This window comes from Heloderma suspectum, chromosome 3 (genome assembly GCF_057233095.1).
Source record: "Heloderma suspectum isolate Gila_16-S chromosome 3, 16-S_ref, whole genome shotgun sequence".
Lineage (NCBI taxonomy): Eukaryota > Metazoa > Chordata > Lepidosauria > Squamata > Helodermatidae > Heloderma > Heloderma suspectum.
This window is the reverse complement of record NC_139460.1, coordinates 322,044,677-322,333,034: the sequence shown is the minus strand read 5'-3', so window position 1 is coordinate 322,333,034 and position 288,358 is coordinate 322,044,677. Positions and strand designations below refer to the sequence as shown.

Below are 288,358 nucleotides of genomic sequence, written 5' to 3'. Positions count from 1 at the left end.
TATACCACCACAGTTGCGATACAGAAGCTGTGGCAGATGTGGTTAGCGGTTGGGCAACTGGTTCCCATAACCTCTTTTATCCCTTTACACAAATGCCACCATTTCCACTTTGAAGCTGCCAGCGGGGGTTTGGTGGCTATGTGGGCCCACAGCAACACTTGAGCTCCTGTCCCTAAGTGCTCCATGGGAAGGTGCCCCAGGGCTTGTTGTGCCAGGTATGCGAATTGCCACAGACCTGCCCCAGGGCCGTCAACGCAATAAGCACAGTTGGGCTGGGTTCAGTCGTGTCCTCATACCCACGTATGGAGTTGCACGAAATTATGCTGACACCTGTGCTCTATCTGCATCCCTCACTCAGTGTATTCATGAAAGTGTAGCAATTACCAAATCCCTCTCCAGTGAACTAGCTGAGGTACGTCTGGTAGCCTTGCAAAACAGGCTAGCTCTACACTGCCTCTGAGCCTCGCAAGGAGGTGTGCATGCTTTAACTAGGAATGAGTGTTGCACTCGAGTAACAGATAACCAGCCTGACACCCTGCATCACCGAAATAATACAAACAAGGTCTCTAAAGATATTTCACACATAGGTAAAGATACCTTTGGAGATTGACTGAGTTCTTGGCTTCCCTATACTACTTGGGTAAGAAAACGAGCTATGGCAATTGTTATTATCCTTGTGTTAGCAATTGCCATTCCATGCTTTGTGCAATGTTGTGTAAACCTTACTTCTCCGTTATATAAATGCTGTAAACTTCCTACAGGCCAGTATGCAGCTATGCCTGTAAATGAGCCACCCTCTATTGAAATGTTCAGCTCTCCAGTCCATTGCCTTAAGCTTAAAGAATTCTATTCATGATCCAAGATTGCACTGAGAGTACTATTTGGATGAAACGGAGGATTGTGGAAAGAATCCTTTAGCTCACCCCTTATGTGTTATGTGTACCCCCCAGCCCCGAATGGCAACTCAGTTATAAGAGTGCCATTGGGATATGCTGAAAGGTGTCCAACAGATGTTTTCCTAAACATCCAGCTCCTCTCCAGATAACAGGGGTGTGTGTGCCTTCATGTAATGTGTCTGATAGAGCATGGCTAGAGTTCTTCCCTATATGTGACGTATTTTGCTGTATAAAAGCCCGACCCACTGAACAGTTGGGGCTCTCTGCCCCTTTGCTGACAGAGCGCCTTGCTGGCCATGCAATAAGGCACTTTCAGATCCAGAGTCTTACCCGTGTCTAGTGCGATCCATTGTCCAGCTAGACAACACACATGTGAGCGGCACGTTCCGCTCCTACAACGGACAGGTTACGCAACTGGACCCCACAAACTGAGTGAACTTCGCACATTGTGATGGGGGCAAAGGGGAAGGGAAGGACCGTTGCAGCATAATGTGGGAAGACAGGGAAGAATCACCCAATTGCCCGGGCAATGTGGGGGACACGCAGGGGCAGGGGACTAGCTGCCAGCAAGTGGTGCCCTAGGCAAACCATGCAATTGGCACCTCCACCCCCAAACCCCAAGGACAGATCTAGGCTGAGGTTTTTGGTAAATAGAGAAGCAATTTGGCCTGAGCTGTTAACCCTTCCCGCTCTCCTTTGGCAGGATGGAGGCTGAGAGGAAACTGCCTGCTTCCTTCTTGGCTTCGAAAGGACTGTGGGAAGGGTTAATCTCCTTCCTGCTGTCCTTAGGTAGGATGGCAGTTGAGAGGAAAGCACACGCTTTCATCTTGCGCTTTCTTCTCGCGCCTTGCCTTGGCTTCAGCCTGCCAAAGGGGAGCGGAAACGGTTAACCTCCTCCTTGGCTGTTACACCTTCCCGCTCTCCTTTGGCAGGATGGAAGCTGACAGGAAAGTGCCCACTTCCTTTTCAGCTTCATTCTGTGAAAGGAGAGCAGGAAGGGCTAATCTCCTTCCTGCTTTTCTTCAGCAGGAAGGCACCATGGCCCCAAGCAGTTGCTCTCAATAGGTCAGGAGCCAAGAGCTTCCGCTCGGCTCCCATCCCATCCTGCTGCCGCAGCTGCGGCCACCCACCTCATAGGAGCAGCAGAAGGCTGCTCAATGATCAGTCAGCTTGCGCACCCCGGTGGATCGTATCGCACACCCCCTGTGGTGTGCGCACCCCACTTTGGAGTCCACTGGCCTAGGCAATTAGGTGATTCTCCTTCTCTTCTAGAGCTCTGCTTCAACTCACTCCTTCTGTCATTGTGATGTTGGTCACGGAAGAAGCAAGGTAAAATCACATTGTGGGTTTCAGTGGGGAGGTCCCTCATACAGTACACACACACACCATTTCACTCTGAAGTATAATGATGGTGATACTTTGGCTCAGCACTAGCCTTTGGGATGTCAAAGTTTTCCTAAGATATGCTAGGTAAGTGTACTTTTTATATGACCAAAGTTGATAGCCAAGATGGAACAGTCACTCAGCAGAGCTTTTTTGGGTGGTCAGAGGCCTGTTTAGGGTTGATGCAGGCACCCAATTTTGTCCGGGAATCCAACAGAACCCCTCCTGCCTGCACCCCTGAGCCCAGCTTGCCGAGCCCCTGCCCCTGCTTGGCAAGTGGCCCGCACTCACCCTGGCGGCCTTGTTGGGCTCCGCAGTTGCATTTTTTGAAAAACAAAATGTTGATCGCAAAATGTGCATATTTGCGTATGCGCAAAAATTCACGTTTTTGTAAATGCGCATATTTGCACATGTGAGAATGCACATTTTGCAAATGCGCATATTTGCATGTGCACAAAAATGCATATTTTGTGAAAATGTACATTTTTGCACATACGCAAATATGCACATTTTTGCGATCGCCATTGTATTCTTCCAAAAATGGTGATCGCAGAGCTTGACAAGGCTGCCGGGGTGAGTGTGGGCTGCTTGCCAAGTGTGGAAGGGGCTCGTGCGTGGTCTGGGGAATGGCAAGCGGGTGCCTGGAGAACCCGGACGGCGGTGGGTTCGCACATCCCTAGGCCTTTTACACTCTGCCCTGCAAGAAGAAGAGGAGGACCACTTGATAGCCTGCTGTGACCAATTTGCACAACACTGCAGATTGTATCCATTCTGACTTGGATGCCATAGTTGATACAGGCCTGGCTCCTGCCTGTCCAGTACAATGGATTTTTTTCCATTTGTAAAGCCCAAGGATGTAGACAGAATCCCTGGAGAGGTGAGGCCAACCATGTGTGCTGGACCCTTGTCCTTCCTGGCTTATAAAAGCAGCCAGGGGCAGGGGGATGGGTTGAGTGGGTAAGGACAGTGGTGATCACCTCTTTATGGCAAGGCATGAATCTCTCTTACCGAAAAGAGGTGGTGGTAAGACCTTTGTTTAAAAAAGAAAATGAAAAAGAACCCCACTGTGTTGGATAATTCCCAGCTGGACTCCAATATTCCATTCTTGGGCAAGGTGCTGGAGTGTATGCTGGCTTCTCAGGTCCAGGAACTGACCTGAGATCAGTTCTCAGGTCAGTTTATCTAGATTATCTAATGGATTATCTAGATCCATTTCATTCTGTCTTCAAGTCTGGTTATGGGACAGAGACTGCTTTGGTCACCTTGCTGGCCAATCTATACCAAGAACTGGACCAAGAACCAGAGTGTGTTTCTGTTTGTTCTGCTGGACCTTTTGGTGGCTTTCAATACCATTGGCCATGGTATCCTTCTGAGGTGTCTGTATGAGGTAGAACTGGGAGGCACTGTTATACAGTAGCTCAGGTACTTCTTGGATGGGAGATTTCAGAAGGTGCTGTTGGGAGATTCCTGTATGACACTGCAGCCGTTGGCCTGTGGTGTCCCTCAGGGTTCCATCTTATCCTCCATGCTACTTAACATATATATGAAACTCCTAGGACAAATGGTCTAAAGTTTGGGGTTTCTATGCCACCAGTATGCTGTGGAAGCTTAATCCAGACAAGGCAGAAGTGCATTTGGTCACTCAAAAGGCAGATGAGGGAACAGGGATTCAATCTGTGCTGGATGGGGTTACACCCCTCACCCTGAAGTCTCTAGCTAATAGTTTGGATGTACTCTTACACTCGGCCCTGAACTTGGATGCCCAGGTCTCGATGGCGGCCAGGAGTACATTTGCACACCTAAGGCTAGTGAGCTAACTGTGCCCATTCCTAGAGACATCTGATCTGCCCATGGTCAGACATGCCTTCATTACACTGTTTGGACTACTGTAAAGCTCTCTATGTGGTGCTGCCTTCAAAAATTGTTCAGAAACTTCTGCTGGTCCAGAATGCTGCAGCCTGGCTCTTGCCTGGGGCTGGTTACAGGGAGCGCGCAACTCCATTATTACAGGCTTTACTGGTTACTGGTCTATTTCCAGGCAGAATTCGAAGTGCTGGTTATGACCTTTAAAGCCCTATATGGCTTGGGACAAGGCTACCTGAAAGACTGCCTTCTCCAGTATGAGCCTGCATGGCTCTCAAGAGCCTCTGGAGAGGCCTTTCTTTTGAGGCTACCACCTTCAGAGGCACATTTGGTGGTGACCTGAGAGAGGGCCTTTTCAGTGGTCGATCCCAGGCTGTTGAACTCCCTCCCAAGAAAGATTAGAATTGCTTATCCTGGAATCAGGAAATGTTACAAATTATTGAGATGTATGGACTCTCTTTGGTTATCTTGAGCTCTTTAAACTTTGAAATAACATCATGTTATCTGAAAACGTACTGTATATGTTTTTGTTGTTCAGTCGTTCAGTCATGTCCGACTCTTCGTGACCCCATGGACCATAGCACGCCAGGCCTTCCTGTCCTGCGCTCTCCCCCGGAGCGTGCTCAAGTCCATATTCATTGCATCAGTTATGCTATCCAGCTATCTCATCCTCTGCCGTCCCCTTCTCCTTTTGCCTTCAGTCTTTCCCAGCATCAGGGTCTTTTCCAGGGAGTTTTCTCTTCACATTAGGTGGCCAAAATATTTGAGCTTCAGCTTCAGTATCTGTCCTTCCAAGGAGCAGTCAGGGTTGATTTCCTTTAGGATGGACTGATTTGACCTTCTTGCAGTCCAGGGGACTCGTAAGAGTCTTCTCCAGCACCACAGTTCGAAAGCATCAATTCTTCGGCGCTCAGCCTTCCTTATAGTCTGTTTCCCGCCTCCCAGACTTCCTTGAGTTTGTTTCCCGCCTCCCAGCTGAGCAGAGGAGGGCAGAGCAGAGCAGAGCAAGCTGCTCCAGCTGGTCCAGGGACTACAGAAGCAGGCAAGCTCCCAGAGAGTGCGCGAACAGAGCGAGCGAACAGGGGGAGCAAACAGGAGTTGGCCAGGGAAGGTCAAGGGGGAGGTCAAGGGGGAGGCCCCTAACATTTTTTTTATTATTTTCTTAACTAACTTTTTTCCATTGATTTGTCTTGTAACACACACTTTCACACCAGTGGGACTCTGCTTTTAACCTCTACTGAGTAGAGGAGCAGGCACAGGCTAGTCTAGAACAATCACAAAGCTAGACACAAAAAGGGAAAAGAGGCTATGGAAGGACAAGACTCTCCAGTGGTGGTGACCTGCAAGGTGTGTGCAATGTTTGTTTTCTTGCCTGAGAACAACATGGCCTACACCTGCAACAAGTGCAAGTTGATCACGCTGCTGGAAGAAAAGGTAAGTGGACTGGAGCGGCGACTGTCGACCCTCCGGGGAATAAGAGAACACGAAGAGTTCTTGGACAGAATGGGGGAACTACAGCAGCAAAGGGAAGACCAGAAGCTTGAAGAGCAACAGCAAGATGAGGCAGTGGGAAATGCTGAGGTGAAGAAAAATGGAATAGAGGATACTCCTTGGAAAAGGATGACAGTTAGGAGAAGAAGAACTAGACGCCAATCTGCACCAGTGGAAGCAGTGGAGCTGTGGAACCGATTCCAGGTACTTGCGGATGAGACCGGAGGACAGCCTGCAGAGGAAGAATCACAGGGGAACCTGCATGAGAGTGAGCAAGGGGCTGAAGGTCAGTCAAACAGAGGCGATGAAACCCAGGCCTACAAGAAGAAGAAGAGAAGAGTGGTAGTAGTGGGAGACTCCTTGCTGCGTGGGATCGAGACCCAAGTATGTCGCAAAGACCCGTGGACTCGCCAGGTATGTTGTCTCCCAGGAGGACAGATTAGAGACGTGACTGAAAGGTTGTCTGCACTTATAAAGCCCACTGACAGGTATCCCTTTCTTCTCATTCATGTGGGAACAAATGATAGCGCCAAGCGGAGCTACGAAGAGATCACGTCAGACTTTGAAGCTTTGGGAAGGAAACTTAAGAACTTTGGGGCCCAGATAGTTTTCTCATCCATCCTTCCAGTAGTTAGAAGAGGGATAGAAAGGGAACGAAAAATACTCCGGGTGAATGACTGGCTACGAAGGTGGTGCCGACGAGAGAGATTTGGATTCTGGGACCACGCGCTATACCTCCTGGAAGATGGGCTGTTGGCTAGGGATGGGTCGCACCTCACAAAGGATGGGAAGAATGTGTTTGGCCACAGCATGAAGAACTTCATCAGGAGGGCTTTAAACTGAATCCTACAGGGAAGGGAGATGTAATGTTGGGGGTAACAATGGACATAGGCGCGTGCACTGCAATGGAGAGAACAGTTCTGATAGCGACCAATAATAGTCTTCAGACACATGTAGGAAGAAAGCCAGACTATGAAGCACATGGTCTTCGATGTCTATATACTAATGCCCAGAGTATGGGAAACAAACAGAACGAACTTGAACTCTTAATACAAGAGGGAAATTATGACCTGATAGGTATAACTGAGACTTGGTGGGATGACTCTCATGACTGGAATACAGCAATTGAAGGATATAATTTGTTCAAAAAGAACAGGAGGAACAGAAAGGGAGGTGGGGTTGCACTGTATGTGAAAAAGACATATCTCTGCACAGAAATACAGGAGGAGGAGCTTGGTAGCCCCATCGAGAGCATCTGGGTTGAAATAAATGGAGCAAAGAATAAAAGGAACCTGGTGGTCGGAGTCTACTACCGGCCACCCAATCGAGGAGAAGACGAGGATGAAACTTTTGAAAAGCAAATAGCCAATGTTTTAAGGAAGCATGATGTAGTAGTAATGGGGGACTTCAATTTCCCCGATATTTGTTGGGAGACAAATTCTGCAAAACATGGCTCCTCCAGGAAATTCCTGACTTGTGTGGCGGATAACTTCCTCCTACAGAAAGTAGAGGAAGGAACTAGAAGATCGGCTATCCTTGACTTGATCCTAACCAACAGAGATGACTTAGTGGATAAAGTAGCAGTTACAGGAACTCTGGGGGAAAGCAACCATGTTGTACTTGAGTTCTTGGTTCTAAGGGAAGCAAAAGCCGAGTGTAGTCAAACGCGTACCCTGGATTTTAGGAAAGCTGATTTTCATAAACTCAGAACAATGATCAGTAAGGTCCCATGGCAAGCGATGCTAGCACGAAAAGGAGTCCAAGATGGGTGGGAGCTTTTAAAAAAGGAAATTCTCAAGGCACAATCACAAGCAATTCCAACAAGAAGAAAAGGTGGAAGACAACAGAAGAAGCCAATGTGGCTTCACAAAAAGCTTAGGGATGACCTGAAAACAAAAAAGGACACATATAGGAAGTGGAAAGAAGGCCAAGTAACAAAGGAAGAGTACAGGCAGATAGCACAGAATTGCAGGGATGGTGTCAGGAAGGCTAAAGCTGAGAATGAGCTGAGGTTAGCGAGGGATGCTAAAAACAACAAAAAGGCTTTCTTCAGCTATGTGCATAGTAAAAGACAGTGGAAAGAAATGGTTGTTCAGCTATTAAATAAGGAGGGCAAAACGATAACAGATGACAAAGAAAAGGCAGAGGTGCTCAATTCCTACTTTGGCTCAGTCTTCTCCCAAAAGAGGGTCTATGACCCCCCTGGCAAAGGCGAAGTACAGGCTGAAGGGGCAGGATTGCAGCTTGAGATCGACAGGCATATGGTCAAGGAACACCTCATTACTTTGAATGAGTTCAAGTCTCCAGGGCCAGATGAACTGCATCCTAGAGTCATAAAGGAACTGGCAGAAGAACTCTCAGAACCGCTGTCTATTCTCTTTGAGAAATCATGGGGGACGGGGGAAGTGCCAGATGACTGGAGGAGGGCTAACGTTGTCCCGATCTTCAAAAAGGGTAAAAAGGAGGAACCTGGGAACTACAGAACAGTCAGTCTGACATCAATCCTTGGGAAAATTCTGGAGCAGATGATAAAGGAATCCATCTGGAAGCACCTTGACAACAATGCCGTGATTACTCGAAGCCAACATGGATTTATCAAAAACAAGTCCTGCCAGACAAATCTGGTCTCATTTTTTGATCAAGCAACCTCCCTTGTAGACCGTGGGAATGCTGTAGACATCATATACCTCGACTTCAGCAAAACTTTCGACAAAGTGCCCCATGATATCCTGATGAGCAAACTAGCTCAAAGTGGGCCAGATGAAACAACGATCTGGTGGATCCACAGTTGGCTACAGAATCGGACTCAAAGAGTGCTTATCAATGGGACCTTCTCAAGCTGGGGAGAGGTAACGAGTGGGGTACCGCAGGGCTCAGTCCTGGGCCCAGTGCTCTTCAACATTTTTATGAATAACTTGGAGGAGGAGGTGCAGGGAATGCTGATCAAATTTGCAGATGACACAAAATTGGGCAGGATAGCTAATACTTTGGAAGACAGAAAGAAAATCCAAAGTGATCTGGATAGACTGGAGCGCTGGGCAGAAAACAACAGAATGACATTTAATAGGGATAAATGCCAAGTTCTGCACCTAGGAAAAAGAAACCAAATGCACAGTTACAAGATGGGGGATACGTGGCTCAACCACACTACAAGCGAGAAGGATCTTGGAATTGTTGTTGATCACAAGCTGAATATGAGCCAACAATGTGATGTGGCTGCAAAAAAGGCAAATGCTCTTTTGGGCTGCATTCATAGAAACATGGCTTCCAAATCCGGGGAAGTACTAGTTCCCCTCTACTCAGCACTGGTTAGGCCTCATCTGGAGTACTGTGTCTAGTTCTGGGCACTACACTTTCAGAAGGATGCAGACAAACTGGAGAGGGTTCAGAGGAGGGCAACAAAGATGATCAGGGGACTGGAAACAAAGCCCTATGAAGAGAGACTGAAAGAACTGGGCATGTTTAGCCTTGAGAAGAGAAGATTGAGGGGAGATATGATAGCACTCTTCAAGTATTTGAAAGGTTGTCACAGAGAAGAAGGCCAGGATCTCTTCTTGATCATCCCAGAGTGCAGGACACAGAATCATGGGCTCAAGTTACAGGAAGCCAGATTCTGGCTGAACATCAGGAAAAACGTCCTGACTGTAAGAGCAATACGAGAATGGAACCAATTCCCTAGGGAGGTGGTGGGCTCTCCCACACTGGAGGCCTTCAAGACGAGGTTGGACAGCCATTTGTCAGGGATGCTCTGACTTGGATTCCTGCATTGAGCAGGGGGTTGGACTCGATGGCCTTGTAGGCCCCTTCCAACCCTACTATTCTATGATTCTATGATAGTCCAGCTCTCACAGCCATACATTACTACTGGGAAAACCAAAGCTTTGATTATACGGACCTTAGTCAGCAAGGTGATGTCACTGCTTCTTACTATGCTGTCTAGGTTTGCCATAGCTTTCCTCCCAAGGAGCAAGCGTCTTTTAATTTCATGGCTACAGTATATGTTAGAACAGGCTTTTTGAGCTGATCATGTCTCAGCCTGTCTGTCAAAATGTGCTCCTCGGTATGCCAAATAAATAACCCATTCAAACTCCTTACCCACACTACATAACCAAGATTACAAATTCCAAATGGAGAAAAGCCTTTACAGCCTTATAATTTCAGTCTATGAACTCTGCTATAATTGCAAGCCATTATCATCAGGTTCCTTACAAACAAAGAGTCTGTCCTTGTGGGGCCAACATGCCTGAAGACCTCTCTCATTATCTACTTGTTTGCCCAATTTATGAGGATTTAAGAACAGCCTTGTTTAGAGATTTAGACCAGCCATCAGGCAGCTCTGTTGGGTATTTGATGATGATTTTATTGGGGTTTGGAGTTTGAATTTTTTTTGGGGGTTGACTTTTAAAAGTGGACCATTCACGTTTCTGAAAAGGTGGCCTTTTAGAGCAGCAATTTTAAGGGGAAAAGTTTGTGATAAGTTGAATTGTCTTGATGACCAATCTTTTCTTTCTTAGAATGGTAGGTTTTATTATTTTAACTCACCAATGTATTTTACTCTATTGTTTGTCTTTGATGCGTTCTGTCTTTGTAATGGATTCTGCTACACAAAATAAACTATATTCGATTTGACTGTGGAATTTGCTACCACAATACATAGTGATGGCCACCAATTTGGATGACTTTAAAAGGAGTCAGACAAATTCCTGGAGGAGAAGGCTGAGTTAAAATAAAAAATTTTACAAGATGCAAAGGAAAGAGGTGGCTTGGGATTGTTGTTGTTGTTGTTGTTCAGTCGTTCAGTCGTGTCCGACTCTTTGTGACCCCATGGACCATAGCACGCCAGGCCTTCCTGTCCTCCGCTCTCTCCCGGAGTGTGCTCAAGTTCATATTCTTTGCATCGGTGACCTATTTTTCTGTCTGCTGCTTGATGTGGATGAAGGAATGGGTGACGCTGAAAAATAGAAGACTTTTAGAACTAGAAGGACGTGAATTGAGATACAGATGGCATGGTTATTTGTGGTAGGATAAAACAAAAGTGAATGTAGATTTTAATCATCACTATATTAGAAGGGCTGCATTAAGAATTTGGAACAAATATAAATTAAGGTTCTGTCAAAAAATACCACGTTGAATATCTTCACAAGAAGCAATGCATAGAAGAGAATTTGATAGTACGCATAGATGGATAAGATATAATGATTTACTGGAACTGTCACAAGGGGAATATAAGTTAAAATCAAGGGAAACCAATTGTGAGCGAGTGGATCATGAAAATGATGGAGCTGGCAGAGATGGCAAAACTTACTATTATAATTAAAGAAGGCTCAACAACTAAATTTATGTTACACTGGAAACCTTTTATAGAATTTGTACAAGAAATAGAGAAAAATGATATCTATGTATGTGGATTTTGAACTTTGAGATGGTTCTCTTGTTGTTGTTGTTGTTGTTAAAATTAGGAGAGAAAGGAGATAATGTCTGTGAACTCAATGTATGATATACAACTAAGATAAGAACTAGAGAATAATAATAATAAGCATTTGTTGTGTAAGGGGAGCCAAAGGTTCCCTTACAATTGTAAGAGATATTTTAGCGTATGTGTATTGTGTGTTTATGTTGTTGTTGTGTTGTGTTTTTCTTTTTTAAAAAATAAAAAAATATTAAAAAAGGAAAAGGGGGGGGGGAACAGCTATCAGTCCTGATGGCTATGTGCTACCCCCAGTATCAGAGGCAGTCTGTCTATGTACACTAGTTGCTGGGGAAGATGGGCTGGAGGGTGCTGTTGCACTCATGTCCTGCTTGTGGGTTTCCCATGGGCAGCTGGTTGGCCACTGTGTGAACGGAATCCTAGACTAGATGAACACTTGGGCCCAGACTACATGCATAATTTAGTTCAGAGCGACAGCACGTCAGAGTAATTCATGAGAGATGATGCTATCGCTAATTCGTGGCAACTCCACAGCTTCCTCTGGAAAAGACACATTTGGGGGAAGTCCTTTTAGTGGGCATTTTTTCCTTAAACCCAGCTCCTGCATGGTTCCGCTGCAGTGAGCCCCATCTCCCTGCATTAAATTCTGGGTGTGCCTATTTCTGTGACCTGGCTGTGACCTGGCCAAGGGGTAGGGCCACCCACTTCCCCACTTCTCTCTTTCCCCCCATTTGCAGTGGGGCTGCTTTCCTATTCCTAATATCTAGCCCCCTTTTCCCAATCATAGTATCGAAGCATTGAAAAAGTAAGCATTCACAATAGCGCAGCAGCTGTTTTCCCAATTCACAGTATGTAGCCTGTTTTTCCCATTCATAAGAGTGCAGTAGCACTGTTTCAGGCATTCACAATAGCACAGCAGCTGCTTTACCCATTCAGCGTATGTAGCGTGTTTTCCTGTTTAGTCTTTAGAATAGCGCAGTAGCATTGTTTCAAGCATTCAAAATATCCCAAAGGTGGATGAGAGCGGAGAGGTGTGGGATAAACACTTCCATTAAACTTCCCTGAGCATGGAACTGTGGACAGGGGCAGAGAACAACCAAGCCTCTCTCATTCTCTGAGCAGCTCATACATAGTTGATAATCTTCAGTTCTACTCCCTGGACTCAGCCCACCCAACCCCCGAAGTTTCAAGTGCTGTGTGACCCAGGAAAGCTGGTTTTTAGGTAGCGTATACTCTGCTTTTCTTGCTTTGTGTGCCGCTGATGGACCAAAATGATTTCACGAGAATCCGGATATAACCAGAAAGCACTCCTCATTCTGTTACCATGTAGACTGGGCCTTGGTCTGATCCAGATGGCTCTTCTTAGGTTCTTACATGTGTTTCTTTCATCTCTGCTTATGGCTGGCAGAAATGCAGTGGATCCTACTTGCACTAATGCCAGAAAATGGAACCTGCCAGTTTTTCACCTGCTATGTAATTTATTTATTTATTAACCATTTTGGTGAGGAGCACTCGGACACAGCAGTGGGGAACCTATAGACCACCAGATATTGGACTACAACTTTGAACATTGCTGACCTTTTACACTGCTGGTTGGGGTTTATTGGAACTGGAGTCAAGCAACATCTGGAGGGCCACAGGTTCCCGTGTTGTTATTCAGTCGTTGTGTCTGACTCTTCGTGACCATAGCACGCCAGGCCTTCCTGTCCTCCACTCTCTCCTGGAGCATGCTCAAGTTCATATTCATTGCATCGGTAATGCTATCTAGCCATCTCATCCTCTGCCGTCCCCTTCTCCTTTTGCCTTCAGTCTTTCCCAGCATCAGGGTCTTTCCAGTGAGTTTTCTCTTTGCATTAGGTGGCCAAAATATTTGAGCTTCAGTTTCAGTATCTGTCCTTCCAATGAGCATTCAGGGTTGATTTCCTTTAGGATTGACTGATTGGACCTCCTTGCAGTCCAGGGGACTCGTAAGAGTCTTCTCCAGCACCACAGTTCGAAAGCATCAATTCTTCGGCGCTCAGCCTTCTTTATAGTCCAGCTCTCACAGCCATACATTACTGCTGGGAAAACCATAGCTTTGATTAGATGGACCTTTGTCAGCAAGGTGATGTCTCTCCTTCTCACTATGCTGTCTAGGTTTGCCATAACTTTCCTCCCAAGGAGCAAGCATCTTTGAATTTCATGGCTACAGTCACCGTCTGCGGTGATCTTGGAGCCCAAGAAAATGAAATCTGTCACTGCTTCCATTTCTTCCCCTTCTATATGCCAGGAAGTGATGGGGCCGGATGCCATGATCTTAGTTTTTTTTAATGTCGAGTTTCAAGCTAGCTTTTACACCCTCCATATATGAAATGCAGGCATTAGTGCTGACTGTACTTCTGGCTTATATCACATGGCCACCTCACTTGAGAACTAGTTTTTCATAGCTTTGAAATAAACTGAAATTGAGAAACTCTGATAACATTAATCTTTTGAGATGAGGTGTTGTGTAATGGTATGGAACTGAGAGACAAGCAGGAGCCGAAGATTATTGGAAGCATTTTTGTCATAAAGGAAGCAAAGGAGTTGGTACATTAAAATATGCTGCACCAGGATTCATAATGGAAGTCGAATAGCTGTATAAATCCCCTTCATGGATCACTGCCTTGTTGTGGCGAAGGGGCTTGCGTAACTCAGTGAAGCCATAAGCTATGCCGTGCAGGGCCACCCAAGACGGACAGGTCATGGCAGAGAGTTCTGACAAAATGTGGTCCACCGGAGAAGGAAACGGCAACCCACTCCAGTATTCCTGCCAAGAAAACCCCATGGAACGTATCACAAGGCTAAAAGAGATGACGCCCAAAGATGAGTCCCTCAGGTCGGAAGGTGTCCAGTATACTACTGGGGAAGAGCAGAGGGAATTTCCAAGTAGCGCCAGAAAGAGTGAAGCGGCTGGGCCAAAGCTGAAAGGACACTCAGCTATGGATGTGTCTGGTGGTGAAAAGAAAGTCCGATGCTGTAAAGAACAATATTGTTTAGGAACCTGGAATGTCAGATCAATGAATTAAGGTAAGCTGGATGTGGTCAAACATGAGATGGCAAGATTGAACATCGACATCTTGGGAATCAGCGAACTAAAATGGACAGGCATGGGTGAATTTAATTCAGGTGACCATCGTATCTACTACTCTGGGCAAGAATCCCTTAGAAGAAATGGAGTAGCACTCATAGTCAACAAAAGGGTGGGAAAAGCAGTACTGGGGTACAATCTCAAAAAAGATAGAATGATCTCAGTACGAATCCAAGGCAAACCATTCAACATCACAGTAATTCAAGTCTATGCCCCAACCACTGAGGCCGAAGAAGCTGAGGTTGATCGGTTCTATGAAGACCTCCAACACCTTCTAGAACTAACACCAAAAAAAGATGTCCTCTTCATCATAGGGGATTGGAATGCTAAAGTCGGAAGTCAAGAAATCACCGGGATAACAGGCAGGCATGGCCTTGGTGTACAAAATGAAGCAGGACAAAGGCTAATTGAGTTTTGCCAAGAGAACACGCTGATCATAGCAAACGCTCTTTTCCAACAGCACAAGAGGCGACTCTACACATGGACATCACCAGATGGTCAATATCGAAATCAGATTGATTATGTCCTTTGCAGCCAAAGATGGAGAAGCTCCATACAGTCAGTAAAAACAAGACCTGGAGCTGACTATGGCTCAGATCATAAGCTTCTTGTTGCAAAATTTCGGCTTAAATTGAAGAACGTAGGGAAAACCACTAAACCATTCAGATATGACCTAAATCATATCCCTTATGAATATACAGTGGAGGTGAGGAATCGATTTCAGGGATTAGACCTGATAGACAGAGTGCCTGAGGAACTATGGACGGAGGTCCATAACATTGTTCAGGAGGCAGCAACTTAATCCATCCCAAAGAAAAAGAAATACATGAAAGCAAAGTGGCTGTCTGATGTGATGAGGCTTTCCAAGTACCTGAGGAAAGAAGGGAAGCAAAAAGCAAGGGAGAAAGGGGACGATATATCCAACTGAATGCAGAGTTCCAGAGAATAGCAAGGAGAGACAAGAAGGCCTTCTTAAATGAACAATGCAAAGAAATCGAGGAAAACAACAGAATGGGAAAGACTAGAGATCTCTTCAAGAAAATCAGAGATATCAAGGGAACGTTCTGTGCAAAGACGAGCATGATAAAGGACAAAAAAGGCAGGGACCTAACAGAAGCAGATGAGATTAAGAAGAGGTGGCAAGAATACACAGAAGAACTATACAGGAAAGATCTGAATGTCCCTGATAGCCAGGAGAGTGCGGTCACTGAACTTGAGCTGGACATCCTCGAGAGTGAAGTCAAGTGGGCCTTAGGAAGCATGACTAACCACAAAGCTAGCGGAGATGACAGTATTCCAGCTAAGCTATTTAAAATCCTAAAAGATGATGCTGTTAAAAGTGCTGCACTCAATATGCCAACAAATTTGGAACACTCAACAGTGGCCACAAGACTGGAAAAGGTCAGTTTACATTCCAATTCCAAAGAAGGGCAACGCCAAAGAGTGTTCAAACTACCGCACAATTGCGCTCATTTCACATGCCAGCAAGGTGATGCTCAAAATCCTACAAGCTAGGCTTCAGCAGTATGTGAACCGAGAACTACTGGAAGTACAAGCTGGGTTTCGAAGAGGCAGAGGAACTAGAGATCAAATCGCCAACATTCGCTGCATCATGGAGAAAGCAAGAGAATTCCAGAAAAACGTCTATTTCTGCTTCATTGACTACGCTAAAGCCTTTGATTGTGTGGATCACAACAAACTGTGGCAAATTCTGAAAGTGATGGGGGTACCAGACCACCTTACGTGTCTCCTGAGAAACCTGTACGAGGGACAAGAAGCAACAGTAAGAACCAGACATGGAACAACCGATTGGTTCAAAATTGGGAAAGGAGTACGACAGGGCTGCATATTGTCGCTCTGCTTATTTAACTTATATGCAGAGTAAATCATGAGAAATGCCAGGTTGGATGAATCACAGGTCGGAATTAAGATTGCCAGGAGAACTATCAACAACCTCCGATATGCAGACAATACCACCCTAATGGCAGAAAGTGAAGAAGATCTAAAGAGCCTCTTGTTGAGGGTGAAAGTGGAGAGTGCAAAAGCTGGTTTGAAACTCAACATTAAAAAACACTTCATGGCATCTGGCCCCATCACTTCCTGGCATATAGAAGGGGAAGAAATGGAAGCAGTGATAGATTTTATTTTCTTGGGCTCCAAGATCACCGCAGACGGTGACTGTAGCCATGAAACAACAACAACAAGCTGTATAAATAATCGTGCTGGGTTCATATTCAATTTCCTAAAGCTTTTTACAGTAGGGGTTTGACTTTTAAAAGTGGTATCTTCAAAAATTATATTAAAGGGCAAATTTCTTCATGCGGAGTGGTGGCAAGAAACGTGCCATTATTTTCTCAGTTTGGGAGAAAGAGGTTGTGGGAGGCTTTCATGCTGTCCTAATCAAAATATAATCAGTTGCTCGAGGTGGTTCCCAGAATTCACACAGCACAAAGAAAAATAAATTCATGGAGTACACAATCATGATACTTAAAAAATACTTTTCAGCTGAGACAGTAATTAAGCACAATCATGATTCCAAGCTCTTGTCAGACTGGTTTCCACAAACAAATCAGGGGGAGTGTGAAATAATTAGAACTTGAAGCACTGAGATAGAGTCATTGCCCAAACTTCAGCCTGAGGGGAGCTAAGAACATTATGTCCTTACAGTAACACAAACCAATTGTCCATTTAGCCTAGCACTATTTTGCCCCCTAGGTGGGATCATGGCTTCCTTCTAGATTAGATAACATCACTCCCTCTAATAGTGAACTCAGGTGGTGAGTGCCAACAGGATCAGAGGCAGAACAGAGCCGCTAAGAAACAAGAGGTATCAGCATGCTCAGGAGAAGTCCAAGGTTTTCAGAAGTACAAAAACTTTTCAAAATAACCTAAGGCAGGGGCAGGCAACATGCAGCCTGTAGGCTGTGTGCAGCCCACCCTGGCCTCTAGCATGGTCTATGCCACCCCCACCACCAAAATTTGGCAATGGCAAAAATAATCAGTGGTTTGCCAAAACATTTCAGCAGCAAAGCTTCCTTTGAGTTACATTTGTTCTGTTTAAGCCTCCATTGCAGTTTGCCACTGAAATTCAACAGCAAACCATGGATTTTTATGCCACAGTGACCCAGCAGTGGTTAGGAATACTGCGACCTCATCTGCAAGTTACAGAAATGGGACAGTGTTGCAGTTAGTTAATGCACAGGCATAGCTAGCCTTAGGATCTCTATAGCCTACATTGTTCCCCCTTCCTCCCCCTGCCACCCTCTCTCTGCCTTCTCCACTGCTGGGAGCGTATGGCTTGCTCGCTCTCTCCTGCCTGTGTAAAGGAACAGAAAATGGACTGAACAAACTCCCTTTGAAACCTTACTTTACCTGCATCTTATGTGTAAGAATACTTGTAACACTGTTTTTCTTTCTTCTGTAAAGAAAGGTGTGGTCTCCTTTTTTTTTAGCTTTTTGTGTGCATGTGGGTCTTGTAAGTGTTCATTCTGTTCTGCCTTTTGTTTTTCTCTGCTAACTGCCTTTTTAATAGGGCTGTGCGCAGCTTTGGAGCCAAATCCAAATCCTGAAGCAAATCAGGGTGCTTCAGGGGGTGCTTCGCTGAGCTCCGAAGCAGGACAGAATAGCCCCGAGGTGGTCCAAAGTGACGCGGGTTGCCCCCAGCACACCTTGGAGATTTGGAGCTGTTCTGAAGCCATTCTGAAGCCCAGACAGCCTGTCTCTAAAACGTATCAACTTGAGAAAGATCAGGGAGTGGGTGAGGAGGAGGAGGAAAGGGGGGAACGGTGAGCCTTGGCAAATGGCAACTCTAGTTGCCAGATTAGGGCTGAATTTAACCCAGCAGAGTCTCCAGTCAGTGACACGGGGGGCGGGGGGTACTGTATATAACAGGAGATCTGTCTGCTTTTGTTTCTCTGTGAGAGAGAGAGTTGGCTAGCTAGATATATGTGTGTGGGGGGGGGGTTCTACTGCAGCTTCACTTGTCTTTCTTCTTCCTTCCCACCCAATTCTTCTCAATTCAGCTATTCCTATTAGTCTTCCTTTTCTAGATTTTTTTTTAAACCAAACCCCCATAAAAAGTACTTTCCTTGCCTTGTTCTTTGGCTCCCCCCTTCTCAATTCCCATTTCAACTCTTATCTTTCTAAAAACATATATACAAAACACACACACAAGCATCTGTGAGGCTTTATAGTGTACTCCCCCACCCCAGTTTGTAGGTAGTTTTTCTTTCTGTATCTCCTTTTCTTTTGTGTGTGTGTGTGTGTGTGTGCGCGCATGCAAAGCACTACACATGAGTTCATACAGTATAGTGGGCAAAGCACTACACAATGTGTTTGCATACTGTGGTGCAAAGCAAACCCAATATGAGGCATCTAAAGGGGCAGAGCTGGGTGAGGTGCTGGTGAGACCAGCAGCCAGGCTGGCTTGCCCCCAGTCTGGATAGTGTGTCCTGGTCTAGGGCAGCCCTGTCTTTCCAGGTCATGTGTATTCCATTCAGCCAAAGAGAGCCTGAGGTCATCCAGTGTGAAGCTGAATAGGAAAATACTAGGAGAGAGGGGTCATTTTGTACTTCAAAAAAACCCTACACTAGAGATTAGGGATAGCGTCCTGCTCCTAATCACTTCTTAAACACCTAACTTCTCCGATTACCCCGTCATTACCTTTGGTCTGAATTTCTGAGAACACCACCTTTTACCTGTGCCTAGCACAAAAATTACTGGGCCAAACTGAAGGCTCCTTTGCAACCCCTACCTATAATAGGACAAGCCTTTTATAGAGTGGCTATGGACATAGTAGGCCCCTTCACTCAACCTATCAGAAAGCACAAGATATTTATTTTGACTGTGGTTGATTTTACCACACAATACCCTGATACAGAGGCTTTAAGTTCAGTAAATGCTCCAGCTGTGGCAAAAGTCCTATTAAAGATATTTATGAGGCTGTTGTTGTTGTTGTTGTTCAGTCGTTCAGTCGTGTCCGACTCTTCGTGACCCCATGGACCATAGCACGCCAGGCCTTCCTGTCCTGCGCTCTCTCCCGGAGCGTGCTCAAGTTCATATTCATTGCATCCGTGATGCCATCTAGCCATCTCATCCTCTGCCGTCCCCTTCTCCTTTTGCCTTCAGTCTTTCCCAGCATCAGGGTCTTTTCCAGAGAGTTTTCTCTTCGCATTAGGTGGCCAAAATATTTCAGCTTCAGCTTCAGTATCTGTCCTTTAGGGGTGGACGAAAGTCCCTTACCTATCGTCGAAGGACGTTCGCGGTGGGGGGGAGGCGCTTCGCTGCTCCCCCCGCGAAGTTCAGGCCGGGGGGGGGAGGCTTCCCGCCTCGCCCCGGCCGAAATTCAGGCCGGGGGAGGGAGGCTTCCCGCCTCGCCCCGGCCGAAATTCAGGCCGGGGAGGAGGCTTCCCGCCTCGCCCGGCCGCGAACGCGAAAGTTAAAAACAAAAACAAAAACGCCCCCTGATAGGCTACGTGACGATTCACATAGCCTATCACGGCTAGATCTGCAAAGTCAGCCGTGATAGGCTATGTCAATCGTCACGTAGCCTATCACGGGTGACTTTAAAAAAAAATTTAAAAAGCGCGTACGCTAATGGCGGCCCCCATAGGGAGCCGCCATTCGCGTTCCTTATTTAGTCGCTGTAGTCTACATAAATGTTTACGTAGACTACGGCGAAAATAAGGGCAACGCAAATAGCGTTGCCCTTATTTTCGCCGTAGTCTACGTAAACATTTACGTAGACTACAGCGACCAAATAAGGAACGGGAATGGCGGCTCCCTATGGGGGCCGCCATTATCCGTACGTGCTTTTTTTTTTTTTAAAGTCACCCGTGATAGGCTACGTGACGATTGATGTAGCCTATCACGGCTGACTTTGCAAATCTAGCCGTGATAGGCTACGTGAATCGTCACGTAGCCTATCAGGGGACGTTTTTTTTTTTCTTTGATTGCAATGGCAGCGGCGGCAGCCAGTCGAAAGACCGGCTGCCGCTCCCGCCCCGCTCGAACACCCGCCGAACCGCTGGCCGGACCCGCCACCGGGAGGGACATTCGGTGAAGGTAAGTCCCGTCCCGGGGGGGTGCGGGGGGGGGGTTCGGAGGATTTCTCCCCGAAACTTGTTCGGGGGGCCGAACACGTTGGCGCTCGGCCCCCTGAAGTTTTGGGGAGAAATTCTCCACCATCCCTACTGTCCTTCCAATGAGCACTCAGGGTTGATTTCCTTTAGGATTGACTGATTTGACCTCCCTGCAGTCCAGGAGACGACGCCTTTATGAGGCTAGGTTTTCCTAATGAATTACTTTCAGATTGTGGAACTGTGTTCCTGTCTGAGGTTGTGCAAAGTTTGTGGAAGTGTTGTGGAATCAGACATTTGAAATCTACTGCCTATTGCCCACAAACTAATGGCCTTGTAGAATGATTTAACGAGACTCTGCTCAACACAAACAAAAAGTATGGTATGACAGACATGAGAGAATATAGACAATATTCATATAGAGAATATGAAATGGGGGACAACGTATGGTCTTTCTCCCAAGACAATCCAACAAACTGCATGCTAGTTGGGAAGGTTCATAAATTATAAGAGACAAGATTGATCAGATTACCTATGCAGTAACAAGTGACAAGGGATCTAAGAATAAGGTGGTGCATGTGACCATGTTAAAATGATACCACACCAGAGAAGTTCAAACCCTGTACCTCACACCTTGTCATCATCTGAAGAAGGTAATACTGAATTATTGGGCCTGGTCCAAGAGAGAGAGCAGGAGTGCAGTTCACAGAAGTTAAAATGGACAGAATAGACCACAGATAATGTAAAGGCAGAGATCACCAAAGTTCTGCAGGAATTCCAGGCTGTGCTTAATGGAAAATCAGGGAGGACCCGTCTGACAAGCAATAAGATAGATAAGGCAGATCCAGCCCCAGTGATATCTCTTCCCTATAGAATAAAGGGCAAAATCCTGACAGACATTTGAAACAAGATTAAGGATATGCTGAATCTGAGAGTGATCCAAGAGTCTGTAAGCCCATGGTCTTCACCTATTGTGTTAGTTTCTAAAAAAGACAGGAATATTAGATTGTGTGTGGACTTTAGGAAAATTAACTAGATCACTGTCCAAGATGCTTATCCTATGCCCCGGGTGGTCAATATACTAGCTCTGTTAGGGTCAGCAGACATTATCTCCACCATAAATTTATGCAAGGGGTTCTGACAGATGAACCCCGTGGAGAAGTCCAGAAGAAAGTCTGCTTTATTACTCCTGATCAACTTTATGAGTTCACTGTTTTGCCATTGGGGTTAAGGAATTCTCTAGCATCCTTCCAAAGGCTTATGAACCAAGTCTTTAAAAAGATGGGAGAGTATGCAGACAGATCATCATGCATTGACCTGGCTTCAATCCATGCAGAACGCCAACACCATGCTGCAGAGATGGTCCTGGAGACTGCAGGAGTCCAGATGGACATTGTATTCATCCCCTGAAAAGACAATTTGGTGGCGGACACTTTGTCTCGGTGTGGCTCATTGGAGGTTCCTGTGACCTAAGTCGAAGCAAGGACTGTGTTTTCCCCATGGACGCTGCAACCTGAACCTACAATTCAGGTTTCCACTTTATGAAGTGGGGGGAGAACTGTGATGTCACATGTATATATGTTATGAATCTGTGTATATATATGCATTAATGTTATGACTCTGTATTTTTCTGGTAAGTAGATCTAGAGAGTGAGTGGTATGTATGACAGGAGTTACGTCCTATTTGGATTGGCTGAGTGTGGGACGGGGGGTGACATGGTGTGTGATATATAAACAGGGAGCAGTCTCTGTGGAGTTTTAACTAGGGAAGAGATAGATAGGTTTATAGGATTGAGTGAGTGTGAGACATAGGATATATAGAAGGTTTTAAAGAGACATTACTGTAATTTATCTGCAGGAAGGGAGTAAAGTGGTTATTTACTGTTTAACACCTTAATTCTGTAAATAATAAATATTTCTCTGCTTTTCAAAATCCCATGCCTATGGCTTGTGGCTATCAAAGGGTAAAAGTGATAAAGTGCATAATATACATCAGAATAAAAAGCCAGTGTGTCCTCACATCTCAAGAAGTAACAGTGTTAGACCTGAGGTAAAGGTCCTGGTGGCAGCATTACAGTGTGTGTGGTGGAAGGTGTTGCCTGCTTTGGAAAGGCCTTATAGAAATGGTATTCACACTGGTAAATAGGCAGGAATGCCACACTGACATGCTTCAGTTCTCTTGCTCAGCGCCGTTGAGTTGTCTGGGTAACCCGATGCTGTAATGCTCCCATGATGCTGGTCTGTGGGGTGGGCTGCCAGTTCCCCTGCTCCTCACAGCTGCTCTGTCCCCCTCAGCTCAGGCTGCACTACTCATTCTCTGGGCCAAACTCTGCTGCCAGCCCCAACTTCAAGGCACAGCACAGATTCAATAACTCCACTCTAGAGTAGGAATGTATGAGAATTTCATTTCAGTTCTCAAATCACTAAAAATGCCCAGTTCACAATCCTGAAGGTGAACAGGAGCACGTGTTCTTCGAAAATGTTCACAAATTCAAGCTCGCAAATGTGCACTTTGAAAAATGTACAACTTATGAAAAATGCACAGATTTAAAAATGAACAACTTTTGAAAAATGTGCACTTTTCCTGTTCAAATGCACAGAAAATCAGGTTGCAAATGGGAACCGGAATGATCAGAACCGAGCTTTGAAGTAAAGTTTGGAGAATTTCAATGAGCTCAAGCATCTCTGGTTCTACTTCTGCCATCCCTGCTCAAGCAGGTCCCAGAGCACTTGCTTTTCCCTTTCCCAGCTTTGCACCTCTCTCCTCCTTCCCCACAGTTTAACTCCCCTTCTTCACAGTTTAATTGCCATGCTCCTTAGTGTGTCAGCCACCTGTATGGACTGCATCATCTGTCTTAACTTCTTTATGTGTGTTACTGTGCAGTTTTGGATGCTCTTAACACATTTTCTGAAATGCGCCTTTTCCTGTTAATCCTCCAATATTAAAGGAGAGACAATACATCACAAACAGCCCCTTACACTGAGCTCTTCTCTTCTCATGTCATAAATCCCCAGAGACTGTATACCAGGGTCAAGAATGAGGATTTGAATTAAAGCATTAAAGTGTAATGTGTTTTTAGGGTTACACATATATATCTAAAAGCATATTAAGATTAGTGCTGGGACAGCGAAGGTCAAAACTGAAGTGTGCTAGTCCAGCTGCATTCTCAGTCAACTGTTCCTTCCTTTCAGGGGACCTTTGTTATTGGACATATGCTCTCTGTTCTCCTTGATCCCAAGCAATGGGAGAGACCAAAAGAGTTCAAAACACACCATTTCTTGAACAGGATGGAAGTTTTATGGCTAGAGAAGAATTTCTTTGTTGACAAGATCTCCGGAGTATATCCCATTTCATTACTTCATCAAAACCAACTTAAAGCCAAAAATACCTCAGTTAACCAATATTTCTTACTTATGGCGGGCAGGTGAATTCTTTCTAAATGTGGAAGAAATTTATAGTCATATTTACTGCCTTGATTCAAAGAGACTGAAGGTCAATTTTTATTTATTTCATTATTTTTTACTTTTATATCCCACCTTTTTTCCTCCTTAAGGAACCCAAGGCGGCGTACATAGTCCTACTCCTCCATTTTATCCTCACAACAACAACCCTGTGAGGTGGGCTGGGCTGAGAGTCTGTGACTGGCCCAAAGTCACCCAGTGAGCTTCCATGGCCGAGTGGGGACTAGAACCCGGATCTCCCGGCTCCCAGTCCAACACTCTTGCCACTACACCACACTGGCTCTCATTTCTAATCTATATTGCTCATTAGCCAAAGGTGCCAGGCAAGCCTCTCTAGTCAGGGCATTCTGCAACTGAGGTGCCACCACTAAAAAGGCCCTCTCTTTGGTAGCCATCCACCTCACCCCATTTGGTAGGGGGACCTGGAGAAGGGCCTCTGAGGATGATCTTAGGGTCCAGATATGGAAATGGAAGGAGACAATCCTTCAGGTAATGTGGCCCTAAGCTATATAGGGCTTTGTAGGTTAATACCAGCACTTTAAATTGGATTTAGAAACAGACTGGAAGGCAGTGCGGATCACAAAACACTGGCATAATGTGATCACATCACTGAAATCAGCCCATCCCTGTTGACATTCTTGCTGCCTATTTTGGACAAGTTGAAGTTTCCAGACGATTTTCAAAGGCAGCCCCACATATAACATATCACAGTAAGTTTACAAGAGCATGGATAATTGTAGCTAGGCTCTCTCTGTCCAGGTAGGGCCATAGTCAGTGTATCAGCCTATGATGAAAAGTGCTCCATGCAACTGAGACCACCCACGCCTCCAGTGACAATGCTGGATCAAAGAGCATCCCCAAACCACGAACCTGATCCTTTAGGGAGAGGGCAACCCTCTTCAGAACAGGATGATGAAACATAGATGAAATGGCAGGATGTCTGTGACTGGATGTCCTGTGTTTTTAAAGAGTTAAATATGATTATTGGCCCTGTGGTGCTGAGGGAGTGGGGTTTAGAATCGTAGAATAGTAGGGTTGGAAGGGGCCTACAAGGCCTTCGAGTCCAACCTCCTGCTCAATGCAGGAATCCAAGTCAGAGCATCCCTGACAGATGGCTGTCCAGCCTCATCTTGAAGGCCTCCAGTGTGGGAGAGCCCACCACCTCCCTAGGTAATTGGTTCCATTGTCGTATTGCTCTAACAGTCAGGACGTTTTTCCTGATGTTCAGCCGGAATCTGGCTTCCTGTAACTCGAGCCCATTATTCCATGTCCTGCACTCTGGGATGATCGAGAAGACATCCTGGCCTTCCTCTCTGTGACAGCCTTTCAAGTACTTGAAGAGCGCTATCATATCTCTCCCCTCAGTCTTCTCTTCTCAAGGCTAAACATGCCCAGTTCTTTCAGTCTCTCATCATAGGGCTTTGTTTCCAGTCCCCTGATCATCTTTGTTGCCCTCCTCTGAATCATCTCCAGCTTGTAGTTCCCAGGTTCCTCCTTTTTGAAGATAGGGACAACATTAGCCCTCCTCCAGTCATCTGGCACTTCCCCTGTCCTCCATGGTTTCTCAAAGATAATAGACAGATAGAGCCCTTGAAAGTGCATCCATCCACAGTGAACAAAAGTTTGCCTGGTGTGTAGGTCACAGTAAGAACCAGACATGGGACAACAGATTGGTTCAAAATTGGGAAAGGAGTACGACAAGGCTGTATATTGTCGCCCTGCTTATTTAACTTATATGCAGAGTACATCTTGAGAAACGCCGGGTTGGATGAATCACAGGTTGGAATTAAGATTGCCGGGAGAATTATCAGCAACCTCAGATATGCAGATGATACCACCCTAATGGCAGAAAGCGAAGAGGATCTAAAGAGCCTCTTGTTGAGGGTGAAAGAAGAGAGTGCAAAAGCTGCTTTGAAACTCAACATTAAAAAAACTAAAATCATGGCATCTAGCCCCATCACTTCCTGGCATATGGAAGGGGAAGAAATGGAAGCAGTGACACTGTGACAGATTTTATTTTCTTGGGCTCCAAGATCACCGCAGACGGTGACTGTAGCCATGAAATTAAAAGACGCTCCTTAGGAGGAAAGCTATAGCAAACCTAGACAGCATAGAAAGAAGCAGAGACATCACCTTGCTGACAAAGGTCTGTGTAATCAAAGCTGTGGTTTTCCCAGTAGTAACGTATGGCTGTGAGAGCTGGACTATAAGGAAGGCTGAGCGCCGAAGAATTGATGCTTTTGAACTGTGGTGCTGGAGAAGACTCTAACGAGTCCCCTGGACTGCAAGGAGGTCAAATCAGTCCATCCTAAAGGAAATCAACCCTGAGTGCTCATTGGAAGGACAGATACTGAAGCTGAAGCTCAAATATTTTGGCCACCTAATGTGAAGAGAAAACTCTCTGGAAAAGACCCTGATGCTGGGAAAGACTGAAGGCAAAAGGAGAAGGGGACAGCAGAGGATGAGTTGGCTAGATAGCATCACTGATGCAATGAATATGGACTTGAGCACGCTCCGGGAGAGAGCACCGGACAGGAAGGCCTGGCGTGCTATGGTCCATGGGGTCACGAAGAGTCGGACACGACTGAACGACTGAACAACAACAAATCCCCTCTATTGATAGGTAGGCAATTGCCATGAAAACAGCAGAATGGCCCCCTGAACTGAACTGAACTGAACGACTGAACAACAACAACAAGGAACAGAAGCTGGTATGTGGTATTTTGTACCTGACACTAGTATTACATCTCTCCAATATAGGGATATTTGTTCCGTAATAACCAGTAACTTTGATATTTGCTAGTCCTAGTTTTGGCCTTATTAGCAGACTTTTATAATCCTTTTCAGATAAAATGGATTCACACTCTATATATGCCCATTTCACTTCATTTCATTTCATGCACCCACACTTTTCCTTGGTTAGCAAAGATGCCCCATGTTTTCCTGGTGCTATATTGCCTTATGAAGTATCTACCCTTATTGATGAAAGAGGTCTCCCCTCACTGTTTAACCCTTTCGGCCAGATACCGATATAACTAACAAACAGGCCTGGCTCAGCAAACAGCGGGATTCCTCTAGCAATAGAGCAAGGCTCAGATGCTTCATAAGGCAATACAGGACCAGATGCTTCGTAAGGCAATACAGGACCAGGATCCATTCTACACAACCGATTTAATGCGAAGGGGGCACACATCAGGGTCATTAGCGACAGATGATGCTGTCGCCAATCTACAGCCCCCCAAAGCTTCCCTCTGGAAAAGGCACATTTTTGGAAAGTTGTTTTAGTGCCTTAAATGTGGTTCTGGAGCAATTCCACTGCAGTGTGCCTGGTCCCCCTGCATTAAATCCTGGGTGTAGTTAGGGATGTATGAAAGTCACTTACCTTTTCGCGGATGTGATTCGTGGGGGGGGGAGGCGCTCCGTCCCTCCCCCCGGAATCCTCGACGGGGGGGGAGGCGATCTGGTCCTCCCCCCTGGAATCCTGCCTGGCTGGCTCCACTCCGCGGCGGCGCCGTGGAGCAGCCAGCCAGGGCCGTCCGCAGACGGAGTTCTGGCCGTGGACGGGCTGCTGTGGATGCAAATGGCGGCCACCATAGTGGCCACCATTTGCATCCAGCCAGGCTGCTGTGATAGGCTACATAAGTATTTACATAGCCTATCACGGCAAGCAAAAAAAAAAAAACAGCGTGCGCAAATGGTGGCGGCTACGGTGGCCACCATTTGCGTTCCCTATTTTTCACCGTTTTATCCTATGTAAATATTTACGTAGGCTATTACAGCAGGGGCGAAAGGGAACACAAATAGTGTAGTGGGAGCCATTTGCGTTCCTTTTTTCCCTGCCATTTTAGCCTACGTAAATATTTACGTAAGCTATTACAGCGAAAAAAAGGAATGCATATAGCGCCCACTACACTATTTGCATTCCCCTGTTTTTTTCGCCGTAATAGCTTACGTAAATATTTACGTAGGCTAAAACAGCGAAGAAAAGGGAACACAAATAGCGGCCGCCATAGCCACTGCCATTTGCATACGCTGTTTTGTTTTTTGTGTTGTTGTTTTTTTGCTTGCCATGATAGGCTACGTAAATACTTACGTAGCCTATCACCGCAAACAGCAGATGCAAATGGTGGCCGCGGCAGCCAGTCGAAAGACCAGCCGCCGCCGCTGGAGCCGCCGCCGGAACATCCGCCCCAGGTAAGCTTCGTCCCGGGGAGGAATCCTTGGGGGGGCGGGGGGTAGGAGGCCTTTCCGCCACGGGTTTCGGGGGGCCGAATGCCAGTGCATTCGGCCTCAGTGAAATCCGTGGCGGAATTCTCCACCATCTCTAGGCGTAGTGTTTCTGTGATCTGGCAGTGGCCTGGTCAAGGGGTGGGACCGCCCAGGTCATTTTTGTACACAGGCTTCCTTTCCCCCTTAGCAGTACTGTCTCATTCCTTCAAAATAGTGGAGTAGCTTGCTTTCCCCATTAACAGTAGTAGCTTGCCAGTCATAAGAACACAGTCACGCTGTTTCGTTCATTCAGAATAGCGGAGTAGCTTGCTTTCCTACAATAGTAGCCTGTTTCCCCTGTGTGTGTGATTTTCCTGGGTGGGGAGGGGAAGAGGAGGCAGCTTTCCTGCTGAGTTTGGGACCGAAGTGGCGCCCTCTCTGAAGGTACCCCTTAATCTCTCCAAAAGGAAGTTGGCGCAGTGGCGGCAGCTGTCTGCCTGTACATATTTCTAACAAAGCAAGGAGGCTTGGATGGCTGCCAAGCAGTGAACATGGAGAAGGGCGGGGAAGAAGCCTCTCTCATTCACTGAGCAGCATCTTGGCAGTTGATGACATTCACTCCTACTAGCAGGACTCTGGCCAAACCCAAGGTAAGGCGGTTTGAAGTGCTCTTCTGTGACATGTGAAAGCGGAGGATACACTGTCTAAAAAGATAAAAAGATAGTGTATCCTCCGCTTTTCTTGCTTTGTGTGACACTGAAGGACCAAAGCCAGTTTCATGAAAATCCAGGATAAAACCAGAAACATTTGTGAACATGTTTCCATGTAGACTGGGCCCAGGACAACATGGGGCATCTTTGCTGGTCCCAGACACTCCATCCTCCTCATGTCGATTTGGGCCTGAAAGACCTAGGAGAAATGTGGATGCATGGATGCGTAAGAAAGCAGAATTCATGACATTGCACAACATCATCACTGATCACGGTCACGTCAGTTAAGGCACGAGCCTTAGCTTCCGATTTCTAGGATTGTGGAACTCGAGCCAACATGAGATAGCCTTAACTCTGGTCTTAAATCAGCAGGGTTTAAAACAATTATTTAATATAAATTATGCTGGTCTAACAATAGACTAATTTTATGATGTCAAATATTACTCCGTAGGGCTAAAAGTTAAAGGCACATGTCAGTAATTTTTGAGGCTGTTTTGATTCTGTTATGTTATTGTAATATACATTAAAATGGCTTTTAATTCTAATATTGAGTGGTGGTGTTTGTTTATGGCTTATTGTTTTATGGCTCATTGCATCCCTCCCATAAGGCCATGTATGACCGGTGAATATGGTTGATTTGGCTCACTTGGAAGTTGCTGTTCCATTGCCATTTCTCCAGAATATGGAGTATTGCCTGGAACATGGCTTTTGTGGACATTTTGTAGTTTACTGCATCCTTCCCATCCAGTTATGTCTACCAGGTGCATTTGGTTGATTTGGCTACTTGGAAGTTGCTGTTCCAGGCCATTATTATTATTATTATTATTATTATTATTATTATTAAATTTATTAATCGCCCATCTGGCTGGTCACCCAGCCACTCTGGGCGATGTACAACATACAATAAAACAGTTTAAAACAATAAAATTCTACAATAAAAACATTTTCAAAAATACCCTAACCCACCCCAAATGCCTGCCTGAACAACCACGTTTTTAATGCATGATGGAAGCTCATTAAAGAGGGGGCATGATGGAGTTCCCTAGGGAGGGAGTTCCACAGAGTGGGGGCCACCACAGAAAAGGCCCTCTCCCTCATCCCCACCAGTCTAGCTGTCTTGGCTGATGGGACAGAGAGAAGGCCATCCGAGGCTGATCTTGTTAAGCGGCCTGTCTGGTGCTGCTGGAGGCGCTCCTTAAGATAGGCTGGGCCGGAACCATATAGGGTTTTAAAGGTCAAAACCAACACCTTGAATTTGGCCCGGAAAACAACTGGTAACCAGTGCAACTCCTTCAGCACTGGAGTGATGTGATCTCGCCGGCAGCTGCCTTTAATCAGGTGAGCCGCCACGTTCTGTACCAGCTGCAGTTTCTGAACCGTCTTCAAGGGTAACCCCATGTAGAGCACCTTGTTGTTCAGTCGTTCAGTCGTGTCCGACTCTTCGTGACCCCATGGACCATAGCACGCCAGGCCTTCCTGTCCTGTGCTCTCTCCCGGAGCGTGCTCAAGTTCATATTCATTGCATCCGTGATGCTATCTAGCCATCTCATCCTCTGCCGTCCCCTTCTCCTTTTGCCTTCAGTCTTTCCCAGCATCAGGGTCTTTTCCAGGGAGTTTTCTCTTCGCATTAGGTGGCCAAAATATTGGAGCTTCAGCTTCAGTATCTGTCCTTCCAATGAGCACTCAGGGTTGATTTCCTTTAGGATGGACTGATTTGACCTCCTTGCAGTCCAGGGCACTTGTAAGAGTCTTCTCCAGCACCACAGTTCGAAAGCATCAATTCTTCGGCGCTCAGCCTTCCTTATAGTCCAGCTCTCACAGCCATACATTAGAGCACATTACAGTAGTCTAAATGAGAGGAGACCAGGGCATGTACTACCGATGGGAGCAGATGGTCAGGAAGGAAGGGGCACAGCCGCCGTATCAGATGGAGTTGATACAGCGCTGTCCGGATCACAGCTGACACCTGAGCCTCCATGGACAGCTGGGAGTCCAAAATGACCCCCAGGCTGCGGACCTGGTCCTTCAAGGGTTGCCGTACCCCATTCAACACCAGGTCAGCATCCCCCAACCTCCTCTTGTCTCCCACCAAAAGTACCTCGATCTTGTCAGGGTTCAGCTTCAGCTTATTTTTCTAGTATATAGACTATTGCCTGGAATGGGTATCAGAACGTAGTTGTTGCAGTAGTTCTGTCACTCAATCCCTCTCATAAAGTCATGCATGACTGGTGAATTTGGTTGATTTGGCTCACTTGAAAGTGGCTGTTCCAGGCTGTTTTTCAAGAATGTGGGTTATTGCCCAGAATGGGTATCTGAACATAGTTTCTCTGGAAGTTTCATGGCTTACAGCATCCCTCCCAAGTAGTTATGTGTGAATGGTGAATTTGCTTGATTTGGCTCACTTGGAAATTGCCGTTCCGGGCAATTTTTTGAGAATGTGGACCAGGGGTGTAGCTGGCATTTTCCCCCTAAATAAGGGCATTGCCCCCCCCCAATGATAATCCCTACCCCCCATGAAATTTTCCTTCAGTCCCCAAATTTCTAGCATTGCGGTAATTTAACACTTCAGTTGAGCTTTTACAGTTTAGGCATCCAAAGAGAGGTGGCAAGGCAAAGTCACCAAGGGAATGGAAACACAGCAAATATTTGATGTCTGTGTCAGTATATGTGGTGTGGGAGGAAAATTCTGAGAGTGCCTTGGAGTGCAAGAAGATCAAACCAATCCATACTCCAGGAAATAAAGCCAGACTGCTCACTTGAGGGAAGGATATTAAAGGCAAAACTGAAGTACTTTGGCCACATCATGAGAAGACAGGACACCCTGGAGAAGATGCTGATGCTAGGGAAAGTGGAAGGCAAAAGGAAGAGGGGCCGACCAAGGGCAAGATGGATGGATGATATTCTGGAGGTGACGGACTCGACCTTGGGGGAGCTGGGGGTGGTGACGGCCGACAGGAAGCTCTGGCGTGGGCTGGTCCATGAAGTCATGAAGAGTCGGAAGCGACTGAACGAATAAACAACAACAATCAGTATTAGATGTCCTTTAGTTACAAGACAGTACAATGCAAATTACATGTAAAAAAGGTAAAAAAGGTAAAGGTGTCCCCAACCAGTCGTGTCCGACTCTAGGGTGCGGTGCTCATCCCCGTTTCTAAGCCGAAGAGCCAGTGCTGTCCGAAGACGCTTCCGTGATCATGTGGCCAGCATGACTAAACACCGAGGTACACGGAACGCTGTTACCTTTCCCGCCGAGGCGGTACCTATTTATCTACTTGCAATTTCTTGCTTTTGAACTGCTAGGTTGGCAGGAGCTGGGACTGAAGACGGGAGCTCACTCCGTCACGCGGCACTCGGGTCTCGAACTGCTGTCCCTGCTGCAGTTCTGCAGTTCAGCATCTTAACCACTAAGCCACCGTGGCCCCAAAAATTACATGTAGGTAACTGTAAAATGAAGGAGGAATATGTACGTTCAGAGAAATCACGGCACAGTGGATTTTATTAACAGTTCAGATCATTATAGTAGGATGACTTGCACAATATGCATTTATTTCCTAGTCACTGTTATTTAATTTACACAACTATTTTGCATGTGGAAAATATTGTATTTTAAATCATCTGCTTTTTTGTAAACTTCACAAGTCATAGTTCCTAATTAAAATGCATAAAATTGGCATTTATTTTTGTCATTGCCTATGAAAACTTTTTCTCCAGAAACCTGTTTTATAGTGACCACTGCTGCAACCCTTTTGCCCCCCCCCTTTTTGTCTCTCCCCACCCAATGAAAATTGTCTTGCTACACCACTGATGTGGACTATTGCCTGGAACGGGTATTCGAACGTGGTTTCTTCAGATGTTTTATGGCTTGTTGATGGTCAGTTTGGTTGATTTTGCTCACTTGGAAGTGGCTGTTCTGGGCCATTTTTCAAGAATATGGGCCATTGCCCAGAATGGGTACCTGAACGTGGTTTCTGTAGACATTTTGTGGCTTATTGCATCAGCCTTGTGTACTTATATGTGACTGGTGAATTTGGCTGATTTTGCTCACTTTCAGGTGGCCCTTCTGGGCAATTCCATTCTGTTCTGGATGTGTTCTGGGCATTAAGGGGTTTGATATAATATTGCAAGGGTTTCAGTCCTAAAATATTGATCTCAAGTGTCTCTAACATATGCCATAGTGTTTGGCTTTTCTTTTTTAATAAAGTGGCCATTCCAGTCTGTTCTATTCTGTTCTGGCTTTCACACCGTCCCGTTCTGAGGCCCTGTGAATCTGAAGAGTTTTTTTTTCCAGGGGCAAATTTCCCTTATGTAACAGCCACTCTCTAAGGACATACCTCTGATACCGCAGATAATTTTGTCCCACAGAGATTCTTTCAAGTCACCAAAACCACAATTCTTAGCCTTATGAATTCTGCTGCATTTTGGCCCAGTGTTTGATCTGCGTTTTGCATGCATGTAACAAAACTTACTTCTTTCAAAAGTTTCATTTTTTTTAGGCATGCATTATTTTTCAAACTTATCAAGTATTCCTTCCAGTTTCATATTTTCTCCTTCAGCAAGCCCAAAGCTATTATAATGTCCAGAGCCCCCTCTCCCACCACATGAAGAAAAACAGAGGCTTTGATCTTATCAGTTTTCTGTTCTGCTCCTACTGCTGCGAGGTAGAGTTCAATATCCTCTGATAACTGCAGGCTTGATGGAGGCTGTAACACCTCCATATTTGCAGAGATCCCTCTTTAAAAATCACTTGCACAGAGGCATTATTTCATTCTCTGGGCGTGGCTCCCAACACTGCTTCTCTTCTCTTTGTAGCAGTACAGCCAGCAACCTGCTGCCAGCTAATTCCGTGTACTTCTCATTCTCCACCTCTGACACCGTGTAATGTTTCTGGGTCCAAAACAGGCTATAACTTAAAATACAACCTTATTTTATGGAGCATCTAAGAATCTCCCTATAGGCCTTGAACCACCCAAGCCATGTGATTTTAGGGCAAGTCCTCAAATTTTTGTTGTTGTTGTTGTTCAGTCGTTCAGTCATGTCCGACTCTTCGTGACCCCATGGACCATAGCACGCCAGGCCTTCCTGTCCTGCGCTCTCTCCCGGAGCATGCTCAAGTTCATATTCATTGCATCGGTGATGCTATCCAGCCATCTCATCCTCTGCCGTCCCCTTCTCCTTTGGCCTTCAGTCTTTCCCAGCATCAGGCGACTCGTTAATTCTAAGGGAGTCTCAATAAAGTATCAGTTCTATCATTACAGCTGTGGCCTCTCTGGGACAAAAAGTGTTATCAATGCTCTGGGAACTTCAGGTGAGACAACAGCGATGTACTTTATGCCCGCCTGCCTTTGAAAACTGGAAGCTGCAACTGGTTTGCTAACGGGGGCCAGAAGGTGGGATGATATTATGCCCGTGTTGAAACAAATTCACTGGGTCCTTGCTTGCTTCCAGGCTTGATTCGAAGCCCTACACAGCTTGCAACCCATGTATTGGATGGCCTTCTCCTGCCCAAATTTGCCTGAGCACTGACATCTTCATCGGAGGCTCCTCTCTCTTGGTGCCCCTGTCGTCAGAGCTAAGGGGCTGGTGACTGAGGAAAGAACCTTCTCCGTGGTGCTGTCCGGCCTGTTGAATGCCCTGCGCAGCCCCAGGGAGACCTGCTTTGGCACCCAGGTAATTGAGTAGCTAGTGCCTGTTATATACATTTGTATTCTCTCGGGCACTTCAAACTTTTTAAGCACTGGTTTTTTTATTATTCCATGTGGTGTTTCTGTTGTTTTTAGACTGTTACATTGGCTGTTTGTTTTTAACGGTGTTACTGTTAGATGTATTTGAGTATTTGAGCTGCCCTGGGAATGCCAACATGGTGTTGAAAATGTGATACTAGGAGTGGGGATCTCTTATTCATAGGTGGTGGACTTGCCTCACACTGAGCTTTATAGAGATTGACTTTGACCAGTGAGGGCTGGTGGCTGCAATGTAAGTGGGGTAGTGAATTCGCTCCAGGTTTCAGTCAGAACCAGTCAAAACTCTAAAGGAGCTATCCAAGATGCAAAGCCCCTCCCGCAACCCCTCCCCACAAATCCTTCACAAGGACCTTATTTCCTTGTGAACATAGGGCATAGCAAGAAACTGGATGCAAGCAGGAACTTGAGAACACGTTCATAAGAAAACAATTAACACATTTTCTCAGACTTATTAGAGGAATAGTAAAGCAGGATTTATTTTCTGTCACAAATGGTTTTCATTTCTCTCATATATTAGCAAAAGGTCCCCATTAGCTTGCTACTTATTCTTTCTTTTGGAAAAATTCCCTCATGTAATCAAAGTGGTATAAATGTTCATTTAAATTGTATAGGATAATTAATACTTTAACGGTATTATCATCCTGGAAATGAGATTAATGTATAACAGAGAATGGTCAGTGCACAATGTAAATAGCCAAGACAACCTTCTCTTGCAAGGGAGTTCTAGCAGGGTGGCCACTTGTGAATTTTCGAAATTATAATTATAATTTAAATAGAAATGCAGTACATCTCATCACAGTGTGGAAGACTGATCAGGGGACATGTGTGCCTTGGTTAATCTGCTCTCCAGATGCTGTTGATGGGCAACTTCAAGGCCCAGCTATTCCTTCTGATGGTTCTTTGTCTTTAAACCAGACTTGGACTGGACAGCGCTTCAAATAGAGGACGTCTTCAAAACAGAGGACAGATCTCTGTAAAAGAGGATACGTGGCCACCCTAAGATCCAGAGCCCCCAGATGGGACTACTGAGAAAGCCCTCTCCCTGGTCCTAACAGGAGAGATGGATGAGCTTCAGAAATGGACCGGTTCACACAGGAGAAGGCAGGCCTTTACATAATCTGATCCTAAACCATAAAGAGCCATCACCAGCACTTTAAACTGGATCCAGAAGCAAAACAGAAGCCAGGACAGCTGTTTTAACAGGGGAGTTTCATGCTCCCAACATGCAACCCCAGTTAATATAATCTAGCTGCTGCATTCTAGACCAACTGAAGCTTCTGGGCACTTTCAAAGGCAGCCCCACATAGAACACATTACAGTAATCCAAGCGTGATGTACTTAGGGAATGGATTACCATGGCCAGATCTACAGAGTCCAAGAACGGGCATCGTTGGTACACCAGTCTCAGCTGAGAAAAGCACATCTGGCTGCTCCTGTCACCTGACCATCTAGCAATAGGGCCAAGTCCAGAAGTACTCACAGATTACTAACCTGTGTTTTTCAGAGAGTGCAACCCCATCCAACACAGGTTGAATACCTATTCCTGGATCAGCATTTTGACTGACGGGGAGCACCTCTATCTTGTCAGCATTAAGTTTCAATTTGTTTGTCCATACACAGTTCATTACCTCCTCCAGGCACTGGATCAGAACCTCAACAACATCCCTGGATTATGCTGGAAAGGAGAGACAGAGTTGTGTGTCATATGCGTATTGGTGGCAATGCACTTCAGATACCCAGATGATCACTCCCAGCAGTTTCGTTAGATGTTCAAGAGTTTGCATGCCAGAACAGAACCCTGAGGGACACCATAACTCATTGGCCAAGGCAAAAAACAGGAGTCCACCGACACAAGCTTCTGGGGTCAACCATTTAAGAAGGACTGGAAAACTGTAACACCGTGCCCTTGAGGCCCATCCAAGCCAGGTGGTCCAAATGTGTTTGACACATGCTCTTTCTTTTATTTTTATTTATTTATTTATTAAATTTCTTAATCGCCCATCTGGCCGGTCACCCAGCCACTCTGGGCAATGTACAGTAGTACAAACAGTCTAAAACAGTAAAATTAAACATCAAAACATCGTATTTCTAAAAATACCCTAACCCACCCCAAATGCCTGCCTGAACAACCCAAGTTTTCAATGTTTGGCGGAAGCTCATTAAAGAGGGGGCATGGCGGAGTTCCCTAGGGAGAGAGTTCCACAGAGTGGGGGCCACCACAGAGAAGGCCCTCTCCCTCATCCTCACCAGCCTAGCTGTCCTGGCTGATGGGACAGAGAGAAGGCCATCCGAGGCTGATCTTCTTGAGCAGCCTGTCTGGTGTTGCTGGAGGCACTTCTTGAGATAGGCTGGACCGGAACCATATAGGGTTTTAAAGGTCAAAACCAACACCTTGAGTTTGGCCCAGAAAACAACTGGTTAATTAAAGCCAGCTGAAAGCAGTAATCAGTCTGACCTCAACTGTGATTATTGTTTCACTGTGGGCCGCAGCTCTTATTTCCCATTTGAAATAGGCTGTGATCATATTACATCTTACTGAAGAAGTCAATGTTACATCCATCTGACTGTGTAAAGTATAGGCCAGTGTCCAGTTTACCCTGTTTGGTCAATGCTGTGTTGGGTGCATTAGCCCAAGACGTGCACCCCTTGCTCTCAGAGAGGGGTGGGGTGGTCTGATGACACAGAGGAGAGACAAGACAGTGTAGGAACTATCCCCAGAGAACAGCCATTCTTTCTTGTTCTCAGCAGCCCCGGGGTAGTTTCATGTGAAACTTGAAACCAGCCATCACATCACGTAGTAGAACCCAATTTGAATGTCTCTGCAAATCCTCCTCCCACATTTCATCCCAAGACTCTAACCATGCAGACATCATGACTTTAACACCGTCAGCCTTCTCTCTCTCTCTCTCTCTCTTATTTCCACACACACACCTGCATTTTTTTTACATCTTGCCTGAGGAAGAGATCTGGAAATCTTGAAAGCTCGCACATTTTTGGTGGCCTTTGAGTTGGCCTAATAAAGGTCAACTAATGTGGATGTTAACAATTTTTTATACAGCCAAGATGGCTACTTCTGCTTCTTCTGGCACTTTCTTGGAGACCTCCAGGTCAGGCATCCTCAAGAGCCACAGCTGCCTCCATCTGCTCTCCCTGAAGAGGATTTGGCTCCTTTGGGGTGGGTGGATGAATTTTGAAGGATTTGGGGTAGAGTGGGTTGGGGCTTCCCTTCATTTGGATAGATCTGCCTCACATTCTGATAGAGGGGACAGGTTCCAAGACAGAGCTCATCTGAGCAAGTCTAGGCAGAACTTTGGATGAAGGGGGAAAGAATGGCGTAAAAAAGAAAAATACACCATTGTCATTATTTTCATGGTTTATAAACTCTTCCACTCCCCGGCAGTGGGGAGTGGAAGAGTTTATAAGGATGGGGATGCAATGAGAACCCTGATACAGGTTTTCCATTGAGTCATTCCACTTCTTCTGGAAGCTGAATGTCTTCAGCAGGCTTCTCAAGAAGACAAAAGCTTAGTCTTCACAAGCTGCTCCCCCAAATGTACACGATGCCCTTGGAGGGGACAAAGGAAGGGCAGCAAGTGAGTAATTGCTGATCTCACCTATTCTCCAGGGCTCTTACCCCAGTCAGCAATTAGTTTTGACTGTGAGAAAGCAATCTGGGTCCCCACCCCCACCCCCACCCCACCACAGCTCCCAAAGTGGCCCCAGAGAAACTGCTGTGAACCCTGCTTTCACCATGCCTCTCTTTTTAACACCTGGCCTGGGTTGGCACTTTCGTGGAACCGGCTTTGACCCAGGGGCCACCACTAACTGACCTTAAACGCGGCAACCAGAATGATCTTGGCTGGTTCTCTGTGGGGTTCTTCACGTACTTGCTCCAGGCAGGCTGCTTTACCCTTCCAGCTCCATGACAGACAGCTATGCAACAGGTGAAGGTCTTCCCATGACAGACACTGCTGAGGCTAAAATGAAAGCAACTTACCCAAGAACCTAAGTCCAAGGTAGAAGTGGGGTCTGAGCCCCAAATGTCAACCCACATATCACCCCACTCCCAGCACAACAGAATACCAATTTCACAAAAGGCAAACTGGTGATGTGCAGAGAAACACCCACACACACAGGCAAAACACACACCACACCAAAAAATTTAAAGATCAGCTAACACACACACCATTACCCCCACCCCCCAAACACTCCAGGCAAAATGAGAGCCAGTGCGGTGTAGTGGTTTGAGTGTTGGACTGGGAGCCGGGAGATCCGGGTTCAAGTCCCCACTCGGCCATGAAAGCTCACTGGGTGACTTTGGGCCAGTTACAGACTCTCAGCCCAACCTACCTCACAGGGTTGTTGTTGTGAGGATAAAATGGAAAGGAGGAGGATTATGTACGCCGCCTTGGGTTCCTTGGAGGAAAAAAGGAGGGATATAAATGCAATCAATCCATCAATCAATCAATCAATCATGTGGATCCACATACACAACACAGGCAGAACACACACCCCTTGCACCCCACTACCACTCTGGCCACCGAGGATGCAGTGAAATGAAGAATGGGAATGCCTCTGGGGCCTCTATGGGCAGCACACCAGCCTCCTCACTTTAAAAAGACACTCCTTTTAATTAAAAAGGATTATTTTAAAAAATCAGGCAGGGCAGGGATCCCTTTTGAGATGCGGCATCCAGAACAGAACGCAATACTCTGAATGTGCCTGCACCACAGATCATAAAGATACAGAGCGCTCTGTTAATTATCAGGTGTTAGGGACACACAGGGCTGGTTGCCTCTTGCCTGCGTGGGGGCATTGATCCAGTCGTTGCTGTATTCAGAGTGATGGACTAGATGGAACTGACTCAGCCATTTTTACCTGTTGGGCAAGGCTGGAGCTCTTTGAGGAGACTGCCCTGCTTTCATTGCTAATCAGCTTCATTCCATGCACCAGGTTGCCCAGGCAACAACTTATCAGGATCTTTATTTGGCAAAACATTCCGGGGTGAGGCAAAGTTGCTTGGCCTGAAAACCGACACGGAGCTTCTGTAAAATGCGTAATGAAGCCAAAGACCTGGCTCGCATGACACAGCAGCCCAGCAGGCATAATGTAACCACGGGGCTGCCGCACTGTGCCAGGTGCCCGCTGGCGTCCCCCTTGCTGTGGCTTGTTGCGTCATGCGAACCCAGGCGGCAGTTGCCTAACCCCCAGACAACCCCTGCTGCCTGGGTTCGCACAACCTGACAAGCCACATAAGAACATAAGAAGAGCTTCGGCTATTGGGCGGTATAGAAATGAAATAAATAAATAAATAAATAAGAGCCATGCTGGATCAGACCCAGGGTCCGCCCAGTCCAGCATTCTGTTCACACGGTGGCCAACCAGCTGCCCAAGGGAAACCCACAAGCAGGACAGGGGTGCCACAGCACCCTCCCGCCCATGTTCCCCAGCAGCTGGTGTACATAGGCATTCTGCCTCTGCTACTGGAGGTAGCATATAGCCATCAGGACTAGTAGCTATTGATAGCCTTCTCCTCAACAGCCACTGTGGGTAAATTAGCCCACGGTGGGCTGTCATGACATGCAAACAGGCTCAAACAGCGATATCTATTCCTTGTTGTCCTTCTCCCCACCCCCCATCTCCCCACTGCCCCACCTCCCATTTTTACTCAGGACACCCATCTGCAGGTGCTATCTGGGCTGAGCTGTAGGCAGCAAAGTGGAGTCAGAGCCAAAGGACAAAGCCAAGGGCCAGCACCAAAGAATACCCCCAAATAAATGACAGCCAGGAAGCCCATTTCCTCAGGGGTAGCTGGGTTTGTTGTTGTAGCCAAAACAACACAGACTGATGGCACCATAAAGACTAACACATAATGGCCTAAGCTGTCATGGACTAGAGTCCATGACAGATGTGCAAAGTGTTATCCTAAGTTGGCAGGTCTTCATATGCGTGGTCCAGAATGCTGCGGCCAGACTATTGACCAGGGACGGTGATACAGAATATACGACTCCCTTGTTACAACAGCTTCATTGGCTCCTGGCCCATTTCTGGGAACAACTCAAAGTGCTGCCTATAAAGCCCTATATGGCTTGGGACCAGGCTGTTTGAAAGACCACATTCTCCCATGTGAGCCTGCCCAGGTTTTACAATCCTGAGGAGAGACCCTTCTCTCGGTTCCACCATTATCAGAAACAATACAAACAAGGGGCTGTCTTCACAAGCGAATTAATGTGAAGTCAGAGCAGTCTGAGTTCCTTCATGACAGATTATGTTGTCACCAATCTGCTGCCAACCAGCCACTTCCCTCTTGAAAAGCCACATTTTCTGAAACTCCCTTTACTCCAACTTTTTTTACTGAAAGCAGCTCCCTGGTGATTTTTCCACAGTGTGCCATGTTCCCCCTGCCGCATTAAATCCTGGGGGTGCCTCTGTGATCTGGCAGTGACATGGTCAAGCGTGTGGGACTCCCCATTCTCTCTTGTTTCCCCAATGTAGTTTTTCCCATTGCGAAAATCCCCAGGAGCGCAGCAGCAACCCCTCACTTTACCGCAGTAGTGGGGACATTCATTCACCTTAAGTAGCCTGCTTTTAATCTTTAACGTATCCCTCCCTTCTGTCCATGTTTACTCAGAAGTAAGAAATAAATCTTTCTCCCCTGCAGTGAAAGGGTTAAATGCAAATTTTAGTAACTCGCCCTAAAGCGCTCTTTCACTTCTCCGATGCTCTCTTAAATCGCTATTGCGATGTTGTGCTTCTTTTTTGCTCTGTGGTTTCTCTGTTGTTGTGTAAAGTCCCTTCTCCATATGGCTTTATCACAGTAACTATCTTTTGGGTTTACAGTAGGGATGTACAAAACACTTACCTAGTTTTGTCCAGGGACATCCGCGGTGTGGGGGAAGTGCTCCGTCCCTCCCCCCGAAATTCTTCCCGGCCGGCTCCGCTCCGCAGCAACTCCACGGAGCCGCTGGCCGGGACCGCCCACAGCCGGACATCCGGCCGCTGGGCTGTGCAGGGACGCAAATGGCAGCCACCATAGCCACCGCCATTTGCATCCCTGTCTTTTGCCGTGATAGGCTACGTATATATTTATCACGGCAAAAAAAAAGGAACGCAAATGGCGGCAGCTACAGCAGCCACCATGTGCGTTCCTGGTTTTTTGCCGTGATAGGCTACGTAAATATTTATGTAGCCTATCACGGCCTCCGCAGGGATGCAAATGGCGTCCCTGCGTTAGGTGTGATAGGCTACGTAAGTACTTACGTAGCCTATCATGGCAATAATGAAGAAGCGAATGGTGGCCGCATATGCTCTGCCTGCTTACATCACCTACAAATGGCCCATCTTTGTCCCATTCTAGGGATGGACAAAAGTCACTTACCTGATCCCGAAGCTTGCTTCGCGGTGGGGGGGAGGCGCTCCGTCCCTCCCCCTGAAATTCTGGCCGGGGGGGAGGCGCCCCATCCTTCTGGCCACGAAACCTTGTCTCCTGCAGGGACGCAAACGGTGGCGGCCGTAGCCGCCGCCGTTTGCGTCCCTGCAGTCAGCTGTGATAGGCTACGTAAATGTTTACGTAGCCTATCATGGCTGACTTTTAAAAAAAAAAGCGCGTACGCAAATGGCGGCACCCATTGGCGCCACCATTGGCGTTCCTTATTTTAGCACGTGTAGTTTACATAAACATTTACGTAGACTACAGCGAAAATAAGGGCAACGCTATTTTCGTTGCCCTTATTTTCGCTGTAGTCTACATAAATGTTTACGTAGACTACACGTGCCAAAATAAGGAACGCAAATGGTGGCGCCAATGGGTGCCGCCATTTGCGTACGCGCTTTTTTTTTTTTTCCAAAGTCAGCCGTGATAGGCTACGTAAACATTTACGTAGCCTATCACGGTGTTTTTTTTAAAAAAACTAGCCGTGATAGGCTACGTAAATCTTTACGTAGCCTATCACGTTTGTTTGTTTGTTTGTTTGTTTGTTTTACTTGGAAATGGCGGTGGCGGCAGCCATTTGGAAGACCGGCCACCGCACCGCCGCCGCCGCACTGCCGCCGGAGCCGCCGCCGCCAGGGACATTAGAGCAAGGTAAGTCCCATCCCGGGGGGGGGCTGGGGGGCAGACCGTTTCTCCACCAATTTCAGGGGGCTGAATTCGCTGGCATTCGGCCTCCCCGAGATTCGTGGAGAAATTTTCTGACATCCCTATCCCATTCATAGTTTAATGCTATCTTTCTTTCAAAGCTGGCCCTATATCCAGTTCCCTTTTCCTGTGGAATCTCTTTTCAGCTTGTCCAGCTTAAAAAGATGGACAGCTTTTTAAATTTTTTCAACCAATTCTATCACATCAGAAATATTCATCTCAGTTTTGTCTCTCTTTGAACCTGAGCACAGGCTCCCAATATTGAACCCCCAGTCTCCCATCTGGCCATATTGTGCCAGGATTCTTGCTCCCATAACCACAGAGCCAACGGCCTAAATTCCCAGAAGTTTTCTTCTAGGTGCTGGGTACAGTGTATCCATAATTCTCTTCTAAGAGTATTAGCCCTAATCCCTTCAGTAACCATGGCTGTTTCCAGCAGCAACTTACTCCAACCTGGCTGCGCGGTGAGGTCTCTGTGTTTCCATGATGCCTTGGCCATTCAGCACCAGCCCTGCATTTTATCGCAGAAAAACCACTTCTGCTGAGACTGGTCATAGTCCAACTTTTCCTGCTTACTTTGGCCCCATTACTGACCTGTTTCCACAACCGCACTGGGTTCGGTGTCATAGTCCTGCCCATGGGGCGTGTAGCCAGGCCCTTGTGGGTCTGTCGCGCACCTACCCGTGACCTCACGGGAAGCAGCATGTGAAGGAGAGGGGGAGATGATCCTGGAGGGAGCAAGTCAGGCAGCAATGGAGAGATGCACACAGACGCAGCCCTGGCATACAAGTGCAGCGTCCGCCCACGCTGAGTATCGCTGTGAAGTTCCCAGTCAAGGTGATGGCAGGGAGATCAGGAGAGCCGCAAAGACAGCTTCACGGAGAGTCGTTAAGGCGCCAAGTCGTTAAGGCGTGTCCAGGTTTAGGGGAAGAAAGGGTTTGAAAAGGGAGGGGGATGCTGCACACCCAACTTTGCTTTTAGGCTCCTCTTCATTAAAGTGAAAGTGTGCTTTAAAACTTGCTTTAAAGTTTAAAGGAAAAAACAAAAGGGCTGGAGCAGAGGAGGAAGGCAGAGGTGAAGAGATGCACAACTAGTATATCATCCGCTGGCTCTCTTCACCATTTCCTCCAGGTGTATTTATTTCCCCTTTAGCGTTTTGTCGCTTTGTGTGGGTGTATGCTAGGGGGCGTTACTTCTGAATAAACTAGGGGTGTACAAACCCCACTCACCTTCATCCACTGGGAGGTGCATGGGGGGGGAGGCGATCCGGTCCTCCCCCAGAATCCTCCCTGGCCGGCTCCACTCCACAGCGAGTCCGCGAAGGCGCCAGTTGGGGCCGGCCACTGCCAGACTTCCGGCCGCAGCTGGTATACGGACGCAAATGGCGTCCGGCATAGCAGACACCATTTGCATGCCTCCCTTTGGCTGTGATAGGCTACATAAAGATTTACGTAGCCTATCACGGTGAAAGGGAAGGGCGCAAATGGTGTCTGCTATGCCAGGCGCCATTTTGCATCCACACAGGGGCAGCGGATGGACCCAGACCTGGCGGTGCCAGGTAGGATCCAGCTGGGTTGGACTTAGCGGAGTGGTAGGGTGGAGTGGTCCGTCCCGCCACGGACTCCAAGGGGGGGTGGATTCTAAGAATCCGGCCTCATTGGAGTCCGTGGCGGAATTCTCTGCCATCCCTAAACTCATTGGCTGTAAGGCTTCCTTTTCCTGGGAGTAAGTGCCATTGAAATCTGTGTGGCTTGCTTCTGAGTAGGTATGCATAGGAGTGCATCCCCTTCAGTGCATTTACTTGGAACCTCCCCCTCCCATTGACTTCACTGACTGCTTCTTCTCCCTTTTGCTCACCAGATTTATGGGCTTTTTTCCTCCCAGGGTGGATGGGGGAGTCTCCTTTCTCAGCCACACAGGAGAAAGGCTTGACAGTTAAGATTTCAATGGGTATTAAAAGTGCCTTCGATTGGGAAGCCAGCCAGCCGCTACTTCTTCTTCTAGCCCACCTTGCAGGGTCATTGGGAAGCCAGAATCAGCAGTGTAGTGGTGGCGGGTCGCACCAGGGCATTGCTCCAGCACTTTTTTTGAAGCCAGCCCCCAGCTGGGTTGCAGTCTGCCAGAGAAGGAGGAGAGAGCAGAGGGAGTGCGGGCAGCTGCCTCTTGGCATGGTGATGCCAAGCATGGTGGGCGGTGGGGAGCTGCCACCATTATTTACCTATGGAGCAGGGCAGGTGGCTGGTTTGTGCCAGTTTTTAGGATTTATCACACAATCCTGTGCATGTTTACTCAGAGGTTAGTCCTACTATGTTCAGTGGCCAACTGGGCTTTCTCAGTCAGGATGGAAACTGAGCCAATAGAGCCCCAGAGCAGTTCTGATTCTGAGGAGGAACAGCAATCCGTGGGAGAGGAGCTCGCTCATCTCTCACAAGCACAGCAGCTGGCTGAGATTCCTCCTGCCAGCATTCCTGGGAGAGATAGTGACCCTGGCAGCGAGAGAGCGCTGGAGGGGGGCTTGCTGGACGCTCGGCGCAGACGCAGGGAGTGATGACAGATGGAGGGCGCCAAGAGGAGGCATAGCGCTTGCTTGGTGCGCAAACAACGGTTGCGTCCTGAGGACCCAAGGGAAAGAGGGAGGATCTCTCCCTAGCCCATAAGTTCAGGGTCTTCCCGTGATTCTCCTTCAAACAGGGACCAACTGCCTTACCTGGAGCTTAGGCTACTCAGCTATGTTTCCCCAGGGCTGTTCCTTGCTTTGGCACTAGCGACTAGTATTCTGAGAGAGTCATAAAGGAATAAAGGAATAAAGTCTCGGAAAGAATTCCTTGTCATCTGTGTCCTGAGTTGGCTATTGGTGGAGACTGCAAGAGGCAGCTAGGGCGCTCCTGACATTCTCCCAGGTAAGTGTGCATAGGACTGCAGCCTTAGCTGCCTTCCCAAGATCTCTGTAAATCTAATTCCACATAAAGACCCATTGAATCGCACTGTTCATTCTTGAACATTAATTTCTACAGTAAGCGGAATTGCCAGATGCAACCTGCTCTGTCAGCTACACTTTTTGGCACAAGGTTGGCATGTATCTGGGCAAAGAAACCCTGGTGGAGGGGAGGGAAACAGGAAAAAAAACAGTTGGGTTTTTTTTTTTCCACGCTCAACAATCCCAGCTGTTGCAACCTTCCCTCATAGGGGAGATGCTCCAGCCCTTTGATCATTTCAGATCAAGGGGCTGGAGTAAGAAGGTCGGTGTGTGCGTGTGTGTGTGCACGCGCGCGCGCGGTTCAATCCAGCTGGGTGTGTGGACGTTTCTGTGGCAGAAACTCGATTAGAGCTCAGTGGAAACAGCACAGAGCCCCCGGCTACAGTGACAATAAGCCGGGGCTTTAAGCACTGTGCAACTGGAAAAGGAGCAGATGTGATTGGGTAACATCGCAACAAAGCCGCAAACAAAGCGAAGCCGATAGCATGGAAACACACCCCATGTCTTTTAGTTTCTCTTCTACATTTCCTAAATTACCAGGTTCAAAGCTTTCAATTGTTCGAGCTTGTTCTAGTTGATGAATAAAATGATGCAGGGACTCATCTGATCCCTGTTTGGAAGAGAGAGAAAACCTGCCCTTGTAAGTGATTGAGGGTCGCATGGGAGAACACGCTCTTAAAATTTTTAAAAGTTAATGCTACTGTTGCTTTCTGTTCTGGGATCCAAACTCTTGCCTCTGTCTTAGGCAGTCCCTCCAGCTGCCCCCAAACACTCTCTACTTTATGTTCTTCTGTACTTGGTAGAGGGTCAACACCCTATCCATTTTCTCCTGAAAATCTCCCGAAGTACCAGGCTCCCCTGAATAGGGTGGGAACCAAGGAGCCCCAGCATAACATGGCGGCATGGGCAGTGCCATATAATTTTGACCGTGAGGATGTTGTGCGTCCCCTCCCCCATGCTGCTGGATTCCAAATACCCTCTCTCAGATCCCGTTCGTGATGCCAACATTTGATGTGATGGTTCTTTATAGGGCAATCTGAGATAGGTATTGGACAAATTCCAACAGACACTGGTAAACGTTAGCAATAGAATACACCTACATTGTATTCCTATGGCGCCAGGTGAAGACCTTTTTATTTTCCCAGGCATTTTAGCATTTTAGCTTTCTAAACTTTTAGCTTTGTTGTTTTAAATCTGTATTTTAAACTCCTGCACTGCTGCTAGGTTTTATTGTGGCTGTACTGTTATATTGTGGTTTTAATGTTCTATATATTTTAAATTTCGAACTGTGGTGCTGGAGAAGACTCTTACGAGTCCCCTGGACTGCAAGGAGGTCCAATCAGTCCATACTAAAGGAAATCAACCCTGAGTGCTCATTGGAAGGACAGATAATGAAGCTGAAGCTCCAATATTTTGGCCACCTAATACGAAGAGAAAACTCCCTGGAAAAGACCCTGATGCTGGGAAAGACTGAAGGCAAAAGGAGAAGGGGACGGCAGAGGATGAGATGGCTAGATAGCATCACGGATGCAATGAATATGAACTTGAGCACGCTCCGGGAGAGAGCGCAGGACAGGAAGGCCTGGCGTGCTCTGGTCCATGGGGTCACGAAGAGTCGGACACGACTGAACGACTGAACAACAACAAATATTTTAAATTGTTTTATTGTGTGCTGTTTGGTTTTAATTTTTGTGAACCGCCCAGAGAGCTTCGGCTATTGGGCAGTATAGAAATGAAATACATACATACATACATACATACATACATAGTTATCAATGTTAAGAGAATTACCATTTTTATTAACATTAATCACAAAGCTAAAAATACTCCCTGGGATCTGTGGCAGAATTCTGTAACATCCCTACTTACAGAAATGGAAGCAAACAATCCATTTCCATGTGCCATAAATTACCAGTCAATTAATACATATTAATAAACATTAAAGGTTTAGCCAACAAGGAATAGTGATAATAATAATCCCATAATGGTATTAATAATACTAATACTAATAAAAAAGGGCGGGGAGAAGTTTAAGAAAAGGATAAAAACAGGAACAAATCATTTGTATATTTTAAGTAATATATCTAAAGATATATTTATATGTGTATACACACAGACACACACAAATATGCACTTTATTACAATACAACGTAAAAAAGAGGGAAAAGGAAAAAAAATGCAATCATTTATTTTGGCATACTGCCCAGAAATCTTATCAGCTAAAACCCAAACAACACTTCAAAAGAACAGTAAAAATGGCTAAGTTCCAACTCCGGAGTCTGAGAGAGGTGGTTCCCTTAATTTAGTTTTATTACCAATTAAAAATGCTTCTGCAGCATCAGGATCCAAAAATATTTTCATCTGGCCTTCAGAAAGAATGCAAAATGTAGCTGGATATTTAATATGATATTGCAGGTTAATTTGCTTTGCTAAACTTCTTGCCTTGGTAAATTGCCTTCTTCTGGCAGCAATTTCTTTAGTATAATCATGAATGAGCATAATCTTGTAATTTGCTGGTCCCCACCAGAGCTCACCTCATTCTCTTGCCAGACGCATAAGGTAATTTTTTGTGGAGACTTGTGAAAATTGAACAATAACAGTCCCAAAAATCCCTTTAATGCCACGTATTGATGTATCTTATTCTTTAAGACAGTTAATGATCTGTGTCTTTCTCTGTCTCGTTCTTTAGCTGCAGGCCTCCCAATCTACCTGCTCCTAAAGGCCATTCTGTCCCTCATCATTTTCTCCACATCCAGTTCTTTACTGTCCGCAGTCCCCTCCAAAACCAGTTCCTTCCCAGTCCTACTGGCCAACTCAGCTTCCTCCTCACCCAACCCGTCTGAACTCTCCTTTCTCCTTCTATCCGCTTCTTAACTGTCCCACCTGTCCATCATCCTCCTTCCCAACATTCCATTATTGTAGTACTTGCCACACTAGCAAAGCAGATTATTTGTCCATCTAATCCTAGGGATGTATGAAACCCACTTACCATTCTGGTCCGGGCGTCCGCAGGGTGGGGGGAGGCGATCCGTCCCTCCCCCCGGAATCCTGCCTGGCCGGCTCCGCTCCGCAGCGAGTCCACTGAGCCACCAGCCAGGCCCGTCCACAGCTGGACTTCCATATAAATATTTACGTAGCCTATCACCGAAAAGAGCAGGGATGCAAATGGCGTCCCCTACGCCAGACACCATTTGTGGCCGCAGTCCAGGGCAGCAGATGGATGGCAGCAGCGGACGGACCAGACCTGCTGGCAGCAGGTAGGGTCTGTCCGGGGAGGATTTCGGGGGGGGGAGGAGTCCGTTCCACCACGGACTCGGGGGGCCAGATTCATTGGAGTCCATGGCAGATTTCTCTGCCATCCCTATCTAATCCTGGAGCATCCTCCAGGGTCCCAGGTAGATATCTTTTACCTCACCTGCTACCTAAGATTGTTTAGTTGCAAAGGCCAAGGATTCAGCTGGGAACTTTCTGCATGCAACACATATGCTACTGGGCTCTGGTCACTCCCCAACATGTTACTCCCTGGGCAGGTTGTACCATCGGGTTCTGGTTTGGCACACTGCATGCTTCCATCTACAGAAAAAGCTATAAAATGGGTACTGCAAAGACCTTGGACTTCAGGGGACATTTTGTCACTAGGGATGTCACAAGAGCCCGGGAAGGAGGTGGAGTCTGGTGGACTCCCCCACGCTCAAGCCCCCTGGACCTGCTCACCGTGTAGCCCTGCGCCTGGCGAGCTGGTCCAGCAGCCGCCTGGTCCCTTAGCAAGCCGCCATTTTGTGTAAAATGGCGGCCACCGGAGTCCCTGTGGCCACCCTCCAAGTGCACGTTCTCCCCTCCTTACGAGGAGGGCAGAACATGCACTTGACGGGTATAATACCTGCCTGTTTTGTTACGTATGTTTTTATATTGTTAATTTTAACCCAGATAAGAATGGGGTAATAGTATGACAGCAAGTGAGCGACAGGTGGGAGGAGCCTGAGTGTGTGTGAGGATTCTGAGGTTATATAAGGACTGAACTGACAGGAGTCAGACAGGGCCTCAGGGACTGAAGAAGCAGCATCCAGGTCGTGGGGTTTGTGTGGGGGAACTTAGGAGGGTAGAGTAGGTAGGGAAGCTAGGAACAAGCACTGAGCAATAATAATAACCTATAACTTTTCATGCTTTAAATAAATCTTAATTTGTTTTCAAAAATCCAAATCCCCAGGTGTTGATTGATTTTTAAGCTACCTTTATTAAATCTGTTTCTTTGTTACTTCTCCCGTTTGTGGGTTGAGAGAACTAACTGAGCATATTGATTTTCTCTGGGGGAATCCAGAGAGAGTCAAAGGGCTGAAGCGTGTGGGTTGCACGCAGCGGGTGCACCTGTCCAAAAGTGAAAGCAGGAGTTCCTGAGGGGTCTGGTTCTCAGTTTCTGAGGAGGAGGCTGGAGAAAGGTGGAACCCAAGACAGGAACGGCTCAGCAGGCAACTCCGGCCTCTGCCACCTGTCAAGGCTTGCTGGGGAATGCTGGGAGTTGTGGGACTGTTTTCTGCCTAAGCATGCATAGCATTCTGCCTAGGGATGGCGGAGAATTTCTCCCCGAAACTTCGGGGGGCCGAGCGCCAACGTGTTCGGCCCCCCGAACAAGTTTCGGGGAGAAATCCTCCGCCCCCCCGCCCCCCGCCCCCCCGGGACGGGACTTACCTTCCCTGAATGTCCCTCCCGGCGGCGGGTCCGGCTGGCGGTTCGTCCGGTGTTCGAGCGGGGCGGGAGCGGCAGCCGGTCTTTCGACCGGCTGCCGCCCCCGCCATTGCAATGAAAGAAAAAAAAAAAAACGTCCCCTGATAGGCTACGTGACGATTCACGTAGCCTATCACGGCAAGATTTGCAAAGTCAGCCGTGATAGGCTACGTGAATCGTCACGTAGCCTATCACGGGTGACTTTAAAAAAAAAAAAGTGTGTACGGATAATGGCGGCCCCCATAGGGAGCCGTCATTCGCGTTCCTTATTTGGTCGCTGTAGTCTACGTCAATGTTTACATAGACTACGGCGAAAATAAGGGCAACGCTATTTGCGTTGCCCTTATTTTCGCCGTAGTCTACGTAAACATTGACGTAGACTATAGCAACTAAATAAGGAACGCGAATGGCGGCTCCCTATGGGGGCCGCCATTCGCGTACGCGCTTTTTTTTTTTTTTTTTAAAGTCACCCGTGATAGGCTACGTGACGATTCACGTAGCCTATCACGGCTGACTTTCCAGATCTAGCCGTGATAGGCTACATGAATCGTCACTTGGCCTATCAGGGGACTTTTTTTTTGTTTTTTTTTTACTTTTGTGTTCGCGGCCAGGCGAGGCGGGAAGCCTCCTCCCCGGCCTGAATTTCGGCCGGGCGAGGCGGGAAGCCTCCCCCCCCGGCCTGAATTTCGGCCGGGCGAGGCGGGAAGCCTCCCCCCCCGGCCTGAACTTCGCGGGGGGAGCAGCGAAGCGCTCCCCCCCACCGCGAAAAAGCTGCGAGAAAAGGTAAGTGACTTTCGTTCACCCCTAATTCTGCCTTCAGTCATCTTTTTAGCCCTATTCAAGTATTCAAAATAATATCATGTGGAGTGGGAATTATGTTAAGCATCTCTACACCAGCCTAAAATCCTGCATTTAAAAAGGGGCTGTCTGCTTCCATTTTAAATGCAGGATCACGATGGACTCGTTTCACACTCGATTCCTTCCCCCCACTCTCCCCCCTCTTTTCCCCCCTTATCCAAGTCTTCCGTATATTTCATTATTCAGCCACTAGATGTGGTCTAGTTCCTCTTATTGTGGCATTTCCCTTTTCACAGATTGAATGGGCAGGTTGCAGCCTCTGTTTCCCTGTGGGCATGCATGGTTGCCCTATGGGCAAGTGCTGTCATTTGTTTTTGTGTGTGTTTTTTGAATATATTTTTATTTATTTTATATGAATGAAATAAACAGTACCAAAACTACCAACAATCTCATCAATGCTTCAATTTCCCAGCAATACAATATTCTGATGAGGACACCACAATAACAAAGAGAGAAGAAAAAAGGAGAAAAAAATAAAGGGAAAAGGGAGGAGGAAAGGCAGTGAAGAGAAAAGAAGAAAATTCTTTCCCCCTCACTCCCCCTCCCTCTCCCTCCCCGCTAACGAATTGAATTTAAGCTCCAACACCCCCCGGTCTCCAATGTCGTTCTATTTTAAAGACTATATGTATAACCTTAACAATCTTACAATTTAGTATACAGCCTTACATTTCTATATCATATCATCAATCTTATATCAAAAAAGGAAAAAAAGAGGTCTAAAATTCATTCCCCAAAGCCTAGTATTATTAGTAATTATATATATATGTAATATTATATAACAATAAAACTTAATATAAATCTTCAACATTCAGTAATATATTTTATACTAGATATATTATCTATTTTAAAATAAAAGCCAGAAAAAACAAGAAAAAGTAAAAAATGAAAGAAAGTAAGCGAATATATATATAATCATTTATCTTCTGAGTTAGCCTGGATCAAATAGACTAAATAGAAACAATTAACAAAGCTTGTTTAAAGATTCCAATTCATGGGGTTGTAACAAAGTTCTCACGCTTTTTTACATTCAGCCAAGCCTCCGCCATTTCATGATTTTGAAACTTCTTCATCTGACCTTCAGACACCATACAGAGAGTAGCAGGATATTTTAAGTAGTATTGTAAATTCATTTGTTTTGCCAAGTTCTTTGCTTTGATAAATTGCCTTCTTTTATTCACCACCTCTTTAATGTGTTCTGGAAATAGCATAACTTTATCTTCTTTCCAGGAAAGGCTTCATGCCTTTCTAGCCAAACGCAGGATAAAATTCTTTGTGGAGACTTTTGCAAATTGAGCTATGATGATGTAATCAGTCCCTTTAGCATTTGGCACACAAAATGCCTGCTCAGTATAAATAATCAGATGGAATAGGGAGTATTTCATGCAAAAGTTTATCCACAAAAACAAGCAATTTTACATCATTAGGCAAGTTTTTAATCCCCAAAATACGTACATTGGATGTCTTCGTGAAGGCCTCCAGTTGAGAAGTTCTATCAGAGGTGTTTTTAAAATAAATTTGTGTTGTGGTTTCGTTTCCAACCACATGGTCTTCAAGCTTTTCGAATTTTCGACTCCATTTTTTGCCATGATGCATTAATCAAATCTACAGCTCCTTGCAGGGCGGTGATGGAATTTTGGATTAAATCCAACCTCTTGACTTGCTATTTGCTCTGTAAATTGCAAAGATAAGGTCTTTATCTGCATAAATAATTCACCTATATCCTCTCTTCTTGACATTTTTGACACAGAAGGTTCGGAGGGAGTAGATGCAAGCTCCCTTCTTCTCCTCGGCACAAACATGTTTCTCTCAAGCAGATCTTACAGGTCCTCAGATGTTCTCAAATATTGTTAAAATCATCCCTCAAAGGTTGTTGATATTTCTTAAAGCATATATTATATGGGACACGTTGGCCCTGTTTTCTCCTATAAAATAGGAGTCTCAGTACAGCTTTTTGTGTTGGTAAAGCTCTGGGGAGATAATCCTGGCATCCAGCCAGGATCGTGTGGGAGTTCCCTTTCTCCAAGATGTTGTCCAAAGCTTCCTTGCCTTTCCCCCCCCCTTCCATTCCAGCAGGGAGATGAAAAGGTTTTTCAACCTTTTAAAAAGCTGTTTGAGAAAGCTCCCATGGAGCCCCGTGGGAAGCTAACAGAGCGACATTGGTCCCAACCAGAAGTCGTACTGTCATTTGTTTTAGTGGGTCTGCGTGCAATGCAGGGTTTATGTTTGCAGATCGTGCCCCTGCTGCTGTTTCTTCCAGGCAGGAGTCTCAGCTGCCCCCCACCCCATGCCACACCTCTCTACTTGGCAGTCATTCCCAGTGTGTGTATGTGCCCTGCTCCCCTGGAGGAGTGGATTGTGCCCCTGCCGCTGTTTCCTCCAGACAGGAGTCTCAGCTACCCCCCCCCACACACACACACATCTCTCTACTCAGGCATAGGTCTCAGACTCCCTGTGGTCCTTACTCTCACACAGGTGTGGATCTCTGCCTTGGCACCAATCTCTACTTGACATTTGGGGCATTCCCTTCCACGCTGCTTCTTGGATTCTCTGAGGAAGATCCCATTTGTACCAAGGGTCTTCCTCCCATATAACCGTATATGGGATTTTGTCTATGTGTGGGCTGTTCATAGAATCACAGAATCATGTAGGAATGCAGGAATGCAGGAATGCAGGAATTGCTCAATGCAGGAATCCAAGTCAGAGCATCCCTGACAGATGGCTGTCCAGCCTCGTCATTCGATGTTCGCTGTCATGTGGGTGTCATACGGGTGCCACTTTCCCTCCAGCAGCTGCAGGAGTTGCTTTCTGCTTCCAGGGGTTGGGGAGGGATAGCTCCATTCTGTGCCCTAGGGAAGGGCTGCTTTGCCTTTGTTCTTACGCTGTGCTGGGCTTGATGGATTGGGGCGGCACTGCTCTGTGACTGGCTAGGCATCCGGACATGTCCAGTTGGGCCTTGGGATTGCAGCAACAGGACGAAGCGGAGCTCCTTTCTCTGTTACCTGCCTCCACTGGTTTACATAGGGTTGTGATGGGTGTGCCCTTTAGCTGACCGAGCCGTGTGGTGGGTGTGCCCTTCTGGATAGTTTGTATTGCTGGTGACGCCCCTGCCTGCCTCCTTATCAACTCCTCCGTGTTTGGAGTTTAGCCGCTGCTGCCGCTCCGCGGTCAGAGCAGCCCCGGGGCAACTGCATCTCATTTCCAAATGGGGATCGCTGTCTAGGGAGTCGGTGCTCCTTCTGTTGAGGTCGGTTACTCATTTGCATGATATCCTATTGCACCCCAGGCACCATTTCTGACCCATAGGATTGCCCCTTTAGGGTGGAACCCTAAGTAGATAGGTGGCCGCCCCAACCTTGGAGGCAACTGCCCATCCAAAGCAATGCAGGAGAGGTACGGGGGGGGGGGATCGTTCCCTCCGCCCCTCTCCTGCCTTGCTCTTTTTCGCTAGACAGCTGTTTTTGGCTGTCTAGCAGCGGGGGGTGGGGCGGCCAGGAAAGGAAGCTGCCGTACGACACATAGGATGTGTCATACATGCAGATCCACTCTCTCCGCCCTGGAACACCCCCCAGCCCCAGCCCTTTTCAGTTGCTCCACGCTCATCTTTGGAGCGCAGAGGATGGGGCTTCTCAAGGGGGGAGCTCAAGGGGGAGCTCGGATTTCTGGGAACCGACCTCAGAGTGCGGGCTCCAAGGTCGGTTCCCAGAATAGAGCATATCCTATAGCCCACTGGACAGTGTCTAGTGGCCATAGGATTGCTCCCTTATTGTGGCATCTCCTTTTTCACAGAGGGAACTCAAGCAGAACTCAAATGCTGTAATTTGATAGCTGATTATCTCTGATCTTTTAAAAAATGGAATAAAGGTCATTTACTGCAAGAGATGCCCTGGAGGTTAATGACATCATCTAAAGGACCCGCACACTGCCATGAGTAACCAATCTCAATAGGAGGATAAAAGCTCCATGTGAAGAAGTCGGTCAAGTGAGGCAGGAAGGGATAGAAGCTGCCCAGTTCTGGGTGTGTGACTGGGAGCTGGTGGTCAAAAAGGCAGGGATGGGGTGAACTGCCCAATGTTGAAGCTGCAGCCACCACACTCAGACCCTATTTGCAGAAACCACTTATGTGTTCTCAGGACTTCAGTCTACAACCATGAGGGCTAGAAACTTTGTCTTCCAATGAAAGGTTTGATTCTGAGGATTTTGAAGAAGCTACAAAATACTATGCCAAAAAAACCAAAACCAGATTCTTGGATTCTAAGTACTGTCTGTCACCTCCATGCAGCTATAATACATCCTCACACAGATACCATACACAAGATCTATCGAGGCATCGCACAGATCTCAAAGTAGTGAGGCTGCAAAGTTCCACCCCAAACAGGTTCCGTGCTTATGTCTTTGGTTCCTTCTGGTAACCAGAACGTGAAAGCCCGCAGAAGGTTGGAGAAGAAAAGGAACAACTCTGTCCTCGCCAAATGATCTCCCAAACATGTTTGATGCCCTGTAAAGAAGGAGAAGGAGAGAGATTAAGGCAGACAATAAGTCTCTATATACTCAGTAAATTTTATTGCCACTTCGGGAACTTTTGAGTTCGAAAGACATTACAAATATTTAAAAAACTTACATACATTTGTCTGGCTCTTGCACAATCTCCATTCTCATTCTAAAAAGGCCCCAGACCTCTCTGCTGATCATGATTGCCATTTATCTGGCAGCTCTAGGTAGATCCCCCTGCGTTAAGATGCATGGGTGGGCGCTACTGATATGGTGCTACATTTAAACTGGAGGGCTGCATGTCAGATAGTGAAGCGTTTCAGACTCTGTTTGGCATAAAACAGATTTTCTATCCCGAGAGGAATTCACTTTATAATACAAGCCCAGGCTTGGTTCAGATCAATCTCACTCCTGAGTCCTGAATGCCCCAAGCCCTGAAGGTAAAACAGAAAACTAAATCCTGGAAGAGAGGTCGCTAAACATTCAGTGGTTTGGCATGGCACAGACTCTAACCATGGCCCTGTTCTGCAGGTAGGCACAACGCCTTCCCTCCATTCACAAAAAAAGCTTTCCTATTGAAGTGGTTGCCCTTTCTTGGGAGGGCACACAGGGGCAGGTTAAAAGCACTGTTGTATATCCAGTGGAGGTTGGTGGCTCTGATTTCGGTGGTGCTGCAATTCCATTGTGAGTTTTAGTCAGAGTCAGCCAGAACTCTACAAGGAGCTATCCAAGGCACTAAACTCCATCCTCAAAATGTGTCCAGCACCTTGGATAGCTCCTTTAGCGTTCTGGCTGGTTCTGACTGAAACCCAGAATGGAATCACAGCCCCACTGAAATTGGACAAGCCTCCACTGCATAGATCTGCTTAAGAAAGCAAACCTATGCTCCCTGGGGTGCTTTACCAGGGGGACCATAGGACTGCTTGGAATTGGCAGCATTCCAATCTTGGAAGGGGGAGTCAGAGATCCGCCCCCCTTCCCCCACCCCCTCACAGCTGGCATGGAAAGTACTGGGCCAGCTGCCCTCCAAGGACAGAAAAGTGAACTGGGAGGAGGAAGAAAGGGGACGTTCTGGTGGGCGGGAAGGGGAGGAGACCAGAAAGGCCAGGATATAAGTTATCCTGAGCCTCTTCTAACCTCCTTCCCTCCCCCTCCAAAGCACCCTTGCTAGACAGGCTGAAAAGCCCACCTAGCGAAACTCTCCAAAGACAGAGGACAGGGAGACAAAGTTCACCTCTGCTGCTCCTCCTGCCCTGCTGGCTTCAGCCCGGCAGGGCATAGGAATCTCCAAAACCTCCACATCTCGAGGCTTCTGAGCAGCAAAGGTGCAATTGATAGGATTGTGCCCTTATCTTGTTCCCAAACTGGAGAAATCTAGTCCATCTTGCCTTTCAGCCATGAGTTAGCTGGTGGTGATGAGGGAAAATTTGCATCCTGAATAAAACATATCTAATGCCATGTACTTGTTGGGTGGCTTTACCCCTGGCACAGTCTCTTTTGGCTCTCATTTAAGCAAAACTAAAACAGCCTATTGTCTGGCTCTAGCTTCTTAAATAATGTCGGTGCAATGAGGCATAAGAGGACAAAAAGAGGTCTCATCTAATGAGGAAATCTTGCAGTAATTCAAAATCCAGCATCACAGGCTCTCTAGTTCAGAGAACGTGGTTATAGATGCAAAGGTGTGCTAGTAAAAATCTAATGTTTCTGCTTATCCCATTCTGGTCAAAACCAAATTTGGCCTCTTTTTTTGGCTACCATTGCAGTTTGCTGCTGAAAATCAGCAACGAACTGCTGATCGTTCTGCCACTCCACCAAAATTCAACAGTGGATAGGGGTGGTACAGCCCCTGGGGGAGTTTTAGAGTGTTGCAATTGCCCCCCAGGCCCCCCAAAGTTGCCCACCCCTGCTCTATAGACGGGTGTCCCCCCCAATGCAGGACAGTGGGCCAATAGGGATGTGACAGAGGGGCCTGGCCCTACTCTCCTGCTTGGCATGATTGTAATAATATGATCTGAACACTCAAATTGGGCTTCTCACCCCCACAGATCAGAATGAACGCTGGTGTTTTTTAATCATTTCTATCTGCTGGCTCATTATCCTTGTTTGGTTGTCTTCTTCATGGTTGGTTTCAGTTGTATTTTATGATGCTGATGTTAGCCTCTGTAGATTATACAAGAAAAGCTGGGATATAAATGCATTAAATTAAATGGTAATACAGGGGGAGTTGCAGGGGAAAGACAGAAGTAGGTGGTCTGATGTTTCTTACTCCTGGATGGGCAGAAATGTTAGATTTGTACTAGTACACCACTGTAGCGATAACCACGTGGTCTGAAACAGAGAACCTGGGATGCTGGATTTTGAATTACTGCAAGATTTTCTCATTAAATGAGACCTTTTCTTCATCCTGTTAAGGCTCATCATGCTGATTTCGCTTAACAAGCTAGAAACAAATGGTAGACTGGTTTTGTGCTTTGTTTTGGTTTAATGAGAAATGAAAGAGATTGTAGATAGATAAAGCCACCCAACAGGTGCATGGAGTTATGCACATCCATGCAGGGTTCCACATCACAAGTGGACCCTACATGCATAGAGCAGGTCCCCCTTCACAGATGTGTAACCCAACGTGTGGGGGGGGGGCTACAGGGGAGAGGCCAGCAAGTGCTGCCTTGCTCTCCCACTCCTTGTCATTGCAATCACATGGGCTGAATACATAAACAGGTCTATAGTGTATATTCATTTGGCATCATTCTGCTTTTGGAGGTGTCCCGGTGTCGTTAATTGTGTTGAAACAGTACACACCAGCGAGACTGGTACTTATTTTGCACTACAGTGCCTTGCATAGGTATTCCCCCCCACCCCCCACTTTGACTTTCCCTTTTGTTGTGTTACAACCTGGAATTAAAATGGATTTAATTGGCATTTTTACCATTTGATTTGCACAACATACTAATGCTTTGAAGGTGTAAAATATTTTTTTTTTTTTGTGGCACAAAAGTTAATTAAACAAAAACAAACTGGCATTTGTTGATTGAATAAGTATTCACCCCCCTGAGTCAATACTTGGTAGAAGCAACTTTGGCAGCAATTACAGCTGTGAGTCTTTGGGGGTAAATCTCCTCCAGCTTTGCGTATCTGGATCCTGCAGTTTTTGCCCATTCTTCTTGGCAAAAGTACACGAGCTCTGTCAGGTTAGATGGGGACCATTGGTGAACAGTAATGTTCAAGTCTTGCCACAGCTTCTCAGTTGGATTGAGGTCTGGGCTTTGACTGGGCCATTCTAAGACATTCAGGTTCTTGTTTTTAAACCACTCCAGTGTGGCTTTGGCTGTGTGTTTAGGGTCATTGTCCTGCTGGAGGGTGAACCTCCTCCCCAGTCCCAGGTCCCTTGCAGACTGAAACAGGTCTTCATCTAGAATTGTCCTGTATTCGGCTTCATCCATCTTGCCCTCAGTCCTGACCAGTTTCCCAGTCCCTGCTGATGAAAAGCATCCCCCACAACATGATGCTGCTGCCACCATCCCTCACTGTGGGGATGGTGTTCTCAGGGCAATGAGTACTGTTGGCTTTGAGCCACGCATCGTGTTTTGCGGTAAGGCCAAAAAGCTCAGTTTTGGTCTCATCAGACCACAGAACCTTTTCCCACATGTTTGTTGGGTCTCCCACATGCCTTTTGGCAAAATCCAAACAGGATTTGATATGGGTTTTTTTTTTTTTCCAGCAATGGCTTTCCTCTCGTCAGTCTTCCATAAAGCCCCGCTTTGTGGAGTGCCTGGGTGATAGTGGTCCCATGGACGGTTTCTCCCATCTCAGCTGTGGATCTCCGCAGCTCCTTCAGAGTTACCATTGGCTTCATCGTTGCTTCTCTGACTAATGCCCTCCTTACTCGGTCACTGAGTTTTGGTGGATGGCCTTCTTTAAGCAGAGTCGCAGTTGTGCCATATTCTTCCCGTTTTGTAATAATGGTTTTAACGGTACTCTGGGGGATATTCCTAGTTTGGGATATTTTTTTATAACCCAATCCTGATTGGCACTTCTACAGAACTTTATCCTTGACTTGCTTTGATAGCTCCTTGGTCTTCATGATGCTGTTTGTTTTCATATGCTCTCCAACAAACTCTGGGGCCTTCCAGAAACAGGTATATTTAGATCATGTGACACTTGAATTACACACAGGTGGACTCCATTCAACTAATTATGTGACTTCTCAAAGCAGTTGGTTGCACCAGAGCTTATTTAGGGGTGTCACAGCAAAGAGCGTGAATACTTATGCAATCCAGACTTCTCAGTTTTTTATTTGTAAATTATTTTGTAAAATATGTAGATTTTCCCCCCACTTTGACATTATGGACTATTCTGTGTAGATCAGTGACAAGAAATCCTAATTAAATCCATTTTAATTCCAGGTTGTAACACAACAAAATGTGGAAAAGTCAAAGGGGGGTGAATATGAAATGGCACTGTGCTTACTGTGATACCTACTTTTCCTACTAAAAAACTCTGTACAACACCAATCATGAAATAAACACCATAATATTGGGTGTGGAATGCAAGCTACTAGCAATACATCATGACAATTACCATATCCATCAGTAAGTGAATATTTAAAGTCGTACTGGATGGTCAGACAACCAGTACCAACACTTTCTGTTTTTAAATCTAGTTAAAGGAGATTTTAATAATCTGTGCAAGCACCTAAAGAAAATGGTATGAAGGCTTCCCAGCAGGTAAAATTCCCATCCTTGTCAAGAAAATGGCTTGGGTTGAAACTCAGAGGCATCTCCCATTCATTGGGGTCATACAAGGCAGAAGCCATATTTGGGAAAAGTAGAGTCTCCTGCAAAGAGAAAGCCAACAATTAAATTCTGCCTTTCAGCCTAGCTCCAGGGAAACCGCAGTGTTAGAAAGTACAGCCAGTTTTCAACTCTCATATATATCTGCTGGAAAAAGGTCCCAGGGCAAAAACTGAATCGGAAATGACAGACCGGGCAAATAAATTGATAGGAAGCTTTATGAAGACTAGGATGGTTACACAAGCCATGCTAAGAAAAAATCAGCATGGCTTCTGTGGATGGGAAAGGCTTGCCTCACTAACATTTTATCATTTGGTGGCGATTCTTTGGTGGTGGCATCAAGCATAGGCACTCCAGTAAACACTTCGTATTTGGATTTTTCCTTATCAAAAGCACCTACAGAAATTTAGCAGACATGGAGTTGTAGCTAATTAAAAATAGGATGCAGAGAGAGGAGAGACATGATAGAGGAATATAAAGTTATGCATGGTGTGGAGAAAGTGGATAGCGAGACGTTTTTCTCCCTCTCTCATAGTACTAGAACCTGGCCCCATGATGCTGAATGGTGTGATATTCAGGGCAGATAAAAGGAAGGTCTTCACACAGCATGTCGTTAAACTACAGAATTCACTACCACAAGATGTCATGATCGCCACCAATTTGGCGATAAGACAAATACATGGAGGATAAGGTTATGGCTCCTACTCCTGATGGCTGGATTCTACCTCCAGTAACAGAGGAAGTATGCCTATGTACACTAGTTGCTGGGGGACATGAGCAGGAGGGTGCTGTCCCACTTGCTTCCCACAAGCATCTGGTTGGCCACTGGGCAAACAGAATGCTGGACTAGATTGGTCTGATACAGCTTGGCTCTTCTTACGTTTTCATCCCAGGACAGGAGTAACCAGTACCACCAATGTGATTCACAGGCCCCAGAACATATGTGAGCAAATGAGTAAGGCCTCTGGTCTACAAAAATGCATAGAAGAACTGACATGAGATCCCAGGGGCAGGGGACAATGCCTAAAGGGCATTGGTCACTCATGTATAATTAATACAGATACAAATCAGGGCTCCAGAAATGTAAATAGGTTAAAATTTAGGAACAAAACAAACCAAAATAGTGAAAAGATCCAAATCAATCCTCCAATATTTCATGAGGGGGAGTTGGGTTGAGGAAGGGGGCTATGTATAAAGTACAAGAGATATGGAGCCTCTTTCCTACAAAGAAAGGTTTACAGGTTTGTATGAGTGTATGTGTGTGTGTTTACACAGGGTTGTGGAAAACAAGTAATGGGAGGCACACTAGATAGTTATAAATTATGTATGGTGTGGAGAGAGTGGCTAGATGGGTATTACTCTTTCTAAACACTGGAAGGGAAGGGACATATTGGCAAATGATTCCCAATAGGTTCAGGAAAAATGAAATGAAGTGTTTCTTCACAACATACTGGAGAATTTCAGGTGCCTCTAGACAGAGGGCTCATATCACTAGCAGTCAGAAAGCACTGTGCAGCAGTGCTTCTGTTTTCCTTAACAGATTACCTGTGGTAAGAAAAGGACAAAGGAAGTGGTGGGAAAACACAGGAGGCTTCTGACTGGAAGACGACGTGATACAAAATTCTGTGAATGAGGCCAGGTGATGGCAATGCAAAAGCCTTGTCTGGAAGTGCCCTTCGTTACTGAGTTCACACAGTGATAGGCACTAATTAGTTGGCTTGAAAACAGAATTATTGGTCTCAATGGCGATTAGTCATGACAGCTAAATATGTTTTATTTGTTTACATGCTGCCCTATAACAAAAGTTCTCTCTGCGGCTTACAACTTCAGACAATGTAATGGCCTATGTCAGGGGTGAAGAACCCCTTTCAGCCTGAGGGGTCAACTCAGTTTTGGAGAAGCTCTCAGGGGCCTCATTCCAGTGGTGGATGGGGTTGAAGGCATGGGGGGGGGGAAATATGAAGCACGCCAGCATATTGTAACTTACTGCCAATAACTAAGGCCGTGTTTCCACGACAGTGGAAGGAGAAGTGAATGGAGGAGTACTGGATCTTTGAAAAGGAATTTTAGAATGGGGAAAGAACTGTACAAAGCCAGCCAAACGACCAGTGGTTGGGAAGAAAAGGGTGGTGCCAGGGGAAGGGGAGCGGCCATCTGGCAGGGCCGGCCCAAGACACTTTGTTGCCTGAGGCGAAGGACAAGATGGCGCCTCCTCCCATTCCAGGTAGAAAAGCTGACTGAACTGGCAGATGAATCTGTCTTCAACACTAACGATGGGACAACGTTCTCTGCTGAACTTGAAGGCAGCAAGCTAATTTAGGGGGTCTGGACTGGAGTAGGCCGCAAAGCATACAATTCTCTCTTTGAACACCTTACTACGCCTCCCAGCACCTACTGCCTGAGGCCAGGAGGGCCAGATTTGGCCCCCGGGCCTGAGGTTGCCTACCCTAGCTTTTGTGATTAGCAGTCCAGTGGACACGGAAGTCTGCTTTGGCTCTTGCATGAAAATTCCTCTCTATATTAGGTTTATGGCCCCATATCCAAGTGCAGAGGAGGGATGGTGAAGCTGACATCTCTGCACCACTGTCTCAGGTGTTAGAAGGAGGGCTGGATGTGTGCAGTGGAAATCTGTTTACCTTTTCAATCGAAAACTCTTGGATTGTTGTGTCCCTCACACAGTACCTGGGCACCCCAACTGCAACAATGTTGCTGAAGCGCTGGATCTCATGCATCACAGCGTTAGTGTAGGGAAGAGTCTTGCGATCTTCATAGTATATCATTTGGCCAGGAGCCACAATGGCTTCTATCTCCTTCTGGACTTTTGCTGAGGAAAAACAAACATTATTTATACATAGAATCACACACTTTATTGTTATGTAGCCATTGGCCTTAACAAAGGGAAATGCACTGCCTTAACTCAGTTTACTTTGCTTTATTTGACATAGTGGCAGCTATCATATTCTACCCACCACCCACTTTGTGACTGCTTGGAAGCCATTTTCTGGATCCCTTATTATATAACACAAAACAATAATGACAATAATACTTACACCACAGCCAAACCTCTTTATATTAGAGAGAGCAATCCTATGGTCCCTGGGCGAACATCCCAGGTACCATAGGATGGCTCGGAAAACTCCTTCTGAGGCCAGAGACAGCATTCCAACTTTAGAAGGGGGAGTCAGAGATCCAACCTGCAGACCCCAACCCCAACCTCTTGCAGCTGGCATGGAGCGAACCATGCTGATTGCCTCTCCAAAGTCGGGAAATCAACTTCAGAAAGGGGGAAAAGGGTGCGTTCCTGTGGACCAGGAGGGGAGGAGAACAGAAAGGCCAGAATATCCATAGGATTGCACCCTGAGGTGTTAAGACCTTTAAGAGCAGCATGAGGTCCCAATTTTCAAACTAATGTAAGTAGGATCACAAGTAAACTCAGTGGATATTAGAATACAAAATGCCTTGTGGGGAAACGTAGTCGTGAGGTCCTGGAAGCCAACTTTAGGTTGTTAGGTAGGAGACTGAAATCCAGGACCACCAAGGTGGCTTTCTTGGAAATGCTACCTGTTCCAGGAGCAGGGCCAGCTAGACAGGTGAAGCTGAGGAGTCTCAATGCCTGGATGAGAGTGTGGTGCAGGGAGAAGGAGTTCAGATTTGTTAGGCACTGAGGCACATTTTGGGACAAGCCAGCCCTGTACAAGAGGGATGGGCTCCACTTGAGCCAAAATGGAACCAGACTGCTGGCACTAAACATAAAAAGGGTGGCAGAGCAGCTCTTAAACTAAACCCTGGGGAAAAGCTGACAGGAGCTGGGAAGCATCCAGTTCGGATTAAATCATCCCAACGGGATGAACATGAAAATGTTTTTGATTGCCCAAATGTGGAAAGGGAGGAAATAGTCCATGAGTATATGGTAGAACACGATAGCCAATCAAACAGGCCGAAGTGCCGCAGTAAAAGATGCACACCCCAGAGATATCTGGGGACAGACACCGTGTATAGGTGTTTCTATGCAAATTCTAGAAACCTCAGAGCCAAAATGGGAGAGTTGGGATGCTTGGTCTGAAAGGAGAACCTGGATATAGTGAGCAATACAGAAACCTGGCCAAACGGAGAGAACCGGTGGGATACGGTCATCTCTGGATACAAACTCTACAGAAAGGACAGGGAAGGGCGTACTGGGGGAGGTGATGCTCTGTACGTCAAAGAGGGCATAGTGTCGAGCAGACTAGAATACCTAAAAGGGGTAGGCTGTTCCACGGAAGTACTGTGGGTGACAATATCGGGCTCCAAAACTAATTTAGTGTTAGGAACGATCTATCGTCCCCCAGACCAGAATGCTCGGGGCAATGTTGAGATGGAAAACAAAATCAGGGAGGCCTTGAAACAAGGAAGTGTTGTTATAATGGGCAACTTCAATTACCCCCACATTGACTGGATAAATGCATGTTCCAGTCACAATGAAGAGGTTAAATTTCTTGATGCTCTAAATGACTGTGCCCTAGAACAGTTGGTCATGGAACCGACCCAAAGGGAGATGACCTTGGATGTAAGTAAGTGTGAAGTGATGCACATTGGGGCAAAAAATCCCAAATTCAAGTATAACCTGATGGGATCTGAGCTAGCGGTGACTGACCAAGAAAGAGATCTTGGGGCTGTGGTGGACAGCTCGATGAAAGTGTCAACCCAGTGTGTGGCTGCTGTAAAAAAGGCAAACTCCATGTTCGGCATAATTAGAAAAGGAAATGAGAATAAAACTGCCTTTACACAAATCTATGGTGCGACCACACTTGGAATTAGGGATGTATGAATCCCCTTAACTGGAGTCCGCGGGGGGGTCCGCAGGGGGGGAGGCGATCCGTTCCTCCCCCCGGAATCCTGGCCGGCTGGTTCCATTCTGCAAGCGATACGGCCACCATTGCCATGCCGTATCGCTGCTGAGCAGAAACAGGAAGTGATCCAAACGCAAATGGCGTCCGCTACGCGATTTGCATCCCTGTTTCTTCTCACGATAGGCTACGCGTCAGTATTTATGTAGATATTTACATAGCCTATCGTGAGGAAAAACAGGGATGCAAATGGCGTCACAGATGCCATTTGCGTTCAGATCACTTCCCAAACGGAGCCGCCAGGAGGGAGGATTCAGTCCGCGTGGGTCCGGGAGGCGGAGGTGAGTTCATCTGTTCCGCCACGGACTCCGGGGGGCCAAATTCAATGGAATTTGGCCTCATTTCAGTCCGTGGTGGATTCCGCGGACATCCCTACTTGGAATACCGTATACAGTTGTGGTCTCTGCACCTAAAAAAGGATATTCTAGAGTTGGAAAAACTGCAGAAAGGGGCAACCAAAATGCTCAGGGGGCTGGAGCATCTCCCCTATGAGGGAAGGTTACAACAGCTGGGATTGTTTAGCTTGGAATAACGGAGGGTCAGGGGAGACATGATAGAGGTCTACAAAATTATGCATGATGTGGAGATAGGGAGACATTTTTCTCCCTCTCTCAAAATACTAGAACCCTAAAGGGTCATCCTATGAAGCTGACTGGTGGGAGATTCAGGACAGATAAAAGGAAGTACTCCTTCACACAGGACATAGTTAAACTATGGAATTCGCTATCACAAGATGTTGTGATGGCCACTAACTTGGATGGCTTTCAAAGGGGGTTAAACAAATTCCTGGAGAAGGCTATCAATAGCTACTAGTCCTGATAGCCGTGTGCTACCTCCAGTATCAGAGGCAGTGTGCCTATGTACACCAGTTGCTGGGAAACATGGGGGGGGGGGTGCTGTTGCACTCATGTCTTGCTTATGGGTCTCCCATCAACAGCTGGTTCTTTTGTCTGCCAAAAATGATAGGCAGACAAAGAATCTCTCATGTTTATTCTCCTCCCCACCCCACTCTGGCTGCAGCCTTTTCCCTGTTATTCTGAAGCCCATAGTGGAGTATATATGCTCCTTAACTTGTATATATTGCATCTAGAAAAGAACAATTCGAGGATGTCCTTCAGTGTACCCTAGATGGCTTTTCATTGCAGCCATACAAAGGGTTAACGTTGCAGCCATTTGATTGTGTGGATCACAACAAACTGTGGCAAGTTCTGAAAGAGATGGGGGTACCAGACCACCTTACCTGTCTCCTGAGAAACCTGTACAAGGGTCAAGAAGCAACAGTAAGAACTGGACATGGAACAACCGATTGGTTCAAAATTGGGAAAGGAGTACGACAAGGCTGTATATTGTCGCCCTGCTTATTTAACTTATATGCAGAGTACATCATGAGAAACGCCGGGTTGGATGAATCACAGGTCGGAATTAAGATTGCTGGGAGAATTATCAACAACCTCAGATACGCAGATGATACCACCTTAATGGCAGAAAGCGAAGAGGATCTAAAGAGCCTCTTGTTGAGGGTGAAAGTGGAGAGTGCAAAAGCTGGTTTGAAACTCAACATTAAAAAAACAAAGATCATGGCATCTGGCCCCATCACTTCCTGGCATATAGAAGGGGAAGAAATGGAAGCAGTGACAGATTTTATTTTCTTGGGCTCCAAGATCACCGCAGACAGTGACTGTAGCCATGAAATTAAAAGATGCTTGCTCCTTGGGAGGAAAGCTATGGCCAACCTAGACAGCATAGTAAGAAGCAGAGACATCACCTTGCCGACAAAGGTCCGTCTAATCAAAGCTATGGTTTTCCCAGTAGTAATGTCTGGCTGTGAGAGCTGGACTATAAGGAAGGCTGAGCGCTGAAGAATTGATGCTTTTGAACTGTGGTGCTGGAGAAGACTCTTACGAGTCCCTGGACTGCAAGGAGGTCAAATCAGTCCATCCTAAAAGAAATCAACCCTGAGTGCTCATTGGAAGGACAGATACTGAAGCTGAAGCTCAAATATTTTGGCCACCTAATGCAAAGACAAAAGTCACTGGAAAAGATCCTGATGCTGGGAAAGACTGAAGGCAAAAGGAGAAGGGGACGGCAGAGGATGAGATGGCTAGATAGCATCACCGATGCGATGAATATGAACTTGAGCACACTCCAGGAGAGAGCGGAGGACAGGAAGGCCTGGCGTGCTATGGTCCATGGGGTCACGAAGAGTCGGACACGACTTAATGACTGAACAACAACAACAACAACCACCTTCAATGTACCCCCGATGGCTTTGCAAAGAGTTAACTTTGCAGCCATTATGAGGAAGCTGTGACCACACGGTAGCCACCACTAAAGAGCAGCCTGACAACCAAGTCTTGAGCATACACAAAACCCTTTAGCATACACAGAGTGACCCTATCACCTTACCAAATAAACCACCAGTTGACGTCTCTTAACTGTCACCCCTCCAGTCCTAATAATACTCAGTCAATGGTTTAAACTCTTGGAAAAGGAATACCTGTCAGGAGTTCACGAGTTATCTGTAAAAGCCTCAGTTGCCAAAAGCTACCAATATAAGGTAGAGGAATCGGTCCAGGAGGAAATCACTTTCTTCTAATTTGCAGCTTTACACATTGGACAATCAGAAAGCACAGAGCGAGCACCATTAAAACGGAACTCAGCACCAGAATTCCCATGCTGCTTCCTAGAAAGAGAACGCTCTGTGCCAAGGCGACGTGCCCTGAAGTCTCTTGATCTACTAGGTTTTTCCTGTGGGTGTTGCCCTGTTCAGAGCGCCTATATTTCCACCTGCCTGCCCTCTTTGGAATGTTCTCTCCCATACTTAACTGCTCAAGGCATTTTCTAGGTAGAAACATGTTCAGTAAACTGAATTAAGTAAATTCATAAGTGACAACGCATACCTAGTTGAATAATTCCTGGCAACACAGGCACGACTTAAGTCAAAAACCACGGCTCACACAGTCCAGTTTACTTCAAATGTTCCATGTACCTGATGTATCAAGTACAGCTGAGCCTGTGCTTTGCAAGCAGTGGGGGCTGGTGGCTCCAACGTCAGTGGGGCAGTGAATCCACTCCGGGTTTCAGTCAGAGCTGCAAAGCACCTTGGATAGCTCCTTTAGAGCTCTGACTGATACTGACTGAAACTCAAAGTGGATTCACTGCCCCACTGACATCGAAGCCACCAGCCCCCACTCCTAAGCAAGCCCTGATCTGTTTGTTTATAGACATTTTATATCCCACCTTCCCATAAATCATGTCCTCCCAGTCAGCCAACACCAATAATAAATTCAACAATCGATAAAGTAATTCATAGTTGTTTGTTCTGTTTACTGTGCTTTTAAACCACCCAATAACCAAAGTTCTCTGGGTGCTGTACAATACACTAAAAATGTACAGTACAAATATTAAAACAAAAAGATAAAATCAGCACAGAATAAAACCAAGACAAAACCAGCAGCAAAGAAAACCATTACAGCATCATAAAACCAGATTAAAACCAGCGGTGGAATAGAGTACTAAAAGCAGTTCTTAAACTGCCTGGGAGAATAAAAAGGTCTTCACCTGGCACCGAAAAGACCGTAAGGTAAGCACCAGGCAAGCCTCTCTGGGGAGATAAATGGGTTGAAACCACGGAAAAGGCCCTCTCCCTTGTAGCCGGCTCCCTTACCTCAATTGGCGGGGGCCACCTGGAGAAAGGCCTCAGATGATGAGCTTTACGTCCAGGTAGGTGAATATAAAAGATAACAGCGACAGTACCACATTCAAAAATAAAACCAATGAACAAGCAGCTTTAAAATAACAAAAGAGCAGATAAAGTATTAACATGAATAGTAGTGAGAACATAAGACAAATAGTTTTAGTGAGCAATCCTGTGGTCCCTGAGAAAGAGTCCCAGGGACCATAAAATGTTGTGCATAAATACTGCTATGACCTTGCGAGGGGAAATCCAGATTGTTCCCCACCCCCATCTCTCATTCCTCGCAGCCACCGTGGAAAGCACCACGCCGGCCTCCTCGCCTGTCAGGCCTCATGTGAGGATGCGGAAAGGGAGGGGAGGTGCTGAGGGTCAGCAGGATGCTGGACCCTCCCAGCTCCTGTCCCCACGTCCATCCCCGTGACTCCACTTGACGCACTCAAAAGCACATCTAGTGCAATACCAGCAGAAAGGAGGACGGAGAGGTGAAGATGGCCTCTGCCGCTCCTCCTGCTCTGCGGGGCGTCTGCCAGCCAAGCATAGGATTTTCAGCATGTTCTGGCATTGGAGCAGTGCCTAGACGCCCGTAGGACAGGCCAAAGGCCCATCTACGCAGCAGAGCTTTCAGACAACGGCCAACAGCCATGAACAAGGGGGTGAGATGAGCTTCTCGAGGGAGGGAATTCCATAATCTGGGGGCAGCCACAGAAAAGGCCCTCTTTCTCATTCCCACCAAATGCAATTCAGAAATTAGCAGGACACACAACGCATCCCTTATCCAATAGGTCGCTATCAAACCCTTCCTCAGACACAGCACTCCAGCCTGATTTCTAACCTACAACAGGCCTTTAGGGGAGCCTTAAAAACACAACTGGTTTTAGTGGCTCTCTCTTCAGTGGGGTTGCCAGGCTGCTGAATGGCAATGATCCTAGCTGTGGCACAGATTTAAAGTGAAATTGGATTGGAACTGCTGGTAAGGCTACTGAGAAACTGCTAACACCCTTCTCTCAAAACAATGTACGATGTTTCATTATAAAATACCAACTGATGAGCAACTGAGCACACCTAATTAATAAAACAATAGCAATGTGAAAAAGTAAATAAGTAAAATTATAAAACTGGCTACTGAGCCACAGACAAGGTTATGTTATTGTCATATAAAGCCCTGAACAACTTGGGAGCAGGATACCTAGCAGATCCCTTCTGTTATACACACCCAGGTGACCTTTAAGATCTTCAGAGGAGATCCTGCTGGTCATTCCAAAACAAACAGAATGTTCCCATGAAGAACCCCAACCACAGGCCTTCTCTGTCGTGGCACCCACCCTCTGGAAAACCCTCCTTCATGCAGTTCGGAGGCAGAAAATGTGGTATCTTTTAAACACCTCATGAAGACACACTTGTTCACCCAGGCTTTCCCTGGGCTGTAAGTAAATTAAGTACGCTGCTCCATTTACTGCTTCTTGAATTGTTTTTCCCTGTAGTTGGAAGTGCCTTTAATGCTGTGTTTTAATGTGTTTTTAATATTATATTTTAAATGTATTTTAATATTTATTGTGAACTGCTGAGGGATTTTATTATATTCAGAAGTATACAAGTGCCACAAATAAATAAATATAAAAGGGAAGACACACAAAGTCACAAGCAAGTTTGCAATGAATTCTGGGTAACTGGCATCAAAGCACAATTGGCAAGATAACCCAGATGTTATCCTGGATGATATCCAAAGAAAGGGTGTTGGATTGTGACACCCTGTCACTGGGGTCAAAAAGTTATCTGAATCATGAACAGGTGTGAGATTGTAATATTCAAAGTCAAGAGTGTAATTAAAAGTCAACTGTACTTAAAGCTTAGTAATTAATGAGCAAGACATGTTGTATAATGTATACACATCAAAAAGCTTGATATGCAGATGTCTAGAAGAATATATTTACTTAGGTTCAATTAGCAAAGGTGTATGTTGTTGTTGTTTGTATGTATGTTTTTCCCCCCTAGGGATACTTAGTAACAATGACATAGCTAAGCCTGTGAATTCTAATCTATGTGACAGAAGATAATATTAGCTGCCAGGTAATCTCCTCACAGAAACTGTATAAGTACATTATGATTTTAGAATGATGTAGCTTTTTGACATCTAGAACTTCACCAGGCCATGTACCTGTCAGCTGAACAGCCTATTCTCAGCTGAATAGGAAACCTGGTACTTACATAAAAACTCTCATTTTAGGCTGTTAGGACTGGAAATCTTTGCTAACAAGAAATATTTAGGAAATACTCTTTCCTGTTAGATGGCAATCCTATACCCACTTACATGGAGTAAGCCCCATTAAATTCAGTGGGACTTACTACTGAGTAGACATGCATAGGAAGGCCACCTATATTTTTTTCAAAAATAAACAAATTATAATTGATGTTTAATTGATTTATATGCCACTGACCATATGGAAAAATATATCTCAAATAGTATAGATATTCATTCCTTAATTCTGCAATGGAGAACACATAACTTCCTGAGCACATCAATCAACCTTCTATTCTAATATCAATAAGCCCAAATACTCCATACAATTCTAAAACTACAAAGCAGTCTTGAAAGATCTTCCTCCTCATCCTGACAGCCCTTAACTGCCTTGGGGCTTCAGTGAGGCTGAGCTAAAACGTCAGCCCCAGCTTGACAGACAGGTTGTGCAACTGGACCCCTTGAACTGAGTGAACTTTGCACATTGTGCTGGGGGCAAAGGTGAAGGGAAGGACCGTTGCAGCATAATGTGGGAAGACAGAGAAGAATCGCCCAATTGCACGGGCAATGTTGGGGACACGCAGGGGTGCCCCTAGACTAGCTGCCAGCAACTGGTGCCCTAGGCAAACCATGCAATCGGCACTCCACCCCCAAACCCCAAGGACAGATCTAGGCTGAGGTGTCTGGTAAACTGAGAAACATTTTGCCCCTATTTTCCATTTAATGTTTTTCAGTGTATTTATTTAAACAGTCAGAATTATGTGATTTTTCCATCCATCCAACTGTCCAACCAATGCCTCTGAGATCAGATAAAACAGAGAGAATACATTTTCATTTGTATTTTATTTGTGTGTTTTTCCTCAAATTGGCACCCCATTTAACTTGGCGCCCTAGGCAACCACCTAATTCACCTGTATGGATGAGCCACCCCTGGGGACACTTCGTTCTCTTCCTCTGTTCCTTCTCTGTTTGCCCACTGCAACACAGTGAAAGAAGATAGGGAACACTGCCTAGCTGCCTAGGCCAGTGGTCTCCACACCTTTTTGACTGTGCACCCCAATCAGTAAAAAAAAATTGAGCATGCCCCCACAATATATGTATATTTACTTATAAATTATATACATGTACTACTGTACTAATATTTTATGTACATTATAAAACATACACAAAATATAGAAATTTAAAAGGGTGAGAACGATGAAATAAATATCTTTAAATAAAATAAATTATTTATTGATGGTATAAAAAACCTTTTTGCTCTCACTTAAAAAATATTAATAATATTTTTAGTGAGAGCAATGTGATTGAAGATGCTTCATTATTTTTGAAAATCTTGGTTTAACACTTCGTGATACAGTGATGCAAAGGTCTGGTTCTAAGTTCACTTTATTTTGATACTTGGTTTTAATGGCTGTCATAGATGAAAAAAGACGATCACAAAGCTACATAGGTCCAAATGGAAGAAGTGCATTGTTGGCTGTGCTTCCTAAATCATGATACTCATTTTTCAGTCCCATCCATCAATGATGCAAAGGTTGTTGTTGAAATTCAGCTAGTAAACTTCCATCTTCCCTCATGTCAATCTGTTGTTCTTGCAAACTCATCGAAAGGTGTCGCATTTTTATATTTTTAACAAATGGGTTCAAAACCCACTGAAATTCTTCATTTGGAAGATTTTTAAACAACTTGGAAAATTCCATTTCAAAGTCTTTTAAGTGCGCAGATACGAGAGTTTCCAAATGTTACATCATTTACTTACATCATTTTCGGCAACCAAATCACATACTGATAGAAACATCTCCAAACATCCATTTTCAAAATGCCCTCTCCATTGCACGAGTTTCTTTTGAAAAGCAGTTACTTTCTCACTCTTTGTTAAAACATCACCTTTACCTTGAAGGGACAGATTAAGTGTGTTTATTTTTTTCAAAAATATCTGCTCGGTAGCATACTACAGACAGCCACTTCTCATTGAGAAAAGGTCGGCATATTTGGAACAAATTTGCTCTCCTTCGGCAGGATGACAGCTGCTCCGGTGCCGCGGCCGAGCAAGCCGTGCCTGGCAGAGACCGGTGCCATTGCTCTCCGTGGCTGTGGCACAGGCAGGATAGGACTGGAGCCGAGAAAGAAATGCCGTGGCGCTCCCCCCCCCGTCTCCCGTCCCATCCTGCTGCCTCGGCCGCCGCCATCAATGCACACCATGGCAGCTCGTCAGGGCAGCCGGAGGCTGCTCAAGTATCAGGTGGTGTGGGCAAAACTTACTATTATAATTAAAGAAGGCTCAACAACTAAATTTATGTTAGATTGGAAACCTTTTATAGAATTTGTACAAGAAATAGAGAAAAATGATATCTATGTATGTGGATTTTGAACTTTGAGATGGTTCTCTTTTTTGTTGTTAAAAGTAGGAGAGAAATGAAATAATGTCTGTGAACTCAATGTATAATATACAACTAAGATAAGAACTAGAGAATAATAATAAGCATTTGTTGTGTAAGGGGAGCCAAAGGTAGATATCTTACGATCTTAAGAGATATTTTAGTGTATGTGTATTGTATGTTTATGTTGTTGTTGTGTTTTGTTTTTCTTTCTTTTTTTAAATAAAAAATTATATATATAAAAAATTATCAGGCAGTGTGCACACCCCAATGGATGGTCTCACGCAACCCACTTTGGAGACCACTGGCCTAGGCAATCAGGTGATTCTCCTTCTCTTCTAGAGCTGTGCTTCAACTCACTTCTTCTGTCATTACGAAGTTGTTCATGGAAGAAGCAACTTAAAACCACTATGCGGGTGACAGCGGGGAGGTTCCTTATTCAACACACATGCACCACTTCGCTCTGAAATATGATGATGGTGATACTTTGGCTCAGCACTAACCTTTGGGATGTCAACGTTTTCCAAAGACATGCTAGGTGAGTGTACTTTTTATATGACCAAAGTTGATAGCCAAGATGGAATAGTCAGCCAGCACTCGGCCCTGAACCTGGATGCCCAGGTCTCGATGGCAGCCAGGAGTGCATTTGCACACCTGAGGCTAGGGCGCCAACTGTGCCCAGTCCTAGAGACGTCTGATCTGGCCATGGTCACGCATGCCTTACTCACACCCTGTTTGGACTACTGTAATGCTCTCTATGTGGGGCCACCTTCAAAGCTTGTTCAGAAACTTCTGCTGGGCCAGAATGCTGCAGCCAGGCTGTTGCCTGGGGCTGGTTACAGGGAGCGCGCGACTCCCTTGTTACAGCAGCTTCACTGGTTACTGGTCTATTTCCAGGCCAAATTCAAAGTGCTGGATCTGACCTCTAAACCCATGTATAGCTTGGGATGAGGCTACCTGAAAGACCGCCTTCTCCCATAGGAGCCTGCATGGCTCTCAGAAGAGGCCTTTCTTTTGAGGCTACTGCCTTCAGAGGTGCCTTTGGTGGTGACCTGAGAGAGGGCCTTTTCGGTGGCCACTCACAGGCTGTTGAACTCCCTCCCAAAGGAGGCTAAATTTTCTCCCTCTCTGCTGGTGAGCAAAGACTGCTTTATTCAGGAAGGCCCATAAGTGGGGCTGTTGGGTTGGGTGCTGTTTTTAATAATTTCCCCCCTCTAATTGTTTTTTAAAATGTATTGATGTATTGTTTTAATCAGTTTTATTTGATTCTGTAAGCTGCCTGGAGTGCTATTTTTTTGGTAGAAAGGCAAGGTACAAAAATATATACATACATACATCTGTGTGTAGAAGGCTGAAGACTGATCTCCCTAGGGGATCATTGTCTGGTGCCGTCTTATCTTGCTTCCTGGGGAGGAACCACAGCTCACTGACAAAACATGCAGTTGGCATGCCGGAGGTCCCAGGTTCAATCTCTGTTTTAAAGGAGTCTAGTAGTGTTATAGAAATTTTGGTTGTAATATGTCTGTTATCCCATAATTTTATAAGCTAGGCTATGTCTATTCTACCTTTGTGTGAAATTGTCATGCCAGACAAAGACATGGTGCCTTATCAGAGACTCCGGAACGCCAGGAATGTATTTACGTTAGAGTACAAGGCTACCTCTCTGCACATGCCTAGATATGTAAAAGGCGCTGCCTGTTTTCTGTTTCCCTCTCAGCTAGACAAAGAGATTAGTACAGCGCAAGCATAAGACAGCCTCCAAAGGTCTTGCCTATATAAACTTTTGGATCACATCACTTGATTGTGACCTTTGTTGGAGCGTTAGCCCCAAGGGTTGCCTTATTCTGCAGAATAAAATCTTGTTGGACCAGATCTCTGCCTCCTCTCATTCTTGGTAAACAAATTGGAAAGTCTACCAGGGAAAAGAACACAATTTTTGTAACAGCATGACCATTGCTTATAATGGGAAGAAAACAAGGCCAGATCTACACCTCATACCATATCGATACGATCCCTTTATGGGGACACTATATCCCTCTTGCACATTGGAAGACTCATAAAGTGGCTTCTGCAGTGGCTACAAGGGGGAGGGGGCAGGGAGCGCAGTTTCTGGGAACTGAGCTGGGAGCCAGGGCTCCAACCTCCATTCCCAGAAACCGAAAAATCCTATGGCCCTCTAGACAGTCTCTAGTGGCCATAGGATTGCTCTCTAACATAGTTAGAGTTAGGAAAGGGAGACAACAGGAAAATCAGTTAATAGAAAAATGGTGGCTGTTTATTTCCTTTTGGAATAACAAAATCCAAGATCATGTTAACCCATATGTATTGCTGGGTACAACTTAAAGTGATTTAAATATTACATTTAGAAGGTTTATATTTAATTTATTCGTATAATATTAGTATTATAGGTATATTCTCGCCGCATTTATATTTATCTACTTATAGTTTGAATGTCATGGTTTGAATGGAAATATAGAATTGTTTTTTATAGATTATTGTAATTATTTGTAATTCACTATTTAAATAAATACATAAAAATACTCTCAGCATATGCAGTTTTGCATTTTAAATTCACTTAAATCATAGCACTATCATGACTATGGGAATAAATGGAGTTTTCTTCTGCTGCCCCAATACTCTCATCACCTGCCCCTCTCTAGTGGTCATTTGGGGCCCTCGGACTTTGGCCCCAAACTCCAGTCTGAGCTGCAACGTAAGACCTAATGCCTCTTCCCCCTGCTCTGTATACTCTTAACTGATCACCAGCTGTTAACAAAGGTCACATAAGAGGCTCAAGGGCAACTTAATTTTAATATGTATAAAAAAAGCTCTAAATCATATGGGAGGTCACATAAAAAGAAGGCAACTCAAGGGAAAGTAAGGATGGCACTAGACGAATGTGCTGGACTCATAGAGAAGCAAACCCACCGAAGCACAGGGTCACATTTCAATCCATGTCTACTCTTCTGACCCATCACTAACTCCTCCTTTTCTGAATGATCTGTAACAGTCAGCTGTGCTCACCTTGGTCTCACTCGTTTAGAATGGATGAACGCATATCTGGTTGGAATAACGACATATTCCTTTGAAACTCCAACATCTGTATATTAGCATGATGCCTTTATTAGGCCAACCAAAAGATCACCAAAAACATGCAAGCTTTTGAGATCTCCACATCTCTTCATCAGTCAAGATGTTATAAAGGGCAGGGGCAATAGGGAGGGGGAAAACTCTGATTTGTTGGTGAAGACATGTTGTCTGCATGTTCGGAGTCCCAAGTTGGAAGTGGGGAGGGGGCGTTCTACAGACTTTCAAATTAGTCTGTGAAGGTTGGGAGAGGCTTCAATTTTTCTTGAGCCCGCCCCGCCCCACCCCATTGTCACAGAGCCCTTCTGTCTTCCCCTGACTAGAGCTTTTTAAAGCACTCTGTCCAGGTGATAAACAGCTGTATTTCATCTTAGAAGTCCTAAAGCCTCTTTTCAAAACAGCTGCTCACTCAGACTTGGACGCATGAATGTTGTCGCTTCTCTCCCTATGCGAATTGGAAGACTGCCAATAGGCAGACACCTCTGCAAGCCTTTTCCTTGATTTCCCAATGGGTGACGCACTCTTATAATGTCTGAAGCAGCTTTGGCTCCTTCCCATGATGGCCCAGGGCAGAGCCTTATCTTCCTGTCATCATAGGGATGATGGGCTCAACAGTTCACACCCAAGTCATCTTGTTTCCTATTCAGATTCTCTCTGTGCCCCTCACCTGCTCACCTTTGAGGAAAAATGGTATTGCTATAAACATGGGAGGACTTAACATCAAAAGTTTACAGTTTTTCCAGTAGTTGTTGTTAGACTGTTGCAGCAAAGCCAACGAAGTGGTGGTTTGTTTTGATTGTGCAAACTGGGTCAATGTATAACCAAGTCTTTGCCTCAAGCACATTTTGGCTTTATAGCACTCATAAGTAACCATTAATTCTGGACTAATTCTAATAGGAGCCAACTTAGACTGACAGGTCTTCAACAGAATACACAGATAAGGATGAGCAAGCACTCATTGTCGTAATCCCTGTGAGTGTAAGTACAGTGAGTGTAGCCGACAGTCTAATGTGGCTGTCCGCACTGAAGTCTCAACAGCTGGCAAACCAATCTCCAAACACAGAACAGCATTGGCTGCTAAACGTTTTGGTACTCCAAAGAAATTTCTCAGAAACCTATTCTCACTCCAAAACATTGTTTGCTGTTGACCCAGATTGAAATTCCAAACAATAACTGAGACACAAACTATGCTGTAAAAACTTTAATTTCTCCAACTATCAGTCTCCTCTTGTCCAGTAAGAATTGGCCACTGTGGCTCCACTATTATTTGCCTTGACTAAAACATATTTACAATGAGCCACCTCAGAGACTGTGGAGCTAACAAGTAAGTCTAAATCCTTGAAGACTTTACTTGCTGGTTCTTGTATTTATCCAAGAAACATCGATAAATCGGATTCCTTTTGGAAGAAACCATTATTTTGGTTTTATCATAGTTCACAAAAAGCCACTCACTAATGCAATAGATCAGCAAAGCTTCTCCTAGCCTTTTCAGACCTAGCCGAGTCCTTGACAGCAGGACAGTAGCCCTATGCAGGTGTCCAGTGCATCCCTGTGTGCCCAGCTCCACTTTAGATCTCTTCACGTTTAGTACAAAGGCTTGGGAGCGCTTGTACACATGTTTAGGCCAACAAAAGCTGCAGACAGTTGGCCACTGAGTCCTCTAGTATATTTCTCAAATAAGGGAGATGACAAAAAACAAACTCCCAAACAATGATGTAAGACAGATCAGCCTCATTCAAGACATAAAACATTTTCTGCTCCTATTCAGTCTCTCAGGTTATCATATAGGACAAGAGGTCCCCAACCTTTCTGGACCCGTGGGCACATTTGGGAAACTGAGAAACTACTGTGGGCACCAGCACAAAAAGTCTCCCATGAACAATGTGGCTAGTTACATAATGGCTGCTGTGGGGGCATGGCTAGTCAAAAGACAAGTAATTCACCCAAGAAACTAAGTAGAAGCAGAGGATGGGTATGAACTCCAAAGCCCATCCACATATTTGACCCCACAGAAGCACAACAAAATACTCATTTCAGATTGCAATCCTATGCATGTTTCCATGGAACTCAGTAGGCCTACATAGGATTGCTCTGCTCATCCTATCCACACACACCTTTCTCCAGTCCCAAGGAAAATGCCCCCAGCCCTAAAAGGAAAAAAGTGTTCCCTTCCTCAACCCCAGGCTCTCAACCCCTCAACCCCTTCCTCAACCCCAGCACTCCTACCTCCACCATCAGAGCCCCCGCCCAGGAAGGTGGACATGTGTATGAAGACAGAAACGGCTGGGAAGGGAAAAAGAGCAAGGCTATGGCCTGGGAAGGGGAAATAGTGAGAGGGAGAGAGCAAGGCTAGAGACTGGGGTGTGTGTGGAGAAACAGCACAGTAAAGAGGAGGAGAAACAGTGAGGCTGAGTAGAAGGGGGAAATAGCGAGGCAAATGGGTAGTGTCAGGGGTGCCTCTGAGCATAGGCAGTGGCAGAGTAGCTCAGATTCCGAAGAGGAACTGCAAAACGTGGGGGAGGAACTTTCCCAGACTCTCCCAGACAGGGAGAGACAGATTTCTCAGGTTTCAATAGTCCAGCTGGATGGAGAGGGCCTCTCTTCACACACCCCTGTGAGAAATAGCAAACAGGGAGAGGTGGGGTGTGGAGAGCCTGAATTCTTAGACGCCAGGCGCAGAGCCACGAGAGAGGTGGCGGGGGCAATCTGCCTGATTGGCCCGGCGGGGCGATCTGCTTAGAGATCAGGGGCGATCTGCTTAGATCAGGGGCGATCTGCTTAGGCGATCTGCCCGACTGGCCTGGCGGGAACAGCTACGCGTAGAGACCTCACGAGATAGAGGGAGATCCCACCCCTTAAGTTAGGATAGCCTGCCTGCCTTTTCTCAAACGGGGGGCAATTTTCAACCTTGGGGGGCAATTTTCAACCTTCGTAGCTTCTCTTTGAACTCCCTGAAGGCATTTCCTTTGTAGACTGTGAGTTACTGACAATTTGCATCTGTATGACCCATGGAAATAAAGGTTTAAACAGCCGTGGATAGAAGCCTCTTGCCTGTGTTTTTTATTTGGCTTGTGAAGTTGAGCAGGGACAAAAGGGAATCCTGACAGGTAGAGGGGAGAGAAAGAACAAGGCTAGAGAGCAGAAGAGACAAGAAACAGTGAGGTAAAGAGGTGGCAGGAAGAGAAATACCGACGCTAGATGCTGGGCGGGAGGGGGAAATAGCAAGGCATGGGGGTAGAGGGAGATAAATAGCAAAGCTAGAGGCTAGGAGAAGCAATGAGGTAAACAAGTGGGGGAAGAGAAATAGCAAGGCTAGAGTCTGGAAGTGAAACAGTGAGATGAAGAAGTGAGTGGGAGAGAAAGAGCAAGGCTAGGGGCAGGGGAGAGAAATACTGAGGAAAGGGGTTGGGGAAGAGAAATAGTGAGGGTAGAGGCTGGGGGTAGAGACAGAGAGAGCGCAAGCAAAGAGAAAAGGTCTGTTTGGGTAGAAGAAGGTTGGGTGGGGCCAGGAAGCAATTCTTTCCATCTCTTCCTGACTACCGAACAGCTGATCAGAGGCAGGTTCAGAAACAGGAAGCAGAACCTGATGCCCTAAAGTTTTTCAGGGTTTTTATTAAAAATATTTTTTTAAGAGGGTGGGGTGTGGAGAGCTTCCTGAGCACCATTGAAGGTGCTGCACTGGGGATCCCTGACTGGCTGTTTTCCTTCTGGAAAAGCATCCCAGTGTGGAACATGAAATATCCCCAGAACCTATTGATATTGCCATTGCAGCGCTGATGTCCCCAAAACCAAGCAACGGTGTAGGGGTGCAAAATGTTCCCATGGGTTTTTCCAAACCAAACTGGTCTCGGGAAGGAGGCTTACATACTCTGGGTGTCAGTAGGTTGGCACAAGCCATGGGATTTCATTGGGGAACATTTACCTTACCAGGGACAGAGTTGTTATGGGGTTAGAAAAAAACCCATGAGACCAAAATCATTAGTTCTTAGTAAGAATAAAGTTTTACCTAAGGTTTTACTTCAACAACGTAGGATACTTTTCTAAAATTTTGAGTTTAAAAGATACTTCTTCAGATACCATACACACATTTCTGGTCGTGGGGTATATTACCACTCCAGGATATATTGGAAAATGGGTTGGGGAAGTAAAATGCCCCCACAAAGACATTTGTATATACTTTTTACAGGTTTTGGATTTAACCAATTCTAACAAGAAGGAGGAGGAGGAGGGAAAAGACCACAACAACTAAATAAAAACCTTGTACTAAGAATGCAATTTAACATTTTATTTTTTTTCCCCAAAAGACATTTCAACCACCATCTCCCTTATTAAAAAAAATACAATATTTTTAAATCTTACTTAAGAAATGCTTTCCGAGGAAATCGGGAGGGGGGGGGCGATCCATTTGAACTACAATTTCCTGCACCCAGGGGAGGCAAACCCCCAAAGCAATAATTTTAAATTACAGTTCGCTCGAAATCCGTCACAAGTAATTTCCCCCCACCCCAACAGGTTCAAACCATTAACTTTTACAAGATGTTATTCTCATCCTTTCTGTCCATATTCTCCTGAAATAAGCTCCCTAAAATCTTTCCGAACAGATTAGTTCAACAATTTAAACAAGTAAAGATTCCGAAAGGCTGCGTCCCAGCCATCACAAGATCAGCCTTGACTACAGAAGCCCCCACATGGAAACCTAGGCCAGCGTATTCTAGCAGGAGGTGCTGACGTGCCTGGGGGACCTTTTGTTTAGGCCTCAGCTGAGCCTGATGGTCATGAAGCTAGCCAAGCGAAGAGAAGCACTGAAGCTGCGAGGTGGCGGTTGCCAGAAATGGACACTGTGGAGGATTAGAGCAGGAAGCTGAGAAAGTGGCAAATAAATTCAGTTTGGAAGGAGCAGAAACATGTCTGGAGCTGGATGCATCAGGGCCTGGTAAGCTAGAACTCTTCCTCCCGTATCTCTTGACTCCCAGCCTCTTGTCTCCCTTTCTCCCCCGGAGAACAGCTGGAGCATAAAACAGAGGGGAGGTTTAATATGGGATCGATATGGAAGTCTGGACCTCCGGGGCAGCTTTAGTGCATGGCTAGAGGAGGTTTGCACAACTAGCCACCCGCCACGCAGAATGCAGTCCATAAGCCATCTATGATACCCCTCCCCGCAAGCCTCAATAAATATCCTGCATTTATTGCCTGACTAGGGCTGCAAAAACAGGGTGGAGGTGGCAGGGAGGTATCCAATGCCTGGCAAGCTGCATTCAGCTTGGTGCAAGCCAGACCTTGTGTGATCTTGCATACGTGAAAAGCATACTTACGTGGATAGGATATTTGGCAGTCACATATTCCAATGCTCTTTTTAAAAAGATTTCCTTCCTGAAATGATTGTAATCCTGCCTTTCTTCTCCCAAGCCTCCTTCCCCTACCATTGCTCTCTGAAAGTTGCTTGGTAAATGTATTCTTCTCCACACCTGGTTTTCACAAGGAAAACACACACACACACACACACACACACACACGGGAAAAGTATTCACCACCACAGCATGAAAACTGATTTGAACACAGCACATGTACAACACAATGATATTTAGAGGCAGGTCAGATGGGAGGGGGGATAAAGAGAAGCACATAGAGCGAAGTCCATGAAACACTGCAAAAGATCTCGACGTAGGCTGAAGTTCATAAGAACATAAGAAGAGCCATGCTAGATCAGACCAAGGGTCCATCTAGTCCTACATTCTAAAAAAAAAAAAACAGAGGAAGGATTTGAGTTGGGATTTCAATCCGTTTGTTTTCACAGAGAGGTTGGATAAGCGGGCCGGATGCTACTGTGCTCAAGGAAGCCACTGGGCCCGACGGATGTCGGGACTGTTTCAGTTCAAACTGAAAACAGCGTTGCATTTTCTTGTGCTCTCTTCTTCTTCCCCCTGCGTTGGAACCAGTGCCAATTTCAAATTACATTTTCATCATGGTTTTAAAGGAGACCTACAGAGGGGGTAGGGGGGTGGAGTGGGGACAAAAAAACCCAACCCACATAAAGCGTTAAAGAAAAAGGCAATTTTATTATGTTAAAAAGTCTTCAGGAAGTTACAGTCAGAAGATCAAATCTACATGGTTAGGACTTCCAACACAGACTCTGCTGGCTGCCAAGCAAGCTAGAGAACTTGAACTCTCACAAATAAGCAAAGTGTCTAGTCCTTGTGTTAAAGTGTGAAGCGAACTCCCAATACATAGTTGCCAATTAGACAGAGGTCTGGATGGAGCTTTTAGGGTCAGGGTATGAAAGGGGCACCAAAGGATGATTTAGCACAAATTTTAATCCCCTCACCTTGCCCCCAGGTCCCCAAGGTCCATTCACTCTGTATTTTTCTCATCAAAGCAAACTTTCCACTGTTAGTAACGAAGGGTGCAATCCTACGGGGATAGCTGGCTGCCTTCGAACTTGGAGACTGCCAACTATCCAATGCAGTGGGGCAGAGCACGAGCGGGATCCTCTCCTCCATGCTCTGGCCACCCTGCATTTGCGGGTCGATGGCCAATTTTGGTTGTCTAGCCAGGGTGCGTCAGAGTAGGGGTGGGGGAAGGAGGCCGTACAGCGTATAAGAAGCGTCATAACGGCACTTCCAAGGTCCCCTCCCCGTCCCCAGGAATGCCCCATTTTCACCCGCTCCACACTGCTCTTATGAGCGCAGAGCCAGGGACGAACTGTGCCACCTACGGGGTGGTGGGGGAGGGAGGGAGGGAGTGGGGAGCGGAGTTTCTGGGAACCAAGCTCGGAGCTTGGTTCCCAGAAACCAAAAAATCCTATGGCCATCTAGACACTGTCTAGCAGCCGCAGGATTGCACCCTAAAACAGGCTAAATACTAAATGAAAGTACAGTAAAATGTTATTCACAAACCAAAAGCAATCCCTCAGAGTTTTTTCTATTTTTATTTGCAAATAGAACAGAAGCAAAAAAAAGAAAGGTGTGGGGGGGGAATCCTACAAAAGAGAAAAAAATATTCCTTAGCTTTATGAGAGAAGCTGTCAGGGTGGACACTGAGCCCATAGAACCTCAGAGCAGTTCTGATTCTGAGGAGGAACAGCCGTCCATGGGAGAGGAGCGCGCTCATCCCTCACAGGCCCTGCAGCTGGCAGAGATTCCTCCTGCCAGCATTCCAGACATAGATAGCGGTCCTGGGAGTGAAAGAGCGCAGGAGGAGGGCTGGCTGGATGCTCAACGCAGACGCAGAGAGCGATGAGCTATGGAGGGCGTGGAAAGGAGGCGTAGCGCCTGTTTGGCGTGCAAGCAATGGTCACGTCCAGAGGACCCAAGGGAAAAGGGGAGGGACTCTCCCTAGCCCATAAGCTCTGGGTCTGCATGTGATTCTCGTTCAAACGGGGACCAACTGTTTCCAGCCCGGGGCATAGGTTACTCTGCTGTTCATAGCTTAGTCGCTGGTGATAGAGTTATTAAGTTTTAAAAGGAATAAAGCCTTGAAAAGAATCCTTTGTCTGTGTCTGGAGTTGGCTACTGGAGTGGACTGAAAGAGGCTGGCTAAGGCCCCCTGACAGAAGCAGAATAACAGTGCAGAAGCTCCTGGATAATGGCCTAGGGAGCTCTGAGACTTTGGGAAATTGGGGTTCATCTTATCACACGTAAGAACAACAAAGCTCAAGTGAATGGTGGCACTGCCTAGATAGCTTCTCATATGCAAAGTCCCGTGACAACACTTTGGGGTCAGCATCAAAAAAAAAAAATCAAGAGCCAAGGGCCTGCCCTTGCGAATTATACCTGTGATGCGAATTACACTGGTGTACGCAAATATCCCCCTTCATGGATCACTGCCTTGTTGTGGCGAACAGGCTTGCGTAACTCAGTGAAGCCATAAGCTATGCCGTGCAGGGCCACCCAAGACGGACAGGTCATGGCAGAGAGTTCTGACAAAATGTGGTCCACTGGAGAAGGAAATGGCAACCCACTCCAGTATTCTTGCCAAGAAAACCACATGGAACGTATCACAAGGCTAAAACATATGACACCGGAAGATGAGCCCCTCAGGTCGGAAGGTGTCCAATACACTACTGGGGAAGAGCAGAGGGTATTTCCAAGTAGTGCCAGAAAGAGTGAAGCGGCTGGGCCAAAGCTGAAAGGACACTCAGCTGTGGATGTGTCTGGTGGTGAAAAGAAAATCCGATGCTGTAAAGAACAACATTGTTTAGGAACCTGGAATGTCAGATCAATGAATCAAGGTAAGCTGGAGGTGGTCAAACAGGAGATGGCAAGACTGAACATCAACATCTTGGGAATCAGCGAACTAAAATGGACAGGAATGGGCGAATTTAATTCAGGTGACCATCATATCTACTATTGTGGCCAAGAATCCCTTAGAAGAAATGGAGTAGCACTCATAGTCAACAAAAGGGTGGGAAAAGCAGTACTGGGGTACAATCTTAAAAATGATAGAATGATCTCAGTACGAATCCAAGGCAAACCATTCAACATCACAGTAATTCAAGTCTATGCCCCAACCACTGATGCCGAAGAAGCTGAGGTTGATCGGTTCTATGAAGACCTACAACACCTTCTAGAACTAACACCAAAAAAAGATGTCCTCTTCATCATAGGGGACTGGAATGCTAAATTAGGAAGTCAAGAAATCACCGGGATAACAGGCAGGCATGGCCTTGGTGTACAAAAAGAAGCAGGACAAAAGCTAATAGAGTTTTGCCAAGAGAACACGCTGATCATAGCAAACACTCTTTTCCAACAGCACAAGAGACGACTCTACACATGGACATCACCAGATGGTCAATATCGAAATCAGATTGATTATGTCCTTTGCAGCCAAAGATGGAGAAGCTCCATACAGTCAGTAAAAACAAGACCTGGAGCTGACTGTGGCTCAGATCATGAGCTGCTTCTTGCAAAATTTCGGCTGAAATTGAAGAACGTAGGGAAAACCACTAAACCATTCAGGTATGACCTAAATCATATCCCTTATGAATATACAGTGGAGGTAAGGAATAGATTTCAGGGATTAGACCTGATAGACAGAGTGCCTGAGGAACTATGGACGCAGGTCCGTAACATTGTTCAGGAGGCAGCAACTTAATCCATCCCAAAGAAAAAGAAATGCAAGAAAGCCAAGTGGCTGTCTGATGAGGCTTTACAAGTAGCTGAGGAAAGAAGGGAAGCAAAAAGCAAGGGAGAAAGGGGAAGATATATCCAACTAAATGCAGAGTTCCAGAGAATAGCAAGGAGAGACAAGAAGGCCTTCTTAAATGAACAATGCAAGGAAATCGAGGAAAACAACAGAATGGGAAAGACTAGAGATCTCTTCAAGAAAATTGGAGATCTCAAGGGAACGTTTTGTGCAAAGACGGGCATGATAAAGGACAAAGAAGGCAGGGACCTCACAGAAGCAGATGAGATTAAGAAGAGGTGGAAAGAATACACAGAAGAACTATACAGGAAAGATCTCAATGTCCTTGATAGCCATGATAGTAATGTCCTTGATAGCCATGATAGTGCGGTCACTGAACTTGAGCCAGACATCCTCGAGAGTGAAGTCAAGTGGGCCTTAGGAAGCATTAGTAACAACAAAGCTAGCGGAGATGACAGTATTCCAGCTGAGCTATTTAAAATCCTAAAAGATGATGCTGTTAAAGTGCTGCACTCAATATGCCAACAAATTTGGAACACTCAGCAATGGCCGCAAGACTGGAAAAGGTCAGTTTACATTCCAATTCCAAAGAAGGGCAACACCAAAGAGTGTTCAAACTACCGCACAATTGCGCTCATTTCACATGCCAGCAAGGTGATGCTCAAAATCCTACAAGCTAGGCTTCAGCAGTATGCGAACCGAGAACTACCGGAAGTACAAGCTGGGTTTCAAAGAGGCAGAGGAACTAGAGATCAAATCGCCAACATTCGCCGCATCATGGAGAAAGCAAGAGAATTCCAGAAAAACGTCTATTTCTGCTTCATTGACTACGCTAAAGCCTTTGATTGTGTGGATCACAACAAACTGTGGCAAATTCTGAAAGTGATGGGAGTACCAGACCACCTTACCTGTCTCCTGAGAAACCTGTACCAGGGTCAAGAAGCAACAGTAAGAACCGGAGATGGAACAACCGAGTGGTTCAAAATCGGGAAAGGAGTACGACAAGGCTGCATATTGTCACCCTGCTTATTTAACTTATATGCAGAGTACATCATGAGAAATGCCGGGTTGGATGAATCAGAGGTCGGAATTAAGATTGCTGGGAGAATTATCAACAACCTCCGATATGCAGACGATACCACCCTAATGGCAGAAAGTGAAGAAGATCTAAAGAGCCTCTTGCTGAGGGTGAAAGAGGAGAGTGCAAAAGCTGGTTTGAAACTCAACATTAAAAAAACGAAGATCATGGCATCTGGCCCTATCACTTCCTGGCATATAGAAGGGGAAGAAATGGAAGCAGTGACAGATTTTACTTTCTTGGGCTCCAAGATCACCGCAGACAGTGACTGTAGCCATGAAATTAAAAGACGCTTGCTCCTTGGGAGGAAAGCTATGGCAAACCTAGACAGCATAGTAAGAAGCAGAGACATCACCTTGCCGACAAAGGTCCGTCTAATCAAAGCTATGGTTTTCCCAGTAGTAATGTATGGCTGTGAGAGCTGGACTATAAGGAAGGCTGAGTGCCGAAGAATTGATGCTTTCGAACTGTGGTGCTGGAGAAGACTCTTACGAGTGCCCTGGACTGCAAGGAGGTCAAATCAGTCAGTCCTAAAGGAAATCAACCCTGAGTGCTCATTGGAAGGACAGATACTGAAGCTGAAGCTCAAATATTTTGGCCACCTAATGCGAAGAGAAAACTCTCTTGAAAAGCCCCTGATGCTGGGAAAGACTGAAGGCAAAAGGAGAAGGGGACGGCAGAGGATGAGATGGCTAGATAGCATCACCGATGCAATGAATATGAACCTGAGCACACTCCGGGAGAGTGCGCAGGACAGGAAGGCCTGGCGTGCTATGGTCCATGGGGTGACGAAGAGTCGGACACGACTGAACGACTGAACAACAACAACGCAAATATCATATGTGAAGGTTTAATACAGTGACCTGTTTCACATATTATGATAAGTCACTGTGGGTTAATTCACCCACAGGTCTCCAAGATACGCACCAGCCGCCATTTTGAATATGCAAGCTGCATATGTGCATTGTGAGCTATTTGAGGATTAAACACGGCTTGTTCTAGGGTTATCTCAGGGTTGTTTAACCCTCAAATAACCCACGACACACAGCTTCGCACGACACAACAAGCTGCGGTGTGCCCCTGCCGTGGCTTGCATATTCAAAATGGCAGCCAGCAAATATCTCAGGCCCCATGGATGAATAAACCCATGGTGGCTTACTGTGACGTGCAAACATCTGCCCAGCATTTATATACGTGCAATGCCATCAATGTGCATAGCACCTTACAAAGTGCCATAGGCAAAAACCAGACAGGACTCTGACCCAAGGAGCTTACAATAGGTTGTTGGAATGCTCCTGTAATGTTGTTAAATTGTAACATAGGCATTACTATTTTGAGAGCTGTTATGAGGTAACTTAGTAAGAGCACCAGCTGAGAATTCAGAAGTTCCCAGTTTACTGCAGCCATGAACTCGTTAGGTGGCATTAAACATGATGCTTTCTCTCAGCTGTAGTATAATACCAACCTACCTTACAGGGCTGTTGTACCGATTACTGAATCGCAGCTATTCATCTCTTGGTTTTCTCCCATATTACCACATCCCAAGACACCACTGGGGTAAGGTCTACATGTGCCTCCTGCTGATGTGAGCCACTGAGATCCTGGAAGTGATGATGGTCTTATGTCTGCACCAGCATGCACAGACCTCTGGCCCGTCAAGCCATGTGTTGGGGCCTGCTGGGAGCTTGGCAATTCCCGTTTTTGCCGCCCCAAGCAGGCAACAAAAGTAGGAGCCTAACTGGGACTGGGCGAGCTGCCATACATGGCTGGCGGGAATATGGTTTGAGGGTTCACAAGCCTGGACTATCTACCTTCTGCCATGCCCCTAACACAGGAGTAGACAACCTGGCGCCGTCCAGATGTGTTGGACTACAACTCCCATCAGCCCCACCAGGCATGGCCTATGTTCAGGGATGATGGGAGTTGTCGCCCAATGCATCCGGAGGGGACCAGCTTGCTTACTCCTGCTCTCATGGGACTCACAGAAACCAAATCGAGGGCAGGGCTCTGCATGGGGGAGCGTCCTCAGACGCCCATGCAGCCCAGCCAGTGCTGCTTGTGTAATTTGGGGGGCTTCACAGAAAAACCACTGGTCAGCACAACCTGGAAGAAAACGTGCAAGGCCACTAATGCTTTAAAAATGACCCTGCTCGATCCCTCCCCACCTCCTGGATCTGTTATCTGGCTGCGCTTTGCCTCGCTCAATAAACTGAATCCGGTGACCTTGTCTCACTCATAAATCACAGTTGCTGAGCAAGGCTGGGGATTGCAACGGCATGGAAGAACCAAGCCCCCCCCCCCCCCCCGGGCCGACAGGCTGGGGTTACTGGCACTGATGAAGAAATTCACTAAGCCAATATGCAGCTCTAGCCTATGCCAAAGCCTAAATAATTGTGTCGCAGCATGGACTGAACATTTGCACTCAAATAAAGACGCGACACGTCCACTGGGAGCGCCTGCTCCTTGTGGGAAGACTCGGTAGACTGATGCACTGCGTGCAGTCGGCCTAACTCCGGTTTACTCAAGAAAAAAGTCTCATCTGGTTCAATGGGATTTGCTCTGTAGTGAGTAAGTATGCTTGGGATTGCAACCACGTCCCCAAAAGCCTTATAGGCCAACTGTCTCCAAATCTTAATTTCCTTTCCCACCATTTAAGACCCCTCATGTAACCCTAGGTTTTTAGAGGGGTGGTGGTGGTGGTATTGACTACGTTCTTTGTCCTCTTGCTGTTGCAATGGAACTAAGCCCTTTCTACTGGTTTTCCTGCTGGCTTTACTGTGTATTAACATGTGACGGTTTCTTACTAGTTATTTTCAAGGTTGCGAGCCGCTTCGGTTTCTTTGGAATGATAAAACGACAAGTCGGATTGATATTCTTAAACATTAAAAATGCACTTACTTAACATCAAATTAATTAATGACACTGACCTCTTGCAACCTTTGCCCCAAGGTCTCCTTGCTCCAAATGCTTTTTCTGTGAGAAAGCAAACACAAGCCTATTATTACGGCCAAAGACGTGATTTGTGGCTTGATTTGGGGGCCCTTCTAGAGTATATCTGGGGGCTTGGGGTTTATTTCGCAACACAAAGCAGCAAGAGTTTGGGTCCGATCGTGCATCACTATTCAGCACAAGCAGTTCCTTCATCAGCATGTAGGGACTAGGCTAACCGGATGTGGCCGAACGCTGTGGAAAACTCTTCAATGATCACGCACAGGCTAGGGAGTTGAGGGTGGTCTGTTTAAGGGAGAGGGCTGTAGCTCAGTGTGATACAGCTCCTGCTTTGCATTCAGAAGGTCCTGGGTTCAATCCCCAGCCTCTCCAAGTAGGGCAGAAAAAACGTCTGCCTGAAACCCTGGGGAGCCACTGCTGCCAGTCAGTGTCAACAGTACTGGGCTAGATGGCCCAAGGATCTGACTCAGCATAAGGCAGCTTCTGATGTCCCTATGTTAGAGTGTCATTGCCCACCAAGGGGGGGGGGCACACAACACACACTCTTTTTGTCCAAGGAAACATTTGAGCCCAAACGGAGGTTTGTGAGAATCAGCTCAGACAAGGCAGGTACTCATGTCCTGCTTTTGCGGATACACTCATCTGCCTGAACGGAAACAAGCGTAGCTTTACCTGTCAATTTTGGTTGCTACGATCACCGTGAAGTTGCCTTCCGTATCAGGCAAGTACGTTGATGGAACAATGGCGTAATTTCCTGAAGACAGTCGGCACAACTGGCTTACTTCCTGGGAGTAGCAATGAGGCACACAACTAACCACCGGCTCCAAGTGCAGGAAAGAAGCTAAAGGCATTTTCACATTGTTGTTATCGCTGGGGACCTAAAAGGATTGTAGACTGATCAGAAGATTTCCCTGTGATCTTAAGATGGACATATGTCAGGCAGCTCTCCCTTCAGTCAACGGCTGGGTTCAGTCATAACACAAATCCTGAACCTGAGCCTGCCCACAAACTGTGGTTTGTTCCGTGCTGACCAATCAGGATCTGAAACCACCGTTTGAAGCTGGTTTGCAAACCTCAGTTTGTGCTAACTGTGATTTGCTGTTATGCCTGAATTCACAAGCCACTGACAAGCCACAGTTAGGACCTCTGGTCTGCCTCAAGAGGCTACTGCATCACAGAGACAGGAGTGAACTACTTATGAAGCAGAGTCCGGAGAAGATGGAAAACGGAGGCAGACAAGCAGCTGCAAACTGTGGTTGGCCTGTTGTACACCCAGAAGCTCAAACTGCGCTGTGGGGTCTTAATTATGCTTTGCACAAACCACAGCTCCGCATTAGATCTGAACAGAGCCGGAGTAAGTTCCAAATATCATTCAACGTCATGGTGCCAGTATTGCGCTCCAGTCCAGGGAGATGTGAATAAATCAAACTTTGTGATCCAGAACCACTCCAACAGTTCGACAGAGGCAGAAACAAAGTTCATCAGCCACGTCACTCCACAACCCCCACTCAACTGCCTGGGAGTCCACCTCTTCCGCTGCCCCTTTCCCAGAGTTCCACTGAGTAGTCCCTTGACTTGCCCAAGAAGGAGCCCCTCTGTCTCCAGATGTTTTGGACTTCAACTCGCAGTATTCCTGACCACTGGTCATGCTGGGAGGGGCTTCTGGGAGTGGAAGTCCAAAACTTCTGGATATCTGCCTTCTGCCCATTGCTGTTTTACAGTATCCTCCATTTACATTAGGGTACACTTTGGGGTCTCCATTGTGACCCATCCTGTAGGTCTTTGCGGGCTTCACTGTGACCCATCTTGAACCAAAGAGTAGACCTGTGTATTGCAAGGGAAGGTGGGTAGTGGCAGGAACACTGCCTTTCAGGTAAGCTTGTTCACCATTACTGATTTTTCCATTAAGAAAAATGGAGAAAGCGGCTAGAGAAGTTTTCTCCATCACTCCTGATGCAACACTGGATAGCCAGGCATTCATCCAAGGAACCTCATTAGCAGTTAGTTCTAGGGCTGGGGTCCTCAGCGTGGTGCCCGTTGGAGGACACCTTCCTTGATAGCCACCATGCTCCCTGCTTCTCTGATTTTATTTGAGATATTTTTAAAAGGTTTTAATTGGGACGGCAGCATGCTGCAAAGCAAAGGACGGCCCTCCAGCACCATCTTTATTTGGGCTCAGAAAAGTGGCTTTGTGTTTTGGAGCTCAGGCCCTACCTCTGCCTTGCGCTTAGGTCCTTCGCCAGGTTACCTTCTTTTTGGTCTCCCTAGTTAGCCTTCTCAGAAATGAGTGTTTTGTGACCAGCCAGGCCCCCCAGGGCAGCCACTGAATGGATAAGCAAGCCCCTGCTGCATGCCGGCCATTTGTGAGACTGCTCACAACACTCTCTCAATATTCCAGATGTGCCCACTGACCCAAAAATGTCTGTAATCTAGGTAGACAAGAGGAAGTACTTCACACAACCCATAATTCATGTATAGAATTCACTGCCACAATGACACGGTAACAACCGCTACCTTAGATGGATTGATTTTAATTATTTCCATCCCACCTTTCAGGATATAAATCCTAATGTAGTTTACAAGCAACACAGGTGACTTTAAAAGGGGGTGAGACAAAGTCATGGAAATCTACCAGTGCTATTGGCTCCGATTGCTAAATGGATCCTTCCAGGTTCCAAAGAGGAAGGAGAACATGGAATGCCAGATGTTGGGATCAAACCAAGAGCAAGGGCTGTTGGCTTCTTGTGGCTCTCCTTATGGGCTTCCTGGAAGCACCTGAACGGCCACTGTGGGACACAGGATGCAGAACCAGATGGACATTTGGGTTGATCCAGCAAGGCTCCTGCTTGTATTTTCACGAAAGGATCCTCAGGGCTCCCCAGGACACAGTTCGCCTGATCGCAGCGGAGTTAACAAGCCACGGTGGCTTGTTAACCCCGCTGCCTGTGCCGGCCACATTTCCCTAATTACCCTGCTGGCGCAGCTTTCTGTGTTGTCCGAACCTGAGCACCATGACCTGCTTGAGGGGGCAGCAACCCTCAAACAACCCATGGGCTGTTGCTGCTGGGTTATTTGGAGGTTGCTGCCCACCCCAAACAAGCCAGGCTGGCCAGGTTCGGAAGACATGGCAGCCGTACCAGCGAGGGCAATTCAGGAAACCCATCCGGCACGTGCGGAGGGGGAAGTAAGCCGCCACTGCTTATTTCCCTCGCTGGGATTCTGAGAACCAGCCCAGCGTGTAAACTGTTTGCCTAGCCCATCTAGAACTTCTGGGCGAGTGAGACTGCGGGTGAGGTGACGTGGTACAGCTGGGAGAGGGACCCTTGGCTGAGACCCTGGAGAGGCACCACCAGTCAGGAAGATGGTTTGACTCAGTCTAAGGCAGCTTCACTGCCCTAAATCCTACCTGGAAGATGTGAAACCCGATTGGACGGCACTTGTTGTCCGGGCAGTGCTGACGGAGGGCGACCTGGATGCTGCTCTGCCCCACGCCTGCCGGGACAGAGAGGGGGAAGCAGGGATTGGTGTGGAAGGAGGGGAAGTTCCTGCTGCCACCTGCATTCTGCCCTTTCATCCAGCACCCCTCCAGCCGGGCTGTCTCCCACTCGCCTCCTGGGAGCACTTCACGGATGGCGTGATCAGGCGGTGGCAGTTTTATCTCACTATCAGAATGAAAGGCAAGGTGAGGAAGGCATGGGGAAGACCGGGGAGGGGTGGGGGAGCAAGAGAGAGAGAGGGAGGAAGGAGAGAAAAGGACATTACACACTCTGTGGTTTCTCTGGCTGGAACATGGACTGGAAAGGCTAATGCAAGTGGTGGTTTTCCACATTCCTGGTGTGGTTCTGGGTATGCAGAAGGCATCCCTGGTAAAGGTAAGCGTCTGATTGAGAGCAGGCATGTCGTGGAGGCTAAGAGCATAAGCTGTGATGCAGGAAGCCCCCCATTCAAATTCCCCTTCACCATGAACTCACCGGGGGCAGGCTTACACCACACCGGTAAAGGCAGCAATCCTGTGCATGTTTAGACAGACAAAAGTCCTACAGCTCCCAGCATCCCCCAGCCAGCATAGCTGGCTGGGGGATGCTGGGAGCTGTAGGACTATTTCTTATGTCTGAGCATGCGTAGGATTGTACCCTAAATTGGCACCCCCCCTTTCCCAGGAAGCCCCGAGAAGGGTAGCTTTACAAGGGGAAGAGGCATCCTATTTAAACGCCAAGAGCTGTTACTGTTCTATCTCCTGGTGCACCCCCTGTTCAAAGTGGGGCAGTCCCCACACATCGCCTGTGCTGCTGCCCCCACACACAACACTAACTGGTCAGACGTCCCATAACCTGGGTTGACACACCATATCTGGACAGGTTATGCTTTTCTTAAAAATGTATTTATATGCTGCTCCCCTCCATTCCAGTCATTCAGGCCTAGTTTTGGAACAGAAATGGCCTTGGTCTCGCAGGTGGATGACCTGTGCCAGGAAGCGGACAGCGGGAGTGCAACCCTGTTGGCTCCCTTGGACCTCTAAGCAACCACTCTCTCCAGGATGGGACTTTGTGGCTCCCGCCCTCCCTGGAGAGATGGACCCGGAAGGTGGTGCTGGGGGATTTGTACCTCAGCCCCTCCTGCAGGTGTGGGACAGAGCAGCATCACGGTTGCCCTCTGCCAGCACCACTTCAGCCCTGACATCTCTCCCTTAAAGCAAAATAAAACCAGCATGCTTTGGGGCAACACGTTCTCTTCCTTCTAAGCCAGGAAGAAAGTGGCGACTTAAAAACAAAGAGGACTCTGGAAGAACTCGGCTACCAAAGTCATTCTTTTATTTTTATTTATTACATTTATGCCCCACCCTTCTTCCACTGTGGAACTCAAGGTGGCTACATGTGGTTCCCAGGGGGTACCCCCTCCAAGCACGGACCAGACCCAGACCTGCTTAGCTTCCACAAGTGGCTGTCTCAAGTGCCTTCAGACCAGGCCCTGGAAAGTCATACTTGACTGGTAATGCCATCACTTTGCGTTTGCAGCAATGGTCCCTGCCACTGTTCACATCATGGGGGGTGGGGATACCCAAATGCAGCAAAGTTACAGGCAAGCTGCCGAAGGGCTGTAGCTCAGTGGTAAAGCACCGGCTTTGCATGCAGAAGGTGCCGTGCTAAGCGCCCGGCAGCTCCAGATAGGACTGGGAAAGACCCCCTGCTTGAAACTCTGGAGAGCCATTGCTGCCAGTCACTGCAGACCACGCAGAGCGAGAAGTACCAGTGGTCTGGCTCCATATGAGGGAGCATCCTGTGCCGGCAAGGGTTAGATTTCTCCCCCCGCCCCCCTCCCACGTCCCTTCTGATGGGTGCACCTGAGGGAGATTCTTCCACTGGAGAAGACCCGAAGCAGGAAGTTCCCCTCGGCATCGTTCAGAAAGGTGCTGGGGACGACGAGGTAATACCCAGGAGAAAGGTCGCAATGCAGGTGCACCTCCCGATTGTAGGAGTGGCAAACAGTGCCCGAAACTGGGGGTGCAGAGAGGGTCTTTGGAAGGCTGAACTGTTTCTTCTCAACCTGGAGGGCGAAGAAGTCAACACAGCGCTGGGCGTCCAAATGTGGAAACCGTTGAGATTTTACAATATCAGAAAGAGGAGTCAGGTTGCCCAAGCAGACCGTGAATACAAGCATTGATACCCACCAGGCAAGGCTGCTCACACTGCTCCTGCACCTCATCCCAATGTACACCCAGAGCAGCCCCATATGCTGACCCTGGAAACCCCTGGGGGGCTCAATGTTAGTGACGCATCATATGTGGGGCTACCCTTGAAGGCGAGCCAGAACCCCCGTTCAGAACACAGCTGCAAGCTTGCTAACTGGGACCGGGCGGCATGGCCATATCAGTCCAGTGCTTTGCAAATTGCACCGGCTCCTGGTCCATTTCCAGGCCCAATTCAAAGGGCTGGTTTTAACCATTAAGACCCTTCAGTACTTGGAACCAGGATACCTGAAGAATCACTCCTCTCAATATGCACCGCCTGAAACATTAAGACCGTCTTTTGAGGTCCTTCTCCTGGCACCCCTGCCGAGTGAGATGCAGTGGGTGTTGCTGAAGAAAGGGCCTTTCCAGTAGTGGCCCCTTGGTCAAGGAACACCCTTGCCAGAGAAGCTAGGCTGGTGCCGACCTTGATGCCATTTTGACACCAGGCTAAGATATTTTTTATATATTTCTCCAAAGCCATTTAGACAGAGTCTGGGGGGCCATAGGATACCACAGATTCCTGGATCCGAGGCTGGAAATGGTGCTCCAATCATGCAGCCAGGAGTCTGAGCTCCCCGCCCCCTCACAGCTGGCACAGAGAGAACCGCCTTTGTGACCTTGGAGAGGACAGAAAGGGGGCACCCTGGTGGCAGGGAGGAGACTGGGGAAGTAGGGATACAAGCCTTCCCCAGCTTCCTTCCCTCCCCGTCCCCGACACCTCAGCTAGATGGGCAAAAAAGCCTGTCTAGCTAAAATGCAGAGTGGGGGGAGTGGAGGCGAAGATCACCTCCGCCACTGCTCCTGCTCTGCAACAGGATCCCCATCAGCCTCAGAATTTGGAGGCTGACGGGAATCCCAATCAGATTGAGCCCTTAATCTATTACTGCTTTAGATTCATTTTATCCAGCCTAAGATTTTTATGATGTTCCAGTATGTTTTATGGATTCATTGGATGTATTTTAATGCATTTGTATCTTTGTTGTGAGCCTGAGAATATGATTAGAGGGTGCCATATACATATTTGAAATAAATAACAAATAAAGCTAAATGCAAACTTGCTTCCTTCCAAATTTGCTGGGCTATCCCTGCATTGGGGGAAGAGGAAGAGGAAAGAAAGAAGGAAGGACAGCTTCTTCCTCTGTCTCTGGAAAGAAAGTACGAAGGTGAGTTCGGGCGTCCACTGACGGTGTTTCCAGAAGGACAACTCCTACTGCCATCAATCTACAGGCTTCATGTAGCATTCCTCCCTTCCCTCCTTAACATAATTTTTGTGGTAAGGAAAAACAAAAACCCAGAAGCAGCAGCAGAAGTCATGGGAGTGTCATGGAGTGGAAAACGGTATCATCTGGACCCATCACTAAACCTCCAGGAATGAGGCAGGGTGATTGTACCGTAAAAGCCTCAATTGGAAGCACCGTGAGTCACACAGTCATTTTGTCATGCAAGTCTAAAAGGTAGGTTGGGGGCAGGGGGGGGGGGAGGCATGGCTCAGCGGTAGAGCCTCTGCTCTGCATGCAAAAGGTCTCAGGTTTGATCCTCGGCAACTCCAGGAAGGGCTGGAAAAACTCCTGCCGGAACCCCAGGAGAGCTGCGGCTGCTGCCAGTCAGTGCCGGCAATACTGGGCTGGATGGACCCATGGTCTCACTCAGTATAAGGCAGCTTCCTGTGTTCCTATGAAGAGGAGGATGTCAACTGTCTATGAAGATTCAGAGGAGGATACGCTCCTCCTTCCCCAGGCAGGGAAAGCTGTACTCAGGGTTACCTAGAGCAAAGGAAGATGGTGGCACCTTGTCAACACCGAGGGGCAGCTCGGAGGTAAATGATGTGATGGAAGACTGCAGCTGATGCATGCATTGCAGGGAGCCACGGCAGTACAGTGTCCGGCACCAGGGTGTCCAGCGTGGTACCCATGGACGTCTCTTGGTGCCTGCCCGGCTCCCTGCCCCTCCCGATTTTCATTTTGTTTAAGGTTTCATAAAGAAAAAAAACTGGGAGGCTGGCATGTTGCAAAGCCAAGGGCTGCCCCCCAGCTCCATCTGTATTTGCGTTCAGAAGAGTGGGTTGTTTTTGGTTTTGGAGCGCAGACCCACCTCTGCCTTGTGCTTAGGTTCTTGGGCTGGTTGCCTTTCTTTCAGTCTCACCAGTGCGGTGTCTGGGAAATGACTGTTTTGCAACTGGCCAGGCCCACCATAGCAGCCATTCTGTGAAGGAGCCCACAACACCCTCTCAACATTCTAAATGTGCCCCCCCCAATCCAGAAAGGTTGAAGTGTGTAGGTCTTGCCCTACACAAAGAACTGGATCTGAATCCACTAAGTTCACTTGGAAACTTTGGTCCAGTCACACCTTCTCAGACTAAACTACCTCACAGGTTTGTTGAAAGAGTAAAAAAGGTTACCCTTCCCCCATGAATGCCACCCTAAGCTTCTGGGAGGAATAGCAAGATATAAATGTGAGAAAAAGAAATAAATGGCATGAAATTAACATACATCCTTTCGCTTTGAAGAAGACTGTTGACAAATGTGAAAACTACAGTTGAGGGACATTCTTCAGTGTCCTTACTCCAACATTACCACTCTCATGAAAAGACATGTGGAAAGACAACAAACCACTTGAAAAAAAACACAATATTCATGTCCATGTCACATTTTCACACATCTCTGCAATCTTGAGGGCTAGAAACTTTTTTTGTAAAATAAAATAGTCCACCACCCTTCCCTGCCCACCACCCCCAGCTAACCTTCACATTACCTTCCATATATGCAGTCCCACAGCATGGTAATTCTTCCCTCGGATGCCATCCGTCAAAGACGGATCCGATTCCACTAAGCGGGGCCAGTTCCGAATTCTGCCCGCCCAATCTGTGCTATACTTCCGGTGTTTCTGCAGGAGGGCAATGCACACCTCGCTCTGCTCACAGACCCTCAGCCAGAATTTGGGGTTCGTAGGGAAAGTGCTGTTGTTACGGCAACCGCCCGCAGACTGCCCCCTCACCCACGACCCGTAGAGTTTCTGGGTATGGCTCAGAACTCTGTCTGTCAAGAGAGATGAAAATACACACACATCACTTATTTGGATGTAGGTACAGAAGGTGTGAAATGGGCCTCTTCAAAGAACAGGTAGCTACTGGCTCTCTTCCTTGATCCATGTAATGAGTGAGTGAGTGAGTGAGTGAATGAGGGGTGGAGGAAGAATTTTGTTTGATCCACATTTTTAAGTGAACTGACCCATTTTCCACTTCCCAACTAATAAGCAGATCGGAGCACAGTCATCCTGTGGATTGCGCACTTCTGAACTTTGCTATGCAGTTCTCTGGTCAAAAACTACATACAAAAAATGAATATATTTGGGAGAGATGTGTGCAAAATGCATGTACTGGGAAAAGATCAGTAAAAAAGAAATGTGCATTTTTGTGTGTTTTTTTAAAAAAAAGCAGAATTATGGGAAGATTGTACAGAACAGACTTATGACTGAATACATGCAAAACTGACATGGCCAGGATAGAGACTGATTTGGTCACCCCTCGAGTCTATGCATGCGGTGGGCAAGCAAAAGAGACAGCAGATCTGGGCTGCTTCAGCTTTTTCCAGTTGTGTCCAGTCGCTCGTGGCGTTGGCAGCAAGCCTATCTTTTCCACGAGCGTTTCCTTCCCACTTCTGCTTTCTGCTCGGGCATCGAGGCATGTTGCTCAGAGGTGGATGCAGCCGTGCTCCCTTCCTCTTCCTTAAGAGACGTCACTGGAGTCAGTTGATGCGCTAAAATTGACCATGGGGTCTACTCGCACGAGCGGTTCAGTGTGTGAGAAGGTACTCCTAGAAGGGGCCGGCAGCTTCTCCCAAGAAAAGGGACTTCCCATTTCCATGCTGCTTACAAAAGAGGCTGCTGTGATCTTCCATGAATGCCATCTCTCATGTTAGTGATCTGGACTTATCAGCCAGCTCCAAAAACGTCAGAGGCAAGCTCTTAATTTGCGGAAGCATAGCAAAAGAATTCACAGGTTTGCCATTCCGTTATTGTCACTTTGGATCAGGCCAAAGTTTAAAATCAAATCTGTTCAAACCTCATCCAGCCGTTTCAAGTGAGAGCAGACATTCCCAAGATGCCACATTCTACACTTTAGTGGCAACCCCGAGAGATGCGTGCCCGGCCCTCTTCACTGCATGCTTTTGGGGGGGGGGGGGGGCCTCGAAAACGCTTTTGTTTCGGAGAGCATTTGTAAGATAGGGGGGCCTCTTCCAATGTGTTTTATCTGGCTAATATTCCTGATTTTCATCATTTTAAAAAATTTAAAGATAAATGTGTAAGCATTTATGACAGTCCAGTTCCAAGATTTGTTTTCAAAGAAATTATTGTTTTAGGGAGGAGGTAAAAGGTGCAAAAAAGGTAAAAGGCCTGGAAATTAGGGTAACGTGGCCAGTGAAGACAGGGGACAGGAGCTATGAAGCAGCACAGGGAATTCTTGCAACTTTTCCCACAATCTCCTCTGTGACTATTAGTGTATTTGAAAAGAAAAGCTGAAAGCTGGGAGTCTAGTCTCCAGATACTGGATTCTGAGACAATCCTTCAGCATATCCCAAAAATGCCAGGCACAGCATGACGTAGTGGAAGGGGGGGGGGGCACTAAAAAGCTACTGGCCCGATTTGCATGATCAAACAACCCAGGGTTTGTTAACTGCGGGTTGTTTGAGAGTGTGCCAGAGCAAGTGAGTTTCCACCCATTTGCCCACCTCCACTTTCAATTCACTGTGCAAACCCATGATTTGTTGTGGGGCTGGCTCTGGGTTCTTTAACCCTTAACAATGCAGAGGTTCCCAGTTTAGACATCACAAAGCAGCCCAGGAATGGATGCTGTTGACTGAAAGTGGAAGTGGTGAGCAGGTGGGAGGCAACCGTGCTTGCTTCTGTGTGCCCGCGCCAACTCGTGGGTTAAACAGCCAGGGCTTGGCTGTGGCCTGCAACGTGGGTGACTGGCGGCAGTTCAGGTGGGACCACAGCAATCTTGGGAGGAAAAACAGTAGATTCTTTCTGGCCATAGCATACCGGTGTAAAGGCTCTGAAGCTGCCCTTCTTCAGTAACTGGGTACCCCGTTATGATTTCATCAAATTCTGCGAAAAATTCCTCCTCCTCAACCCAAAATTCTCCTTCCTGTATCTGGGACAATAGTTCTGCGGCAACCACTGGATCCAGTTGGCTCCACCCTGGACCACTGCAGAACAAAGGCAATAGAAATCAAGATGGATGTGCAGGGTGCGTTATAAAGAAGAAGAGGATAGGTCCCTGCCCCAAGGGGATGGCAATCTAGAACAACGACACAAGGAAGACTTGGTGTGCACCTGTTTAGGTGGGGGGAGGGCTATTTTAAAATGAGGAAAATGGCATGGAGAGAGGGGCAACCCCCTCCTCAGGACTGCAGACCTGATTCAAATCCCCCTGTCCACACACACACACACACACACAACATCAGGCCTAGCTTCAGATGTGAGGGGGGCTGGCGGTTCCAGTCGACTTACCTGGTAGTGACAGCAGAAAGCAACAGCGCTGTGATCACTGCCGGGCAGCATGGATCTGTCATTTTAATCTCCCTCCCACAAGGCCCCCTATGTAGCATCCCTCTGGGGCACTGTGGGGAAACTGAAACGTGGGTATCATTTTAATCTCCTACAATGCTCCAGAGCACTGTTAGGTCAGGGGCATTGAGGGAGGGAAATTAAAATGGCAGCCTCAAGCTACCCATCACAGAGGGGTCGGGGTGTGTGTGTTAACACAGAGCAGGGAGGCCTGCCAGGGCACTAGGACCCAATCAGGCGTCTGAGGGTGTCGCATGCCAACATCAAGCCCGAGGGAGATCCTGTTCACAGGTCTCTCGCACCACATCTAGTCTGGTCCTACGGAAAGGGGCAACAGTTGCTGGGCTTAATGGGCGTTCGCGACAGACTTTAAGGAGTTCCCATTTGCCCTCCACAAATGGCACCTAGGGCAGCCAACCAGAAACCTTCACACATGCATGGCACATAGATATTCATCCCTAAGAAGGCGGCTACTGACAGACAAGTCACTCACCCCTCTCGCCAAGGTCCTTTCCAGCAGCGTCTTCCCCAGGGGTTGTGTATCCTCAGCAGGACAATCTCCTTCCTGGACACTTTGGAAAGATCCTGCATGTCGACCACGATGAAGGCGTGGAACTCCCCCAGTTCACTGGTACCTGGCATGCAGAAGAGGCAAGCAGAAAAGGCATGCAGAAAAGGCAAGCGCCATGGAAAAACATCCAGCACCCATTTCCACACACATTCCCACAAGGAAAGAGGAAGAACTATCGCATTTGCTCTGTGCACTGTGCACAAGAAAAAGTCGACTGCTTTCAATGAGACTTGGTGGTAACTAAGAAGAAAGGGACAAATTCCCTCAACAAGAAAATATCCATGGAGGCGTCATGGTTCCACTTATTGCTGGCACTTGGTTGCAACAGGCTTTTTTCATGAATCCCCCCTCCCCCCATCTAAGTACTTAAGAAGTAAATGATCGTACAATTGAACAGTACAAATAAAACAATCAGACATATGTGTAATAGATGAAGAAGCAACCGAATCAATTGGAAAAATTAAAAGCTGAGCGAAATTGAGCTTGACAGGTTCACTCAACTGTAAGAGAGTCATTTCTAGTAGAAACAAGTACAGAAGGACAAGAGAGAGGTTGGATAGGGAGACGCACGGCTTTATCAGTGCTGCAAGACAGTGGCAGGACCGCCCAGAGGCTCCTTGCCCGGCCGAATCCTCAGACTGAACATGCTCTGCAGAATTCTTCCTTTAACATAAGAACGTAGGAACAGCCCTGAGGCTGGGTCAGACCAAGGGCCCATCCAGCCCAGTGTTCCATTCACACCGTGGCCATCCAGCTGCCCACAAGCAGGACGTGAGTGCAACAGCACCCTCCTGCCCATGTTCCCCAGCAACTGCTGTACACAGGCAGACTGCCCATGGTTCTGGGGGGAGCGCATGGCCATCAGGACTATGTATCCCTTACCTTGCCGTGAGCTGAAGACGGAGCAGCTCATCACGCATTTCTCCTTCAGGTTCATCAGTCTCCTAAACACTGCCTTCTCCAGAACTCTGCCAGCCCTTTCCCTTTCTGTGTTTCGGCCCGGGTCTTTTAGGGCCCACCTTTCTGCTAGGCCTCCGGTCAGGTCCACAAGAGCGTCTGCAACCTGGCCTGCCCAGAGCTGCTCATAAGATCCATGCACCCTGGAAATGTATCGGGGGGGGGGGGGGAGTGTGTTCAGGATATCACAGCAGCACTTCCCCAACCTGGTGCCCTCCAGAGTGTCCAGACTCTTAACTCCCATCAGCCTCGGCCAGCACAGCCAACAGTCAGGACCACTGGGAGCTGCAGTCCAGAACGCCTGGAGGGCTCCAAGAAGGTTGGCCTAAGCAAAACACCGCAAGTGCGCTTGCAGAGCAGCTCAACACTCAAACTATGTGCCAACGTACACCCCGGCACGCAGCGCGCATGCCCCTCACGCACTTGGCGTAGGCCTTTTCCAGCAGGGGGAGCCAGAACACATCTTCCATCTGGCACTGCGAGAAGCAGAGCTTGCCCCCGAGGCAAGGCAAGCGGTCGTCTATTGTGACCTCCACCCAGTGCCCAAACTGCCAGACACGACAAGTGAAGCAGCCTCTGTATTTCTCGTCTCTCCAGCTGGCCTGACCTGGAGGTATCACCTGTGAGAACAGAAGAGCAGCAAGTCAGCACAAACAGGAGTGGTCAGATGGGGCGTACGATTTCAGGTTCCACAACTGTGGACTTGCCACTGAAGTGTGTAGCACCCCGAGACTCCTTTCCTTCCCGCCTTTTTTAAATAGAGGAACAAGGTTCAAGCCCTTATGACTGCAAATAAAAGCTTGAAAACAAAGGGCATCTGCTGAAATCTCACACTCATGCCTCTCCCCTGTTCTTCGAAACGCACCAACACCACCCCTTCCCCAGAAATGCATATCCTTCCCTCCTTCCATTGCCAAAGTGCAAACTTCTGCTTCATTTGTGTAATTTAATCTCACTGCAGAACTGGGAGTTCCCTGGCATTTGAGATCTGGGGTGCAGAGATTCAAAGGCAAGCAAAGGCCTGAATCAAACATGTAATAATACATGTAATAATAATAACAGTACAATTTAAAACAGGAAAATTATACATTAAAACATTATTTTAAAATACCCTAACCCACCCCAAATGCCTGCCTGAACAACCATGCTTTTAACGCGTGGCGGAAGCTAATTAAAGAGGGGGCATGGCGGAGTTCCCTAGGGAGGGAGTTCCACAGAGTGGGGCCACCACAGAGAAGGCCCTCTCCCTCGTCCTCACCAGCCTAGCTGTCCTGGCTGATGGGACAGAGAGAAGGCCATCCGAGGCTGATCCTGTTAAGCGGCCTGTCTGGTGTTGCTGGAGACTACCAGTTATATCTGCTAGTCTACTGAACCCTGGTGTATTTCCATTTCAACCATGAAAAGTCTTCATCAAGTACTCCTGTAGATATAATATGTTCTAATAACAGTTTTACAGTAACTGATAATGCTGAAAAATAGTTTCACTTTCCTGAGTGGATAAATTCTTTCAATGGTATGCCAGTCAGTAAAGGCAAAGACTACCAGATATAATTGATATGGTTGTTTTGAAAAATTAATTGGCATGACTGTACCATCAGGTATGATAAATTTTGAATAAAAATACTTAACTGGTCTAGTGCAGTTTTGTCAGGCCTCTTACACCTGGAGCGTTTGCTCTGAATTTGTTATTGGGAACCTTGTCTGATTTGTTTTGTAAAGCCCTGCATGAGCCACCCTCGCCAGGTTCACATGACACAATAAGCTATGGCTGAAATTCAAAGGCCTGAAATAAGCCACTGTGGGTTGCAGTGACCGTGCAAAACCAGTCAGTGAGTCTGTGCGCAGTGACATGGGGTGGAGAATAGGGATACAGGGAGAAGGAGGGGGAGGGGGAAGGGGGTGGGGGAAAAGGAAGCACATGAAAAAGGGAGTCGTTGTGATCCTGCATTTAAAACGGAAGCAGAAAGCCTCATTTTAAATGCAGGATTTTAGGATGGTGTAGAGATGCCCTTAATGTTTCCTCTCAAATATTTCAGGTGAAATACTTGTTGTGTATTGTGGGAAAAAGTAACAAAGCACTCTTAAGGTTTTGTTTTATGAAATACAAGTAAAACAAACATGTTACATTCAATCCCTCTCTAGGGAATCAGAAAATTTTCAAATGCAAATTTTTCCAATGCAAATTCGTCTAATTCACATAGGAAATTTTTCCAATTCAAAATTTTCTCGAAAACCTACATCACCATCTATATGTGGACTGAAAGGTACAAACAGGGCTGCCTGGGTCCTCCAGTATTCAGTACTTCAGCCTGCATTATACCCCCTTCCAGTCAAATGCGAGTTAAACATTATTCTTTATAAAAACCCTTTATGTTGTGCCAGGCACTATACCATCCCGGGATGGCTGCTGCCCAAACACACAACAGGGACCTGATCCTCACAAGGAGAAAGGGTTTGGCTGCGACACAGAAAACAGCGCGGTGCTTCCCTGTACCTTGGCCAACAGGTATTTACTCTTCTGCAAAGCAGCACAAGCGCACAGGAACCAGCAATCTCCCAACATCCCCTGCTTGACCTGCCACTCATATTGGTTATCTGAAAATAAACGAGGCGCAGAACAAATCTCCTGGTGGGGGAAAAAGAAAAGCAGAACTGAAAAAACGGAAACAGGGCACGTTTGCTGTAAAATGCTAAAAAAGCACGCTCGGAATCGAATGGTCAGACCCTGAAATTAATCTCTGAGTGGTTTTAGAGAACAGGTTGGTTCCGTTGCTCCTGCGAGACTACGTGACTCGTCAATTCATGCAGGCTACACGTGGCTAAACCAGCACCACGGACCTCTCTGCCCAGTTGGTACTTTCTGTTTCAACGATGTATAGAAATAATCTGGGCTGTTTTTGTGGTTAAGAAGTACTCTTGCCTCCAAATAAACATAAGGCAACTGTGTGACAAGGTGTAAGAAATTGTTCACCGTACAGGTGCCCATCGTCTCTATCAATAAACAGCTTCTGCCAGGGGCCACAACTCAACCCTCAAATGGTAAGAACATCAGAACATCAGAAGAGCCCTGCTGGATCAGAACAAAGGTCCACCTAGTCCAGCATTCTGTTCACACAGTGGCCAACCAGCTGTCGACCAGGGACCCACAAGCAGGACACAAGCACAACAGTACCATCCTGCCCATGTGCCCCAGCAACTGGTGTACATAGGCTCACTGCCTCTGGTGCAGGAGGTAACACATAGCCATCAGGACTAGTAGCCACGGATAGCCTTCTCCTCCAGGAATTTGTCTAACCCCCTTTTAAAGCCATCCAAACTGGTGGCCATCACTACATCCTGTGGTAGCAAATTCCATAGTTTAACTATGTGCTGTGTGAAGAAGCCCTTCCTTTTATCTGTCCTGAATCTCCCACCAGTCAGCTTCATAGGATGAGGCCAGGTTCTAGTATTTTGAGAGAGGGAGAAAAATGTCTCCCTCTCCACATTCTCCACACCACGCATAATTTTGTACAACTCTGTCATGTCTCCCCTTACCCCCTTTTTTCCAAGCTAAACAATCCCAGCTGTTGAAACCTTCTCTCATAGGGGAGATGCTCCAGTCCCTTGATCATTTATTTGCCCTTTTCTGCACTTTTTCCAGCTCTACAATATCCTTTTTTTAGGTGTGGTGATCAGAACTGGACACAGTATTCCAAGTATGGTCGCACCATAGATTTGTACAGGGGCGCTATGATGTTGCCAGTTTCATTCTCAGTTCCTTTCCAAATTATGCCTAACGTGGAGTTTGCCTTTTTTACAGCGGCCGCACACTGGGTTGACATCTCCGCCACAACCCCAAGATCTCTTTTCTGGTCGGTCACGGCTAGCTCAGATCCCATCAAGCTATGCTTGAAGTTGGGATTTTTTGCCCCAACGTGCATCACTTCACACTTGGTTAAATTGAACCGCATTTGCCATTTAGATGCCCCTTCTCCCAGTTTGGAGAGAACCTTTTGGAGCAATTCACAATCCCTTTTTGTTTTAACCGAAACAACTGTGTGGTAGGCACACAGAGAGAAGGCAAACGTAACATTTTGAGAATGGAGGAGCAAGCTTTGGCGGGAAAAATGCTCCTGCAAGTTTCCAGCATGCTGGCAAAGTCAGTTGTGGTGGGCAACTATTGGCTGGGATCTGTGACATCACTACCAGCTCCAGGTTTCTGCAGACCCTTGGGCAAGGCGCCCCTCTTGGGCGCCTTCTCTCAGTGAATCTGGCTTCTCACCGCCACGGTCACAAGCTCTTGCTCCCCCTCCTCTCCTCAGCGTTATCGCTTGCTTGCATGGCAGGCAGAGACCCAGGGAGCAAGGAGGCAGCGGCATCTGCTTCTGCGTCTTCTCACCACCACTGTTGCCTGGGCCAAAGCAAGAGGCAGGTGAACAAGCAGGTTGCCACGGTGAAGGGAAGGAGCAGCTCCTGGGGGCTCATTGGAGGGATGCTGCTGGGACATGGGCCCTCGGCAGGTGCCCAACCATGCCGACTCTTGACACCAGCCCTGCATGGCATTGCCAACATATCTCCTGACCCATCCACCCCCAACTGCCATTCTCCAGAGCCATTTTATTCATTCATTCATTTATTACATTTACGCCCCACCTTTCTTCCACTGTGGAACTCAAGGTGGCTACATGTGGTTCCCAGGTGGTCCCCCCTCCAAGCACGGACCAGTCCCAGACCTGCTTAGCTTTTGCAAGGGGGCTGCCTCATGTGCCTTCAGACCAGGCCCTGGGACCAGGTGTTGCGATTGTTTTTCAACTGCTCGTGAATTTTTGAGAGAGATTGGTGTGCAGGCGTGCGTGCATAAACACAAGTAGGCCACATTCAGTATAGAATGGAGAGCACAGCCCACCTGAACCACGGCAACAGGAACAAGAGTGCTCTAGCATCCCATTTGCAAGTATCAATGGTCAAGCTGAGAAGCCAGATTCACAGTGTGAAGTGAAGGACCAACAGTGATGGCTGTTAAGAAACTTCTGCTTGTCTTTATCCAGGGATTATTGTTATTTTTTACTTCAATTCATGACATATGAAAAGTGCCTTTGGCTCCCACTAATTATTGAGGTGGTAGGATTTTGCCAAAATACCACACCAGCCAAAAACGAACCTGAGGTCTCAGCCAACAAACCTCCCCTCGGAAATGAGCCAGTGGAGTAGAGTAGTTAAAAAAGAGAGAGTCGTCATTAGCTGGGAACGCGAGGTCCTTGAAAAGGTCTCCCTTGAGCTCTGACAGCGCCCTGCCTTCCAGCATCTTCTACAAAAGGGCAAGGACTTGCAGCTACTTCAGAGCCTGCTGGCCTCCGACTTAAACCTGCAAAACATGGGGGAATTAATGCGGCGGTGGGGGAAGTTAACATTGCCGGAGTTATAAGGAGACACGTGCACTGCAAGAAAAGTAGAGAGGCAACGAACAGGGCAGCAAGGAACAGAAAAGGAACTCTTAATGATACAAGAACTCTAGGTCATAAAATTGATTGGTAGGAGATATGGGTCAGACCAAAGGAGATGCTACTGTGGCATATGGCCTGGTTCAGAGGTTCTTTCAAAATATGTTACCAGTATGTAGGCAACCCTCGGCTACCTAATTAACCACAGATATTTAAATTCCTCCCAAAACCAGATACTTCACTCTAGATATAGATCATGCAGAGTTTTTATTTCCAAGAATCACTCTCTCCACCAGGATTTTTCTCTTGTTTCTTTCCTATAAAAATATCAGCATACTGAATACATGTGCAGATTCAAACACCTGATTCATTCAGCATCACCTTAAGTCAAGGCTTCCAAACAGAGCAAAAATAACATCAGTCTCAGTGATAGTTAGCATGAAGCTTAGCAGGGTCATGCTACAGACAATTAAAGATGGGGAAAGCTCTCCTTGTGAGAACACCCAATTCCATGTGTTCAGAATTTATTTGATTATATTTCTATACTGCCCAATAACCAAAGCTCTCTGGGTAGTTTATATCCCCTTTGGAGGCTATTAAACATGTTTCGATTGTTTTTACTACCTTAATTTATGTTCCATTAAACTACAGTCCTAAAGAACCATTTCTCTTTTAAACCACTTTATGTCTAGGTAACACTGTTGAATTTCAAACTTCTTATCAAGATAAATGATTGTAACAACATACATAATCCCCTGGCATGTTACAGGCACGTTTGGGGCACAAGAATTATTTCTCTGACTTCATCCAGCCCTGTGAGTATGTCTTCTCAAAACACATCTCTTATTTTTACAGTGTGGGAAACTCCCTCCTATCACCTCATCTGATGGCACACCTGGCCTTATTATCAAGCTAATGGTTTACGATTGCCCTAATTGTTTTTATGGCTCTTTTACGAACAAAATTCATGCAAGCGCTACCTTCCCCCCAGAAAGCAGCCACCACGGGGGCACATCTACATCAAATGCCTCAGCGAGGCACTGTCCACATCACAGCGCCAGTATCGAGCAGAGCTGGCAGGAAAGCACTCGCAGGGCCCTTCGACGACTGCCTGGTTACTGTTGTGGGAAAGAGGATGCTGGACTGGGGCAGACCTCTGGCCTGCTCCAGCAGGGCTCTTCTTACGTTCTTAAGGAGGAAGACAGACCAAAGACTCCAGAAAGTCACTCGAAGTTGTGAGGTCATTAGAAAGCAAAGGAAACTTTGCACTCCCTACAGCCCAGTACCTGCCTGTGCTTTCCTGCTCCTGTTTCCAAGAGTCATTACACTGCCCTCTTCCTCCCCCTGGTGTATAGGAAAGTGTCAGCTGCTTACCATGTCTGCTTGCTCTCACTCGCTCCTTCTCCTTTTGCTGCAACCTTGTTCAGACATCACAGCCCCTTCCTGGAGAACCCGCAAGCAGACTGGATGTCTAAATCAGGAAAGAGGTGCCAAGAAAAGTCAATTTGCATTGAGAAAACCAGAGGCACCCAGAAGAGTGAGGAATGGTTACGTACACTGTGGGTTTTTAAAACCAACAAAATCAAATTCTGTACTGGATAACCCACATTTCTGCCCCTTATAGAAATGAAGTGCTGTTTCTTTTATGTTATGCTAATCATAGGACCATGGCGCCATGCAAGTCACGGAAGGCTGGGCCCCAGACATCTGATTCTGCAACTTAACCTCCCCCTACCCCCTTTTGTGACTTTAATATTTTGTTGCTAATACTTACTTCAGTTGTATGTTTTTGGTTTGTTTTATTGGTTATATATGTTTCTAATTGATGTTTTAGACTGTAAATCTGACTGTAGGGGCTGTTTTGTGTTTTATTGATATGTAAGCTGTTCTAGGAGTCTTTTCAGCTGAAGAAAGGGGTAAGAATATTTTAAAAATCAAATAAATGTTTTGTGAGTTGCCTTGAGGAGGATGTTGAGGCCTAGAGTCAGGTTCTCATTTTAAAAAATTAATGGAGATATCTTTCCACCCATAAGAACTAGAAACCTGGTTTAAAAGAAATACCCCCCTCCCCCCGCCCGGAAAGCTGGGGCAAAACTAGACATTTATTTATTTATTTTATTTCTATATTGCCTTTCAGGGTTTGCAAAAAAGCAGTTTACAAAAAGTTCAGAACATAAAAACCACAGCTGAATAAAAACAGAGTGATTCCCACTAAAAATCCACTCCTGGTTACCCCAAGTTTTCTTACTTTCACAATGTAATTTAGGGCAAGCTAAGAGTCATTTTTTTGTCGCTGATAACAACTGGGAGTCCGAAATCATTGCCGACCTACTGCAAATCACCCAGAGATCTATTCAGCAGTAGATCTCATCTACTTTCTGCCCAGCCCTGGTGTAGCACGCCAGAAGGCTGCAGCGCAAGATGACTGCCAACGAACGCACAGCACATGCAGCTTTACCACTCACTTCATAAAAATATGCCTGGTGACTGGCCCCATTCACACAAGGTGCATTTGACAAAAGATGTCTGCCTCTGTAGGCCAAGACAGAGCCTGAGGCTCAGCCCCTCAGTCAGGTGACTGCCTCCCATCTCCCCTCAGTCCATCTCCCAGCCAGGGGCCACAGCCACCTTAAGTGAGCACAAGCCGAGTGTGAGGCACAGCAGCATCTCGGATTCCACAGCATGCCCATACAGTCTCTGGACAGGCAAGGAAGTATTACTTGCACAAAGGAACGGCACTCTTTACATGCTCCACAGCGCTCCGCTCTAGGCACCAGATTTTTAAAAAAGACTTTTATCAAACAAAAAGGCAGCAGCTCTTTGAGGGTGAGCTGCACAGGCCAAAACACCCTTTTGTCTGCACCTATTAAAAGCACAGAAGCCTTGTTATCTATAACACAACTCATCACCCTAATGCAGCCTTCCCCAGCCTGGAGTCCTCCAGATGTGTTAGACTACAGCTCCCAGCATGCCCCGTTGTAGTCCAACGCATGTGGAGGACTCCAGGCTGGGGAAGGCCGCCCTAACGGAGGAACGCCCCAGACTGAAGCTATTCCAAACACAAACGCCGCCAAAGCAGACCAGAGGCCTCTCCAGCCCAGTATCCTGTCTCCAGCAGCCAGCAGCAAGATCACAGAATCCTGGAATAGGAGGGTTGGAGGGGGCCCACAAGGCCATCGCGTCCAACCCCCTGCTCAGTGCAGGAATCCAAGTCAGGGCATCCCCGGCAGGTGGCTGCCCAGCCGCGTCTGGAAGGCCTCCAGCGTGCGAGAGCCCACCGCCTCCCCAGGTTGGTTCCCTTGCCGTATTGCTCTAACGGTCAGGGGGTTTCTCCGCTGTTCGGCCGGAACCTGGCTCCCTGCCACTTCAGCCCGGTGTCCCGTGTCCTGCACTCGGGGATGATCGAGAAGAGATCCCGGCCTTCCTCTCTGGGGCAGCCTCTCAAGGTGTCTTGCAGGGGCTCGCAAACAGGTAGGCAGCAGCTCTGCCCGGCTGTCTGAATCCACCATCCCCCCCGCAAAAACAATCTGGCATCCAGCAGCGCAGCGCCACGACGCACGGAGGCTTCCCGGGGCCTAGCAGCGGCGGGTCACCCGGCCCTCCCCAACCCCCGGCGCCGGACAGCGCCTCCGCCCGCCCCGCCCCGCATCTTGGCAGAGCAAGCCGCGGTCTCGGGCCGCCCCCAGCGCCACCCCGCCGCGCGCCGCCGCCGCCCCTCCCTCCGGCGACAGGGCCCCCCGCCCCGCCCCGCCCCGCCCGCCCGCAGCCGGCCCTGGCGCGTCCCTCCCTGCCCGCCCGGCCCCACCTGCCGCCAGGAGCGCGGCGCGGGTCTCCCCGCTCCGCCAGCCCCGGGGAGGTGCGCAGCACGCGGCGCGCCGCCGCCGACGGCCGCGCCTCTGCGCGCGTGCGGCTGCGCGTCCGGGCGCCCCTTCGCGGCCGCGGAAGCTCCCGCTCCCCGCGCGCCCTCGCGCCGGAACCACATGTCCCAGCGTGCCCGCCCCCCCCCCCCCGCGGCAGAATCGTCCCCGAGGGTCCACGGGCGTCGGGCGGAGCCTCCTCGGATGCGGGCCAAGGGGCTGCGGGGGCGCCAGGTCCGGGGGCCGGCCCGGGGCAAACGCCGGCCTCCCGATCCGCAGCCCGCACCCGCGGGGCTGGCGGCGCGGCCGGAGCGCTGGAGCAGCTCTCCAGGGTGCTGAGCCTGTCTGGGGCGGGGCTCGGCCCCTCGGGGGCCCCTCGCGGAAACCCGGGGCGGGTGCACCGCCCCACCAGAACTCGGAGCCACCAGCCTCCGCTGACCTAAATCTGCCGCTGTTTGGGGCTCGAACTGCCTTTAATCCAAACTTTTGGCTCCCTCTTCTGTAATACAGATTTCCTGCATTTGCCCCCATTCGTTTTCTTCCTAAGCAAAATGGGCCAGGGGTGTTTTGTGGTGTTTGTTTTTTCAAACAAAAAACTCAGGAGACTCGGCAGGTAAAACAAATAATAGGGTCGTTTCGGTGGTTCTTCTTCGCACTGGCCTCCCCGCTTGATTTCTTCCTTCAGTGTGACTAAGGGCACAATCCTCAGCGTGTTTAAACAGGAAAAAGTCCTATAACTTGGGGGGGGCGGGGTGGATTGCACCTCCCCATCCTTGTGAAGTGATGCAGGTTGGGGCAAAAAATCCTAACTATATTGTTAATATATAAATCACATATAAATCCTTGAGACACTTCTAAGCCCAGATTTGCTCCTTGATGTTGAGTGGCTGGTGCAAACAGTTACACTGGCCACTGTTATTAATAATTACGTTTATATGTCTTTCCTCCACAGAGCTCAACTCAGGACAGCATACCTCCCATTTTATCCTCACAACAATCCTCTGAGGTACATCAGCTAGAGTGATAGTAACTGGCCCAAGGCAATTCACTGAGCTTCATGGCTGAGTGGGGATTTGAACCCTGGTCTCCCCAGTTCCAGAATAAAACAATGCCACGCTGCTAGGTATGCATCCTAAAAGCACAAATGGCATTCCAGTGCCTAGATATAATTGGTGACATGGGTTAATGAATTATTGTGAAGAACCACAACACACACACTAGAAGTACTGTTTGCTCTCTTTCTTTTGCCCAGCATCGTATTTTTCTGTAGTGGCCAACCAGATCCCCATGGAAGCCCACAACCAAGACATGAGCTCAAGAACCTTCTCATACTGTTGTTTCCCAGTCACTCATATTGAGAATCGTGCCGCCTGTCTCCGATCATGGAGGTAGCAAAAAGCCATCATGAATAGCAATTGACAGCCTCATCCTTTTTGAATATGTCTAATCTGCTTTTAAAGCTGAACCAGTTGGTGGTCACTACTACCTTTGTGTAATAAATTCCGTGGTTTATGCGCTGTGTGAAGAAGTACTTCCTTTTCTCTATCCTGAATCTTCTACCACTGAGCCTCATTGGATGATCCTGGGTTCTGCTATTATGAGAGAGAGAACTTCTCCGTATCCACTTTCTTCACACTATGCATAATTTTATACACATGCCCTCCCTTATTTGCCCTTTTTTCAAAGCTAAAAAACCCCAAACATTGTAACCTTCCCTCATAGGGGATTTGCTCCAGCCCCTTGATAATTTTGGTTACCCGTTTCGGCACCTTTTCCAGTTCTACAGTATACTTTTTGAGTAGTGATCAGAACTGTACACAGTATTCCACATGTGTTTGCACAATATATTTGCATAAAGGCATATGATACCAGCAGTTTTATTTTCAGTCCCTTTCCTTATTACATTTGGCTTACCTAGTGCCAGGGTGTTTGTGTTACCAGCCACTGTGAATAACCAGTTAAATTGACTGTCACTGTTTGCATTTAATTTCCTTCTTTTACAATTCTTACTCCCCCACCCCCCTATGTACTGTATATAAACCTGAAAGTCTCAATACTCCATGCATCTGATGAAGTGGTTATAGTCCACAAAAGCTTATGCCAGAATAAATGTTAGTCATTAAGGTTTTCTGAGACTCTTGTTTTTTTTCTAAAATGTTAATGAAACATTACTTACCTTTGCAGAACCCATGTTGATTATAATAATATAGAATCTATATGCACTATAGTTTTATCTTTAATAACACTTCCCACCAATGTACCTGGAACAGACATTGAGCTAATTGGACAAAAAATCCTGGACCCACCCCCGAACAGGTTTTTAAACATGGGTGTTACATTGGCCACTTTCCAGTCCTCACATATGAGGGTCAGTCTTAGGGACATGTTATGTAGTTTTGTTAAGAGCTCCCAAGTGGATATCAGCAACTCGTTCATTTTTAAGTTGCCAGTATGTCCTAGAACGTTCCTCTCTAGTAGGTGTGACAAATTTAAGTTGCCAATGTAAAAAGGTATAATATGACCATTTATGGCAATGGTTGCTGAGTGCATGTACTGGAGGTTGGGCCCGAAGGGCAGTCTGGGGATTCTGCTCGTGTACCGTCCACCCCGCTGCACGACTGACTCCCTTGCCGAGGTGCTTGAGGTGGTCTCTGATGTGCGTGTACAGTCCCCTAACTTATTGGTGTTGGGGGATTTCAACGTACATTCGGAGGCCATCCTCACAGGAGCACCTCAGGACTTCATGGAGACCATGGCCTCCTGGGAGCTGCACCATATTCTAACTGGGCCCACCCATGTAGCCGGTCATGCACTAGACCTTGTGTTTGTTTCTGGAGAAGCGGGGAGTGATCTGGAAGTCGGGGGTATATCCACCACCCCCTTGTCATGGTCAGATCACTATCTGGTGACGTTGGACTTCTCGGTTCCACAACCCCTCCGCAGGGGTGGAGGACCCATTAAAATGGTCCGCCCCAGGCATCTTATGGATCCAAATGGATTCCTGAACACGCTTGGGGATTCTCTGGGGCACGCCAGCGGCCACTCGGTCGAGACCCTGGTGGGTGGCTGGAATGCCGCAATCACTGGGGCATTAGATCGGGTGGCTCCGAAACGCCCTCTCCCCCTGAACAGGGCTCGGACTGCACCATGGTTCAATCCGCGGTTACGAGCTCTGAAACAGGAGGTGAGACGGCTAGAGCGCTGGTGGCGGAAGTCTCGCTCCAAAGACCATCAGACACGGGCTAGAGCTGTATTTCAGCCTATCACGTGGCGGTGAAGGCAGCAAAAAAGGAATATTATGCTGCCTCCATCGCGTCTGCAGAGTGCTGTCCCAGGGGGCTGTTCCAAGTGGTCCGGAGCCTGTGGCTCCAGAACCACTGGAGCATTCTAAGGCCTCCTGTGAGGCCTTGGCAAGGCACTTTGCAGATAAAATTGATCAGATTAGGTGTGTTACTCTGCACGCTGTGGATACAGTTAGTGAGCAAGAGGCGGCCTGTGGCAAACCGGTTTTGTGGGATCGGTTCCAGCTTCTTCCTCCTGATGAAGTGGACAAGGTGCTTTCATCGGTACGGCCGACCACCTGCTTACTTGATCCTTGCCCATCTTGGCTCATTATGGGCTGCAGAGAAAGACTGGGTGAGGGGATCAGGGCGGTGGTGAACGCCTCCCTTGAGGAGGGAGTGATGCCATCAGCCCTCAAGGAGGCAGTGATAAGACCGCTCTTAAAGAAGCCCTCCTTGGATCCTCAAGTTTTGAACAACTTTCGCCCAGTCTCAAATCTGCCATTTTTGGGCAAGGTGATTGAGCGGGTGGTGGCGATGCAGTTGAAGGCACACTTGGAAGAAACTGATTATCTAGACCCATTTCAGTCGGGCTTCAGGCTTGGGCATGGGACAGAAACGGCCTTGGTCGCCTTGGTAGATGATATGAGGAGGGCTCTGGATAGGGGTGAATGCTCCTTCCTTGTTCTCAACCTCTCAGCGGCTTTTGATACCGTTGACCACGGTATCCTCCTGGACCGCCTGGAGGGGTTGGGCATTGGAGACACTGTATTGCGGTGGTTCCAGTCCTTCCTCTCCGGCAGGTACCAGAGGGTAGCACTGGGAGAGGAGGTTTCGGACCCGTGACCACTCACTTGTGGGGTGCCACAGGGTTCCATCCTCTCCCCTATGCTATTTGATATCTATGTGAAGCCGCTGGGGGCTATCATCAGGAGGTTTGGGGTGCAGTGTCATCAATATGCGGATGACACGCAGCTCTACCTCTCATTCAAATCTTCACCAAGGTTGGCCGTAGAATCCCTGTCCAAATGTCTGGAGACGGTGAGTGGCTGGAAGAATAAGCTGAAGCTGAACCCTGACAAGACCGAGGTACTTTTGGTGGGAGACAAGAGGAGGCTGGGGGATGTTGACCTGGTGTCGAATGGGGTACGGCTACCCTTGAAAGACCAGGTCCGCAGCCTGGGGGTCATTTTGGACTCCCAGCTGTCCATGGAGGCTCAGGTGTCAGCTGTGAGCTGGACAGCGCTGTATCAACTCCATCTGATACGGCGGCTGCGCCCCTTCCTTCCCAACCATCTGCTCCCATCGGTAGTACATGCCCTGGTCTCCTCTCGTTTAGACTACTGTAATGTACTCTACGTGGGGTTACCCTTGAAGACGGTTCGGAAGCTGCAGCTGGTACAGAACGCGGCGGCTCGCCTGATTAAAGGCAGACGCCAGTGAGATCACATCACTCCAGTGCTGAAGGAGTTGCACTGGTTACCAGTTGTTTTCCGGGCCAAATTCAAGGTGTTGGTTTTGACCTTTAAAACCCTATATGGTTCCGGCCCAGCCTATCTTAAGGAGCGCCTCCAGCAGCACCAGACAGGCCGCTTAACAAGATCAGCCTCGGATGGCCTTCTCTCTGTCCCATCAGCCAGGACAGCTAGACTGGTGGGGCCGAGGGAGAGGGCCTTTTCTGTGGTGGCCCCCACTCTGTGGAACTCCCTCCCTAGGGAACTCCGCCATGCCCCCTCTTTAATGAGCTTCCGTCATGCATTAAAAGCGTGGTTGTTCAGGCAGGCATTTGGGGTGGGTTAGGGTATTTTTGAAAATGTTTTTATTGTAGAATTTTATTGTTTTAAACTGTTTTATTGTATGCTGTACATCGCCCAGAGTAGCTGGGTGACCAGCCAGATGGGCGATTAATAAATTTAATAATAAATAAATAAAATAAAAGGGCAATGGTCACATTAGAGGTTTATAGTTAAAAAGCCTGCTTTCTGAACCAGGGTTTGCTCTTGGCCTATTAATGGCAGGCAGCTTGACCTGGGGAAAAGAGAGCATTGCAAGAAAAAATATTGCTCAATAAGCTTCATAAGGCCCCAGACAGGGTAAAAACACAGAGAAGAAGTTGGGAAATTGCTATAGAACTGTAGAAGTAAACAAGATGTCTGCAATATGAATAAATATGAAGGTGGGATTAAGAGTACAGTAGCCAATCGGAGTACAGTAAGCAATCACATAACTTTTCATGTTCAAGTGTAAAACTACAAAAGTAAAGAGACTGGCTGTGGTCAATCCTGGCAGGGGTAACCTCTACAGCTAGCAGGAAGCTGTATTGGTAATGTATGCAATAGGTCTTGTTTTCTTTCTGTTTCAACCTTTGTCAACAAGTACCATGGTAACATTTACTTTCTATAATTGTCTTAAATACAGTTACTTTTTGTTAATAATAATTTAAAATATAATCTATGAGCATCTTTGTATAAACTATGTTGTCTGTGTAGGACTCAGTGCTTTCTTGTGCCACAGAACAAACTGCATCTCTCTAAACCCAAGCCAGGGAGTCGGGGCCTATCGCTAGTAAGCAGGGAATCTGATTAATTAGATTTATTATCCTAAATTTTCCCCTCACACAGTGGAAACATGACCAGCTCAGACCTTAAAATCTGTTTTAAAAATAAAAATGCGAGGTGGTTTAAAAGGCCTAGGGGAATAAAAAAAAGTCTTCACCTGGCACCAAAGCCAAAAAAGAAGACATAGCACTCCAGATATTTTAACCATGATTATGAGATAGCAAGGGGGTTCAGAATTGCACCCTCCCTCTCCCTACCTTTTCCCAAGAGAATCTTTCTGCTCTCAAAGTCTTAAATAAGGTTTCCTATTACATCAGTGCTAGTCTAATGTCGACCACAATTAATGCTAATGAGGTTCCTTCTTGACTTCAAATCCCACTTTCAAAACTTGGGTAAGAAGGAACCCCTATTAAGGCTGGCAGAATAAATCTGAACCAGATGAGGAAAGATCCGTGCAATCCCATGGCTCCCAATCTTTTATTGTGTGTTCTGCTGCTTTTAAAACTGCTCTTGTTTTTTGTTAATTTTGAATCTGGAGTGACGTGGAGCAGCAATTTTGTCTTCTGCAAAGCTACAAGACTCTTGCATCCCTATTCTCCTGCCCTTATACAATCTTGGGAGCAATGGCTGGGGAAGGAGGGGAAGGTGAGAATAACACAATGTGGATGGTGCAGTGCAAAAAAAGGACAAACCATTAGGCTCAGAAAGTCACAAAGTTTAGTTTAATTCAACACTTCTCAGTGATGTTATCGTAAGGCATCAACATACGTTTAAAAGGAATTCCCATTAGGGTTACATACATTCTCTTGGAAAAATAAAAATGCAATAAAACAGAGGCCTAAGGCAGCAGGAGGGCAAGGCTAGTGGCTGCTGGTCTCTGTCAGGCTGGAACTGGTGCTGCATACCAAGAGTGGCCCATTGTTTGCAAAGTTACAAATGGGAGGGGTGTGTGTAAAAACCACTATTTTCCCTGCTAATTAAATAAAGTTAAGATGCAATCCTATGAAAGTTTAGACAGAAAAAAGACCTACAACTCCCAGCATGCCCAAGCCAACTATGCTAGCTAAGGCATGCTGGGAGTTGTAGGCCTTTTTTCTGTCTAAACATGCATAGGATTGCCCCCTGTTGTGAAGGACAGCAGAACTTGCTGAGACTGATGAAGCATCTTTCTGAGGCTCAAGTTCATTATTGCTTTATTGCTGAAGCTGGGATTGACATGGAATGAAAATAAATTTAAAGTCAGAGAAGGTGGGGAGGGGAGAGTGGAAACAAGTATGTTAACAGAGAGCACCTTCACCTGCATATAGTTGTAAATCATTTGTATATGGCCAAGTGTAGCCTAAGATTCCTCATCCCTGCCTGTCCTGGACATGATGCAGCTGCCTTCTTTCCCCGGAATGGGTAACATTAACCAATATTACTTTTGAATGCTGAGGATACAAGACTGAGCAAATCCCACAGCTGCAACTCACTGCTTTGTGCAGCAGCCGAGTAAAACATATGAGAGTCGTCTGTGTCCAAACATGCAGGGAACACAGGTCAAGGAGCCACCAATTGCAGCTCCAGGTGAAAATCTACAGCATGTTCCCAAGTGGATGGGGACAATGGGCCCCCGCTACACTTTAATGCAGTGAGTATCGGTGTATCCTGTCTATCACAAAGTGTACAGTGATAGCACATCTGTCTCTTGAAAAGGCAAACAGATTTAAACACACACATGCTCCTGCACTGCCCCCATCCCCAAAGATATGACAATTTCCAGCACTTTCCTTGCTTTTCTGGAAGCCTCTTTGTAGACCTATTTGTTCAATCATCAGCTCTCTGGATGCTGCAAACCGCCCTCAGAGAGGCATTAAGAACTCAGCCCCTCCCACAGCAGAAAAACCTGACCCTGTACCCTTCTGTCTGCCTCTGGTCATCTTCCAAAAGGTGTGCCAGTGCCTCACGTGGGGCCACCCCTCCATTCATTTGGACTGATACCAAGTAAGCTGGCTGCTCTGCATCAGAAAAGCATTGCATGGTCTCTCCCTCCCCCTCTCTCTCTGCTGAAGGGTCAGTAAGGAAAGGCTTCTGTGAGCAGCGCAGCTGGTGATCATTTGACACTGAACCGAAAGGGTGGGCTTGGAAGAAGCAGGCTTTCAAATCTAACAGCCATTTTCTCATCCAGAGAGAGACTTAAAGAATGTCCTCAGCAAGGCACAAGCCTATCTGGGCACAGAGTAGACATTTCTGAAATAAAAAGATTAGCCCTGTTGTTCATCTCGTGTTTGGGGGGCAGCACCAAGAGACCACAGAGACACAAACCACCAGGATATTCTCTTGTGCTGGCCTCTTTAAAACTGAGCAGAAATTTCACCATAGCACACATGAAAAGCTACTGGTGGATTGTGCCCATGTTCGCCAATACATGTATTAATTTGCAAGAAGAGGCAGGGACGCAAATCACCCTACCTCTTTTCAGAGCTGCATCCCAGGCACTAATGAAGGCCCCATTGCAGTTTAGCAGGATTTTGATATTGAACTTCTTGCAAAGGGGAAAGGCAAGGCAGAACTGAACTGACAGAGGAAACTGAATCCTCCCCAAGTCTCCTAACCTTTGACACCTCACCACCTTGACGAAATCCAGGCACTGCTTGAAAAAGATTCTTCATTATTCAATAATGATTCATTATCCTGAATCACACAGTAAAGAGCACAACACAGAACAGGTTCCCCCACCACTTTCTTTGTTTTGATAAAGACCATGTTCTTTGCAGAGCACTGCCTCACCTTCAAATCTCCATGATCCTGATCATCTTTTTTTTCCTTACTTCCTCGACAGCATGCAGCCAGTGGTGCCTTTGTCTTTTTCAAGGCCTGGCAGGCAAAACACCTGCCAAGTGCCTGAAACAGAACTCTTTCCATTTGCAGTGAGAGAATTCACTGCAGTTCCTGGAATTCACATTCATGATGCATCAAGTCAAAAGATCCATCCTGTAACAGTTCCTGCTTGCAGCTAGAAGGAGATACATCCCTGATATCTGGCTGTGCCAATGCAACGGGCACCTGAAGGCACATTGGGGTGTCTGTTTGGGGGGAGAAATCAAGAAATCCAGTCCCCCAGCAGTGGCAGCTGTGGCACAAAGGATAAGGCGGCAGCACTTTTTTTTACATTGCCTCTTCCTGTCTGCCCCTCCAGCTTCAAACACCCGGCATGAGCTGGTGAGCTAAGCAGACACATTTACGTCCCTGAGAGAAATGGCACCATGTGCAGCTTCGGGGGGGCTGTCCTCGAGCCCCGCGGCCGGGGCATCCGCAGCAATAGCTGTAGTATCCATGGCAAGCAACGGGTTCAAGCCCTGGGTCAAGATCTGCTGAATGGTTTTCCGCAAGTTGGGGTGCAGCTGGGTCTGGGTCTGGTAGAAAACTTCTAAGGCAAAGGACTTCAAGGTGCCAGTGCAGAGGTCCTCATACAATGGAATCGTGTACATCCGTGACATCTACAGGACAAAGAGGACAAGATGAACATCACAGGAAGATAAGTATTTTGCTCTCAAGTTTGTAAATAATAAAAGGAACAAACAAGCAAAAATAAGAGGAAGCTGATTTAGCATGGTGGCCAAGAGTCTTGAGCCACAAGTCAGGAAGTCTTAGTGTGAACCTCTCCTCTGCCTTGAACTCAGGACGTTGCCTTAGGTAAGCTGCTCTCGTTCTCAGCCTCAGCCCTGCATCTGCAAAATGGGGATCATAATACTGGCCTGCCTACCTTACATAACGTATGCGAAGCACTTTGAACACTCAAAAACGCTACATCAGTGCCAATTATCAGCATGTATATAGTGCTTCAGTGCAATTAAAGTATTTTATATATTTTATTTCAGTAATCCTTACAACAGCTCTTTATGATAAGTTGGTATTATCTATTTATTTGTGTTTTATTTTAGGGCAAGCCCTTACAAATCCTATTACAGGGACTGAGGCCTAGAGATAATAATGCCCTGGAATTTTAGGAAATAGCTAATTTTGCTTTATGGACTTGCTGGGAAGACTACTGAGAAAATGCTAACGCACCACTCTTAAAATACGATATCTTATTCTGAAATAAAAATGCCAAATGTTAATGATAAATCATTAAGAATCAGAAAATGTAAATAAGTAAAAAAAGTGGTAATTGTATTAAAGGGAAAATACACAGATAATTAATTCCCAATTCATTCTGGATACTGGCATAAAAAATTGTTGTCAAGATGACCTGGATGGTTTCCAAATGTTGAGTTAAAGCACTATCACTTGGGCCAAAGAGCTATTTGAGTAATGAACAGGTGTGAGACTGTATTATTCCAGGTAAAAAGTGTACTTAAAATTTTGCTTATCAATTAATAAGCAAAACATATTGTGTAAGGTATAGACATCAAAACGCTTGATATAGAAGTGTCTAGAAAAATATATAGACTTAGGTTTAATTGGCAAATGTTGAGTGAAGAGTTATCTTCTCAAAGGTGTAATTCAAAATTGATCTTATCTAGCCTGAAAGGTGTATGTGTAAGCATTTTTTGTATGTTCTAAGTTTTAAAGACTGATTAATAACAATGAGATAATTTAGACTGTGAGCCCTAATTTATGGGACAGTAGATAATATTAGCTATGAGGTAATTTCTACACTCCCCTTCATGGATCACTGCCTTGTTGTGGCGAAGGGGCTTGCGTAACTCAGTGAAGCCATAAGCTATGCCGTGCAGGGCCACCCAAGACGGACAGGTCATGGCAGAGAGTTCTGACAAAATGTGGTCCACTGGAGAAGGAAATGGCAACCCACTCCAGTATTCTTGCCAAGAAAACCCCATGGAACGTATCACAAGGCTAAAAGAGATGACGCCAGAAGATGAGCCCCTCAGGTCGGAAGGTGTCCAATATGCTACTGGGGAAGAGCAGAGGGTATTTCCAAGTAGCGCCAGAAAGAGTGAAGCGGCTGGGCCAAAGCTGAAAGGACACTCAGCTGTGGATTTGTCTGGTGGTGAAAAGAAAATCCGATGCTGTAAAGAACAATATTGTTTAGGAACCTGGAATGTCAGATCAATGAATCAAGGTAAGCTGCAGGTGGTCAAACAGGAGATGGCAAGATTGAACATCGACATCTTGGGAATCAGCGAACTAAAATGGACAGGCATGGGCGAATTTAATTCAGGTGACCATCATATCTACTATTGTGGCCAAGAATCCCTTAGAAGAAATGGAGTAGCACTCATAGTCAACAAAAGGGTGGGAAAAGCAGTACTGGGGTACAATCTCAAAAATGACAAAATGATCTCAGTACGAATCCAAGGCAAACCATTCAACATCACAGTAATTCAAGTCTATGCCCCAACCACTGAGGCCGAAGAAGCTGAGGTTGATCGGTTCTATGAAGACCTACAACACCTTCTAGAACTAACACCAAAAAAAGATGTCCTCTTCATCATAGGGGATTGGAATACTAAAGTAGGAAATCAAGAAATCACCGGGATAACAGGCAGGCATGGCCTTGGTGTACAAAATGAAGCAGGACAAAAGCTAATAGAGTTTTGCCAAGAGAACATGCTGATCATAGCAAACACTCTTTTCCAACAGCACAAGAGGCGACTCTACACATGGACATCACCAGATGGTCAATATCGAAATCAGATTGATTATGTCCTTTGCAGCCAAAGATGGAGAAGCTCCATACAGTCAGTAAAAACAAGACCTGGAGCTGACTGTGGCTCAGATCATGAGCTGCTTCTTGCAAAATTTCGTCTTAAATTGAAGAACGTCGGGAAAACCACTAAACCGTTCAGGTATGACCTAAATCATATCCCTGATGAATATACAGTGGAGGTGAGGAATAGATTTCAGGGATTAGACCTGATAGACAGAGTGCCTGAGGAACTATGGACAGAGGTCCGTAACATTGTTCAGGAGGCAGCAACGAAATCCATCCCAAAGAAAAAGAAATGCAAGAAAGCAAAGTGGCTGTCTGATGAGGCTTTACAAGTAGCTCACGAAAGAAGGGAAGCGAAAAGCAAGGGAGAAAGGGGAAGATATACCCAACTGAACGCAGAGTTCCAGAGAATAGCAAGGAGAGACAAAAAGGCCTTCTTAAATGAACAATGCAAAGAAATCGAGGAAAACAACAGAATGGGAAAGACTAGATATCTCTTCAAGAAAATTGGAGATCTCAAGGGAACGTTTTGTGCAAAGACGGGCATGATAAAGGACAAAGAAGGCAGGGACCTAACAGAAGCAGATGAGATTAAGAAGAGGTGGCAAGAATACACAGAAGAACTATACAGGAAAGATCTGAATGTCCCTGATAGCCATGATAGTGCGGTCACTGAACTTGAGCCGGACATCCTCGAGAGTGAAGTCAAGTGGGCCTTAGGAAGCATTAGTAACAACAAAGCTAGCGGAGATGACAGTATTCCAGCCGAGCTATTTAAAATCCTAAAAGATTATGCTGTTAAAGTTTTGGCCACTCTGCGCTCCTCTTCTGAATGTGGAGCTGTTCTGCGCTGCCTGCAAGGCAGCGCGGAAGGGGGAAAGGTCAGTTCTCTGGTAATTTCCCCCCAAAACAGATATCCTATGGTTGTCTAGCCACTGACTAGTGACCATAGGATCGCTCCCCATGAACAAGAAATTTTTAGAAAATTCTATTTCCTGTTAAGATCTAAGATTAAACTATTAAGATCTAAGAATCTTTAGCAATGCTCTGTTCAACAAGAAATGTTTTTATGTCAATTTATGCAAGTTATATTTTAATGTGATGTTACAAGTACATTTCTAAAAACATGAAAAATAGATCAAATGATTTTTCCTTTACTAATTCTTGTTTAGTACAAAACCAAAATGGAATCCACCTAAAACAATTTTTGGTGTATGGTTTGTTTCAAGTGGATTGATCAGCTATGACTAGTTAACTGGCAGCCAGATAGTTTGAAAATACTTGGCAAAATCCAAATCTATAAAAATAATGGCTGGCCTGAGGCCACCCAGAGTTCCTTGCTGAGGTTAGATTTGAACTGGGGACTCTGGTTTACAGCCTGAATCTTCCAGGCATCGTATAGCATTTGATTAGCATTCCCTTGGAATCCTATGGGATGCTCCTTGTTGTACAGATAGAGCTGAGAGATTCTGATTTTTATCCAATGAGTCCATTATAGAGCTGAAGCTAGAATCCAGAACCCCTCACTGCAAAGTCCAACTCCATCCACCAAATGAAAAGGGATGGGCAAACAGAAAGCTCTGGGCTGCTTACTGGTGGCCAATTTCTGGCAAACTACATAGCACCTTCTGGTTGCTGGGATTCTTGCAAAGAATGCTGGACCATGGACTTATTCCATATTGTACTTATGTTCTTCAGCAAGAGTGGACATTCGGGATTACTTACCACAGATTAGATATGCCTTAACTAAAGGGATCCTGAGCTTTGAACATTAAATACACCTCAGGAGAACATGGCAATTTAATGTCTCCATCATGTTCTTTCTTTTAGGAAAAAAAACATTATTCTGTGTACCATCAGCATATCCAACATCAGGAGGTTCCCACAGGGAACATTTTGTCCACAAAACCACAAACACCACTACATTCTTCAAAGCAGAGATTAGATTTTTGGCACACCATTATGTTAGTTAAATGCACAAGGCCTATTCTATTCAAAATCATTCAAGAGACATTGCTGAAAGGGTGCTAGATCCCATTGCAAATCTGCAGCTCAACCAGGAGGGCTACTGCGAAATGGCAATTAGGCAGGTGTGCTCTGTTTCACTCTGAATAACCAAGAATAGTGTTTGAGAAAAAATGCCCACAGTTATGAGGACTGGCTTCTTCTTGACTGAGCCCAGGCAAGGAAAAGCAGAGGCGCAGTCCAGTTAGAGCAAAGCAAGCAGCAGCAAAGCAGCTGATGGTGGCTGAAGTAGAAATAGCTGCCAGGAGGGAACAAAACACAAATGCCTCCAGGACAATATTGTTCCGTCTCATTTCCACCTCCCCCAGCCCAGCAGACAAACTACACCACACACCTTATCTACACACTTGGCCAAGCAGCAGGTGTTCCTGGGTCTGTTGCACGTCGCATGTTTCATGCTCAAATCTCATGCCCTGAGTGGTGCAGGGCTTTTTAATCCAGCAGTTAGTACCTGGTTTTCCAAGAAGTGCCGAACTTTGTGAAGGTCAGGGTAGTAGTCGTTGCGGACAATGATCTGCAGCCAGCGGATACGGATCTCTGCATTCATGCTGTCCAACTGGGCTGAGTAGCATTCCGAGAGCTTCGATATCACCTCTGACGAGCACAAATGAAAAAGGGTCAGAACTGGGACCAGGAGGCAAGGCACTACAGGCGGACGAAACATATCCCAAAAGGAGGAATTGCGCCAACACCAGAAGTGCTTCAGAGCCTTTCGAAGACTGAATTTGCAGGCCTAGACCAACCAGACCAAAATGCAAAAGTATTCCCAGATTTAGGCTAGATCTGGCTTGCTCTAAGATCCGTATAAATGAAGGCACGTCGTGCTCACTGCAATACAGCTTTACTACATATGTTAAGAAATAATAAGCGTACCCCCGCTTTCCCCAACCTGGTGCCATCCAGAAGTTTTGGACCAGCTCCCATCAGCCTTAGCCAGCATGACCAATGTTCAGGAATGCTGGGAGTTCTAGTCCAAAACATCTGGAGGGTACCAAGCTGGGGAAGGCACTATGTTCTTCCTGGTTTTCTTTCATAGGCAGCTGAGGACGCTTTTATTCCACTGTGTATTCGGTGATTAGTAGAGATTCTCAGTTTTAATCTAAAATAGTTGTTTTTATTAGTTTGGTTGTATTGCTTTTCTATTCTACATGGGTTGTTTTTAAATGTATCTCCAAATTGTTGTAAACTGCCTTGAGAGCAGTTTTCTGTTGAAAGCCAGTCAACAAATATTGTAAATAAAAGCCAACACCTTAAGTGATCTCAGTTCAACAAATACACACTCTCTAACATTAGGGGCATGAATGGAATCTGAGCACGCAAAAACTATCATGCAAACTAATATTCGCAAGAAAAATGTAAACTAAATTATGAAAGGATTTTCTCATGAAGTTGTTTATGGGGAACATATTTTCTGAGTCCTGGGTGGGGCTTTGGAAGCTCCAGTTTATAAGGGGTGGGCTTCAGGGAGGGGCCTCACCTGAGGCCTTCACAGCTGGAGTGGCCTAGTAGGCGGTTCCCCATCCGTGTGCCATGCAGTATGACTGGGGAAAGGAAACTGAATATGAGCCACAAGCTGAATATGAGCCAACAATGCGATGTGGCTGCAAAAAAGGCAAATGCTGTTTCGGGCTGCATTAATAGAAGCATAGCTTCCAAATCCCAAGAAGTACTTGTTCCCCTCTCCTCAGCACTGGTTAGGCCTCATCTGGAGTCCTGTGTCCAGTTCTGGGCACCACATTTTAAGAAGGATGCAGACAAACTGGAGAAGGTTCAGAGGAGGGCAGTGAAGATGATCAGGGGACTGGAAACAAAGCCCTACGAAGAGAGACTGAAAGCACTGGGCATGTTTAGCCTTGAGAAGAGAAGACTGAGGGGAGACAGGATAGCGCTCTTCAAGTACTTGAAAGGTTGTCATAGAGAGGAAGGCCAGGATCTCTTCTTGATCAGCAGGACACGGAGTCACGGGCTCAAGTTACAGGAAGCCGGATTCCAGCTGAACATCAGGAAAAATTTCCTGACTGTTAGAGCAATGTGACAATGGAACCAATTCCCTAGGGAGGTGGTGGGCTCTCCCACGCTGGAGGCATTCAAGAGGAGGCCCGACAGCCATCTGCCAGGGATGCTCTGACTTGGATTCCTGCACTGAGCAGGGGGTTGGACTGGATGGCCTTGTAGGCCCCTTCCAACCCTACTGTTCTATGATTCCATGAAACTCATAGGGACATAGGAAGCTGCCTGATGTGGAGTCCGAGTACTGGTCCATCTAGTTCATTGCTGTGAGTGGCGATGGCTCGCTAGATTTCAGACAGACGGCTTTCTGGAAATGCTGGGGAACGAACCTCCGACCTTTTGCCTATAAAGCACGTGCTCTGCCACTGAGCGACAGCCCTTCCTCAGCTCACCACAGGCATACAGATTCCTTGTGGTAAGTGTAATGTCTCTGTGTCCTATAAAAAGACGTGTGCTTTAGCCATTTCTCTGGAGAACCCTCAGCTATGAAGCCCTGTCCACCCCGTTCCTCAGCAGGGATATGCAGCATTGGCCATCCCTTGTGTCCATCTCACTTGCACAATTCAAGGGCTAAAAAGCTCAGTGCTTCATTTTGGGTTGAGCCACCTGGTTATTGGAGTCTATTATTGATCACGCCCAAACAATCCTATACTCTTGCTTGGCCACATCCCGCAATCCTGTTCTTAGGGTCTCACCCCCCCTTTATTCGTAGCCTTTCCGTTTTCTAGCTGAGGGACTGCCTCCCACATCCTCACCTGCCAAAACTCACCATGAGGCAGCGGTGACCCATCCAATAGTCTGTCCAGGAAAAGCACCGTTTGGAACGTTCGCCACTCGGTGATGTCGACGCTGCCAGCAGCAGCTGCAGCATCCAGAGGCTCCGTGGTCCAGAGACTGAAGAGCGTCTCCACTGGGCTGGTCAGACTGGATCCCTGAGATAAGTCTGGCTCAATTAAAGGAGGGCCTGTGGCATTGAGCCAGCGTTCAAACTCTAGTCCTGCAACACACACACCGATAAGCATCAAGTAGAGACCCAGCCTGCAATTCTTTTCAACCAAAAAGCAGCCATGCTGCTATGAGTATTTGCAGCTGCATTCTACCAAATTGGACTATTAGCACAGCACTGACCATGCCAGGAGTAGGAAACTTTTGCCCTCCTGATGTTTTGGTCTATAACTCCCATCATCCTTCACCATTGGCTACGCTAGCTAGGGCTGATAGGAGTTGTAGGCCAAAACATTGGGAAGTCCACAAATTGCCCACCCCTGGTCTACGCTGACTGACAGTGGCCCTTTAAAGTCAAAGGCAGAAATCTTCCCCAGCCCTGCTGCCTGAGAAGCTTTTCATAGGAGATGCCAGCGACTGAAACTAGGACCTTCTCCATGCAGAGCAAGTGCTCTGCCACAGAGTCATGCACAGCACAGGTCCCAAGTCTAAGGACTGTGTGCCAAAGTGATCTTAACCTTCAGGATCGCAAGACAACCATGACTGTCACCCTGCGCCAGCCCTGCCCACATAATAATACTAAATAGTACTAATTATTATTTTTCATTTATAACCTGCCTCCCATACATTATCTCAGTAAGCCTTACACCAACCCATGAGGTAGGTCAGTATTGTTCCCATACTGCACATGAAGAACTGAGGCAGAGAGAGAGTGTATGTCCCATCTAGGGCTGACGTGTGTGAGTGTGTGTGTGTGGTAGAGAGGTTTCCTCTACTGGGTGAGGAAACCTCTCCTCAGATGGATTATGTCAGTGGGAGCTCAGCTGATCCTAAGCAGCCATTTCTGATAAACTATTCTGAAGGCTCAATCCTACGCATGTTTAGACAGAGAAAAGGCCTACAACTCCCAGCATGCCCCAGCCAGCCATGCTGGCTTATACTGAACTGCACTAGATGTCTATGGAATTGTTTTACCTCTATTGAAATGTATTTTTGATACAATTATATTGTTATTCTGACAAAAATGTTATGTGCGTATTGTTTTTGTGTCTGTGCCTCCTGAGAGGGACACGCTGAAGCACCCTTCTTCCATCATCTCCATTAAGACACTGCTCAGGTTAACTGTTGGATGCCATACATTTTTTTCACTGAGTACTGCTGCTACATCACTAGTTAGTCAAGCCCCTGCCCCTCCACAAAACACTCGCTTTCCAGGGCAAGGAGCGACACCTCTCGCCCCTGGCTGAAGGATCAAGTGGATGCACATTATGGCCTTGCTCTGGGGGAGGAGGAGTTAGGAGCCACCTAAACGCCTCGTGTTTCTCCAGCAGCCACTCTGAAGTTCAGTGCCTGCTCGCTATCTGGGCCCTGCAGGCACACGTAAGTGGAGTTCAACACAGGATCTCTGGGGCCAGGGGAAGTCGCCATCAAAGGTGGTCAGGGCAAGGCCATCTTCCTCCGTTTCCACTGTGACTGGCCAGAGCTGCTCTTGTCTGCCTGTCCCAACCAGCTGCTGCCAAGTCCCAGCCAAGGCTTCCTTTCCCCAGAGGTCCCTTCTCCTCTTCCTCGCGACTCCTCTTACCAGAGGCTGTGAGCTTATGTACACCAGTTGCTGGGGAACATGGGTGGGAGGGTGCTGTTGCACTCGTGTCCTGCTTGTGGGTTCCTGGTCAACAGCTGCTTGGCCGCTGTGTGAACAGAATGCTGGACTAGATGACTCTTAGTCTGATCCAGCAGGGCTCTTCTGATGTTCTTATGACTTGCCTCTCTGTTCGTCTCTCTCTCTACTATGCAGTCATCTCATCATTTTCCTCCTCCTCCAGACTCTTCAATCTTTCCTGGCTCGACCTTCCTTTCCCCGCTCTCCCTACCATGCCGTCTCTGCTCTGCCTTTTCAACTCTGTCTCGTCCCCACCCGGCTTGATAAGCTGTAGCTGCGGCATTTCTGCCCAGCCAGCTGGATTGATAAGCCGTCCCACCATGTTTCCTGCAACCATCGCCCCCGTTTGGAGCCTTGATGAGCCAGCAGTTCCTCACACTTCGTTATTGTTGTGAACTGCTGTGAGCTCAATGTTGCTGTTGGAAAAGTGGCATACAAATATTTAATCAAATTAAGACCTAAGGCCACCTAATGAGTTCCTAGCAGAGGCCAGAATCACACTGGGGAATTAGCCACTAAACTACACCACACAAACTCTGCTGTCATAGGAACATCGGAAGCTGCCTTATACTGAGTCGGACCCTTGGTCCATCTAGCCCAGTATTGTCCACGCTGACTGGCAGCGGCTCTCCGGGGTTTCAGGCAGGATTCTTCCCTTGCCCTACCTGGAGAAGCCGGGGATCACATCTGGGACCTCCTGCATGCAAAGCATGTGCTCTGTCACACTGAGCCATGTTGCTGCTGCTTCCACCGCTGCAGCTCACAGCTAGCCCTCAGCTCCTTCCCCCAAGCTGACCTACAATGTTTGGAGCCTTCTTATTTTGGAATCTCACAGATGTTGCTACTGCCACTCCCTTGTCCTTTATTTTATTTGTATATATTTATCATATTTTTCCCCCTCCCAGTAACAGGAGTTGTCTGGGCAAACTACATGGTATTAAAAGGATAAAAACACATTATACAATAACACCAATAATATATAAAAGCAGCCAACACACTACTGGCACTTAGAAAAGTCTAGAATCTAAAATCTAAACCACTTCGGAGAAGAGGAATATCTTTGCCTGGGGCCAAAAAGATAACAGTATCGGCACCAGGTGAGCTCCTTGGGGTGGGCATTCCATAAGTGGGGTGCCACAGCTAAGAAGGCCCTGTCTCTCATAGCCACCCACCTAACTTCATTCAGCAGGGGCTGAATTGCTTTCTCTCCCTTGGGGAGCAATACCTGATCAGCAATACTTGATTTACTTTGACCAAAGATGTTCCTAAGACAACAGAGGTGTCTAACAGCCAAGTCCAAGCGTCATAGGCAAGTTCCAAAAGGACATGCAAAACCCGAGGGGAAGGGACCACACTGGGAAACACAAACCATAAACACAAGACCCCAAGCGTATGAAAATTAGAATAAAATATTTTTACTATTTATAATGAAAGAAGAAACAAATGAATTTGAATTTAATGGAGGAATCTGTCTGTGCTTTGTTAGAACTCCTTTTTCATGTCTCCAGTCTGGGGTTTCAGTAATTTTACAGAGGTACACTGGAGATTGGAAAGTATCCCATAATGCATTTGAGAATTGGTTCCAACAGCATGATTAAGGGAGGTTTATGGATTCAGCTGCCTTCTAGAGCCTATGACTAGTGAAATAACATGGTTTCAAGGAACTTTTGGGAGTACCTATGAAAATGGACTGGTTATTGACATATGCATTGCTATGAGTATTACTCATCTGCTTCTTACAATAGTACTATTGTAGACTTACATGTTATTTTAATGGATGTTGTACATACTGTGTGTTAGTTTGAATTACTTCCATTGCATCTATGCATTTTGAATTGTTTATTTAATTATAAATAGTACAGAGATTGTATTCTCATTTTCATACATTTGGGGTCTCATGTTTCCGGTTTCTGTTACAAAAAAAACCCTTACAATATCAAGCACCTTCACTCTTTGACTCCACAACAGAGCACAGTGACTCAGAATTGTACACAGGTTGTAATGGCAAGGGTTTGGGGTGGATGCCAAGTTTCTGGGTAGGTACAAAAATGCTTTGTTGGCATGGTATATGCTGCACCATTTTGAAGATTTGCAGGCATTTCTGCCCCCCAAATTAACAAGGAATGGAAGGATGTGGAGGCAGGCATTCCAGTTAACCACATAGTTGGCATTATGGTTGTCGTACATGACCTGAGCTGTTCTCTCCTGCCCTCCTTCACCAGCTGGTTTTCTCCATTCTAATTGGCACAAAGAGTGATTGTGCACCAGGCAAACAGATATTCCATTTTATCTGCGTGGGGATTATTGCGCTGTTTTGAGCAGTTACAATTTCTCTGTGAGATATTCTCAAGGCTTTGCACAAATCTCAGTGTTCTTTTAAAAAGACAAAACCCTAATGCATAAAAAGGTGCACAGCTAGTGACTGGGGACAGGTTGGCGGTTCAACAGGCTCAGGAGGGCCTCCCAAGTACTTTGCAGCAGCTTCACCTGCCCTGAGCAACAAGCAGCTAAAAATAAAGAACCAGGATAAAAATAAAGGACTTTATGGGCTTCTCAAGTTTCTTGACCCAGTTAAGCCTATTACTTTTTCCTCAGCACCCTCTTAAGGATGACTCTCACTGAGGGAATGTTCGTTTTGCCAACCAGCAGAATGGAAGAGGAGAACAGAGACAAAGCCTTGAGGCAGCCTGAATTGCAGGGAAGAGACCACAATTATGCCACTTATTATTATTTGGCAGCAACTGTTGGATATTAAAGGTGACACAAACCCACAGCCCTACAGTGCACACATCTTTGCTATAGGAAGGTGCTGCATAGGCATGCCCTGCAAAATGCTTTCACTTTCTCCTCCTGACTTCAAGAAGCATGAATTCAGGACAGCAGCAGCATGAGCTACATTCAGGTTTGTTCCAGTGCCAACCGTCAAATGCAATTCACAGTTGTGGCCTCCTTATACATCCCTAGTCTAACTCAACCCTTGGCTTCTCCTTCTAGGTCTTCTTTACTAGAAAGGATACATACCCCAATCCTATGGATTAGCTTAAGCTGCAATAGTGCAAGAAACAGCAGAATCACAAGTCTGTGCCTGGAAAGCATTGCAAAGTCCCTTCACTGCTTTCCCCATCTCCTCCCTTTACTGTGGGCTATAGCCAGTCTCTACGGAGCCTGTGTGCCCAAGAGGTCCACAGGATGCAGAACAACTGGGTAGGAATGAACCCTATCCCCTCTCTGCCCCGTCATAATGGCACAATAGCGCATGTGGCACATTTACAGAAGGAATATGGTGCTAGGAGTTATCCCATTGTGTCAGTAGAGCAGCTCACAGAATTGTTTTTTTAAAAAATGTTATACCCTGCTAACATGCTCTTTCCCACCTGTTTTGCTCTCAATGCATTGTTCTTTCAATTCTGGGAAGAAAGCCAGAAAGGAATCCAAGAGATCTTGGGCCACAACACTAGTGAACTTGTACTTCTCAATGTAGGCCTGGAAGGGAGCCAGAAGAATGGGTTAAGGAGTTGGCAAGCTTCAGGGAAAGGGCAAGACAGCAAAGGAGCGAAGCCACAGAAATCGGGGAAAGGAGATCAGTAATAGGGAATTAGCAGGAAGGCAACGGGGGTGGAGACAAACATGCTAGAGCACAAAGTAAAATCCAAAAATTAAGAGAGGTCAACTTCCCAAAGAAGAGATAGCAAAAAGGGGGGGGGGGAGAGAGAGAGAGAGAGAGAGGGAGGGTGTACAATTCATGTAAACCAAGGATGCTGATGACACACATTACGACTACCACCTTGAATCATGTAACTCTCTTCCCCTCGATATTTACCAAAGGCCAATCATCTGTCACAAATTCTTTCTTTACATTACTGTGCACTCCAAGCCTTTAGGAGTTAACTGAACACTGAAATAAAGTACATGCTGCTCCAGAAGCTTGTAGCAAGTGGGTTGTAGGGAAACAACATACATGTGCTAGAGGGGGTTTCTGGGTAAACATGAACATGTGACTCAGGTTAAATATGGAAAGACTAGAAGGCACCTCTGAGAAGAACAACAGAGGTTTATCTGGGATATGTTGTCATGTCAGCCAACTGCTCTGACACCCCTTCTCTCTCTTTCCACTCCACCACCTCCCTATACACTACTTTGAATAGTTCAGTTGGTGTACCACAGTAATACATGCAAAGACCCTTTGCTGATGTGTTTCGATCAGCAGCCTTCTGAAGGGCAATCTTCAAGTAATAAATTCCTACTTTCGGGCAGTTGCTTGAGACCTGCCTCTCCTGTCCCCTTTTGGTGCTGCCCCTCTTTTTATCATAGTTACCTCAACTGAAATGCAAACAGGCAAGAATCCTACATAACACACACATGGATACATCCCACCCCGAAATCCAAATTACTAACTCGGAGGAAGGCATCAAAGCGTGTTGGATCTCCGCACAGCTGGGACAGGTAATAAACAAAGCAGTAACCTTTCTCATATGTGAAGAGGTTCATCAGATTGCTAGGATTCACACCTATGGGGTGGGGGGCAAGGAGAGAGACACAATCGTATCTTGGTAAGGCTGTAGGAAAAAATGCGAGCAAAGGTTTATTTGAGTTTTCTTCCCACTCAAATTATTATTTTTTATGGCTTACATATACAGCACAGTCAGTGTACATGGTGCTCATAAGTTTCGTAAGAAAAAGAAAGAAAGAAACAGGCCCCTGACACCCAGGAGCGTGCAATCTAGAATAGACAAAGGGGAAGATAATGGAAGGAGGGATGAATGTTGAGCAACTGCAGTTACATGTTCTTTACCATGAATACAACTGGGAATGAGGATCAGTGGGCTAAGCTTGGGGTGTTGTTAAAAGAAGAGACACGCACTGCTCTAATCTTCAACAGAAGATGTGGTAACAGCTGGGGAATTTCACGTGTGCAGGACAACTCGGGATTCCCATCTTTCCATCTGGCTCCTTGCAACTCCTCATATGGTCCCTATTAAGAAGCTGAAAGCAGCTTCAGAGAAAGGAGATGCACCCTCTCTTTCCCCCAGCTGCAGCCCTAGAAGCAGCTTCCTCTTTGGAGATGCTCATAACAGATCCCACTGGTGATGAGGGAAGGCAACTTGTGCCTATATGTCTGTGGCAATGAGGAAAAATTGACTGACCGATTGATCAATTTGCTTCATCCTTCATCTTCCATCAATTGGACTGAACATGGAGCTTTGGAGTGAGCTTCTTTGGAGGAATTAACCAGCCCACAAGATTCGAGTGCATTGGAGAAATTTGGGGGATTTTTTTCCTCTGGACAAGTGAGCGTAGATCTTCCTCTACAGGTAGAGAGCATCTCTACACCAGCCTAAAATTCTGCATTTAAAACAGGGCTTTCTGCCTCCGTTTTAAATGCAGGATCACAACAACTCCCTTTTTCAGGTGCTTCCTTCCCCCCCCACCCCGCTCCCTTCCCCCTCCTCCTCCCACATCTGAGCCTTCCATTATCTTTCATTGATCTCGCTCCTCTTCTTGCTGCTTTTAGCTTTTACTCTTCTCACAGAGGAAACTGAAGCAGAACACAATGGGGTAATTTGATAGCTCATTATCTGCAATCTATTAAAAAACGGAACAAAGGGCATTTAGTGCAGGAGAGGCCTTGAATGATCATGGCGTCGTGTAAAGACCTGCAAACTTCCATGAAGGAGCAATCTCAATCACAAGATAAAAGCTCAGTGTGAAAGAGCCCTAAGCCTAACCAAAGCCCCTGGGATTCTTACAATGCAATCCTAGGCACATCTATTCAAAAGTACATCCCGCTGAATTCAGTGGGGTTTGCTTCCAGGTAAGTGGGCACAGGAGTGGCTATGTGCTGCTGCTGGGAAAGGAGCACAGTCAAAAAATGTAAAGCATCAAGTTCCCTGCATGCTGAAGAGGTGAGAGGGAAGGGAAGGTTAAGATGTAGGGATGTGTATTGAACTGAAATTCAGAATAAGCAGCTACATACCCTAACTGTTAACACAAGCTCATCGCCTGCTCCTAGTTTACGGTGACATTTTGAAGACAAGCAACTTTCATTAAGCTGTAATTGTTCATGGCTGGTCTCCCTTTTGGACATTAAATCTATTTCGTGAAACTGACCAAAATCCAATCAGCTATTTTAGGCTGGGGGGGGGGCAGGGGGGGAGAGTAATTATAGCAAACATCACAACATCTCACAAGTTTGTAAACATGCAGCCAAAGCTAGTCAGGTTTCTGAATGACTACCTGACTTCCTTTATAAAAGCTGAGGTCCAGCCTGCATATTTTAACTCCAGACATACCTGGCTCCAGCTTAACCTGAAGCTTGCTGACAGGGTTGTCCTCCCCAAGAAGCCTCATTTGTCTGTGGAGGGCATCAAGACGGAAGGCAGTCTCCAGGCATGTAAAGGCAGCACCTGTCCCCAAAAAGTTATAGTTACATTTAGACTTGTGGTCTGCAACCAAATATTTGGCTGGGTATTTTAAGTCTAGGCATGATTCAGCCCCCCTTGCCATTGCAGCTCCTGGCCCTGCACATCTCTTCATTTTCTCTCCATTTGTCCTACCCTCTTGGGCTCCTACCCTGGCCTTCTCCTTTTGTCTTCTTTCCTCTGGGCCAGTCCCTGTTTCAACCCATATGTCATTGGAGTTGCAGTCCAACCCAACTGGAGGGCACCAAGTTGGGGAAGGCTAGTTTGCACCTTATGGCTGCCAGCTGAAGACCACTTTGAAATCACCCTATGTAACCGCTGTTATCATCTGGTAAGCCCTTCAAGTACATCACCCAAGCTGGGAGATTATCTACATACAACTGCAAACCTCTCTTTTTGTGTGTCAGTTAATCAAGTCTCCAGCTGCAACCCACAATTCATTTACTCCAAAGCAGTCATATTGAAGTTAAGCAATTGCAGTTTCAGTGGTCCACTCTGGCATTTTGAAGTAACTATTCCTGTCTTGTTTGTCCTTTCTGAGGTTTAAGGTGGGTAGCATGGATAAGACAACTGGGAAAGGGCACTTTGTTGTGGGTGTGAACGTATGGATGGGGAAAATATATTTCTTGATGCTACTGTTATGTGTGTGGCTGGTTCCCTTGCTACTGTACCATTTGCTTAAAAGAATAAAAACCATTAACAAAAAATTGTTAGACTTGAAGGTATCACAAGGCTCTTTGTTGATTTGCTGCAACAGACTAACATGCGTGCTCGCCTAGAAATAACCAGGTAAGATAAATTACTGAAGATACAGAAGACATGGTTCTTTAAAAAAAGAATAGTTCCAGATTAGTTTTGTGTATCTCTTATTGCTATTGGAATAGTGTTTAAATGACACTGATATTCTCCACGGTTGCAGTTAACTAGGATTAGTTAACTCTTGAGCCAGGATCTAAAAACCTGTTCACATCACAGTTTCAAATCTCGGATAAACGAGAACTCTCCTATTAACAATGGTTAACATTGATGTACTGACAAACAGCATTACTGATACTTGGGAAGGGGGCAATGTGGAAATTTGCTCCTGGGTGGGGGTGGTTGCAGAAAGGGAGCACATCATCCTGAGGCTTGCTTCCATTTGTTCAGCATGGTTAACTGGGAGCCAAAGTTACATCTATATTGGCCTTAAGAGTACAAACTGTCAAGACTACAGCTACTAGACACTTTATTAGGTACTATATCTGCAGCAGCTCTGTATTTATCTAGAGTCCCCGCGAATGATGCCAGGCACAACCTGGGTTCAAGTTACAATAAATTTTGTCTGTTAAAACAGGTTCTCTCCTTGGACTAAGCATATGAGGTCTCCAGTGTCCTAGGCAATACGGATAAGAACTGGAGGTCCTGGAAGCACTGCCCACCCTGAGACAGCCTGCAGCATACCATAACTCTCAGTGGTGATCCGTCGCTGAGCATAAGTGGCCAGCCCCTCGCTCAGCCACATCTCTTCCCACGTGGCATTGGTGACTGCGTTGCCAAACCAGCTGTGGGCTACCTCGTGGATGACATCGATGATGAGGAACTCCTCGCTCTCCAGGATGGAAGAGATTATGAAGGTCAGGCATGGATTCTCCATGGCAACAATGGGAAATGAGGGAGGGAGAAAAACGATGTCGTACCTGGAAAGGACAGGAGGAAGAAAGAACCCAGATCACTTTCAGGACCTTGGAGCCATAATTCTTGAAGCATGTGACAATGCATATGAAGTGATTAGGGAAGAAGAGGGCTCCTTCCTGATACCTGAGACCAACCAGGAAGTGATGTCCTTTGAGCTCCTCTTATTCTGAAACAAGGTAAACATACCTGCTTTTACTCTATTTCATCCTCCTTCTCCTAAGATCACTCTAATTCAGCGGTGGCCAGGAGTGCTTTTGCACAGTTAAAACTAGTGTGCCAACTGCGCCCGTTCCTGGAGATGTCTGATCTGGCCATGGTGACACATGCCTTAGTTACATCCCATTTGGATTACTGCAACACGCTCTACGTGGGGCTGCCTATGAAGTGTGTTTGGAAACTGCAGTTGGTTCAAAGAGCTGCTGCCAGACTGTTGACTGGGGCTGGTTACAGGAAGCATACAACTCCCTTGTTAAAACAGCTTCACTGGCTTCCAGTCTGTTTCTGGGCACAATTCAAAGTGTGACCTATAAAGCCCTATACGGCTCTGGCCCAGGTTATCTGAAAGACCGTATCCTCCCTTATGAACCTGCCCATGGCCTGAGATCTTCTGGGGAGGCCCTTCTTTCAGTTCCACCACTGTCACTGGCACGTTTGGTGGGAACCCAGGAGAAGGCCTTCTCAGTGGCTGCCCCATAGCTGTGGAACACCCTTCCCAGGGAGGCTAGGATGGCTCCCTCCTTGATGTGTTTCTGGAGGCAGAACAAAACATTCTTGTCCCAGCAGGCCTTTGGGACATAGTTGGAACCTGAGAGTAAGCTGATAAAATGCTGTTTTAAAATGTTGTTTTAATGTTTTAATATAATTTTAATTATATTGTTGTTGAATTTATATTTTAACTTTTGTATATTTTCATACGTTTTAATTTTTGTAAGCCACCTTGTGTCCCAGTACTGGGGAAAAGGCGGGGTATAAATAAATATAATAATAAATCTATCCATTCTGCCCCTCCCATGGCCCACCCTGCCCTATTAATACTCAAGGAAACCTGTGCTGCACAAAGCCTGCCACCCAAGCCCTGCCTTGCCATTTCCCTAGCACCTCCCATTTCCTTATTTGATGAACTCTAATTCTCCACCTCTGTCTTTCTCTAGTCTCGTGCTAGGGGCTCGGTATACTAATCTAACCCTTTTTCTTTCTTTAACTGTATACAATACAAGTTGTGTTAATTTCTTGTGATCTTTTTCAGTGAGCTAATTTCCCCATTTTGTTGGAGTAGAGTGCATAATCCATGCTCCACGGCTCTCCAAAAGATCCCTATACTTCCATGTTTCTTGGGCACACATTTACACATACGGGTTCACGCACAAGTGTGAATGAGAAGATTCAGTAACAGCATGCTATGTAAACGCATCCAAACTTACCTGCCCCATATATAGGGGCCGTAGAGGCTCTCTGCAGCACTGAGCCAGCGCTCAACCCTACCCGAAAGTTTCCCGATAGCTGTTGACAGCAGGCATGGCTCTGCCCACACTTTGCTCCTGTTGCAAGGAATGCAATAGTCAATCAACTGATGTCATGCTGGGTCCAACATGAACAGCAATTTTAGATCCCTAATAGGAAATTTTGTATGTTTAAAGACAAATCTACACATAACTTCAATCTCTAAGTAAAGTTCCTGATACATGCTGATTAGGCATACGTCATACATTCCCAAAATATATAGTTGCAAGGCTGAGTGAGAGATGTCTTGCAGCACAACCAGTCAGCAGCGTGCAAGATCTACAAGTGCAAAGCTTGCTTCAACAGCAAGACAGTTTTTCTAATCCATCTTGCTTAAGCAGCTTCTCACATGAGCACAGCTAAATCGGTCAAAAGTGCCTTACCGAGGACCAACATCTGCAGGTACAAGGTCCCCTGCCACCAATGCCACCAGATAAGCAGGAATGGGGTATTCCATGTAGAATTGGTATACACCCTCTTGTTCCTCATAGGTACTTTGTGTAGCACTCATCAACACCTGCATACCTTCAGGAGCCTGCAAAAGAACATGAAAAAGCTGTCAGGACTTCTCTACAGGCTGAGGAGACTGATTAAACAACATCCAATATATATTGCCTGCACTAAAAATCAATAAATAAATCTGTACTCAGGTAATCCAAATACTGTTCTACAAAAAACTAAATTCTGTACCCTGTATAAATTATGCAAATTGAGCAGATTTGCATAATTTCTCTTTCTCTGCAAAACGTTTTCCAGTTTTGCTCATCATGGAGAACTCAAAAGAACAGCACAGGGTACTAATGCCCCAGCCCCAATCACTAGAAAACATATCCTAACTCTGGCACCTGAGATTTCAGCAGGAATCACCCCAAAAGTGAACACCAGTGACTGAAAGAAATCAATGAGATAGCCAGACAGATCTGTCTAGAAAGAGCATGGACACTAACAAGAGAAAACTGTTCCTTGCCCTAGCTTGGGATGATATATGATGTATGGTTGGGTGATCCACTGATAGACCACTAGCCAGTTTCCTGTGGACCATCTAGTGCTGGCATTCTTAAAAACCAGTCTTTTCCACTCAGGCACTTAAATTCTTACGCAAGAGTTCATATTAATGAGCACTTAACACAGTTTAGTTATGCTTCAGTTGAAAAGAGATCCTGAATGTGCACTCTTGCTTTATACATTTTAAACACATCCATGGGCCACAGGGATTCTAATTAAGAAAAAAAAAAAGCAAAGCCATGCAAGACTCAAGTTAGCTCAGCTCTGTCCAAGCCAATTACACTTGAGTGAAAAAGGAGACACAGAGCAACACCTCGCTTCCTGATCAAAATGAATCAAGAGGTACAAGGGACAGCAGCAAGTGAAAGCCCAATGGAATTAATTTCAAAGTCCACCTCTTGAAGAAAAAAAACCCTGAGTTTAGTTGTGTGTGTGGGGGGGGGGGGTAGAGCCTGCATGTGATCTTGAGGTAAACTGCTACAACAACAGACCTTGCAGCCAAGGGGGAAAGTTGTTAGCCATATTCCTCCTTTAGCACCCTCCACCTCAGAATTATCAGTGTGGTATAACAGAAGGCACCAACTGTCAGGATTGGTTTTAAGCTCTTTGGTTTGGTTTTGGACTCTGATTCAGATTTGGATGCAGAGCTAGGAGAAGCCCAGCCAAGACAGGGGGTGGGGGAAGAAATTCCCCAAGACTTTCCAGAGTCAGGGATGAATCTTCCCACAGGCTTATCAGACAGGAGGCCCAGGTTCAGAGACTGTCATCCTGGCTTCCTGTGGGAACTCACCCTTTGTCAGAGGGGAGGGAGCACCAGAACTGACAGACACCAACGTTCAGCGCAGAGTTAAGCGGGCGGAATTGAGAGGACGTGGACGGCAGTCCACCAGATTGGCTGCCCATCAGAAGTTGGGTCAGGAAGACCTTCCCTGAAGGAGGAGCCTGGACATGGTGGGAAACCATCCATTTGGCAGGCTTTGTTTCACTAATCAGGCATAATGCTACAGATGTGAAGAGTTATTAACTGAGTAAAAGTTTTGTGGTTGCACAGCCAGCCTCTGTTGCCTCACTACTCAGCGGGAGGGCTTAGCAATCCCTGACACCAGCTTCTTTCCAAGTGGCTCTGTTCAGATGGGCCCTCAAATTTCACACAACAGAGCAACTGGAATGGCAGTTTCTTCTCTACTATGGCCTACTATATTATATGTGTTTGTTTGTGTGCATTCATGTATGTATGTAAAGAGAAATACTATAGTATAATATGCTATACACCCTATGCTCTATTATACTGTAGAGCTGGAAAAGGCCCAGAAGCAGGCAACCAAGATGATCAAGTAACTGAAGCAACTCCCCTCTGAGGAAATGTTACAAGGTTGGGGGGGGGGGGGGTGTTAGCTTACAAAAGGGTGAGTAAGGGAGGACATGATGCATATAAAATCGTGTGTGCACGCGTGCGTGTGTTATGGTGTGGAGAAAGTGGACAGAACCCACAGTCCTTCTGTGAAGCTGAGTGGTGAGAGATTCAGAACAGACAAAAGGAGCGCTTCTTCACACAGCACATAAGTGATGGAATTCACTTTCGCTTCTTCAAGATGTGACGATGGCCACCAATTTGGAGGGCTTGAAAAGGGGATTAGCCAAATTCATGACGGATAAGACCATCTATCACTACTAGTCATGATGGCTATATGCTACCTCCAGCATCAGAGGTAATATGCCTCTCCATACTAGCTGCTGGGAATATGAGCAGGAGTTTGCTGTGCACTCATGTCCTGTTTGTGGGCTTCCTGTAGGTATCTAGTTGGTCACATAGGCATTTGATCTGATCCAGTATGGCTCTTCTTATACTAAAAAAACAAATGTTATGTTACTGGCTCCCTACCTTGACAATGGCAGAGTAGGTACATTTCACAGCTGGCGTGTCAAAGCAGGGAAAGAAGGAGCGGTTGCACACCGAATGGCCTTGGGTGAAGACAAATGGCTTGGAGTTACCATATGTCAGCTCTGGATCAAGCCACCAGATCTGATGGAACAACAAGGAATGCACATGAAGAACTGACTGAAATAAAAACAAAGCCAGTAAGAAAGCACTGATTGTCAAACTACATATTTTAATAAGTTAAATAAACACTCATGAGATAAGAGAGGTTGGGAGGCAGGCAAAGAAACTATCACATCTCTATTCCTGGATAAGCTAGACTGTCTCCTCCTCCAGCACCACCACTGCCACACACCAGCCATGCAAGAACAAGAGCCCTATGAGAGAGAACCAGGGGGTGGGGGTGGCAACCCTCCCAATGAAATTTGCTGCCCTGAGGAAATATGCCACCAGCCTCCATCCCTGAACACTTTTTGCCAGCTGGTCAAAGCATCTTTTATTGTGTGTGTGTGTGTGTTTTGATTGCTGCAGCTAGTTTTCAACATTGCTTTATCTTCAACAGGTATGTAATTCTTTGTTTCATTACTTCAGAAATTTTACTGAAAAAAGACACATTCATTCATTTATTTATTTTAAAATATTTCTTGGCTGCCTTTCAGGGCAGAAGCCCGCCCAAGGTGGCTTACAGCAATAAAATACATAAAAACAGTTAAAATATTAAAAGTGATAAAAACATAAAAACAACAATAAAAGCCAACAATAAAACCAGCAACAACGTTAACAGCAGAAACAGCAACAATAGCAGTCATATCAAGAGAAGGCCAAGGTAAAATACTATGTTTTCAAGGCCTTCTTAAAAGTCTGCAATGATGGAGCATGGCAGACCTCCGATGGCAGCTTGTTCCAAAGGTGTAGGAACACGGCAGAGAAGGCCCTCTCATGTGTGATCACCCACCTGACTGCTCTCACGGGTGGGCAAATGAGAAGGGCCTCTCTTTCTGATCTTAAAGTGCCAGCAGGCTGATATGGGTGGCAATAAGCGTTATAAATGAAAACAAACATTCACTGGGTACCAAAAAGGCAAGGCCTGGATCCTCCAAACCAGCCTCCTTTGTCCCATTTCATTTTGCCCTCATTAGCCCAGGACTTTTCCCGGCACACCTATTATGCATGCTCTGTGCTCCTGGAAATAAGGCTTTCCTTTTACCTTCTGCCTGGTCCTCTGCTTCTGCTGTAACTTGACAAATCAGAATAACGCCTCCCCCCGCCCCCCACTTGATTTTGTAGTAAATAAATACTTCTCTGGGTAGAAGTGGGTAAGTCCTCCATATAATTGTCCTTGTCAGCAACCGGGGAAAAACATTCTCCCCTTGCCCTTACCAAGTGCTGCACAGTTGGGATCTGCTGTGCTGGACTGACCTGCAACCAGCATCACAATATGTAAAAATGCCTTTAGACACATAATTAAAAGCAATGCCAAAAACAGCAGCAGCAGAAACACAGCTTATGTATATGCCTGCTCATAACTGGGTAAATCCAGATGACCATTTACCATGTGGCAACTTACCACTGCATGCATGTGGTCAACCAGTAACTCAGGGTGCTTCCAGGTGAGCCTTTTATTGTGCAATCAGAATTTTACAGGGGTTCCAGACAATGTTGTCTTCCACATGTAACTTTCCTGTGCTTTTATCACTGCTTTTTTTTCTTACCACAAAAAAATCTGTTAAGGAGGAAAAGATGGGATAGCTGCCCAATGTCTTTTGATTGGTAGCAGTAGGAGCTATCTCTCTGGGAGCACCCCCAATCATCTGTACTGTCCTGCCAAATCGCGAAGAGAATCTTATTACACTCCTACACCTAACTGGAAATCCAAGGAAATGGTAAGAGTTTCCTCACTTAGCAGGACAGTGCAGATAAGCAGCTTATCAAGGGGTTACATGCACACCCTGATACTATCATCACACACTTAGTAAAGTGATCTTCTGTGAGATGTAATGATGCCACACCACAATCTCGTCAAGGCCACTACCATTCAGCTTCCATCACCAAGATTTTGGCAGCCACAGCATGTACTTGGCATACAGGGAATTCTTGCATAGTCAGAAACAAATTGCATTTTACATGCTTTTTCTGATTCAATTATTGATCTTTGAGTTGGAAAAAGTAACTCGGGAATTAGCCCAGGCAAGGTCATGCAGGCGCTATACACAGACACCCCTGCACTGCACCAATCCTCTCCTTTGGCCCTCTACTCTAGCTGTATGTTTAGACAGTTGTGGCTTCAGCAGTCAGTTGACCAATCCTCTCTCCGTGCCCCCTCTCTATTTGAAGTTTGAAAATTCCAAGCTCAAACAGCACATGTAGAATTCAAGATGCCCATCCCTTGATGGTCATCTCACTAGTTCAAAATGTATTTTCTCAGCCTTGAATCCAAGGCTACAAGCCAAGCTGTCATATACTTGGACTTTTCCAGTAAAGGTTCTTTAGGCTTTCCTAAGAATCCCTGCTCTGCACCACACAGCACAAGAAGAAATGAAACATGCATAAGATGTGTGCCTCAGTCATTTGAAAGAACAGAAGGGAGGAGTGCACAGAACCAAAAGGAAATTGATCCAGAGCTCTGTCAACATGTCTAATGAAATGGCACAGAGGTCTCCAGCTGTCTTGACCATGGGCAGCCTTCCAAGATGCTACACAGAGAAAAGGACATTCCACTGCCTCTTTTTATAGCCTGGTGGACGAGTATGGCTTGTTCCATTGTCAAGCAAAGAACACAACAGCAAAGATAAGAGATTTAGTACAAAATTACACAAAATTAACTCAAAGAGATTTAAAAAAATAAATAAAACAAAAACAAAACAACAGGAGTAACAACAACAACAAACACTTTGCCCTCTGCTGGGTTAGCACACAGGGGAGAAAGATTCGAGAAAAACAGCCACCATGTATGGATGCATCCTTCTAAAGAACCTAAGATCTGCCCTATTTTCTCAGCCTCACCTATTTCATGTCACAGTGACCTCCAAAGAATCCTGGGGATGGTACTTTGGTGAGGTTGCTGAAAATTCTGGGCTGGAGATCTCTAAACTCTACTCACAGAACTACAGCACCTAGGACTCCCTGGCAAGAGGGAATAACACTCAGGTCTGTGGGGTAGCTCTGCCCCAGTCTCAGGCTCCTTGTCTTTAGAGACCTATGCCTCCCCTAAGGTCACCACCACTTTTTTTCTGACAGAAGCCTTATGCCTTAACAGCTGTGTGGCCTTACCCTCTTTACAATGGGTCAAAAGCAAAGGGGTGCCTGTGGTAGTCGTCCAATAGTGACGTTCCTCTCCCCACCCCCTGCGCAACAAAAATGCAGCAGTGTCAAAATCTCAACATGTTTCAGAAGTGCAAGACCCCAGCTAAATGGGGGAATCAGAGAAACTGACCAGATGGGGGTCAAAAATATTTTAATCTGGTAATATGTCATATCAGGAATTATATTTTTATGCTTATAAACAGTTATCTTTCCCAAGCAAGCAAGATGGAATGTATTATAAACCTAATAAAATGAAGCAATACTGGAAACTGATGCTGAAGTAAATCCTAAATGGAAAACTACCATCTCATAACAGTCCTTTTCCATGCCCTACTACACCTAAGTCTGTAACCAAGCTTAAGCACATTAGGGGCACAATCCTATGCACATTTAGACAGAAAAAGGCCTACAACTCCCAGTATGCCCCAGCCAGCCAGGCTGGCTGGGACATGCTGCAAATTGTAGGTCTTTTCTCTGTCTAAACATGCATAGGATTGTGCCCTAAGTATTCTTCTTCTAGTCCTGTTTAGGCCTTATGCCTAAAGAGGGAACTACAATGAGTGTAAGGGTCACAGGAGCCTGTGTCGCCCCTGCAGTGGGCACTGAACTCTTAGGTTAGAAGTACCAAGACAGTGATAAATCAGACTCAAAGGTTTACTTAAAAGGAGTACTTTATTGGGTATCTTACAGCACACAGGCGTACCCAGTGGTTTGATCAGAAAGCTTCTCTGAACCCCGAGCCATTGGGCCAAATGGGTTTTATACGATACATGTCAGCAGGAAAGCAGCACAACTCTAGCAAGCACCCCTCGCGTTCATTCCCAGCACAGACTAGAAGTGTTTGGTTCTCAAGCACAGCCGCCTGTAGCTTTAAGGTAAACAAACTCTGCTTCTCAGGCACATCAGTGATACACATTCTCCTCATTAGCAAGGAACGTTCTGAGAAGGCTGTTATCGGCCTCTTGACTCTTCTGCACATGCTCAGAGGCTTACTAGCAAGGGAATTTCACCAATAATGAACTTAAGCAAGCATTATGGATCTCTAGGCCCCTCTCATTGACTACGCTAAAGCCTTTGATTGTGTGGATCACAACAAACTGTGGCAAATTCTGAAAGTGATGGGAATACCAGACCACCTTACCTGTCTCCTGAGAAACCCGTACAAGGGTCAAGAAGCAACAGTGAGAACCAGACATGGAACAACCGAGTGGTTCAAAATTGGGAAAGGAGTATGACAAGGCTGCATATTGTCACCCTGCTTATTTAACTTATATGCAGAGTACATCATGAGAAACGCTGGCTTGGATGAATCACAGGTCGGAATTAAAATTGCCAGGAGAATTATCAACAACCTCAGATACGCAGACGATACCACCCTAATGGCAGAAAGCAAAGAGGATCTAAAGAGCCTCTTGTTGAGGGTGAAAGAGGAGAGTGCAAAAGCAGGTTTGAAACTCAACATTAACAAAACGAAGATCATGGCATCTGGCCCCATCACTTCCTGGCATATAGAAGGGGAAGAAATGGAAGCAGTGACAGATTTTACTTTCCTGGGCTCCAAAATCACCGCAGATGGTGACTGTAGCCATGAAATTAAAAGACACTTGCTCCTGGGGAGGAAAGCTATGGCAAACCTAGACAGCATAGTGAGAAGCAGAGACATCACCTTGCCGACAAAGGTCCGTCTAATCAAAGCTATGGTTTTCCCAGTAGTAATGTATGGCTGTGAGAGCTGGACTATAAGGAAGGCTGAGCGCCGAAGAATTGATGCTTTCGAACTGTGGTGCTGGAGAAGACTCTTACGAGTCCCCTGGACTGCAAGGAGGTCAAATCAGTCAATCCTAAAGGAAATCAACCCTTAGCGCTCATTGAAAGGACAGATGCTGAAGCTGAAGCTCAAATATTTTGGCCACCTAATGCGAAGAGAAAACTCTCTGGAAAAGACCCTGATGCTGGGAAAGACTGAAGGCAAAAGGAGAAGGGGACGGCAGAGGATGAGATGACTAGATAGTATCACTGATGCAATGAATATGAACTTGAGCACACTCCGGGAGAGAGCGCAGGACAGGAAGGCCTGGCATGCTATGGTCCATGGGGTCACAAAGAGTCGGACACGACTGAACAACTGAACAACAACAAGGCCCCTCTAAATTGAAGAACGTAGGGAAAACCAGTAAACCATTCAGGTATGACCTAAATCATATCCCTTATGAATATACAGTGGAGGTGAGGAATAGATTTCAGGGATTAGACCTGATAGACAGAGTGCCTGAGGAACTATGGACAGAGGTCCGTAACATTGTTCAGGAGGCAGCAACTCAATCCATCCCAAAGAAAAAGAAATGCAACAAAGCCAAGTGGCTGTCTGATGAGGCTTTACAAGTAGCTGACGAAAGAAGGGAAGCGAAAAGCAAGGGAGAAAGGGGAAGATATATCCAACTAAATGCAGAGTTCCAGAGAATAGCAAGGAGAGACAAGAAGGCCTTCTTAAATGAACAATGCAAAGAAATCGAGGAAAACAACAGAATGGGAAAGACTAGAGATCTCTACAAGAAAATCTGAGATCTCAAGGGAACGTTTTGTGCAAAGATGGGCATGATAAAGGAGAAAGAAGGCAGGGACCTAACAGAAGCAGATGAGATTAAGAAGAGGTGGAAAGAATACACAGAAGAACTATACAGGAAAGATCTGAATGTCCCTGATAGCCATGATAGTGCGGTCACTGAACTTGAGCCGGACATCCTCGAGAGTGAAGTCAAGTGGGCCTTAGGAAGCATTAGTAACAACAAAGCTAGCGGAGATGACAGTATTCCAGCTGAGCTATTTCAAATCCTAAAAGATGATGCTGTTAAAGTGCTGCATTCAATATGCCAACAAATTTGGAACACTCAACCATGGCCGCAAGACTGGAAAAGGTCAGTTTACATTCCAATTCCAAAGAAGAGCAACGCCAAAGGGTGTTCAAACTACCGCACAATTGCGCTCATTTCACATGCCAGCAAGGTGATGCTCAAAATCCTACAAGCTAGGCTTCAGCAGTATGCGAACCGAGAACTACCGGAAGTACAAGCGGGGTTTCGAAGAGGCAGAGGAACGAGAAATCAAATCGCCAACATTCGCTGGATCATGGAGAAAGCAAGAGAATTCCAGAAAAATGTCTATTTCTGCTTCATTGGCTACACTAAAGCCTTTGATTGTGTGGATCACAACAAACTGCGGCAAATTCTTAAAGTGATGGGAATACCAGACCACCTTACCTGTCTCCTCAGAAACCTGTACCAGGGTCAAGAAGCAACAGTAAGAACCAGACATGGAACAACCGAGTGGTTCAAAATTGGGAAAGGAGTACGACAAGGCTGCATATTGTCACCCTGCTTATTTAACTTATATGCAGAGTACATCATGAGAAACGCTGGCTTGGATGAATCACAGGTCGGAATTAAGATTGCCAGGAGAATTATCAACAACCTCAGATATGCAGACGATACCACCCTAATGGCAGAAAGCGAAGAGGATGTAAAGAGCCTCTTGTTGAGGGTGAAAGAGGAGAGTGCAAAAGCTGGTTTGAAACTCAACATTAACAAAACAAAGATCACGGCATCTGGCCCCATCACTTCCTGGCATATAGAAGGGGAAGAAATGGAAGCAGTGACAGATTTTACTTTCTTGGGCTCCAAGATCACCGCAGACGGTGACTGTAGCCATGAAATTAAAAGACGCTTGCTCCTGGGGAGGAAAGCTATGGCAAACCTAGACAGCATAGTAAGAAGCAGAGACATCACCTTGCCGACAAAGGTCCGTCTAATCAAAGCTATGGTTTTCCCAGTAGTAATGTATGGCTGTGAGAGCTGGACTATAAGGAAGGCTGAGCGCCGAAGAATTGATGCTTTCGAACTGTGGTGCTGGAGAAGACTCTTATGAGTCCCCTGGACTGCAAGGAGGTCCAATCAGTCCATCCTAAAGGAAATCAACCCTGAGTGCTCATTGGAAGGACAGATACTGAAGCTGAAGCTCAAATATTTTGGCCACCTAATGCGAAGAGAAAACTCCCTGGAAAAGACCCTGATGCTGGGAAAGACTGAAGGCAAAAGGAGAAGGGGACGGCAGAGGATGAGATGGCTAGATAGCATCACGGATGCAATGAATATGAACTTGAGCACGCTCCGGGAGAGAGCGCAGGACAGGAAGGCCTGGCGTGCTGTGGTCCATGGGGTCACAAAGAGTCGGACACGACTGAACGACTGAACAACAACAAAGGCCCCTCTAACACTATAAATGACTTGGCTACGCTCCTGGGGCCAATACAGGGCCACACAAACAACGGCCTCAACTGCTCCACCCCTGACCTTCCTGCATTGAATGGGAAGGTCTGAAGGGAGCTTCTACACACGTTCACATAAACATGAGCAGAAGCTTCTGTGCTTTATCAAGGTTCCCAATTCTCTGAAGGGTTCTACTCATGTTCAAGCACATGAAGAAGTTCCCTTCAGACCTTCCTACTCAACAGGGTGGGGCCAACACAAGGACGATGAAGCAGGATACATGCGCAGGGATGCTGGGGGCAAAACCAGCAAGTGCCCCCACATCCCGTCCACACGTTGCAATTCCATTTCAGCCATAGTGCCAGTACATGACTCCTGTTTAGCCCTGCCTCCACCCCGACTTTTGTTGTTTCCCTGTGTAGAATTTTAGATTGTAAGTTCCTTGGGGCAGTTCCTCTTGCACTCCATATAGTGCACCATGCATGCTGATGGCACTATATAAATGATAGTCAAATAATGCTTTGATGTTGAAAATGAGGTTTATTGCAACAGAATATTCTTTTCCTTGGGCATTAAGGATCTATTATTCCATCTGAAGGCACTGAATGGTGCTAATACTGAATATATTACTATTAGGGAACAAGAAAGCTTCTGTTTATCCAAAAGACCATCTGGAAATCAGGGAAAACTGGGGAGAGATAGGCAAGTACAGGGATTATTGGCAAAACAGCACTGAACTACGTTGTGCCAAGCTTGCAAGGAGAAAACGTAGCAGAATGTAGCAGGGAACCAAATTGAAAAAGAAGTTTAATGTCACACGGTTTGAAAAAAGGTAAAGGATAAAAAGCAACACTTTGTTAGAACAACTTCTGTTAAACCTAAGAATTGTCCAGCTCAGTTAGAACTATAATCCAGCAACTCCCATATGCTCAAAAAAAATTGTCACATGTATCTGATGATGACCACCCAGTTTGTCCCATCATTTGCTAATCAGAGTAAACTGCTCCAGAACCTATTATGGCTAACAACATTTGATAGACCTCTTTTTCATCATTTTGTCTCATTATTTTATTATTTAAAAATACGTTTTTAAACCGCTCTTCATCCTTATGGATACCAGGGAGGTGTACAAAACTAATCATACCAAGGTAAAATACAATAAAATAAACAAACTATACAATAAACAATTCAGAGGCAGCTAAATTAGTGTAGCAGAGTAAAACACATAACCAAAGTTAAAATACCTGGGCAAATAAAAAAAGGTATGACCTGGAGCCAAAAAGACTGTAATGTCAATGCCAGTCGTAATTCTATGGGGAGCATATTCCACAAGCCTGGTGCCATCACAGAAATGTGGACCTATAACATACTTCCCATAATGAAGGAAGTTATGGAAAGAGCCTCAACTGCACAGGGAGGTTGGTATGGGATGAGGTGCTTCTTCGAGTATTTAGTTCCCAAGCCATTTAGGAACTTACCTTTAAAGGTAAGCGCCAGCACCTTGAATCAGGCTTGGAAGCAAATATGTAGCCAATGCAGCTCCTTCAAAATAGGTGTAATATGATTTCACCTGGCCACACCAGTTAGAATTCTGACAGCTGCATTCTGCACTACTTGAAGCTTCCAAGTCACCTTCAAGTTGAGACCTACATATAATGCATTACAGCAGCCTTCCCCAACTTGGTGCCCTCCAGACGTTTTAGGACTACAACTCCCAGCACTCCTGACAACTGGCTAGGCTGGCTGGGGCTGATGGGAGTTAAAATCCAAAAAATCTGGAGGGCATCAGGTTGGAGAAGGCTGCATTACAGTAATCCAATCAGGATTACTGATTGGATTACCAGAGCATGGATCACTGTGGCCAGACTATCCCTGTCCAGGAATGGTTCAGGCTGACAAAGCAGCTGAAGCTAGTAAAAGGGAAAAACCATGCCAAGTAGGCCTCAAGTGATAATACTGAATCAAGGAGAACCCCCAACCTACGTACCCACTCTCTCTACCATACACAATTTTGTCAGTCTCTTTACACATCCCTAACACATTTTTGTATGACCTAAATCATATCCCTTATGAATATACAGTGGAGGTGAAGAATAGATTTCAGGGATTAGACCTGATAGACAGAGTGCCTGAGGAACTATGGACGGAGGAACGTAACATTGTTCAGGAGGCAGCAACTCAATCCATCCCAAAGAAAAAGAAATGCAAGAAAGCAAAGTGGCTGTTTGGTGAGGCTTTACAAGTAGCTGAGGAATGAAGGGAAGCGAAAAGCAAGGGAGAAAGGGGAAGATATATCCAACTGAATGCAGAGTTCCAGAGAACAGCAAGGAGAGACAAGAAGGCCTTCTTAAATGAACAATGCAAAAAAATCGAGGAAAACAACAGAATGGGAAAGACTAGAGATCTCTTCAAGAAAATCAGAGATCTCAAGGGAACGTTTTGTGCAAAGACGGGCATGATAAAGGAGAAAGAAGGCAGGGACCTAACAGAAGCAGATGAGATTAAGAAGAGGTGGAAAGAATACACAGAAGAACTATACAGGAAAGATCTTAATGTCCCTGATAGCCATGATAGTGCGGTCACTGAACTTGAGCCGGACATCCTCGAGAGTGAAGTCAAGTGGGCCTTAGGAAGCATTAGTAACAACAAAGCTAGCGGAGATGACAGTATTCCAGCTGAGCTATTTCAAATCCTAAAAGATGATGCTGTTAAAGTGCTGCATTCAATATGCCAACAAATTTGAAACATTCAACAATGGCCGCAAGACTGGAAAAGGTCAGTTTACATTCCAAGTCCAAAGAAGGGCAACGCCAAAGAGTGTTCAAACTACCGCACAATTGCGCTCATTTCACATGCCAGCAAGGTGATGCTCAAAATCCTACAAGCTAGGCTTCAGCAGTATGCAAACCGAGAACTACCGGAAGTACAAGCTGGGTTTCGAAGAGGCAGAGGAACGAGAAATCAAATCGCCAACATTCGCTGGATCATGGAGAAAGCAAGAGAATTCCAGAAAAACGTCTATTTCTGCTTCATTGACTACGCTAAAGCCTTTGATTGTGTGGATCACAACAAACTGTGGCAAATTCTTAAAGTGATGGGAGTACCAGACCACCTTACCTATCTCCTGAGAAACCTGTACAAGGGTCAAGAAGCAACAGTAAGAACCGGAGATGGAACAACCGATTGGTTCCAGATTGGGAAAGGAATACGACAAGGCTGCATATTGTCACCCTGCTTATTTAACTTATATGCAGAGTACATCATGAGAAACGCTGGCTTGGATGAATCACAGGTCGGAATTAAGATTGCTGGGAGAATTATCAACAACCTCCGATATGCAGACGATACCACCCTAATGGCAGAACGCGAAGAGGATCTAAAGAGCCTCTTGTTGAGGGTGAAAGAGGAGAGTGCAAAAGCTGGTTTGAAACTCAACATTAACAAAACGAAGATCATGGCATCTGGCCCCATCACTTCCTGGCATATAGAAGGGGAAGAAATGGAAGCAGTGACAGATTTTACTTTCTTGGGCTCCAAGATCACCGCAGACGGTGACTGTAGCCATGAAATTAAAAGACGCTTGCTCCTGGGGAGGAAAGCTATGGCAAACCTAGACAGCATAGTAAGAAGCAGAGACATCACCTTCCCGACAAAGGTCCATCTAATCAAAGCTATGGTTTTCCCAGTAGTAATGTATGGCTGCGAGAGCTGGACTATAAGGAAGGCTGAGCGCCGAAGAATTGATGCTTTCGAACTGTGGTGCTGGAGAAGACTCTTACGAGTCCCCTGGACTGCAAGGAGGTCCAATCAGTCCATCCTAAAGGAAATCAACCCTGAGCGCTCATTGGAAGGACAGATGCTGAAGCTGAAGCTCAAATATTTTGGCCACCTAATGCGAAGAGAAAACTCTCCGGAAAAGACCCTGATGCTGGGAAAGACTGAAGGGAAAAGGAGAAGGGGATGGCAGAGGATGAGATGGCTAGATAGCATCACGGATGCAATGAATATGAACTTGAGCACACTCCGGGAGAGAGCGCAGGACAGGAAGGCCTGACGTGCTATGGTCCATGGGGTCACGAAGAGTCGGACACGACTGAACGACTGAACAACAACAACAAACAAACAAACCAGTGATGGTGTAAGAAAGTTTTTTATTGGAAAACTATCCAGTACTTCCCAGTGTGTTCCAAGAGATGAAAACAGTTAATCAGAGGAAGGCCTATTGATGAAAAATCTCCCTTTACAATCTCTAAAAGGAGCTGTGCAACAAATATTTGACTATTATGTTATTTATTTTCAATATTTACATACCACTCAATTCCAAAAGTTCTTTGAGCAGTTTACAAATAAAAAATGAAAACTATAAAATACAAAAATACAACATGAAAATAAATTAAAATCTAAAAAAGGATGGGTTGGATCCAGATGCATGACAGGTGGAGATGCACTAATGCAGGAGCAAGAGGGGGAGGAGGCGATTTTTCCAATCCCTCCTTCCTCCTTCAGCCCCATGAAAACTTCCCCTGAGGATCTTGGGGACCCTCCAGAGGAGCACAAAAAGTGCTACAGGGGGAAGGGGGAATTGGCAAAAATTGTCACACACATACCCTCCTCTAGCTGGGAGCTTCTGCTGGATCTCAGTCTGTTCCATGAATGAAAGGAGCCGTCCCTTCTAAGGAATCAACAGTCTGAATCCAACCCAATAATGTCAGTAACAGAATAAAGTCAGAGTAATGTCTAATAATAAATATGTCTATAATTATAGAAACTTCTTGCCAGTTGTCTTCCTGCAAACCGGAGTGACCAGCAGCTTGGAAGTGTTAAGTCTCAAAAGTAAAAAAAATGAACTCATTTGAAGCATTGTGTCCACATTCACTGCAAAGGATAAGGCAGCGTTTGCAGCTGTCACAAGGTGAACTGTTCTGTAACAGAACACGAGCAGTCGTCTGGTTCAGGGGTAAAGGGGCTGCTGAGAACAAGCATGGCTTGTTGGAGAGCAAAGGAGCAACACATTCATGCGCTCCCCCCTCTTTTTGCACACACCCTGCTGCAGAGCTAACTTCTAGTTTCTTAAATCAGTTTCCCAAGATGTCCGAACTAAGAAACCATAGTTTACAGGCTCCCTACAAACCACAATTGCAAACTAGGATTTGATTGTGGTTACATGCCCTCTACTGAAGGGAACTCTTGAGCCAGTTTCCCTGTTTAGACATCACAGCTCTAATTCAAAGGCATACCACCCCTGAACCTGGAAATACCAAATCACCATTGTTAACTGTGGTCCTCCCTAAATTTATCTAATTCTCTTTTAAAGCCATCACCACATCTTGTGGCAGCAGATTCCCCAAGTCCCCCCCCCACACAGACACACAAAATAACGATATGCTGTGTGAAATAGTCCTCTCATTTATCTGCCCTGAATCACCTGCCAATTAGCTTCACTGGATGGCCTCAGGTTCTAGTGTTAGGAGAGAGGGAGGACACTTTCACTTTCCCCATACCAAGCATAATTTTAGAAATCCTAATCATGCCCCCGCCCTCGGCCCATTTCTAAACTAAAGAACCACAAACGTTGTAACCTCTCCCTGCAGGGAAAGCATTCCAGACTCCTAAACATTTTAGCTGCTCTTTTCTGCACCTTTTCCAGCTCTGCAATTCCAGGTATGGCCACATCATAGAATCGTATACAGCTACCTGAGGGCAAAACTCAATTTTGGAGATGGCCTGAGGTTCCCTACTCTTGGCATTTTTTAAATTTTTGATTCCTTTCCTAATGATCACCAACATGGAAGTTGCCTTTTTCACAGCAGCTGCACACTGGATTGATGTTTTCATTGACCTGGGTCACATGTCACATTGCCCCAGTTCACACAAAATCCATGGGTTGGGGTTGGGTTATTTCTCTGGCTTCTTGGGGAAGAGACAAGTTTGCACACTGCCCTAAACAAACCAAAAGTCTGTTTAGCCATTCCCATTTGCAGCAGGAGCGATCGGACAGCGTTTATGAGCACACTGCTCTGGAGGAACCCTGACTTAGTGTGATGCGAGAACCCTCCCACTGAGCCCTCTACTACGGCTCCAAGATCTCATTCCTGCCTGGTCACTGCCAGCTCAGACCTCATCAGTGTATATATGACGTTAGGATATTTTGACTGAATTTATCATTGCTTACACTGACCTATATGTTATTATTTTTGCCCACTCACCTGATTTGTAGAGATGCATTCAGAGCCCTTCACAATAGTTTTTATTATTTTTATTTATTTATTTATTGCATTTCTATCCCATCTTTTTCCTCTTGCAAGGAACCCAAGGCGGCTTACATTATCCTCCTCCTCTCCATTTTATCCTCACAACAACAACCCTGTGAGGTAGGTTGGGCTGAGAGTCTGTGACTGGCCCAAAGTCACCCAGTGAGCTTCCATGGCCAAGTGGGAACTAGAACCCAGATCTCCCAGCTCCCAATCCAACACTGTCACCACTATACATCATTCTGAATAGTTCGTTGTCATCCAGAAACTTAACTAATTCACTATTCACCCCAACTCCAGATCATTTATGAACAACTTAAAGAAGCACCTGTCCTTGGGAGACCCCACTCTTTACATCTCTCCACTGTAATAACTGTTCATTTATTCCTGTTCTCTGTTTCCTGTTCTTTAACCAGTTTCTGATCCATAAAAGGATTGGCCCTCTTATCCCACGACAACCAAGTTTATGCAGGAGCTTTTGCTGAGGGACTCTGTCAAAGGTTTTTGGAAGTCCAAGTATACAGTGTCTATTGGATTACCCCTATCCATATGCTTGTTGACACGCTCAAAGAATTCTAAAAGCTTAGGGAGGGAGGCCTTACCTTTGCAGAAGCTATCTTTATACTTTTCACTAAGATGTGTTCTTCTACATGCTTGATAATTTTACCTTTAATTATGCTTCTCACCAGTTTACCAGAAACAGATGTTAAACCAACTGGCCTGCAATTGTATAGATCCTTTTTTAAACCCCCAAAGTATTTTTTTATATAAAGAAGTATTAATTAGCTACTTTCCAGTCCTCTGGTATGGAAGCCAATTTTAGGGACAAACTACATATTTTTGTTAGAAGATCAGCAATCCAGATCCAGTTATTTGCTCTGAACAAATCCAAAAACGTCACCACTATTTGCTGCAGTAACTTCCCTAAAAAAAGTATTTTTAGGCACAGGTATCTGCTCTACATTTTCTGCAGTGAAGACAAATGCAAAGAATTTGTTCAACTTCTCTGAAATCTTCATACTCTCCTTCAGCGTATCTTTAACTCCCATCTAATGATCCAACCACCACCCTGGCTAGTTTCATGTATCCAACATATTTAAAGAACTTATTGTTGGCCTTAATGTTCTGAGCAATATGCTCCTTGAATCCTTCTATCACATCCCTTATCATCAGCTTGCATTTCTTTTGCTGGAGTTCGTGTTCTTTCCCTTATTTGGGAAAGACTTCCATATTCTGAAGACCTGTCTTTTATGACATCCTTGACTCTGCTCATTAACAATGCTGGCATCCTCTTAGGCTCTTTGGCTTAGCACTTTTCCTCATCTGTGGTACATACCGCTCGAGGTTGCATGCAACGGTAAGCCAGGGTTCTTTTAAACCCTGGGTTACTGTGACTGAGCCAGTGTGCTAGTCCGTGCAGCTCGATCGCTCCCACTTCTCTGAACAAGCCAAGGACGCTCCTTCCCTGGCTTAGTTAGTATTATGTCTGAACCCAGAACTCTGGCTTTTCCGTCCCCGAGCAAGTCAGAGTTGTAACCCAAAAACAAGCCCTGGGCTCTGACTTGGGGGTAGACACAAGCCAGAGTTCCAGGTTCGGACGTCATGGTAACCAAATCTGGGATGGAGCATGCATGGCCTGTTTAGCCCCTTGGCACGAGGAGCCAAGCAGGAACATAGAGCCCCGTGAACTGGCATGCTGGCTTGCTCGCAACAACCAGGGTATTAAAGACGCTTGGGTTACCGTGTCGCGGGCCCGCGCCGCTCTAGCGGAGCTTCCATTACTGAGCTGCTATGGTCGCACGATCGGCTCCAGGGGCCTGCGTGGCCTCGGCCTCCTGGCAGAGGACCCCAAATCGCTCTCTGGACGTCCCTCGCCGCCCTCAACGCAGCCCTCGGGGTTACAACAGAAAAGAGGCGCCGCAGGGATACTCACGGCAGGCGCGTCGACGGCGGTATAGCGGACGATGACCTGGAAGGGCTGGTGAGGCTCCAGGGAAGAGGGCAAGGAGATGGTGAGGGCCGAGCCGTACTCTGTGAAGGGGTCCACTCGGAAGAAGAGCGGGCGAGGGGGCACGGAGGACGGGGCCCGCTCCGGAAAGGTGGGCACGGGCGGAGCGGGCGCCTCGGGCGCAAGGGGGAGGCCGGCGGACGGGCAGGCCGAGGGGCGCGCGGGGCCGGGGCGCGGGCCGGCCGCGCACGTCGGGCCGCTCGTGGGGTCCGGCGCGGGGGCGCCGTCCCGAGCGCCCGGGCCGGGCAAGCGGGCCGGGGCGCCCTCGGCGGCCGCCAGCGCGGCGGACGAGCAGCCCCCGCGACGGCGGTGGGGGGCGGCGGGGGCGCAGCGGCCGTGCAGGCCCGCCAGGGCGCCCAGGGGGCAGCGCGCGGCCGGCTCGGGGTCCGGGGGCGCCAGGGAGCCCGCGCCCAGGGCCGAAAGCGCGCTGAGCGGGCAGTGCGGGTGGGGGTCCGCGAGGGGCGCGGGCGCGGGGCAGCCTGTCAGGGCCGGCGGGCAGCGGGGCGAGGGGCCGCGGGCCGCGGGCGCCGACCAGGCCCGAGCGGGGGACGGGTCGGCGTTCTCCGGCCCTGGCAGCGCCGGGGAAGAAGCGGAGGAGGCCGAGACGGGGCCCAGCGCGGAGCACCGCTGGGCGCCATCCTCGACGTCGCCGTCGCCGCCGCCGCCGCCCCGGCGGTGACTCCGGTCGCTTTCCCCTGAGGGGAGGGAAGAGCCGGCAGGGGCGGCGGCTGAGGAGAAGACGAAGCCGCAGCGCTTCTCCCCGGCCAGGGAAGGCCGGAAGTCGACCGAGGCGACTCGCAGGGCCGGGTGCGCGTCGAGCACCAGGGCGCGGCGGCGGCTGTGCTGGGGGGCGCCCTCCCTGCCGCCGCCGGCCACCCCCTGCCGGGCGCACAGCTCCAGCACGGAGCAGCCGGCCAAGGCCCGGGCCTCGGGCCGCAGGTCCAGCCCCAGGCGGAGGTGGCGCAGGCGGAAGAGCGACGCGCTGGAGGCCGAAGCCACGTCCGGGGGCGCCTCGGGGCCCGCCATGGAGGCCGCCGCCGCCGCGCGGGCGGGCGGCGGGGGACGGCGAGGGACGAGGAGCGCGCGGAGGAGGGGGCAGAGGCTATGTGAAATCCATGGGCGGGCGCGGGAGGCCCCGGCGCGGCGGATGATTCACAGAGGCGGCTCGGCCAGGCCACTCAGCAGCGCCAGGAAGAGGCCCGGCCCGGATCGGCCCGGCCCAGCCCAGCCCAGCCCAGCCCAGCGCCGGGGCCTGCCCGCTGGCTGCCGTGCGGCGCGCCGCCTGGGTGTCCGTGGGCCGCTGGGCGGCGCCAGAGAGAAGTAGGTCGCGGCCCAGAGCGAGAAGGCGGCCGGCCGCGGCCACCAGGGGGAGTCCCAGCGCCCGCCTTAGCGCGGCTTGGCAGGAGCAGCGCTGTAGGTGCGGAGGGGCGCTCGGGGTGGAATCGGGCCGGCGGCCGCTGGTGCCGCCGGGCCGCGGCGCGCGCCGCGCGGCGCTCCTTTCCCTCGGCCGCCTCCCTCGGCCTGTTTCTTACTTCCTTTGAGATGGCAGGTCTGGGAAGAGGACCGGTTTGTTCGTCTGTCTGTCTGTGTATTAAATTTATTAATCGCCCATCTGGCGGGTCACCCAGCCGCTCCAGGCGATGTACAAAGTATACAAGGAAACAGTTTAAAACAATAAAATTCTACAGTAAAAACAGTTTCTAAAATACCCCAACCCGCCCCAAAAGCCTGCCTGAACAACCACGTTTTTAATGCGCGGCGGAAGCTCATTAAAGAGGGGGCGTGGCGGAGTTCCCTAGGGAGGGAGTTCCACAGAGTGGGGGCCACCACAGAGAAGGCCCTCTCCCTCGTCCCCACCAGCCTAGCTGTCCTGGCTGATGGGACAGAGAGAAGGCCATGCGAGGCTGATCTTGTTAAGCGGCCTGTCTGGTGCTGCTGGAGGCGCTCCTTAAGATAGGCTGGGCCGGAACCATATGGGGTTTTAAAGGTCAAAACGGACACCTTGAATTTGGCCCGGAAAACAACTGGTAACCAGTGCAACTCCTTCATCACTGGAGGGATGTGATCTCGCCAGCGGCTGCTTTTAATCAGGCGAGCCGCCGTGTTCTGTACCAGCTGCAGCTTCCAAACCATTTTCAAGGGTAACCCCACATAGAGCGCATTGTTGTTGTTCAGTCATTAAGTCGTGTTCGACTCTTCGTGACCCCATGGACCATAGCGCGCCAGGCCTTCCTGTCCTGCGCTCTCTCCCAGAGTGTGCTCAACTTCATATTCATATTGCTATCTAGCCATCTTATCCTCTGCCATCCCCTTCTCCTTTTGCCTTCAATCTTTCCCAGCATCAGGGTCTTTTCCAGGGAGTTTTCTCTTCGCATTAGGTGGCCAAAATATTTGCGCTTCAGCTTCAGTATCTGTCCTTCCAATGAGCACTCAGGGTTGATTTCCTTTAGGATGGACTGATTTGACCTCCTTGCAGTCCAGGGGACTCGTAAGAGTCTTCTCCAGCACCACAGTTCAAAAGCATCAGTTCTTCAGCGCTCAGCCTTCCTTAGAGTCCAGCTCTCACAGCCATACGTTGCTACTGGGAAAACCATAGCTTTGATTATACGAACCTTTGTCGGCAAGGTGATGTCTCTGCTTCTTACTATGCTGTCTAGGTTTGCCATAGCTTTCCTCCCAAGGAGCAAGCGTCTTTTAATTTCATGGCTACAGTCACCGTCTGCAGTGATCTTGGAGCCCAAGAAAGTAAAATCTGTCACTGCTTCCATTTCTTCCCCTTCTGTATGCCAGGAAGTGATGGGGCCAGATGCCATGATCTTAGTTTTTTTAATGTTGAGTTTCAAACCAGCTTTTGCACTCTCCACTTTCACCCTCAACAAGAGGCTCTCAACAAGAGAAACCCAGCGTTTCTCATGATGTACTCCGCATATAAGTTAAATAAGCAGGGCGACAATATGCAGCCTTGTCGTACTCCTTTCCCAATTTTGAACCAATCGGTTGTTCCATGTCCGGTTCTTACTGTTGCTTCTTGATCCTCTTACAGGTTTCTCAGGAGACAGGTAAGGTGGTCTGGTACTCCCATCTCTTTAAGAATTTGCCACAGTTTGTTGTGATCCACACAATCAAATGCTTTAGCGTAGTCAATGAAGCAGAAATAGACACTTTTCTGGAGTTCTCTTGCTTTCTCCATGATGCAGCGAATGTTGGCAATTTGATCTCTAGTTCCTCTGCCTCTTTGAAACCCAGCTTGTACTTCCGGTAGATTTCGGTTCACATACTGCTGAAGCCTAGCTTGTAGGATTTTGAGCATCACCTTGCTGGCATGTGAAATGAGCGGTACGGTAGTTTGAACACTCTTTGGCATTGCCCTTCTTTGGGTTGTTGTTGTTCAGTCGTTCATTCAGAATGTAAACTGACCTTTTCCAGTCCTATGGCCACAGTTGAGTGTTCCAAATTTGTTGGCATATTGAGTGCAGCGCTTTAACAGCATCATCTTTTAGGATTTGAAATAGCTCAGCTGGAATACTGTCATCTCCGCTAGCTTTGTTGTTAGTAATGCTTCCTAAGGCCCACTTGACTTCACTTTCTAGGATGTCCGGCTCAAGTTCAGTGACCGCACTATCATGGCTATCAGGGACATTAAGGTCTTTCCTGTATAGTTCTGTGTATTCTTTCCACCTCTTCTTAATCTCATCTGCTTCTGTTAGGTCCCTGCCTTCTTTGTCCTTTATCATGCCCGTCTTTGCACAAAACGTTCCCTTGAGATCTCCGATTTTCTTGAAGAGATCTCTAGTCTTTCCCATTCTATTGTTTTCCTCGATTTCTTTGCATTGTTCATTTAAGAAGGCCTTCTTGTCTCTCCTTGCTATTCTCTGGAACTCTGCATTCAGTTGGATATATCTTCCCCTTTCTCCCTTGCTTTTCACTTCCCTTCTTTCCTCAGCTATTTGTAAAGCCTCATCAGACAGCCACTTTGCTTTCTTGCATTTCTTTTTCTTTGGGATGGATTTAGTTGCTGCCTCCTGAACAATGTTACGGACCTCCATCCATAGTTCCTCAGGCACTCTGTCTATCAGGTCTAATCCCTTAAATGTATTCGTCACCTCCAGTGTATATTCATAAGGGATATGATTTAGGTCATACCTGAATGTAGAGCGCATTACAGTAGTCTAAACAAGAGGAGGCCAGGGCATGTACTACTGATGGGAGCAGATGGTCGGGACGGAAGGGGCGCAGCTGCCGTATCAGATGGAGTTGATACAGCGCTGTCCGGCTCACAGCTGACACCTGAGCCTCCATGGACAGCTGGGAGTCCAAAATGACCTCCAGGCTGCGGACCTGGTCTTTCAAGGTCTTTCATACCCCTTCAACGCTTTGGAGTCCCTAATAACAGCCAAGCTTCCGTTTGGTCCTGCATCATCACCCATCCCAAAGCTTTACTTTTGGGTGTCTGTGGACAATATGGTGCTGCATCCCACCCTGCAGGGTGACCCCCCCATTATGAATTTGTGAGCCCCAAGCTGAGAGGCTTGTGCCCACAGTATTTTCCCAACTGTTTGTGATCAATCAGGAAGTCAAGTCCTTTCCCTGCCCCTTACTTTGGAGCCAGGCAACTATAACCACTTATGCTTCATTTCTTTTCTCCTCTAAATCTATCTATGTTGCCCCTGCATTTGAGCTTTCCCGGCCATATCATTTTCCCCAATTGCTTGTTTTGCCATTTCCATAGTGCCTTTTCTCATTCCTTATTTGGCAAATGCTAATTCTCCCAGCCTTTTTCTGTCTCTGTTAGGATTACTAGAACTGGTGTACCAGCCATGTGCTGGGGCGTTGGTATACTAACGAGGATTTAAAAACACACACGTACATGCGTGTCTGTGCATGTTAAAAATAAAGTCTGCAGTTTGGATTTGAATGGTTGTTGTGCTGTCTTTCTCCACTTTAAAAGTAGCTGTTCCCCACTTTGTAGATGTACAGTGCCTAAGTCTGCTGTATGCATATTACACTTCTGATTAAGGACCCATTAGTCCCACATCAGTACATGTGTACACACGAGGTCATATAGGAATGTAAACAAGGACCTGTGGCAATACCACTCACATTAAAAAAAGATTAGTACTACAGACCCCTATTTCACCCATACTGTCCAGATAAGTTTCCTTTATACTGCTAGATCCCATAAATTAATATACAGTTTTCTAAGTTTTGGAATCTGTACTCTTCCAGCACATAGCATTCAATATCCTAGCTACCACAATCAAATGAAGATAGATGTAACATATATTAATGCATGTGCTTGTATTGTTAAGTGTAACCCAGGTAAGTTAGGGTTAAAAGAATGGGAGTGAAAGGTGGGAGGGGCTTGTGTGCGGGAGGATTCTGAGGCTATATAAGGAAGGAACTGACAGACAGAGAGGATGAGATGGCTAGATAGCATCACCGATGCAATGAATATGGACTTGAGCACGCTCTGGGAGAGAGCGCAGGACAGGAAGGCCTGGCGTGCTCTGGTCCATGGGGTCACGAAGAGTCGGACACGACTGAACGACTGAACAACAACAACAGTATGAGGCCTGGCTCTTAATTTACTGGCAGCCAGGGCAAATTTTGCAACCTGGGTCGTAAGCAATATATAGATCTGATCCAAGGGAGGTCTGTTTGACAAAAAAAAAAAACAAGGATATGGTGGATAAATTTACACCTTGGGGACTCATACAGATGGCAGCAAAGTAAATCGTGTTCAATATCCTCAACTTCACCAGACTCACAGATGCAGAGTTGTAAATGAGGCGGGGTATTGTTAAATCTCCCATCCAGATAAGCAGAGGGCATGCACTGGAACGGCAAAGCCGTGAATTATTTTCTTAAAGGAGCCGTGGCAATAGTTGTACAGTATTGCTCCAGACCAATCGTTGCTTTATATAATGGATACCAGATTGAATACGACTTTTGTGTGATGGAGTATAAGCCTGTTGATCTTCCTGGATCTCTCAGCAGCTTTTGACACCATTGATCGTGGTGTCTTACTGGATCAGTTCTGCAGGATGGGAGTTGGGGGCACTGTGCTACTACAGTAGTTCCACTCCTACCTGCAGGGCCGATTTCATAGAGAGGTAGTGGGGGATTCCTGTTCTATCCCATGGCTATTAAGCTGTGGGGTGCCACAGGGTTCTATTCTGTCCTCCATGCTGTTCAACATCTGTATGAAGCCGTTGGGAGAGGTCATTAGGAGTTTGGGGGTGGAGTGTCACCAGTACGCCGATGATACTCAGCTCAATTTCTCCTTGTCGTCGGAGTCAGCTGAGGCGGTGAAGGTGCTGGACCAGTGCCTGGAGGCTATAATGGGCTGGATGAGGTCCAATAAACTGAAGCTAAATCCTGACAAGATGGAAGCTCTGTGTTCCCGAGTCCTGGAATTGGGTAAGCGACCTGTCCTGGACGGGGTTGCACTCCCCCTGAAGGAGCAGGTGCGTCGCTTGGGAGTACTCCTAGATCCATCCCTGTCACTGGAGCCCCAGGTGGACTCTGTGGCCCAGAGTACTTGGGGTCGTAGCAGCCATATCGGGGGTCAGACTAAGTAGCCTCATGCAGTCTCATGTTTCATGTTCTTGCTGAGCTCTTGCTCTCTGAAATATGTTTGTAAGCTGACGAGACACAGGAATTTCTTATCTTGTCAACAAAGGCTAAGGTCATAGAATTGTATATCTTGTTCTCTGCTCTTCTGTTCTCTGCTTATCATGGCTACCCTATAACGCATTTCTTGTATTATAAACAATGGTGCTAGGAGAAGAAATGTTGAGGACTGCAACCCCACACGGGAGGGAGAGGAGGAGCCGTTTCCTATGTGTCACAATATCTATAAAAACAATGTGCTGATGTAAATCGGGGCTTTTGGCTCTTTGGAAATGATTCCAGCCTTAAGCCCGCGCGTTAAATAATCTCTTTTTCCTTCACTCCGTGGTCTCTCTGACTCTGGGTTCTGCAACAGGGCCAGCTTCGGCTGATCTGCCAGCTACGGCCTTTCCTGGACAGGGATAACTTAGCCATAGTAGTACATGCGCTGGTAACTTCCCGATTAGACTACTGCAGTGCACTTTACGTGGGGCTGCCCTTGAAGACTACTCAGAAGTTGCAGCTACTGCAAAATGCAGCAGATAAGACTGCTGACCAGAACACCTCATAAAAATCATGTAACACCAGTTTTAAAGGAATTGCCCTGGCTGCCAATATGCTTCTGGTCGGAATTCAAGGTTTTGGTGATGACATTTAAAGCCCTAAGTGGCTTGGGACCTTGATATTCGAGGGGATGCCTCTCCCTATATATGCCTGCCAGAGAACTGAGATCTGTTGGAAGGGCCCTCCTCTGCATCCCACCAGTACGAGACATACACTATGGTGGAACTTGCGAGAGGGCCTTCTCTGCTGTGGCACCCTGGTTGGGAATGCCCTCCCCTTGGAGGCCCGATTGGCGTAGACATTGGTCTTGTTTTGGCGCCAAGTAAAAACATGGCTTTTTACTAAATGCATTCTCTAGCACATTGTTTTAACTGTTTTGTTGTTTTAGATTTTAACTGTTATTAGTTTAACAGTTTAATATGTTTTAGGTATTTAAATTATTTGTTATTTTATACTGTTTAAATTGATTTTATATGTATGCCGCCCTGAGATCTTAATGATATCGGGCGGGATAGAAATGTTATAAATAAATAAATAACCCCACCCCTGAGTATATAGATTCTTTCTTTGCACAACTGTTTTGACTCTGTTGGAAGAGAAGGTAGGTAAAACTTCTGTGCTAATCTCCTAAGTATGTAGGATATGTCTTACAGAATTCACCCAGGAACTTTGTGTTGGAATTTGCAATTGTTCCTTGTTACTTCTCCTTTATTGGGTAGAAGGAACAAATTAGGCATGTTGGGTGTCTCTTTAACCCAGAGGGTAAAAGGGCTGAAGCTGTGTGTGTCAGTGAGGGCAACTGATCAAAGTGGAGGCAGGGGCCCTGCGGGGTTTTTCAGTTTCAACAGGTAGAAGCTGGAAAAGGTATTACATGAGGCAGGAAAGTCACAATAGATCTCTTGAGATCATGGGTAGGCAACCTGTGGGCACATTTGGAAATCTGAGAAACTGTCTTGGCTGTCATGAATGAGCATAGCTAGTTACAAAGGAGTAGTAACCTGCCCAGAGGCATTCATGGGAAATTAAGGTGGCAGCAGCTAGAGGTTCCCACTTCACTTTGAAGAAATCCCAGCTACTAGTAGGAAAATATAAAAATAGTTTTTAGATAAAAATCGGGAGTAGGGTATTTTGGTGGGCACCAAGGAAAATGTCTGGGGGCATATTGGTACCCATGGACACCACATTGCCACCCTGTTTTAGATACTTCCCCTTTAAAAGGTTAACAAAAACATCTTCAGATCCAAAGCCAGTCTTTCAACCAGGATATTATCAATAGTCTTAAGATATAGTTCTTAGCTACCAACCATGGAAAAGTTGCCCCTTTCCCTTCCACACTTCTAGCACCATTCCAAACAGTAATTTTACTAGTTTCATAACACCGGGCCATCATTTTAGAGCGATTTCCCCATATTGTGGAAGTCAGAGTATACTTTTTCCCCTTTGTCCACAAGTAGGATCAATCCTCCAGTCATCAGGGTGTAAGCTGGTCACCCATTTTGCCACATATCCCAGGATATACATGGCAAAATAGGTGACCAATGTTTGCCATGTATGCCAGGATATCCTTTTAAATATGTAATAAAATCTGCTATATTTGAGAAAGGTCTTTATTTAGAGATTAAATTATCTCAAACCAGTTGGCTCTCTGAAGCAGAGATTGGCTTGCAGGATCTCCTTTGTTTTTTATTTGAACCTTGAGTTCCATCAACCAGAACCAGGTGCAAAATATGCGTCTGGCCCATGTGGATGGACATACACTTTAAAGCACAACTCTATGCATGTTTAGACAGAAAAAAGCCTTACAAGTCCCAGCATTCCCCAGCCAGCAGGGGAATGCTGGTAGTTGGACTTTTTTCTGTCTAAACATGAATAGGATTGTGCCTTAAGAGAATTAAGAAACGAGCTTCCTCTGAACACATGCTGAGCCCAAGAATGTGTGCTTGGTACCAGAACTAAGCTCACAAACCCACTCCTAGTCTCCCACCACCACCACCGAACTCAGGAGGAAAACAGCTTTTTAGTTGTTGCTACTGTTAAACAACTGGGAGTCAGAAACTATTACTGATCTATTGCAAATCAGTCACAAATCTACCAATAGAGCTTTGTCTATTGGGCAGTATAGAAATGAAATGAAAAAATAAATAGATCCAGATCTACCTTCTGCCTACCCCTGCTCTAAACTGACTCTTCTTCTCTCATCAGTCATTTAAAAATATCCAGTCTGGAAGATATTCAGGGAGGTTGAGGTCCTCTCATATCCTGCTTTATCTGACCACGTGTTCTCACTTGTCTTTCACAGATCAAGGTTTTACAGAGAGAAAGACTATAAATGGCCCAATTCTAGAAAAGTGACCTGCCCAACCTTTATTAAAATAAGGATCGAAGGAATAAGACTGAACCATGCACAAAATTCTCCTAAGATTTCTATAAGCCTGTTATAATTGTGCTATCTTCTACACACTTCTGCTTATCTCTCAAGAGGCAGCCACAGTAATGCATTAAGAGGAATCTTAATAAAATCCTTCTATTATTTATATAGCACCACCTTTATAGGTTTGACAGGTCTCTACCCCAAGGGGCTTACAAACTTAAGGAAACAGAGGAGGCGGGGAATGGAGGCAAGGGTAAACAGGCCCACTTACTGAATGCAATGGGACTTACTTCTGAATAAACATGTATAGGATAACCCTGTTATTTACTCCTGTGATAAGTCCCTCTTCAAACCATGCTGTTAACCAGCTAAGGCCACTGGCGTGGAAATAAAGCTAGATCCAGGACTGTCAAGCTACCTTCCTTCCAGGTTCTATACAGACTATTATTTCTGCAGAGCAGCAGGAGCCATTTCCCTCTTACTGCTACAGTGGTCCAGCAGAGGCAGCTTTAAAACTACAAATGTAGTGGCATTCATGTATTTCATCTGTAGCTCACCCTTCTCTCAAGGTGCTCAAGGGTTCTCCTCCCTTTTATTCTCACAACAACCTTGTGAGGTAGATTAGTCTGAGAGAGAGTGACTGGTGCAGAGTCACTCAGAGCTTCATGGCTGACTGGGGACTTGAGTCTGGGTCTCCCAGGTCCTAATCCAGCACTCTAACCACTATGACGCACTGGCTCTGGCTCTATGCAGAGGGGACATGGCTTTTTGAATCTCTCCTGTACTGTGCTTTTCAAGGAAGAGGTTGGCTTCATACACATTCATTTCTTCATACAGCTGGTAGCAAGTATCCAGTCAGCAGTAGGGTCCACCCCACATATGTATTACTGGAAAGACATCAACCAAAGAACACAATACTCACAAGATTTTACAAAACCCAAAATAGTTTTTATTCACTTTCTTGGATGTTTGTCTCAACCAGACAATTTTCAAACATGCTAAGGCTATAAAATGTCCAACTGGACAAAAAAAAAAAAAACATGCAACGCTGACCAATTAAAAATTAACAGCTATTACAGGATTGACCATGCCCACCTGGGCTACTGGTCCCATACAACAGGGATGGCGTACAGTAACCATGGCAATGTACCACACAGGACTCAGCAACCTGAGGTAGGTCTCTTTACAGTAAGAAAATAAAACTTCCTACACCAATGTCAAACCCTGATCAGCAGGAGCCTGCTAAAAACTGCAGATGAGGAGCCACAATAATTTTAGTAACAAATATGCCGGAAAACATTTGCACACGTATTGAGTAGGGTGAATGGTTAATTGTCACAAATGTCAAAGAAATACGCAGAGCTTTCCAGATGAAGCATTAGAATCTCTAGATCAATAATTCAGCAGAGGCAACTTCGAAAACTTTTGCAGGCAGCACCAGGGTCCCAATCTGAAGAACGTCCATTGCTGCAGTTCATTAATAATAATGTATGTTCTGGGCAGGAGGGTTTGCTCAGCAAAGCAGAAGGAGTTTGCGTTCTTTTCTATAAAATACTAAAACCAAACTCTACTAATAGAGAATGTAATCACATTCCTTTTATTGCACCGGAATGAGTGACAATGGGGTTTTAAGGTACCTGAGGCAAATGCATGGTTCTTCCCCTCCTGCTATGACCAAGTTCAGTTATGAAATCACAAAAAAGGGGAAAAAACTAAACCCCACCAGGAGAAAGAATCATGGGAAACAGCTGCTGCTACTTCCATGCACCTTAGCAATGTGCCAAAGAGCTCAACAGTTATGATGCGACTGAGTCACATCACCAGAGCTCATATCCCCCTGTGCAGGAAAATGATAACAGGACACAGAAGGACACTACTACAAAGCTTCACTTCCATCCGGAGATCTGGGAAAATCCAGCACCAAGAGAAAACCGACTGCAAGAGACAAAACAGGGCCTGATGCAGCCTGGCGAAAGCCAGATTCCCAGTACCATAAAACTGTACAAAACTGATAGAAAAGAATATGCACTGGTATTAACACAGTGCTTATTTTAATATAAAATAAACAGCGTACATTTCCACTGTAAATATAGGCTATGTACAGAATTCTGTATAGATATAGCTACATGTATAAAGCTTCAATATAGGCCTCTTGATACATTTATAACCATGGCTCCCTGAGCCATTTTGTAGAGTGCATTTTATAGCAAAAATTAGTAAGAAGAATATGGAATAAATACCATAATAAAAACCATAAAGAATCCTCCTTACAGTACTTTTAAAAGAAGAACTCAAATCTTGACACACGATGCTAAACATAAAAAGATGAAAAGGCAATAATCTGCTTGGAAAACATGAAGATGGAGGAGGTGGTGGAGGTACCTGCCACAGGCAGAGAGCATTACCCTCCTGATTAAAGTGACGTTGCCCTGAATTTTAGCCCTTAACAGCAACCTTATTTTCTGCAGCAGCAAACATGGCATAAAAGCGGGAGTTCTCATTGGACAGGAGAACAGATGGAGTATCAAATTCCACCACCTAAAACAAATTAAGGGGAAGATTGTTAGTGGTGCATGAAATAAGCACCATTGTAACTTTCACTTACAAACAGAAGTAACATTGACCCAGTTCGCATGACACAGCAGGTTATCATGGGTTAGATAATGGTGAGCCACGGTGTGTGTTGGGGGGTGGGGGTGGCCGCCATTTTGAATATTCAATGCCCAACCGCAGCAATCGGGAGTCGTGCAAACACAGCCATTGTAGGTTATTCGAGGCTTAAACAACCCTCACACAGCCCTTGATTAGTAGGGTTATGGAAGTGTTGTTTATCCCTTGAATAACCAGCAATGGCCACAATTCGCATGACACAGCCCAACCCCTGATTGCCTCGATCAGGGGTTGCATATTGAAAATGGCAGCCGCACGCACACCTCATTGTGGGTTAAATAACTCATGATGAGCTGGCCCTCTTGTGTAAACTGGCCCATTTAGTAACACTATAGCAATCAACTAAGTTTGCACATAGAATCAAAGTTGAAAGGGAACCAAAGGAACATCTAGTCCAAGCCACCTGCTTCCGAGAAACTTATCTAAGTTTTAAAAGCATTTTCACTAGGTCCCTCCACTAGGGAGGGGCCATAGCTCAGTGTGATAGAGCACATGCTTGGCATGCAGAAAGTCTCAGGCTCGATCCCCAGCTTCTCCAGGTTGGGCAAGGAAAGAATCCTGCCTGAAACCCTTGAGAGCCGCTGCCAGTCAGTGTCAACAATACTGGGCTAGATGGACCAATGTTTTGACTCGGTATAAGGCAGCTTCCTATGTTCACTAAGAATCTGTTCAGATTCTCCTTACAAGCCTTCAAGGGTGGTTGTCAAACCGCTCCCTTAAGGCAGCTTGTCTCACTGCTGCTTTTCAACTATTCTTTAAACCAGTTTCTCTTCTGGGATCTATTATATTAGAGCTGCAGAACTGTCTCAGAGGAGGGAAGACCCAGAGCTTCCAGCAGTTGCCCAAGCTCAGGACCTGCCAGAGTCAAAGAACCTGGAGGTGCCTGGACCTTCAGTAATACCCCCACAGGAGGAGGGGGGATCTGCTTCAGAGGCAAAAGAGGAGAGAGACTCCCAAGCCCCTGGGAGCAATGGATACTGAAGAGGCAGGCCAGACTCCTAGAGCTCAGGAGAAATACCAGGGTGCAGCAGAAGACTCCTCAGAAGTAACATATATCTTACTCTCCTGGCTCCAGCCCTCTGTACCCTAGGACCCCTAGCACTGCATTGGACTGAATCCCTCATAAATATCTCCAAACTGCCTGTTGGCTATGCTTCCTGCCTGAACCTTGTTGGCTGTGGTGTCTTATCCAACTCCCCCTTGGACTGAATCTCTTGTGAGTACCTGTTGGGACTGCCTTTTGACCGTTCTTCCTGCCTGAACCCTCCTTGCTGTGGTGCCTTGGTCCTCTTGCTGGCTTCACACTGATCTGCCTTGCCTTTTATTTCTGCTTATTTCTAATCTGGGTGGAACTCCCAAGGACCTCCAGGTTATTGACCTTGGTCTGTTAGTCAACTCAGCCTCGGGAAAACAGGACACCTAGTCTGTGTGGATTTGCAAAGGAAAAGGCAACTCACCTGTCCTTGTGTCAACACCATAATCCGATCAGAGCCCAGAACTGTATGAAGGCGGTGAGCAATCGTCAGCATTGTGCAGTCTGCAAATGCTTCTCTGATAGTCTCCTGGATCAGCAAATCAGTCTCTGTGTCCATGGCAGCTGTTGCTTCATCCAGGATCAATACCTGGAGAACGTAACATGAACTTTGTTAAATACACACACACACACACACACACACACACACACTTCTCTCTGTGCTCTGAAATATGACAAAGCATGTGTTGGATTACATAGGGGAAGAATACTTGCAATTTCCCTTCAAGGCTCTTCATATAAACAGTCTGAAAGTTATTGCCTATGCTCTGCTCATTGTACCATTTCAATGCTCTCAAAACACTATGATCTGAGATTTATGCATCAATTATATTAGGCCCTATAGCCAACATCCAGATCTGAGATTTGTACTAAACAGAAGAATACTCTCATAATCTGGCAGAGGGGGCTGTAATCAGAGGGGGACTGTAATCCACAGTTCCATGCAAGTGCAAAAAGGTCACAGAATTTGCAACATCCATGAGGTCACGAAGAGTCGGACACGACTTAATGACTGAACAACAACAAAGAATCGCAGCTTTCATTTAGAACACAAAAACAATGGGCCATGTCTGGAAAGGATTTCAGCAGGATTTCAGTGTTTGGAGGCTTGAACTGGGCATGAATCTGTGTGTGAATGAACTGTGAGCCCAGTTCTGGTAATGAAAACAAGTTCTTGGGCTGAGCATGTGCTTAGAGGCACCCTGGTCCTTAGCCTACATGTACAGAAGCCCACTGAGCCACCATTTTGCATATCACTCTGGTAAATGGATCTCGAGGTTCTAGTAAAAACTCAAAAGTAGAACCGTCAAGCCTGAAGTCTGAGCACCCCTGCTCTGTAACAAAGTTTAAAGGAACTGTTCTCAACAATGGGAACTCCAGATAAATACAGATGCCTTCCTGACTTCCAAGTCACCACCACAGTCAACCAACTCACGAGGAAGCCTAAATTGGCCAGTCTAAAGCATTGGCAGGGAATATGGTCCAGTCCTGAAGCATCCTTACCTCCAGACAGCTCAGCAGATTAAAGCATCATCAGGTATCATTTGTGATTTTTTGTTCTGGGAACATCTCCTGTTTGGCCCTTAGAAGCATGACTTTGGTAATGCTTAACCAACCAGCCCAAATTCAGTCAAGAACCCATGAGTCTAGAGGACAGCTTCTATTTATTCCATTCATTTTATTTCTTTTAATTAACCCTAGCGCTAGCATGCTTAAAGTTGTCTCCTTTGCACTCTTTGACTGTACCCTGTAACTGCCCTCAAGTTTAGTCCCTATTTGAGGACAGTTCTTCAGAGGACCCAACATACATAAACATTGACCCATTTTGCACAACATGGGGTTATCGTGGGCAAAATACCCCACAATGAGTCATGGTGCACGTGGCCGCCATTTTGAATACGCAAGCCCCAATTGGGGGTTGTGGTATGTCGTATGAACCTGGCCATTGTGAGTTATTCGAGGATTAAACAACCTTCACATAACCCTACTACTAATCAAGGGTTATGCAAGGGTTGTTTAACCTTTGAATAACCCACGATGGCTGAGTTTGTACAACACACCACAACTGCCAATCACCCTGACTGGGGGTTGCATATTCAAAATGGCACCCAGCATCTGTCCAACATGCATCACAGCTCATCGTTGGTTAAAGAAAGGACAGCTTCTATTCCAGACTGCAAACCGGCTCAGTCTCTTGTGTTGTTCTAAAATCCTCCTGGAGTTTGCCTGACACACTGCCCATTCCCTGAGATCTGCATCTGTTCCATCCTCTGGGGCTGAACTCATTTCCCGCTCCACAGCTTTCATCTTTTGCTACCTTGCAGATAGAGCTTCACTCCCTGTAAAGCATCCATTGCTCTTTCAGACAACTTGCATTTTGGTGGTTCTGCCCAATTCCATTAAGGGCTCGGCCATCTGCCTGAAATACTCAAGGAACCACCACACTGAGGGCATAGCCGCAATACTAGGGTTAAGGACATTTGTGTGTCAGAGATCCAGGGAGATCTGTGTCTTGTAGTTACTGTGAGCAAGCAGTGTGACTGTTAAGGATTGTTGGCTTTAAGCTCAGTGGTTTACCTTCCTGTGGCCTAGCTGAGAGCCAAGGGCGTTGTGCTAGGCTTTTTGTGAGATCTCAAGCCAGGTGCATCCAACACTTGCTACCTTCCCTTCTTTGACACTTTCTGTGTTTGTTACTTCCCTCAGGTTAGTCAGGGTTTAAGGAGAGGGTTTGCTTCACTGCCTCTGCCCCCATTCCAAATTCTGTTTTTGCTACCACATTACACACCATGCAGGGCTTGAAGGCGTCTTCTAATGGTTTAGCCTGCCATCAGTCCCCCACCATTGTCTTTATCAGCCTTGGTCTCTTGGACCAGAAGGGCATTGTGCACACTGTGGTCTTCATGTTCATCCAGATTGAGGTGATTAATCCATTTTCAATTTGTGATCAGGATCCTGGAGAGAACCTAGGGTGTCCAGGGTTCTCAGTGAATTTCCAAGTGGGTACAAACAATGAGGAAGTGAAGCCCTCTGCTTTCCCCTTCCTCTGAAACAGGTAAAGAGACCCGTCATGACATTCTTTTTGTTTCTCCTTATATTGCTCTAAATCTATCCCACAGATAAAACCGGGTTCAATACAGCTTGTTTAGCAGCTTATGGGGCATTAAAACTTGCTTGCAAACAAATGAGATTTGACCCTTTTAGCGCTCCATAGTAAAAGCGCCAGATTTTCTTGCATAAAAAAGCATTTTTGCCATCAAATTTGGCAGCAGGGGCATGGACCATGTGTTGCCCACCCCTGCCCTGGTGAAGTACGAAAGGAGCAGAGACTGTATATACTCTGTTCTCTGAAAAGTGGCAATACCAAGGTTGAGAGGTGACCAAGCAAATCAGCACTGGAAGGGCAGGAAGAAACAGAGGTGATCAGAACATAGTGGGGGGCAGGGGGAGTGCCCTGCAGAAAGCTAAACAGGTTTCAGTTCTGGATAACAAGATGAAGCCAACAAGCATACTCTGAACAAAGACAATATTCTCGAAAATAATCTTCTATAAATGAAGTGACAGCCACTGCCACACAGGCCTGCTCCTTTAGAACAAGTTTTTCAGGAAAAGCAGAAATTGAGCTACATACATGGTCATTCTCTTCCACTTGACAGCTCACCTTACAACGACGGAGCAAAGCTCTGGCAATGCAAAGTAATTGCCTCTCCCCAACAGAGAAGTTTTCACCGTTTTCCATTACTTCAGATTCAAGTTTCATGGGCAGCTGAGAAATCTAGATAAGAATAAGGGAAAGGAAACAGATCAACGCCATAGCCCGAAACTGTTGCAGTACCATCATCTTTCCAGGTGGCAAGGTGGTTGTAACAATGCAGTTTGGAGAAAAATGTTCTCCAGTTCATCACAGTAGTCCAAATAAGTCTCAGCCAATGAGAACAGCAAACAGTAATGATGACCCAAAATTAAAGAAACGTTTTCGACTGCTGAGTTTCAGAAACCTACAATATGGGCCACAGACTGACTTAGCATCACCAGTAAGAGTCTACCCCTGGGATAGGGCGGGTTCTCCATCCAGCCTGGCAACTTCTTCCCCTGGTTGCACCTCCTCTGCCACGGAGGAAAAAGCTCATCTCCAATCAGCAGTTGATCAGAGGTGAGGGCATTTCCCTCTGAGACAGAGAGGGCAGGGCCAGGGAATTCACTACCACAAGATGTGGTGATGGCCACCAATTTTAGCTTTAAAGGGGGGGGGGTATTTATTATTTATTATTGCATTTCTATCCCACCTTTTTTCCTCTTGCAAGGAACCCAAGGTGGCTTACGTTCTCTTCTTCCTCCTCCTCTCCATTTTATCCTCACAACAACAACCCTGTGAGGTAGGTTGGGCTGAGAGTCTGTGACTGGCCCGAAGTCACCCAGTGAGCTTCCATGGCTGAGTGGGGACTAGAACCCAGATCTCCTGGCTCCCAATCCAGCACTCTCACCACTATACCATGCTGGTTAGACAAATTCCTGGGGGAGAAGGCGATCAATGGCTACTCGTCCGGATGGCTATATGCTACCTCCAGTATTGGAGGCAGTATGTCTATGTACACCAGCTGCTGGGGAACATGGGTGGGAGGGTGCTGTTGCACTCATGTCTTGCTTGTGGGTCTCCCATCAACAGCTGGTTGGCCACTGTATAAACAGAATGCTGGACTAGGTGGACCCTCAAGTCTAATCCAGCATAGCTCATCTTACTGCTGTTGTTGAATGATTCAGCCCTACTTCCTTCTGAGCCTTGTTCTGCTTTCTTCTGAGTAGTCATACTCATTTGTGAGTAAACATGCTGCTCATACTTACTTCTAAATAGACATGCTTCCTACCAACAATGGAATGGCGGGGAGGGGTAGCCCTTCCGACCTTTGCCTGTGGCCCCACCCAGACACTGGAATGCAGTCCTCGAGAACTTCTCCAAAATGGAATCCAGCCCTTGGACCAAAAATTGTTCCATACCCCTGGTCTACCCCAACAACAGAGCACACAAGAATTCATCTCTCATAGACCTTTATTTATAATATTTCTGTGTCATGTTTTCCAGGAGTGCAAAAAAGTGACATACAATATAAGGTTGTCTCCTAACAGGGTGATGGTATCTTAAAATTATTACTATTTCTGACAGCATAATACCCTTGTAGCATGAAGATCTGCAGTGATCTCAGAACAATTTATAAAATGTATATGCATCTTAAAAGCTGTAATCCAGATCTGTTATCCTGAAGCCTTCATTATTTGAATCTCACTCGCCCTTTGCGTAACCCATCTATGTGAGCCTTGTTAAACCTGGAAGTCTATGATCAGTTAACAAATGGTCTTAAGTTCAAGCCAGGACATTTGCACATGACATAAATTCTCACTGGTGGTGGTGGTGGAGGAGGAGGAGGAGGAGGAGGAGTGCTCATCTCCTTAGTCACACCCACTTGCCGTATGCCTTAACGGAGGACCCCACCACTATCAATTCCCATACTTACACAATCCTTCATGTGAGTCCTTTCCAAAGCATCCCAGATTTGCTCTTCACTATATTGTGTGAAAGGATCCAAGTTAGATCTAGAAGAGAGAAAAGCATAGCAGAAAATTCCACCAATTCACAGACACGTAAGCACTCACCAAAACTCATACCATGAAAGTCAAAAATTCTTCAAGGACAACACTCAAGGCAGTCTAACTCAAATGATGTTCAGAAAGTATGCTATTTTATTATTTTATTGTGATTTCATGTCTTATTTTTAATTTACTCTTACAATGCCCAGAAAACTTTGGTTACTGGGCAGTCTGAAAGTGTAAAAAATAAAATTTACAAATAAATAATTTAAAGGCAAGGTGTTCTAAACCAGCAAGTACCATACTAAGCATACAGGTTTTGGTGGTTATCTGCAGTCTGCACTACAGGCTTCAGAAACTGATGAGATTAAATCATCTTTGTTCAAGCAAGTCAAGTAAAAAGCAAGGGCTTTTCTAAAAAATATGCCTCCAGTGCAGAGATGTGGGAATGTCTGACCCTCCAGATGTTCTTGGACTGCAACTCCCATCATCCCTCACCACTGACTATGCTGGCTTGGGCTGGTGGGAGTTGTAGCCCAGTAACATCTGGAGGGCCACGCTTTCCCACTACTGCTCTAGTGTTTGGGGAACCACAATAGCAACTATTTATCATAGATTATATAAATGTCTAAGCAGCACTCGAATCCTTAATTCTGTTACTTTTCACCTTATCTAAGGTACACGATAGAGTGAATAAGTAGACAGGAGCAGGAGAACCAGTGTAGCAACTTACATTCTTAAGTCACTAATGCATTTCTTAGTGCAACTGAGTGTCTCTTCCCCTGTGGCTAACTTGATGCCACTTGAAAGAGGGTGGGAGAATGAGCAAGCCCCCTCCTGAGTATCTGGCACTGTGTTATACTAACCTCACAGTACCACTGAACAGCACAGGCTCTTGAGGAATTATGGAAAGCTTGCTCCGGAGATCTGCTAAGCCAATGTCATTGATTTTCACTCCATCAATTTTAATGCAGCCTCCCGAGAGTTCAACCAGGCGGAACAGAGCCATTCCTAGAGAAGACTTTCCTGAAAAAAGCAGGGAAATAAGGGTTAGGTGGTGTTCTGAGAAACATGCAGGCTTGAAATCAGACAAACAGATTAAAATTTTACTCCATCACTGGTATGTCAGCAAAGTATTTTTAAATGTATTTACTACAATTATATATAACCTTTTTGCCAGTGCACTCAAGGTCGTTCATAGTTTAACATAATGGCTAACAATTCAATATACATTATACAGGAGAGGAATAGGAGAGGAAAATAAGGAAATGCCAGTTCCATGGTATCTGCTGAAGGCAATTCTGGGAGGGATGGAGCCAAATGGCAGTGATGGAAACGGTTCTAACAGACTGTGACAGCTACAAAACTGAGTCCAAGAAGAAGGTGCTAGACCTGGAGGAACCTGGACTGTGAGATACTTTGCCCAGAGAACATTGTTAAGAAGGCTGCTGTTCCATTCTGCCTTGCCTTTTTGCTGAAAGGAATTGCTGAAGGCAGACCTGCAGTCAGAATAGAGGAGCAGACATCAGAGGTAGATCATCATTAGTAATAACAAGGAGGACCTATGTGTCAGCTGGGCAACCGCATGCAGCAGCTAACGGGAATGAGTTACAGCAGTCTCTACAGCACCTGTGCTGGCATAGAAACAAGTAGATTTACTGCAGCACAGCAGCAGCATTTTCCTCTTCAGAAAGAGTAACTGCCACCTCCACAGCCTCCCACTAGGTGGCTCTAGGCAGCTTTCATTCAGACTGCTGGTAGCGCTTTCACAAATCTACGTGGGGCGTACTTGAGCTTCCTGCAAGGTTGTTGTTCAGTCGTTCAGTTGTGTCCAACTCTTCGTGACCCCATGGATCACAGCATGCCAGGCCTTCCTGTCCTGCGCTCTCTCCCGGAGCGTGCTGAAGTCCATATTCATTGCATTGGTGATGCTATCTAGCCACCTCATCCTCTGCCGTCCCCTTCTCCTTTTGCCTTCAATCCTTCGAAGCATCAGGGTCTTTTCCAGGGAGTTTTCTCTTTGCATTAGGTGGCCAAAATATTTGAGCTTCAGCTTCAGTATCTGTCCTTCCAATGAGCACTCAGGGTTGATTTCCTTTAGGCTGGACTGATTTGACCTCCTTGCAGTCCAGGGGACTCGTAAGAGTCTTCTCCAGCACCACAGTTCGAAAGCATCGATTCTTCGGCGCTCAGCCTTCCTTATAGTCCAGCTCTCACAGCCACATGTTACTACTGGGAAAACCATAGCTTTGATTATGCGGACCTTTGTCGGCAAGGTGATGTCTCTGCTTCTCACTATGCTGTCTAGGTTTGCCATAGGTTTCCTCCCAAGGAGCAAGCGTCTTTTAATTTCATGGCTACAGTCACCGTCTGCGGTGATCTTGGAGCCCAAGAAAGTAAAATCTGTCACTGTAGGTGCGTATGTCCTTACCTGACCCAGTTCGCCCCACAATGCCAATCTTTTCCTTGGGTTTGATGGTGAAGCACACTTTCTTGAGGACAAGCGGCAGGTTCTCTCGATACCGCATTTCCGCATTTTCAAAGATGACCTCTCCTTCCTGGGGCCAGTCTGGAGGGGGAGCCTTGTTTTTAATCCGAGCTGGAGCCTCCAGAGAAAGAGTCTTGGAATATTGGGGGGCGGGGGGGGGGGAGAAAGAGAAAAGATGAAGAAGAGTCAGGCCTCAGCTGTAAACAGTGTTCCTGGGAATGTTTCATTTTAACAGACCACATCTGTAAGCAGATAGCTGTATATTAAACACAAGCAAGACTCATCAGGAACGTGAATGTGTATGGTAGGAAGCTAGCAGGGGCAAATATGTTTAAAGAACTGAAGCCCTAGAGATGTGGTTGGATGCCCAACCCCCATCAGCCCCAGCCAGCATGGTCAATGGTTAGGGATGATGGAAGGTGTAGTCCCACAGTATCTGGAAGGAACAGGTTTCCCATCCCTGTGCTAGAGCAATGGTTCTCAAATGTAAGCATATATTTGCTTGGATTCACTCTGGCTTTTTTCCCGCTGGCAGAAGGTTGCACCCTCCTGACCCCTAAAGGCATAAAGAGTACATCCTGCGTGACAGAAGTTGCATCTGACCAACCCAAACTATTTTCACCAAGTTCTGAAAGCCAGTCTTTCCTTCAAATCTTCAGCCATGGGAGACATCCTGAGGTAATAGGTAACTCCTTGCATACCCTTTGGGAACAAGACTTCCAGAGGCTTCTGGAACCTACTCAGGAAGGAAGAGCCCTCTTGCACTTTGTCCTGCCCCCAGCTATTCTCTGAGGCATTGGTGTCTTAGAAGATTCTGTATCACCCCACCCTAACTGGATTAGGAAATTGGGTTATAAAACATATTTACCTCCAAATTTTTTTTTTTGGGGTGCATTTTCTATGGATTCCCAAAGTTCACGCTCCCCTTTTGTCCCAACTCACCCTCAAGGAAAAAATGGCATACCTTGGAGGGCTTTAAGAAAACAGATTGCCTGTTCATTTCTTTCAAATACCACCCTTTGGGGAGAACGGCTTCTAGATCCATACTGAGCAGGTGGCTAAAGGACTGTATAGTATTGGCCTATCAATTCCCAAAGGGATCCCAACACAGTCAGTGATGGTGGCGGCAACATCTGCCTTGCCTTGCACTATGGCCACCTTAGCAAACATCTGCATAGGCATCTGCTATCAGGCACTCTCCCTCAATATTTATCAGGCATTACAGGGCTGACGCCTTCCTCTCAGTGGAAGCTTTGCCTGGGCAAAAGACTCTATAGCAAGCAAGGCAGAACACAAAGCATAGCTGCTGCCACCCAGAAAGCAAGAGCACTGACTTCCGGTCGGAGCCAATGTCGCCCTTGCAGCACCCCGCGGAGTTTCTGCGGGAGGCTATCTCAAACAGCTTTTTAAAAGGTAGAAAAACCTTTTATCTCTCCCCTGGAATGAAAAGGGGAGTCAAGGCAGCATCTGGATTAAGACTTGGTAAATAAGTCACCTCGGCAAAGCAGCAGGGGGGCTGGATTCCAAGACTAGCCTCCCAGAGCTTAATCATCGCCAAAAGTTGTTTTGAAACTCCTATTTAAATAGGAGAAATTAGGTTTGATGTGCTCCATTTAATTTATGGATTAAGAAATCTGAGGAATGGTTTAAGAAATATTAACAATATTTGAGGATATCTGAGGACCTGCAAGATTTGTTTGAAGAGAAACGTGGCTACAGCAAGGAGAAAGAAAGGAAATGTATCTCTGCCTACTCCCCCCGTACCTCCTTTGGCAAAGGCGCCAAGAACTGAAAATATAGGGGAGTTATTTACACTGATAAAAACTTTGTCTTCGCAATTAGCTGAACGGGCTAAAAGGCTGGATGTAATTCAAAATTCCATCACCACCCTGCAAGGGGCTGTGGATTCTTGGCAAAAAATGGAGGCAAACATTAACGAGATGGAAGATAGGGTAGCTGCCAATGAAACTGCGTCACAAGTTTTTAACGACTCGCTCGTCAGAATTTCTCAACTGAAAGCTTTTACTCACAGAACTAATGTATGTATAATTGGCATTAAGGATGTGCCTATGGATGTAAATTTGTCTACTTTTGTAGATAAGCTTTTGCATGAGATACTCCCTGTGCCACCTGATTATTTACTTGAGAGCAGGCATTCCGTGTGTCAAATGCCAAAGGGACTGCCTATATGATTATAGTCCAATTTGCAAGAATCTCCACAAAAAATTATATCCTGTGTTTGGCAAGAGGGGGTGGAAATCTTTTTTGGAAACAAGATAAAGTTATGTTATTCCAGGATTACATTAAAGAAATTACTGAGAAAAGAAGACAATTCATCAAGGCGAAAACTCTGGCGAAACAAATGAACTTACAGTATTACTTAAAATATCCTGCTACACTGTGCATTGTTTCTGAAGGTAGATGAAGAAGTTCCCGAATCATGAAAAGGCGGAGGCATGGCTAAACACAAAAATGAGTGAGATTTCTCTTACAGCCCCATGAACTGGAATCCATAAACAGCTTTTGTTAACTGGTTATGTCTAGTCTGAGTGATTCAGATTAGGCCAGAGTTAATTGCTTATATATCCGTCTGCTTTTTCTTAATTTTCTTTCTCCTTTTTTAAAAAAAATCCTTCTTTTTTAAAATGGATATGACACACTGTACCTAAATATACTGTTTGAGGGTGCATAGAAACGTGCACACTCATTCATATATCTAGTATAAAATAAATTACTGATTGTTGTAAGGTGTTTTTAACCTTTATTATCATGTAACATTATAAAACTTATTAGTGATTTGTTATCATTATTTATCCTTTTTAATTTCTCTCCTTTTTCATTATTACTACTACTACTACTACTACTACTATGAGACTGGCTATATGGTCATTAGAAATGAATTGTAGGCCTGCTTCCTTGTTATAAGACTGATGACATGACAAGATTAATTGTGCTGTACTGAATCGCAATTTTATCAGTGTTATAGGTATAATTTTTAAGTGAATGGAATCTGAAGCCCGAGTGTACTGGAGTTTAAATTTAATCCTTTTAAATAATTTTTTTCTTCTCTTTTTCTCCTTTTTTTTGGCGCTCCTTTCTGATACTGTTGTGTCCTCTTAGGAATATTGTATTGTTGGGAAACTGTAGCTACTGGTTGGGTTGTTGGTACTGTTTATTTCATTTATAAAGATAAAAAAATAAAATAAAAATTATTTTTTTTAAAAAAAAGAAAGCAAGAGCACTGCTGCTAAACATCTCATTATCACAGAATTTTCTCCCATGACTGAAAAAGGGCTCTTTCTGGTCACAGAGTAAATGACCTAACTTGAACTGGGGCTGCACTTTCTGCATTGCGGGGAGGGCTCTGGGTTCCTCCTAACTAATTAGAATACTTAGAAAACAGGGATGACCTTGTGTTATGTCCTCCTCCCTGGACAGCGTTACTAGGTTTGAATTGTTCAGAGTATATAAGTTTGGCCCTCAGCTGAGGGAGCCTCCTCCCGGTGGAGATTCCAGAAGCCTCCAAATGTGAATGGGAGAAATCACTCATCACCACAAGATGTCATCCTCTCCACAACCATAAAGAGCCCTCACAGGTGCTTCTTAAAGTTCATGCATGTATGTTTATGCACCCACGCAACTTCTTTCTGCAGGCATTGTTTCTGAAGTTCAACGGCCAACATGAGGGGCATTGTGCCAATACAGTGCAAAATAAAGAGATGCTGTTTAAACTGCTCTCCTCCAAATGTTTATGATCATGCTTAATTTTAGGCATACATCACAACATCAAATTGAGTCAAGATTAGAACACCATTAAGTCACTGGAGGCACTTCTCTAGTAGAGGCAGGTCATCAGAGAACAGCAAAAGTAATGAGCAAAACACTGGAAAAGTGTTTCGAATACCTTGATATAGTGGTTAATCCTTTCCACAGAGGTGAAGCGGGCTTCTGTCTCTGAAGCCAGTCTGACCGTGAACTGGAACAACCCCGTTAGCTGAGGATGAAACAAACAATAACTGAGCCACTTCCATCACTACCACCTCTGCCACATTAATTTATTAACATGTATTCATTTTCTAGATTCATATCCCACCACTGCAAAACCCTCAAAGTAACTAACAACATATATAACAACACACACATCGACATGAACTATGCAGCCTGCCTGGTAAATGTTAAATGAGGTGTCATCCTAAACCACAATCCAGCATTGTACTTTTTTAGGCAATGAAATAGTAGCAATCAGCAAGGCATATAAAGGATTAACTGCATACTAAAATGCAAGAGCTTCAGTTCCTGTTGCTCCGAAGGTTCCATTAATAAATCAGAATTCACCTATAGAACAAAACATCAAAATAAAGTACACTAAATATAATTCCACCCTACTGCCTCCATGGCCATGCAACATCCTGGCCTTCAAATTTCTCTTCCTGGTAACGCCACATTGCCCCTCCCTGCCCTTAGGCTCTTTAAGGGTTCCATTCCAAACTAACTTCTCGTTTTCCTTGCAGAGGCCACATTAACACCTTACTGACAAATCTCCCTCCAGCACCAAGAATGCATCACACATATGGGCGAGTAGCAAGTTGACTTTCTGGAGCTGGGGTCGGTGACCTGTTGTAGAATGGCCAACAAAACCACACGTCCAAAGTAGCAGTCGGCTCTAGCCCAGACGTCCAACCTGTAGTGAGTGCTGAAAGTGGATGGCCTTGACCAAGTAGCCACCTGGCACAGTTCTGGAAAGGGAACACCCCTGCAAAGTGCCACCAACACAGCCATTGCTCTAACAGAATGAGCCCAAACAGGATAGGAAACCAGAAGGCCTGCCGACTCATAGGCCAGCTTGATGGTACACACTACCCATGAGGCGAACCTTTGAGACAACGCTGGCAGAAAGTCAGGGCCAGGAATATTGGAACAAGGATCACTGTTTGGGCAGTTGGCCTCTGTACACCACCACATTGAAGTTGAAAGGAAACATACTCAGATGGAAGCGAAGTCAGGACTTTCAACTGTAATTCAAGGGGGTTGACAAAAGTGGGGCACCAGCCATTCAGGAAGTACAGCCAGTGGCACACACACACACCCATCGTTGGTGGCTCATAAGTAATGGAACAGACCAACATCATTCCAAACTTAAGGATCGCCTTCAATACCTGGATGAAAATCCTTTGCAGTCAATGACTGCCTGAAGTCTGGAACCCACGGACATGACCAAATGCTGCGTTTCCTCCCTTGAGATGCTTTGCCAGGCCTTTACTGCAGCTGCCTTCAGCTGCTGCTTGTTTGTGGGTCTTTCTGCCTTCAGTCTTGTCTTCAGGAAGTGAAAAGCATGCTCTATTGGGTTGAGAGCAGGTGACTGACTTGGCCACTGAAGAACATCCCACTTCCTTGCCTTGAGAAACTCTTGGGTAGCTTTTGCTGTATGTTTTGGGTCATTATCCATCTGAAATATGAAGTGGCATCCTATCAGTTTGGCAGCATTCGGCTGAATCTGAGCAGAAAGTATAGCCCTATACACTTCAGAATTCGTCCTGCTGCTTTTATCAGCAGTCAGGTCATCAATAAACACCAGTGACCCGGCTCCATTGGCAGCCATACATGCCCATGCCATAACACTGCCTCCACCATGTTTGACAGATGATGTGGTATGCTTTGGATCATGAGCTGTTCCTGTCCTTCTCCATACTTTTCTCTTCCCATCATTCTGGTGCAAGTTAATCTTGGTTTCATCAGTCCAAAGAATCTTATTCTGGAACTGGGCAGGCTTTTTTAGGTGTCTGCTGGCAAGGCTAATCTGGCCTGTCTGTTCTTGAGCGTTACCAGTGGTTTGCACCTTGTTGTGAAGCCTCTGTATTTACATTCATAAAACCGTCTCTTGACGGTAGATGTTGACAATGACACGCCTACCTCCGCAAGAGCGTTCTTGACCTGGCTAGATGTTGTGAAAGGGTTCCTCTTCACCATGAGCAGAATTATGCGGTCATCCACTTTAGTTGTCTTCCGTGGTCTTCCAGGCCTTTTGCTGTTGCTGAGCTTGCCAGTTAATTCCTTCTTTTTCAGGATGTTCCAAACTGTTGTGTTGGCCACCCCCACTGTTTTTGCTATCTCTCTGATGGGTTCATTTTGTTTCCTCAGCCTAATGATGGCCTCCTTTACTCGCATGGACACCTCTGTGGACCTCATGTTGGGAGTTCCAGTGAACAGCTACCAAATGCAAATGTAACACTCAGAACCACCTCCAGGCCTTTTATCTGCTTGATTGGTCATGGGGTACCCGGGAAACAGGCCACACCTGGCCACGCAGCTGCTTGTCAGCCATTCGTTCCATTACTTATGAGCCCCCAACGATGGGTGTGTGTGTATGCCACTGGCTGTCCTTCCTGAATGGTTAGTGCCCCACTTTTGTCAACCCCCTTGAATTACAGCTGGAAGTCCTGACTTCACTCCCATCTGGGTGTGTTTCCTTTCAACTTCAATGTGGTGGTGTACAGAGGCCAACTGCCAAAACAGTTATCCTTGTCCCAGTATTTCTGGCCCTGACTGTACTCCCACAGCACAGGAACAGGAAAGCAAACCAATGTTGTCTCGGCCACCATGGAGTGAGTAGTATGCAGTTTGTCCCATCCATTCTGATTTTTGCCAAGACTTTGGTGGGAAGAGAGAAAGGTGGAAAGAGATACCAAAGTGGACCAACCCACTGTTACAGAAAACCAACCCCTAACAATCCCAAGTCCACTCCTTCCCTGGTGCAGAAAAGGTCAGCAAGTGTGGTTTTCTGCTCAATCAAGCAAATCTATGTCCAGAGTGCCCCACCTGCAGAAGAGATCGCAGACTACCGACAGAGCCACCATCCGCTCATGAGACAACAAGTAGTTTCTGCTGAGGCTGTCTGCAAGGCAGTTATCTACTCCCACTATGTGTACCACTATTGATCCAATAGGACGAGGGATCCCAGGGAACCCAACAGTCTTTGTATCTGCATAGCACTGACAATTGCCTGAAGGATTAACCCTCCTGCAAGGCATATTAATACTGACACCTGTTCTAGGGTGGAGAAAGCTCAACCCAGAGTAGAGTCCAGTATTATTCCAATGAACTGGATGTGTTGTGTTCGTGTCTAGCGAGATTTCTCCATGTTGATGTAGAGACCAAGGTCCTGCAGCAGACTGCAGGCAATGAACATGGCTCTGGGGATCCCTCTCGTATAAGGGTACACTAACACTCCCTGGACACGAAGGTGTGCCACGACCATGGCCATACATTTGGTGAACACCCTCAGTGCCGTAGCAAGACCAAATGGCATTACCCAGAACTGAATGTCTCAGTACTGATTGCAAACCAAAGGAAACGGTGATGGACCATCCAGAAGCGCTTGGGTGTAATGTACAAATCTACCTCTTAGGTCCAAAACTGGTCGAAGGCATCCATCCTCCTTCAAAACTGTGAAACAGCAGGAATAGAATCCATCGTGAAGTTGGTGCTTTGGGATTCACTCTATTGAAGCCTTCGCCAGAAGGGTATCCAGTTCCATTTGCAACTCCTCCAAAGGTATGATGATTCTGAGAGGGCCATTTGGAGTGAGATTGTCAAACTGGATTCTATCCTTCTGGATAATAGAGAGGACCCATGAATCTGACGTTACCTGCTTCCAGGCTTGGAGATAGAATGAGAGACAAGTACCAAAGACAGGGTGACAGACAGAAGGACGAAGATGAAGAACCAGGAAGTCAAAGGCAATGTTTGCTATTGCCATCTTGTTTCCTACAACTGTTCTGAAATTTTGTTGACTGGAACTGGTGCCTCAGAGCCTGTGCTGGAGCCTGGTGAAAAGCTTGTCCAGCAGGTGAATGGCATTGTTTATAAGATTTCTCTGCTGATACGCAGATGACTCTTGACCAATACTCACCCATCTTGCTGTATTCTTGGCCTTCTGTACCAAGTCCATTGTCTCATCAGTTGTGGCATTAAACAAGCCCTCCCCATCAAATGGGAGGTCCTTGATTCTGGAGCGAGTGTCTCGTGATAGGCCCGTGGACCTAAGCTATGCATGCCTTCACAAGGCTATTGAGCCAACCATGGCCTTGGTATTGCATTCAGCCACGTGCCTGGTGAGAGAGACACATTGCCTCACTCTGGAAGATTCAAGCCAAGTCCTGTTTATCCTTTGGGAGATGGTCGAAAAGAGATCTTATCTTCTCCCACAGGAAAACCTGATAACAGGGCATTGCAGCCTGATAGTTAACTCTCTACCCCAACTCAGCAGAGGAATAAATGTGAGGCCCCATTAATTCCAACCTCCTACCCTCTTTATCTGGAGGCGATTAATGGTCTTTCTGGGATTTTCCTTGCTACACCTCACAATCATGGAATTTGGAGTGGGGTGCTGGAACAAAACCCCCACATCTGTCTCCACAACCTTGAACAAATGTACAAGGTGCTTTGAAGTGGGCAGAACAGAAGAAGGAGAGTCCCAAGGTTGTTGGTCTGCAGTAACACAAGAAGCATGGGAATTACTACCAACGTAGAGGTCATGGACAGCACCGCATCAAACATCGGGTCTTTTATTTTAACCACAGGTTGTTGCATCCCAAGACCACAAGATTGCACCATATGGAACATTTGCTCTGAGAAAGGCCCTGTCTCTTCAGAAGGGGATGGAGGGTCTTGATTCCCCGCTGCAGCATCCAGTGACGATATGGATCGGGGCACTGAAGAATAGAATGTTGAGTCTGACTGATAATCCTCCAATGCCGACTGTGGAGAAACTCCTTCCTGTTGATGGGATAGTCATGACTTGGTGTCAGGAGCGCCCTAGCGGTCTCTTTCTGTCTACTCCAATAGCCAACTCAAGACATAGACAAAAGGATTCTTTTCAAGGCTTTAATCCTTTTACAACTTAATGACTCTTTCAGATGCTAATCACCAGCGACTAAGCAATGAACAGCAGAGTAGCCTATGCTCCGGGTTAGGCAGTTGGTCCCCATTTGAAGGAGAATCACTTGCAGACCCTGAACTTATGGGCTAGGGAGAGTTCCTCCCTCTTTCCCTTGGGTCCATGGGATGCGACCGTTGTTTGCGTGCCAAACGGGCGCTATGCCTCCTTTCTGCGCCCTCCATTGCTCGTCGCTCCCTGCGTCTGCATCGAGCATCTAGCAAGCCCCCCTCCCACACTCTCTCACTGCCAGGGTCACTATCTATCTCAGGAATGCTGGCAGGAGGAATCGCTGCCAGCTGCTGTGTCTGTGAGGGATGAGCGGGCTCCTCTCCCATGGATTGTTGTTTCTCCTCAGAATCAGAACTGCTCTGGGGTTCTATGGGCTGAGTTTCCACCCTGACACTTGGCACATTCCAAAGAAATTAACATCTTCAGATATGATGGACACAATGAGGTGGTACGAGTGGTTGTAGGGCACTAGGCAATGTGGTGAGTGGCCCCCAAGGAAGTGAATGGATTTGCAGTTCTGCTAGTGGCACCATGGCAACAGCTGATGTCGACAGACACACTGATGGTACAGCAGGTACTGATGAGAGGACTAAAAAGGCCTCCTGATCCGGAGGTGGCCTTGACATCATAGATGAAGAAAATGCCAGTACCCATCAGGCAAATAGTCCACTGCATAACTACTTCATGGCTGGTATATTTCCCTAACAACTTCCATATCGTGCCTCCAGTGAGGCTCTTTGACACAGTATCAACGTCGCAGAGGATTCCAGTGGGATGGAGACTATCTCTCCCAATCAGAGTAGGGCAAGCGCAGACTATACTGAGGCTGCTCACGCCACTCAGAACCTTAACCTCTCCATTCAGATCAGAAGTAGCCTGAAGAGGCAGAATCAGGAGACCCCTGTTGAGACAGAGGATGGTGGCCATAGTATGTAGGTGACTGACTTCGCCTCATTCAGTCCCTTTACCTGTGACTGGGACTGGAGACACCTTTTGAATTTCCCCTTCTGATGTGGAGGCTATCACCTGAGGGTCCTCTAATGGCTGGATGCCTGGTACTGGTTCCAATATTAGACAGAGGTGCACTGCAGTTGGTGAATTAAGTAACGACGGAGGTGCTGGTACTGTTGGTATCAACACTGATACTGAAGCTGACGGGGTCAAAGCCAGGGCCATGGGAGACTGGACCAAAGGCCATTTTTTTCTTTTTTCTTCTTTGGCTCTGACTTACGAGCTCTTGCCCTTTTAGTCAGCTTCTTGGCTGCAGCAATGTTCAATGACCCGTCTGGTGTGGGGGGATCAAAATGAGTAGCCGTGGAGGTGGTCACCTCCTTTCTGATGGAGGCTTCAATCCCAGAGCCACTGAAGGATTTGAGCGGGACAGTGTCTCTGACACCCCAGTATCCATTGACACCTTGGATATTTTTGTAGATGTCCTGTCCTCTGAAGGCTTTACCGCACTCAAGGCTTTGTCCCAAAGAACAGCTCAAAGCCTGGTGAACTGGTTACATCAATGTCTGTTTTGTGAAAGCTCGGCAAAATGAGCACTTTGTGTCCTTCTCTTAAACAAAGGAGACACAGCGAATGCCCGTTCATTGGTGGGAGTTTAGTGCCACAACAGCACACTTGTGAGGCCCAAAGGGCCATACATCTTCAGGCAATCACAAACAAAACAGAAAGCACAAAAACGATAGATAGAAATCATTAGACAGACAGAAAATGAAACTTAAACCACAGCAAATTCTAATTTTCTATCAGGAAGAAGCAAACAAGGTGAGAAGATTCCCTTCGAGGTTGCCACAGTGGCGGTCAAAAAAGAATGGAGGGAATAGGCAGGAACCCACAAGAGACATGCACACTGGGAGAGTCGGGGAGGGTTCCCACCCAAAACATTCCTCAGCTACAGAAGATTCCCAGTTGAGGCTCCGCGCACATGCAGAGCCTATATGTGTGATGCACAGAGTTCACAAAGAGAGTACTACTCTATTCTTACTTATAACAGGAGTTCCAAAATTCAAATACATTCTGAAAGACAAAGCAAGTCCTCACCTGAACAGCATAGGAGATGGCTAGCCCAGCATAGGCAGGGGAGATATGGCCATGCATTAAGACAATCATTAAGCCAGTGGTTGTAATGAGGGCAATGCTGACTATATCCAGTCTGACAGCTAACCAACGCATTGCACAGCTGAACAAGTAGAATGGTGCCTGATTGTCATCTAGCAGTTCTTGATATCTAGAAGACAGGAAATACTTGAAATAAGATAATAGATACCTTCTAGTATCTTATCTTATAATGTGACCCCTGCCAAGTTATAGCAGTCAGAAGCTGAAGTCCAGCAGCATATAAACATTGTCATTTCAGAAAAGAAACAGAGCACTAACCTCTGCAGAAACTCTTGCCCTTTATTGTAGGCGTGGATTGTAGAGAGACCCTGTATGCTTGATGTGATGTGTGAAAGGAATGGAGACTGTGTAACGTTGTCCAGGCGCTTCAACTCCCGAATGAAGACTCTGCAGACAAAAAAGAACCACTCTCACTCAGCAATTGGGAGTGAGAGATCTGGCATAGCAAGCCATTCAAATCACCTGCCTGGAGGAACGTTAACTGAACAGTCCCTGAACAACTAACTTGTTTACCTAGATACAACATGCAGGATTGTAAAAAGGATGACAAGAGGCCCAACTGCCATTAGGAACCACGGGAAGACACCAGAAATCACTCCCACGCAGAAGAACACCAGGATGACGTTCTGTATGAACATTTCAGCTTGAAAGGGCAAACGGACATCAACTGGAAGAGATGGACACAGATGGCAGTGTTCACACAGGAGACCAAACACAGAAGTTCTAACCAAGTTGCACAGCATTATGCATATACACGTCACACTCTCTTGCAGAAATTCAGATCCCGCTTTTACTGAGGGGATAGAAATGATAGATTCATTTATTTTCAGCAGTTTTAGGTTATGTTACTTGAATGCCTGCCAAAATGTTTAAAAATCCTACACATGGGAAGCTTGCATGTCAGAATGGGGGGAAAAAATCAAGTCTTCTCTCCCACGTGCCACCTTGCCATGTGCAGCATGTTTCTCACACAGGAACTTCTAGACATTCAGTCCTCCACCTGAAGTGGTGCAGTCCCAGATGGAACATACCCACATGCTTTTTTTCTGTATCGTGAACTGGCTTTCATTCCTAAGCCAGAGCTACTCGTTAGCACAAACACATAATTAACTGAGAACAATCACCTTCATCCATATCTTTGGAAAACCTATTGAGAATCCGTCCCGTAGGCGTAGTGTCAAAAAATTTCATAGGGCTGCGAAGAATCCGTCGGAAGAGCTCATCATGGAGTCTAGAAGAGGCCCGCAGTGTCCCCTGCAATGACAGTAAAGGGGGAACGCTGGAACCAGGTAGGGATGCTTTGTGCATGCTCTTACAAATGGAGCGTCACAGAAGACCAGACTTCCCCACCTTGGGGCGGCTAGGCTACTGCAGCCACAAGGAAGCAGCTCCTCCCTCGCAGTGCAAGAAGTGAAGGCCAAAGAGAAACAGCGAGGGCAAGGAAACAGCCCCGGAAAGCCGTCTATTTGGGAGGACTCAAAAACTAAGGCGAAAGGCACAAGGAAGTGAGGCCAGCCGTTGCAGGAAAACGGGCCACTGATTTACTGCTGCACAGAACAGCAGTTCATAAAAAAGAGAAGTCGTTCTACCCCCTCCCTCCCTCACACACATACCTTAACAAAGACAACACCACGCACAGCCTTCAGAATCAGCATGACACCCATTGAGAGCGCGTAGATGCCAGCATAATACCGCATGTGAGGATTGTCCTTCATACTGTTGCTCACAACTGTTTCATTACCCAACATCAAAGTAGTGTTCTATTTTTAAAAACACAATCAAGACCAGTCACATGACTAAGACAGAAACAGGATATAGGTTTGCCCCACTTCACACAGTCAGCTGAGCAGTCTCCAGCCAATGTTTTGTTCTTAGTTTTGTCTGAATACTTAATAGTATTAAGCACACAAATCTAGGAAGTGACCACTATGGAGATTCCTCAAAGCTCCCACCACTATGCAACCCCTCTCAAACTTGTTCTTACACAAAATAATATGTTTCAAAGGTGATGCAACTCTGTTGGTGGAATCATCAGAGAGCTTCTAAAAACCCAGAAAAATACAGCTAAATGTATGCATTCTCTCTTAACAATTATTTATACCACCAAATCAAAAAAGTTTCACAAATTTGTGTTTAATTCTTCCAACAAGATTAAAAGGCCAACTTCCCTCCGACATCACGTTAGTTTGGCTGACAATACTTTGAAAAGCACTTCCCCTTTTCTATTAGACTTAGACTTATAGATCTGTAACGTACCATTCTTTTCCCTAGCTCTTTCTAAATACTGGACTAACAAACACTGTCACCTAGTCACCTGATACTGCCCCATCATGAAAGCTTCCCTATAAATAGTTACTAATTAACAGTTTGATTACTGGATCTGAACCCTGACAAGACCGAGGTACTTTTGGTGGGAGACAAGAGGAGGCTGGGGGATGTTGACCTGGTGTTGAATGGGGTACGGCTACCCTTGAAAGACCAGGTCTGCAGCCTGGGGGTCATTTTGGACTCCCAGCTGTCCATGGAGGCTCAGGTGTCAGCTGTGAGCCGGACAGCGCTGTATCAACTCCATCTGACACGGCAGCTGCGCCCCTACCTTCCCGACCATCTGCTCCCATCGGTAGTACATGCCCTGGTCTCCTCTCGTTTAGACTACTGTAATGCGCTCTACATGGGGTTACCCTTGAAGACGGTTCGGAAACTGCAGTTGGTACAGAACGCGGCGGCTCGCCTGATTAAAGGCAGCCGCCGGCGAGATCACATCACTCCAGTGCTGAAGGAGTTGCACTGGTTACCAGTTGTTTTCCGGGCCAAATTCAAGGTGTTGGTTTTGACCTTTAAAACCCTATATGGTTCCGGCCCAGCCTATCTTAAGGAGCGCCTCCAGCAGCACCAGACAGGCCGCTTAACAAGATCAGCTTTGGATGGCCTTCTCTCTGTCCCATCAGCCAGGACAGCTAGACTGGTGGGGATGAGGGAGAGGGCCTTTTCTGTGGTGGCCCCCACTCTGTGGAACTCCCTCCCTAGGGAACTCCGTCATGCCCCCTCTTTAATGAGCTTCCGTCATGCATTAAAAACGTGGCTGTTCAGGCAGGCATTTGGGGTGGGTTAGGGTATTGTAGAAAATGTTTTTATTGTAGAATTTTATTGTTTTAAACTGTTTTTATTGTATGTTGTACATCGCCCAGAGTGGCTGGGTGACCAGCCAGATGGGCGATTAATAAATTTAATAATAAAATAAATAAATAAAAAATCTCTAAACTAATCTTGGACATTATCGGTATTGGCTTAACTACCCCTTCTCCCAACAAAGAGCTGCTTACTAATCTTTCCAGAAAATTTGCAAGTTCATATGGGCACAATCAGAGCCTCGTGTGGCGCAGATTGGTAGGCGGCAGTATTGCAGCCGAAACTCTCCCCATAACCTGAGTTCGATCTCAGCAGAAGCTGGGTCCCAGGTAGCTGGCTCAGGTCGACTCAGCCTTCCATCCTTCTGAGGTCGGTAAAATGAGTACCCAGCTTGCTGGGGGAAAGGTAGTCATGACTGGGGAAGGCAATGGCAAACCACCCCGCTATAGTCTGCCATGAAAACGCCAGCGAAAGCGGCGTCCCTCTAGGAGTCAGTAATGACTCGGTGCTTGCACATGGGCACAATAATATTAACCTATCTTATAGGGTTGCTGTGTTACAGCAAGATGATGTATGCAAAGTGCTCTGCATGTTTGAAAACCCTTCATTAATGCCAAGTATTTGTGGCATCCTAACAGGCAGGTTAGTGTGCTAGTTGGTGCCATCATCAGCAAAGCAAAAGATGGCTGGTTCTCACCCTGCTGTGTGAGGAGAGCCCAGGGCTGTAGCTTTCCCTGTGCAGGAGGGGCCGTAACTCAATGGTAGAGCACATACTTCGTATGCAGAAGGTCTCAAATTCAATCCCTGGACGGTTAAAAGGATCAGAGAAGCCCTGGAGAGCCACTGCCAGTCAGTGCAGACAGCACTGGGCTAGATGGCCTGACTCCTTTTAAGGAAGTTTTATATAATCAATATCAGATACCAAAACATGGATTGAATGTGCTCCCCCAACCCCCCAAAAGCAATGTTTTGCAACCTTCAACCTACTAAAAGATTCCTCTGGTAACCCATTTTTAGTCCTCAAATTAATTACACCCCACCTTGTTTACTAGGATATTATACTTCATAGAAGTATAGCTTCCAAATCACATGAAGTTCTAGTTCCCCTCTACTCAGCACTGGTTAAGCCTCATCTTGAGTACTGTGTCCAGTTCTGGGTGCCACACTTGAAGAAGGAGGTGGACAAACTGGAAAAGGTGCAGAGAAGGGCAATTAAGATGATCAGGGGACTGGAAACAAAGCCCTATGAAGAGAGACTGAAAGAACTGGGCCTGTTTAGCCTTGAGAAGGAAGACTGGGGGGAGATATAATAGTGCTGTTCAAGTACTTGAAAGGCTGTCACAAGAGAGGAAGACCAGGATCTCTTCTTGATCATCCCAGAGTGCAGGACACGGAATAATGGGCTCAAGTGACAGGAAGCCAGATTCCGGCTGAACATCAGGAAAAAATTCCTGACTGTTAGAGCAGTACGACAATGGAACCAATTACCTAGGGAGGTAGAGGGCTCTCCCACACTGGAGGCACTCAAGATGAAGCTGGACAGCCACCTGTCAGGGATGCTTTGACTTAAGATTCCTGCATTGAGCAGGGGGGTGGACTTGATGGTCTTACAGGCCCCTTCCAACCCTACTATTCTATGATTCTAACTGCTGCTTCTGCCTTCCATTTTACATTTCCTTAAGCACAGAATATTGGTGTTATTTATTTGTTCTTCCTTAAATTTACCATTTAAGATTTGATAATTACTCCACGAAATCCAATATTTATCTATTGCCAGGGTAATTATACCATCAGTAACTCCCACTATGCATAAGTCTCAAAGTCTAATTTATTAGAACGTTGGACTATCCATGGCAAGTCCCTTTCTACAGTGGAAGGAAGGCATCCTCAAATGGGTTGCTCTTCCCGCTTGCTCCAAGAGGCAGGGCTTACGCAAATTGTGCATGGCTTCCTGTGCGGGACAAAGCCCCCTTCCAATTTGGGGACATAACATGGCATCCAAGAGACAATGACTGGGTTTGGATGATCAGTGGAGCACATCCCCACCCTGCATGTGCTCCTTGCATGCATGCCATTTCCCTAACTACCCTTATTGCCGTGTTGTCCGAACCCATCAAGGTCTGTGACAAGCCACCCCATAATCCCTACAACAAGCCAGGGGTTGTGGAATAGTTTGGAAGCCACCCCCACCACACACCTCGCCAGGTTCAGACAACATGGCAACCCACATCACAGCGACGGTAATCAGGGAAATGGCGGGCGCACAAGGGGCACGTGCAGGGCAAGGAGGAGGAGCCACCGTGGCTTTGTTTCCCCACTGATCAACCAAATCTGGCCAGTAAAAAATTCTAAGCTTACTCACCTCTCCCTGCTTATGTAGGGACTGTAACTCTTAATGACTGAACAGTAGTAAACAAGAGGCATACAAATAAATGTGGGGTGTCCCCGGGCCCAAGATACCAACTGAAAATATCTCCAGAGAGATAGAGGGGGTGCAGAAGTTGTGAGGTCTGGAATGAGTGAGGTGGGAGGGCTTGTGCCAAGAGGGTTCATGGAAAACAGAATAGAGAGGAGCAATTCCAGCTCAAAAGCTATATGGTTGATCTGCTCCAGAATACAAAAGGGGCTATAAAACCAGGATGTGGATGTTCCCCAGTCTATTGGAGTGAGCAACCTATTCTGGAAAGCAAGCATGGAAAGGGAGCACTCTGCTACGGGGCGCTACACATAAGCAGGTGAACACCTGCATAGGGCTCTAGACTCTCCACAATACTTAAATTTTGGGCTTCTCCCACCTTCACCACCCCAACAACTGAGCCAGAATGCACAGACTAAGAACTGTTTTCTTCAGATTTCTCTTAAGACTTGCCTCTGAAAATACCATTTCCGGCTCCTTTAATTTGGAATGTGGCTTCCTCTCAACCAATCTCATGAAGAAAATTTCTTAATCCACAAATGATTCAAATATACTATTGCTCTTACCCCACTGCCTTGTTTGATCCAGTAACTCAGCCACCAATTGCTGAATGCAGTGCTGCCCACATTCAATATAAAAAGTGCCATGATGATCAGAAAAGCAATGGGGCCTCCAGCGGCTTGGATATAGACACCATAAACTGACCAAGGAACAGAACCTTTGCCTTTCTCTTCCAACTGCATGAGCTGACCTAAGGCACATACATACACAGAGAGGGAAAACCAAAGGGTGAACAGACTGATGGGCAACATCCAGAGACTGCAATCTGGTCTGTACTGTACAGATCTCCCTGAGAATATTTATACTGATGGGCAGCATACAAATTTAGCAAAGGAACAAGTACAGATCTCTAAATGGGCTAGAATTAGGCTCTGCTTAAAGTTTCCCCATATAAACACAGTACTTATCAGTTCTCAAGATCATTCCAGGCCCTCCCTGAAAACTCTTCTTTAAGGCATTCACTGCAAGTTTACACGTCTAGCAAAAAAACTCCTCAGCACGGAATGCACTGCCTTAATAATCAGAGAATACCTCTGTGAGCTTAAAAAACCACAGTATGCAAAAGAAAAGGCAGGATGAGTCACCAGCACCTAAAATAAGAGGTCAGCAGCATTGAAAATGGTCTGCAGTGTAGTATGTAAGAACAGAATACATGCATGCACTACATCACTTTAAACCAGAGCCATGTATGCAGACAGAAGTTTGTATGTACTTCTAGGTGGCAAATGGTACCTTCTTCCTTCTTGACCACTTTCTCTTTCTTCACAGATCCAGATTTGGTGCCTTTATCCGGGTGCCTTTTCAACGAACTGTTTGTAGTCTTCTTTAAACTAATCTGCAAAATGGAAGGGAACTGAGACACAACCTATCTGAACTTCGAAACAGGAACTCCTGCATAACCCACATTCAGCAGAGAAGTATGGCAGGTTTGGTTAGAACCCCATATAAATATATGTCCCACCTAATCGCCTTATAAATGTTCACAAGTTGCTTGCAACTGCAGCTTTAAAGAGATTGTCCGTGGTAGATTCCCCCAAGTGAAAACAAGAAATATTTGATTCCCATGGTAGCTGCTGTAGATAGCTTATAAGCACAAGTCTCTGCTACTGCACTTCTCAGGACACTCAAGCTGGGAAAACAGATAGGAAACCTGGGCAACATCTGAAGAAACCAAAGATAAAGAGTGTCTTGTTTTGCCTAGCTTTTAATTTGTACGCACAAGGTTATTGTGCTTATTTGCTACCGATTCTTTGTTTAAATCAGGGCTGAGGAAGCATTTCGGCACAAAGGCTGGGGCGGCAGGAACTGCATGCCAGCAGTGGGTAGGGCCTCTGTTGACATGCACTCCTCCCATTTTCACACACGCCCTTCCCAGACCACCCCCTCCACTCAGCGTTTTCATCCCGTTGTGCTGTGCCTGCCCCACCACAATGGCGATAAGGACCAGGACCGCTCCTCCTCCCCAGTTGTGGAGAGGTTGCAGCCTTTATCCCCACCATGGCATGCTGAGGAAGAGGATCATGATCTCTCCGCATTTGCGCTGAGAGGCCCTGACCTTCTTCCCCAGCCCACCAAGATAAAAGGTAAGGGGGCGAGGTCACTGAAGGAGGGTGTTCCCAGCTGGGGGCTCCTCATGGGCCAGACCGGGGAGCCCCACAGGCCGGAGGATCCCCGTGGCTTGTTTATGGGCTGTATTGTGCTGTGGGACATACATTTATATGGGGTACTGCTATGTGGATTGTTTCTAATCATCATCATTTTTATGTGACCTTATAAAAATGTAATTAATTGGTTTTTTGTTGTTTGCTTGTAGTTCGTATACATCTTCAGGTGTTGCTCACAACAGAGGATCACAGCACAGAAATAGTAAGTATAGATACATACCTCTATGTGTGGAGTCTCTCCCAGCTGCAGGTTGTTAAAAATTGCTGCATAGTCACCATTCAGATTCATCAGATCCTCGTGGCTTCCCCTCTCAGTGATACAACCCTCTTTCATGAAGATCACTTCATCACAGTCTACAAGATACTGAAGATCGATGACAGGGAAAGGAACAGTTATCATCAAGTGGGTTACTGAGCCTAAATTCCTTTTTCATTTTTTATTATGCAAGTAAGGTTAATGACACATTATACAAAGAAGTACTTCCATCTCTCCATCCTGAAACTATGTCCAACCAGCTTTCCTGGACAACCCCATGTTCTTGTGTTTTGAGAGCTATTTCTTTCAATTCACACTTTCCATGTTTTATGAGCCACAAGATTTTTCTAAGCTAAAAAGACCCAACTGCTGTAGCCCCAGTTCATAAGGAGGAACCTCTACCACCCCCCAGCACCCACCATCCATAGTAATGTTTTGTTTCCTTTTGATGTATATTCTCCAGTTCTATTGAGCTTGCAACTTCAGTTACTCATATTCTTGATAAATTCTTTGTTGTCTTTCCCTCTAGGCTACATTTAAACTAAAGTATTATTTGAGTAAACGCACCTCTTATTCTTCATTCTATAGAGCAATCAGCAATTTGGGCTGTGCAAATTAATAGCTACTCTAACAGCAGGAGTTATCACCACTCAGACTTATTCCCCCCTCCCCCCAAAAAATATCTAAAGGGGGGGCACCACTAGTTACCTGTAGTTGGTGTGTGATAAAGATAACTGTTTTTGACTTCAGGTGCTTCCGTATTGCGCTGTTGAAGATGTGGTTTCCAACATGTGCATCCAAGGCACTGAGAGGGTCATCAAGGATGTAAATGCTCTTGTCGCTGTACAGCGCTCGAGCAAGGCTGATCCTCTGGCGCTGCCCCCCACTCAGGTTTGCACCTCGCTCGCCAATCTAAGTAAAATATACTTTGTTAAAATATTTCCTATTGTATCACTTAAGACAGGGCAGAGGATCTTATTTATTTGTTGCATATGTATCATGTCCTAACTCCAAAAATCTCAGAGCAATATTTAAGATGCACAATAATCCAGTGAGATGCGCAAGTCAGTATTTTTTGGACTAGCCTAAAACCACTCAGTGATCTTCGTGGTTGAGCAGGGATTTGAAACTGGGTCCCCTAAATTTGAACCAAACAGTCAAAATACTATAGCACACCGGCCTTATACATCCTGGGAATTTATTTGTATATTTATTTAAAATACTGTTATACTATCTTTTTTTTTTTTATTTGACTTGTACCCTGCCTTTCTATTAAAAATGGCACTCAAGGCAGCTTACAATCACTAATAAAACTTGATAAAAAACACAGTAATAAAGCAAATACATTAAACACAATTAAAACACAACAGTAAAGTTATTGAGGCAAAGCTTCCTCAAGGTGGTTTATAAAATAACATTTTAAAACAATAAATATAAAATACAAGTGTAACAGCAGTGTTAAACATTTAAAGTAATGACAACAGCAAAAACACAAATTTATAAAATTCATAAACATTTATTTATAAAATAAAGACGGGTAACCATTAATTTAAAAGCAATTACTGCAGTCAAAGGGAGCAAGAGAATACGACTTGGCTAATAAGCCAATACACTGGGATGAGGACCATACAGAAGATATACATGTGCCCAGCCTTATTTTATATATTAATTACTTAAAACTCTCTTACATTGAGCAAAGGTTGGACTCAAAGGTCTTATAGGCCCCTTCCAACCCTACTATTCTATGATTCTTAACCTGCTTGTCTGCCCTAACAATTCAACAGCAGCAAAATTAAAACAACAGTCCTAAATCAGAAAGAATTAGTGTGAAAACTTTCAATTCAAAACCACTAAAAGCCAAGCGGAATAAAAATGCTTTCACTGTCCACATAAATGCCTTCAAAGGTTTCACTACTCTCACCTCTTTTGGGAGGGAATTTAATAACTGGGATGCTGTCACAGAAAACGCCCTCTCTCACGTTCCCATCAACCTAACTTCTTTTGGTTCTGGAACAGGGCCTCTTGTTTAGGGAAAACAGGGAATTCCTTTCAGGGCAAATATCTTATTAAATTCACCAAGCTGCACACCTATATGGACAGACATGTACAACATGGTGGTGGGCCAAAACATTTTGCGTTTGGAAGTTCTTTACTTTCAATTATTCGTGTACCTGAAATGTAACCAGTATGTGGCCTGATCATTATTTTTCTAATGAGGCCCCCTGATAGATTTCATTAAAGGTATGTTATCAGTAACATAAGACAAAATAAGATGAACAACTTCAACATTTTAGAGTCAAATTATAGACTCAGGGCAGTGTAGGATTGAATGACGTTAGCAGCGTATAAGAGAACCAGCTCACCAGTTCCCAAGCATGTCAAGACCCTTTTCTTCCAAAGCAGTCCCTCCCAGATTCCTACCTCTGTTAGGTCCCCATTAGGCAGGATAGCCAGATCAGGTCTGAGACAGCAGCCATTCAACACAGTGTTGTATCTGAAAAGAAGATTTTTTAAAAGGCAATGAACAGCAGCAATATAGAAATGAAATAAATAAATATTTCCAGGTATAAAGTTAGCCTGTAGAACAACTCCCCGAAAAGCATTTTCCCTGTGTCCATGGTAAATGTGACTCAGCAAAACAAAACAAAACCTAGAGTCTGAAAACCTATGTTTCACACATGCCCTGTTAAGGAATGGTGTTCTTTGGTTCTACCCCAGAAGGGACTATGACCACATCAGATCAATTACAACCTCTTGAAGTGTTTATATACCAGAGACCTAACAAGCACAGCAAAAGACACCAAAGATGATGATTAGCTGAAAGTTGATTATCAAGATCAGCTGCATCTCCAATGCTATAGATATTAGGCTGGTCTGTACATTCATTTATTCATTCATTCATTCATTTTATTAATTGCCCATCTGGCTGGTGGGCAATGTACAACAAAAGAACAGTTTAAAACAATAAAATACTACATTAAAAACTTATTTCTAAAAATACCCTAACCCATCCCAAATGCCTGCCTGAAACAACCATGTTTTTAATGCGTGGTGGAAGCTCATTAAAGAGGGGTCATGGCGGAATTCCCTAGGGAGGGAGTTCCACAGAGTGGAGGCCACCACAGAGAAGGCCCTCTCCCTCATCCTCACCAGCCTAGCTGTCCTGGCTGATGGGACAGAAAGAAGGCCATGCGAGGCTGATCTTGTTGAGCAGCCTATCTGGTGTTGCTGGAGGTGCTCCTTGAGGTAGGCTGGGCCAGAACTGTATACAGTTTTAAAGGTCAAAACCAACACCTTGAATTTGGCCCAGAAAACAACTGGTAACCAGTGCAGCTCCTTCAGCACTGGAGGGATGTGATCTCGCCAGCGGCTTTCTTTAATCAGGCGAGTCGCCGCGTTCTGTACCAGCTGCAGCTTCTGAACCTTCAAGGGTAACCCCACGTAGAGCGCATTACAGTAGTCTAAACGAGGGGAGACCAGGGCATGTACTACCGAAGGGAGCAGATGGTCAGGAAGGTAGGGGCGCAGCTGCCATATCACATGGAGTTGGTACAGCGCTGTCCGGCTCACAGCTGACACCTGAGCCTCCATGGACAGCTGGGAATCTAAAATGACCCCCGGGCTGCAGACCTGGTTTTTCAAGGGTAGCCATACCCCATTCAACACCAGGTCAACATCCTCCAGCCTCCTCTTGTCTCCCACCAAAAGTACCTCGGTCCTGTCAGGGTTCAGCTTCAGCTTATCCCTCCCCATCCAGCCACTCACTGTCTCCAGACATTTGGACAGGGATTCTATGGTCAACCTTGGTGAAGATCTGAACAAGAGATAGAGCTGCATGTCATCCGCATATTGATGACACTGCACCCCAAACCTCCTGATGATAGCCCCCAGCGGCTTCACATAGATGTTAAATAGCATCGGGGAAAGGATGGAACCCTGTGGCACCCCACAAGTGAGCGGCCATGGGTCCAAAACCTCCTCTCCCAGTGCTACCCTCTGGTACCTGCCAGAGAGGAAGGACCGGAACCACTGCAATACGGTGTCTCCAATGCCCAACCCCTCCAGGCGGTCCAGGAGGATACCGTGGTCAACGGTATCAAAAGCTGCTGAGAGGTCGAGGAGAACAAGGAAGGAGCATTCACCCCTATCCAGAGCCCTCCTCATATCATCCACCAAGGCGACCAAGGCCGTTTCTGCCCCATGCCCAGGCCTGAAGCCCGACTGAAATGGATCCAGATAATCGGCTTCTTCCAAGTGTGCCTTCACATAACACTAAGCCAGCATTTAGTTATGTGCATAAGCCTCTCAGAGCCTAAGCAAAGCCATAGGCACACGCGCTAACGCCCCTGTCTTGTGTGTGGTCAGAAGGACTCTGGCTGAATATAGTTTCACTCTCGTCGAGTCCTGGCTTTTCATTACATACAAACAAGGAATTGTGGTTTGAAACAAACTCTGGTTTGTTAAACAATCCAGGGTTTACTGTTAGCTTTTTAAATAATTGACTAGCTTGTTTTAAGCCATGATTCCTGGGCTCATGTGTAAGGAGAAGCCAGGAATCAGGGAAAGCGAAAGTAAATCCTCATTAAGACCTTCCAGAGAAGAGGGAAAGGAGAGTAGACAAGCTCAAGGCTTCACTCAGGCTCACAGAGGTTCATGCATGTAATGCTAAATCCTGGTTTACCGTTATATGCAAACTGGCTCATTGTTGTCTGTCAGGGTCAGGAGCAGACTCAAAGGAAATGCTGTATAAAAGGAGCAAATCCACTAAGGATAGCCTAGAAACGAAATCCTAATCCTTTCAACCAGGCACAGGCCAGCAATCCAAGATGGCTACAGACCTGCTACATAAGCATGCAACGGTAGTACAGAAACATCCTGTATTAATAACAACAAGGAGTCTTGTGGCACCTTGAAGACTAACCATTTTATTATGGCATAAGCTTACGTAGACTACAGTTCACTTCATCAGATACATGAATCTTGAGTTACAAGTATACACACACGCGCGCACGCGCGCACGAGTGGGGTCTGGAATAGTAAATAGTGAGTTCACAGGGAAATGAAATGCAAAACGTACAGTCAGTGACAGTGACCTGAGAGTGGTCATTCACAAAACACTTGTTTGGCAATAATATAGACATAGCTGCATTGGTGATCTGATTAACACATGATGAACCAAAGAGGGTGAGCATCAGCAAAAGGTCAGCATGTAACTGTAGCATACGAACCTTTCTTCCTCAAACTCCTTCCCAAAGAGGATGTTATCTCTAAGTGTAGCATTGAGAATCCAGGCTTGCTGAGCCACATAGGCAAATGTTCCATCCACAGAGATGCTGCCTTCCAGTAGAGTCATCTAGAACAAAGAGCAATAACTCTACAAGTGATGCCACTCCACCCTTGTGTAGGAAAGTTCCTCCCTCCTTTCTCTCCCCCTCACACATATCCCCTCCCTCTCCTTTCTGGCATGCAAAACCAACTACACTCTTGGAGTTAAACATGTATAGCAAGTTAAAGCATTTTAAGATCTTAAATGTGCCTCACTTCATTGCATTTGATGATCTGAGTCAGATAAATAATTTATCATGTGGGCTAAAGGCAAATGGAGCAAAATGCAGCTGCTGGCAGAGAGGACGACAGCATGGATCTCCTGCTTCTCTTGCAGACAGAGGGGAAATAGAGCCAGCAGAACTGACTGTGTGGAAGAAAACCAGTGATGATCTCTCACCTGTCCTAAAATGGCTGAAATGAGTGAGGTCTTCCCACTCCCCACACTGCCACAAATCCCGACAAGTTTCCCCTAGTTTAGAACATAAAAAGAAATATTATTGCAGAAGAAATCAATCCTTCATACTAGGAAGTAATGCTACGTACAATTTAAGTGTTTAGCTACTGAACAAGTGCATGAAACAAACAATATCAGATTATGCAATGGGGGAGGGTAAATTCCCACTACCCAAGTTGGAAGGCAGCCCTCAATGTAAGTACTTTAAAGTTCAGGCCAACTACCTTGGCAGTAAGTTGTCAATGCCTTCTGGACTTAAACTTGCAAAACATCCAAATTCTAAAAAAGAAAAAAGGCATTATGCTAACAGCACAATCCTATGCACACTTATTTGGAAGCAACCCCCTCTGAATTCAATAGGGATTTCTCTCAAGTAAGTGTGCATAGGATTGCAGCCTAAGATATTAATCGAATCTAGGAGGAGGCACTTTAGCCCGTCTTTTATTATGCAAAACACATGCGAGTGCCCAGTATTGTCAGCACTAACCTCTGGAGGAGAAGCACACAGGAACACTCGCATGGACCCTTGCTACGGAGTCACAGTAGGCCACAGTTCTCCAGCGTATGTCCACTGCATGCTTGACATACATCTCTTTCCAAAAGTTAAATATCTCATTTAAAGTGCTGAAAACACGTTGGCTGCACAACGTATGCAAAGCGACCCTCAGTTATTCTCTGTAACGCCATGGCAAAACACAATGTTTCATTATGCTAGGAAAGCTCTGATCCAAAGGAGAGAGAGTCTCGTTTCCTCACCTTCTCAATTTCCAGGTCGATATTGTAAAGTACCCTCTGCAGCCGGACATTTGCCAACTGGGTGTGTTTGTTCTCCTCCTCAGGGCTCGGGGGATCATCACTGTCCACTAAGAGGTGTCCCTTCTGTTCAGCAAGCACTGCCCGTTGTCCTTCATGCTGCTGCAGCTGCTTCTTCTCTTTCTTGTTCTTGGCTATCTTGTCTTTTTTCATTTTAGGGGTCATCTTTGGTGAGCACTGGACACTAGCATGGGAGGATTCCCATGCCAAGGTGGCATTTTTCACCTCTATGGCTGTGTGAGGACTGGCTGGTTTTTTCTTTACCATATGAACCTCTTCCATTAGAAACAAACTCTGATAGGAGTTGTGAGAGAGGTGCAAAGATGAGACACCTGGTCAAGACTGAGTGGGGGACAAGCCTATGGCACACTCACGCAGCAAAACACATCAGGCTATACAGTGGTTGGAAGCTGAAGAGCAAAAGGTAGCTCATTAGTGAAAACTAACTCCAGGTCCACAAAAGGGCCTGGTTATCCATGAATGTGGTGGTTCTCAGACAGAGAGACTTCTGCAGAGTTACCATACTCTAAACACTGACTTGGACTCAAAACATGGTTAGTTTCAATACTATATGGCATGTACCCCCTCACATGTCTTGTATTTTGGAGCTTGGAGGATGACACAGAGCAAGATGAGGAAGCAGAGGAAAGGTCTGCTCCTTAGAAATACCACAAGGCTTAAAAGGATGGAAGTGTTTCTTAATCAGTGTTCAGAAAAAGCTAAATTCCCTGCACAAAATTCAGTCACCTAAGAATTTGAAAATTTATCACCAAGTCTGGAGACAACAGAGAGCTATTAAAAAACAGAGCCTCTATATCATGTATTCCACCACATCCATTTATTCAACAACATTCTCAGAAGTTTCTGCAAAGTCTGCCAAACACTTTACACAATAAAACCAAAGACTGAACAGTTTCCAGTTACTTAAAACCAGTATTTCCAACAAAAATGCTCCTACTCTTACTGACTCCCAACCCATAAATAATTATGGGAATTGCACTTTAATACTATCCAAATGACCACGCTATGAGTCCCTTACTTGGGAGATAACACCACAGGCTCTCTTAGGATCATTCCAGTTTCTCTACCCTCTTCTATCTAATTTTCTCTTTTAGGAACTTGTATATTTTAAAATGATTTTGCTGCTTTTTCAAATAAAAGTCCTTCAAATGGCTAAAGAATTCCTGCATGTTCAAGTGGCATATGTTTAAGCCCTAAAAGCAATTTATTATTCAAAGCATGTGTACAATGCCTTTAACTCCATGTGGTCTTGGACAGGCTATCCTGGTGATAACTATTCCCCTAGAGAAAGAAAGCTGGGCATTAGCTGGTCCAGGAACTGTAAGAGAGGAGCCACAAGCATGTAGAATCCCAGATAAAAATGGAAGGGAAGAGTCTAGCTAGGCTGCAAACTGCAATATTTTCCTGGTTGTGTTCTGAGATGCACTCTCACCTCACATGGGATATTCATCAGGCCCAGCAGCCCGGACATCTCTCCATCTGAATGGACTATGTATTTTAGAGCAGGCATGGGCAGAAGACAGATCTCCAGATGTTTTGGAATTCAACTCCCGGGCGTTCCTGGCCATTGGCCACGTTAGCAGGGTCTTATGGGAGTTCAAGTCCAAATCATCTGGAGATCTACCTTCTGCCCACCCCTGCTATAGAACATGACCAAGAACCTTCTGCAACTCATAGTGAACAAACTGGTAGGAAAAAGTTTCTCTGTAGTTTGAATACCACTGCTCTAAAGGATTTGCTACTGTAAACGGTTATAAGGTCACCTCTATGCTTAGCCAGGAATCTACAGGACTGCACATGCATTCATCATACATTGCCCAATTTCCATGCTAATATTTCAGCTTATACTTAAAGCAGCTGCAATTCTACACTCACTTTTACTTTGAGGTAACAGGTCCACACACTCTTGGTGTGAAAGGAGCTATGAAAGTAGCAAGAGGTTTACCATGGGAATATTCTAAGAATTATATCCATGGTATGTTAAAGACTAGAACACTAATATAACAAGCAAGATGATGACTACTCACCTTAAATCTGTCAGCTGCAACAGATGCTTCAGACAGAGACTTCACAGAAAAAGGTGTAACTTTCAGGGCAAAAGTCATTGAATTGAACACTGTAACCACTGTAAAAGCCTGAAACAGACAGAAGGAATAACTTTTGGCTGCAATACCTTATCATCAGCCCCACATAAATTCAATAATAACTAGTCAGGAGTGGAGGGCAAAAGACTCCTTCAGGTAAAAAAAACACAAAACCCTGGGAACTGCATATAAAAATGGGAGGGGTGTTTTGCTCCAGGAATTTCCAGCTGGGGCAGGGGGGTGTTTAACACACATAAATGTACTGCAATACTTCCTCCAGCATACATGCTTAATGTACCCTACTACTACCTGTATCGGGAACAAGGCACCTCTATAGCTACTCACCTGAATGGCCCTGCTCCTTCATGAAAACTAATAATAGAAGAGAAGTCACAGCTGCACTGACCCCTATCCTTGCAATTATTTTGGACCAATGATCAGCTTTAACATGAGCTGTGAAGTTGTTCATAACACTTGCATGCTGCAGCATATTTTGAGAATGTCATCAGGTGAGTTCCCTTTCAGTGTAAGAATAAAGTAGGAGGTATTGAAAAGTGGAGTGGTTCAAGAGGTTACTGAAGTAGATTTTTGCCTAAAAAAATTTGAGTCCTAATCCTGCTTGCCTTCAAAGTGTTTACAGCAGTAATGAAAAGCCTCTTGCAGAAATATATACGCTTTCTATGTTTTTTTCAAGTGCTGGAAACCAGCTGGAAGAATGGAAATGACAAGAAACAAGCTTGCAATAGCTTACCTCACTACCTGTTGCAATCTGAGAAGCAAAAGACCACCAGCCACAGCTTACCATAACAGTGGTCCTTCCCAGGTTCAATTTGTCCCCAGCTCATGAATGTCAGCCATAAAATTGATGCTAGAGACGAGGTGTGCAGGTCATTCCCCTGGAGGCCTGCCTCCCAACCTCTTTTCATGGCAGAGCAAAGTAATGCGCAACGGTATGGCAGACAGTTTTAGAAACTGGTGCAGGATTCCAAACTCGCAAACTTTCCCATGTCCTTTCCCATGTCTGATGTTAACATTGCCTGCTTCCATGAGGAGTTACCTGAGCTGCTGTGAGGTCATAACCAAGGATCATATGAACAGAGAAAGTCACCACGCTGGCAATAACCACAACTATGGGAGCCACTCCTACAGTGATACTCTGGAAATATCCAGCACGTTCCAAGATTTTGCGTTCTTCCTCTCTGATTTCTGGGAATACAGAACACAACACCTGTACATGAAGGAATAAGCAAAATATACAGCACACTCACAGAGCTCTCCACATTAGTTGCAACTTCATCATTCTCAGGGCAGTATCCAATGCTACCTGTCCACAAATGGGGCCTACTACCACTTCCATTCCACGAGGGGCCCACCCCACCAATTCTGTTGCACAAGTGGTGCCCAACGCTTGCACAACAGAGACTTGGCACTTCCAGGGACAAGTCCTGAAACAAAAAGAAATGCTTATTTTTGTAATGGGACAGGTCGGCAGAGCTCCTTTATGTGAGCTCCACCAACCTGTCCCATTCCAGAAACAAGAGTTTCTGCTCATTTCGGGTTGCCCTCAGAAACACTAATTCTCCATTCCACAAGCGGTGGGTGCTGCTTGCACGATGGAATCAGCGGGACTGTCTGCTCGTAGGCAGTCGCCATTGGATGCTGCCCACAGCGTTAGAGTTATACAGAAAGCAAACTTATAGAAGAACAAAACATAATCACGTAAATTATTTATACCAAGGACAAAGAATATGATCAGGTTTTACATTTTAAAATTGCTCATACTGGAGCAACTGCTAATACTTAATACATTAAGACTAACAGTCCCAACCAATGAAGCTGTGTGGCCTCTTTTACCTTACAATCAGCCACACAAGTGCAATATTTATTTATTAGCCCGTCTTTCTACCAAGAACTGGCACTCAAGGCAGCTTACGGAAACAATTAAAAGTTGATTAAAAATAAGAGTAGGGAAGTCAAATTATTTCCCTCTTTCACATCCAGCAGAAGAAGAATACTGACATATCTAGTAAGGCCTTCTTTGCTGCCAGATAATGGGGTGGGGACAGATGAGAGAAAGGTACCTACACCAGGCAAAAAGAAAGAAAACTGACACTCACTTTGAAGATTCTGAGAAAAAGCTTTGACCCAGGCATACATTTTAATGAACTTAATGTAGTTAAGAACTTCATTCATTTTCTGGACACGTTCATCAGTTGCAGACACACATTTCCTTCTGAAATAAGCTGTCAGGCGAGATGCAAACATCTGAAAAAAAAAGAGGCACCATAAAACAGAACAGCAAGCACAGACTCCTCTCGAGCAAGAAACAGAATAGATGAAAAACGCTTGGCAAACGTTGTTCAAGGTGGTTTAATGCATCAGCTAGAAGATGCATCTGTCTGCCATACTAGTATTTTCTTCCCTACAGGAATTTTCCCCCAGGAGAGATAGAGGAAGGAAATGACCTCAAAGCAACAAGTCATAGGACACTAGTCCTGCCTATTAAGAGACAAAGAACAGTACAAGGAAATCATGGAGGCTACCATGAAAAAAACTTTTCATTCCTCTTGCTTAAGGTTACAGCTTTCTAACTGATAATTTTCATACAATTGTGGTATTTTGGAGCACTAAATGTTTTTACAATTTCTATTTTTGTACATATTTCACTGTAATGGATGTTAAATATTGTTTAAATACTGAATGTTTAGACTGTACATATTGTGTATATTTCAGATATTGTAGTTTATGGTTAATACAGTTTATTACATGGGGTACTGTCTTCTTAGAACATATAATTTTGTACCTTTTCAGAGCATATATCTTTTGTATTGTTTTTACAGACATTTCCCTTGATAAAGTGTTCCTTTGAAATGTATTAGGAATCATATCTACTTGTGCAGCTGTTGTCTTTGAATTTTTCTATGGTTGTAATTGATCCTCCCCCTTTGTGTGTGTTGCAGATAAATAAATCCATGCACAACAATCGTAGGTGACTGCCAACATGTAGTTTGCATATTTTCTCCTTCACAAGAAGGAATGGCTATTCGGATAAGAAATTAGTCACATGTGATTGAAGCAACCCTTCTGACCTCTCCCTTTCCTAAATATGTAGATCATGCAAGCTTTCAAGGTAAACAAGAGTACTCTACAGGGAGAAGGGGGAAGTAGCTAATTCTCAATTGCATGCAAATTCAGATTACTGTTCAATCAGGAATTTTGCTTGGCTTTCCTTTCAGTCCCACTGAGTTCAGGAAGCATATCTTGCAAGTAATGCCTTTAGGTCTAGGTGGTCACTTAAAACAGAAAGCAGCTTCAATCACATAGTAAAAGGCATAGAGACAGTAAAATGTAGGGGTTGAAAAATGTAGTAATATTCCAGAAGGCAATATCTCCATTCAAATTGTAGAAGCATGCAGCATACTTCACTTGTTTAATCTACATTTTGGGGCTGTTCACACTACAAAACAGCCCCAGAGTGAGGCTGTGGCACATGCAGGGCATGTGAGGCCACCATTTTGAATATGCAACCACCACTCAGGGGTTGTCATGTGGTGTTAAACAACCCTCGCACAACCCATGGTCTGTTTCAGGTTTATGCAAGGGTTGTTTAACCTTCTCATAACCCACGCACGCTGGGTTCAGATGACACAACAACCCCCCTGGGAGGTGTATTCAAAATGGTGCCCGCAGGTGCTGTGGCTCATCAAGCATCAAATAATCCACGATGAGCCAGGGCATGTCGTCTGATTCCAGTCATTGTCAAAAACACACCAGATTCTAGTGAAACTAGTCTTGTCAGACCCTTAGAGTTCTCGCAATGGGTAGCAACGTTTTGCAGGCTTACTCAGCAAGAGTCAGAAAATTGTTCTAGCACTGTGACAGCAAAGGAAAAGCTGAATGAACTAACATTAGGCAGCATAAAAGAGATGCACAATGCAGCATCCCTGCACTGACTGAACACTCCACCTATGCAATCAATTATTCTCAAAGTGAGCAATATTCAAGATCTTTTTGCACCCCTGGCATAGCAAACATGCCCAGCTTATGAAGACACTAAATGATGATGCAACAACTTATTCTGCTTGAACTCTCTGCAACACTCTTCTTATTTCTATGCAACAGGTGGTGTTCACTTTGTTTTTTATGCTGACAGCCACCTACTCACCATTGCTGGGTAGAAGAGGATGAAGACCGCTGATCCCAAGAAGGCTGTTGGTCCCAGAATAATAACATTATAAACCATGCCAAGAATGGCAATAATAGGACCTCCAGCCAACAAGCTACCCACAGCTGCAGCTTCAAACATTCTCTGTCCATCATTGGAACATACATTTATAAGCTGAAATAGACAATGCAAATGAAAGATCAACAATTAATTTTATTTCCTATTATTTATTTTTCACTTTTCTGCATATATTCTTTCAAAGCAGTGTAAAACTAATAAAACAAAATTAAAACAAAAAATAGTATCATAATACACATTTTTGTATGCAGTTCTCCTAAAATATGCATTTTTGTGCAATTTTCCCTAACGTAGACGTTTTTGTATAATTAATGTACAACATTTTGATTTGAGAACTACATTGCAACATTTGGAGAAGCGTGAAAATGGAAATACCATTCCGCTTTACATTCGTTCAGGAAGTGTGAATTAGGTTGGTTCATAGTAAAATGCCGACGAAATGAACTCCCCCCGCCCCCCACCATCCCTACTCAGAGTATGCCTATGTCCTCTCCGCACTTCCTTAAAAGGTTTTTGCTTGAGTGGCAAGAGGATGCATTTCAACTTACCTCTCCCAAAGACTTCTCCTTGATGTTTTTCAGCTTGAGTATTTTCTTAAAAGCCATGGTAAGGATAGCTCCACGCAATCTGACCCCAGTACGGTAATTTAAAGCCCAGGTTAAAGCCAAGGACCAAGAACGCACTATTTCCGTCATTAAGAGGCCAAAAACTAACAACAGGCTGTAGTGTAGGTTGGGCTCCGTTTGCTGTGTGTATTCAAGGAGATGTTTCACAACAAATGCCTACAGGAAGAAATGCAAACTTGCATGAACGCCCCAACATGCCAGAAGAACCATTCAATCATTTTATGTTAAGTTAGAAATAAGGAGCTATGTTATTTCCAGTAAGAATTTGTATTATTAATAGGAAGTCTTCGGGTAAGTAAGAGCTGGACCTGTTGTAGAACACCTTGCCAAAAAATCAAGCAGTAAATGAAATGTAGCAAGCTAGGAAAGGGCGGGGGGGGGGGCGGATAATTTGGAACGTTCCAATTCCTTACACCAAACTACTGCTCCTTCGTATAGTCTAACTTAACATAAATCTGACAGTTGCAACAATCCATCATCAACATATGCTTTATAATAATCTGTACTTATGCAAAAACTGAGCATATTAAAAAGATATATTCCTTTACATGACATTAAGACCTTTTATTCTTTTTTTCAAACGTGCTTATTTGATAAAAAGGAACAAATGTACCTACAGTTGAACTGGGGAAGAGTGTGAGAAGGACATTTTGCAAAACATTCCTGAAAATAAACATCAGCAGTTTAATAGTAAAGAAAAGGACAAGCAGCAAAAAAGAAAAAAGAAAAAATGAGGCGATACCACTGATTTAAAAACAAAAAAACAAAAAGACAAACCTTCACCCTCACCTCCCTGGCCTTCCCCCCTTGAAAGACAAAAACAATTTTACCTCAGGAATCACATTTCACACACCACCTGCAGAAAGAGAAAAACAGCCCCAAAGCCACAAATCCCCCATCATGTGTGTTGTCCAAAGGTATAGCGCAGTATCACAACTCATGTTGATCAGCAATATTAACTACTAATAAATGGGAAGCAGTATTTTTTTTATTAAGTACCACCATGTTAAAATGAATAACATCTCACAAACACTGTACAAAAAAAGAAAGGTACTGTGGAAAACATATAATCTGCATGCACAAGGAAAAGTTATACAAGACCTGAATCCAACATACTGTCTGGCTTCCAACTCAAAATCAAGTTAAACTTCACATACACACAAAAATTAAACGATACAGGAAAAGCAGGGCCAATATTTGTTTACAAAGTCCAAGGAGGATTGAAACTTGTATGGCTAGTCAGGAAGTCTTCCAGAGCCAGGTAGGTTCTCACATTTGGTTTAACAGAACTTTGCTACAGCAAGGCTTCCCAGCTGAGCTTTTCCAACAATGATGCCTACAGATCCTGGTGCTTAGGGTTCTTTAAGCACAGCCAAGAAGTACCTTTGCCCACCACAAAAATCTGAAACCAAGGAAGTAGTCTGGGAAGGCTTTCAGAGTCCATGGGAAGTCCTCTTGACTAAAACAGGCTTTGCAAATCAGAGTTCTTTGCAACACAAGAATGGATGGAAAATGAAAGCAGACTGCTTCAAGCAAAGGTAACAGCTGCTGAAGCCCAGCATCAAGTGACAGATTAAAAAAAAAATGAAGGCAGAATGACTATGTAAGTCCTGAGGTGGTCAATTCTGAATGCCACCATTGATAATTCAGCTGTATAGCATTTTCCCCATGAATTTCCACCTGCAGACGTCAAGAGCCAGATGTCCATCATGTTCCCAAGGTGACCATTAAAAAAAGAAAAAAGAACCTTACACAAATCCTTGACCAAACTGCAACAGCTCGTGTTCCAAGGTCATGCTATACCAGCTTTCTCCTCCATTGGGTTTGTTTTACATTATCTGTGTTCAAGGCATAACTGGCTCTGCAGCTGGTGTGCTGTTACTTAGCAAAATGAACTTTGGCTTCTTTTCTAGCATTCAATCCAACAAAGGCAACTGAGTCACTGGAAGAGTCAATAACCCTTCCCTGCTTTACGTTCCCAAGCCATAACCACAACACGCTGACAAATGCTGCCAATGTTTTCTCATACAGCATAGTACAGGAGGAAAAGTCTCCAGGGGAACGTATGCAACATCAACAGGAATTCTCTTCTCCCCTAATAATTTAGAATGTAACTTTTTTGGCAAACAGAATCAGCAACTCCAATGAAGAACAACAGATGTTGCTTACTCTCTTTTTTTAAAGACTTGAAGAGTAGTTTTAGAAATATTGAAGGGAAAAAGAGACAACATTTGCAATCTTAAAACATTGGTTTTGGTAAAGCCATGAAGAGAATACCAGCATACAAAATTTTATAAAGATTATAGCTACCAAAACTAGCAGAGTTATGGGAAAATACTCCTGAAACTATCATGGCAGTAGCTGTCCTTCGCTTGCTGGCTGTCTTAAGCATTCCCATTGAATAAACGTCACCTTACCTTTCATCTCGGCGTTGGATTCTGCCCAGCTTGACTGTCTCATTCTGATCGCAGAATACAGCCATCCTGGAAATTCTAAAGAACAGCTTCTGTCATTGGTTCTACTACAGAGAAAGATTCCCCCAAACCACATCCAGCATTTTACAGCACAAAGCAAGCTGTGACTGGAGTGGACCTGGAAGAGCGGGAGGCTTGCCTGAAATGGCTCCCCCATTCAACCCCACCTTCCCACACCCCACAACACCCTCTTCAAAAATTAAACGAGAACTTAAATTGCACTTCGCTGCATAGGAACTTTTACTGGTCTTCCAATGAGAAAAACTACTTCTGAGCTACCATGCTGGATGTACTTCATCATCCAAGCCCAGATTTATGAACCATGGCAGGATTGAGCAATACTTGTTTGCTCTACACCCGAATGTGAAATGTTTAGCAGCCATCTCAATAGAGCATCACTACTTTTTCTTTAAGGTGCCTCTCATTCTGAATTCTGAAGGCTATTAGAAAAATGTAAGCTGTCTCAACTGGATGAAGGACAAATGTGGGTTTGAAGACAGTGCCAGACCAGAAATTTCAGAGAATATTTTTCTCTAAAAGAGGACAGACTATTGCAAATGTGGATAAACAAAGAGCTTATGAACACCAACACCTCCACTTTACGGCTTAATTTTCACACGGAATTAAAACAACCCCATTGTGCTACTTCCCACTAACATTCCATGTTTATGGACCCTAAGATGAGAACAACAGTTTTAAAAAACGCTTCACCTTTACTTGTCAATACAAAAAGGGCAAACTAAATATTTTTTCACCCTCAGATGAAAAGAAGTGCTTGGATTAAAAAAGAAAAGCACGGATATTCCAGTGAGACAGCAATCAAGTTTCAAAGTAGTGAGGAGAGTGGTGGTAAGAATTCCTCTCTCATTTCAAATGATGGAGCCAATTAAGAGAGTTCTTCATGCAGATAACACAAATTACTGGACAATGGAAGATATGCACAGGTTGTCACATACATCCAAATCCAGCACAGACTGCATTCTACTCAGTTCCTTGTTGCCTTGTAGTCTGGACCTGATGGATTGGAATTGGGCAGACTAAAGAGGACATTAGGGACAACTCTGCTGCCCACTCTCTGCTAGAGGCAGGAGCATCCACAGGACCCTGTAGTGAAACAATGACAGAAGCTCTTCTTGGGGGAAGCTGGTTCTGTTAAAACCTCATTCTTACTGGCAATTAAAAGCATATCCAAAAAAAACCTCTTTCAAGTATTTTAATTTCCATTATCACAAGCTTCTTGACAAGGAACGCAAGGAAACTTCTGAGATTTAAGGAAATGGGTGGGGTTGGGGATTTTTTTTAAAAAAGAGACAACAGACAATACTGTGGGTTTTTTTAACATTAACCTCAGCTGTACTTACCCAAGCACTGAACCATCCCGCTTAACAGCACACTGAAATGTGTACTACAAGTAATAATACTGCTCCTACTCCTCAAGGGAAATTTGTAGAGAATAGATTTAGTCAAGATGTTAAAAAGTAAATCTTGCACAGCATGTGCAACAAACAGGCGACAAGAAAATGATGTGAATGTCAAGTTCTAAATGCTGTGCCTTCGTTACCAACTAGCAACGGCAGCAACACTCTTCCAATCATGCCACCGAAAGGGTAATCTATCCAACTGTCTTTTCATACAAGTCAAACAACACTAGCTCTGCAGAATCCTTTGAACTCTGTTTCCAGAGATCTTAAGAATTGACCTACTACCAGCACTCTGTTCCATTTCTTGCAGAGACCACCCAAAGCAAGTGACCTACAAAGGATTGCTTTGCTCACAGTTAACTGCTTTTCACCCATAAACCTTTGTCACCCTCCCCTATGCAGCCACCTGGTACAAGCAATAAAAATATATAACAAACACACAAAACAGTTTGAAAGCCTTAGGATTCTCGCAGCATTCTGGAAGACCTATTTCTTCTCTGCAAACTGCAAGGCAAGTTTCTAACTAATCAAAGTGTTTAGGAGGTCCTCTGGAATGCAACTTGAATACATTATCACAGGCCATGAGACAGAGCCCACTCTGGATGTTAGACAAAGGATGGATAGTACTTACTGGTCCACAGAAGCCAGCAAGTTGTGTGACCATCAAGCACACTATGGAAATGATGAGTCTGGTGCGACAGAAGATCCACACAACCCTTCGGAGAGAGGCGTCATCTGGCCCACATTCCTGTAGTTCTTGGTGCCACAACCTTTCTAACCTGGAAAAGAACAAAACATAGATCTAAGGAATCTTTCTGGATAAAAAGAAATTAAATGTAAAGACAAATTTTTTTTGTTTGCAGCCAGGGCCTGCAGGAGAGGCCGCCACCACCGGGGAAGAGGCGGGCCTGCTGCTGCTGGGCCTGCTGCTGCTGGGCCTGCTGCTGCTGGGCCTGCTGCTGCTGCCGCCGCCGCCGCCACCACCACCAGGCCTTCCCTGGAGACTTCTGCCTGGCAGACCGCCAGTCCCTGCAGGACCAGGCCCCCAGGTACCAAGCCAGCTGTGCTGCTCCACCTGCCCTCCCTGGAGGGGCTACATAAGCTGGCTGGCTGAGGTGGCCTGGGAGAGCCAGGGCCTGCAGGAGAGGCCACTGCCATCACCGGGGAAGAGGCGTACCTGCTGCTGCTGGGCCTACGGCGGCGGCTGCTGCTGCTGCTGCTGCTGCTGCCACCACCACCACCACCACCACCACCACCACCACCACCACCACCTGGCCTTCCCTGTGGACTCCGGCCTGGCATTATTTTTAAAGGGATTTTTAATTGTTGTGTGTGTGTGTGTGTTTTCTTTTTCCTGGGGGATTTTGTTGTGGTTTTAGGGGTGGGTAGCCTACCTGATAGGTGGGAGCGAGGGGGCATGTGTCCACCTGATGGAGGCAGTGGGGGGAGTGTTGGGGGCCAGAAGATACCGAGGCTGGGCGGCAGGCACTGGCGGAGCGCTAGGGGCAGGCCATGCCAGCTAAGGGGAACAAGGGAGAGATGTGTAGTATCTGTCCCCTGCTCCGGGCCTGTCCAGAGCCAAAGGATGGCTGGGGGAGGCGTGACCCCATCTTCTGGCCTTTGTTTGCTGCTCTGCAATGCCAGGTCTGTTACCCAGAAAACCTCCCTCATCCATGACATGATCCTGGATGAGGGTGCAGACCTGGCATGTATTACGGAGACCTGGCTGGCCGAGGCTGCTGCTCCAACCCTTGCAGCCATGTGTCCAGCTGGATTTTCATATGCACAGTAGCCGAGGGCTGGGGATCGGGGAGGGGGAGTGGCTGTTATCTACCGAGAGTCCTTGGTCTTCACCAGACCCCCTCTCCGGGAGACCAAGGTTGCTGAGTGCATGTACTGGAGGTTGGGCGCGAAGGGCAGTCTGGGGATTCTGCTCGTGTACCGTCCACCCTGCTGCATGACTGACTCCCTGGCCAAGGTGCTTGAGGTGGTCTCTGATGTGCGTGTACAGTCCCCTAACTTACTGGTGTTGGGGGACTTCAACGTACATTCGGAGGCCATCCTCACAGGAGCACCTCGGGACTTCATGGAGACCATGGCCTCCTGGGAGCTGCACCATATTCTAACTGGGCCCACCCATGTAGCCGGTCATGCACTAGACCTTGTGTTTGTTTCTGGAGAAGTGGGGAGTGATCTGGAAGTCGGGGGTATATCCACCACCCCCTTGTCATGGTCTGATCGCTATCTGGTGACATTGGCTTCTCGGTTCCACAACCCCTCCGCAGGGGTGGAGGACCCATTAAAATGGTCCGCCCCAGGCGTCTTATGGATCCAAATGGATTCCTGAACGCACTTGGGGATTCTCTGGGGCATGCCAACGGCCACTCGGTCGAGACCCTGGTGGGTGGCTGGAATGCCGCAATCACTGGAGCATTAGATCAGGTGGCTCCGAAACGCCCTCTCCCCCTGAACAGGGCTCAGACTGCACCATGGTTCAATCCGCGGTTACGAGCTCTGAAACAGGAGGTGAGACGGCTAGAGCGCCGGTGGCGGAAGTCTCGCTCCAAAGACGATCAGACACGGGCTAGAGCTGTATCTTCAGCCTATCACGTGGCGGTGAAGGCAGCAAAAAAGGAATATCATGCTGCCTCCATCGCGTCTGCAGAGTGCTGTCCCAGGAGGCTGTTTCAAGTGGTCTGGAGCCTGGTCGGTCCTGTGGCTCTGGAACCACTGGAGCATTCTAAGGCCTCCTGTGAGGCCTTGGCAAGGCACTTTGCAGATAAAATTGATCAGATTAGGTGTGTTACTCTGCACACTGTGGATACAGTTAGTGAGCAAGAGGCGGCCTGTGGCAAACCGGTTTTGTGGGATCGGTTCCAGCTTCTTCCTCCTGATGAAGTGGACAAGGTGCTTTCATCGGTATGGCCGACCACCTGCTTACTTGATCCTTGCCCATCTTGGCTCATTATGAGCTGCAGAGAGAGACTGGGTGAGGGGATCAAGGCGGTGGTGAACGCCTCCCTTGAGGAGGGAGTGATGCCAACAGCCCTCAAGGAGGCAGTGATAAGACCGCTCTTAAAGAAGCCCTCCTTGGATCCTCAAGTTTTGAACAACTTCCGCCCAGTCTCAAATCTGCCATTTTGAGGCAAGGTGATTGAGTGGGTGGTGGCGGTGCAGTTGAAGGCACACTTGGAAGAAACTGATTATCTAGACCCATTTCAGTCGGGCTTCAGGCCTGGGCATGGGACAGAAACGGCCTTGGTCGCCTTGGTAGATGATATGAGGAGGGCTCTGGATAGGGGTGAATGCTCCTTCCTTGTTCTCCTCGACCTCTCAGCGGCTTTCGATACCCTTGACCACGGTATCCTCCTGGACTGCCTGGAGGGGCTGGGCATTGGAGACACCGTATTGCGGTGGTTCTGGTCCTTCCTCTCCGGCAGATACCAGAGGGTAGCACTGGGAGAGGAGGTTACGGACCCGTGGCCACTTACTTGTGGGGTGCCACAGGGTTCCATCCTCTCCCCGATGCTATTTAACATCTATGTGAAGCCGCTGGGGGCTATCATCAGGAGGTTTGGGGTGCAGTGTCATCAATATGCGGATGACACGCAGCTCTACCTCTCGTTTAAATCTTCACCAAGGTTGGCCGTAGAATCCCTGTCCAAATGTCTGGAGACGGTGAGTGGCTGGATGGGGAGGAATAAGCTGAAGCTCAACCCTGACAAGACCGAGGTACTTTTGGTGGGAGACAAGAGGAGGCTGGGGGATGTTGACCTGGTGTTGAATGGGGTACGGCTACCCTTGAAAGACCAGGTCTGCAGCCTGGGGGTCATTTTGGACTCCCAGCTGCCCATGGAGGCTCAGGTGTCAGCTGTGAGCTGGACAGCGCTGTATCAACTCCATCTGATACGGCGGCTGCGCCTCTTCCTTCCCAACCATCTGCTCCCATCGGTAGTACATGCCCTGGTCTCCTCTCGTTTAGACTACTGTAATGCACTCTACGTGGGGTTACCCTTGAAGACGGTTCGGAAACTGCAGCTGGTACAGAACGCGGCAGCTCGCCTGATTAAAGGCAGCCGCTGGCGAGATCACATCACTCCAGTGCTGAAGGAGTTGCACGGGTTACCAGTTGTTTTCCGGGCCAAATTCAAGGTGTTGGTTTTGACCTTTAAAACCCTATATGGTTCCGGCCCAGCCTATCTTAAGGAGCGCCTCCAGCAGCACCAGACAGGCCGCTTAACAAGATCAGCCTCGCATGGCCTTCTCTCTGTCCCATCAGCCAGGACAGCTAGACTGGTGGGGACGAGGGAGAGGGCCTTTTCTGTGGTGGCCCCCACTCTGTGGAACTCCCTCCCTAGGGAACTCCTTCATGCCCCCTCTTTAATGAGCTTCCGTCGTGCATTAAAAACGTGGTTGTTCAGGCAGGCATTTGGGGTGGGTTAGGGTATTGTAGAAAATGTTTTTATTGTAGAATTTTATTGTTCTAAACTGTTTTATTGTATGCTGTACATTGCCCAGAGTAGCTGGGTGACCAGCCAGATGGGCGATTAATAAATTTAATAATAAATAAATAATAAATAAATAAAATCCAATATAAATTGTTGTGTTTTTCTTAAGGAAGCACTAAGGGAGTAATCCTACCAAGATAGGCGGCCGCCTCCAAACTCAGAGGCGACCACCTATCCAACGCAGGGCAGGAGAAGTGCGGAGGGGATCATCCCCTCTGCACTTCAGCTGCCCCACATTTGCGGCTAGACAGCCAATTTCGGCTGTCTAGCCATGGGAAGGTGGAGCAGCGAAAGCAGCTGTTGGACAACACGTTGGATGTGTCATACCAGCATTTCCACCTTCCCCACACCAGAACGCCCCGTTTTCGACACTCCGCACTCCTCTTCCAAGTGAGGGGCCATTCCGCACTGCCTATGAGGCAGCGTGGCGGGGAGGAAGTTCGGTTTTCAGGGAACCAACCTCAGAAAGCAGGCTCCGAGGTCAGTTCCCAGAAACCGACGTATCCTATGGCCGTCTAGCCGCTGACTAGCAGCCATAGGATTGTGCCCTAAGTTGTGTGTTTTTTTTAATAACTACGTTGTGGGTATGGCTTGCAGTTAGAACTCTGGCTTGTCTCTCCCCCGACAAGCCAGAGTTGGAACCCACCTGGTTCCTTTCTTTTGGTCAGGGGAATAGGGGTGGTAAGAAAAATCAAAATAAACCCATTTAAGAAAAAAAAACTAGGTTAGTATTAAATAATATGAATATATGCAAGTTAGCTCTGCAGTTAGTCTCTAAACAGAATAAATGTTCTGTCCCTGCTCTACCAGATACATTAAACTGAAGGAGGCTTTTCTAAGAAATTGAAGAACCAAATTTGACTGTTTCTCAAATATGGATATTTATACTCTGCCTACTATATAGGCATTTCATTTTCAACTCATGAAAATAAAGTGCTCCAGTCTGCCCAGTAACCATCAACCCTTATTTCAACCTATCAGTCATAGATATTTAATTATGTTTTCTATTCTGTTTTTATGTGGGTGGGGATGACCCAAGGCAGAATGAAACGGAAGGGAACCAGACTGGAAAGAAGAAAACAAGACAAAATCGTCCCACATGTAACTTCATAAACTATCACGGCTGCTGGTCATAAGGAAGTCTCTATATATGAATACTATAATGACATTTCCTCTGTAGGTAAAAACGGAAATCATACGAAACGTATGCACAATGCAACAGAGATGAAATGCTTAGTTGTAAGAATGGAACAGTGTCAGTAATACTCTTTTTAATGGTAAATTTACATAGTTTAGTGATCAGATCTGCATGGTTTAACAAATATAAGCAGTATCAGTGGGAAACTTCATTTAAAATCAATGATTTAAATCAGACTTTTTTCTTCTTTTTTTGACTTAGGTCATGATTTAAATCACCTTAATTTAAATCAATCCACTCTGCTGCTAGGACAGGTAACATTCACTTCTGCATCACATGATGTAAATTGAACAAGACAGGATCTATTTAAGATGGGGGGGGGTAAAAATAATGGTAGGTGATATCTAAAGGGGAACCAACAACAAAACCTTCAGCAAGCACACAAATTAAAAAGGTCTTCAACTTATTTCTGAAGGTGAGGAGGAAAAAACAAGTGCAACAAAGTAAAGAAAAAATAGAAGCAACTTCCAGGCCTTCAACCAGCACCCAACACAACACATTAAACTAGGCTCTGCCAACAACTGGCAGTGTCTTGGGAGTGGAATCTCTATAGAGACAGCATAGGAAACCCATACCTTCTACAGTTAACCTCTGAAGATTCATGAGTTGACACAGACCAAACATCTTCTGTCAGTAGTTCTCCTTTCTTGTAGGCTATTCGCGCCAGAGGAGTAAGCCAAGAAAAAGTCATATAGGAGAAAAGTCCAGCATTATCAAGTGGGTGTGGATGTCTAGAAGTAGAGAGAAAAATTATAACCAAATGAGGAACAAGAGGAAAACACTACAAGATCCTAAAGTAAAATACTTTTTTTTTTTTTTAGCGAAGATACTAGATGCCAGTTTCCTCTAGCAAGCATCACTGTATGAATGCAAACACCACGTTTGGGATAAAGTTTCAATTTTTCCCACAAGCAAGCTTCTATCACATCTAGGTACTCCTATTTTTAGGCCAGCTGTGTCCATAGTTCATTAACACAAAGTCTTACTTGGAAGTAGTCCGAATGGGTTTCATCAAGTTCAAGCCATGGCGATATTTCCCTTTGTGACAGCCCTCATCCCACTCTCCCAAGTGAGAATTGGTTGAGACATCTAATGGAAGGCCTTCTGCCCGAGCAGCTGTTTCCAATGCATCTTGGCATTCCACCTGTTTGATAAAAAAAAAACCCAGAGAGTAAAAACCCTTAAATATGTAACAACTGGACTTAAAAGCCGTTATTTCTGCCTTGGGCCACATCTTAAGAACCACAGGTCAATGGTAGAGCACATGCTTTGCAAGCAAAATGTGCCAGGTTCAATCCCTGGCATCTCCAGGTAGGGCTGGAAAAGACTCCTGTATGAAACCTGGAGAACCACTGCCAATCAGTGTAGAGCTAGATAGACTATTGAGCTAGATGGAACATTTTCTGAAGGTGGTGCTGGAACATTACTGCTCGACTTAGCGGTCACCCTTTGGGGTTCTCCAGGGTTCTATTGTTTCTCCCATGCTGTTTAACATCTACATGAAACTTCTGGGAGAAATCATGCAGAGTTTTGGTCTGAGGTGTCACCGGTATTCAGATAATACCCAGTTTTATCTCTGTTTTTCATCAGATGCAGATGAAGCTGTGGCTATTCTGAACCAGTCCTAATGGACAAACAAACCAAGATCTGATCCAGACAAGACGGAGATAGTATTGGTTGGTGGTTAGTCCACCATGGTAAATGGTGTTCAGCCTGTTCTAGATGGGGGTAGTGCTCCCACTAAAAGATCCGGTTCGGTCAGAGGGCCCTTATTGAGCCAGTACTGTCATTAGAGGCTTAAGTAGGGATGTCCAGATTTTGTGAATTCTGTCCCATGTATGCTTTGTGTACTGTGCGGTGCTGTTTGTTCCAGCATCCGTTTACAGATGGATTTAGAAAAAAAATCCGTTAGGTGGAAAAATATGCAAATAATTCCGTAAGAGGGTTCACAACAAGTAATTTACGTTAGTACATAACATTTAGCGTATTGTCCCCCATTCCGTTCAACATTTCCCTGCACATATTTTTCAGTCTCAGCAGAAACTTGCTTATTTTCCTACAAATAAATTTGCATAAATTTCAGAACTTGTCCATTCCTTTGTACGTTACTTCACTGCTCCCTTTGACAGCTGAAACATTTGACAGCAACTGGTACTCAGAGGCATACTGCCTCTGATGCTCCTGGAGGAAATATATCACCATTATGACCAGTGAGCATTGATAGCCTTATCCTCCATGGATCTCCTTAATCCACTTTTAAAGCCATCCAAGTTGGTGACCATTACTACATCTTTTGGTAGCAAATTCCATAGTTTAACTGTGCACTGTGTGAAGTTCTTCCTTTTATATGTCCTGAATCTCCCACCAATCAGGTTCAAGGGATGGCCACAAGTTCTAATATTATGGGAGAGGGAGAAAAATGTCTCCCTATCCACTTTCTTCACACCATATATAATTTTATACAGCTCTATCATGTACCCCAGCGGTCCCCAACCTTGTTGGCAATGCCTACTGCATTCACATGGAACAATACTCACTAGTAAACTTGACATTCATAGGTAATACCATCCCCAAAATGAGTTTGGCGCAAATTCTGTCATCTTTTACACAGCAGTAAAACAGTGTTAATTTGTCTGAGCACTTCTGTGGTGATCCTAGTTACAGCTCTTGGCACCTGCTCTCTTTTAAATTATATTTTATGGCTTGATTTTTTAGTTTGTTTCAATTTTCTACTTAATTGATTTTATTGTTGTAAGCCACTTTGGAAATAGCAAAGTCATGGGATAAATATGTTTTAATTGAGAATAGTATGTTTACAAATATTCAGGGGTAGTTGTCCAACTAGCAACAGCCTCAAGTAAAGTCCACCAGAGATCAGATAGGATCATCAAGGACTTCCAAAACAGTATTTGTGTCAGGGAAGACTCAAATACCCAGAAACAGGACATGGGTCGGCAGTTAATGAAGAAGTCATTCGCCCCCTAAAGACTGGGCCTATTAGGGGACTTTGGATAAAGCCAATTGAGCAGCTACTCTCAGCTGCTAGTACTTCTGCTGGCCAACAGAAAAGCCAGCACACCAGGGAAAAGCACTATGGAAGGCAGCTCTTATCCCATTTTGAGCACTTGTATCAAAATGGACACCACCACATTGCATTTGGCAGCCAGATGCTGTTAACAACCAAAGTTAATGATCTCTGATTCAAACCCCAGATGAAACAGATGGGACACCAATTAGTTCGATAAAGCTGCAAATGAATGTGTGTGTGTGTGTGTGTGTGTGTCCCACACCCCCGAGAGCTTTTAAAAAATGAGTTTCTAGCTTGCATGCCATTTGGGCGCCTTGGATAATTTGAAGAGGTACTCTGTGACGTGTAAACTATTCAGTTAATTTGTGCTGCCATGCAATCTCTCCCTCCTCCCCCACTCCCACCAGGCAGAGAGTTCAAAGAAACACACTAGAAGGAAACTGCTTTTGTTTTCTTCCTCAAGTATAGAGAAGCCCCCCTGAGCAGCAGTCAGAATCTCTACTGCTTGGGGGGGGGGGGGGGGGAGACTTACTACAAAATGTTAACTGTATCTATGCAATCGAATTTTCCATGACTGTCAATTTGTGCTAAAGACTACTAGCAATCATGACCTTTAGACAGTGAGGTAAATGACAATTGCTTCCTGCCTTGTACGCAACTTGTGGAGGGGAAGAACATTTATCCTTCAAAGTAATGGGCTGATGGAGCTCTTGCATAGAACTACCAGGAAGACTGTGTCCTATCTGCATACACAAGGACAAAACATGAGCCAGGTTACTCGCAGCAGCAAGTCAAGTTAGGCCTAGCGAGCAGGAATGCCCTTAATGCAAAGAAAGCAGAGCTGAGGAAAATACAGCTGCTATAGTCCCTTGGCTTATAATGCCACTCTTCTGTTTTTACTGACAAACTTAGATGAGGGTTTCAGATGTGTGATATTAACCAGGATACAGTGACTGCCTGATTCCTAGCAAGATGCATATTTTCAGCAAGGGAATCTGCTGAGAGCCCCCATGTGGCATAGAGGCAGGAGTGCTCGTTCAAGATGGAAGAAGCCCCGGTTCAAACCAGCACTCAGGTGTGAAGTTCACTGGGTTGGCTTGCACAAGTCACTATCCCTTGGACTAACTACCTCACAGGATTGCCACGAGGCTAAAACAGTACTCTCAGTTTGTGGCGGAAAAGTAAATATAGATGTAAATTCAACCGGCTTTCTCTACATGTTCCCCCCACCCCTAGTTTCAGTGGCAGGAGTTATAATGGCAAATTGTATAATGTTTAGAAAGCTCTTGCTCCCAAGTCTGGCATACCCAAATTCTATGTGCCTTTTTGAGCCACATTTTAGTTTTCCCCTTTCATCTGAAGTCTGTCTGACTGCACTTTGCCACACTGCTGCTCAGTATCTCCTTCCAGTTTTCAAGCAAGGCCAGTTGTATCTAAACATTGAGAAAATAGGTTATTTGTGTCTCTGTTACATGCCTCATTTTCATTCTCCAACTGACTACCTAATACAGAGTCTTATTTATAAAGTATTTTGAAGGTGTGCTTCAGGATTCTTCTTTCTTGTTTCCCTCCTATTACACAGATGATTTATTGCCTTTTTACAGATGGGAGAATCCAATATGCCATATTGTATGAGTGTATATTAGAGACAATCAGTGATGTTTAGCACTTAACATTTGACTAGTACCTATTAGAGCCCATGCAGTGACAGAACTTGAACTCAGGAGGAGTGGAGGAGTCAGAACCTGACATTCCTTTGATCAGAAGAATTACATTGTCTCTTCACTCAATAATGTGAACAATATTTGTAACTTTCATGGCCCCTGCCATTCTCTGAGCAACATCCTCTCTACTACTGAAGGAAGATGTCTTTTTGCATCTTCATCTCATAGCCCAGCTTAGATATAAGAGCTACTTGCAAGAGCACAGCCTCAAGTGAATGACTCAAGTCCTGATTAACTTTTCAAAAACATTCTCCCATTTGCTTCAAAGCTCCCCAGAGACACAGTAATTGAAAATCCTCTGTAATCCCACACACACTGCTATTACATGTGATTTCAAAATCACAAGGCCTTTATATGGGTAGCTGTTCATTTTCTTAAACCATACTAGGAGATAGAACACACTCAAGTTATAAAGCCACTCATACGTAACACCCTCCATCTCTACTTCTCTCAACGTTAGAGAGAAGTACAGGAAAACAGAGCTCACTTAGACATTGCTTCCAGGCAGGAAAATTATTTTGCATACTTGAGTTAAATGCCTGAAGGGGATAAGAGACGCCTGTAAACAAGTCTAACTGGTTTAGAATGTTTCCTGGGATTATTTTTCAAAGTAACAGAATAGTTGACACAGATATTGGCCCGGTTCACATGTCATGGCGGCAAATCATGGGTTATTTAACCTATGAAACAACCCAGTCGTTAACCCATGGTTTGTTGTTCAGTTAACTGCTGGGTTGTTTAGCCCCTAAACAACTCATTGGTCTGGGTTCACATGTCATGCTCACAACCTCCAATCAGAATGATCAGAGGTTGTTTACAGAAAACTGAAGTGGCTCACACATGGCGCACATCCATGCAAGTAACTATGTCTATATACTAATGCCAAGAGTATGGGAAACAAACAGAACGAACTTGAACTCTTAATACAAGAGGGAAATTATGACTTGATAGGTATAACTGAGACTTGATGGGATGACTCTCATGACTGGAATACAGCAATTGAAGGATATAACTAAAAGAACAGGAGGAACAGAAAGGGAGGTGGAATTTTTGCACTGTATGTGAAAAATACATATCTCTGCACAGAAATACAGGAGGATGAGCATGGTAGCCCCATCGAGAGCATCTGGATCAAAATAAATGGAGCAAAGAATAAAAGGAACCTGGTGGTCAGAGTCTACTACTGGCTACCCAATCAAGGAGAAGACGAGGATGAAACTTTTGTAAAGCAAATAGCCAATGTTTTAAGGAAGCATGATGTAGTAGTAATGGGGGACTTCGATTTCCCCGATATTTGTTGGGAGACAAATACTGCAAAACATGGCCCCTCCAGGAAATTCCTGACTTGTGTGGCGGATAACTTCCTCCTACAGAAAGTAGAGGAAGGAACTAGAGGATTGGCTATCCTTGACTTGATCCTAACCAACAGAGATGACTTAGTGGATAAAGTAGCAGTTACAGGAACTCTGGGAGAAAGCGACCATGTTATACTTGAGATCTTGGTTCTAAGGGAAGCAAAAGCCGAATGTAGTCAAACGCATACCCTGGATTTTAGGGAAGCTGATTTTAATAAACTCAGAACAATGATCAGTAAGGTCCCATGGCAAGCGATGCTAACGAGAAAAGGAGTCCAAGATGGGTGGGAGCTTTTAAAAAAGGAAATTCTCAAGGCATAATTACAAACAATTCCAACAAGAAGAAAAGGTGGAAGACAACAGAGGAAGCCAATGTGGCTTCACAAAAAGCTTAGGGATGACCTGAAAACAAAAAAGGACACATATAGGAAGTGGAAAGAAGGCCAAGCAACAAAGAAAGAGTACAGGCAGGTAGCACAGAATTGCAGGGATGGCGTCAGGAAGGCTAAAGCTGAGAACGAGCTGAGGTTAGTGAGGGATGCTAAAAACAACAAAAAGGCTTTCTTCAGCTACATGCATAGCAAAAGACAGAGGAAAGAAATGGTGGTTCAGCTATTAAATAAGGATGGCAAAATGATAACAGATGACAAAGAAAAGGCAGAGGTGTTTAATTCCTACGTTGGCTCAGTCTTCTCCCAAAAGAGGGTCTATGACTGCCCCCCTGACAAAGGTGAAGTACAGGCTGGATTGCAGCTTGAGATCGATAGGCATATGGTCAAGGAACACCTCATTACTTTGAATGAGTTCAAATCTCCAGGGCCAGATGAACTGCATCCTAGAGTAATAAAGGAACTGGCAGAAGAACTCTCAGAACCACTGTCTATTCTCTTTGAGAAATCATGGAGGACAGGTGAACTGCCGGATGACTAGAGGAGGGCTAAAGTTGTCCCTATCTTCAAGAAGGGTAAAAAGGAGGAACCTGAGAACTATAGACCAGTCAGTCTGACATCAATCCCTGGGAAAATTCTGGAGCAGATGATAAAGCAATCCATCTGGAAGCACCTTGAAAACAATGCAGTGATGACTCAAAGCCAACATGGATTTGTCAAGAACAAATCCTGCCAGATGAATCTGATCTCATTTTTGATCAAGTAACCTCCCATGTGGACTGTGGGAATGCTGTACACATCATATACCTCGACTTCCACAAAGCTTTTGACAAAGTGCCACATGATGAGCAAACTTGCTCAAAGTGGGCTAGATGAAACAACAATCCGGTGGATCCACAGTTGGCTACAGAATTGGACTCTTCAAACTGGGGAGAGGTAACGAGCAGGGTAGTGCAGGGCTCAGTCCTGGGCCCAGTGTTCTTCAACATTTTTATTAATGACTTGGAGGAGAAGGTGCAGGGAATGCTGATCATATTTGCAGATGACACAAAATTGGGCAGGATAGCTAATACTTTGGAATCCAGAAACAAAGTTCAAAGTGATCTTGATAGACTGGAGCGCTGGGCAGAAAACAACAAAATGACATTTAATAGGGATAAATGCGAAGTTCTGCACCTAGGAAAAAGAAATCAAATGCACAGTTACAAGATGGGGGATACGTGGCTCAACAACACTACAAGCGAGAAGGATCTTGGAATTGTTGTCGATCACAAGCTGAATATGAGCCAACAATGTGATGTGGCTACAAAAAAGGCAAATACTATTTTGGGCTGCATTAATAGAAGCATGGCTTTCAAATCCCAGGAAGTACTAAAAACTTTGCTCTAAAACTTCCTGACTGTTAGAGCAATATGACAATGGAACCAATTACCTAGGGAGGTAGTGGGCTCTCCCACACTAGAGGCATTCAAGACGAGGCTGGACAGACATCTGTCAGGGATGCTCTGACTTGGATTCTTGCATTGAGCAGGGGGTTGGACTCGATGGCCTTGTAGACCCCTTCCAACTCTACTATTCTATGATTCTAACCCACGATTTGCTGCCAAATGCTGCTATGATGTGCAAACAGCTCCACTGCCTGATCCAGGAGAGGGAAACCTTTAGCTTATGTGGCTAATCAATACTGTGACTGTGGTTTGACTTGGTTCTAACTTCTTTCACCTCTGAGATTTTGTGGACAACCAAGCTCAACGTTTCAATAAGCAACTTGCAGGCGTATTGCCAGCAAACCATCATTTCTCCAAATCATGTGACAACGTCAGCTGAAATACAGCCTGAAAGGTATCAAGGAGGTTTTGTATCTGGAAGTGCACTTCAGTCCTTAAACACTTCAAGGTCATGACAGAATCATGTGCAGTTTCCATACAACCACATAGCCACTTCCCACCATTGCTCTCACTTCAGGGAGTCAAAGGTAATTAATGCAGGTATGAATACTGCTCCTATGGCCTTCAAGCCACATGAACCCCGTCCCACCCCCAATAACCAGCTAGGCTTTGCAAGACAACGGTAGATGAACAATTCCTCATAATTCATGAGCAACTATGAAAAATTTGGCCATGAAAAAAGGAACAGCATCCCCCCTGAAATTATTCCAGTTCTTATTCTATAAATGCACCCTCCAAAACTGGAAAAAGAAACCAGTCATCCTGCTCCAGGGAGAAATAAAGATTTTCCAGCTTTGACCAAAGCATTACCAGCATGAGTATTTTTCATATATATTTTAAACAGTTTCAGGAACATAGAAGGCAAATAGGACTTCATGGTAAAATGGACTTCTGTCCAACCTATCTGAAAATTAGCATGTCACTCAACTGCAGGGAGGAGGAGGAGAGAGTAGAAGCTGAAATCTATGACTGCAATATGGCGGCTGTCGCTGCTCCTCTCCCCACAGACAGCTCATGTAATGGGAAATGTCCCATTTCTTCGTGGCTGATATTTTAACTCAAACTGAAATCAGTGATTTGAATTAAAATATCAATTAAGAGGAAACTGGGCATAACCACTTACACAAGTTGTTAGTGGCAAGAGGAACTGGAGTAGTCACAGGTGCCAGTTTGCTTACTGATACAGGAGACTGGAAAATGCCAGGTAGCCCCTTGAAAGCCATTCTGGCACCTGAGAATTGAAGATAATTGGTCCAGCTTTATTCTGCAATGCTTTTACATGGTAATAATATTTATTTCTCAATATATACTTCCGGGGTGGTGGTGGAAACTGCTAGGCAGAATTTTTGAGAAGTTTAAGAAGTCTATCTGAAGGAGATTCTTCTGACCACATCGTATGTGAATGATGCACTTCATACGCCCAAAGGACAGAGCTTTGGCTGCACACAAGAGTTACTTGTATTTCCTACCCAAAGTTTGTAGCAGTGTGAACCAGGCATTCCACTAATTATTTCGTATGAAATGTGGTTCAAGAAAACTTTACATGCTCCTGCTAAATGAATAGTGCTTAGTGCCTGCCTTAACAAAGGAGTTCTCAAACATTGTCCTAGTATGTCTATGTCCACTCAGATGTTTTTGTCCTCACATAGTTGCAAGCTCCACATCTGATAATAAGAAAAATCAGGTTTGTTTGGTTTTCTCTCACATTTTATTTCTCTTTTTAAAATAATTTCTTTCAGGGCATTGGACTCGATGGTCTTATAGGCCCCTTCCAACCCTACTATTCTGATTTTCCCCCACCTAGAAGACCTCATCTTTTCTGAATATTTTATATTCATCAGCCACAGTTTAGAATCTAGTTTATTTTACTCCTCTTTGTTAGCACAAAGCTACCAGGTGCTTCAACAAATAGGATTTGGCACCAAGATACTTGTACTTCTTCAGTCACAGAATTAAAAGTTTCTGGCTCGCTGACAGTCTCTGCAGTTAAGAATAACACAGCCAACAGGAATGAGCGTGCTAGAGGCACACTCAGATTTAAGAACTGTTTGAATTACGCATGACAGCTCTTGATGGATCAGGAGATGCGGGTCATCTAAGGCAGCATGTCAGGACACCAGGAGTATCTAGATGATCTTCAATTATTTAGAAGTAAAGAGAGCAGCAAGAAATATAGTAAAATGACTGTGGCACCCCAGTGCAAAGTTCCATAATATCAACCTGCTTTAAACATTAGTCTGAGTAATAACCAAAGTTCATGGGATTCTGCTATGATGCACATTTCAGTAGTTGCTCAATAATTGTTTCAGATTGCTACAGCATCAGAATCCGGTAGCCTGATTTACTGGACACCGCCAGCATATGCCTTTCTAGAGCTGGAAGCAGCAGCCATCTCTCTTCTTCCTTGCCCAATGACACTAAGCCCAGATCTTCAGCAGCCTGTTCCCCAAAAGTCCCAGCACAAAGTATGAATACAACTTTCACAGATATGGTTATTCCAAATCAACATATTTGCATAATTTGTTCCTTACAGAATCTCTGTTCACACTGTGGGATTTCAACATCTCTGCCAAAGTACTAAAAGACTTACTCACAACAATTACCCTGAAAACCCATTTAGCCAGAGGAAAGGATGGCAAGTGCTTGATTACTTCATCAACTTGGTTTCTATATACCCCTTTCCATTTTCATGAAGGCACAGCACCACCAAACATGAGCTACTTCAGGGGTGGGGAACACGTTTTAGGTTTAGACCCCACGAGGCCCACCACAGACTGGATGACATCAGTGGCATGGCCACACCCAGTGATGTCAGTGGGCTGCCCACATCCACTGATGCCATCGCCTCACCACCATCCGTTTCGCCTTTCTCCATGCTGAAAGAGGCAAGGAGTTCCATGCTTCTCTCTGCATAGAGAAATGGACTTAAGTAGGCACTGGGGGGAGCAGCCACTCCTCCCAGCACAGGCCAAGTCCCCAGCTGCCCACACCCCTGCTGCCATCTCCCATTTGTGCTCAGAGGTAAAAGCAAAGATTCCCCTGCAAACCACTCACCCTCCCAACTGGGGGGTGGGGAAGCAGTGTGTGGGAAGCCCCATGAATGGGGAAGCTGAGCCAGTCTAGTCCAAACACTGGATTATAGCCATGGTTGGAGGTTCCCCATCCCTGAGCTACTTCAAGTAGCAATTTAGTAGTTATGTGTTTCAATGAGGACCAGAAGCATGTTTTGTTTATTTGTTTATCATATGTATATCCCACTTTTTTTTCCTGCGAGGAACCCAAGGCAGCTTACATAATCCTCCTCTCCATTTTATCCTCACAACAACCCTGTGAGGTAGGTTAGGATGAGAGACAGTGCCTGGCCCAGAGTCACCCAATGAACTTCATGGACGAGTAGGGACTAGAACCCGGATCTCCTGAGTCCCAGCCCAACACTCTAACCATTATGCCACACTGGTATAGTTGGTTTAGCTGTTGTTGGGTGTGTTTTTTTACCATGAATGCAAAACCCCCTTACTATGGCAGCATTTCTTATATCTACCCATTAAGGTGCAAAACTGCCTTCTTTCATACCAAGGACATCTGAAGGCTACATTGTATGGGCACAGAAAGTGGCCTGAACTGCACAGTTGAGGTAGAAAAGTGAAACACCATCCAAAGAGCTGCCTGGCATTGCTGGAAAAGCAAAAAATAGTTGTTATTCCAAGAGGCCTTCCTTGCATGACCAGCCGTGGTTTGTTAAATTCCACTTTGCTGGGGTTTGTCTTTTAAAAAAATGTTTTAACTCCTTTAACCTGTTGTTTTATTCTTTTATCATGTTGTTCACTGCTCCGAAATCTTCTGATGTGGAGCAGTATATAAATATTGTAAATGAATGAATGAATGAAAAGAAAAGAAAAGAAAAGAAAAGAAAAGAAAAGAAAAGAAAAAGCAAGGTGATCGCAAAAGCCCTCAGGAGGGGAAGGGTGCAAAGAAGCATTGTGCAAGGAAACAGGAATTTAGAGGGTATATGTTAAGACAGGGCTAGGCAATCTGGTGCGCTTCAGGTGTTTAGACTACAACTCCCAGAATCTTACCATCAGCTGTCTGGATGTGGCAGATATGGGAGTTGTGGTCTAAAACATTTGGAAGGCATCAGGTTGCCTACCCCTAAGGAGTTAATTAGACAATGGGGTGTGGGATGCTGGGCAGACAATGGAAACTGTGAAGGGAAAGGAGGCTCTAGAAGTGTCATAACATAAGCACTGTTATATGGCATTGTTGTCACTTTATTTCTTACGTTAAATCCTGCCTTTCCTCCAAGGAGCCCAAGGTGGCGTGCACATAAGACTCTTCCTCTCCATTTTATCCTCACAACAGCCCTGCGAGGTAGATTACACTGAGAATCAGTGACTGGGCCAAAGTAACCCAGTGAGCGACATGGCAGACTGGGGAACAGAACCTGGGTCTCCTGAGTCTCAGTCCAACACTCTAACAGCTACACCACACTGGCGCACTTTGAGGCCATGAAACAGCTTCTGATGATGCAGTAATATTTACTGGATGCCTAACACGGTCCCTTCTCAACAGACTTACATGTAAGATAGACACCATATATGAAGAAAGCAAGAAGCAGGAGTTAAGAGAAACTGAAAACAGGAATCAATGACAAAACTGAATCTGAAAAAGGAAAGAACAGCTAAAACTGAGTTCTTAATTACATGTTTTGACGAGGATATGCTACTTTTATGAGTAGATTCACATTTGATTTGCATTTGATTTGTTTTTATTTGATTTTAAATGAATCAACACCCACAAGAATATATGCTATCTTGCTTACCCCATTGTTCGCCCAACTGGTATACCCCTAAATACTGTCTCCAAACACAGTGGTGCCATATAGTCATCATAACTAATAGCCATTGATAGACTCACTCTCCATTAATTCATCCAGTCCCCCTTTAAAGCCATTTAAGCTAGTGACCATTCCAATATCTTGTGGCAGAGAATTCTATAAATCAATCACACACTGTATGAGGAAGGACTTCTTTCTGCCTGTCCTGATTCTACTGCCAATCCATTCCATCGTGTGAACTTCTAGTTTTAGTTCTAAGGAGAAAATTCTCTCCATACACTCCCTCCATATCACTTTTTGTATTTTATAAACCACTATCATCTGTCCTTTCAACTGCTTTTTTTCCTAAACTAAAATGTCCCAAACATTGTTACCTTTCTGCATAGAGAAGGTGCTCCAACCCTTTCCCTCACTTTGGTTGTCCTTTTCTGTACCTTTCCCAGTTCTTTATAAACGTTTTGAGATAGGGCAACCAGAACTGCATGCTGTATTCCAAAATCAGCTGAAAAACAGATTTGAAACTAGCCATTTTATTTTTTATTGCTTTTCTATTAACCCCTAACATGGAATTTGCTTCTCACCCCCCCACACACACACACTCCGCATGTTGCTGCAGACTAAATTGCAGTTTCATTTCACTATCCTCCATGACCCTGTCTTTCCAAATAGCAAGACTGATTTCCTGTGTCATTTCCGGCAAGTAAATGCTACCAGTGAATCACTCTGAACACAAAGAACATCAAGTGTGGGAGAAGCAACTGTCATGGCTCAGTGTTTGTTCCCAGCACGACAATCAGTCTAGTTCAGCCCCTCTGACAGAAGACCAGAATGTTCAGGATGGAAAGACGGAATTAGATTTTCAGTCTCACCAAATGAATGGTTTCCATCAGCACCCCCTGCTTCCATCAGCACCCCAAATGAATGGTTTCCATCAGCACCCCCTGCCTCAATCCATGTTAAATGGCTCAAAGCAGAAGAAAAAGCTTACCTCTTTGGTCTGCAGCTCCCTTGATTTTCATGAAACTAATCTGCCATTTCATATTCATACAAAAGCTTACATGATTTTGCTTTATAAAAATACAATGTCCTACACAGTTCTCTGAAAATGACCTCTTTTCCTGCCATGTGTACTTTCCATTTTACAGCTGATTTCCTGAACACAATGGGGTCTGCTCTCCCCTTGAGCAAGCCACTCCTATTGATGGCCCCACCAAGCCCAAACCTTCCTGCTACATTGCCCAAAGAGCACTGTAGAGGGAGAGAGCAGGGAAGCAAACGGAGACAGTGGCAACCATCACTTGCCTAATCCTTGTTACTGAGAAACAAAGGTTGCAAGAAGCAGCTGCTACCTCCTCTCACTCACCCTCTCTCTCTGAGTGGCACAGCAGGGAGGATTTCATTCACTGGGCAGAACCCTCACTACTGTGCTGCCTAGAGGGAGCATTCAGGTGACCAAGTGATGAGTTGGCTGATCTTTCCATAACCAACCCTGACATTGCACTGCCCAGAGAGCCGGGATGAGTGAGCAGCCAGAGAGAGGCATGTGCTTGTTCTCTTTCTAGGCATGATCACAGGCCAATCCATCCTTCTGTAGTCCCTAGACAAGGACAGGAAGAGAGAGGAGGCAGGGCCAGCCGCTGCCTTCTGCTTCTCGCACACTTTCCTGCCCACCACCAGAGGCATGTCAGGCACACAGAGAGGGCAAGCCAGAGGAAGCAGTGGCTGCTTCTTGCAGGAACAACTGCTGCCTTCACATAATCACTCAGCTTTTCCTTCTCTTGGCAGGAAGGATTAGGCAACTGATGGCAGCTATTCCTTTCAATTGCTCTCCTGCCTCTCCCTCTGGAATGCTCCACTTGCTTGTGCAAGTGGAGCATTATCTCTTTGGGGAGGAGGAACTGGACTTAGCAATCCAGAGGGAGTAAGCAAGCAAGCGAAAGCGTAGCTACTCCCCAGAGAAGCAGCAGCTACCTTTGCCTGCTCATTCACCTTCTCTCGCTGAGTGGTGTGGAGGATAGGGCTAGCTGGGCCCAATCCCCACCACACCACTCAGAGGGAGCGTGCAGGCAAATGAGTAAGAAGACACAGTGGCTGCTGTTTCTATGAGCCACCCCTTACGCTGCACTGCCCAGCTAGAAAGGGTGAACCGAGGCAGCTGCTCATGCTCTGCCTCTAGGAAGAACTGTGGGCCCAGCACTCCCTGCCATGGTGTCCAGAGAAGGTGACCATGAGAGGAGGCAGCAGCAGCCAGTGCCTTCTCTTCCTTGCATGCTTCTCTGTTCCCCCATGACATCATCTTTTCCACTTCTGGGGTGGAGGGTCCACAGGCTTTAAGGGGCTCTCCCTTGCTTTTTTCCAGCTTCTGCTGCTGACTAGAGGAAAGGACAAGTGATTGCTATTTACTGTTGGCTTGACTGTCCTCACTAATGGGCTGCTTTTTGTTAAAATACAAGTGGTACTGTAAATCACCCTTTTTCAAATACAAATTGAATGTCACATGTAGTTAGGCCCTAAAGGAGGGCTGGACAACCTCATTTGGCCCAGCAGGAGAGGGTAGATAAAAACCAGTGATTTTTAAAATAAAAAATAAGATTTTTTTATTTAGATCGGATGTTTTTATTTAAATCATATTTTGATATTTTCTTAAAACAATTAGTAAAAAAGAGCCTAGGTCAAAGGTATAATCATGAATACTAATCATACAACTTCTAATTATATTCTATGAATATGTTGACAGCAGTTTATGGAGATGGGAGATAACCTGATCAGTCCCATTCTGCACTGCAGGCAGCGTACAGAAGTACATGCTCTCTCTCTTGCTCAAGGCCTTGCCTCTCTAAGTGCAAAGATAAAGAAGGTCAACGAAGAGAGAATTTGGGGAGATGGAGTAGATCTGAACAAGGAGGAGGCATCTGGATATGAATGCATAGGATAGGGGAGGAGAATAGAAAGTGAAACCAAAAATGAACAGAACATATTCATGCAGTCCTGACTCCTACTCCACTGGTACCTACCTTCTACTGAAACCTACATCTCTGAATATGCATTAAGGTTATATTAAACAATAATGTACTTCTACTAAAAATGATCTATCTTCCTCACTAGTGATTTAAACACTGATTTCAAATCTTTAAAACTGAGTCCTTCAGAGAAGCAATTTAGGTTGGGGGATGTTGACCTGGTGTTGAATGGGGTACGGTTACCCTTGAAAGACCAGGTCTGCAGCCTGGGGGTCATCTTAGACTCCCAGCTGTCCATGGAGGCTCAGGTGTCAGCTGTGAGCCGCACAGCACTGTACCAACTCCATCTGATACGGTGGCTGCACCCCTACCTTCCCAACCATCTGCTCCCATCGGTAGTACATGCCCTGGTCTCCTCTCGTTTAGACTACTGTAATACGCTCTACGTGGAGTTACCCTTGAAGACGGCTCGGAAGCTGCAGCTGGTACAGAACGCGGCGGCTCGCCTGATTAAAGGCAGACGCCAGTGAGATCACATCACTCCAGTGCTGAAGGAGCTGCACTGGCGGTCAGTTGTTTTCCGGGCCAAATTCAAGGTGTTGGTTTTGACCTTTAAAACCCTATACGGTTCCGGCCCAGCCTATTTCAAGGAGCGCCTCCAGCAACACCAGACAGCCCACTCAACAAGATCCGCCTCGGATGGCCTTCTGTCTGTCCCATCAGCCAGGACAGCTAGGCTGGTGAGGATGAGAGAGAGGGCCTTCTCTGTGGTGGCCCCCACTCTGTGGGACTCTCTCCCTAGGGAACTCCGCCATGCCCCCTCTTTAATGAGCTTTCGCCACGCATTAAAGACATGGTTGTTCAGGGAGCCTTTTGGGGTGGGCTAGGGTAATTTTAGAAATGTGATGTTTTTAATGTTGAATTTTACTGTATGAACTATTTTTATTGTTGTACATCGCCCAGAGTGGCTGGGTGACCAGCCAGATGGGCGATTAATACATTTAATAAATAAATACATAAATTAAATCATGATTTAAATCAATTTGATTTAAATCAAAACAACCCTGCCCAGGGGCCAGATTGCCCCTCAGCCTAAGCCAGGGGAGAGTGGAGGTGGATGACATCCCCTTCCCATGACATCACTGGCTCCACCCATTTTTATTTTGTAAATAATAAGTGACTCGGCAGGCACTTGGAGGAGCCGGTCCTGCAAGCACTGGCTGAGTCCCTCACCTGCTTCCCATGTGTCCCTATATGCCACTCACCCTCCCATCGCCATTCATAGCCTTAGAAGGAGCATTAAGAATGTTTGAAGTTCCATTTCAGAATAAACTGAACAAAAGCATCTATCTAGTTAATTCTGCAGGCATTTATTCACCTTAAGCATGACAGGAATTATGAGATTTTGAATCTGAGTTCCTAGAAGTATTTGTTTTCAAGACAGCTGAATCACTGCCCCTAGGAACAGATGAGGTACAAAGAAGTATTGAAAAATTCTTATTACAGGCTCCCAAGAAGAGATCCAAACTAAGATTCCAGAATTCCTGTTGAAGCTAAGAGGCCAGGTTTACATATCTGTTTCAGACACGTGCAGAAATACACCAAGCAACACCCACTGCTCGGCACAATCTTACCTTTATATTTCTCACATTAGGATTTCAAATGTGTGAGTGATTTCAGGCTCCCCAATAAATGCTCTCTCTCTACTGCAGAATATCCACAAACATGTAGAAATGTTGGAAAGTCCATGCAGATTTTGCTGGAAAGACCCTCCAACAGGAAATCAGATTCCTGCTCACAGATACTTCCCAAGAATCCTACACAGATAGCTTTAAAATCTGATCTAACGGTTTTCAGGGGTGCGTCTTTATGTGTGTGAGTGCACGCGTTTGTGTGTATATAGTTAGACAGATTACATTTCTACACTGCTTTATTTTCAAAAATGTCTAGATACTGGCAGTCTACAAAACTTAAAACCACAAAACAATACAGGCCTAAAAACAGAAAAGCGCAATTACAGTCCACAGAGGAAAACATTACATCTGAATCAGTCCTTCAAATCATAGTGATGCTGTTCAGATGCAAAAATCTCAGTCTGATAGATTCTGGTTTTGAGATAAAACAGGAAAACGGTGGTTTAACAAACCCCAGAAGTATTCTATTATTGCGCAAGAGAGAAGAAAAGGAGAAGAGCAAAGAGGCAGTTCATTCTGGGTCTAACAGACAAAGGTTTATCAGACCAAAATTGTTGCATCTGAATCATGTTATTATGTGCCCAGATGTATTGCAAGGATGCTGCTCTCCAGATTGGTAAAAGACATGACTTCTTTTTCAGATATACAATAGGAAGTGTCAGGAATGGCCATCTTCAGACATTCCAGAAAAAAAAATACTGATAAGCACAATGGTTGGTCCTTGCCTGACAGCAGCAGCAAGAGCATATAGATACTCCATAAAAAAAGCAACTGGCACGTAATAAATAATGAAAAGCAGGGGCGGGGAAAGGAGAGAATAAAAGCGCTGGCCATACAGTGATATCTTAGACGTTTTATCATCAAGCAATCTAAGTCACAGGTTTGTGTTATCACTCATTTAGTCAATACTCTTACTGATTTCAATACGGATTTTAGCACATTCTAAATACTGTGCCAAAACCAGGACGTGAAAGACTCACTCAAAAAGAAGCAGATTAGTCCCTGGTCAGGACCCATCTTAAAAGAAGATGGCACGTAATCCAGCTCTTTTAGTGTTCCTGTTATACACAGAAATACCTGAAGTTGTGAGATACTGGCTTGTGCACAGTTACCTGAAAGCTGAGATTTACTCTGGAGATGCAGAGATCACACTAATCACCTTTAAATAGTGCAGTATATATAACGAGAAAAGCACACAAAAGAGGCAACGCAACCTCTTTTACAAGACAAATTTATGCTGATTTAAAAATAGGCACCATTTTCAAGTTACACATAACTGTTCAAGCTGGCTTGAAAGGTATCAAATTCTGCTGCATGCAAAAACATCCATCCCCAAACCACTTACCAATGAAAATATGTGTATGTAATGGCTTCAGGTAAAAAGAAATGCTCGGTATCAAGTATTTCAAATACACAAAACAACATCAGTCAGCCAGATTACAGACTTTGGGCAGTATCCAACAGTGACATTCTGCAGAATCGAATAGCACTAGCGGAGCCTTGCTCAATCTTTCTGTTCTGCAAGCGGCTGCCAATTACTCTTGTGCAACCAGTTGTGCAAGGAGTTGTAACCTAAGTGGAATGTGCAACGGGTTGCACAAGCATAATACAAAACTCATTGCACAACCACACTTGCACAAACATAACTTTAGTTGGATTCTTCTCTTGCACATAGTTCAGAACCTAGTTTCCATTAGCGCAACGTCATTTGTGCTAAGGCACAGTTGGATACTGCCCTTTATTTAAAGAACTGCGAAAATACCTGTTTAAGTTGCTCCCAGAGCAGCAGCCATGTTAGTCCGCTGCAGCGAAAACAATAAAGAGTATTTTGATAACTTAAAGACTACTAGTGTATTATAGCGTACGCTTGAAACGGATTCTAGTTCACAAAAGCTCATGCCATAATTTCTTTGTCTCTAAGGTGCCACAAGATTCTTTGTTGTTCTTTTGTTTACCGACTTTTCTGTTCAAAAAGTTATAAACTTTAATTCCCTGGCACATCTTTTGGAAGGTTGTTTTGTATGTCTAAGATACAAGGAAGATACTGTGATATTGGGAGGACAAGCAATACAAGTGACAAGCAGTGAGTATTTCTTCTCACATCAACACCCTTTCACAAGCCTTTGAGGAAAATGCATTTCTTGAGAAACATCCAATGATAACTTGTACTGTTCTATCCATTGGTCGGTTGATTTTCTCCCTCTTAGTTACAGCGCCCTATGAAGAGGTGGGTAGGACTCAAAAGTTTGCAACTTTAAAACATTAAAACTGGTGCAATTCTCAAGCTAATCAGCAAGATTTACATTGTTATATGGAAGAATGCACAACATTTAAAGCCCCATTCCTACTTTTGAGGAAATATGGCCTGGACATGCTTTTCTTTTTATTATTACAATCCAAGTTCTGCTTTCTTATTGTGTCTGTCCAGTCGCAGGCCTTGTATTATCAATAATAATAACAATAATAATAATAAAATTATCAATACTTCCAACCCCTTCTTTGTATATACTTCCTTTTTGCACAAAATTTCATATGCATGGTTCACAGATATTCCACAGGCACAAGTTCTAATGGCCAGATATAATAACAGAAGTTTCTAAAGAGGACAGAGGACATTCAAAACGCAATGCATTTGTATGCTCCACAGGAAAAAAAGCATCCTCTAGCTATTCCAGTCTGCTTGGCTGAGGAAATTACACAATACATAAGCACAATTTAGAGTATAAGCCAATCTAAAGAGCCATCAGACTACAGCTGACTGACAGACTCAAATCCTTGCCGCTTAAAAAAAAAAAAGGCTGCCTGCCAATAGCAAAACTGTTGTCACCAGCAACATGACAGTGAAGTGCTACTATTGGACTATGGATTTTGCCAAGGGCACCAGCTTAGTAAAAGCCTCTCAGCATCACCATCTGCATTTGGAAACAGAAGCCAGACATTCCAACTTCCCCTAACAATGGCAGTAATGTTCTGCTGAGTCACAGAACACAACAGGAAGTCCAGAACAATAATAGCAATGGCAGTGACTGCAAGCTGACACTGCACTTTGAACTGTGACCCACTTTTCTTTAAGGTTCCAAGCTCTGGCTAAAAAAAGCTGGAAAAAATAAGCTCATTTAAGTACATTTAAAGCTCATTTAAGTACACATAAGTACACTGGCTAAAAAAAGCTGGAAAAATAAGCTCATTTTAGCTCATTCTTTTGTTAGGGTGGGGGGACACCACCACCATGAGTCCTGTGGCAAAGACTTGACAAATTTACTATGGCATAACTTTTATGGCTCAGGGTTGCATCTTCATCAGATGCAATGCCAAAGATAATGCATCTCTGGCTCATAAACGTTCACATCACAATAAATTTATTAGCCTTTAGGAGGTGCCACATGACTCTTGCTTAGTTTAGCTGCAAAAGACTAATACAACTATTACTATGTACTAATACAACTACTATTTTGCTTAAATCACCTGTACCACACCTGCTGGAGAAGCAGTGGCCCGGTTTGCACATCATGGCAATTACCATGAACCAGCCAGCGTGCCCATTCATGCAGCTCGATCACTCCCTACGAAGATCCTCCTGTCAAGAGGAGGATCTTCCTATATGAACTCACTCACAGTAACCCCGAGTTAAAAAAAAAACACCTGGGTTGTCATTACTTGCAAACTGGACCACAGAGTAGTAGGCACATCTGCTTACTCTGCACATCAGAGTAGTAGGCACTGGAATCCTACGCGTGGTCACTTGAAAGGATTTCTTTCATAGAATCATAGAATAGTAGGGTTGGAAGGGGCCTACAAGGCCATCGAGTCCAACCCCCTGCTCACTGCAGGAATCCAAGTCAGAGCATCCCTGACAGACGGCTGTCCTGCCCTTGTTACAAAAGGGAAATGAAGAAAATCCATTTTTAATGAACCTGGTTCCTTTCCCTAACTGTCACCATTTTTATTAACTTAGGGCACAATCCTATTGATTGTGACCTCGCTGCTGAAGTCTCCGAACTCGGAGGCTTCTGAGATTCCTATGCCCTACCAGGCTGAAGCCAGCAGGGCAGGAGGAGCAGCAGAGGCAATCTTCACCTCCCTGTCCTCCATGTTTGGTGACTTTCACTAGACGGACTTCTCAGCCTGTCTAGCAAGGGTGCTTCAGAGGGGGAGGGAAGGAGGTTGAAGGAGGCTCAGGATATTGCGTATCCTGGCCTCTCCAGTCTCCTCCCCTCCCTGCCCAGAAGAATGCCCCCTTTTCCTCCTCCCCTGAGGTTGTTTATCTAAGCTCAGAGAGGCATCCAGTGTAGTTCTCTCCATGCAAGGTGTTGGGTGTGTGTGTCTGGGGGGAAGATATGTGTCAGGGTGGACACTAAGCCCATAGAATCCCAGAGTAGTTCTGATTCTGAGGAAGAGCAGCCGCTTCTGGGAGAGGAGCGCGCTCATCCTTCCCACGGCCAACAGCTGGCAGGGATTCCTCCCACCAGCATTCCTAGCATAGATAGCAGTCCCGGGAGTGAGAGAGCGTGGGAAGCAGACTTGCTGGACGCCGACGCAGGGAGCAGCGCCAAATGGAGGGCGCGGAAAGGAGGCGTAATGCCCGGTTGGCGTGTAAACAATGGTTGCGCCCAGCGGATCCAAGGGAAAAGGGGAGGGACTCTCCCTAGCCCATAAGTTCAGGGTCTGCCAGTGATTCTCCTTCAAACGGGAACCAACCGTTCCAACTTAGGGCATAGGTGCTCTGCTGCTCGTATCTAGTTGCTAACAGTAGAGTTGTTAAGTTGTAAAAGAAGAATAAAGGTTTGAAAAGAATCCCTTTGTCTGTGTTTGGACTTGGCTACTGGATTAGACTGAGAGAGGCCTCCAAGGAGCCCTTGACAATCTGACTTCTTCTTCCAAGGTCAGAGTGCTGTCTCCAACCTCAGAGGGGTTTTCTGAGCAATCCCACAGTCCCTGGGACAGTCTCTCAAGGACCATAAGGTTGCTCTCTAAATCATATAAGCTCAAAGACTGGCCACAGCGTTGGCCAACCTAGACACCAGCACCCTGCAAGCCTTGGCCTTCCTAGGCCCTCTCCCAAAATCGAAGTCACTACTCATTAGCCACCATTTATACTAGCAGTGCACTACTGCCTTGCAGTATGAGACAGATCCCTAATAATAACTCTCCCACACATGTGGGAGGAATTTGCACATGCGCAGCTCTTCTATGTTCACACACTCCTGGCTCCTCTCTCTTCAAAGGTGAGCAGGCAGGCTGCAGGCAGGGCGTCTAGCAAAACCACTCTACCAGTTGTCCATACATGGTCCTGCTCAGTTCACCCCTGGCCCCTGAACAAACCAGGACCCCAAATTTTATTTAAGAATTGGGCACTGACAGTCTACAACCAGTCACTGTCTTCCTCTCCCCGATGCTATTTAACATCTATGTGAAGCCGCTGGGGGCTATCATCAGGAGGTTTCGGGTGCAGTGTCATCAATATGCGGATGACACGCAGCTCTACCTCTCGTTTAAATCTTCACCAAGGTTGGCCGTAGAATCCCTGTCCAAATGTCTGGAGACGGTGAGTGGCTGGATGGGGAGGAATAGGCTGAAGCTGAACCCTGACAAGACCGAGGTACTTTTGGTGGGAGACAAGAGGAGGCTGGGGGATGTTGACCTGGTGTTGAATGGGGTACGGCTACCCTTGAAAGACCAGGTCCGCAGCCTGGGGGTCATTTTGGACTCCCAGCTGTCCATGGAGGCTCAGGTGTCAGCTGTGAGCCGGACAGCGCTGTATCATCTCCATCTGATACGGCGGCTGCGCCCCTTCCTTCCCGACCATCTGCTCCTATCGGTAGTACATGCCCTGGTCTCCTCTCGTTTAGACTACTGTAATGCGCTCTACGTGGGCTTACCCTTGAAGATGGTTCGGAAACTGCAGCTGGTACAGAACGCGGCGGCTCGCCTGATTAAAGGCAGTCGCCGGCGAGATCACAGCACTCCAGTGCTGAAGGAGTTGCACTGGTTACCAGTTGTTTTCCGGGCCAAATTCAAGGTGTTGGTTTTGACCTTTAAAACCCTATATGGTTCCTGCCCAGCCTATCTTAAGGAGCGCCTCCAGCGGCACCAGACAGGCCGCTTAACAAGATCAGCCTCGGATGGCCTTCTCTCTGTCCCATCAGCCAGGACAGCTAGACTGGTGGGGACGAGGGAGAGGGCCTTTTCTGTGGTGGCCCCCACTCTGTGGAACTCCCTCCCTAGGGAACTCCGTCATGCCCCCTCTTTAATGAGCTTCCGTCATGCATTAAAAACGTTGTTGTTCAGGCTGGCATTTGGGGTGGGTTAGGGTATTTTAGAAAATGTTTTTATTGTAGAATTTTATTGTTTTAAACTGTTTTTATTGTATGTTGTACATCGCCCAGAGTGGCTGGGTGACCAGCCAGATGGGCGATTAATAAATTTAATAATAAATAAATAATAAAAAGCAGCAGGCACTGACCAGCAAGTATGCTGCACTGCTTTTCTTTTTAATTTTAATATTTAACAACTTCTTGTTTACCTGTCTGCATGGTGGGGGAACAGTCATGAGGGTTCCTGTGGCAATCCTATACCTCAATAATATTTTTAAAATTTCCCCTTCCCCAATTTCCTCCCATTTTCTCATTTCCCCACTGTACTTTCCTTTTTTTAACTTGGCATTTTGGGGGTGGGGGTCACCATTGTTTTTCAATGTCTTTCTAATGTTTTCAATTTCTCTCAATTTTTCCTAACATCATTTTTTAACTTGGTGTACTATGAATGCAGGGGTGATTGTGGGTGCTGTAGGAGTACTTTTCTGTGGCTGTGTTGATTCCCCCCTGCCTCATTTTGCACTCTTGAAGTCACTTGCTTCAGCTTCCCTTTTCTATGCAATGAGGGTTGTTTCCAGGACAGAAAAATGTGTCTCCAAATGAGTGGCATTGTGTAGCTGTATGGATAAGCCCTTTGTTTTAAGCACATGATCTTAAAGTCATCTTGTCACTGTTTGCATATGCTGTGCAATGCTGCTATAGATTCAAAGGCTTGCTCTCCTGTGATGCTCTGAGGATATTATGACACTACGGTGCCCTTCATTGTCTATTTCTCTAAAGTAGGGGTGGGGAATCTGCACCTTGTGAGGCTCTCTAATCTGTCCCGCAAAGCCTTTGCCAGTAAACATCCCCACTTTTAAAATCCCACCCTCTCTTACCTTTGATTTGTCCTCCCCATCCCCCCATGTTTTCATTGTGGAAGGGAATTGCTCTTATGTCCAATCAGCTGCCGATCAGAGATCAGGTTTTTCCTGCAGGAGAGACGGGCCAGGGCCTGGGGAGGAATCTGCTGACTGATTCAGTCTTGCTTACTTCTGAGGACTGTCCCACTTACTTCTCAGTAGACATGCAGAGGCTTGGTATTTTGTATGCTATTTGAAAGTGCTGCTGAGTGATACAGTCCTGCTTACTTATGAGGAGACATGCAGAGGCTTGTTCTGCTTATTTGTGAGTGGACTTAAAATCAGTTAGAATCACATTTTGGCGTCACCCACTCTGCCTTTGGCCACACCAACTTTGCCTTTGACCCCACTCACAGATGGAATGCAGCCCCCAAGACCTTTCCCAGATTGGACATTAGCTCTTGCCCTGAAAAAGCACTCCTGCTCTAAACTAACAAGCATTTTTGACAAGGATGCTAATATCCATAGCTCACTTAAAATAATACACATCAAGTCAGCTCTGGCAATCTTCTTTTTAATTAATATTTCTCCAGTCCATTGCTTAGACCAGGAGTGCACAACCTTCCCAGCACCAAGAGCTGAATGTGATGCTGGCTTGGGGGGCTGATTGCCCCGCACACACCAATACAAACACACAACCAGGAGGGAAAGAGCAATCTGTATTACAATTGCTGGGGAAGGGAATTCAAGGAGGGGCAAGATGTCAGGGCACCTGTGGGGGGCCAAAATTAAGATCTTAGGGGGCACATGCAGCCTCCGGACCATGGATTGTGCAGCCCTCGCTTATAAGCAAAAGGTGAGAGGAGGATCTTCCGGTGCTTATTGTGCTGATATGAAGCAGGAAGCAAGAAAGCCAACTCTCACCAGCTTTTAAAAACAATGGTCAGCTACTAAGTATAGCCCAAGTATGAAGAACCTTCCCAATAATGGTAATTACACACACACTCATACACACATATAGGGCGCAATCCTACGGGATCTGCCCTTGGTACTCGTAAGCCTCTGAAGTTCGAAGCTTACAAGTATCCAGTGCAGAGCTTGAGTTGCAGTGAAGGTTATCCTTGCCTCTGCTGCACTTCCCACTCTATTTTCGCTGGATGGGTTTTTTTGCCCATCTAGCTGAGGTGTTGGGGAGGGGGAGGGAAGGGGGGAGGGGGAGGGAAGGAGGCTGGGGGAGGGAAGGAGGCTGGGGAAGCCTGGGGATACAATGTAAAGCATCCCTTCCCTCCCCAGCATGCCCCCTTCCCTTTCCCTCCGAAGTCGCCTTTGTGACCTCGGAGAAGCAGCTGGTGTGGTTCTCTCCATGGCGGCTGCAAGTGGGAGGAGAGCTGGAACTCTTGGGTCCAGGGCCAGAGTGCTTTCTCCAGCCTTGGATCCAGGAAAAATATATCCTATGGCCCGCAAGGCTCTGTCTAGGAGCCACAGGATTGCTTCCTTAGCTTACTTTCCATCTGCATCCCGAAGAACCAATGTCAGATAAATGTTTACTATCAGAGCCGCAACCTCAGGCACAGATCCATACCAACCAATTACTAATATATATGGTGCCCTTTCCAGCAATCAATATTATAAGCATGAAGCAGATTGTATAGTATAATTACAGTGAAGGCTATTATGGACAAAAATGGCATAACAAAATAAAGTCTACTATATTAAACAATTCAACAAGCTGCCACACAGGTCTCTTAAGACAACCACCACTCCTGACCTTGTGTTTATCTTGCTGGTACTTCATCCCATCTTGTTCTTCATGTTGGTCCAGGCTGCCTCTTTCTCTCACATTTCTATATCCAGGACTGGGTATAACATATTCTTTTCCTAGGTCGATATCTTTCATCTTCTCCTTCTGTAAACGCCAGGGTTAACAAATATATTTGCCACTCAGAAAACTCTGGGGAAGAAAAAGAGACAAAGCAATCTTGCCTGATGACTGCTGCACTCTGTGTCTTCTTTAAGGATGTCTTAAACAGGACTGGATTACAGTTTTGAAATCCTATTGCAAAATATGGCCAGGCTACTGTACCTCCTATAACACCAGCAGAACAGATACTATTTCAGATTATCTCCCTCAGCAGTGACCCCAAATGATCCCAAAGTAAAGAGAAACATAACCAGTCCTAACTAAGTTTGCCATACATGTTTCAAGCAGCAGCTGGATTCTAAAAGCTCTATCATCAACCTTTCTGGACAGTTTCAGTTTCATAACACGCAGCAAGATCTCAGCAAACGGAGACTCAACCATGCTCTTAGTCAATGGTAGGCAGCCCAGTGCCCTACAAATGTTTTGGATTACAACTCCCCAAATCCTTTACCACTAGCCATGCTGGTTAGGAGTGATGGGATCTGTAATCCAAACATTAGGTCACCTATCCTTGCTCTTGGGAAACACAGCCCTTAATTGTAAAGAAAGGTATATTCAGGCAAGTATTTCCCCATTTCATATCAACACACTCGTGAACGTCATTACAAGTTTGAGTAAAAAACACAGTGATGCAGCTATATGAGGCTACACAGGTTTTGTTACACCAATTTTGTTGAGGAGAAATACTCAGTTATCTAGGTTACACAAAACTCTACATTTGCTAGAACGGAAATGTAGCTTTTCTCAGCAAACACAGAACACAAGATGGCTACAAATGCACATATAAGTTCTTTCTGACAAAAAGTGCCCAGGTCACAAAGACTCTGCTGTCCTGCTTGATAGTTGTAACATGCTGCTTTGGAGAGAGTTCCAGGCACAATGTCTGTGAGTGATGAGAACGCTAAACCAACTCTACATATGCAAGAGTGCCAGTCCACATGTAAATTGCTTCTAGTGCAGATTAATGAAAACCAAATTAGCAAGGAAGATAAGGCTATCATTGCACAAACATAACAATAGCATTTCTAAATCTTCCAACAGGAAGTATTTCTTCTTTTAGGCACTTGTTGCTTTCCCTCTATTGTTAAGACCATAAGAACAGCCATGCCGGATCAGACCAAAAGCCTATATAGTCAGGCATTCTGTTCGCACAGAAGCCAACCAACTGCTTATGGGAAGCCCACATGTAGGACATGAGTACAATAGCACCCTCCTACTTGAGCTCCCCAGCAACTGGTATTGATGACAGCCACACTGCCTCTTTCTGGAGAATATAAAGCCATCATGACTAGTATTCCTTGGATTCCTGCACTGAGCAGGGGGTTGGACTCGATGGCCTTGTAGGCCCCTTCCAACCCTACTATTCTATGATTCTATGATTCTAGTAGTGATCGATAGCCTTATTCTCCATGAATTTGTGTAATACCCTTTTAAAGCCATCAAAGTTGGCAGCTATCACTACGCCTTGTGATAAAGAATTCCACAGTTTAACTATGCACTGCGTGAAGAAATACTTCCTGTTACTGTCCCAAACCTCCCGCCACCTAGCTTCACTTGATGGCTCCAGGTTCTAGCATTGCAAGGAGAATAATTTTTTCTCTATTCCCTCTCCCCACACCATTCATAATGGTATACACCTCTGTCCTGTCACCAATTCCTCATCTTTTTTCTCTGCCCACCAGCTATATGCCACTCCTAGTGATAAAAAGGGGCCAAGTGATATTGCCCCTTTATGCATACCACCACACCTGTCCTCCAGAAAGCTCTACCACCTCCTTGTTAAATGCACCATACTCCAACAATAACAGTTGCAATTATGCAGGACACTGCCTGCCCCATCTTTGGTGAGGGATTTTGTCAACAGCCTTTTGAAAGTCTAAGTAAACAATTATTAGCAGATCACCACTGTCCACATGCTTACTGACACTCTCAAAGAACTCTAAAAAGGTAGTGAAACAGAACTTAGCTTTGCAGAAGCCATGTCAATTTTTTTTCAGCAAGACTTGTCCTTCTATATGCTCAATGATTTTATCTTTAATAATGCTTAAGGCCATAAGAACACCAATTAATAGCTACATCCAGGTCTATAATTTCCTGGATCCCCCTAGATCCTTTTTTTTTTTTTTTAAAGAACTAGCATTACAAGACTTCCCCATCCTCCGGGACAGAGGCTGATCTTAGTGGCATTTTACATGTTATTGTTAAAAGACCAGCAATTTCACATTCTTTAAGAACTCTCAGATGGATACCATCTGGACCTGGTCTGTTTTTTGTTTTTTATTTGTCAATAAGGTCTAGAACTTTATTTCTTGTCAGTTCAGCAACACTGACATCATGCGCTAGATCCTGGGCACCACTTAAGATCAAGTCCAGAGTGATCTCTCCTGGAGTCGGTTCTATGACCAACTATTCTACAGCACATTAATTTAGGGCATCTTGAAATGTTACCATTGCCACTAGAATACACATTTTTCTGATCTATAAGAAGTTAACTGAAGTCATCTATTACTACAACACTTTTTCCTTTGGATGCCTCCCTGATTTCGTTCTCCATCTCAAGATCACCTTGAGCACTTTGATCAGGGAGATAATAGTACATCCTCAATACTGAATTACTTTTGGGGCCTGGTATTGTCACCGACAGAGATTCTATGGAGGAGTGTGCCCCTTTTGAGGTTTCTAATTTGACACTATGCCCTTTCTGACATGCAGAGTGACACCACTTCTAGTACACCCTTCTTGGTCCTTCCTATGGCATTTGTATCCAGGGATGATTGTATCCCACTGGTTCTCTGCATTCCCCCAAGTTTCTATTATGCCCACTCTATATTCTGCTTTAAAACCAAGCATTCCAACTCTCCCATCTTGGCTTGGACATTTCTAGGATTAGCATAGGAACACCAATGCACGGTGCCTCTCTCCAAATATCTCTGGTGGGGGTGTTTTCTCCTATGGCCTCGTTGATAGGCTATCAAGTTTTACTGTATGCTCATGGACTAATTTAACCCCATGCCCATTGGGGTAATCAAAAACATTTATCACCTTCATTTCCTAGGATGATTCATCCTCCCCAGCTCCTGATAGCTTTCTGACAGAGTTCAGTTTAAAATCTGCTCTGCCATTATTATTTTTTTATGTTAAGCACCCGTAGTCTGGTTCAGTACGGATTCAAGTGGAGCCTATCCATTTTGTACAAACCAGGCTTGTCCCAAAATATTATCTGGTGCCTAACAAATCTAAACCCTTCCTCCCTACGCCACTGTCTCATCCACACACCGAGACTCCTCAACTTTGCCTGTCTAGCTGGTCCTGCATGCGGAACAGGCAACATTTCAGAGAAAAATATTCTGGAGGCCCTGGCTTTCAACATATGTTTGGCTTCCCAAACGTCACAGCTACATTTCCCCCATGTCATTGGTGCAGACTACTGACTTCACCCCAGCACTACCTATAAAGCTACCGAGATGGCACAGTGTACCTGCAACCTTCACACCAGGCAGACTTTTGCCATGCAGCTGACACACCTGTCACAAACCCATCTGTCTATGCCTCTAATGACCAAACTACCATTACCACAATCCCCTGTCCGCCCTCCCCAGCATATTCTCAGCAGAAGGGGATATCTGTTCATTCCCTAAGGAATGGGTCCCTTCTAAGGAATCAGTTTCCTCTTCCTCAGAGTGATACCTTCCTTCCCTGAGGCCCTCATTTTTCACGACAGTAGAGGAGCTGTCACCCTGGGACACTGCTATCAGTTTCCAAAGGTCTGGTCCACAAACCTCTCAGCTTCTCCAAATCAGCAATCTTGGCCTCAAGGGAACAAACTCATCCCCTGAGTGTCAGGAGCTCACTGCACCAAGTACACCCCCACAACTTCTATCTAGCAGGCAGATAGTCATAGATGTGTTTCTTTGTGCAATGCACTGGTTAACCCCCAAGCCCCTGTTGGCTTCCTACCTTCACAGCTGTTATTATGGACTGGTTTACCTGTTGTAGAGAGCCATGTGAAGTGCCCTTACATAATGCAGTAGAGATCCATCAACACATTTTCCTTATTATGAGTAAAGGAAAATTTATTATAAGTTAAGAACTTATTTTCCAGACACATCTTTCAAAGAAACAGATTTCTTATTAAGGCAGGGACCACATTATGAGATAAGATGTAGCCACTTTGGGAGAAATACACACCTAAAAAAAACAAGCTGTTCTTCTGTGTGAGTTCATTTCAGTGTTAACTTATACAGTTCAATGGTGACAGCCCATGCACTGTATTAAATACACCTTGCACTATGTCTGGGATATACTATAGCTAATTCAGTGACTATATCAAGGTCACTATATTTGTCTCCATGTGTCAATAGCCACAAAGTGACTAGACGTTCCATAAGGGCTCCCTCACGTTCATCCCCCCAGGGAATGTCATATTCTTTCCCCCATCCTACCCCCACTCTTTTTAAAAGGTTATGGTGACAGATCAACTGGCCTATAAAGCTCTTACTTAAAGTCACCTTGTTCTGGTGTCATTACTTTTTATACCTCTAGGGCATTTCAAACAGGCTTTAGGAATTTTTTTAAAATACATCATCACCAACAACACAGGCAATGAAGATCTAACAAAATAACCTCAATCTGCATGAGTCAGCAGATCTTCTGTTACCATGATGAATCACAATCCTTTTTGCAAATAAGCACCCTACAATCCTTTACATAAATTGTTTTAAAAGAGTCAGAAAGGCTATTTTTCTAAGATGCCAGCTAGCAGACCAGTGTCCCTTTCCATTTGCAGTTCATCAAGATAGTTTCATGCTACTCATTTAAATAGGTCCATACTGACAACAACCCCACCTCGGGGGTTTATACAACACTCCTCCCTTACATAATAGCTTGGTGTTGACCAGAGGATAATTCTGCATCCTTTCTCTGCTGCCAGACATTGCTGGGTCATCATTACCTTGTTTGCAGCACCCTCTGTGGGGCCAGTTTATAAACAACACTAAGCGGATCACATTTTAAAAACCCCTCTTAATGCATCATTTCAGAACTGTGGGGCAGCAGCTATCCTGTGTCTCCCAACGCCCTACACCTTCTGAAACGTAACTACCTTGTAAGAGCTTCCTGAAGAGCACCACCCATATCCTATTCTAGCCAGACTTCCCTCTGCAACTGGCAACACCAGCAACATAAACAAGGGAGGGGTCCTCAACCTGTACACCTTCCTGCACATCCAATTTCAGAATCGCATCCACTTCCTTGCAGATAACTACACAACAGGGCCTAGGTTTTAAAACAGAGGCTGGCTAGATGCCTGAAACATCCTTTGACTGACTTGCTTTCATTCCACGGTCATACAAAGAGAAACAGAAATTCCCCTTTTTACTAGAACTGCAAGACGTTCTATTCTGCCTGGTGCATGCGTGTGTGTCTATACGGGATACAATAAAGCACTGGGATCTCATAATTTGAAGCACAGGAGAGCAAAACACCACATCCTACCCATAATATTTACCCTTGAGCTCCACAATGCCCTCCTTTGACATAGTCAGTACTACACACACGCACACACTGGGGCTGCAATACTAATTACACTTACGAGGGAGTAAGACCTGCTGAACACAGTCGGACTTGCTTCAAAGCAAACATGCACCGGAGCAGGCTTCTGGCCCTCATCCTCTCCCCAGTCCCCTTCCTTGCTGAGGGGGCCTCCTATTTCACTGTCTACTGAAACGTATCTCTACTATGCCCAACGGTCCTCACCAAGGAAGTGGCTGATCAAGGGTATTAAGAGACTGCCCAAACTGACAGATGAACAATTTAAGATTTGCCAAAAGAAATGAAGCTAGGCCACTGGTTGAACTGGGAGCGGGGTGGGGGGTGGAATGGGACTCTCTTTCGCACTGGACCTGAGCCTGTGGCTATATTACCGCAGCAAGGCGCGTCCTTTTTGCATTGTTAATGCTTCTAATTAATAATGCCTTTCTTCCTCCGCCAAGTCCTCCTCTCCCCCTCACGGCCCTGCCCCGTCCTCTGACTCCCTAACTCAAGATTTCTGGGCGGCTGTGCGTGCGATGTACTACCTCCTCCCCCACCCCACAAAAACTGCCCCAGAAGGCAAGGGCCTCCTTCCAACATGCCCTCCTCCCCTCGCCCCCCTTAAAAGGAGCTCCATTCAGAGTACATTTGGGGAGGGGGCAGGGGGTCCCTCATATGTCATCGCCCCCCCGCCCCAAAGTACCGACTCCCTTCAGAAAGCTGCCCTAAATCTTCTCCCTCTTTGTGTGTGCGTGTGTGTGTGCGCGCGCGCGCGCGCGCGCGTGCAGGGGGGGGGTGTTTCCCAACCACCCCTCCCCTCCCCTCCCCTCCCCTCCCCTCAAAAGAGACCCAGGTTTCACTGAAGTATCCCTGATATTACTCCCAGCCAGGTTTCCTTTCCAGCATTCCTCCCCACCGCCACCTGAAGGGAAAGCCCCCCCCCTCCGCCGCGCCCCCCCCCTCCGCCGCGCCCCCCCACCTGCCTGGCCGGGCGGGCGGGCGCGCTCGCTTCCGTGCTCAGCGGCCCTCGAGCCAAGAAGGGGAAATGCAGCCCGAGGACCTCAAAGCGGCTCCTCAATCGCACCCCGCCTCGACGCGCCTGCGCGGGCAGCACCGCGCCCCCGCCCCCGCCCGCTACGCACCGCGGGAAAGGTAGTCCGCGCTCCCTGCCGGACTCTCGTCCCGGACTGAGAAGAACTACATGTCCCACAAGGCGCGCGCGGCAGCCGGCTCATTTCCATGGGCTCCTCCTCCTCCTCCTCCTGCCCCGCCCTACGCCTTGCCCTCCCCTGTCTCCTGTTCCCGGTGCCGCAGCGCCCGCCGGGTCTTGAGCGGCCTCCCGGGTCCTGCACGAGGCCGGGCGGAGGGGGAGCGGGAGCACGCGCGCCTCGCTGGGAAGGCCGGCGGAGCGGGGAGTTCCCAGAGGCGCGTCGCGCAAACGCCCCGGCGGGGGCCGCGCGCGGTCTGCTTCTGCTGCTGCTGCTGCTGCTGCTGCTGCTGCTGCTGCTGCAAAAGGAACTCAGGGCGCGATCCTGCGCGCGTCCGGGCAGAGAAAAGGCCCGCGGCTCCCAGCATGCCCCAGTCAGCCGTGCCGACTGGGGCATGCTGGGAGCCCTTTCTCTGCGCGAGCGTGCGCAGGATCGCGCCCCGAGTTGCTTTTGCTGGCTGGGGAATGCTGGGAGCTGCAGGGCTTTTTTCTGGCTAAACACACCTGCCGTTGCACCCTGGAAGACTTAAGAGGTTTAAATTCTATCTGGACCCCCGTTCTGTTCCTGCAGCGGCCAGCCAGCTGCCTGGGGAAACCCCCAAGTAGGCCATTATAACACCTTCCCTCCCATGTTCCCCAGGGTACATAGGCATGGTGGCATACAGCCGTCCGGACTAGTAGCCGTCAACAGTCTTACCCTCCATGAATCCATCTAGTCCCCTGATGGCTACCGGTCCAGCCCTGATCGCTACTAGTCCAGCCGTCAGGACTAGTAGCCGTCAATAACCTTATCCTCCTTGAATCTATCTAGCCTGCTTTTAAAGCCATCTGAGTTGGTGGCCATCGCTACATCTGAGAGTTGTAGGACATTTTTCTGGCTAAACATGCACAGGATTGCATCCTTAAAGGTGCAAAGTGTTATACAATCCTTACGTTATTTGTCTTCATAATAACTTCAATGAGCCAACTCAGTATTATCCCTATTTTATCTTTTCTCCTCCTCCCCTGTTGAAATGGTCCTGAATAGACCCAGCATTTTCTTGCACAGTCAAGACTGAAGAGATTGTTCCCCTGACAGAGCAGCTCCTCCATAAACAAACAGGAAATATCACAGTGTACCTCATGCAGACTGTCGCAATTCACTGGGCACTTCTGTTTCCCGGAGGAACAACCTTACCACTGTTGATGTTTGCTTGCTTTCAAAGGACAATTATAAACGAGCTCTTGATTTTATCAGAGGCAGTTGAATCTTGCAGCACATTTCATCTTCCAGTTAATCCCTTTATCAGGCAAACAGATCAGAAGCGATAAGCAAAACTGAACATTGCTGGGAATACGAATGACTAACCAAGTGGTAAAAGTGAGGAAGAAGTCTCACCCTTAGATACGGCCCCCAATCTTTACCAAGATCTCGGGCTGAATCCAGGATCTGCCTTCCATGGATAGAAGGGATCTGCTCAGTGAAGCAGATCCTGGCCCAGTTTTCAGGGATCCCTCTTGAACCCCATTCAGCAGGTCCTCCAACCCTCTATGCAGCATTCTGAGGGAAGTCCACTTCTGCTACCCCAGTTGCACATGCCTAAATCTGGATCCAATCCCTCATGTTTGGAATATATGTAGCTGCCTATCCCTCACCTGATCACTTTTATCTAGCACTGAGACAACCTCGGGGATCGCTGGTCCAGGACTAATGTTGCAATGTGCGTTATGGCTAAAGTGCTTGGTCTCTCCATTTAGAAAACAGAGGCATCTAGGCAGGGGTGTGCGGGATATGACAGACATATGTGAGGTGTGGAGAAAGTAGGTTTTTTTCCTCCCTCCTAATACTAAAATGTGAGGTCATCCAAAGAAATGAATTGGCAGTAGACTGAGGACAGGGAAAAGAAAGTGTCTCTTCATACAATTCAGAAGTCATAGAACTAACTGTCGGAAGATGTAACAGCCACTAGGTTTAGGGTGCAAGCCTATCTGGAAAGGTGTCCGCCTCCGAACTTGGAGGCGACCGCCTATCCAAAGCAAGGTAGGAGAAGCAGGGGGGATCGTTCCCTCCGTGCCTCTCCTGCCGTGCTTTTTCTGCTAGACAGCCGAATGTGGCTGTACAGCTGCGGGGTGGGGGGGAGCAGGAGAAGAGCCTGCCATACGACACGTAGGATGTGTGGTACACATAGTTCCGCTCTCCCTGCCCCGGAACGCCCCCCCAGCCACGTCCCTTTTCAGGTGGGAAGCCAGATGCTGGACTAGATGCACCTTCATTCTGCTCCAGTAAACTGTCCTTAGGTACCTAACCAGAACTCAGATAGTAACTAAGCTTATTAATTTCAAAATGCCGCTGAGTTCAGTTGAATTTATTTCCAAATAACTGTACTTAGATTGCAGACTGTTTATTGGGTACTCTTCCCACGCCCTCACGTCCAAATTCCCACACCACAATGCTGCCTTACAAAATCCTTTGCAAGTGCTTAATAACAAGCTAAGAGGAAGGGTTGCAAAATGGTACCTAAGAACAAAAACCACAGAGAGTCCATTGTATAATGAAAAATTTAACAGTCTTAAGCAGAGGCTTGCCTGGTGTTTTAAGACACTGTTCAGCTGAATTCTTATATTACTTTTGGAATGTGAATTATGATTTCTCAAAAACAAATATAAGGAGGGTGCCGGTTTAGATAGCAATTGTTATCATCTTCTCAATAATTTTCTTCATAAGTTTTTTTCTCTTAAAATCAAATAGACCCATTTTTCATCTAGCATGATATGCTGTCCAGTCTTAAACATATTTACTCAGAAGTCAGTCCCACTGTGTAGTTCTCTTCTTAGGCTATAATCCTAGGCATACTTACTAGGGAGTAAGTCCATTTAAACTCAATGGAACTTAAATATACATGCATAGGATCAAGCTGCATGCCAACTAATTAAAACTAAAATCCTAACTACAGAGTGTGGCTAGAACTACACATGTAGTAGAATTAGGTAGCACAATTGTGAGATGATAGAATGAACTACATCATTTCAGATGGCACTGTACATTCCACCCTCTTTGAATCTCTTCCAAAATTTAAGCAAAACAAAAAGGACAAAACACAAACTCCCTGCAAGTAGAAAATGAACAGAGCAGCCAAGGGCTTGGCTACATTCTTCCTGCGGGGTTACTTTTCTTCTGACAGAGTTTTCCACAAGGGGGATCATTTAAAAATGGTTCCCCACCTATAATCTGAAGTGGAAGAGTCCATTCCACCAGGGCCTGCAACGACTCATGATGAGCTACGTGACCCAGGCAGCGGATTGGGAAGGATGATAGATCTGTGGCCCCTGACCACATCCACGGTCAAGCCCGCCACTGCTTGCTGCGGCAGCATTTGCCAACGCACAAAAGCAGCCCGTGGAACTCTCCGGAAAGCCAGCCCCGAGCCTTGCTCCAAGAGGTCCTTCCTCAGAGGGGTGCAAGGTAGCCCAGAAACCACCCGTGCTGCTGCTGCTTTGCTGTGATGCCAGCAAACGTTGCTTAAGGTAACTCGAAACAGCGTTTGCTGCCTTTGCAACGAGGCGGCCACAGCGCAGGCCGTCTCCATGGTCACTCTGTGCACAATGCATTGTTCTGGTCTAGACAGGGGAAGCTGGTGGCTCTGATGCCAGGAGGGTGGTGAATCCGCTCCGGGTTTCAGTCAGAACCTGTCAGAACTCTAAAGAAGCTCTCCAAGGTGCTCCGCACCTTGGAGAGCTCCTTTAGAGTTCTGACTGGTTCTGAGTGAAACCCGGAGCGGATTCACCACCCTACTGACGTTGGAGCCACCAGCCACCACTGGGTCTAGATGCTCACGGTCCAACTGCTTAATCATCTGTTCTATGATTTTGCTCAATATCGATGTCAGGCTGACTGGTCTGTAGTTTCCCTCGTCCGCCTTTTCCCCTTTTTCTAACATGGAGGCAACATGGATGCTCCAGATCTCATCTGATCTCGGAAGCTAAGCAGGGTCAGCCCTGGTTAGTACTTGGATGGGAGACCGCCTGGGAATCAGGCTTCCTGCATTGAGCAGGGAGTTGGGCTAGATGGCCTTGTAGGCCCCTTCCAGCCCTACGATTCTATGATTCGCCTATCTCCATCCTTCCTGACACCACCCTTACAGGTTTGGCTACTCTGTTGTACTGCTCCTTAGTTATATATCCCTCCTTTCATTTCCTATTCATGTTTCTTTGGCGTCTCAGCTCATCAGGGAGCTCCCTGTGCAAACACACTGGGTGCTTCAGATGTCTCCCATTTTTCCTTCTTGGGCCCGTCATTTGCAATTGTACTTTTAGTGTTTCATTTTTCAGAATCTCCTATCCTTCTTGAACTTGGGGGAGGTGGGGGGATTCAGCAGCAGTGCTGGGAGGTGAGGGAACGCAGGTGCAGGGCACTTTCCTCTGAGCTTTTGGTTAAAAGTGCTCCATATATATTTTAAACCATATCTTTCATTTCCACCATTCATTTATTGCAAACAGAATGGAATTAGTTGCTTAAGGGCATGATCCTATGCATGTTTAGACAGAGAAAAGGCCTACAACTCCCAGCATTCCCCAGCCAGCAAAGCAAAGCTGGCTGGGGAATGCTGGGAGTTGTAGGCCTTTTCTCTGTCTAAACATGCATAGAATTGCGCCCTAAGTCTCCTGTTTTTGCCCTTTGGGGTACTAACTATCCAAATTTCTTCCCTTGGTTTACAGAAGAGTGAGTACGCCCAGATTACTCATAATAAAATCAGCCCAAGCTACGGTGAAGTTCCAACCCAACCATTTATATTCTAGTTAAGTTGCACCGTATAGATGTCTGTCTGTCCCAACAATGTGGGGAGTGGGGTGGAGGCGTGGGAACATTATTTCATATGTGTTCGGAATGCCCCCAAGTCCAAACCTTTTGGACTGGGGTTTTTGGATTTTTATCAGTTATAGTTGCCTGTATCGTTGTCCCTGAACCTCTCCTAGCACTTCTCCCCATGACAGACAGTGGGCTGGTTCGCACAATCTCCGACACTCACCGTGGTTTAAATAAGCCATGGCATATCAGGACGTGCAGTGTCCCAGTTGGTGTAATTGCAGCTGGGGAAATAAACCATGGGATTAGCATAATTACCCTCGGCAGCATGGATTGTCCCATTGTGTGAACCCTGCCCGAGTGACTTGTTGCTGTGGGTATAATGTACAAACTAATCTGCCACACCAGTAGGTAATCATATTTGTGTTAATGGCAGCGCGATTGGAAGTAACACAGCACTGGAAAGCAAGCTCAGAATGCACGATTCATAGAATCATAGAATAGAGGGGTTGGAAGGGGCCTATAAGACCATCGAGTCCAACCCCCTGCTCAGTGCAGGAATCCAAGCCAAAGCATCCCTGACAGATGGCTGTCCAGCCTCATCTTGAATGCCTCCGGTGTGGGACAATCCCCCACCTCCCCAAGTAATTGGTTCCATTATCATATTGATCTAACAGTCATTAAGTTTTTCCTGATGTTCAGCTGGAATCTGGCTTCCTGTGACTTGAGCCCATTATTCTGTGTCCTGCACTCTAGGATGATGGTGGAGAAATCCTGTCCTTCCTCTCTGTGACAACCTTTCAAGTACTGGAAGAGCACTATCCTGTCTCCCCTCCGTCTTCTCTTCTCAAGGCTAAACATGCCCAGTTCTTTCAGTCTCTCCTCATAGGGCTTTGTTTCCAGTCCCGTGATCATCTTCGTTGATTCAGGGCTGGTTTGGCAAAATAAGGAAAATTGCACTGTCAGAGAGATTAATTCATCACAGTAGCGTGATAATGAGGGATTTCCAAGTATGATCAATTTATGGAAATCTGGTTTCCATTTATTACTTTTATAAATGGAGAGACAGTAGACCATAAACCTCTGACAACCCAAAAGTCATTCTGGAATGACCTAATAAAATACTGGAAAATAGATGCTGGGACGACTATTGGATAATAAGCTGGAAAAATGTATTGAGAGATATGAAACTCAGGCAAGTTAGGGAACATGTTTTTTATTTGTTTGTGTTGATATTCTTTATTAGGTTTGTTGTTGTTGTTGACACTGTATTTCAATAAAATAATTTTTATTTTTACCGTTCACAGCTTGGGACCAAGGTACCTAAAGGAAGGTCAGTTTCTACATGTGCCTGACCATACACCACGATCTTGGTGAGACACCCTTCTCCAGGTTCCCCAACCATCTGAGGTAGGCTGGGTGGCTGATGGGGAACATTCAGCAACGTCACCAAATTTACAGAGGCTCACCTGCCAGGAGAAATCCTTTTTTATCTCTGTGTTGATTTTATACTGCTCTGTATAGATTTTGCTGTTTTTAGAGTGGTGTGTTGTTGTTGTTGTATTTTTAACATCTGATGGTATCTGAAAGGCCTATGATGACATAAAGAAAGTCTTTAACCTGGTCAGATCTGGATTCTGTCTGGTCAAGCTGTCTTTATGATAGGCCCAACCATCTACACCTATGAAGTTGGCCATTGCTGGTTTGCAACATGTATGAATAGACGTTTACCCTTCAGGGACACTTGATAAATATCTTCCTACACTGAGATAACATCACAAATGTGTGCCTCTATAACTGGTGAAGCGGGTGGCTTTTTTCTGCTTTCCTGGATTAAGATCAGGCAAAATGGACTTCTGGTTGAAAATCAGCAACATGAACAAACAACCCTCAGGCTCCTTAAACTGAAATTGGCCCAGGGGAAGCAGGTTGCTTGCTTATATTATGAATCCCTTGTTGTAAGCAAATGCATCTGTTTTCCACTGGAAGGCATTATAAAACCCCATACTGTGGGTTCCTGCAAGACCAAGAAATAGAATTGCGGGGAGCGGGGTCTGGCTTGGTGCTCAGTGGATCCCCCTGAAAAGTTGTACAGGACAGTAAGCAATGAGGCAAATGAAAGAGGATAAAACCTTACCTCACTTCACATCTTTGGATCACCAGGGGCATGTTTAGCCGTCGTCCCAGGGTGTCTTAAGTGCATACATACTTTTTACTTGCCCCACCCCAAAGCATATGGCTACCATTAACTGGGGGGGATGGGGACGTAAATTATTGCATGAAAGACACAGCTGCTATGCTGTTTTACCCACTCAGCATCCCTGGCGTGTACTGATCAGAATGTCATGGGAGATGTGGTAAAGGGTTTATTTTTTTATTTGATTTGGACCCCACCTTTCTACCAAGAAAATGGCACTCAAGCGGTTAAGAGGAGATTGGCTGACTCCTCCCCTAACTCTGTGGCAGGGACTTACTTATGTTTTGCATTCTTCCCTTCCACTAGTTTGGTTCTGTTTGTGAACCTTAAGGCCACTCCTGTGTGTTATCTGTTTCATAAACTATTCAAGGTCTGGAGTTTGCTGTGGTTCATGGTCAGCAGGGAGGTGTGCAGTCATGTGACTAGATGCACAGGGAACCCATATAAGAATATCACGGGGGAGATGCGATACATCTGTGAACAGAGATGCCTTCCACACACATCCTCAGGGGGCCCTGCAATGTACTGTTCACACGCATCTCACCTCTCATAATGACACAGCATCTTGCTAATCCCCTGTAAAATACGATGTAAACCTGATTGTGTCACTTTGTACTTTGTACTACTGGCCACTCTCTGCCTACCACCACACCCAAAGTTACCTAATAAAATCCCAGGTTCAGCTGCAACTGTGGTATACCGTCATTTATATAACACTTTTACTTTTCAGATCTTTATGTAGTTTTGCAATATTTATTTTCTCTTTTACCATCTCTGCATAGTTTTGCCCTTAGTAACCTATGCCAGTATGATTCTTGCTTTAAAATGATGAACTGTGGCAAAAATAGTGTCTTGCCCAAGGCCACACAATGATTGCATGGAAGATTTAGGGCTTGCTACGGAGGTCAAATCAGTCCATCCTAAAGGAAATCAACCCTGAGTGCTCATTGGAAGGACAGATACTAGCTCAGATATTTTGGCCACCTCAGGCAAAGAGAAAACCCCCTGGAAAAGACCCTGATGCTGGGAAAGATTGAGGGCAAAAGGAGAAGGGGACGGCAGAGGATGAGATGGCTAGATAGCATCACCGATGCAACGAATATGAACTTGAGCACGCTCCGGGAGAGAGCGCAGGACAGGAAGGCCTGGCGTGCTATGGTCCATGGGGTCACGAAGAGTCGGACACGACTGAACGACTGAACAACAACAACGACTCCCCAGACCATCTCTCACTAACTGAAGCATGCTTACTCTCAGTTCTGGGTTTCAGAATATATGCTAAGCAAATTGGTGATGATGAAGAAGAAGCAGAAGCAGAAGCAGAGGCAATACTCACTTTACATAATTTACTGAGTGCAGTGTTTGTAATTTGGGTCCCAGTTGTAGTTTCTCATCTTTACAGATATAACATTTGGGCTTTATGGAAATATAAGGACTGGATTTTTCACACATTACTGGTGGCTAAAAAGATGTGCATCTTTTCCTCCTTGCAGGGGAAGGGAAAGCAACTTGGAGAGGAGGAAATGGAAAAACCACCAGATGCAGAAAGACAAAACATCAGTGCGGTTTCCCATGACTGGCCCTCATGTGTAATTTGACCCTCATGCTTTCGGCTGGGAAAACAAACACCATCATCATCTCTTCTAATACAGAACTTGATGATCCCATGCCCAGCAGTTTGAGAGTGAAACTGGGCCACCCACAGAGGAAGTGGTGCTTTCTGCAAGCATAGGGGACTTATTCAGAAATATATTGGCTTAAAAGAAGAAAATAAAACAGCTTGAAGAGGAGCCATGAAATGATGGGAGTATCATTTGGGCAGGGGAGGGGGGAGAGAGAGAGAAAAGAAGATGGCTGGGGAAGGCATTGGCCAGTGTGAGCCCCTAATCGCTTATAGTATTCTGGAAGGAGAAGTGACATCAGGGTCTGGGAAGGTGTGCCGTGAGACACACTTGTTCTGACCTCAATTTCCCACCTAAACATTGCCATACTTCAGCCTTGCCCCAAATTGGCACCATTCAGATGTGTTGGACTACAAATCGCATTGTTCACTGGAGCTGAGGATGGTGGGAGCTGTAGTTCAACACAGACTGGAGAATGCATTGTAGTGACGAAGGAGTAAATATACTCCGAGCCACACTGTACTACTCAGGTTTGGAGTTCAGTGAGCACCTTCTTGCTCATCTAGCCTTGAACCTCAACTATCAGTGCTACGGGGTATTCACGCTATAACGCTTAGCTTGCTGAGTTTGCAGGCGAGGTGAACATGGAGCTGCTCATCCAGACCATGAGTCCAGCAGTCTCATGTTACTGTGCTGCTGAGGGAGGGGATTCCAACTCCCCCTCCCCATGTGATTTCCTTTAAGCATGTAACGTTCTTCCTTCTAATACTGAACTGGGTGGTCCCGTGCCTATCTGTCTGGCAGCAAAATGGGGCTGCCCACAGACGAAGTAGTTGCTTTTGCATTCTCAAGGGTCCACGAGGTAAGCAGAAATATATTAGTTTGAGGGAGAAACCAAAATATACCAAAGAAAGCTGAAATGTTGAGGAGGGCTCATCTTGTAAGTGGGAATTAGGGGCACCAAAAAAACTCCCCTCCAAGCACTATACAGGGTGGGGTGGGGGAGGTTCAGGGAGGATGAAAAAAGGAACACCTCTTGCCTTGACACTTCAGAAACCTTTCCCCACTATATATTTATGTTTTAAAAACATTTAAAATGTCTTTCTACTAATATTGCCCACCCCACCCCATGGCAACCAGCTAAATCTGAGGCGTTTAATGCTGTATAGCACAGCAGGGAATTGTTTTGGGCAAGTAGCGAAAAGGTTCCTTGTTCTTCTCCCTCCCCTCTGGAAACTTCCCGTCACCCATGAGCCTTGGACCATGCTACAAGGCTCCTGTTCCAGGCTGGCTGGCACACTGCACCTGAACATTTAGGGTGCAATCCTATGCAAGTTTAGACAGAAAAAAGGCCTACGACTCCCAGCATGCCCCAGCCAACTATGCTAGCTGGGGCATGCTGGGAGTTGTAGGCCTTTTTTTCTGTCTAAACTTGCATAGGATTGCACCCTGAGTTGCTGCTCCACAGCTTGTTTCTCCATATATTGATGAAGCATTATTTGAACAACATGAGAGATGTAAAAAGTAGGTTCTCTGGAGATCAAGATTGGCCTCCTTTGTCGAAAAATGTTGGCCCTTCGGGTCCATTGAAGTTCAGTGGGCCATCAATGCTTGACTGAAGATGTTACTATAGTTTTTATTTTCACCTCTCTTCCGTCTGTAACCATCAGTCGTCAAGCCAGAATCCTAGACCTAGCGTGGACAGGGGGTTGGCATGGGAAAAGGGAGATGTTCTAGTTTATTCTCCTTGTAACCTAGAGGTTATTCAAATCTCTTACAGTCAGACTATAATTAATGGATTAATATATCCACATATCAGTTGTTACATTTCACACTGTTCTTTCTGTTAAAAACTGCTTGAGGCCCAAGGCTGGCTCAAATCAATAAGTCAAGACTTCCTCACCTCTTCCATTCTTGGGCCACATGAAACTCTTCTCTTTGCTCATTTTCCCTCCCCAGCTCATTCCTTGCCCATGTTCACTCCTCTGTCTGGTCTTCTCTTCTTCCCCTCATTTGTCTGGAACTTTCTTCCTTTCTGTCTTCTTTCTCCACACCCCTTTACTTCCTTTGGCCTGCTGCCTGCATCCTCTGTACCTAAGCCTCCTTTCCTTCTTGTTTGTTTCCTTTAGATCAGGGGTGGGCAAACAGCTGTAGCCATCCAGAAGTTTTTGGCTACAGCTTCCATCAGCCCTAGCCAGCTTAGCCAATGGTGAAGCATGATGGGAGTCCTAGGTCAACAAATCTGGAGGGCCACAAGTTGCCCACCCCAGCTTTAGGTCATTCTTCAACTTCTGGTGGGAGATGGCATCGTGATCGGATCTTTGCCACATCTCTCCCCAGTTTCAGCTTTTTTAAAAAAGCCTCTTTGAGACTGTCGCGTTATCTGGGTATTTGCTACAAACCTTGTTTAAAGCTTTTGCTTTCTACATTTATATCTGCATGTTGTGCTTCAGGTGGCGAGAGAGGCCATGGCGGCACTGAAAGGGAAGAAAAGCTTAGGGATGCCACCTATGCCACCATTGCCCCCCCCCCCCCGTTTCTAGCTGGGGCATGCTGGGTGTTGTATGACTTTTTTCTGTCTAAACATGCCTAGGATTGTGCCCTTAGTAGCGACTTACAATGTAGTTCAATAGCAGAAAGAAAGAAAGAAAGAAAGAAAGAAAGAAAGAAAGAAAGAGAATCTACCTGTGGCATTTTCTAGCAAGCTCTTTGGTCAGTGGGCATACATGTCTCAAGGATTTACCACTGCTTACACAACCCATTATAGCAGTACATCTCAAGCTGCCAAGAGCCATCTCTCAACAGCCATATATAACAGCAGAACAGCTAAGCCAAGTTGTCCTTCAAAAGTCCTTCTCTGCACTGGCTGTATCTACACAGACCTTTTGCCTTTATTGACACAAACTCCACAAGTTCACTGGGTTTTGTATATGTTATGCAAGTTGTACTAGATTGTCAAATAACAGAACAGAGGTCACTTTCTCTGCTTCCCTAGAAGTTCAGGATAATAATGCTACAGGGTTGTGACTGTTTGGTCATGGTAAGCAGAGACCTATGGCAAAGCCATGGTTCGCCTCTCGATGTCACCTGGCCTGCAATGGCAAAACTGTTCCCCACCCCTGATTGGATGCAGCGTGCTCTTCCCCAAAGCAGCCATCCCATATGTGGGCATCTGTGTTGTTTTTCTGCAGCATTCGGCATTCAGAGGAACATGCAGGTTCCATTTAGCTCCAGGAGAAAGCCACTCACCAATAAAAACATAAGGACTTATGAAACAGCCTTAGAATAAGTCTGACCCTTGGTTTGTCTAACTCACTGTTGTCTACTCTGACTCAAAGTGGCTGTCCAGGCTCCCGGATGGAGCTGAGGCCTTTCCTGTCATCTGACATCAGTTAATGCCTATCTAGATGTTATGCTAAATGTGCAGCTAAATGCCAGCTGCCAACAGGACCATATATTGAGCTCCCCACTGTAATATCTAACAGACTATCCTTGTGTACAACAGTCTTCATTTCTCTGCACCTAATGACATTTTGACCTTTAAAGTAGGGGCAGGCAACTTCGGGGGATCTAGGGGCCACTTTCCAACCCCTGGAGCCCCCCACCCCAGTAGGCAACACTCCTACTGCCACTTTGAAATCTGGTGGTGTGGCATGGCGGCAGCAAACGAAATTGGTGTTTTGAAACCACTAGGGATCCTTAAAAGGGACAAATTTAGCTTGAAAACAAGTAAAAGTTGCACTTTTTAAGACTGTGTAGCACTTTGCTGCCGAAATTTGGCAGCAAACTGCTAGAGGCTTTTGCCACTGCACCAGGGATAGGAGTGGACCACACAAGGGCCCAATCTACATGGAAACAGAATGAGAAGTGCTTTCTGGTTGTATCTGAGTTTTCATTAAATCGCTTTGGTCCATCAGGGGCACACAAACCAAGAAAAGTGGAGTATACGCTACCTAAAAACCCACTTTCACGGGTCACACAGCACTTGAAACTCCCATATTTTGCGGTTGGGTGGGCAGAGGAGAACTGAACGTCATCAATAGCACCTATGCATCATCAATCACATAGGTGCTGCTCAGTGAATGAGAGAGGCTTGTTCTGCGCGCCTGCCCACGCTCTCCTGCTCAGGGAAGTTTACTGGAAGTGCTGAATTAAGCCCTGGAAGTTTACCCTACACCTCTCCCCTCTTATCCACTATTGTGATAATGTGAAAGATTAAAAGATACTGCGCATTTGTTAATGGGAAAAACAGGCTACATGATCTGAATGGGTGAAGCAGCTACTGCACTATTGTGAGTGGGGAAAACGCTACATACTGTGAATGGGTGAAGCAGCTACTTTGGTATTGTGAATGCTTGAAATAGCACTGGGAAAACAAGTTACATAATCTGAATGGGTGAAGCAGCTACTGCGCTATTGTGAATGCTTGAAACAGTGCTACTGCGCTATTATGAATGGGCAAAACAGGCTACATACTGTGAATGGATGAAGTGCTAGGCTACATTTTGCGAATGGGAAAACGGCACTACTGAGATATGGTGAAAGGATGAAACAGCGCGAAGGAGTGCTAAGTGGGAAAGAAAGCCTGTGTCCAAAAGTGCCCTCCTGCAAATGGGGAAAAACAGGGAATCGGGGCAACCCTTGCCCACATCACTGCCAGGTCACAGAGGCACGCCCAGGATTTAATGCGGGGGGAAAGGGCACACTAAATTGGAACAGCACAGGAGCCGAGTTTAAGGAAAGAAGACACACTAAAAGGACTTTCCAAAAATGCGTCTTTTCCAGAGAGAAGCTGTGGGGTTGCTGTGGACTGGCGACAGCATCACTGTCGCGAACAACCCTGATGTGCTGTCAGCCATGTAGATTGGGCCCAGAGGATGCTTTAAAGCCTTACATTTTGGTCTGGACCTTGGGTATCTGAAGGAGTCCTCTTGTGGCTTCTTAAGATTTGGAGGAGATGCCCTGTGACAGGTGCCCTCTGCCAGCTCAGATATTGCTGGAAGTAATGGGCCAGGAGGGCTGTGTTTGTCACGGCAGCACCTGCCCTTTGGAACACTTTGCCAGGTGAGGCTGGGGTGGCCCCTCCTTCCCTGCATTCAGGAGGCTGAGCATGGACTTCCTTTAAGAGCAGATTTTTACAAGCTGACACATGGCTTTACTGGAACAGCTTTGTTTAATCTTTCATGCCGCTGCTTGGTTTTATCCCTTACAATTCCTTTTATTGCAAGCTGTGCCAGGGAACTTTGTTGGATGGCAGGAAGCAGGGTACAAATTTTAGAAATAAATCTAGCTATTATTGCTTTGCTTTTATTAAAACATTTATAGGCTGCCTTTCGGTATAAAAACCGCCACAATGGCTTCCGAGCATCCTCAGATCAATATTTGTAGTTGATCAGTCGTTAAGTCGTGTCCGACTCTCCATGACCCCATGGACCATAGCACGCCAGGCCTTCCTGTCCTCCGCTCTCTCCTGGAGCGTGCTCAAGTCCATATTCATTGCATCGGTGATGCTATCTAGCCATCTCATCCTCTGCCGTCCCCTTCTCCTTTTGCCTTCGATCTTTCCCAGCATCAGGGTCTTTTCCAGGGAGTTTTCTCTTCGCATTAGGTGGCCAAAATATTTGCGCTTCAGCTGTAAATGTGGAGTCAGGGCCGAGGAGCACAGAATGCCGTAACACCAGAACACAAGCAAGTCCTGCCAGATGTTATAGGACAGCTTTTCCCCAACCTGGTGCCTTCCAGATGTGTTAAACCACAACTTCCATCATCCCCAGCCAATACTAGCAAGGGATGATGGGGCTGTAGTCCAACCTATCCGGAAGGCGACAGGTCGGGGAAGATTGTTGAAGGGGGTGGAGCTGGACAGGCAGCTGTCATTTTCAGCGATAGCCACACATTCAACATAAGCACTGATTTGGCCCTCACGTGGCAACGGAATTAGAAGCAATTTCTTCCTTTCTCAGAGCGGAAACAGGGGAAGTAAGAACGAATCTCCTGAGAGCTCACATTCATGCCTCTCCCTGCATGGCAGCAGCTACTTTTTGAACTGCAGACCAGCCCTAGGCAAACTTCAGGCTTGTGGGAACTACTTTTTTTTTTTACTAGACCCGCGTAGCGCCCGTGCAAAATACTGTTGCTAGTGTCAAATAACTGGGAATCAGAACCCCTTGCTGGTGTCCTGCAAAGCCCCTGGAGATGTCCCAGTAGATCCTGATCGACCTTGTGCTACCCACCCCAGGTGAAGACCTCCTGCAGTGTAGAGAAGGAGTGAATGGAAACTTGTCCAGCATTGTTGCTAAACTGCAGTCTCTTGTACGTAAACAGCACGGGCGGTATCACGCTGCCAGAATTCCCAGTGCCCGACCTTTCAAGATAAACATCTGTTATCGTGGGACTAGCAATAAAATTACAAAACGTTGGCAACGTTTCTGGTGGAGCAACTGAATAACAAACATGTATCAGGAAGGGAATTAAGGGCGCAGTCCTGTACCAAGGACCCTTTGGCTGTGGGGCTAGAACCTTCTTGGTGCCCTCCTGATGTTTTGCTGCCCTTACCTGCATGTGGGCCTCTCTTCTCTGTGTGGAGGATACCATGGGGAGATCTCACCGGCATCTGGAGTTGTCTTTTGAGCAAATAAGGGCGCACTCCTATGCACGCTTAGACAGAAGAAAAGTCCGAAAACTCGCAGCATTCCCCAGCCAGCAAAGCTGGCTGGGGAATGCTGGGAGTTGTCAGGCTTTTTTCTGTCTAAACGTGCATAGGATTGTGCTCTACCTGTGCTTGAAAAATGAACCAATCTTTGCATGTTTTGTTTGAGTGTTAGCGCCTGATACAGAAGGAGCAGGCAAGCCACTTTGCACGAGGCATTAGGGGATCAGCATGCCCGCTGAGACATGCAAGATACATGTAAGCATCAGCCAGGGCAAAACCTCCCTGCTGAGGGAGGCTCGGTTGGCCCCCTCTCTGTTGTCCTTCCGCCGGCATGCGAAGACCTTTTTATCCAGGCCTCTGGCAAATAAGCTGGTCTGCTGCTGAAGGGGGCTTTCATTGGTTGTTGTTGATGTTCAGACGTTAAGTCGTGTCCGCCTCTTCGTGACCCCATGGACCAGAGCACGCCAGGCCTTCCTGTCCTGCGCTCTCTCCCGGAGCGTGCTCAAGTCCATATTCATTGCATCGGTGATGCTATCTAGCCATCTCATCCTCTGCCGTCCCCTTCTCCTTTTGCCCTCAGTCTTTCCCAGCATCAGGGTCTTTTCCAGGGAGATTTCTCTTCGCATTAGGTGGCCAAAATATTGGAGCTTCAGCTTCATTATCTGTCCTTCCAATGAGCACTCAGCGTTGATTTCCTTTAGGATGGACTGATTTGACCTCCTTGCAGTCCAGGGGACTCGCAAGAGTCTTCTCCAGCACCACAGTTCGAAAGCATCAATTCTTCGGCGCTCGGCCTTCCTTATAGTCCAGCTCTCACAGCCATACATTACTACTGGGAAAACCATAGCTTTGATTAGACGGACCTTTGTCGGCAAGGTGATGTCTCTGCTTCTCACTATGCTGTCTAGGTTTGCCATAGCTTTCCTCCCAAGGAGCAAGCGTCTTTTAATTTCTTGGCTACAGTCACCGTCTGCGGTGATCTTGGAGCCCAAGAAAATAAAATCTGTCACTGCTGCCATTTCTTCCCCTTCTATATGCCAGGAAGTGATGGGGCCAGATGCCATGATCTTCGTGTTTTTAATGTTGAGTTTCAAACCAGCTTTTGCACTCTCCTCTTTCACCCTCAACAAGAGGCTCTTTAGATCCTCTTCACTTTCTGCCATAAGGGTGGTATCATCTGCGTATCTGAGGTTGTTGATAATTCTCCTGGCAATCTTAATTCCGACCTGTGATTCATCCAACCCGGCGTTTCTCATGATGTACTCTGCATATAAGTTAAATAAGCAGGGTGACAATACGCAGCCTTGTCGTATTCCTTTCCCAATTTTGAACCAATCTGTTGTCCCATGTCTGGTTCTTACTGTTGCTTCTTGACCCTCGTACAGGTTTCTCAGGATACAGGTAAGGTGGTCTGGTACCCCCATCTCTTTCAGAATTTGCCAGAGTTTGTTGTGATCCACACAATCAAAGGCTTTAGCGTAGTCAATGAAGCAGAAATAGACGTTTTTCTGGAATTCTCTTGCTTTCTCCATGATCCAGCGAAAGTTGGCGATTTAATCTCTAGTTCCTCTGCCTCTTCGAAACCCCGCTTGTAGTTCTGGTAGTTCTCAGTTTGCATACTGCTGAAGTCTAGCTTGTAGGATTTTGAGCATCACCTTGCTGGGATGTGAAATGAGTGCAATTGTGTGGTAGTTTGAACACTCTTTGGTGTTGCCCTTCTTTGGAATTGGAATGTAAACTGACCTTTTCCAGTCTTGTGGCCACTGTTGAGTGTTCCAAATTTGTTGGCATATTGAGTGCAGCACTTTAACAGCATCGTCTTTTAGGATCTTAAATAGCTCAGCTGGAATACTGTCGTCTCCGCTAGCTTTGTTGTTAGTAATGCTTCCTAAGGCCCACTTGACTTCACTCTCAAGGATGTCCGGCTCAAGTTCAGTGACTGCACTATCATGGCTATCAGGGACATTCAGATCTTTCCTGTATAGTTCTTCTGTGTATTTTTTCCACCTCTTCTTAACCTCATCTGCTTCTGTTAGGTCCCTGCCTTCTTTGTCCTTTATCATGCCTGTCCTTGCACAAAACGTTTCCTTGAGATTTTCTTGAAGAGCTCTCTAGTCTTTCCCATTCTATTGTTTTCCTCGATTTCTTTGCATTGTTCATTTAAGAAGGCCTTCTTGTCTCTCCTTGCTATTCTCTGGAACTCTGCATTCAGTTGGATATATCTTCACCTTTCTCCTTTGCTTTTCGCTTCCCTTCTTTCCTCAGCTACTTGTAAAGCCTCATCAGACAGCCACTTTGCTTTCTTGCATTTCTTTTTCTTTGGGATGGATTGAATTGCTGCCTCCTGAACAATGTTACGGACCTCCTTCCATAGTTCCCCAGGCACTCTGTCTATCAGGTCTAATCCCTGAAATATATTCCTCACCTCCACTGTATATTCATAAGGGATATGATTTAGGTCATACCTGAATGGTTTAGTGGTTTTCCCTACATTCTTCAATTTAAGTCGAAATTTTGCAAGAAGAAACTCATGATCTGAGCCACAGTCAGCTCAAGGTCTTGTTTTGGCTGACTGTATAGAGCTTCTCCATCTTTGGTTGCAAAGAACATAATCAATCTGATTTCGATATTGACCATCTGGTGATGTCCATGTGTAGAGTCGCCTCTTGTGCTGTTGGAAAAGAGTGTTTGCTATGATCAGCGTGTTCTCTTGGCAAAACTCTATTAGCCTTTGTCCTGCTTCATTTTGTACACCAAGGCCATGCCCAGCCGCTTCACTCTTTCTGGCACTACTTGGAAATACCCTCTGCTCTTCCCCAGTAGTATATTGGACACCTTCCGACCTGAGGGCCTCATCTTCTGGTGTCATCTCTTTTAGCCTTGTGATACGTTCCATGGGGTTTTCTTGGCAAGAATACTGGAGTGGGTTGCCATTTCCTTCTCCAGTGGACCACATTTTATCAGAACTCTCCGCCATGACCTGTCCGTCTTGGGTGGCCCTGCACGGCATAGCTTATGGCTTCACTGAGTTATGCAAGCCCCTTCGCCACAACAAGGCAGTGATCCATGTAGGGGGCTTTCATTGGTGGGTGCTGTTTATTCCTTTGACTGCTGAGTTGTTGCGTTTGTAATTTATTTGTGTTTATGCTATGTTTTAATTAAGATATTGTTAATCTGGATTGTATTGTTAGACACATTGAGCACCACTTTTTTTTGACAGAAAGAATATAAATTACATACATGCATACTGACATACATAGTCCCTTGGAATGGTGCCAGGAGCCATTCAGCAAGTGTTCTGGATCATCCTGAGTAGGAGGGCATCAACCTACTTTTCAGTTGCTCTCGGAAAACACCGCGGCAGGGAGAATATGTGCCCTGCACAGTGACAACCTTTTGACCAAAGGAAAGCACCCATAAGAACATCAGAGGAGCCCTGCTGGATCGGACCAAGGGCCCATCTAGACATCAGAACATCAGATGAGCCCTGCTGGATCGGACCAAGGGCCCATCTAGACATCAGAACAACAGAAGAGCCCTGCTGGATCAGACCAAGGGTCCATCTAGTCATAAGAACATCAGAACATCTTGAACCGAATTTGTACGGGTCATGGTAGATGTGCAGATGCCCTTTATAAATGGGGCAAAACAACATCATCAAATTGTGATTGTGGGGCTGAAAAACAAACTATCCAACACATAGTGACGGAGTGTCAAAACTGAGCCTACAAGGGAGACTTTGCTGATTTCCTGGCTGTGACAACTGAAGCAAAAAACTGTATCTGTAACCTAGACATACGTTTGTGATCTTCCAGTCTATATTTTATATTTCATGTTTCATATTTATTATGCTCTATGTTTTTATTGTAACACTATGTGAATGTGCCATATGATAAATAAACAAACAAACATCAGAACATAAGAAGAGCCCTGCTGGATCGGACCAAAGGTCCATCTAGTCATCCGAACATAAGAAGAGCCCTGCTGGATCGGACCAAGGGTCCATCTAGTCATCAGAACATAAGAAGAGCCCTGCTGGATCGGACCAAGGGTCCATCTAGTCTAGCACTGTGTTCACACTAGGGATGTACGAAAGTCACTCACCTTTTCGAAGGGTGACATTCGTGGGGGGGGGGAGGCGCTTCGTCCCCGCCCCTGAAATTCTCTCCGGCCGGCTCCGCTCCACAGAGATTCCACGGAGCTGCCAGCCGGGGCCGCCCGCAGCTGAATATCCAGCCGCTGGGCAGCCTGCAGGGACGCAAATGGCAGCTGCCGTAGCCGCCGCCATTTGCGTCCCTGTATTTTCCCATGATAGGCTACGTAAATATTTACGTAGCCTGTCACGGCAAAAAACAAAATAAAACAGCAAATGCAAATGGCGGCGGCTACAGCGGCCGCCATTTGCTTTCCCTTTTTTTTTGCCGTGATAGGTTACGTAAATATTTACGTAGCCTATTACGGCCAAAAAAACACACAAGGGGAACGCAAATGGCAGCCACCGTAGCTGCCGCCATTTGCGTTCCCTTAGTTTTGCCGTGATAGGCTATGTAAGTATTTACGTAGCCTATCACGGCTATATGGAAGAAGCGAATGCAGCTGCCATTCGCAATGCAGTGCGGACGGCAGCACGTAGGTGCTCCGTTCCGGGCCCATTTTGCGGGGCGGGGGGGCTTCGTTCTGCCACGGATTTCGGGGGGCCGAATGCACTGGCATTTGGCGTCACCGAGAACATGGCGGAATTCTCTGACATCCCTAGCTCACACAGTGGCCAACCAGCTGTCGACCAGGAACCCATAAGCAGGGCCTGAGCTGACCGCATCAGTGCCAGCTCCAGGTGTCTGAGGGTCCTTGGGCAAGAGACTCTCAATGGGCTCACCTCCCTCACTGAGTCTACCTTCCCACTGCCATTGTCACCAGCAACAATTGCTCCTCTTTCTCATCTTTGCTGCCATGCGCTTGCTGGCCAGGCAGGGAGCCAGGGCGCACGTAGGCAGTGGCATCTCCTGCTCCTCCTTCTCACCACCTCTGTTGCCTGGGCCAAGGCGAGGGGCGGATAAACAAGCAGGTTGCAATGGTAAAAAGAAGGAGCAAGTCCAGGAGGCTCTTGTCAACAGGACACAAAGAAAAGAAACGGGTTCTCAGGATGCGAGATAGAATTTATTATACAAAGCCCAATGCGTTTTGGCCTTTTTTTTGTTAGGCCTTCTTCGGGGGGTAAAGAAAAAAGTCTGCAGAATTTTTTCAGCCAAAGATTGTCTCCTGTGTCATTCTACTGGCGCCTCTGTCTCGCACCCTGAGAACCCGTTCCTTTTCTTGTGATCTACTTTGGATGCTCGCCCCCTTCTGTTTCCTTGTCAGTGGGCCCCTGCGGGGGTGGAGGCCCTCAGCAGGTGCCTGGCCATGCCTACCCTTGATGCCGGCCCTTTCCTAAGAATAGTTACACAGGAGTAAGAGCGGCAGGACAAGGGGACAGAGCCAGGGAACTCCCCCCTCCCCATATGTGCTGTGTGTAAATTTGTCGTCACCCTTGCTCTGGCTGGACTCCTGAGACATTAACAGTTGTGTTACTGGCAGAAATTCAGCCAGGGAGACTCCCCTTAGCCTGGGTAGATGGCGACGGGAATCTCCTCTGTTGAATTTCTGCATGTTGTTGAAGGTGCAGGAGCCCAGCCAGAATGGGAGGGGGGCAGTGAGGGCAATTTAGCTGATGAGGTAGGGCTGCTTGGCCCAAACCAGTGATGTCTCCATCAGTGGAGACTGGGGGTTCTGAAGTCAGTGGAGCGGTGAATCCCCTCCAGGTTTCCGTCAGAACCAGTCAAAACTCTAAAGGAGCTAGGATAGCTCCATTAGGGTTCTGATGGTAGCCCAGAGTGGATTTACCGCCCCACTGACATCGGAGCCACCATCCTCCACTGGCCTCCTTTGCAGTATGTAATCCTCAGGACAGGCGTTCCAACCTTTGGGAATGGTCGGGAGATGCTTTGCATGCCATGGTCAAGAGGAGAAAGAGGCACTGAGTGTCTGTCATGCCTGGGGCCTAACTTTGGCAGGGCACAGCTCGGTTCTAATTCAGGCAAGGAGCATGAAGATCAAATAAGCCATAGGCAGGGAGGTAGCCAAAAGATGGGCTGGCAGTTGGGAATGGGATTGGGCGGAGGAGAATCGCAGGGCCGGGCCGGGTCATCTATGCTGTTGTTCCATCAGACAAGTTCCGCAAACTGGAAAACACTGTTTGGAGCAGGAGTTAGAGCCAGCCAAGCCCCCTTGGGCCCTCAAGTCATGTTGGCCTGGCTGGACTGAAGATCCGCCATTCTGCCTCTGGCGACATATGGGTGCTGCTGCAGTGTGAGAGGGACTGGACCGGTGGCGCTCAGCACGAGAATTCTCCCGCTGGTGCAGAGAGTGAGACATCCGCGCTGTGCCGCATAAGTCCTTGGTTTGAGCCCCGCAGTGCTTTACAGACCCAGACGGTGTTTCCTGGATGAACCAGGCTCCCATAGCCGATCTGTCAGGAAGTTGCTTTTAGAAGGTGGACAAGAAATGTAGAAGACACAGCCACCCACATCTGCAATGTAATGCTCACTGGAGCCCTACTGAATCAGAGGGATGTGCTTTTTGATGCAGATGAGGACAGACACCTACACTGGGGGCAGGGGTGGCCAGATGTTAGGGTGGCCGTGTGCCCTACTTTGCAGAGGACAGTCCTTTATTTGAAGGCATCCTCGATTTGGAGGCTTGATCAGTCCAAGTCCAGTTTAAAGGTGAAGAGCCATCAGAAGAGACCGCTGGGGGAGGCCTTGAAGTTGCCCCTGGGCCCTTAGCAACCGGACAGTGGGCTGAGCAGGTACACGGGTCACCTGGTCAGTCTTCCCCACTATGGTGCGATGTACTGTATTTCTATTTAAATTACGGTAATTGTTTCTGAATTGTTGTCTATACATACACATTGGCATAGGCATATTTTATGCAAATTTGCACCACTTTTTGACCTTTTATTGTGATCCCCCTGTGGCCACCCTACCATGACTACAGGTGTGTGTGCGGGGGGCATTCTTCTGAAGTTCAGTGGAGCAGGCATCTGTGTTGAGGGACGCACAGCGCACGCCTGTGTTTGGAAGTGCATTTAGGGCTGAGATGCATGACACTCGTTTTGTGGCCTCTGCAGAGCAATAGTGGCCTGACTCACTGTAAACAGCGGTGGAGAGCACGAGCTCTCTCTGCTGGCTAGCATGCGAATTACCTGTGATGAAGCCAGGTAGGTAACATATGCATTCTGTTTAGGATTGCCCACTTTTTGAGTGGTCCACCTTTACACAGCAGCCTGACATGGAAATTAAGGAGAGACTTTCCTGTTGCTTTACCCCAGCCTTCCTCAGTGTGGTGCTCGCCAGATGTTTTGGACTTTGATGGGCTTGGGCTGATGGAAGTTGTAGTTTATAACATCTGGAGGACACTGCCAGCTGAGCCTCCCAAGGAAGGCTATTCCAAGCTGGGGTGCCACCGCAGAAAAGGCACTTTCCCTAGTGGCCAGCCACCTTGCTTCATTTGACAGGGACCCATGGAACAGGGCCTCTGAACAGGGCTGCATAAAGAGCAAATAGGGCACCTCTCTGTGGCCCTGTTTCTGAAGAGGATCCAGTGGCAGGCAGTGCCCATTGGAGCGGGGGACAGCGTAGGTACTCTATTATATTCTACTGAGATTGTTGGAGGAGGACAGGAGAAGACGATGCGTGGCACTCAGCAGCCGCGTGCTGTGCACTGGAGCGACTGTACCTGTTTATGTAGGGAAGTCTCAGCTACAAGTGGGTGGGGCGAGGTGGAGGGGTGCTGCCCCATTTACCTCAGATATAGATCTTCTGAGAGGATCTCATCTGCAGGAAAAAGCGATCTTTCAGGTAACATCGGGGGCATCTCTACATTAAAGAAAATGCATTTTGCCAGTTGCCCTTTTTAGGGTGCAATCCTATGTGTTGTTAGACAGGAAAAAAAAGTCCTACAACTCCCATAATTGCTGAGAGGGGGCATTCCCCCCCCCAATGTACCATAGATTTAAATGAAACAGAGCCATCTATTGACTGTTTTAATAGCACAACAACAAGTCAACACAGCAGGGAAAATCCAGGATGTTTAAATAGCTTATTATCTCCAGATCTTTTTAACATGGAATAACCGGGAAATGCTGCTGGATGTGCCCTGGAGGTTGACGATGTTGTGAAAAGGACCTGCAAACTTCCAGGAGTGACCCACCATAAGTGCACGATAAAAGCCTCGTGTGATGGCACCCCTGGTCCCAAGCCGTGGGGCTTTAAGCCAACACTTTAAATTGCGCCTGGAAACAAAGTGGGAGCCAGTGCAGCTACTCAAGCACTGCTGTAGTGTGATATACATGAGGGCAAAGAATCCTAGCCACATATACACTGATGGTGTCTGGGCTGGCCATGCCTGACCAGGAAAGGGATCTTGGGGTCGCAGCGGATAGCTCAAGGAAAATATCTACCCAGTATGTGATGGCTATGAAAAAGGCAAACTCCATGTTAGGCTTGATTAGGAAGCAGCTAGAAAATTAATAAAATGATATTCTAAAACAGTGGGAAAGGTACAGTAAAGGGTAACCAACATGATCAGAGGGCTGGAGCAATATGAGGAAAGTTTACAACATTTGAGGCTATTTAGTTTAGAAAAAAGGTGAGCACGGGCAGACAGTATAAATGTATGACATTATGTGTGGTGTGGAGATTGGGTAGAGAGAAGTTTTTCTCCTCTTGTAACACTAGAATACGGGGTCATCTAATGGAGCTGAATGGTGGGAGATTCAGGACAGATAAAAGGAAGTACATCGTTGCAGAGCGCAGAGCTGAATAATGGACTTTGCTGCCCAAAGACACGTGATGCCCACCAAGCAAGATAGATTTAGGGTGCAATCCTATGCATGTTTAGACAGAAAAAAGTCCTACCAGCATTCCCCGGCCGGCCGTGCTGGTACAACTTTTTTCCGACTAAACATGTATAAGATTGTGCCTTTAAATGGGGATTATATAAATTCATGGGGAATAAGGCTATCAGTGGCTATTAGTCATGAAGGCTGTACACTACCTCCAAGATCAGAGGCAGCATGTCTCTGAATACCAGACACTGAGGGACTGTATCAAAGGCAGCAGGCAGAGCTGGGCCAGTAGAACCCAACTGGGAGCTCTATTGCTGGTGCCAGACCTCATTTGGGGCAGCCTTACACTGATTATCTCCTTCTCCCCTCCCTGCTCTAAGAGAAAGAAGAAGTACCGATCCCATCAGCCAAGCAACTTCTCCCATTGCATCTGACACAGCAGTCCTACAGATGTGCTTGCTGGCAACAGCACAGCATGAGCCGGTTTTCCTTATGTCACCAGATCAGCATCTCAAATTCATTGCTTGCAGTCCCTATTGCTCCTTATATGGCAATAAATCCGGAGGAGCATAAGGTTGCACCAATGCAGGCAACTTTTCCATAGTGACTGGGAGTTTCCAGTTCTTCTTCTGCTCCTTCTGTCCTCCATCATCACAGCATACACTCACTGCACAAAACAACAAATAGTCTTGTAACACCCTAAAGACTTACACATTTATTCTGGAATAAGCTCTCCTGGCCACTGGCCACCTCATCAGATGCTTCAGTAGACAGTGTCCACAAAAGCTTATGCCAGAATAAATTTGATAGTCTTTAAGGTGCCACGAGGCTCTTTGTTGCTTTTGCTGCAGCAAACAACCCCTCTGGAAATTGTCACTGCACATTGTCTCTTACTATGGCCAGTGCCAGAGACTGGGCTATCTGGGCATATGCCCGGGCTATTGAAGCAAGGAGGGCCCACTGGTTTGGGGAGACACCTTCTCTCGCCCCATCTCATGTTGCTTGCCTCCAGGGAAGCTGGGCAGGTATGGACTTCAAAACCAACTGTGGTTCATCTCTGAAAAAGAACAGTGCCAAAGCTCATACCTGCTTGGAACTCGCATTCATTGGCCAGAAAGCTCCACTTCGCAATCTCAAAGTGTGGTGGTGGGATATAGTTACTGAGTGGTAAAGGAAATGCATGCTGCACATGCTCAGAGGGCAATATGCTGTGTTTTGTTGTTGTTTATTCGGTCAGTCACTTCTGACTCTTCGTGACTTCATGGACCAGCCCACGCCAGAGCTTCCTGTCGGCTGTCGCCACCCCCGGCTCCCCCAAGGTCAAGTCCATCACCTCCAGAATGTCATCCATCCACCTTGCCCTTGGTCGGCCCCTCTTCCTTTTGCCTTCCACTTTCCCTGGCATCAGCATCAGCATCTTCTCCAGGGTATCCTGTCTATTCATTATGTGGCCAAAGTACTTCAGTTTTGCCTGTGTAGCAGAGCTAAAATATGGTGCTAAAGGGGATGGCATAGATTGTCTCTTGCCTGTGAGCCCAGAAAAACGTGGCACTGCCCTGCTTCTAAAAGCTGTATACAGGAGCCTGGTTCTCGTACTCTGCCATCCCAGTACCAGATTCCTGCTTATGGCTGGGAGACCAGAAGAGGGGTTGCTGAATGACCTGTTGGGCCTGTTGGAGCTGTGGTGCAGAAATGACCAAGTACCCTTTGTGAAACTGAATGACTTTCCTTACAGGAAGTGCCTGCAGTATCCAGCTTCCTGTTGCCACAGATGAATTATACTTTCCATTAATTCCGTTCCATTCATCTGCCGACTACGTGCGGCTGGCTGCCGATGGTGCTTGTTCCTAAGAGACAGGAACATGGGCATTCGCTGTTCCAGGGAGAAACCAGAGAAGCATCTCTCTCTCTCTCTCTCTCTCTCTCTCTCTCTCTCTCTCTCTCTCACTCTCGCTTTTGCATTATATTCTCATTCCAAAAATAGTGAGAGAGGAGGAGGGAAGACCTCTGAAGCCACATAAAAAGTAAATATCCAAATAATTGATTTGCAAGTGGATAGTTCTGCATATCCTGGAAAAAAAAAAGTGTTTTGCCTGGTAAGGAAGGCTTTCATGCCATCTGTTCAACCTCTATGCGTGTAAGGGTCTGGGAGCTGTACATGGTATGCCCCTCCTGTTTTATTCTAACAGTAATCCTGTGAGATCACAACAAACTGTGGCAAATTCTTAAAGAGATGGGAGTACCAGACCACCTTACCTGTATCCTGAGAAACCTGTACGAGGGTCAAGAAGCAACAGTAAGAACCGGACATGGAACAACTGATTGGTTCAAAATTGGGAAAGGACTACAGCAAGGCTGTATATTGTTGCCCTGCTTATTTAACTTATATGCAGAGTACATCATGAGAAACGCCGGGTTGGATGAATCACAGGTCGGAATTAAGATTGCCGGGAGAATTATCAACAACCTCAGATACGCAGATGATACCACCCTTATGGCAGAAAGCGAAGAGGATCTAAAGAGCCTCTTGTTGAGGGTGAAAGAGGAGAGTGCAAAAGCTGGTTTGAAACTCAACATTAAAAACACGAAGATCATGGCATCTGGCGCCATCACTTCCTGGCATATGGAAGGGGAAGAAATGGCAGCAGTGACAGATTTTATTTTCTTGGGCTCCAAGATCACCGCAGACGGTGACTGTAGCCATGAAATTAAAAGACGCTTGCTCCTTGGGAGGAAAGCTATGGCAAACCTAGACAGCATAGTAAGAAGCAGAGACATCACCTTGCCGACAAAGGTCCGTCTAACCAAAGCTATGGTTTTCCCAGTAGTAATGTATGGCTGTGAGAGCTGGACTATAAGGAAGGCTGAGCGCCGAAGAATTGATGCTTTCGAACTGTGGTGCTGGAGAAGACTCTTACGAGTCCCCTGGACTGCAAGGAGGTCAAATCAATCCATCCTAAAGGAAATCAACCCTGAGTGCTCATTGGAAGGACAGATACTGAAGCTCAAATATTTTGGCCACCTAATGCAAAGAGAAAACTATCTGGAAAAGACCCTGATGCTGGGAAAGATTGAAGGCAAAAGGAGAAGGGGACGGCAGAGGATGGCTGGATAGCATCACCGATGCAATGAATATGGACTTGAGCACTCTCCGGGAGAGAGCAGAGGACAGGAAGGCCTGGCGTGCTATGGTCCATGGGGTCACGAAGAGTCAGACACGACTTAACGACTGAACAACAACAACAATCCTGTGAGGTTGTTAGGAGATCATGACTGGTCCACGGTCTCCCAGACTGCCATCATATATAGACACCTACCTGGGAATAAACCCTGTTGAACTTAATGGGACTTAATTCTGAGAAGATATAGCTAGGATTGCACTGTTAGTGAATGACATGGCCAAACAGGGATTTGAACCTGGGTCTCCCAAGACTGAGTCCAATGCTCTACCTGCTGCACTGTCTGTCATCGTGCAGGCCTGTGTATCACCGCAGTAGTAAGTCCTAGTCTAGCCACCTACAACCATTTTTCAGCTTCATCTGGCTGCAGGAGGCATCTTTGCTCCTGTCCTATATGCTATATAAATTCTGCCAGATAGCATTTATTGCACTGCAAGAGAAGGTTAACATTTTTAAATACTCCCCTTTAAAAACCCAGGTAATCTATTCTTTCCATATGCTGTTATATTATGTGTACCTTAATGGAGTGCACCTTTTGGCCCTGTTGTTAGTTTGCCTATGGATGCCTGCCCAACTAAGGACAATTGGAGATGTATTGATACTGGGCTGTTATACACTATGCAATTAGAGGAAGTATTCCTCCTCTTGCCATTGCTCCCGTTTCACCTAGATTCAAACATAACAACCCTGCAGAGCAGATAATAATGACTAACAGTCCTGGGAGAGAATTTGGTGGCAGCTGGTTCAATACGAAATGATTCAAGTGCATGTAGTTGTGCATTCATATAGATTTCAACACCCCCACCCACGCCTTACAACCTCCTTGCATCAGGAAGAGGAAGGTGATCTCCCCTGCATAGGTTGTGTGTGGGCAGAGTTTTATGCTATTGCCCATTTGAGACAGTGAGCTTTTCTACATGAGGCATTGATTGTGCACTTGTGATTTCTTACTCTTGGTTGTTTACAGGATCTTTAGACAATATCGTGATCCTCCAGTTTTGCTTCTGTTTTTTCAGAGCACTTCCCTGGTTTTTTTGAGAGCAGGGAAAATGGAATATTATTTTTGAAAGTGAAAGAATGAGTATTTTCCTACTTGTGTAATTGTGATATTCTGCTATAGCACAGTGCCACCTAGAGTTTTTCTACACAAGGCTGTTAACCTGCTGCATCTACTTTCGGTTTCATTGCAGAATCGAGGTCCGAAAGAAAGAGCTTTTTCCTTTCTGCTTTTCCACTGCATAACTTCGAGGTGGCGCTGTGATCACAATGTTGTCTTAAGAACCCATAAACAACGGTTGAGTAAGGAATCACAAGTGCACAGATGCCTTGTGCGGAAAAGCTCGGCTTTGTGTAAGGATACAATACAGATCATGTGGGCAAACACTCCTCTCTGTGTGGCCTGCCCCCCATGGGCTCCTTTCTGTCATGATTAAGGAAGCTGGAAAAATCCGCTGCGGACTCCAGTAAGGCTGGATTCCCAAGGATCTGACCCGGGGAAGTCCGCAGCAGACTGGCCTTACTCACCTGTATGTCCCTGGATTTTGCATGGAGAGTCTTTCCAGCTTTAAACAAGGGAAGATACACCAATGGCGACTGCCATTAGCCTATCTCAGGAAAATTATGGCCATAATTACACCATTTGCATCTGTAAAGCACTTACTTCTACATAAATTCCATCCATAAAGCACTTACAAATGCAATTTACATAGAAGTGAGTGCTTTACGGCCACAATTTACAAAGAAGTAAGCTCTTTACGGTTGCAAATGGCATAATTACAGCCATAATTATTCTGAGATAGGCTAATGGCAGCTGTCATTAGTGTATCTTGCCTCGTTTAAAGCTGGAAAAATGAGCAGTGAAATCCGGCAGGTGCACCAGGGCTCCGAGGAAATCCAGTAAGTCCCAAGCAGCCTGGATTTCCCCGTGGCGGACCCCCCCCCCCGCCAACTGGACGTCGGTTCACCCATCCCTAGTCATGATCCAAGCCTTGAATGCTGATTCAGATGGGAAGGGGTCCTCCACAGATAAGGGTCGAGAAGATGCAGCCACAGTCTCATGGGACCCTTATGCCCAGTGGCACTGGAGTCTCAGAAGGAATTTCCTAGGCCTCCATCTCCTTCCAACGAAGGAGTCCCAGCACCCAAGATCATTAGCAGGGACTTTAAACCCTCCTCCCAGGGAACTCACAAACAATCCGAGACTCTCCACCCACCACTAACAACAAAAGGTCTTGTGGCACCTTAAAGCAGTCTTCCCTAACCAGGCACCCTCCAGATGTGTTGGGACTGCAACTCCCATAATTCCCAGCCAAATTACAGCGGAGAATATGGATAGGGAGACATTTTCCTCCCTCTCTCAAAATGCTAGAACCCGGCGTCATCCCATGAAGCTGATTGGTGGGAGATTCAGGACAGATAAAAGGAAGCGCTTCTTCACACAGCACATAGTTAAACTATGGAATTCATAGTAATGGTCACCAATGTGGATGGCTTTAAAAGGGGTTAAACAAATTCCTGGAGGAAAAGGGTGTCAATGGCTACTAGTCGTGATGGCTATGTGCTATCTCCAGTACCACAGGCAGTGAGCCTGTGTACACCAGTTGCTGGGGAACATGGGGGGGGAGGTTGCTGTTGCACTCGTGTCCTGCTTGTGAGATCCTGGTTGACAGCTGGTTGGCCACTGTGTGAACAGAATGCTGTACTTGATGGACCCTTGTTGTGATCCAGCATGGCTCTTTTTATCTTATGTTCTTAGTCCTGACTGAGTTCCCTGTGAAAAAGGAAAAGCCGCAATAGAGGAGCTAGACCACAGTGCCATCCCGTGGCTGTATAATGAAACATAGACTCAGATAAGGGGGAAAGGGTGGGGAGGGAGCGCATGTAAAGGGAGTCTGTCATGGTCCTGCATTTAAAACGGAAGCAGAAAGCCCCATTTTAATTGCAGGATTTTAGGCTGCTGTAGAGATGCTCCAAATGACCCCTTCTCTCAAATTATACTGCTGAAATTATTGAAATGAAGAAAGCTGGAGTAACTAGAAGTGGATTTTTGTGTGGAAGGACTGTGAGCTCCGTTCCGTTCTGGTACTCAAAACTGATTCCTGGGCCCAGAATTCCATCATTCTAAAGCCCTGTTCAGGCGTTCTGTACCCAAATGGAGCAAATACGCATGTTTCCATTGCCCTGCCCTTGTGGAGGGCGACTGTCTGAAGAGGAGGAGCGCCTCCTGTATCCGCAGAGCTCTCCACATGAGCCAGAACAGCCCTGAGTACGGCGTAAGCGTAGATTATATGCACCAGGCTCTGGCTGGTGGCTATTAGGGTTCAAGTAAAAAGACAGAGTCGTTTCTGCAAGCCTGAAGTCTGCCCATCCCTGCTGTCAACAACCGGATGTGCATGAATACATAATGGCAAGCTTACTGCTTCCTTTCCACCCCCACCTTGCCCCACCTAAAATAACCTCTTCAGATCCTGAATGTGCTTTGGGTTGCAGCCATTCCATAAGTACAGCCAGATCCATGTGAGATTGTTAACAACACTGCTCAGCAACCTGTGGCTCTAGCACAAGCTCCTTTGGGAGCCAGAACAAGGCTGTCAACTGCAGGTGAGAGAAGAGCAGGCTCAGAAGGATGAACTTCAGCTAGCTGTGCCTGCAGTAACAGGGGGTGGCCAAGGCTGGGACTTGTTGGCTTGGCCAGTGATCTTGGAGCGAGAACATGGCTGGGACAAATAAACAAGCCGGTTCCTGTTTCTACCTGTGAAATATTGGTGAGCACAAAATCCCTATGAAGGTTTTTGTTGTTTATTCGGTCAGTCGCTTCTGACTCTTCGTGACTTCATGGACCAGCCCACGCCAGAGCCTCCTGTCGGCTGTTGCCACCCCCAGCTCCCCCAGGGTCGAGTCCGTCACCTCCAGAATATCATCCATCCACCTTGCCCTTGGTCGGCGCCTCTTCCTTTTGCCTTCCACTTTCCCTAGCATCAGCATCTTCTCCAGGCTATCCTGTCTTCTCATTATGTGGCCAAAGTACTTCAGTCTTGCCTTTAATATCCTTCCCTCAAGTGAGCAGTCTGGCTTGATTTCCTGGAGGATGGACTGGTTTGATCTTCTTGCAGTCCAAGGCACTCTCAGAATTTTCCTCCAGCACCACAGTTCAAAAGCATCTATCTTCCTTCGCTCAGCCTTCCTTATGGTCCAGCTCTCGCAGCCATAGGTTACTACAGGGAATACCATTGCTTTAACTATGCAGACCTTTGTTGTCACTGTGATGTCTCTGCTCTTAACGATTTCATCAAGATTTGTCATTGCTCTTTGTTCAACTTAACGATTTAAATCAGGCATTCCTCAGACTACAATATCCACCCAACCAAGTGAAACACACACACGCATATACACACATACACCAGAATGATAAGGCCAGACTGGTCCCCAGGAACAATCTACTACAGGGCAGACTGAGAAAACAACAGAACGGCAGTTGTTGTCACCAACAGTTCCCAGTTAAAACCACTCCAATGTGTTAGCAATAATCAATAGCCCGTCCTGAACAATGACACTTCCCTCTCACAGGCCTCGGTGGCTAGCCGATGCTTGCTTACAGATAGCCTCCAACCTAAAACAGCTACTCACTAGTAACGACAGGCCACATAACAAGTATAGAAACACAGGGACCAGAGCCTGCAACAAACCTAGATGCCGGCTCTGTCCCCATATCTACTCTGGTAACACTATTACAGGGCCTAATAATGTCACCCACAACATTAGGGGGTTCATTCACTTGCTCACCTTTTGATCTGATATATGCCGCCTTCTCTCAGCAATGTGCTCCTGCATTCTACATAGGGCAAAGAGGCCAGTCTCTATGCAACACAGTAAATGGACACAAATCTGTTATCGGAAATGGCAATATTCAAAACCCAGCGGGAGGACACTTCAGGACACTCTGTTGCTGACCTTAAAGTGGTCATTGTATAGCAAACAAACTTCAAAGGGAGATTCGAGAGAGAGAGAGTGCTATGTTGGAATTAATGAAAAGGTTCAATTCGATCACCAGAGACTTGAATCAGGATTTTTTGTTTTGTTTTTAATAAACACACTACATGAGTTAATTGGCTTGCCTAGGGCCAGGATGTTTGTATTATCTGCAGCCACTGTTTTGTGAATAGCTGCTGTTAATAATGGGATTGTCACTGTCTGTACTTTTTGCATTTAATCCCTATCTGACAGTACCGTTTACAGTTCCTTCCCCTCACCCCATATTTCTACCTGAAACTCTTGATAACGCCTCATGCATCTGAGGAAGTGAACTATAGTCCACAGAAACTTGTGCCAGAATAAAAGTGTTAGTATATAAGGTGCCACATCTTTTCTTGTTTTTGCTGCTATAGACTAGCACAGATACCCCTCTGGAACTTGGGTACTTGCAGGTGAGGCTTTTGGCGTGCAATCACAGTGCCCCACTCACGGAATTTTACAGGGAATCCAGATGACGGCATCTCTTGTTCTCCAACCACTTATTTTGTCTTTTTTCTTACCAGAAAAAAATACGTTAAGGAAAAGAGATGGCATTGCTGCACAATGCCTTTTGATGGCTAGCAATAGGAGCCCTGTGTCTGGAAGCACCCTTGTTCACACTGAGGAGTCAATTCGGATTAAACACCAGTCTACACTCCGCTATGTGATTATAAAAAAAAATTGTACAGAACGCTTTAAAAATAAAAATCAAATTTAATTCCACTCGGCTGCAATTCTGCTCGCATTCTAGGCAGCGGCGCTGGTGGCTCCTATTTCAGTGGGGCGGTAAATCCGCTCTGGGTTCCAGTCAGAACCACTCAGGACTCCGAAGGAGCTGTCCAAGGTGCTGCGCTCGTTCTGGAGACGG

The 288,358-nt window shown here is 46.1% G+C and overlaps 3 protein-coding genes and 2 long non-coding RNA genes across 10 annotated transcripts; 2 read left to right on the top strand and 3 right to left on the bottom strand.

Moving 5' to 3' along the window:
- Positions 1-80,612: 80,612 nt before the first annotated feature.
- On the bottom strand, positions 80,613-111,935 carry CAPN10 (calpain 10). Of its 2 annotated transcripts, XM_084847687.1 has the most exons (14): positions 111,843-111,935; positions 109,412-109,508; positions 107,758-107,961; positions 105,112-105,243; positions 103,041-103,237; positions 102,543-102,760; positions 101,583-101,724; positions 100,562-100,728; positions 98,273-98,556; positions 95,135-95,337; positions 93,200-93,455; positions 90,466-90,671; positions 89,772-89,817; positions 80,613-82,604 (listed from the first exon to the last, which is right to left on the bottom strand). In XM_084847687.1, exons 3-14 carry the CDS (start codon positions 107,899-107,901, stop codon positions 82,575-82,577), a joined length of 2,025 nt encoding a protein of 674 aa, XP_084703813.1. In that variant the 5' UTR covers positions 107,902-107,961; positions 109,412-109,508; positions 111,843-111,935; the 3' UTR covers positions 80,613-82,574. The 2 variants fall into 2 exon arrangements, with proteins under 2 accessions (XP_084703813.1, XP_084703814.1); XM_084847688.1 differs by lacking the exons at positions 89,772-89,817; positions 90,466-90,671 and having other exon boundaries at positions 80,903-82,604.
- Positions 111,078-114,021, top strand: LOC146351721 (uncharacterized). The gene is made up of 3 exons (XR_014789642.1): positions 111,078-111,508; positions 112,847-113,017; positions 113,147-114,021. It is a non-coding gene; the product is annotated as an uncharacterized LOC146351721 (long non-coding RNA).
- Positions 114,022-118,440: 4,419 nt separating this feature from the next.
- On the bottom strand, positions 118,441-159,464 carry RNPEPL1 (arginyl aminopeptidase like 1). Of its 3 annotated transcripts, none has more exons than XM_084847685.1 (11): positions 158,256-159,464; positions 142,510-142,650; positions 140,006-140,157; positions 139,544-139,660; positions 137,889-138,124; positions 136,320-136,433; positions 134,425-134,537; positions 133,404-133,512; positions 128,194-128,421; positions 125,866-126,008; positions 118,441-121,212 (listed from the first exon to the last, which is right to left on the bottom strand). In XM_084847685.1, the coding sequence occupies exons 1-11, from the start codon at positions 159,354-159,356 to the stop codon at positions 120,940-120,942; spliced, it is 2,727 nt and encodes a 908-aa protein (XP_084703811.1). In that variant the 5' UTR covers positions 159,357-159,464; the 3' UTR covers positions 118,441-120,939. The 3 variants fall into 3 exon arrangements, 2 of the variants coding, with proteins under 2 accessions (XP_084703811.1, XP_084703810.1); XR_014789639.1 differs by having other exon boundaries at positions 118,822-121,212; positions 125,749-126,008; positions 158,256-159,451; XM_084847684.1 differs by lacking the exon at positions 142,510-142,650 and having other exon boundaries at positions 158,256-159,451.
- LOC146351719 (uncharacterized) lies at positions 158,250-210,432 on the top strand. 2 transcript variants are annotated; one of them, XR_014789641.1, is made up of 5 exons: positions 158,332-158,421; positions 164,631-164,750; positions 197,597-197,745; positions 198,642-198,694; positions 208,143-210,432. It is a non-coding gene; the product is annotated as an uncharacterized LOC146351719 (long non-coding RNA). The 2 variants fall into 2 exon arrangements; XR_014789640.1 differs by lacking the exons at positions 164,631-164,750; positions 208,143-210,432 and adding an exon at positions 199,499-199,748 and having other exon boundaries at positions 158,250-158,421.
- Positions 168,807-255,057, bottom strand: ABCC5 (ATP binding cassette subfamily C member 5). 2 transcript variants are annotated; one of them, XM_084847683.1, is made up of 30 exons: positions 254,936-255,057; positions 248,275-248,457; positions 222,905-223,062; positions 222,494-222,649; positions 216,844-216,991; positions 212,240-212,473; positions 211,614-211,787; positions 209,566-209,713; positions 208,506-208,654; positions 207,392-207,499; positions 205,287-205,637; positions 204,474-204,545; positions 203,977-204,101; positions 201,170-201,242; positions 199,457-199,660; positions 198,713-198,856; positions 197,561-197,663; positions 196,834-197,018; positions 192,336-192,482; positions 191,847-191,976; positions 191,236-191,389; positions 190,981-191,109; positions 190,645-190,831; positions 183,553-183,642; positions 179,592-179,781; positions 178,027-178,186; positions 177,088-177,166; positions 175,239-175,352; positions 172,005-172,169; positions 168,807-170,415 (listed from the first exon to the last, which is right to left on the bottom strand). In XM_084847683.1, exons 2-30 carry the CDS (start codon positions 248,401-248,403, stop codon positions 170,314-170,316), a joined length of 4,308 nt encoding a protein of 1,435 aa, XP_084703809.1. In that variant the 5' UTR covers positions 248,404-248,457; positions 254,936-255,057; the 3' UTR covers positions 168,807-170,313. The 2 variants fall into 2 exon arrangements, with proteins under 2 accessions (XP_084703809.1, XP_084703808.1); XM_084847682.1 differs by having other exon boundaries at positions 254,940-255,057.
- Positions 255,058-288,358: the final 33,301 nt, after the last annotated feature.

Excerpts from the sequence above, each read along its gene's own strand:
- CAPN10 (XM_084847687.1), bottom strand. The coding sequence starts at position 107,901 with ATGCTGGAAGGCAGGGCGCTGTCAGAGCTCAAGGGAGACCTTTTCAAG. Across the intron at positions 105,244-107,757 it reads TTTGTTGGCTGAGACCTCAG|GAGATTTGTTCTGCGCCTCG; the intron begins GTTCGTTTTTGG and ends TTCCCCCACCAG. Across the intron at positions 93,456-95,134 it reads AGTGGAAGAATCTCCCTCAG|TGAGATAAAACTGCCACCGC; the intron begins GTGCACCCATCA and ends TCATTCTGATAG.
- RNPEPL1 (XM_084847685.1), bottom strand. The coding sequence starts at position 159,356 with ATGGCGGGCCCCGAGGCGCCCCCGGACGTGGCTTCGGCCTCCAGCGCG. Across the intron at positions 128,422-133,403 it reads ATGCATTGAGAGCAAAACAG|GACTAGAGTTTGAACGCTGG; the intron begins GTGGGAAAGAGC and ends TGTGTGTTGCAG. Across the intron at positions 126,009-128,193 it reads TGGGTCACCGCTGCCTCATG|AGGTGATATCGAAGCTCTCG; the intron begins GTGAGTTTTGGC and ends TGTGCTCGTCAG.
- ABCC5 (XM_084847683.1), bottom strand. The coding sequence starts at position 248,403 with ATGAAAGATATCGACCTAGGAAAAGAATATGTTATACCCAGTCCTGGA. Across the intron at positions 183,643-190,644 it reads CCATCTCCTATGCTGTTCAG|CTAACGGGGTTGTTCCAGTT; the intron begins GTGAGGACTTGC and ends TTTCATCCTCAG. Across the intron at positions 178,187-179,591 it reads TGTGGGGCGAACTGGGTCAG|GAAAGTCTTCTCTAGGAATG; the intron begins GTAAGGACATAC and ends TGCTTTTTTCAG.